This window comes from Lepisosteus oculatus, chromosome 27 (genome assembly GCF_040954835.1).
Source record: "Lepisosteus oculatus isolate fLepOcu1 chromosome 27, fLepOcu1.hap2, whole genome shotgun sequence".
Taxonomy (NCBI): Eukaryota; Metazoa; Chordata; class Actinopteri; order Semionotiformes; family Lepisosteidae; genus Lepisosteus; species Lepisosteus oculatus.
Window position 1 is genome coordinate 3025021 of NC_090722.1, and position 211838 is coordinate 3236858.

At 48.8% G+C, this 211838-nt stretch overlaps 6 protein-coding genes, 2 non-coding genes and 1 pseudogene across 10 annotated transcripts; 5 read left to right on the top strand and 4 right to left on the bottom strand.

Moving 5' to 3' along the window:
• The first annotated feature begins 1930 nt into the window (after positions 1 to 1930).
• On the top strand, positions 1931 to 10241 carry lamtor2 (late endosomal/lysosomal adaptor, MAPK and MTOR activator 2). Its single transcript, XM_006641770.3, has 4 exons — positions 1931 to 2127; positions 3854 to 4016; positions 6544 to 6633; positions 9870 to 10241. Exons 1-4 carry the CDS (start codon positions 2060 to 2062, stop codon positions 9924 to 9926), a joined length of 378 nt encoding a protein of 125 aa, XP_006641833.1. The 5' UTR covers positions 1931 to 2059; the 3' UTR covers positions 9927 to 10241.
• On the bottom strand, positions 2734 to 2874 carry LOC138225418 (U4 spliceosomal RNA). The gene has a single exon (XR_011183882.1). It is a non-coding gene; the product is annotated as a U4 spliceosomal RNA (small nuclear RNA).
• Positions 3028 to 3099, bottom strand: trnac-gca (transfer RNA cysteine (anticodon GCA)). The gene has a single exon. It is a non-coding gene; the product is annotated as a tRNA-Cys (tRNA).
• On the top strand, positions 3284 to 3366 carry LOC138225419 (U4 spliceosomal RNA; annotated as a pseudogene).
• Positions 10242 to 11294: 1053 nt separating the features above from the next.
• rab25b (RAB25, member RAS oncogene family b) lies at positions 11295 to 29070 on the top strand. Its single transcript, XM_069185442.1, has 5 exons — positions 11295 to 11745; positions 20547 to 20742; positions 23070 to 23263; positions 24713 to 24793; positions 26088 to 29070. The coding sequence occupies exons 1-5, from the start codon at positions 11709 to 11711 to the stop codon at positions 26213 to 26215; spliced, it is 636 nt and encodes a 211-aa protein (XP_069041543.1). The 5' UTR covers positions 11295 to 11708; the 3' UTR covers positions 26216 to 29070.
• A 4815-nt stretch (positions 29071 to 33885) lies between these two features.
• rab11al (RAB11a, member RAS oncogene family, like) lies at positions 33886 to 54689 on the top strand. Its single transcript, XM_006641840.3, has 5 exons — positions 33886 to 34253; positions 43415 to 43610; positions 46015 to 46208; positions 49684 to 49764; positions 51109 to 54689. The coding sequence occupies exons 1-5, from the start codon at positions 34214 to 34216 to the stop codon at positions 51243 to 51245; spliced, it is 648 nt and encodes a 215-aa protein (XP_006641903.2). The 5' UTR covers positions 33886 to 34213; the 3' UTR covers positions 51246 to 54689.
• Positions 54690 to 62994: 8305 nt separating this feature from the next.
• mex3a (mex-3 RNA binding family member A) lies at positions 62995 to 71101 on the bottom strand. Its single transcript, XM_006641769.3, has 2 exons — positions 69635 to 71101; positions 62995 to 66077 (listed from the first exon to the last, which is right to left on the bottom strand). Exons 1-2 carry the CDS (start codon positions 70065 to 70067, stop codon positions 65029 to 65031), a joined length of 1482 nt encoding a protein of 493 aa, XP_006641832.1. The 5' UTR covers positions 70068 to 71101; the 3' UTR covers positions 62995 to 65028.
• A 13312-nt stretch (positions 71102 to 84413) lies between these two features.
• Positions 84414 to 148876, top strand: lmna (lamin A). The gene is made up of 14 exons (XM_069184827.1): positions 84414 to 84550; positions 100488 to 100749; positions 101376 to 101756; positions 135926 to 136082; positions 137857 to 137982; positions 138676 to 138846; positions 139461 to 139586; positions 140402 to 140622; positions 141291 to 141570; positions 142766 to 142873; positions 143213 to 143332; positions 143899 to 143961; positions 144056 to 144289; positions 144926 to 148876. The coding sequence occupies exons 3-14, from the start codon at positions 101413 to 101415 to the stop codon at positions 144959 to 144961; spliced, it is 1986 nt and encodes a 661-aa protein (XP_069040928.1). The 5' UTR covers positions 84414 to 84550; positions 100488 to 100749; positions 101376 to 101412; the 3' UTR covers positions 144962 to 148876.
• A 92-nt stretch (positions 148877 to 148968) lies between these two features.
• Positions 148969 to 211575, bottom strand: pear1 (platelet endothelial aggregation receptor 1). 3 transcript variants are annotated; one of them, XM_069185025.1, is made up of 23 exons: positions 211078 to 211575; positions 180808 to 180921; positions 178943 to 179044; positions 178631 to 178731; positions 178069 to 178161; positions 172046 to 172292; positions 171828 to 171933; positions 171297 to 171433; positions 169723 to 169935; positions 168905 to 169079; positions 168201 to 168321; positions 164427 to 164590; positions 163084 to 163186; positions 161898 to 162044; positions 161105 to 161239; positions 160075 to 160203; positions 157582 to 157698; positions 156510 to 156722; positions 155991 to 156109; positions 153468 to 153600; positions 152465 to 152533; positions 151200 to 151397; positions 148969 to 150624 (listed from the first exon to the last, which is right to left on the bottom strand). In XM_069185025.1, exons 2-23 carry the CDS (start codon positions 180915 to 180917, stop codon positions 150482 to 150484), a joined length of 3075 nt encoding a protein of 1024 aa, XP_069041126.1. In that variant the 5' UTR covers positions 180918 to 180921; positions 211078 to 211575; the 3' UTR covers positions 148969 to 150481. The 3 variants fall into 3 exon arrangements, with proteins under 3 accessions (XP_069041126.1, XP_069041127.1, XP_069041128.1); XM_069185026.1 differs by lacking the exon at positions 211078 to 211575 and adding an exon at positions 184163 to 184239; XM_069185027.1 differs by lacking the exon at positions 160075 to 160203.
• Positions 211576 to 211838: the final 263 nt, after the last annotated feature.

Consider the following 211838-nt stretch of genomic DNA (forward strand, 5'->3'; position numbering starts at 1 on the left):
AGAGGTGAAAACCCGTCTCAAGCATTGTCATATTACCAGCAGCCATATCACTCTGCAACTCACAGCTAACAACCCCCTGAATCTCAGCAGGTGTGAGCCTGGTCAGTACCTCGATGGGAGACTCCTGGGAAAAACTAAGGTTGCTGCTGGAAGAGGTGTTAGTGGGGCCAGCAAGGGGTGCTCACCCTGCGGTCAATGTGGGTCCTAATGCCCCAGTATAGTGATGGGGACACTATACTATAAACAGGCGCCGTCCTTAGGATGAGTCGTAAAACTGAGGTCCTGACTCTCTATGGTCATTTAAAATCCTAGGCCACTTCTCGAAAAGAGTAGGGGTGTAACCCTGGTGGCCTGGCCAAATTTCCCATTGGCCCTTACCAATCATGGCCTCCTAATAATCCCCATCTATGAATTGGCTTCATTACTCTGCTCTCCTCCCCACTGATAGCTGATGTGTGGTGAGCGTTCTGGCGCACTATGGCTGCCGTCGCATCATCCAGGTGGGGCTGCACACTGGTGGTGGTGGAGGGGATCCCCATTACCTGTAAAGCGCTTTATTATTATTATTATTATTATTATTATTAAATATGCTGTAAATGCTCGATTGGGTGCAGAACTGGTGACTGAGGTGGCCATAATATATGAATAACATCAGCGTCAGGCTTATCAAGCTACTGGGTGTCCACACTTGCTCTGTCATCCTGGACAGCTCTTCTCCCAGCAGGAAAGACGTGCTTGGAGGGACGATGATCGCTCGGGACCTTGAGGCAGTGATCCGCATTGGTCTTCTAGGTTAACGAGTGTCCTCCCACAACATTAACCCCTAGAACCCGTCTCTGCCCCCTTGATTCTCTGCCCGCCTGTCGATAGGTGGGATGTGCTGAGGTTGGCAGACTTTGTTGAATAACGCAGAAATGACTCTTCGCCTGCCTTTCTTGGGGGTGTGTATGGTAACTGACCCCGATCCCCAACAGACTCTGGAGCTCGGACTGTGCTACTGTGCAGACTAGCGAAGGCCAGGGGCTTCTCCTGAGACACCTAGGCTTCAGACACAGACTGTGACTATTCTAAAAACAGGTGAAACTAATGCAGCTACTCTACACACAAATATGGAGGGAGAGGTATTAGACACATAACAGGTGAACTTTTTTCTATGTTAACGCTCGTCTGTGTATAATGATGATAATGAGAAGTACAGTATTTTAAACATTTCCGAGGCGAGGTTATCTGGAAAACTATACATCACACCGACAGTAATAACATGCCTAGACTTGTTTATCTTATCTTCGAGTACAATAACAACTTGAACAGGTTTTCGTACTACGTATTTCAAGACTTTATCGTAAAACAAAGCTAATTGTAATATCTAAATCATAAGCTTATCTACTTAAAACCTTTAACCACATTACAAGGCTTTTCCTTCTGCTTTTCGCTTCAGACTTTTGTCAATTAAATCTGCGTGTTACTGTCCGTAACGTGAGGGCATTGTAATGTATACTGCTAACCAAGTCCCAGGTGTTTAGTATGATGCAGTATTTTGTGAGTTGTATCAAGGGGAAGGTGATGGGGGTTGATTTTACAAGGGTAAACCCCACTAGAAAAGGCCGTACTCCCAGGCAGAGGAGAAACACAGATACTGTACTTAATTTCGGGTACTGTACTGAGTTAAAGGTACTACAGTTTTTTGTTTGCGCCTCAAACTAAACGGACACGACACAAAAGTAGACGGGGCCACCTGGTATTTATAAGTCCGCTGTACGTGCCTTACGCCGGATAAAATCTGTCCGCGATACAAACTGAACCGCTGTTTAATGGAACTGTTAAAGTTTTGTGAAAACTACAATCGAGACGTGTGCACAGGACGCTACCGCGTCGCAAAAGGAAACTACAATTCCCAGAACCGCAGTGGACTCGAGACGTAAACAGGAAGTGACTTCCGGAATGTTCAGTCAGCTGACGGAGTGGTGCTTTCCGCGAGGATACTGTATATTTTGGAGAGTACAAGTATTGTAGTTATTTAGATTTAATACTTGATTTCTTCGTATTCTTTTTTCCAACCATGCTGCGACCAAAGGCACTGACTCAAGTTCTGAGCCAGGCGAATACAAGCGGCGTTCAGAGTACACTGTGAGTAATGATGAAGGCTATAATAACCACGTTTCCACCTGATATTTTCACTGATGCGGACTGTTCTGCTATAAAATATATTTGACTGGGTGGGAGATAACCTACACTTAACGCAGCTGTCGAACAAAATTCGTGGGTAACCTGCGTGGGAAGCGGTAACGAGTTTCCCAATCTGAGCTGCCTTCGCCTCTCTTGCAGAAAAAGCTCGTATTTGGTCTCCAGTAACATCAGGAACAGCAGGAACTTCCCCTTAGCGGCAACGGCACGTTTACAATGCCAGCGCGACTCAATAAGGTGGCAGTTGGTATATAGGCTTTCTCGGAAGGCTGAACTGCATTGTGCGATAGTAAAAAAAACGTATGATAAAATACTCAGCGTGAGTACCCGAAGAAGAACGTGTCTCTGCAACATCCTGAAATAACCAAATGAAGATCAATAATTAATTAATTCACTTTAAATAATGTATACAGCATTTTAAAAAAATATATTTTTACGGCCACGTAGTGATTAATTTTCTATGTATTCGTACACGTTTTTACCTGAATCCCAGGTTTAACTTCTAATTTCATAACATCTAGCACATCAGTCTGTCAATGTATCTGGTATAACGCTCTTCACAGCGCTTTGCCACAGATTATTTTACAGATTTCTATGGCAGTATAACTAGTTTGGGAAAAGTATTCAACTAGCAATAATCGCGCCTCGGGCCAAACCTCATATACTGCGATACAGCCACTGTGCAAAGCTGTAACTGACCATCGGACACAGAGGAGAGGAACTCAGAAACTCAGAAACTGGCAGTGGGAAGAGATAAGCCTCCGGGGGTCCCCGGGCAGTGAGTTTGGGGTGCAGTAATGATAGATAGATAATACTTTATAAATTGATGAAAGTCACATACAGAGGGGGCACCCAGATTTGAACTGGGGACCTCTTGATCTGCAGTCAAATGCTCTACCACTGAGCTATACCCCCATAAAAAAGGAGACCCTTCCCTGACCGGGAATCGAACCCGGGCCGCAGCGGTGAGAGCGCCGAACCCTAACCACTAGACCAGCGGGGAGACGATGCTGCCTGGGGACCCCCGGAGCCTTATCTCTTCCCACTGCCAGTTTCTGAGTTTCTGAGTTCCTCTCCTCTGTGTCCGATGGTCAGTTACAGCTTTGCACAGTGGCTGTATCGCAGTATATGAGGTTTGGCCCGAGGCGTGATTATTGCTAGTTGAATACTAATGATGATGTATTGTGAGCAGTTTCCCCAAAGCCCAGGGCTGATATCCTGTTCTCTGGAACATCATGGTCGTCACGGTTATCCGAGTGAGCTAGCTGTGGTTCCCTGGGTCTGTTGTCATGGTAATCCAGGACTGCAGGGGAACCGGAGTCTATCCTGGTAATCAACGGGCGCAAAGCATCCCTGGGCGGGATGCCAGTCCATCACAGGGCAGATACACACTCGCACACAGAGCCAGTTCTTCCAATTAATCCACCAGCATGCCTTTTCACTGTGGGAGCAAACCACAGCACCTGGAGGAACATGCAAACTCCTCACAGACAGCACCCCCAGTACTATGAGGCAGGAGTGCTTACCTCCACAGCACCGTGCCTCCTACAGACTGTGCCTTCAACACTTACTTTGGAAACTCAGTGGAGCCAGCCTGGAATAAGAGGAGGGCTCCAGCAGTCCGTTAGAGACTTGATGATGGTGACTTTCCCTCTGCTCCTTTCCCCAGCCTGCTGAATAACGAAGGCTCCCTTCTGGCCTACTCCGGCTACGGGGACACAGATGCCCGCGTGACCGCCGCCATCGCCAGCAACATCTGGGCAGCGTACGACAAGAACGGGCACCAGGCCTTCAACGAGGACAAGCTGAAGTTCATCCTCATGGACTGCATGGTGAGCCGCTGCACTTCCCCGCGTCCCCACCAGGGGTCGACTGTTCCACTCCTCCAGTGCTTCGGCAGACTGCTTACTGCTGCAAGGAGTCAGAGTGGACCAACCACGAACACTGACCACAGGCAGTCTAGAGGACTATAGCATCATCACCTCTCAGTAGTTCAAGTGGGGAGCTGCGTCAGCATGCGTAGTCTGCAAAGGAACAAGTAATCGTTTATTCCAGGCTGAGAAGAAAGGAAACACAAGTTTCCCACTGTGGACCCGAAGAAGGCTCCACCGTGGAAACGTGTTTCTTTTCTTCTCTTTTCAGCATGGAATAAACCTTTACTTGTTCCTCATCACCTCTTAGCCCTCTTTTCTGAGATATCGGAAGCTGATCAAGGCCGAACCTGGACTGCACTGGCATGGGAGGACTGCAGGAATAGCAGTTTGCTAGTGTAAGCGGTGTTGGTAGTAGGTGGTGCTTTTCTCCCTGGGACAGGATTTCCAAGACAGTGTCTCAGCATAGTGACGGGGGGCGCTGTGCTGTAGGACAGGGGCTCCCAGTCCTGCTCCTGGTGGACCACATACCCGATGATTTCTGTTCCCAGCCGAGCCCTCAGTTCCACAGCTGAACTCTTAATGGATGTATTAATATCGATTCATTCATTTTTATATTTAGATTTAATTTGACTGGTTTCAGCTCTAAACATTTTGGAGGTTACGTTTTAACTACTGTACCGCATTTCGTAAGTAAAATCCCCAACTTTTGAGTAGGAAACTCAATGGCAAATAATCAGATCGCTCAGGTAAGTTGTTAGTACAGTGGAGGGTTGAGTGCAGGAGCTACGCTGGGCTGCCGTGGGTGTGTGGGTCTCCAGCAGCTGAGCTTTGAAGCCCTACTCTTCGGATGAGACTTTAAACCTCGTTCTTCACCGCTTGATCTTTCAAGTTCTCTCGCCACTGTTGGAAGAGTAGGTTAGTCTACACATTAGTCTTGGGCCTTGGGCCTGGCGCAGCCTGACCTGCATAAAGCCCCCTGGTGAAGGGTGAACTGATGAAGCTGTTTCCCACTTTCCCATCTGATCTGCTGTGCCATGGAGTTTGTGGCGCACAGTGCAAGTTGTGTCTGGCACCATAGTGGTAGATGAGGTGACGTCTGTCTTGTATATTAAGTGCTTTGGGGTGAAAAGCACTGTAAAACGCTATTAATTCATTTTTCTAGGCTTAAGGAAAGCAATTTACAATTGAGCTGGACTTCAGAATCCCAAAAGGCTTTGATAAACCTCACCTAGAGGTCTTCTCTTGAAGGAGGGGTAAAACGTTGGGGACTCAAGTAGAAGATAGGGTTAAGTGCATTTAGGACCTGTGTCTGTGTTTGTGCTTTACACTAAGAGTAAGTGGGTGAGTGGGGCAAAGTGCCTGGCCACATTCTTAAAGCTGAATTCTTGGGATCCTTCAGTCCTTGAATCCATAATCTTCTGAAAGTTCAACAAGCAGAGTGTGGCTTCATTTTATTTTTAACCTCTCTTGTATTGTTATAATCTTTTCCCAGTAATCATCTTTTTCACGCTTGTGAGCTTATACATGTGTTATAACATGAAAACTAACCAGCTGCCAGGAGAGAGATCCTGACCTTAGATTTATTGTTTGTCATTTATTTTCAGAACCAGTCAGTGCGAAGCAGTTTTTTCATGTGAGAGTTATCACCCAAGGAAACCTATTCTGAGTCACCATAGTCTCTGAAAATCTTAAGTCTTACATTTATTTGTTACTTATGTTTTATTACTTTTATGAACATACAAAGGTAATCAAAAATAAATGTAAAAAGTTGCAAAACATCAACTATTACAAACATAAATGAGTATAAAGTCTGTTATTTATCATTCTTTTCCATTTTGTCAGGGGAGATAGTGCAGGGGAAAGATGAGGGTGGAGAAAAAAGAACTTCCAGAAACAGAAAAACATTATCATTAGGTCATATAAATAATCCACCTCTCCCAGTATCTCTCCTTCTCCAGAGACCTCCTTCTGGAGTTTTAACTGGTAGGTTAATTTTTCCATTTCAGCTTAAGTGTTGAATTTAATGCAGAAATAAATAGTCAGAGCAGCTACTTCCTTGTGTGACTCATATCACCGAGGCTGATGCCTGCTGGCTAGCGAGGCTGCCGTGGAAGATGGGAAGGGCTCTTGGAGAGGGATCTGTGTTGATACTGATACTCTGGAGCTCGAGAGATCGAATCCTGGCTGGGGGGCAGACTTCACATATGACACGAGCATGTGCACATCCCCAAGGCAGCTGGTGTTTCAGTGGGGCCTTTTTACAGGAAATCACCAGGCGCTGGGATGGTGATTCCAGGGCGAACGGAAACAGAGATGATAGAGATTCAGTATTGGATCCATTTTTTTTTTCCTCTCCCAAGTTACATGACAGAATCCCCCCCCCCCAAAAAATACCGAGCTCTGGTGACGTGTTTCAGAGCCGGGGCTGGTGCGTCTGGTGCTCGGTCTGCAAGAGGCTCAGGTCTTGTTCCCTTGTGTCTTGTAGGAGGGCCGAGTGGCCATCACCCGTGTGGCCAACCTGCTGCTGTGCATGTACGCCAAGGAGACGGTGGGCTTCGGGATGCTGAAAGCCAAGGTCAGTGCTGCCACGTTCTTACGGGCATTTCGTGGGGCTCATCTGCCAAAAGGTGGTGCCTTGATTGGAGATCACGGGTTCGAATCCGGGCTGTGGCACAGGCCAACTGTTGCTGGGAGCTCCCGGAGTGAGGGGGGGGGTGCAGGCGTGGCACAGCTGGCCTGAGTTGAGTGGAGGCCTGAACAGGGGGTCGCTGACGACCCCACGTGGGTAATCCTCACTGGCGCGCACCGGCCGCCGTCAGAGGAGGGCCCCTTCGGGCTCGGGGCGCAACCTGAGACCAGCGGCTCCGAGCGAGGCGGGTCTCTCCCTCTGACGGCGAGACTGGGCTGGCGAGGTGCCTTTCAGTTGAGCAGGTAGACTCGTTTCGCCAGCCACCGGACTCCCAGGATTCTAATGAATAAATAAGGAAAAGGCACTCTTATGCGATTTCCAAATTAAGATCTAATGCAGGGGATTCACGTTTAGTCTGAAGAGAGATTCTGTATTCTCCCCCCCTCCCATAAGACTGCATGTTCAGGGTGGTTGTGCAGAAGGAGACTGTGGCTCTGGGCTCAAACCTGCGGAGCTGAGAGAACGAGACAGTGAGATGTGCGCTCACCAGACAAAGTACTACTGCTGCATGACATGCAAAAGCACAGCAGGGGCAGCATGGCTGCTGTACTAGGAGGTTCTGAAATATTTTCCCTCTCCTGCTCCTCAAGCATTCTCGTCTTCCACCTGGGGTTGCAGTCTGAGGTTTAATAAGGTGTGGGATGGAAGCCTGTTTTCAGCAGGGTAGAGATGGAGGTGTGTTTTCCAGAGACGTCGGTCTGGAGCTCCCCAAGCCAGCCGTGTGCTGACACCTGCTTGGTGTGGAGCTCGTGCAGAATGCTATGGTGCATTTAGGTTTGCAGAAGTCTTTTGATCAACTTCCTCATCAAAGATGAATTCTCAAATGGCGGACAGTAGGACCTCAGGGAAACAAAAGTGTTCAGATTGAAATTACCTCGTAAACAGAAAACAGGGTAGTAATAAGGGATGAACAAGGGTGATGTAATGTTCTTCCTCAGGAGATATACTAGGACCACTGCTCTTCTTAACCCATATCCATGAGCCAGGATCCTATATCATTAGTAAACTAATCACATTTGCACATGATACCAAATAAGGGGGATTGGCACACCCCACAGGATCAGCACCTGAAATCCAAAAAGAGATAAACAGTGTTGATAAAATTCAAAACGTGGTGATCACTTGGCTACACTAACAGGTGTCATGTGGAGAAGTGCAGGGTTTTGCATGCAGGTAGTAAAAACAAAATACAGGTATAAAATGGGAAACACTGAGCTATTAGAGGCTACAAATGGAAAAAAAAGACTCAGGTGTTTATGTTGATGCATCATTTGCCTTAGGAGAAATTAAGAAGGTAAACAAAACATTAGGATATAGTCTGGATTACAATACAGAATTTAAATGTGGGTGGGGGGTGTTAGGCTGAATAATGTATAGTCCATTAGCAAGGCCTACTTAGAATAATATGTACATTATTGGTTAACATGCTGTAGAAAAGATGTTGCTGCTCTGAAATCCATCCATAGAGAGCAACTCCAAGGTATATGGGGATGTCCTACACCTACAGGCTGAGATAACTAAACACTCTTCAGTCCTGAGCAGAGACCCCCATAACAAGCATTCAGGACCCTCAAAGTCAGCCCCGAGGCCAGAACAGGGCTGTGTCAATAGGAGCCGAGCTGTTGAGGGTGATACACTGGCTTCCTCCAAGGAATTGCCTAATGACATCCTTGGCTTAATTATCTACTGACCTCCAAAGGGGCAAGATGAGCAGAATGTTCTTCTCTTATTTGTAACCTTCTTAGAGTGCTGATGTTTTGGGGGTGTAGTTCTCCAGGTGTCCAGCAGGTGGCATGGACATTTAGTTTTTTTTCTTGTACTCACAGGCTGGTGTTAGCGCCTGAACAGCTCAGTTCTTCATTTTGAAGCAGAGCCGAGCCTGGCAGTAATGAATCAGCGTCAAGTGTCTTGCATTGACTCATGACGGTCTTGGCTTCTCAGAAACAAGATGAGGTTCCGCCAGCTCTGATCCTGGAAAGGACTGTGAGGTCACGTTAGCTTTGAGGGAAGCCCTGGTGTGTAAATCCACAGATTTCTCACAGATTTGAAGCCTTTTTTTCTTCTCCAGCAGGCCAAGCTACAAAGCATTTAAATTTGCTGCCTAGTTTTTTTTAATATGAAAGAAGGTAGACATTTAGCCAGCATCCATATCACTCTGCAACTCCCAGCTGGCAGCCCCACTGAAGCTCAGCAGGTGTGAGCCTGATCAGTACCTGGATGGAGACCTCCTGGGAAAAACTAAGTCTGCTGCTGGAAGAGGTGTTAGTGGGGCCAGTAGGGGGCGCTCACCCTGCGGTCCATGTGGGTCCTAATGCCCCAGTATAGTGACGGGGACACTATACTGTAAACAGGCGCCGTCCTTCGGATGAGACATAAAACGGAGGTCCTGACTCTCTGTGGTCATTAAAAATCCCAGGGTGTTTCTCGAAAAGAGTAGGGGTGTAACCCCGGTGTCCTGGACAAATTTCCCATTGGCCCTTACCAATCATGGCCTCCTAATAATCCCCATCTCTGAACTGGCTTCATCACTCTGCTCTCCTCCCCACTGAGAGCTGGTGTGTGGGGAGCGTTCTGGCGCGCTATGGCTGCCGTCACATCATCCAGGTGGGGCTGCACACTGGTGGTGGTGGAGGGGATCCCCATTACCTGTAAAGTGCTTTGAGTGGAGTGTCCAGAAAAGCGCTATATAAGTGTAAGCTATTATTATTATTATTATTATTATTATTATTATTATTATTATTATTATATATATCTTTTAGGATTTAACCACTATACAGATGCAGATAATGATTAAAACTGGAGATGCGGATTGCTGTTCAATGCTTAAACATTTTGCTGCTTAGTTACTGTTAAGTGCTTGCCACCATCTGTACAAAATAATCCTTGGCCATTGTGCTGGTTTTAAGAGGAGTGGGTTTCTGTGCATTTTTGAAACTTGATGGAAACTGACTGTGCTTTTCCTTCTCTTGAAAGAACATTTTTCTTATTTCATTAGTTGTTATTGTTTTTCTGCACACTTTGGTGGTCTTCTAGTTGGTTGCTTGAATGTGGAAGTAAAAACAATATATTAAGGTCAGCAAAGGTAATGCTTAAAGTAACAGTAAGCTACATTTTTTGCCTAGGCTGAAGCTCTGGTTCAGTACTTGGAGGAACCTTTAACCCAAGTGGCTGCGTCATGAACACTGGGGAAGAAAATGACTGTGACACCGATTCCTGGATTTCCTGTCTGAAGTCTCTGGAAGGAAACTGGCCAAGGAGCAACTTTCTGTTGGACTCTTTCAGGGATGGTTTCCAAAACTAAGGCTGTCTTGATCCATAAGGCAGCACTATCCTGAAGCATTTATCTGTATATAGCATTGATTTCAACTGTGCATGTGTTTAGATCCTGTTTAAAAGTCATTCTGTGCAGAACATTGTTTTAATCAAAGAATCTGTAATACCACCTCTGTGAAATCTGTAAACAACAAAATGAAAGAAGTTTCTTGCTGTCGATACACCAGATTTTTCCTTTATTGTCAAACATTGGCTCTTGCAAAGCAAATGTAATGAACAGTGTGGGTGTGCCTTGATGCCTTGGTTTTGAGCTTGCATCAGATTATTTTCAGTTTGCAGTGCACTTGGAGACAGAAATACAAATCTGCTTGTTTTCGGTGATACATGACTCCTTGGCTTCAGTCCCCTTTGCTCAGCCCTGTACCCTGGGCATGGAGATCAGAGAATGTTTCTTTGTACTGCCCAGCTGTGAACTCCATATCTGTGAAGTATTACAGTCCTGCTCCATTTACCTTACATTGGGCTGTTTGCAGTTTGCAGGAGGTTGTCCAGTGGTCCATTAGCTCAGGAAGGTGTGAATGCACAAGGCCTGGATGCAGCAGTGTGACAGAAGGAGCCAGGGACAGCAAGGCCCAGCCTGTCTAGAAACTTTATGAGTGTTTGATTTTGCTGTATTACACAATCTATGGAGAAGGACTCCTCTCCTGGTAAAAGGAGTCTTTTATTGTGTTTGGGTCTTTTTTTAAAATATACTGTCTTTTATTAGATTTATTCCCTAGTAGTTAAAGGGTGAGGTACAGAGCTGCTGGCTTCTTGACAATCACTAGGGGGGTTAGAGAAGTAGGGGTAGCAATCACAGTGCTGAAGGTATTTTGTCATCAGAATGTTTCATGTGCCTTCATGTTAGCAGGTTGGATCAAGGTGTTAAAGGTAGGAAAAACTGTACCAGCTCCCCTGAATATTCCTGGTAGACAAACAGCCCCCTGCCGTCGGCGTCCTGTGAAGCTGGTGCCCACCTGTCCGGCCGAGACTTCAGCAGGGCGTTGAGCGCGAGGGGGCGGGGCCGAGCTCACACTCCCAGCCGCCAGGATCTCCCTGGGGGGGCCGGATGGCCGGCCTTATTACCAAGCCGCAGCGGCTGATCGGGTTAATGATTACAGCCCGAGAGCGGCGAAAGGAAGGGAGGGGCTGGAGCCGAGAAAGCTGCCGCTCTCCTTCACTGATTGCAGGTTCATTTTTGGAAGGCGGAGGGGGAGTGTCTTTCGTGGTGGTCCGTTGGCTGGAGAAAGTGAGAAAGTACAAAACGAGAGGTCCTCCCAATGTCAGCCCTGTGGTGATTCAGTACCAGGGTGGGGGGTGGAGGCCAGGCTGCCTCTACCTGTTCTACCTGCTTCCCGGACACGCCCACCGTCAGCTGTGAGCGCAGCCGCCAGGTCCTTGTGCAAACACAGCACTGACTCCTGCGCCCAGGGAGAGAGAGTGGCGGCCGCGGTGATCTCGACCACCTGGACTTGCTCAGGCAGGGTACTGCATTCCGGACTCGGATCTCTCCCAGAGGGGAAAGGGAGAGCAGGAGAACGGGGGCGGGGGAGGTGCTGGAGGACGGTACCTTTTCCACCTTTTCTCCCTGACCCGTTCGGCAGGGACGCTCACGGGCCCGACGAGACGGCAGCAGGTGAGCCGCCAGCATGGGGACAGACGAAGACTATAACTTTGTGTTTAAAGGTAAGGCTCTTGCTCTTAACAAACAGCCGCCTGTGTAAGGTGTTTGGGGCTGCAGAGGGGGGGCTGGATCGCTATGGGGGCCCCACGGGCCTGGGGGGGGGGGGGCAGAAGCCAGCCCGCTTCAGGCCTGCGGTAGTTCTCTGGTGAGCCGTCGGACAAGGTAGGAAGCAATGCATGGGTATCAGGCTCGAATGCAAGCAGCAGCTCCCTGCACTTCTAGCCCATTACACATTCCTTGAGTGATCTGTCTCGGATACAGATCGTGCCTGCGCCTGCTGATTCTGCATTGATCTGGTGCTGGGGCCAGTTGTCTCTTTTTGCACGGGGGGGGCCCCGTGAGTCACTCAGCTGCACGTCATGGTGCGACAATGCACAAGGCAGATGCGCTGTCCATGTACAGAGCGTCCATAGTGGTGGAGGCTGCATGTGGGAAGGCGAACATTTTCCCAGTGTTGGTCTGGGCGGTGACTGACTGCATTTTCACTCCCTCCCCCGAAATCGACCTGCTGCCATGTCAGCCCAGCCAGGGATGTTTACAGAGCCGATGAGTCAACTTTTTGTTTTTCTGCTGTAGCAACGCACGGTCTTGCGGAAGGATTGGCGCGGGTATGTCTGGGAGCTGCAAATGGACAGAGTCACGAGCCGCAGGGACTCGGAAAGCAGGGGAAAAGCTTGAGCTCCCTTTGATCTGACACGCACACTCTCCGTTTGTTGGCCACGAAGAGCGTGTGGCCTAGATCGAGCTGCATCTTGTTCACTTGAACCAATCACATCTCGATCCAAACTACTGTTAGGGCTCCTGAGTCTTATTCAATGTGGCATGTGCCCCTGCTGTACGGTTCAGACTAGACCAAATTTCCCCCTGGCCTTTACCAGTTATACCTCCCATCTCTGAACTGGCTTCATCACTCTGCTCTCCTCCCCACTGAGTGAGCGGACTGGCGCATCATCCAGGTGGGGCTGCACACTGGTGGTGGTGGAGGGGAGTCCCCATTACCTGTACAGCGCTTTGAGTGGAGTGTCCAGAAAAGCGCTATATAAGTGTATATTATTTATAAGGAAAGATGTGGGTCAGACTCCTTGTTGGCCTTGTCATGCAAAGTCTGATCTAGGTCACCATGTGTACGAGGTTGTTAGGTCATGGCTGTAGAGGGATTGTGAGGAGAAGAAACAAGTGTGATATATTTGCTATGTGTGAGGGCTTTAAAACACAGTTGAATGTGGAGAGAGAAAGGCTGTTACTAGTGGTAACAATCAACCAGTTCATCTCACAATGAAATATGGTCACTTTGTCAACAACATACAATGATACTGTGCAGCAGTGGAGCTAAAATCCACATGGACCACGCAGGGTCCCGTAGATCAATATGTAAAGTATCTCTTTTTTTAACTGGTTTTAAAATGGATCTTTTTTTGCTGTACAGCGAAGTTCACTGCTTATGCATCCTGTGTTGTGCATCTCAGAGCATTCCAAATACCATTAGGGAAAAAAAAACAGTTTTTTTTAAATATGCCTTCATACTAGTATTTGACTGAAGAAACAGATTAGAAACTGCAGGAAAGTTTACAGCGTGAAGTCTCATGTGATATTATTGTCACCAAATCCTTGCTGTGCTGAGGGAGAGTGGAAGTCTCTGGAGCTCTCCTGTTTGTGATTCACCTAACACAGTGCATCACTCTGCCCAATGGCTGACAAATCTGAGCCCAGCCCTGCATATTAAAGTTAGTGGGCAGCATTGCTGCTGCTTCACAGCTCTGGGGCCCTGGGTTCATTTCCTGGGATGCTGTCTGCACGGAGTTTGCATGTTGTCCCCGCATTCGCATGGGATTTCTCCGGGTGCTCCCGTTTCCGGTAAGGAAATTCGTTTTTTATACCAAGAGCTGTGGTTGTCTGGATCAAGCCTCCCAGCCAGGGCCTGAAGTCCGTACTCTTGACTCCTTGAAGAAGCAGCGAAATGAAATTTTAATATTGCTTGTCTGCTAAACCTCCAGTCGAAAGACTTTTGGGGCATGGGGGACGATATTCCTCGTTCTGGAATGAGGGTGGAAGGCCGCAATTGCCCAGACAGCTCTCTGAAATGCACAGACATGGCTAAAGCTGGCCTCGTGTTTCTGTGCGTTTCATCCCTCCTCACAATGTTCTTTCCCGGCTGTCTGAGGTTTTCACTCACTTTTTCTAAAGTTTGTTTCGAACCCCACAGAGCCATCAGTGCCTGTGCGTACTTCATCGTGATCATTGCAAATACGGCGGTGAGAATGGTTATAATTGAGAGCAGGTAACTTGGTTCATTTAGCTCATTTATTTTTTCAATAGCCAATTGATCTGAGGATCCCACCCCGCCATTTCTGAAGGAAGCCAGGGTATCAGTCTCTACGAAACAACTGGGCAGTGAGTTCCACACCCCCACTGAGCTTTGTGTAGAGAAGTGCCGCCTGTTCTCAGTGATAATTGTGCTTCCACTTCATTTCCGCTGGTGCCCCTGGTTAGTGTAGATGTTCTATCAAGAGGGTAGAATAAACAAAATAAAACAGAAATACAGGAAAGGTACATAACATGACCCTAATCTCAAACAAAAGACTACATGCGATATGATTTCACGCAGTGATTTAAGGAGAATGTTTTCATGAGAATTCATACTGTTCCACCAGGTATTCAGATAGATGGGGACTGCCTCTTAGTCTGGAGCTTTTTCAATCTAAAAGTCCAAAAGTGTTTCATTCGTGAATCCATTGAGAGGCAGCTGGAAGATCCTGGTGGTTCCATTTATCCATATTTTAGTAGCGGCCATTTGTCAAACTCAGACGCTTCCATTCAGTTCCATAACGTCACCTAAAAAAGCTGATACTGGGCTCATGTTTAAGACCTTGTTCTAATACGTTGCTTAAGATATTTCTAGCTACCATTTCCTTTAATTGAAACAGGTGACGGTCACAGAGCCCTCTTTGCTGAGCTTTGATTTCCTGGAGTTTAGATTCAGTTCCTCCTGTGCGTCCAGCCCTTGTTCATGAAAGCAAGCTATTGTTCTGTAGCAGCCCTTACCCCTCAGAGCCTAGTCTACTTCTCTTCTCCTCTGTGACATCACTTCCTCTTCTGCATGCTGAGGTCATAGTCTCTACCACTGGGCTCTGTTTGACGCCTGGTTCAGGAGATGCCACACTGGGGCCTGTTTTTAATTGTTAAAGGGACAAGATCCATATCTCTTCCTCTTGTATGTGAAACAAAAATTGAGAATCTGAAAAGACCAGAGACAGCCAATTGTGAGAAACCTGAACCAAACTCAGGGATCTCTGTCAGATTCACAAAGAGAAACCTGTCACGTACCCAAGGGAATCTATCACTTCAGGTCACCTTATAAAACCGTAGCAAGCTCACAATCGCAGTCTGTGGACCATTACCTGAAGCATAACACATCCAGGCAGGTCATAAAAATTCCTTCAGCCTGTTTTTTCACTCTGGGTTAAAAATAAACCTGTCTGGGAGCTCTGGAAACTGGGAGCTTTCATTTAGGCCTAAAGCAAGCTGCAATCTGAATTCCATTGTACAATTCCTGTTAGGAGTAAGTGAGTACTGTGCTTCTCACCCCTGTGGTACAAACTGGTTGTATTCGCACCCTGTAGGCACGGTGCAAACGAACATTTGTTGTGCAGATCTGCCTCTTCATAAGTCCACCTGACTTTTAACCCTCCCCCCCATAAAGATTAAGTTAAAATAGTTAAAATAAATAAAAAAGTTAAAATAAATGAGCAGCTGAGCAGATTTCGAGAGGACCTTAACTGAACATAGTGTACCGTACTGACAAAATCAACCCAGAGCACCAATTCATCACAAACCAGCCTAGAAAAGCCATAATTAAAGGCCTCATAAGCTCCTAAGAATAATATTTCTTTCGTTTTCTTACTGATGAGAATTGAAATTGATTTGATTATTTTCCAGAAGTCTGGACTCGGGGCTACAATTTAAAATAATGTACTGTAAACGAAAACGCAAGTCTGTCAATTTGGAGGCTACTGTATATTCGCTGAATGGACTAAGTCCCATCGTAGAATGTGACTTTGTGATCTCTAGCATGGATACAGCAGATCCACTTGCGCTGCCATTTGGACAAATCTACGCTCTTGGTCATTAAAATATGTGATAGGAGCAGTCTGTACACAGGGCTCGTGCAGCAGCTCCAGATACTGGATCTTTTAACAGCCACTGTACCCAGTCCCTGGTGCTCAGGGCTTGCTCTGCTATGCAATGGGCGTCTCACAGCCACGCCTTGCAACTGTGCTGTGCTTGATCTGTCCAACAGGCACGGCCGATCAGACGTGAGACTGCTAGTGTGGGCCTGCCTGTTATTGGGAAAGGTCTGCGGATTAGAAAAAACGGATAAGCAGGGTGAGGTGTCTTTCTATTGACCGACAGCAGCCCAGCCCAAAACTGCAGGATGTCACATTACAAATAAATAATAGTCCACCGCCTGCAATGTATTATTCTACACAAAACAAGTAGCCGAGGAGCCAAACTACAAACTACTACTGTGGACGACACTGAGCTTGAAGAAGCTGCTCATGAAAGAGGTTATGTTGACACATGTTGTAAAATGACATTTTATAGGGAATGGGAGGAAGCAATAAAAAAGGAAAAAAGAGCATTAAGTTTAAAATGTAAAGAGCATTTTAAAAACGCTGTTTTAAAATTGTACAATGATGTGAGAGGCTCATACCTGAAGCCTGAAGTCCACATAGCAGGAAACAGAACATAGAGAGAGTGACTCCCCTCACCCAGGAGGGGCTGGGAAAGAGATCTCTGGCCCCCAGGAGGCATTATTCAGACTCTTTAGGGGTACTTAACAAGGGTACTCCATACAGTGCATCACACAGGGAGGTGTGCAGGTATTAAGGTCAACAAAAAGGCAAAATGCTCAAATCTGAATGGAATCACCATTCCATACTTAATTCCATTTTGTAATGGCCTGCTCGCTGGGGTGTCTAAATCCACATCAAACAAACACCAGTATGTCCAGAATTCGGCAGCCAGAATCCTGACCAGGTCGTGTTCAAGTGATCGCATTACTCCTGTCCTGGAGTCCTTGCACTGGCTTCCTGTCAGGTTTCGTGTCAACTTCAAAATTCTCACCTACAAGGCTCTGCATGGCTTGGCACCTCAGTACCTGTCTGAGTCACTATCACCCTACTCCCCACCTCACAACCTTCTCTCTTCTATCTCTGGTCTCCTATCTGTCACCCAAGCCTGCCTACACTCTGTGGGTGACAGGGCCTTCTCTTGTTCTCCTGCTCCAAAGCTCTGCAACTCTATCCCCAAGGATATCAGAGTCACCTTCCCTGAGCTCCTTCAGATCAAGACTCAAAACCTTCTTCTCCAGAAGGGCTTTTATTTAACTGGCTGTCTGCTGCCCCTTTGCTTTCCTACTGTATTCCAAATTCTCACTGTAACTGTGCAATTCTGCTTCTCCTCTCATTGTGTGCTCATTGTTTCTTACTGTAAACTGCTTGATAAAGCCATTTTAGAGGCAATGTATATAATTGTTTATTTTTAACATATTATTATGATTATTTACATGTGGTGATACTGAATGCCTGACAATTACACATGCTGCTAAACTAACACGCTACCCCCCCGACAGACAGACTCTTTATTTCTGTTCGGATACCTGCTCCCAGAACTGGCACGGAGAATGGGTACAACGTGTTTTTTCAATAGGCATCTGTGTGGAAAGATGGGTATTATTTTTCCTGAATGTAGGAGAACTGCATCCACATACCAGCTGAGTGCTCTTGCTGTTTAGATAAGATGCAATTTCAATATACTTTGCATCGCCCAGCACGCGTGCTCAAAGCTCTCTTTCCGTCCTCGGATACAGTGTTGAATTACCGGGATTTGTCCTCAGGGAAGCGTTGGTCAGGAACACTAAAATCCCATTTTTATAGGACATGGCTGTCTGTGTCCACCAGCCCCACAGTCCAAGGAAAAGTCCTGCAATTCCTGTTTCCAAACATGCCCTAAAGTTGGAAATTTGGTTGCGGTGTGGGAACGACAAGACCAGATTTTGTGTTTTGGAAGTGATCCTGTTTTGTGCTGATTTGTGTGTAGCTGCATGTAAATTATTTAAGAACATTGGGTAAAAAAAATCTCTTTATCTATTACTCATTCAGCATCTCTTTTGACTACCTGTTAATTAATTGAGATGCAGTCATCCAGCATTACCCAAGCCTGCTGGAAAGGTAAGTACTGTATTGGGGTATCCAGAAGGTTGCAAGGGAGGGGCTATTCAGCTGAAGTCATCTCGCTTTCCTGCCAGTAGGTGATTGATTCGGGAAAAATCAGCTTGAACAACATAAACTGGGCGGCTTTTTTAAGACACCCAGCACTGTTTGGATAAAGATGCACCTCCGTTTGTCACTCCAAAATGCCACCTGCTTGAGTTCAAACCAGTCTGGTAACTCCTTGGGTCCAATCTGCTCGTTGTGACTTCTGTTAAGGCAGATATTTGGGATTGTTCTTACGAAATTGACCAGGTTTCCGAAAGCAGTTGCTACAATAAGTTTCATTCTGTTCACGCCTCTGCTGATTAGCTCGCCCACAGTGGGAGTTGGAGACAGTAGGAAATTCTGTGCTGGGAGTGTCTTGGAATGTTGCAACTTTGTCAAGACTGTGTGGAGGCTCTGAGAACTGGGTGGATCTGGGGTGCAACTGAAAACAAAGCAGACACTCCTGCAGTGATAGTCTCCAGAACATTCACAGCTCAAACTATACTATTGTTCACTTCCTACCTGAAAAACCGAACAGCCAAATCTGTAACCAGGGCAGCAAAGAATGATGGGATTTGTAGTTAAAGTTCAGTCAAGAATTTAAAAGAAGTGTTGTTTGTTAAAACTGTTATACATTGAGGGGCAATGGCACAGAGGTCAGCATTGCTGCCTCACAGCACTGGGACCCTGGGTTCAATTCCAGACCTGGGTTGCTGTCTGTGTGGAGTTTGCATGTTCTCCCTGCATTCGTGTGGGTTTCCTGTGGGGGCTCCAGTTTCCTCCCACAGCCCAAAAACGTACTGGTAGGTTAATTGGTGTCTGGGAAAATTGGTCCTGGTGTGAGTGTGTGTGTGTTTGTATCTCTGTGTGTCTGGGCTGAGATAAACTAGAGTTCTGTCCAGGGTGCACCCCCACCTTGAGCCTGTTGCTTGCTGGGATAGGCACCGGCTCCCCCACGATCCTGTAAAGGGATAAAGGGGCTGGAAATTGGATTGATGGTATATGTCGATTATAATTTTGGTCATGTTAAAAAACCGTTCACGGAAATGATCTGGAAGATTGACACGGTACATTCCTGGGCTCAACAAAAGTTTCTTCCCTCCCAGATTCCAGGAATTTCATCTTCTTTGCTCTAATCTAGAGAAGACTGAGAGGAAGCCAGATTCAAGAATACTAAATCCTCAAAGGCAGTGACAAACTCAACCCTATGTTCTTCTTCATGATCGTTATTGATAAAGCTCTTGCACATATGCTGCTTTAGAGTTTCTGTTTTCAGTTTTCCTATGTGGAAGTCTGATCAATGTGATGTCCTTATCAATCTGATATTCTCCGTCATTGAGCAATCTTTTTAAGACCGGTCTCTTGTTGATTTCCGCCTGTATGTCTAGAGTGTGAAACGCAGGTGCAGAGCTGTGGGTGTGGGATTCTGTCCTATGGCCTTGTGCAGCTGTGGACAGCTGTGGCTCTGCCAGGATATGATCACTACGTCCCAGGAGCTTCCCAGCTCTGAGCTGCGTGGTCTGGGAATTTCATGAGGGTTGAGCCTCTCTGTGGGAAACTTCCACACACCGTCCCGTTTCCCTAGGGAATTATGTTAACATGGAGCAGGAGTATAGGGCCTTGTTACATAATGATTTTTAAAGAGCAGCTAATTAGGCAGCAATTAAACAATTAACTTTTATAGTTGAGTTGTTAAGTGCACTGAAAAGCACTAGGAGGGCAGTTCACAAGCCTAAGCAGAAGAGAATCTTCCAGTCTTTCTCTGGGCTGCAGGTTACTGTGCTGACTTTGTGGATTTTGGGCAGTGGATATTAAAACACCCACAGTGGCGGAGGGAGGGAACAGAATATCAGTAAGAGCCATGAGTATGGATAACAGGCTGTCCTAGCTCTGAAAATAAAACCTGCTGGTACAGAATTACTGGGCCTTCACACTATCATACTGGTGTAATTCAAATAAAAATGGTTTGGTTATTATGGTGATGACGATTCTCTGAGTATAATACAAAGTTGACAAGTGACCCCAGCACTCATATTATTATTATTATTATTATTATTATTATTATTATTATTATTATTATTATTATTATAACTACTTACAAATTATATACACACCACTTAAAGCACTTTACAGGTCATGGGGATCCCCTCCACCCCCACCAGTGTGCACCCCCACCTGGATGATGCGCCAGTCCGCTCCCCACACACCAGCTCTCAGTGGGGAGGAGAGCAGAGTGATGAAGCCAGTTCAGAGAGGGGGGTTATTAGGAGGCCATGATGGGGGAAATTTGGCCAGGACACTGGGGTTACACCCCTACTCTTTTCGAGAAACACCCTGAGATTGTTAATGACCACAGAGAGTCAGGACCTCAGAAGGACGGCGCCTACAGTACAGTGTCCCCGTCACTATAGTGGGGCATTAGGACCCACACAGACCTCGGGGTGGGGCTACCAGCTGGGAGCTGCAGGGCGATACAGCTGCTGGATGTGTGACCAATAACGACCAGTTGTGAATGTGGGCCATCTCTCTCCCTCTCCTGTGCGCAGTGGTGCTGATCGGAGAGTCGGGGGTGGGCAAGAGCAACCTGCTGTCGCGCTTCACCAAGAACGAGTTCAACCACGACAGCCGCACCACCATCGGCGTGGAGTTCAGCACCCGCACCGTGCAGATCAACAGGCTCACCATCAAGGCGCAGATCTGGGACACCGCGGGCCTGGAGAGATACCGCGCCATCACCTCCGCGTGAGTGCAGAGGGCCACCCACAAAATACACAGCGTCGGGGCTCCCCAGAACCAGGACTGGCCCCCATGCAAAGACAAAGCATTAACAAGGAGCAAAACAACAAACTGTGGCAATCAGGCTAAGACTAGACAATATAGTCTAGTCTGTTTGTTATATTGAGTTGAAACAGCAGTGGTCCTGATGTTTCTTTCAATACAGGAATTAGATCTTTCAGGCTAAAGGCGGAGCGGTGGCTCTGGGGCTCAGGATCTCCGCCTGTGGCTGGAAGGTTGCTGGTTCAAATCCTGCAGCTGGCAGAGGAATCCTACTCTGTTGGGCCCCTGAGCAAGGCCCTTCACCCCAACTGTTCCAGGGGTGCTGTACAATGGCTGACACTGTGCTCTGACCCCCAGCTTCTCTCCCTGTCTGTGTGTCTCATGGAGAGCAAGCTGGGGTATGTGAAAAGACAAATCCTAATACAAGAACTTGGTATAGGGCTAATAAAATGATGTTATGTAACTCCTTATGTTATGTATAGCCAACAAAAACCAGTATTTAGTAAATACCAGACAGCCTATGAGGCCTGAAGGACATTAAGCTTTTGATTTTCTACATTTAAAAGCTCTGCTGGGGATCTCAGATCTCTTCTTTGCCTGCTCCCCTAGGCCCTGCGGAATCAAAGGGCTGGTTTATATGACCCCTGTTGTCCCGTGCTCTAATTGTCTTCGCCTGCGGCCCGGCCAGTCGAGCCGGTTCTCTGGAATTCTGAGCGCTTGCTTGTGTGTCGAGTGAAATTCGAGCCAAGCACTACCGTGACAAAAAACGTTACTTCTAGAACAAAGGAAACAAAGAGTCTGCCATTGTGCAAGAGACAAAGATAACAAGGCAGTGGGTCTTTGAGCATGGTGCGTGGAGAAGAGGATACTTCCGAGTGCTGCGCAGCCTTTAAATGATTCCCTCCTAGTGCACTAACCCAAAACTGGCTTTTATACATGTTTTCTTAATCCTCAATGAATCCAACTTGGAAATCTCTAAGAAATAGATTGGTGAGATCCTTAGACTGCACAAGGCAGTAGGAATATCCTCTTCCTGGAAAAATGCTGGACTTTTTCATCAAAGGCCCAGACACTCTTGCCAGTGAAGTGCTGTAGCCACCTCATCTTCTGCTGGGAGACTTGTTACACCAGCAGTAGATCCTGGAACTACTGTGTATTGAAAGACGGAGATCTGGACAGTTTTGTCCAGGCCTGATCAGAACTGAGGAGTTGGAAATAAGCTTAGTAAAGAATGGAGATGACGACCTCATCCAGCAGTTGTGCAGTCTCCATCTGGATCTGCTGCTGTTTGTAGGTTTTGTAGTTTCTACACAAATTTAAAGTAGTTTCTTGAAAGACCTTGACAGATCGTAAGGAATCTGCTTCGATGACACAGTTGGGCAGCGTTTTTCAGACACCCGTCCCCCAGTGAGACTGTTCATCCCACTAATGACGACAATCACGTTGTAGTGTAAGAGGAAACACGGGGTCACTTTTCACACAAGCCTGATCGTGCAGCAGCTTAGTAAGAAACTGACCCAAGAGCCTCAGACTGTGCTGCCACACAAACAAAACAGAACCTGCCCTGCTTTCTCTCTATAAGATCAAATTCTGCCCATGAATACAGCCAAGTGTGATCTAAGGGGATCACAGTCTGCTGCCAGACTTGAGAGATATGGTTTTTAGCTGCAGTTCAGCCTGCAGTGGCAGTAGTCATCATGCCTGAATGTTGATAATTGGGAGTCATAATTCAGATGGAGTGCTCAGGGGCTCCATATTACAGTCACAGCACGAGTCACATATTTCCAATAACGCTCTGTGACAGTTCACGCCCAGACCTTATAGGACAGGGAGGGGTGGGAGCAGTCTGTATCTGTGGCCATCAGAACGGTACCATTTCTATTCTATGATAAGGCAAGATCACTTTATTGGCTATATACAATTTCTTGCATTAGGAATTTGTCTTTTTGCATACCCCAGCTTGCTCTCCATGAGACACAGACAGGGAGAGAGAAGCTGGGGGTCAGAGCGCAGGGTCAGACATTTATACGGCGCCCCTGGAGCAGTTGGGGTTCAGGGCCTTGCTCAGGGGCCCAACAGAGTAGGATTCCTCTGCCGGCCGCGGGATTCGAACCGGCAACCTTCCGGCTCCAGATCCTTAGCGCAGAGCCACCGCAAAGTTGTTTCTTGATCGTTGCCAGGGAACCTGCTTCTCCAGTGTAGCTGGGCTGCTTGATCCAGATGCCCGCTGCCCATTACCGGCAGGTTCTTCCACGAATTCATTACTCCATCTCTGTCCCCCCCCCCTGCAGGTACTACCGGGGGGCTGTGGGCGCCCTGCTGGTGTACGACATCTCCAAACACCTCACTTATGAGTCTGTGGAGCGCTGGCTGAAGGAGCTGTATGACCACGCCGACCCCCACATCGTGGTCATGCTGGTGGGCAACAAGACCGACCTGTCGTCCCTGCGGGCAGTGCCGACTGAGGAGGCCAGGGACTTTGCAGGTACCAACAGCCCAAGGACGGGAATTGTGTTTCCGACCTGTCCTGCTTGCACCCAACAGTCCATCTCACCCAGGACAAGTCTTCTGTTTTATTTGTAATTGCTGCCCAGTTTTGGGGACCAGCCGATTGTGTGATTTTCACATTGCAGCTCAGAGATACGAAGCCTGTGAGCGTACACGGGAGAGAAAGAGGAAGTGCCGACTTCTGCACCTGCCCGCCTTCGAGCTCCTCGTCTCTTAACACAGCTACCAGACTCAGAGCCCCCCTCTCTCACAGCACTGCAAGGTCTGCAGGGGCTCAGAAGGCCACAGGGCGTCGCTGTGTTTGCCCAGGGCTGAGAACCCTCTGGCTGAATAATCCCACTTTACCCTTGACAGCACTCAGCCCACTGTGCGCTGTCCAGTCGCAGTCAGCTAGTGACATGACCCAGGTTCACTCCCATGCTAGCAGATCTCAGCCTGCGCTTGAGCAGGTCACTGCCTGAGCCACTCGGGAGGCTCCACCTCTCCCAGTTCCTGACTGAGCGCTCCGATATTTACACAGCTCCAGAGAACGTGCTCAACCTGCACTCTAAAAGGACTGAGAACATGGTGAGGAATTCTGTGCGCTCACGATCACATGCTTGGCTGCATCACATCAAGAGTGCAAGGAAAATGGGAAAAGAGACCTTGGAATGACTTTGGACACTCAGTGGAATCTGACTTCCATAACTCCATGCTGTTGAATCCCAGTGTGGTGTCTTCTGTCTTCCTTTCCCATTGGTCTTAGAAACACCAGAACACTAATTAGCCATTTAGCCAAAACATAGACAAACCAGGCAGTAAATTAGGAGATCAACATATAAAGCTTTGGAGTCATTTTAATGAAGTAAGTTGGGTCGCTGTCTGTTTTGAAGGAAGAAGGAGAAGGAGATTCAGGAACTTGCTCACTGTTAGTCAGTGACAGAGCCAGGGAAGTCTGGGAAATTCCGGAGAACCTGTGGTCAATTCCGTCAAATTAAAACTGGATTTCCTCTCTGAAGTCAGGGGTGTCCAGTCCTGGTGCTGGATGGCCAGTGTGTCTGCAGATTTTCTCCGTGTCTTTACAGACCTGGGTCTGAGCGCCTGCTTTGTCTTCTAGTTTTTCAACTGGGTCTTCAGTCACCCGTGTTCACGGGTGCCCATAACTGATCTGCCTGCTGGTTCAGACCTTCAGACACCAGAACCCGATGAACTGAGAGAGTTGGTCCAGTTGAGTCAATAACTGAGCTGATGTAGGGGAGTGAAGGGTCAAGCTGGAATGAAAACCCAGAGATACACTAGAGAACTAGTTTTCAGTCTTCTTGAGTGCACAGGTCCTGCTCAGACAGGCCAGCAGCAGCATGCGTGCCAGGCGGTGTCGGGGTGCCTGGCTGGGTGTGTGTGGACGCACACGCTCATGACAACCCGGTCTCTGCCTTCCCCTCCTCAGAAAAGCGGGGACTGCTGTTCATGGAGACGTCGGCCCTGGAGTCCACCAACGTTGAGACGGCCTTCAACAACGTGCTGGCAGGTAATAATAATTAATAATAATTGTTTACACTTATATAGCACTTTTCCGGACACTCCACTCAAAGGGGATTACTAGGAGGCCATGATTGGTGAGGGCCAATGGGAAATATGGCCAGTACACCAGGGTTACACCCCTACTCTTTTCAAGAAACACCCTGGGATTTTTAATGACCACAGAGAGTCAGGACCTCGGTTTGACGTCTCATCCGAAGGACAGCGCCTGTTTTACAGTATAGTGTCCCCGTCACTATACTGGGGCATTAGGACCCACATGGACCACAGGGTGAGCGCCCCCTGCTGGCCCCACTAACACCTCTTCCAGCAGCAACCTTAGTTTTTCCCAGGAGTCTCCCCTCCAGGTACTGACCAGGCTCACACCTGCTGAGCTCCAGTGGGGCTGCCAGCTGGGAGCTGCAGGGTGAGATGGCTGCTTCAATGGTAGTCATTGATCACATGAGGGGTCACCTCTCCAAAGCCGATCCCGAGTCCTAATCAACAGACCTGACATCCCAACCACCCAGGGCTCCTCTCCGTGACTTCTGTCTTGGGCACTAGCTAAGGGAACATTAGCTAAAAATAATCTATCGATTGTGCAATGGCTTTCTATTATGGGGGACCATTTTAAATTGGAAAAACTTGTACAAAAGGAACTATGTCCTTATTATTTCATCTGGAATCCCCCTTTTCAATTATTTCAACCTTGGAGACATAGAAGCTGTGAGACAATCCATATTATGTCAGAATCTTGGATGAGTTTATATTCTTTTATTAGTTATCGATGATCATTTAACTGCCTGTGAAGAGGGACAGGGGTGGGGAGGGCAAGAAAGGTTTATCTCTGGGTTCATTTGTGGCTGATTATTATAACTACTGTTATTTAAAAAAAATAAGAAAAATGAAGAACAAAAAATCCTAACAGACTGAGGAGAGGTACAGAAGCTTTATTTCTCCTTGGCGCTAATCAGCTTCAGTACAAAACTCATGATATGAAAGTTGAACATCATTTTCTTTCTGTGGTTTTGAGTCTTGTTGAGTTCAGTCATCAACAAAGTGTGTAATTATGGTTGATAATAAAAACAACAGTTTGTGTTAATAGTTTTCCGGTATGGTTAAGAGCCCTAAAGATTCATTTGTTTTGCACATCTGAAGCTAGAAAGTGTCGCCTTAGGGCAGTTTGGCTGCAGGAATATTTTTGAGTTTGTTCTTTCCGACAGGCGCCCAGTCTCTTGTCTGTTATATCTCTGGCTCTCTGGGCCCCGGGGTTCAAAGGTCGCGCTCGTGTCTGTCTTCTCCAGAGATCCACAGGAAGGTGGCGAGCAAAGAGGTGACCCGTGGCTCCATCAGCGCCGTGTCCCTGTCCAACCCCAACGCCGTGGGCGCAGAGAGGGAAGAGGGGAGCAAGACCTGCTGCAGGAACCTGTGAGGGACGGCGCTGGGGGCGGGGGGGAGGGGTTAGCACGCGACACCCTGCCCCATCACCGCGCCGCCCTGGCCAGTCAGGGGACAGAACATCCCGACGCGGCTCCGAGATGAAACTAACGAGCGCGATGAGTCCAGGCATCTGTTTTTGACAACTGGGAAACAGCCTCTGCCCGTCCCGGTGACAGAGGAGTACTGACCTAAGGGGGTCATCAAGCTCCTTCCTGGAGCAATGTCAACAGCAGGTGATTTCAGCTGCTCTTCTGTCTTACTCTGTCGTTTCTTTCGTATTTTACTCCTACGCACGAGGCAGTCCTCTTCTAGACTCCTGTTTGTTTTGTCAAGGGAAGATTGTCTTATCAAGGTCGTACAGTATGTCAGCAGCCGGTCCTTCCCAATGAGAGCAGTCAGCTCTGGCCTTTTGAATTCCATTTCCTGGCAGGCCTTCATTCAGTCCATCCTTAATTCTCTTGGTGTTCGATTTTATGGTCAACTAAGCAATTGACTTGGGTCCAAGCCCTGCGATAGAAACTTCTACATGATCGGTCAGTCCCCTGCCTTAACACACAACTTCAGGATTGCCAAAGAAAAGCTTTCTTGTTTTATTTTGCGAAATGTTTGGCCTTCTGGGGCGGCATGGTGACACAGTGGGGAGCATTGCTGTCTTGCTGTGCTGGGGCCCTGGGTTCAACCTGGGGTGCTGTCTGTGTGGAGTTTGCATGTACTCTCCTTGTTTGGTTGGGCTTCGTCCCATAATCCAGAGACATGCTGGTGGGTTAATTGTCTTCTGGGAAAACTGGCCGTGCTGTGAGCGTGTGTGTCCGTCTGCTCTGTGATGGACTGGCGTCCCGTCCAGGGTGTACCCTGCCTTGTGCCTGTAGTTTGCTGGGATAGGCTCCAGCTCCCCCCCAACACAGAAATGGATGAAGTGGTTAGTAGATGGATGGATGTCTGGCCTTTTAATGACTATTTTTCTCATCTTTTTAGAATTAAGTTTGTAAAATTACTCTGAGAACTCCGTGGTGCAGCATTGTTTGTTTAATCAAAAGGTCATAGTCCCCCTTAGCTTTAGTGACACCGTGTCACTAGACTTGTAGTGCGTTTGCAGTGGATTTACAAAGTGCAGGAGACTCAAAAAAAAAAGAATGAATCCACAGGTAGGCAATTTTGCTTCTGTACAGCAAGTCAGTCAGTTTTATGTTTGCTTTTAAAATGACAACTCCTGAGGACGTCCGCCGACTTTCTGTTGTGCAAACACTTAGTCAGAACACATCCTGGAACCGGAACTTATCATCGCACTGAAGCAGACTGTTAATCGTGAATCCAGGATGTCTGGATAATGACGAGATCTGGAGTTGGCTTGGAACGCTGATTGGAACACACGAGGAGTAACCTGCTTAAATCTTTCCCTGCGCCGCTGGAGACTGGAGGTTCCCTCAAAGTCAAGACTGTGGAGCAATGAGAGATTGCTGAGCCCGACCTGCTGAGATGCTTTTTACCAGACATCATGAACATGATGTGTCGTGTGTGGTGCAGTGATCAGCATTGCTGCCTCGCCGCACTGGTGCCCTGGGTTCAATTCCTTGGGGTGCTGTCTGTGTGGAGTTTGCATGTTCTCCCCATGTTCACATAGGATTCCTCAGGCTGCTCAGGTTTCCTCCCACAGTTCAAAGACATGCGGGTAGGTTAATTGGCTTCTAGAGCAAATTGGCCCTAATGTGAGTTTGGGCTCGTTTGAGTGTGTTTGCCCTGCAGTGGATTGGCGTCCCATCCAGGGTGTACCCTGCCTTGCACCCGCTGCTTGCTGGGATAGGCTCTGGCTTCCCTGCGAGCCTGTTTTGGGTAAAGCGATTCGGAAATAGGTGGAAGGATGATGTCTCACCTCATTCAGACTCCACACAGACAGGTATCTGGGTCCCTGGAGCTGTGACGCAGCTGTGCTAAATGACGTGATACTGTGCTTCCCCACTCTGTTCGTGGAACTGGACTTGTTACCTCCAAGTGCCGGGCAGTCCGCCTCTTGACAGTTGATTTCTCAGGGGTAGGTAGCTCTGCTCGTGTGGACCACCGTCTGCATCACAGCTTCGACTTGCCGAGCACCAGATGCAAATTACAACCACAGCAGGCGGTAGCAGGCATTCATTCACTGGCACAGGAAGTGGTGAGTCAATTAGTGGTGCCATGTTAAAAAAACTTGCATTCCCCTCACTCTGCCCCTGACTAATTTTGCTGCTTATTCAGCTCTTAGTTTGAACAAAAACAGAGATCTTGCACAGCAGCACGGCGAAGTGAATCCTCACCATCTTTTGACTAAGAGGTTTTTTTCTTTTTTTTCAAGGTTTCAAGGTTTTTTTCAAGGGACAGGGTTTATAACGTGTAGCCAGTGGACAATCTAATATGCACCCTGCTCTAGGTCTTAGGTTCACTGTTAGTCTTGTTATGAGACATGTTGAAATATTTTGGCAATGCATAACACAAAGTATGGTATATTGCTGAGTCCACTTTACCCTGGAAATGTAACACAATGGACAAGCAGTGCACTTTTCCCACAAATCCATTAATTTTGCTGTTACCTGTTGCTTTCATTGCTGTTTTGACATTTTTCACTCACAATCTATCACAATTATTGAAAATATCCAGAATCATTTTATGTTTCCTCTTTGTCTTTCCTTATCACGGTTTAGATTTGTTGTTGTTGCTATTATAAGTCCCAGGATCCCAGGACAGTTATCAGAGGAGTGATGTGATTATTCTGGGATCTGAAACTTTGTGTCCGTCCCAGGCTCAGCTAAAGCAATGTTGCAAGCCTGTTGTAATTGTGTTCAACAATCACCTGAAATAAAAAGAAATTCGACCCTTTGCTTTCTGTCTCTTTGCTTTTTTTTTCTCAAAATCGCTGCCCCCGAGTCTGCCACTGTCGCTCTGTGGTAACCTTTGACCTTTCACTAGAACAGGGTCATCATATGACCGAACAGCAGGGTGGCGCCAGAGAGCTCTTGCAGGGGGCTCTTTCAGGGGTGTCAGGGGCAGTGGAGTGGGGGAAAAGGTTGACAGTGGTCAGATTATGTTGGAGTCCATGTTGGGGACCCAGGTGGTCAGAGCTGTGGAGTGTCAAGGCAGGGCAGAGTCAACCGTGACCGTAAGACGTAATAATCATAATAATAATCTTAATTTTATATAGCGCCTTTAAAGGTGGCTTTGGACGCAAGACTTGTCTTGAACGAATAATAATAATAATTATTATAATAATTGCTTACACTTATATAGCGCTTTTCTAGACACTCCACTCAAAACGCTTTACAGGTAATGGGGATCCCCTCCACCACCACCAGTGTGCAGCCCCACCTGGATGATGCGATGGCAGCCATAGTGCACCAGAACACTCACCACACATCAGCTATTAGTGGGGAGGAGAGCAGAGTAATGAAGCCAATTCATAGATGGATGCATGGTAGGAGCTGGGGTGATGGGCTATTTGTGGGATCGTTTTCCATTATAGTCTAGAAGACATCATTTGGGGACCTTCTGGAAATTTGAGGTGGGGTTTGGATGTAGGAAACGCCAATAAGAATGCATTTCCTGTATTGTTCTGGTGATACCACCTGAGCACTAGACTACTGCTGGTGGCTGATCATATACTGAGCGCCGACTATGGCAGGCAGATCTGGCCCAAAGCCACACTTTGCTGTGTCTGGATTAACTATGGGACCCCAACATTTCAAATGTATAAAAAATGCACGCTCGGGCTAACGGATGTGCTCATCATCTCTGCGCAGAAAGAACATCTGGGGCAGGCTGCTTCATGCATTCCAAAAGGCGTTGCAAATGACCAATCCCCCTCACTCTCCTGACAGCTGCTGTGAGCAAGGAAGGCAGCAGAAATCAGTCTCAAACTTTTTAAGCTAGCCAAGCATTGCCAGCCACAGAGTGAGTCTAAAACATATAGCAGTCTTTCCTTACCCTAGAGCACTGAGAGTAGATGGCAGTTTGAAGGGTGACCCCTGCTGGCCTGATAGGGTATAATAAGTACAATATCATCAACAGGAACTTTCATGAGAATATGTCGCGAAAACGTCCTCTTACATCTGTTACCCAAGTATAGGCCGTGCAGCATTAAGTCTTGAATGGGCACTGAATCAATTTTGCATGAAAATGTATCTTTAACACAGTGTAGTTCTTGTGACACTCTAAATGTCAATACAAACAATTGTTGAAATTATTGGAATCTTTACAGCTATGGCAAAACCTGCACACCTCTGGTATCAGTTTCACTAGGTCTCAGTAACTCCCACAGTTATTTAGTCATAAAGGGGAACTGAAATGCTTTTTTATATTTCACAGTTAGAAAGAATCAGCGCTGATAAGTGCACTGCAGACCACAATGAATGTAAAATGTGCACAGTGTACGTGTTAGACAACCAGTTTACACCACAAAACAGACTAAATTTTCCGGTGTGTGCAGCACCATGTTCTGCGATTCAGAACGAGGCAACAGAACATCCGAACATGAACATGAAGAACATGAAGCAGCCCTATGACATTGTAAACAAGCAGGCTTGTGAATACGTCTCCTTTAAGGATCCATCTCCTCCTAAAGATCTGTGCCTGTGGCTGGAAGGTTGCTGGTTCAAATCCCGTGGCCGGCAGAGGAATCCTACTCCGTTGGGCCCCTGAGCAAGGCCCTTAACCCCAGCTGCTCCAGGGGTGCTGTACAATGGCTGACCCTGAGCTCTGACCCCAAGCTTCTCTCCCTGTCTGTGTGTCTCATGGAGAACAAGCAGGGATATGTGAAAAGACAAATTCCTAATAAAAGAAATTGTATATGGCCAATAATAATCTTTAATCCAATAGAAATATTGCCCTTGGTTTGCCGACACATACTCCTTACTTGTTACCTCTGCATGCAGATCATGTTGGAACATATCTGTGGTGAAATGTCTTCTGCACAGCCTGTACTTATTTGCTTGTACATCACGTTACATTAGTCATCGCAGTGAACAGACAGCAGGAAGGACCACTTCATGTCACAATTCTCTCGCCCATTACGGACGTTTCGCAACGTTCATGACTTTGCGCTTAATCTGAAATTGGCCATTTTTTTCACTGTCAATGGATTTATTTTGCTACCGAGATTTAATAACCAGTCTGAGAAACTGGGACCACAGTTCCCCTTTAAAGGGACCCTGTGAGCACCACTCGTGGATGCCTGGGCAAACCCCAGCATGATCAACTGGCACGCTGCCCCCTGGACTACACTTCCTAAGGCAGTGCCCCAGTGTGGAGACAGCGAGCGCTGCTGCTGTCAGTGGCGGTGCTGGACCAGTAGGCAGCGCTCTTCCCTCTGGATCAGAACCTCCCAGCCGGTGACCCAGAGTTTCGACAGAGAACATGGTCCTTCGGGTGCTCACTGTCTGGTCTTTGCCGATCCCAGAGCACTGCTGAGGAGAACAGGGGTGATAACCTCACGGTGCTGTACGGGTTTATGGGTTTGCACAATCTGTCTCTCTATCGTTCCTCCTTAACATAAATTGTTAGGCAGTTTCTTCCCCTTCACCTGCAATCAGATGAGTGCCGCACCTCAGTGATGAATACACTGTATGTCTTTTATAATTATTGATAGGAATGATCTTAGAAGTATTATTATTATAAAATTATATATTATGGAAATATCATGAGCAAATTGTATTATGAGAAGATCCACTCCTACAGTATGCCTTAGACTCAGGTCCCAACCTTGAAACTGCAAGCTGAGGAGCCAGGTATTGTAATTGTCTTTGGTGTTAATTTGATTAGGAAACTTTGTGATCAGTGCACACGTATTAAAGATACCATATCCGACTATGGCACAAACAACAGCAGACATTCTGTAATACAGACACTGCTTTTATATGCTGCCTTACAGATGTTATTAAAGCATTGTCCCATCAGTGCCTTTGAAAAGCCCCTCTGAATGAATGGATCTGAATAAGATCAGTATGCAGCTGGGAGGGTCTTTGTATTGTGGACAAGTGGAGGTCAAGCAAACGTCAGACTGATGCCCTCAGCGCTGAGGACGTCACAGCGAGAGAGGAAAGGCACTCTACAGGCCCCGGGCCAGACAAGTCAGCACTTGAAGTGTCTGGCTGGAAGTAATAAATAGGACTTTAATTGTGTTTCTCATCAGTGGAAGTACCCATCAACAAAGGGCACACAGAAAATCATTCAATGATAATAAATGTCTGATATATTTCATTTGCACAAATATTCTTAACGCGCCTTTAAAAGCAAAAATCTAAAAACGTTTGTCAGTTGAGTGTTCACTGTTGTGCTCTAAACTGAAGTCAGAAACATTACGATGTGAGACCCAGCCTTCAGGACACTCACTCTTGACACAGCTCCAGCCTGACACACTCCTGTCTGCCTCAGTAACAGGGATAACAGTGGTCTGCTGCTCTGTACAGAGTCAGCCTGCATGACGTGATGTGTCCGACTAGGGGTTACTGCTTTGCTCCAGAACGAACACAGCTGTAACATCTGTCTGCCCAGGGTCCACTGGAGAGCGCCCTTTTGGATGATGGGTGGAGGTCTGGCGAGATTTAAAATGTGACAAAAGGGTGGGATTTGGGAAAACAGTTTTTTAGATTGTTTTGAACACAGTTAAGGATTCTGGGGGCTCAGAAGACGACTCAATGGTGGCACACCGAAAGTCCCAGCACCATGGCAGGTCAGACAGAGACTGCCCGAGCTGAGCCCCGTCCTCTTGCATAAGGACTTCCCGTTTCTTGATTGACATCCAGCAGAGTGGAAACGATGCGTCTAGATCAATGTTTAAACTGACACATGGCAAAATGGTGCAGCAAGTAAGGCAATTAGATAGGTGTTCCCAACAGAAACCTTGCCCAAGACAGCTGTGGGTCACCCTGTCGAAGTTACAGAACCCCCAAACTGAAATCTTCTTGTGGACTCTGCGACACCAGACGCCTGTCCATGCGCACAAGTGTCGTATGAAGAGAAATTGCTATGATGAAAGGCCAGGATACAACGCAGAGCCTTAAAAGGCAGTGTGGTTATGACAATAAAAGGAAAGACTCCTTTACATTTTAAATACCTCTTGAGATTTTTTTAAAGGAGACGTCCTTTTTAAGTTTAAAAACTGTTTCATCAAGAATTGTAACTTAAACTGTTGTGTTAATCTTAAATTTCCGAAAAACAAACTGTCAGCATCTTATTTTGAATGTAGGTAATAAAATAATTAAATTTGACTTAGTCGGTATTAAAAGGCCAGCGATAAGATCATGTGTCAAGCCTCACTTATAACCCCGTTTGGAAATAGTACATAGACAGTACAATTCGGAGAGTCGTTTTTTTTTTTTTAACAGAAGCCCCAACAGGACTCGACACGGTGCAATTATTGCAACAAAATGGAAGGGATCGTCAGACTTAAATGTTTTTAGGAAGACCACACCCTTGTCGTGTACAAGAGGTGAGGTCACGACATTGCCGAACACACCTGCACCAGACCTCGGGAGGGTGACGTCATGAGAAAAGAGAAAAAAAGAGAAAAGCATGCCCCCCCCCCCGCCGAGAAACTGCCCATCGGGGGGGGGGGGGGAGATTGACACGTACAGTAGCCAATCAAAGGGCAGGAAGAGACAGGTGCCCACAGGCCGCCGCCCAATCGGAAGCCAAGAGGAGGCGGGCCAAGTCGCGGCGGTGTGTCGCAGGGAAATGGAGAGCGGTTGAAGTCGAGCAGTCGGACGGGAAGGAGAAAAAGTTTCTTAATTTTTCCGGCAGTGGGCGGTTAGTTGATTTGTTTCTTTATTGTCGAGCACCAAAACCAGCGGACGAGGCAGGGGGGAAACCAAAAGGCACACGACTGCAAAGAACAAAACAGGAGAAAGCGAGGAAAAGTGAGAGAGACGGAACCGCACAGTTATCTCTCAAGGAAGCGAGTGCCTGGTGCCGACCGGCAGGTTCGACATCCTCACCGCCGAGGACCCGCAGCTGCCAGCCCGCTGAAGACATGGCCAACAGAGAAGACGAGTACGACTATCTCTTCAAGGGTAAGCACGTCGCCCCCGGTGGCAGGTCGGCCCCCTGCCCCGCCGTGTGGCGCCGCCGGTGGGCGGGGGGGTCTCGACCTGGGACTCCGGCCGCCCGGCTCGGCTCTCCCGGCGGGGACCCCGGGTCTGACCGCGCCGGAGCCGCTCTCCGGGGGCTGTTCCTCGTCTTCATGAGGGGCAGTGGAGTAGCTCGGCGGCCCCTCGGAGTTTTGTCGCGGGGGGGGGGGCTATCGCTGTCTAGTGAATTAATCCTCCCCCCCCCTCCAAGTTTGTGAGCTGTGAGCTGTTGCATCATAACTCCGGCAGGACCCTGACAACCTATGGCGGTGCCCGCTGCTACTTCCGCGTCCGGAAAAAGCGAGTTAGTCGCTGTCGCTTACGTTAAACACAGTGACCTGGTGTACACCTAGTGCACAGCCGGGGTTGTGCGGTGTCTGCGGAGATCCGAGCCCGGCTCTCTCGGCTCCCCTCCCGGGAAGCTGTAGGGTCGGTGCCGCCGTCGCCAGTGATGTGATGTGTCACTGACCTCCTCGGCTTTGTCTTGAAGACGGGGGGCTTTGTTTCTGCCCTGGCAGTCAGGTAAAGCCCGGGCAGAAGGTGGCGAGGGGCTGGGTGCTTGCCCGCCCTTTGGCACGCAGCTGAATTTGCCCCCTTGGAAGATATGAGAAGTGACAAATGAAGGGGGCCGTTTGCAGTAGTTCCTGGCACACAATCCCTCCCTAGACTGCGGATAGCACTGATCCCTGTCTCACACACACACACACACACCACTGCTCAGGGCTGCCTGTCTCCGTTATGGAGCAGGAAGTCTTCACTGAGCTCACTGGTAGCAATAGACTGGGGGTCATCTTGCATCGCCCCCAGACTTGGCTTTCCTGGGCAGATCTCTGAGTGTCGAAGACAGAGATCCATACAGGAGGATGTGTTCAAACCGCAAAGCTCATTTCACCTGCGGACTGAGCTAGATTCCTGTGCTCACCTATGTCATGTCGTCACTACTGAAGTGTGCCGCCATGACGCTCTAGTCGGGGTTACAGACAAGATAGGGCGGTTCGGGCCGTTAGGTAAAGTGTGAAGATAAGCTGTTGGTCTCGGGGTGAGATGTGAAGTTCCGCCCCCTGTACTGACCACAATGCCTCAGGCCGTTTTGGCCCTTGTGCAATATGGCACAAGACACATGGGGTGTTTCACCCATGTGCAAGAATTCATCTAGATTGCGTGGCTGGAGTTCAGGATACGCACAATTGTTAATATAGGGAAAATTGCCGAAAGAAAAAACCTCTTAAGATGTTCAGTGGCCAGACATCGGTGTAAGAAATACAAATATTGGAGTCTGAAAGAACGGAAAGCAGGGGTTTTACAGGCTGCTGGAAATGGGTGGAAAATATGTTGGTTGTAACTGTAAATGACTGTGGATGATCTCTTTCAAGACAAAGGAGAGTTGCGCTCAACACATAAAGCTCCACAGCGTTTCTGGGGAAGTTTTTTTTGCTGTTGAATGTGTTGACAGGAGAATGTTTCCTTGCTGTGTGTTTATAGAAATAAGAGATCAACCAGTGCAACTCGGAAAGAAAACTCTTTGTTTCCTCCTTGTCTTGTGCAGAAGGCTTACACTTCCTCTCTGGAACAAGGAATAAGCATGACTCGATAGAAATATTTTCTGATGGTATCTCTGGTCCCTTTCTTTTGATGTCGAAGCTCTGCTCGCCGTTCCAGCAGCTTCCTTGCATCACGCCCACTTAAAAGAATCCCTGCTACTAAATGATGAGTCATCTTTTAATTGTGAAGTAGCATTGCTTCACCGTGGTGTAACCAGTGAGTCAACCCTAGATTGCCACAGGAGAGGGTCAAATGTGAAATCCTAAAGGCAGCGTGTACGCCGAACCCCTAAATTGTAAATCATGGCTCATGTGTGGTGGCCAGCTGTTTGTATGCATAGAGTTCTGTATTGGGTAAACTGCCTTAAAATATCTGTGGGGACACATATGCAGTTAGCTCTTTTAATAGCTGTGCACAGGCAGAAACTAAAGTTAAGACTCAGAGGGCTGATTGCAGCCTAACTGATAAAGGCAGTGTAGTAGGAAGTGACTACATCTGTATCAACAAATGCCTCCTCCCCTTCAAAAATAGAAATCAAAATGAAGTAATCTGTAATGTAGCCAGTCTGAGTCAAGTGCCCAAGAGCAGAGAACATTTGAGAGCATTTCGTAGAGCTAGAGTGTCTGTTCGGTGACACACTTTTTGACATTGTTGTCCCATTTTAATGCTCGAAGCGCGCTCTAGTTTAACGGTTCACATCTGTCTGCGGTCGTCTTTGCTCACAGGAGATCCACAGCAATGAAACCAGTTTGAAGTTTCTCCGTTGAGTACAGCCCTGCTGTTCACATACAGCCCAGCACTGCATACAGGCACATATGTCCATCCCATGAAAATGAAAGCAAAAGTTTTTTGTTAAAAAATGCTCTATGTCTTAATTTAAGCAAAGCTAACCAAATCGCAACACACGAGCAAAACCAGATTTACATTGACAGTGCCCTTAGTTGTCATGTGATTCTCTTAAAATTTGTCCAAATTGAGGACAAGAAAAAAATGTGAGAGACAATTAAATGCGAGTGAGTATCCCCTGTCAGGAATGATTTAAAAATCTTTAAGGATATACCTGGGAGATAAAGACGTGGCTCTATAAACTGCTGCCAAAAATCAAATTGAAAATTGAACATTATTAGTAGATCTATCTGTTCTGGTTTGTGTGTATGTTCTCGTCAGAAAACTTAGATAGTTTAGGGTAATATGTATTTCCTTATTTCCTTGTGCAGTGTGCCCAAAATCACCAGGTCCAGAGAAGAAGCATTTTTCCCCCCCTTTGTCTGTCTAGAGATCAGTATCTAGAGTGGGTTTTGCACTGTATTGTTGCTCAACATAACCTCTTAGTTGTTAAGAAAAACAGGGCTCGTTTGAAAATCAGTCGCCAGACTGGAAAAACTGGAAGGCTCCGGGTGACCTGTGTGAACCTTTGACAGCCCATTCTCACTCGGTACACGCTGTGCTCGGTGCCAAACCTTGGAACAGGAGCTGCACACTCCCCATGGAATCGGAGCTCTGCTCTGGATTTCGAGTTATTGAGCCTCTGGTTTGCTCCAGATATAACGTTCATGGCGCGGGATTGCTAGAGCTTGGGTCAGGCTAGGGCACATCCTTCCAGTCAGTCAGCAGAGTTTTAGGGGATTTTCCTAATTCTTTTTCTCTTTCCTGCTTCCTTTTCTGCTGCTTAACTTACTTCCTTTCTTGACCTGGAGGGGACACGACGCATTGCACAATACATTGAACACAAGATGTGCCCATTATCTAATAAGAAGCATACCTGCATGATAAAAAAAGAAATGTATTGTGAAAGTAAAATATCCAGTCTATTGTCCAAAGGAAGCAGGTTGATAGCCTTGAGAATAAAGGATAAGTTGGTTCTATTGCTCTTGAACCTAGGCAGTCTAAATCGATACCCAGATGGAAGGAGCTCGCTGTGCAAGAGGCGGTCATGACAGTCAGCGATTATACTGGCCTTACGCACTATTTTTTTTTTCAGGTGAGGCCTAATATAGAAACGGTTTTGTTGCTTAATAACTTGCACACTCATTAGTAATACTGTATTTGTCCTTTGTCCAAGCATCACTATAATTAAACACCACACCAGGTGAAAATAGACACAACAAGTATTTCAGCCACTAGTAGATTCCGATCTAGAATTTAAGGTGCCGTTTGGTTGGTTTAAAAATGCCGGTTACATTGTATGTCACTTCTGTTTGCTGTCCGGAGTTCTGAGGAAACTCTCCTGTTTTTCCCCACATTGATAGAAGCTCATTCCCACATTTCTGTTCCCACTGTAGGGATGTGCGCATTCCCAGTGGATCTGAAGTGAGTGTGTTCTGTGGAAGGCCTTTCATGAGAGCAGATTGTGACACAAATGTATCTTTGCTGCTCTTCTCTGAGCACATGCATGGACAGGACACACAGCGTACAGGAATGCTTTAACAATCACGCAGACTGTAGTGTCCCCTTTCCAGTGGCCCTGAGATGTCACCAACTCTTTCTGCAGACATTCCACATGACCGGCATCTGTCCGCGTCTTGGTTTCCAGGAAGCCCAGAGCTCGCTCTCCGCGGGCTGAGCTCTTCTGTATGTGCGTGCACACGGGGTGGAGCAGGGCGAGTCAGATTACCGGCTGGCTGGGTGCTCCATTGTGTCGCAAGGTGCATCTGGACAAACCCTTCACTTCTCCCACTATTGTTCGTCTCATTTTCCCAGTCTCTACATGCCTCCTGTGGAGGGCCTCTCGCCACACCGAAATGAGTGCATTCCGTTTGGGATCGGAAACTCAAGACATGCTGAAGCTGTGCATGGAGACGGTTCAGTTAGCCTCCATATAGATGTGACACTGCGTTTTTCTTCTTCGAATTTGGGATCTGCATGAGGACACCTTCTTTCTTCCTCGTTTACAGCTAAAAATCTCTTTAGCCTGCATTTTTTTCTTACTGCAATTTCAAAAGCAGGATCAGGACGAGGCGCGCGATTGAATTTCCCTGAGCCTGATTTGGGCTCGCCAGTCTGATGTGGTTTCATTTAGACCGCCGTCGTACACCTGTGACCCGGTGGTGTCATGGGGACCCCCTGCACCCTGTGTGGTGTGACCTTGCCTATAAACTATGGGGAACTGTGAAACCGGGCCTGAGGCTGGGCTGACCCTGGTGTACAAATCCTTCTCACCCCGACTCGGTCTGTAGCCTGTTTCCCCCAGATTCCCCTGCTGGCCTGTCCTCACAGTGTGGTAGAGAGGCGCCGGGCTTCTCTCTCCTCTCTCCTCTCTCCTCTCTCCTCTCTCCTCTCTCCTCATGGGAAAACGAGCCCAGCTGTTCCCTCTTTAGCCTGCAGAAGAGCCAACCCCACTCTCCCTTTAATGGGAATTATCCTCCTTTTCCCTGGTCCGACCACCAGCCTGCAGCAGCCGGACATGGTGACCGGCCCACCCTGAGGGCAGCCAGAGTCGGTCTTGCTCTCTCTGCCTCCTGCCAACGCCTGCGCCTCTGCCGGTCTTCTCTCCCACGGGTCTCAAAGCCACACAGACAGCTCAGACACGGAGCCCCTTCCCCATGTTGCGCATGAGCGACACGGCCCTTTCTGTCCTGTTGCGTGTCATTCTTCTCGGGTCTATTTATGTTATATTCCGCGCCCAGTTAGGAATCGCCACTTGTTTTATGACTCTGATCTCTGAAGACGGCACCCATGGCCACTCAGCAGAGAACAGGGCGGCGTCCCAGTCCCAGTGCAGAGACTGGAGGATCAGGGCACCTCTCACCAGTGTCTCCACAAGCCCGTGGACACCCGCGAAGTCATAGGAGCTGCTGTTTTCCGGGGATCCGAGACGGACCTGGCCGGACTAATCCCAGCCCAGCTGCCAGTGGCGCTTGGCCAGCTGTGCACGGATATCAGGGGAATCCCAGCCACAGCTCACTATGGACATGATCCAGACCCAGGCCTGGGGAATCTGGATCTCAGGACTCCACCTGCGCTCCTAGAGCGTGCCTATACCAGTCAAGCCACTAGAGGGCGCCAGATAGACAGTCATCTTGTGCCTTTCCCTGGTGAGCCACTAGGGGGCACTTGTGTATCTTTTGTTATTTAGAATTGTGGCTGCTGTGTCTAGGTTTTGAAATTGTCCATGGGTTAACCAACCTCACTTCCCACTGAATAAATGCAGGCATCCCCTAAAACCACCACCTTCAGGCCAACTTCCTCTTTCTCAGACCGCAGTGCTCCAGGGCGAGCAGCGCATGACAGGCGGGTCCGATTCTCGCCGATAACCCCGCCAGCTTGCAGACGCCCCCGACCGGCAGCAGGAACCTTGGACATCCCAGAGCGAGAGTAGCTGGCTTGAGAACAAACGCATTCTGCTGCCTCTCGATTAAGTGGTTTTGTTCGCTAGATTGCCTAATTAACAGACAGTGAAGCCTTTCATGTCAGACTGTTGTGTGCATAATGTCTTGGAAAGACCTGTTAATTTCACAAAGAGGAAGAAATGTTCTCATCTGTGATTCCTGATGCACAGATCTGGCGTGTATGTGGTGTGTTAATTTGATCACGAGAGGGAGTGTCTAGTGCTGCTGGCTGTCACTATGCTGTGGGCTGGATCCTTTTTCACGACAGTTCCTCCTGCACTGTAAGCTTGTGGGGCACATGGTGAGTTTTTTTTTACCGGCAATCTAAAATAAAATGAAGTTGGCAAAGGCTTTAAAATAAATATATAAAAGACATGATATATTTGTAATTTTAGAATACCAACTGATGCCTTCAAACAGATGTTTTAGAGTTTCTCAATGCAGACGTGACAAAATGAGGAATTCCTTTATCCCATGTTCAATCACAGTGCTCAATAAATCAGAATGGGTTTACAACAAACCCATTGTTGGTAATGGGCCAGTGCAATTAGTGGTTATTAGTGGTGCAAAAATGAAATCCCAGGGCGTTTCTCGAAAAGAGTAGGGGTGTAACCCCGGCGTCCTGGCCAAATTTCCCATCGGCCCTTACCAATCATGGCCTCCTAATAATCCCCCTCTATGAATTGGCTACATTACTCTGCTCTCCTCCCCACTGAGAGCTGGTGTGTGGGGAGCGTTCTGGCGCACTATAGCTGCCGTCACATCATCCTGGTGGGGCTGCACACTGGTGGTGGTGGAGGGGATCCCCATTACCTGTAAAGCGCTTTGAGTGGAGTGTCCAGAAAAGCACTATATAAGTGTAAGGAATTATTAATTATTATAAAAATGAAGGGGTGATGTGCAGTTACAGGGGCTCAGGGTGACTTTGTGGGGAGTAATCTCAGTGGAGTTTTGTTTTTACGATACTTTTCCCCCTTAAGTTGAAGAATCTGGGATAGGGAAGGACTGTTGGTCTGTTAACCAGACTGGATCTGGGGTTTGAAGGAGGTGTGGTGCTTCTACAGAAAATAGTTTTCTTCCATTGTCTGTCTAGTGCTGTGTGGAGAGGAGTGATTGACTTGAAGTGAATGATTGAATCACTTTATTTAGCTGCTGCCTTTGTCAAGTGGCTTGCTCAGAGGGATAGGAGCCTCCTGAGTGGTTCCACCAGTGAAGTTGCTCAGCTGAACACAGGTGGCTCTTGAGGATCACGGGTTTGAGTGGGTCATGTCACAAGCTGACTGTGACTGGGATTTCCCCTAAAGAGTGGGGTCGGATTAGTCAGTCTGGGCTCTCCCGGCTGTCCGTGACACAGAGACCCCCTGTGACCTCTCGGCTATTTGTCTTGCAGTGCTGCGAGTGAGGGACACGCCTCTCCTCCAATCAGCACTGAGCCTCCAACACAGGGCGGGCTGATCAGTGACATGTTAAAAGGCGATTGGTTTGGAAGGCAGACAGGTCTCAGGAGTCTGCCTGCACTTCCTCATTCTCCCAGTGTGCTATCAGGGAGTTTGTAGCTGTGGTCTGAGATGCATAAAACATCTGGCGATTGCGAATTAAGAGGGTATAATGCAAAATATCTGGCAATTCTTAATTAAGAATAATAGAGTTGTTGTATCAACAATGTTTGTAAAATCATAGTGATGCAATAAATGAAATAGTACGAGATGAAGCAATTCTAGGGAGTAGGGAGATGTCCAAGGGCCTCCATTAGAAAGCAGGAGAGGTCTTCTGTCCTGTCTGTACAGCCAAGTGTTTTTTAAGGAGTTTCCTTCTATACTAATATATTAATTCATGACCGTTTTGTAATAATGCAGTAGAGTACATGAACAGTATTGTCTCTGTTTGCAAACCATTTGTCTACAGGTGGGATGTAAGCATCATTTTAAGGTTCTAAATGACCACAAGTCTTAAAAGAAGAGAAGAATGATCTACTTCATGCAGCATCAAAGACAGGGATGAGCAACTCCAGTCCTCAATAGGCTGGAGCCTTCCAAGTCGTACAGTTGCTTTTCTATTCACAACTGATGGACACATAACAAGCAGAAAGCAGAGAACTTTGTCTGCTTTCTTTGTCACTTAAGTTTGGAGTTGATCATCCCTGATTTAAAATATAAGCTCTGTGCACTGTGACTTTATGCTTTTTTAGCTTTCATTTTAGTTTTCCTTTACTATGTAAATCTTCAGACTTGTTGCCCTTTGTTTTCAGGTCTAACTGCAGCTAAACAATCTCATGAAATATCTGTGTGGAGAATGAGATGTCTTATTGTTCTCCTGGAAGGAAGCACAAGCTGGGGTGTATTTAGCTAGTGCAGAAGCTCACGGCATACTCAGAAGCCTGTTTAGGTTAAAAGCTTTTACTAGCCTCCTCTTCTCCTTTTCCCTCCTGCACCACTTTTCACATGTTTTTTTCTGTATTTCGGGACGTTTCTATAAAATCTGTCAAGTCTGCATTAAAGTCATAATTAAAGTCGGTTCAGGAGCACGAGACGCCCGATCATGTGAGCTTCCCCCCCCCACCGTGGTGCTGAAGCTGTGCCCTGTGCTCCTGCCCCCCCCAGCGGTGCTGAAGCTGTGCCCTGTGTTTCTGCCCCCCCCCAGCGGTGCTGAAGCTGTGCCCTGTGTTTCTGCCCCCCCCCAGCGGTGCTGAAGCTGTGCCCTGTGCTCCTGCCCCCCCCAGCGGTGCTGAAGCTGTGCCCTGTGCTCCTGCCCCCCCCAGCGGTGCTGAAGCTGTTCCCTGTGTTTCTGCCCCCCCCCAGCGGTGCTGAAGCTGTGCCCTGTGTTTCTGCCCCCCCCCAGCGGTGCTGAAGCTGTGCCCTGTGTTTCTGCCCCCCCCCAGCGGTGCTGAAGCTGTGCCCTGTGCTCCTGCCCCCCCCCCAGCGGTGCTGAAGCTGTGCCCGGTGTTTCTGCCCCCCCCCAGTGGTGCTGAAGCTGTGCCCTGTGCTCCTGCCCCCCCCAGCGGTGCTGAAGCTGTGCCCTGTGTTTCTGCCCCCCCCAGCGGTGCTGAAGCTGTGCCCTGTGCTCCTGCCCCCCCCCAGCGGTGCTGAAGCTGTGCCCTGTGCTCCTGCCCCCCCCCCCAGCGGTGCTGAAGCTGTGCCCTGTGTTTCTGCCCCCCCCAGCGGTGCTCAAGCTGTGCCCTGTGTTTCTGCCCCCCCCAGCGGTGCTGAAGCTGTGCCCTGTGTTTCTGCCCCGCAGTGGTGCTGATCGGCGACTCCGGCGTGGGCAAGAGCAACCTGCTCTCCCGCTTCACCCGCAACGAGTTCAGCCTGGAGAGCAAGAGCACCATCGGTGTGGAGTTCGCCACCCGCAGCATCCAGGTGGAGGGCAAGACGGTCAAGGCGCAGATCTGGGACACGGCCGGGCAGGAGCGCTACCGGGCCATCACCTCCGCGTGAGTGACGCAAGTGCTTATTGTCTGTCATCATCAGCCCCCTGGGTCACCCAAGGACCAGGTCAACAGTGGTGGACAGATTAAAAGAGGGTACCGTCCCCCAGGGCAGCACAAGGTCTCCTCCCCTATACTCCCGACCAGCCATGATCGCTCACCAGCTGTGATGTTCTCTATATCACGTCATGACTTCATGACCTCAGTTTTCCACAGCCTAGGAGAGATGACTGGGGGTGTGAGATGTGGGAAGTCTTTAGGACTCTTCAGAAACGTACATGGTGTAAACCTGGGTGTTGTTAACGGCCAGGTTCCGAACTGACAGGAAAACACTGTCTCTCAGAATTAAGCATGGGAGGTCTGGCGGATGAGATATAAACCGGGAAACGCAATTGGCAACAACAGCTTACCACTTGTATAGAAATTTTCTTCTCCCTAAATAATAATAATAATGTTGCTTTATTAGCCCTATATAATTTCTTACATTAGGAATTCATTTTTTCGCATACCCCAGCTTTCTCTCCGTGAGAGAGACAGACAGGGAGAGAAGCCTGGGGTCAGAGCGCAGGGTCAGCCATTGTACAGCGCCCCTGGAGCAGTTGGGGTTCAGGGCCTTGCTCAGGGGCCCAACGGAGTAGGATTCCTCTGCAACCTTCCAGAGCCACCGCTCCGCCCCGAAGCACTCTGCAGTAAATTCTGGTCCTGATGTACAGAGGCTGGAGCCAGAAATGGGATTTAACCTGTTTTGGAGGTCGCTGGAGTTTAAGGCAGACCAGATTCTGGAGAGCTAACTGTGGCCTCACGAATAACACCCTCTGCCCCTTCCAAACGGGCTCATGAGATCTGCAATGTCCACCAACTCAGTTTTCCATCTCATCTGAAAGCAGCACCTTCAGGTAGAATAGCTTCCTCTCTCTCTTCAGAATGGCCTATTGGGTTGGAAAGTCTGCTTTAGAAATTGTCGTCACCCACTGGCCGAACGGTGCTTCTTTTGGCAGAATCCATCTAGCCCTCAGGTCACACACGTTGGACACAGGGCCCGGGAGCTGGCTGTGACCTGCCCAGCCCATCTGTCCGGCTCCTGTTGCCCTGTGTAGAGCCAGGGGCCAGGATTCAATGTGCGCTTGGCTGGCAGGACCGCCGCGCACTCAGGGGTGCAGACGCCCCCCCCTCTGCTTCTCCTGTCTGTCTGGAGGTATCAGATATAGTCCGACAGGGGCGTGTCTTTGCGCGGAAATCACGAGACCTGTACACGTCTTCTAAATTTCGGAGCAAGTTCCGTGCCCGTGCCGCCCCCGACCTCATTGAAACTGTACCTCGTGATTGTTTTTAGGATTTCAAAAGGATCGAGGAAAGGGGAAGTGGAGGAATTGAAATTCATAGAAGCGACTGCAAATGCTTGATTAGTACTGAACAAGTAGCTGCTACTTGCCAAAAAGCAATAGCAATTAAGAATTTGTAGATGTGAAGTTTTTTCCATTTTTAAATCACTGTTATCTAGTAAATTGTGTTTCACTCATCCATCCATTTACTCGCCACTTCTTCCAATTCAGAGTTGTGGGGGAGCTGGAGTCTATCCCAGCAAGCAACAGGCTCAAGGCAGGGTACGCCCCGGACAGGACGCCAGTCCATCACAGGGCAGACAGACACAGACATGCTCACAAAAAGGGCTGATTTTCCCAGAAGCCGTTTAACCCACCAGCATGATCCCCACACGAACGGAGGAGAACATACAAACTCCACACAGACAGCCCCCGGGATTTGAACATAGATCCCCAGCACTGCGTGTTCTATATTTTCAATATCTGTCAGCCAGCATTCTCTTGAAAATGTATTTTTCTGGTTCTATTCCCAGCAAAAAAACACTAAAACTTGATGGGAAACGAGGTCTGAGCTGTATCTCTCTCTTCATCACAGCTGCTGTTGTCCGTTCTGAAATTAGAGAAGTTCCTAATATTCTTTTCATCAGAACTGACTTACGCAGTGTGCAGTAACCACGATTATTTTAAATAATCTTTCATTAAAGTTATTCAATTAACTAAATGTTGAAACTAATTTGTGATGTTAAAATGCGGTTAATGATGCTTAAAAGCTTCCCACAGAGCAGTGAGTGAGTTCTGCTAAATTGACTGACTGCTAATAGCATCTTAAAGGGAGATATTTAGTTGTAAAATAAACACCGAAACTGCAGAACGCTTCTGCCTGCTGTTTAGGTGTGTAAGGCCCTGCTGAAGTGCCTTCAGGTGAACTCTAGCCCTCGCAGCTGTGGCCAGCCTCAGAGCACCTTCAGGAACGACCCTCCGCCAGCTCCCTGCACTCGGGTGTGGCGTCTCCGGGGGGAGAGCGAGGGGTGTTTCCAGCGGGCCGTGCCCTGACGTCTTCCTCCCCTCCCTCCGTCTTCTGCACACAGGTACTACCGGGGGGCTGTGGGCGCCCTGCTGGTGTACGACATCGCCAAGCACCTGACCTACGAGAACGCAGAGCGCTGGCTGAAGGAGCTGCAGGACCACGCCGACAGCAACATCGTCATCATGCTGGTGGGCAACAAGAGCGACCTGCGCCACCTGAGGGCGGTGCCCACCGACGAGGCGCGGGCCTTCGCTGGTGAGTGTCGCCGCGCCCCCCCGGGGCTCCTGGGATGAGGAGGAGCCCCCCCCTCCGGATTCTCCTACTGCTTAGGCAACGTCCAGTTATTCCAAACGCTCATTCAAGGGGGGAATATTCTTATTTTAAACACAGATCTGCATTTGAGGAGGACCAGAACACTAACACATGCAGATGTCTCCTTAAAGATTTCCCTCCTTTGACTCGCAGACTCGTCTCTTTCCAGAAAGCGCAGATTAACAACATAACAACAACAACATCACTTTATTAGCCCTATACAATTTCTTGCAATAGGAATTCATCTTTTCGCATACCCCAGCTTGCTCTCCATGAGACACACAGACAGGGAGAGAGCCTGGGGTCAGAGCGCAGGGTCAGCCATTGTACAGCACCCCTGGAGCAGCTGGGGTGAAGGGCCTTGCTCAGCGGCCCAACAGAGTAGGATTCCTCTGCTGGCCGTGGGATTTGAACCGGCAACCTCCCAGCCACAGGTGCAGATCCTGAGCCCCAGAGCCTGCGCTCCGCCCCACACAGATGTCACAGATAACTGACACAGATGTCCGAGTCATTCAGCCCCCTCCTTGCGCACTGCCGTTGTATCCAAACGTTTGGGCAACCGTGGTCAACTTTTCACACAATCTCTCAGTGAAGAGAAGTTAACACTACCTCTGCAGGGTACAAACTTAAATAATAGTATTTCTGCGCATTTCAGTGCACAATTACTGTTTATTGGCTGAATTTAACAGATTGAAAAAACAATTTTGTGCAGCTCTTGCTGGGAGCCAGTTGCTTTGCAACATCGATTCCCCGCTTCCTGTCTTCTGAAGACACCCTGTCTTGTTGGTCAACTGTAGGCTCTCCGATCCATGCTGTTTCAGAACGGTAATCCAGCCACAGAGACTTTTAACTGCCCTTAATTACACCTTGTCTTGGTCAACTGTAGGCTCTCCAATCCATGCTGTTTCAGAACTGTAATCCAGCCACAGAGACTTTTAACTACCCTTAATTACCTAATTGACCCTGCCTCTGGAAATCTCTTTGCTACTTAAGCACCAGCTGGGACAAAGAGTGGAAGCTGCTGACCCCTGGTGTAGGAGCTGTTGCCGCCAGGAGATGTGATTACCGCGGTCGTGAGAAGTCTTTGCCTGCCCTCGGGGTCATGTCGCTGGCTTCCAATTCATTTCAGAGAGTTTCATGAGCTGTAAGGGGCCGTGCAGCGCTGCTTGCGATGAGTTTATCACTGTATGCTGTCTGGAGCCGCACTCGCCCAGCGCTGGGGTCTGTCGTCCAGAGCGCCGCGAGAGCTGCTGGGCGCCAGCTCTTACTCATCACGCTAATCTCCGTGTCGCTGCCGAGGCTGTGAACGTCTTCACCTCTAGTTACATGCGATTCTGAACTTAAAAAAAGCCCAAAGGGAAAATCCACTGTGAGACTGACATCAAACATTAATTTTATCAAACGCAATATAGTTCAGAGTGTATTGTGTCATTGTACAATAATCAGAAACGCAAAAACATTTTGATATTAATACACTGCCAATATCTAACCTCGATCCCTTTGCATTTAGCCTCTTTGGCCTTCATTTGCTACAGATATCTCACACAGTTCCTGGAAGGTCTAGTGTCCTCTCCTAGCTTCAAGTCCCATAGTTGGTCTAATTATTCAATTAGCTGCATAACTGCGATACGTCTGCGATTTATGGGTAACTGTCCTCAGTAATGAAGCTAATGTGTTCTGTCATCGACTGTTTAAAGGGGAAGATCTCTGCATGTGTAAATGAGAAAACGATTAGTTATGTGGATCAATTGGCTTCTCGGGTTGGAGCAAAAGCCAGAAGGCTCATAGCCCTCCAGCAGCTGAGCCGGCATGCCTGCTCTTGTGCTTCTGGGAGGAGAGGCACCGGTGCTGGCGTGTTCTGACCCCCCCATCCTCGTTTCTGCTCTGCGGGCTGCACTAAAACCCTGATGCCGGAACCGCTCGGGCTGGGAGAGAGATCCATCTTCCGCTGGGAAGATTCCGTATTTACAGAATCCACGCGAGTTCCTCCACTCTTCACCCTACAGCTTTAAGGGAGTAGGTGTGCCCGTGTGTTATAGTAAGGGAGACAGATAGCAGATGTGTTTAAAAGACAGGTGAAGTCATTTCTCTCTTCTCCTGAGCTAACGTGTAGCGATGACAGAGGTTACTCTTTCACTCTTTCAGATGCAAAGCGATAATATAAGGATTCATTAATTAGATTACTGTTAAAGGTATATAATTTAGTGTGTGCTTGGGTTGGGTACTATTAAATAATACCTGCGCCGCAAAGGAAAGCATCCATCTGAAATTGCTCAATGCAATCTGAAACAGTTTCTTAGGATGGCTCACTGCACAGCCGGTCAGGTGGACAAGCGAGAAATTACTCGATTGGTTTAAGGGCTACACAGGCCAGGCAAAATATCCCTTTCGAGCCAATTTTATCCTGTCAGGAGTTACAGACCAATTATGGATGATTAAACGCTGCAATATTCTGAGGTTTCGTTAAGCATGTGCAAGGATTACCGAATTTCATTCCGAAAATGAGATTAATTAGTTCTGATGTGCTTTCGTATTCATATTGATTTATATTAATGGGTTTAAATTAGGCATGGTACCTAAACTGCTCACTCATCTTTTGTGTGTTTGCTTCCACTAGCAAAATATGTAATGCTTAATTAATTGAAGGAACTGCATTTTAGGCCATTATGCTCTGAAATGATAAGAGAGAAACTTTTACAAAAATAACTGCTCATACTGTATAATGGCCTAATTACCTACCAATAGTTATCATTTTTATTATATTACCCTTAACTATTCCCATAGTTAAGGGTAGCTTTGTGGTATTCTGCAATCAAGGACCCAGGATTAAATTTACAAATAAGAACTTTTGCTGCCTGTTGGTATATGAGAGCACTTTTATGTCCAGCCCAAAGTGTTCATACATGCAAACATGCAATCTAATGCCCACCCTGGGCTCTCATTTGGTGTGAGGGGTCAGTACAAGTGCCTTTCCTTTCTGTGCTGCTGTACTACTGGCTCAGGAGGCTATGCTGAGAAGGACTGGCTGAGACCATGCAATGACCTAACTCATTCTGAACTGAACAGTCTTTCAGTAGAATTGCTTTACACTGAATTTTCCCTGGGACTGTGACCTGTAAAGCATGAAGTACAAATAGTATTTCATTGGATTGTGCGATTGAGTGCAGTGCATTAACATTTTACAGCACTTCATCCTGCTTATCATCAAGAGCATGTAAATGGAAATCTGAATTGTGGCCTTATGGAGTTGGGCACAGATCTTTATCTTGTACAGAAATGTGTGCAAATTAAATGTTTCATTTCTGACTATATTTCTGTTCTTTGCAATGGTTGCCACGAAAGGCGCTTAATAAACTCCTGTGTTAGACAGATGCTAGTGAAGTCTGATCTGAGCCCTGCGCCCCCTGTTGTGTTTCAGAGAAGCATGGCCTGTCTTTCCTGGAAACCTCCGCGCTGGACTCCTCCAACGTCGAGCTGGCCTTCCAGACGATCCTCACAGGTGAGTGTGCGGTTTCGCACAGGACCGCCCGGACGCGGCTGTGACGCTGTGCCCATACTGAACACACTGATTTTCGTGTCCTGGAAAGATTCGACTTCCACCCTGTGATTGTCACACACTAAAGCGAGATGTGAGGCCCCAGAGTGTCTCCGATTTGACTTTGTCCACCTGAAACCCGCAGGATTCCAGCCTAAGGGCCTGGAGCTACTTGAATATCACCGGAATTTGAATGGGAAGATTGTACTTTCCGTCAGTTGCATGAACGCATGAGCATTGTTGCGGTTTCCCAAATAATCTCTTAAACCAGTCCTTGCCTGGGGAACAATTTTAAATTGCCCAAACTTCTGCAAACGCCATTAGGTGGCGCCAAATCCCTACAAATACAATTGTGCTCAGCTCTGTTTCAGCTTCCCCTGGTTTGCCTTTTTCCAGTCAGATGTTTAGGAATATTTGTGTGAAGCACTATTTGAGGATAAGTCTGAACAAGGGGGCCACACAGGGATCATTTCTAACTGTAGCCTACGATCTATAATCATTTTCAGCAAGTTACAAATGACAGCTCTGTCTCCCGTTCCTGATAAAAACGGGATGTGGGATAGATAGATAATACTTTATTAATCCCGTAGGGAAATTGATGTGTTACAGCAGTCCAGCCCAACACAAGCAAAAACAGACATCAGAATAGTTATAAAACAAAAGACAACAAAATCTTGATCATGGGATCCTGAGATGCTACAGAAGGAGAATGCCGTCTAAAAAGTTATTCAAGAGATCAGTTTTTTTCCAGACATGTCAAGTAGCTATGAGTAAAGTGCCTTTGTCAGCATCAAAGATCTTTAAGTGCCCTTTCACAACCTAACGCCAATTAGAGAGGTTTAATACACTAATTGTGTTCAGACTTCTTCCCTTCTTATCAGGAGTCTGGCCATTTGATGAAAGATGGGTGCTTTGAAGCCCCCCCAAAAAATTAAGGCTGTTGTAATCAGATGGCAGTGTAGCTAATTAAGCAACCACAGGGCTCAGGAGTCAGCATTCAGGGTCGTTCGTATCCTTGAGATTTAGGTTCTGTCTAGAATTTTTTCTTGGCTCTTGAAAACAAAGGTGAGGCTTCAGACCAGCGTGAAGGCATAGCAGATTCACCCTCCTGCCCTAAAACAGGAGCTTCAGTGAGCACAATGTACCCTGTTAGGACCTGGCCTGCTGGTCCCTCCTCCTTCCCCAGTTTCCCCAGCATGATGTCTGCTGTTAAACTGTGGGAGCGGGTGCCTCTTACGGTGCCCTTTGTAGGAGCCGTCTGAGCGCTGTAACAAGCCAGGCTTGGCTCTCTCCCTCTCCCTCCTGCAGAGATCTACCGCATCGTGTCCCAGCGGCAGATGTCGGGGCGCAGCGACTCGGACTTCTCGCCCAGTGCCAACGTGGTGCCCATCACTGTGCAGCCCACACAGCACTCGGCCAAGCAGAGCTGCTGCCAGGGCAACTGAGTCGAACACACCCCCCCCCCTCCTTCCCCGCACCACCACCAGGCGGGGGTGGGGTGGGGGGGGTGAGATCCCGGGACGGAGAAGGGAGAGGGGGTGAAGAAGGGGACCCCGAAGCAGAGGCCCTCTCAGAAACGGGTGAAAGCGATCTCATTTAGTCCGAGCTCATATTCGTGATCTGGCTCTAGGTACGGCCCCTCTCTGTCCTGCGCTGTACCTCCTGCTGCTCTCTGTAGCTGCCTGCCTGTCTGGGATGAGGTCATTCTCGTTAGCTCGTTGGCTGGTTAGCTCTTTAGGGATGTGCACAGGCCCTAAGACTTGGGTGGGCGTCGATCAAGGAATATGAACATGTTTAAACTTGGGGGCTAGAGAGAATCAGCATGGGGCCAGGAGAGAAGATTTGTGCAATTTCTAGTGGTTGAAAATCTTCATGGACACATACAAATGAGCAGCAGGCCAATATTTATGGAGAGCTTTTTCACGTTTGTCCTCAGTTTTATTGCTTCTTTTTTTCTTTTTTGCGTGTGAACACATTTTCTCAGATTCACCCTTCTGAAGGCACTAAGCCACTTCGATCCAGGTTCTATCCCAAAGGGCAGACGCCGCTCTCAAAATGAGCGGTCACGTGCTCCTGTTAGATTTCTATTTTAAATGTTTGGTTTCTTTATTTAAGAGTTTTTAAATGAAGAAAATCCTGAAAGCGTTGTCTCCCTTGTGCGGTCTGGGGTCTGTTTACATCCCTTCTCTCAACACTAAAGGGGATAGCTACTGTACACGCAGAGCCCCACTGAGCGGTGTCCTGCAGTTGCTATAGATTTTTTTATTGTTACTTTAAGCAGAATCCTTATATAGGTCCACAGCCAGTCTCTTTCAACCCTGACGTGGACCACAAATGAATGCAAGGCGGTGTCAGGGTTGGGGGCGTAGTGCGAGCAGGGGTTTCTGAGCCTTGTCTGACGGGGCTCCTGCACTGAGCCAGTTACAGAAGAGACGTCGCCCCCCTCCGAAATCTAGACACCTGGAGTGTGAGACTCTGCTTCAGCAGAGGAGACGGAGGTGTCCGCTGTCGGGGGCAGGGCGTGCCGTCTGCCTGGAGCCACTGAACAACCGGGATCGAATCCCAGCAGGAAGAGCTGCACTCTGGGTCCTGGGGGGCCGGTGTGTCCGACTTTTTCAGGATCTAGATCGGCTAATTCCTGGCCTGATGGGACCTGTCCACCAGTCTGTCCAGGCTCCTCCAGTACTGGAGCCCTAGAGCAGTGGTTTCCTGCCCTGGTCCAGGGAGACTTCCGATTCCCGTTTGGGGAATTTTACAGTTCACATCCGGGTCTTAAAATGTTGCACGGAATTTTTAATTGGGATCAGCCCTGTACTGATTTTAGTTTTCGTTTCCGACCTGCCTTCTGTCAACATTGTGAAAAATTACGTGCAGACGTGCAAACTCGCAGAGAAGCAGAAGGAAAAGTACACTAACTGGGGGAGTAACTGGACACCTCAAGAGCCTTTTTAGTTAGAAATGAATTCTTAATCAACATGTTAGGGAGAAACTGCATAAACATTTATGCACTGAAGTTGTTGGGAAGTAATGTGCTTTAGCTAAGATATATTTCTTAGTCTGAATAAGCAAGCAGATCATGTACAGTCACCAAACCCAGCAAACACAAGGATGTCTCCGGTCCAGGAGTGAGAACCACTGCCCCAGAGACTCAGATCCTACAGGTAGACTAGGCCTCCAGGACCAGGACTGGACACCCCTGTGTCAGAACCACAGTGCTTCAGCTAACTGGTTCACTGTCTGCAGTCGCCTTGATGCTGTTCATAGGATCCAAACTGAGTGACCTACTGATTCTGTCACATTAAACCTGGTGAACAGGGCTGATTGGTGTTGGTGTGGGGCGTATTTTAAAAATTACTTCTGCTCTTTTATTTATTTTAAGGAGGGTCTCTTCACTTTTGGGTTCTGTTTTTTTATAACCTGTCATCCAGGTCTGGAATTAATGCATAAATCAATTCTAGACCTTTTTTCATTCCATAATTTGTTTTGTTTGTTTCATTTACCGTGTATTTCACAAACGTACAGGAGATGTACATGATCTTCTAAAAGCCATCATATAGTTACAGCCTTGTATTGTACAGGAACCTGCCATGATGCCACTAGAAAACATATTTTTATAGGGTAAGGACACCGGAAATGAATATGTCGCAGATATAGAAATGGTGTGAGTTGATTAAAAAATGTAAAACTCTACCTGCTACTTGTAGATGTCAAATTTGGATGTTGATTGTCCCTTTTTTTATAGAAGGCTTCTGAGTTCTTCGTTTGTTAAATAGGAAGTCCTCAACTAGTACTAGATTTGTCATGTGGGAAGTGTTGATCTAATCTCATCGGTTTCAGCAGGGGGTGCCTGTATGTGTGGAGATTGCATGTTTCTCTCGAGTTTTCTACTGACCAGCCTACTTTTAATTGGCTTATTCGTCCACTTTGGAAGATTTCATTTAATACGGAGGTGGAATTGCAAGCCAATACGGGTGATGGGAGCTGTAGAGAATCACCAGAATAACCCAGTGGGTCCAATGGCCTGCTCTCCGTTGTGACCCTTCTGACCTGGGTTCTACCACTCTGTAGACCTAATTGTAGGAATAAAATGGTTATCCTCGAGTACTGCTTGGAAAACTTGAGGAGAAAAGTTGTATGTTTTTCATTAGAGAAAGCACATCTTAGGTTTAAATAAACAACTCTTAACTGTAAAATCCTGGCTTTAAAAAGGGACTATTGTATCTACACTACTGAGTCAATCTATATCAGCTTCCGCTACATTTGTGCGACTGAGTTTTCAGATCTGCTGCCTTTTTTTTAAACACCGTGTTATTTGGCCACTTTTCTGTTTCTCACAGTTAACCGGAGGATTTGTTATGTTAGTGTCTTGTTCATGCCATTGTAATTTCACGCCTTAATTTGGAACAGAAATGTATATGGCTTTAGTGCAGTGGAAGGCCTTAAAAACTCTCACCATAGGTTGGTTCCAGTATTCCTTTGTTACCTTTTTAAATCCTCACAGTATATTATTACGGAGCAATAAACAAGGCTTAATATTTGAACCAAGCCCTTAAAAAAATTAGACTTGCTTTTATGAAGGGTGCAACATTTTTCTCCTGGTTTTTATCTGAGATGACCATACCTTCTGGAATCCCTTACGGATTGTCGTCAGGCCTCACGTCTTTTTCTTAAGTGGGGGGGTGGGACACAGAAGCAGTGTAGCCTGTAGAGAATAAGACTCTTCCAGAGTGACTTTGCCCTCAGCTACTGTGCTGTTCTTAGTCCAGGTGGACACTGGAGATCTGCCCAATATAGAATTTTTTTTCTGGTTTTATTGTGACGATTAATGTATCTGTATATTTCGTTTAAATATGTACATATTAAATAAAAAGCCTATTTGAGAGGACAAATTCTGTTTTTATTTCCAGCAAACACTTCTAAATAGCTCAAAGCAACTCTTCTATTGGTCTGTAGAATTTAAAGTGAATTTGGAGTGTGTTCTTTCTCAGGGGAGTTAACGTACTGTTTGCAGTGTTCATTTGCGTTTTTGATAGGAATTAAATCTCCTTTATTCAAGATCAGTGCAGATAGTACCCTTCCTCTGCTTAAAAAGTGGGAAAGTTATTTTAAAATCCATTGCTGCGTTCAAGAAAAGTAGTGCAGTTTGGTTTGTGCTTAATTCTCAGATTTCAAACTGGCAAGAGCTGAAAAAAAGGAATGAGCAACCTGTAAAAAAGAAAATATGCACATGTGCCGAAGATCACAGGTTGAAATTAAGACGAGGTCTGGGTACTTTCATGATTTTTTTATTAGAAACATTTACAATACATTTTAAAACCATCTTGGAAAAAAATACAAGAACCCAAACTAGTATTGTTATAATACGGTATATATAAAATAAAAAATAAAATAAAAAAACAATCACAGATTACATGTGCTAGAAAAAAAATGAGCCATGTTGCATGCTCGTGCCAACATGACATCATCGTAACATGGTTCAAAAGAAGACACACGTGTGGGGGCGTGTCCGCCAGGTCGCGCACACGCCCCGCCTCTTTCTCCTGGAAACGGATTAGTCAGAAACAAGGGCCGGCGGCTGCGGGCCCATCTAATGCACTAAAACCACTATGAGACTGGTATGCAACTTTCTACAGTGCCGGAAGATTAAAAAGCTACCAAAGACAAACTGTCAGACTGTCATGAACGTTTATGAAGAAGAAAAAAAGAACAGCAGTCGAAGCAAGGCGACATTTCACCCCTGAACACATCAGCCCCAACACGTGTAACTGATTACAGAGGGCCTGTTACCAGATTCGGGACTGTTCATTAATTTTTTTTGCATCGTGGCTGTTGAATGACGCCCCTCTTCATGGCTTACGGAAGAATTGTATGTCAGCAATTTGGGGAATGTTTTTCTTTGCCCGGTTGGGTGTTTTTGTGAAGGTGGAAGTGTGCCCAGCTTTTCAGGAAAAGTGGGCCCGAGAGAGGCGGCCACGGTTTTGTCACGTCAGTGGATGAAGACGTCCTCCCTGGGCGTCGTCGGTTTGCTCAGGACCCAAAACAAGAACGCGTCAGGGCACTCCGTGGCACAGAAAAACATTCCCGATTTTCCAATGACCGGATTTGTTCGCGCTCCCCGTGAGTTACAACGCTGAACGGCGAGGGCTATAACTTCAGCGGGCCTTCGGATGAACCGCCACCCACAGAGTTCAAGAAAAGAGCGGACAGGCGTCGCCCCAACTCCCCCGCCTCCCACCCTGAAAGGGGCCAGATGGAGCGACTCCTGCCGCAAAGGGCGCTCGCAAATGTCTCCTTGCCGACTGCTGCTGTTGCCGGTTTTCTAAAACTCTCAGCTCTCCTATTCCAGCGCCAACGGGGGCGTCCACTATGAGAATCTAAAAAAAGAAAACGCAGCCCGCCCGCCCCCAGAGAGGACCATGCGTCCACAGTCCCTCTTGGGAACAGGTCTCCATGCGGAGCTACAGGCTGCCCTCAGTTCTAGGTGAATCTACAAGAAACATGCAATCTTGTATGAATATGTAAGAATGTGGTTATGTGTTACTATCATACATCTACTACATATTGTGTCTAGGCAACTCCAAAAGCCATGGAAGGTCACTGATTCTGCGCTGCGGGACAGTCTGCTGTCCCTGAGCCAGAGTTGACAAATCTACATTAGAAACCGTTTAGGCATTATTGGAGAGGAACGTTTATTTTTATAAAGGAAGGTTTTACTTAAGGCTTTAGTTCAGTTTTTTTTGTGTGTGTGTGTATACATTGTTTTTTTTTTTTGCTTTTCTTAAAAAAAACATTTGGCATTATTTTTCGGACATTAAAGCAAAAAATAACTTCCAACACGTAGTAGATATATGTTCATACGTACGGCGTGTAGTGTTGTATGATGTTCGTAGAGACTGTGTGTGTATGGGCGGGCGTGTACATCGCTCGTACACACCTGCCCCCTTAAAATAGGCTCAGAAGCAACGGGTGCTGCATTAACTCGACAAGCAGAAAAGGAACCTGTTCAGGAAGTTAAAAACTGGGAATCGTTAGGGCGTGGGGCAACACTAATAAACGTTTTCGGAAATAACTTTTATACCTTAAAAGTTTTCTTGTTTAAAAGTTACAATAGCATCATCCTTTATTACTTTTTTTTCTTAAATAATATAGATAAATACATTACATTGGCATGCGTTTTTGTTTCCCTGAGAGTCAGCTGGTGACTTCTGCGTTGGTGAACGCAGGTGAGCGCTTGCGGCAGTTCGAGCCCACCAAGTGACGCGCATCTCAGGCGACGCGCCCTACTGAAGACGTCACTGGGGTGGTGCTGCCATAGCAATTCGGGAACCTTAGCTCGACTACTCAGCGAAACAAAAATAAAAAAGCTTTTTTTTTAATTCTTCCAATTCATTACATTTCTTTTTAAAATATTTCCATTAAAATGTACCGGACTGCCCTGTAAAACTTCATTGTTTTTTGCTGTTCAAATATAAACCATGGAGAAGACTTGTTAACACCTCCCTCCCCGTATGTTTCCTGCAAGAGTGAAATACCATAAATAAAGAGTCTTGATTTTTTCTATTTTTTTCGGTTATCTTCTCTAAGCTCATAAATAAAACTTTGTTTTTTTTTTCACTAAAAACCAGCTTCCTGTGTTAGAAATATATTAAACTTTTTGTATTTTTTTTGTAATTAAAAAACAAAACGTCTTAAGCGGTTACTCATAAATATCTTATTTTCATAAATAACTGTGTGATACCGATTCCTCTTCTTCATAGGAAATAATAACCCACGTTAGCAAAATAGAATTTAAAAAACTGTAATAAGAAAGTTTTGCTTTTAAGTTGCTTCCTATAAATGTAACATACGTTAAAACTGATAGAACCCAAACCTCGCCGTCAGTGAAACATTTGAGATCTTAAAAGCTGGTCCAGAATACGGAAAACTTCGCTTTGGGGTTAATTCACTGCTTGTTTAGACATTCCTCTCAGTGATTAACGCTGAACTGACTTTGGATAGGCAAAATGAACTGTAGATCATAATTATAACTGATAACACTGTTAAAATCAAAGAATAACCTGTATCCCTTAATAACACGTTACCAACCATCGTGGGTTTTGGCTTAGTGGGTGTCGGTAACCTACTGTCAATGAAAACAAAACAAAAAAACGACCACGAGAGAATAGGCATGACCACACTGCTGGGGTCCACAAAATTGATCTTCAAATCAGATTAACAATATCACACCGAACCATTATTATCCGGGTAATTAGTCCAGTCTGCAGCCAAAAAATATCACATGCCAATTCCCTAAAAGTCCCCTTTTGTTCCTGGCGCCTCTGATCTACAGAGTAACGCAGAACCCCTGTCCGTCCTCTTCTCTCATTCTCACGGGTGGGTTTTTAGACACAAACCTTGTACACTTATATTAATAGCAACACAATGGGGTTTCACTATACGGCGAGGCCTGGGTCACATTAAATAAACGTTAAACTTTTTTTTTCTCTATTTCATTAAAACTTTTTTAAGAATATAGGCTAGCCCTTAAGTGACGGTTCTACAAGAATTACAACACAATCGTATAAATATAGATCCCTCCCCCGCCCACAGTTTTCCTAATAATCGCTGTTCTCCGTGCAGCGTCGTACAAAGTCAACTCCACCACAAGGAATATTGACTGAGGATGCCGGGAAAATCCCGTGCTGTCAGCGTTGTGTTAATTCACATTTAATGCTGGGATGAGATACAAAGGTGCCCTTAAGAAGCCAGTTTTTGGCTAGTATATATAGAAAAAAAACGGACGCCAAAGCAATTGGCTCAGTTTGATTAAAGGTATTATTAGTCTAAGGTTTGTTTCTTTGGGAATTTGTCCTGTGGTTGAGTTTCAACAATCTCTCACATTTGCCGTTTATTCCTTAACCGGTTGACTGGCGCCCCCTGGGGGAGCCGGGAATGTGTGTTTCCGAAGTGCAGACCGCTTTCACACCCACGGCCGCGCACGGAACCGAGCCCGAGCCGAGGTGTGCTCGCCGTGACCCGCCGCAGCTGTTCACGTAACACGCCGTTCTGCCTTTATTGGTCGATAAGGGGGGTGTACGAGGTCGCCCACGCCCTCTTGTGGGGGTGCGTGTTTGCGCTTGCTGTAAACGCTGCCCCCTCCTTTTCTAACGGCGCCGCAGTGACGCGAGAGCGAACCTCGGTTTTCGGAGCGACTCGGACCAGCTCGCCACTCCTCTCCCGGAGAGCTTCCAACGAATGGCAAGTCTTTGCATCTTTCAAACTTTACTGACCACTTACCACCCCAGCAAAAGGGGTGAAGTGGGATCAGATTAGGATCTTAGCTGGACTAATGAACCCCTCTCCACCCCCGCCTTGGAGTGGACACGGGCCAGAGACTTAAGCGGTCCGTTGATTATGGTTCTCCGGTTACAAAATGCACACGACTCCGTTGTCGGATCGTTACAAGGTCGAGTCCAAGCCAGAGAGCGAATCTCTCTCTTCAAAAACACACAGCGGTCAACGGCAGGAGACGACACCGCAGGGGAATGCGCACGCAAGGCTGGCCAGTACATCGGATCTTAGACTTTTGAGAGAAAAAAAAAAGGCAGAAAAATCTCATCTCTTTGCAGTTTTTATTCTTTGGCTAACCTTTTATTATTTTGTTCACATTTCATCTTTTAGTCTCGCAACCAAGAATACGGAGAAATCTGTTTACAAAAAAAAACCCTAAAATTTAAACGTAACAATACTTAAAACACTGTTTTTAAATCAGCTACATAAAAATAAAATATAGTTAAAACACTGAAATAACTTTCATTTTAACAATAATAATCTTATGGTAATTATAACGTCTTGGATAAAACATCTCCCTAATATGAGTAAATACCGCATAATAAAAGTTTTAATAAATGCTACTTATCCAAAAGTGGTACGTTTGGCTCAATACTTTTTACAGGCGTCGATACCCACTTGTTATAAAAAGGAAAAACTGTCAGTCTTGTCTTTGTGAGTTGCAGTGGGATTAACGTCTACGGGGTGTTGATAGGCTCGGATTAAACAGTGCAAAAACGGTTGGACACGAAGGTCTCAAATCTATTATACAAATGTAAAAAAAGAAGCACTTATCGTCAAAGTTTCAGTGCTACAAATCAGAAGTAACATTCTGTAAGAGAAGCGTCCATTGAGTCTCTCAACGAATAATGATTCCCAATGTTATTGTAGTGTCATAGTGCAACTGAGCCCAGTGTGAAGCTCTAAAGTACTTCTGTAACAAAATAAAAAGGCAACAAAAAGTCCCCTTTCTGACACGTCAAAATGCCTTCCCTTCTTTTTCAATATTTATGGATGGGAGAAATGTTTGGCTGCAAATTTTGAGCAGCACGGTTAAGCGGAAGCAAAAAACTACGTTTGATCATCCTTGATCTTGACGCTATTAAATGAAGTATACTGATTGTTTCCCTAAGATGCAATTCTTCAGGTTAATATGAACTAACTGCTTTGTTCCTTTTTGTGGGGGGAAACTCCGGACATGTCTCTGAAGCTCGGTAGGGAAGGTGCACCTTGAAAATAGTTCCTCCTCCTCGCTGTTCTACAGATAACAGGGTTCCACTTAGAGTTCTGCAGCAATAAGACTACAGACATAACAAGGTCGTAGGGAATCACATAATTGCAACACCCTCTTCGATTAATCCCAGCAGTTCGAAAATGTACGTACTTAATTGGGATCAATCTGTAGAAACATACATGTTAAAAACGCAATACTTAATTACTGACATGAACTTTAAAATAATTATTTTTCGCAATATCACTCACTGGCAAAAACCAACTCCCCAATTTGCCATAATCAATATCACTACCTTCCTAGTGAAAGTAGTCTTATACGACGACAAACAACAAGTGCTTTTTAAAAAGCTCGACGTTTTCCGTTTTCCATCAACTAAGGACATCAATTTTATTTTAAAGCAGTGTGGCCTGTTTTAAAGTAAAGCGAATACAACCCCACTCGCAGTTACGACAGTGATAAGTGAATGGAGAGATGGGTTTGGTCAGAATTTACGGGGTTTTGACGTAAAGCGTATATTTGGTAAAGTTTCAATCATTTAAGTGCTTTTATAGAAAACGGAAAAAGTGTTTCAAACAACGTGTTTTCAGAAAACATTAATCAGAGCATGAATGCCACTCGCTCTAAGCCTGTATTTTGTACTTATTTAAGACGTCTGTTATACAGTTTGCAAAAATATGAGTGAATCGGTTTCGATTTTTTCCATCTATCCCTTCCAGGGACACCGTGCGTTTTTTTTTTGTGCTCGGTAAATAAAAAGCAGGTTCTGGATTGTAGTTTAAGTGCTCGCGGTCTACTGAAACTGTACATCGGATTATTTTTTTCTTACCCATTCTAATTTCAATTTATTGCTTACTTTTCAAGTCTATATATACAGAAAACCTGGTTGCATTTTTGTTTTTTGGGGGATTTGCATCTAAGTTTGCATTTTATAAAAATATTCCGTTCCTAAATTTGTATTCCTCAACGAGGACCTACTATATTCCTGAATTTCTCCAAGGAGCTTGAAAAGACGCGCTGGTCTTCAATGGCTGGGGATCCCTGGTTTGGTTTTTGGGTGTGCAAAACTAATCCCTTCTCAGCAATCTGAAATGATTCAAGAATGCAATCCCTAACACAAATCGAAAGGCAGGACTGTACCAATTCTGTAAGGCAGAGCTGCGATTTATTCGTACTCGACAGAGTTATGCCCCTTACGGTTTTTAATGAGGACTTGAACATTCTTCCATTTAACCGCACGAAACTGTCCATGGATCCATTAATGGGTTGATGGATGAATTAATTATGGACAAAAAGCAGAATCCGGAAAACTGGGGTTAAAGAGTTGAATATGGGTTTGACGGGCTGGTTTGGGATTTAACTCATCACACGGAAACTAGCAATAAAGTCCCCCAGACGACAGGACTGCTTCTCAGGCGGGAACACGCTCCTTGACCGACGAATTGACAACCTAAATCGAGAGTCGTTTTAGGCTCACCGTGAGCTTTATATCCCGACACCGGAAAAACAAACAACCCAGCAGTTGGGCTGTGAAGTGGGCGAATATTAACTGCGTCACGTCCGGGATCGAGCTGCTGCTCTGAAAACGATAAATTGAGACGGTCTGGAAAAACGATATAGCTCCTCAACTAAAGAAACCGGGCCGAGCTTTCGGTTTGCACAGATCCTGTCTTGACCCTTGTCACAGCTTTCATTAAAACAGTCCCCCCTCCCCACGTAAACTAGTCAAGTAAAGGTCGTTACAATCAGGTCGTTAAAAGCATATTGCATTGTTTTTCCGATTGACAATTATCCTTATAAGCCTCAAAACTCTGTCTCTTAAAGCCAGTAATATGGGTCTCCTTATCTGCTGTCCATCGGGGCGGAAGATCAGCACAGACTAGCAGAGCATCAGCTCGCTGGGCTCAACTGCTCGGAAGAGCATTATTCTAAATTCCTACCAAGAACCACACCTTAAACATGCAAAAATATTGGTCTGCTAACAAAAAGGGTTTCAACGGTCACCATCAGTGGTCGGTTTGGTTTCAGTCATATTTGTATAAAATAAGGTGCTTTTATTGTTTCTTTGCATTTAAACACATAACGAGCCTCAATTTTAGTCAGCTCAAACCCCTACTACACCCCCCTCACATTCTCCGGAAATCACGGCCACTACTCTCCTGCTCCTTCAAAACAAAAGGTTCAAAAGTAACGGATATCTGGGCGATTCTTGCTTTTTTACATGCCTGTGACAGACACGTAGAGGCGACACTGCAGTATACCCAAGGCATACAACCACAGCCGCTCTCCAGCACTGGCATAAAGGCGGCGATCTCACTACCATCCGTGAAGATCCCTGTCCGCCACGACGGCTCAGGAAACAACAACTCGGTTTCACCGGACAATGGGAATTAGTGAACGTTTTACACCGCGGGGGGGACTAAACTTGACCTGCCTGTGTGGGACCCTCTCGGACTGAGGAGCTCTGAGCGAGACGGGCCACACGACTGCTCCTCATTTCAAACCTCTGTACTTCCTCCTTCTTGTTACCGCCATCAATCAGGGGCAAAACAAAAAAACCCAAAACAAAAACGCAGACTTGGTTTAAACTGAGAGTTCCGTCACTGACGTGGCGTCCCTTCCGAACACAGAAACAGAAACCTCAGGTCGGTGTTTTGTTGTTTTGTGGTGTTCAGAAGCGACCCCCTCGATTTCAGAGACTGAGCCCCTCGCCCGCGTCCACACGCTCTCATCCTCGCCGATCTGCACTCTCTCTCTCACACACACACACACAGTGCCTTAAGGTGGCAGGTCACAGATGCTCTGAGGGAACAGTGCTGGCCTGAAACTTTTTTTGGAGGGTGGGGGGAGTGGTGGAGAGGGCTAGCCTTCATTTAAAGGGAGAAACTCCAGCAGCCCTCCCCCCTCCATTAGTTCCCCCTCCTGCCCGCGCCCGGTACTGGGGGGCCAGCAGACAGTGTGTAATTTGATTCAGCGGTAGACGAGGCTAAATGGACAGACTCTCCCGCTCGCTTGTCAATTAAAATCGTCCGATGCCGTCCCCAGAGCGGGGGCCGGCCCTCCCATTGGCCGCCTGTTCGGCTGAAACAGACGTCTGCTCGGGCCGAGGCGGCAGGAGGTCCTATTAGAGGAGCTGAATGGTAAATCCGATCTGGTCTGACCCCCCCGCTCGCCGCTAGCGCCCCTTGCATCAAACCCGGGCAGGAGACATCCAGCCGAAGGACGCGAACCGAGGACTGAAGCCGTTTCGGCTCTGCTTTAAAAAATAAATAAAAAACTTTTTTTCCCTCCCTCTCTCCACCCTCCCCCCCAGTGCCTTTTTTTTTTTAAATGGCATTTCCAGTCACGCCCCACGGAATGACTGTTACCGCGTTTTGACAGCCGGGAGGTCGAGGGTCTCTTGACCTCTCGGCGCGCCGTGGAGCAGGAACAGGCGCACGGAGGAAAGGCGGGGTCGCACCTGTAACCGCCACGGGCACCGAAACAAATGCCAATCACGGTGCAAAACACACGGGTCTTTTTTTATTTAAAAAAAAAAGGCTACCTTCAAAACAAAATTGAGAAGAAAAAAAAAACCCACAGGTCCCAGCACAGTTCCCTCGCAGACGGTACCCTGTATGGATCGGCGGCGGAGCTCGATCTGTCTGCGGATCTGTGATTCGGAAGGCGGCACCTACAGGACTCCTAGCGGGGGTGTGCCAGCACAGCGCACGGGACTAGAGGATTGGCTTTTCCCTTTCCCTCCTGCCCTGACTGCAGATCTGGGGGTTCACTCAGATCAGCCCCCCCTCCTCCTCCTCCTCTGACTGGGGGTCAGTGTTTGGGGTTCACAAGGGGGGTGTGTCTGAACCCCGACACCTTGCTCTTCTCCCCAAACCCCCCGAGAGGCAGGAGTGCCTTCCCACACAAAGCAAGCCCGGACCCGCGGTTCTGACCCAGCCCGGGGACTCGGCGGTCCCCCTTTTCAGCACCGGCCCTGCTTCTGCACCCCAGTGCAAAGCCCTCCTGCCTCGTGGGGGTCCCCAAAACAACTGCGACGCACCCCGCACCCCACCTTGTAGAGCACAAATCCAATTTTTAACTGTTCCCCCCCTCCCACCCCCACACACACCCCCAGAACAACGTGACGCTGTGCTAGCAGACAGACGCCTATGGCCGTTACGTTGCCACCACCAAAACCAGCAGCTCTGAAAACTGCCACACATCGTCCGACTGGGAGCAGACCCCTCAAAATCTCCCTCCTCCCTCCTCACCACGCTCCTACAGGCCACTGTTCTGCGCCAGTCCAGCCTCCTACCCCTCTGCGCATTCACCTGGAGCTCAGGGCCAGCGAGCACAACTCCTCCTCCTCCCTCAAAATCAACAACAAAACCCTAAAAACAAGGTCCAATTTTCTCACATCCCCACCTCATCTCCGCAAAAGAAAACGGGGGAAAAAAGGCTACTGTTGCTTTATAAACCAAAATTTGTATAAAATATATATAAAAAAAACCCCAAAAAAATAGTTTGTTCATTTTCGATAACCAAGCAGGGCCTTCTAAAATATCTGCTTGTTTGAGTTGAGTTTTTTTTTCCCTCTGAATAAAAAAGAAATCATAATAATATTAATAATAATAATAATAATAATCAGAATCATAGTATAAAAAACAAAGCAATGGAACAACGGTAATCGTAATGTAAAAAAAGGTTTAGGAAAATATTCGGATGGCCTGTGTGACCAGGGTGTGGCAGACCGGGCACTCGGGGTGTGCCAGCTCGCAGATCCGGATGGCGCACTCCATGCAGAAGAGGTTGTGCCCGCAGGGCACCAGGGCGGCTGTCACTTTGCTCTCGAAGCAGGTCATGCAGTCCCGGCTGGCGGGCGGCGAGTCGGGCAGGGCCAGGCGGGAGGGGAAGACGGCGCTGGCGGAGATGGGCTCGCTGTGGGCCCGCCGGGCCTGGGCGTGGGCGGGCGCGGGGGCGCCGGGCTCCTGCAGCCCCGGGGACAGTCTGGCCAGGGGCAGCGGCAGCCCCCCGAAGCTCTTGGAGCGCTGCTGGGCGTAGAAGGCGGCCGGCTTGGGGTAATCGGGGTCCCCCCAGCAGGGGGTCCCGTCCGAGCCGAAGTAGGAGGAGGGCTTGTCGCCGGGGAAGTCGGGCTTGCCGAACCCCCCGCCCCCCGGAAGGGGGTCCAGGAGGCTGCTGTTCTGCCGGTAGCTGCTGCACAGGGGCTTGCGGTGGGCCTGCAGCCCCCAGACCTCCTGCAGCCGCGTCTCCAGCGCGCCGCCCTCGCCCGCCAGGCAGTCGTTCTCGTTGTTGAGGTCGTGCAGCCCGCCCGTGCGGAAGGCGATGTGGGCCTCGATCTCCTCCCGCGCCCGCTCCGCGTTGCCCGGCGAGCCCGTGATCTCGAAGACGGGGTCCCTGTCCCGGCTGGGCGTGACGATGTAGGTGCAGGTCTGCTGCTGGATGCGCTTGATGGTGGAGCCCTTGGGCCCCACCACCAGCCCCACCACCCGGTAGGGCACCCGCACCTGGATGGTGGTCTGGCCGGGCAGGGCGGGCGGGGAGCCGCTGAAGGACACGCCCAGCTTGTTCCGGGACGCCCTCAGCATGGAGAAGTGCTCCGCCGCCGAGATGATCTCCCGCCGGGCCAGCGCCACGTCCTCCTTGCGGCCCGTGATCAGGAACACGGGCTCCTCGCCCCGCACCGGCGTCTTGATGTAGGTGTTGGTCTTGGCGCGCAGGGCTTTGATCTTGCAGCCTGAGGACGGAGGGGGAGAGAGAGAGAGAGTCAGCATCAGGCTGCGCCTCGTTCTCTCCTGCTCTGTGACGCGAGAGAAAGGTGAGCTGCTTTTACTCTGCGGCGACTACAAATAATGGGCGTGACGGTGGCACACTGTTCGGCAATGTTCTGGGGCCCTGGGTTCAATTCTGGACCTGGGGTGCTGTCTGGGTGGAGTTTGCATGTTCTCCCTGCATACATGTGGGTTTCCTGTGGGGACTCCAGTTTCCCCCCTTCCCCCCCAACAGAGACATGCTGGTGTCAACTGGTTTCAGGGAAAATGGGCCCAGGTGTGAGTGTGTGTGTGTGTGTCTCTTCCCTGCCTGGTCTTGTGCCTGTTTGCTGGTTCAGGGTCCAGCTCCCCCTGAATTGGATGAAGCTGTTCCAAAAATGAATGTATAGATAAGACTACTGCACATACAAATCCTAAATTTATTAATATTTAGTATTATTAAGACCACCAGTGTGTTTAACTCTGCAGAGTATCAGACTGCTTTCATCTCTAATGAGTAAACTTCATTTATGCCCAACACACACACACCAGTCTTATCCTGGGGGAACTGAGATCCTGAAAGGCTTTCTCACCAGCTGCCAGAGTACCTACCCCCTAATGGGAAACAACGGTAGCGATGACCAAGGGCTCTTTCCAAATGACTCATCCGAATATCCGGAGGGTTTTCCCTCGGCGGTTTATTAAAACGCACCAATCAGAAAGGGGGAACGAGACGCCAGGTCAGGCCCGTCACACGAGAAGGTGTCTTTCTTCACCCATGTGTTTTTTACATGACAAAAAGGGACAGCGCAGACAAGAAACAGACGATGTGGTGTCTACAGTCAGTGGCACTGGAGCTCCTGATGGGAGGTCTGGTGCGCATCTCAGCCCAAACCCAGCCTGCGCGGGGTCTCAAAGAAGCTCTCGCCCTCCTGCTTTCCTAACACTAAAGCCCCGGTGGGGACAAGACTGTATTTTCTAGCTCACAGCATCCATGTCAGAGACAGACACAATGGGTGCTGCAGGGGAAATCTGATTTTGGGGCACGTGTGTTCCTCTGAATTAGGGATTCGGGCTCTGGCTAAAACTGAACCACGAACCGATAGGTTTGCAGTTGAAGACCGTTGCTCTGGCTGAAACCCGAACCAGCGCAGTGTCGTTTTGCAAGGTCTTATTTAATGAATGAAGTGTGACATCACACACCCCTCGAAATCGAGGAAAGCTCTTGATACAGAACCACCTCAACGGGACAGCAGTGCAGCTACAGCTCAAAGCCATGTAAAGAATTTTGTTTCGGGGGGCCCAACACGCAGACATTAGCATCTATCTTGCGTGTTAATCCCAGCCAGGAACTTCTTATTGCAGCCTCCTCTGGCCACAGCTACACCTCTCTCAGATTCGAGAAAAGGAAGACGCCCCCAATTATGGGGCTGCTGATAAGAGATGCGCGAGCAAAGGGCGGTCTGTCTGATCGGAATATTAAACCCCACACCGCAGACTGCACAGGCGGTCTAGACCAAACCAAGTCTGCTACCCGAGACTTGGCCATCTGTCTCTGCCACAGTCTCCAGACAGAAGGCACGATTCGTCAAAACCCCAGAATTGCTCCAAAATGCATATGCCTTCCGCATGGCTAAGAGAAAGGACAGCTGTGTGTTCGCCAGCTCGATTCACAAAGCGGAGCCCGTCGTGCACCCCTGACCCAGCGCCTCACCAAAACAGCACGTCCACATGCCCCCTCCCCAGCAAGCAGAGGACACTGACAGCACACGAACCCCCCTGGGCTCTCTGGACACGCCCTGAGGGGACACAGGCTGCCTCCAGCAGGGCCGCACTGCTTTTCAGACCCAGCCAACTTCTCGAAAAGGTGCAGCTCGGCCACACGGTCAGCGGCGGCCGGCTGACATGACCACATCTGCGAGACCAGACACGCCTCGGCCCCGCTGAGCTCTCGGCCCCGCTGAGCGGTATGGACACAGGCGCTCGAGGGAGGGTCACGGGCACCGTGACATCGTTCACCTGCGAGAAGACCCCCAGGCACCAAACCGAGCAGCCACCAACACGCCCGAGTGTCCGGCCGCCGCCCAGCAGGACGAAGCCTTGACCACAAGCCCGGAGCTCCTCACGGTGAGCTGACCGCTCTCCAGGGGACCAACCTCTGCACCCCTGCCAGCATGACCGCGTTCCATAAGTAAAATAGCCTTCCCTGCCTTTTCTCACACCCCAATCTGCACCGGTGCATGCAGAAGTCAGGGGGGTGGGGCCCAGGTTGTTGTGAAGGGCAACTGGCTGGGCGTGACCCCCCCCCTCTACAGCCACGGTGTGCAGGCCCTGTCAACAAAGGCACCCCCTCCAAGCCACTGTTCCCCAAAGGGGCTTTTCCGTGCAGTCTGATCGCCGAGGTCAGACTCTTAACAAGAAGGTGATAGGTCACCCCCACCAACACGCCCCCCTCCCGCCGAACGCACGGGGGAAACTCGTCTCCTCTTCCGCCAAAGTCATGGGAGAAAACCTCGGCATGGGTCAACGCATCGGCCTCCCCCCCCATCTGCTTCACATGTGGAGGGGGCGAGAGCAGAACCTGCGCTCGGGGCTCGGTACGCGCCGCACTTCGCCAGGAAGTTTTCGTCCGACCGCCTCCCGGGGTCTGCCGTGGCTAGACGACTCCTCAAACCCCATTCCTGCTTTCGAGGAGTCGGGACACGCGTCGGGCGGCGCACCGTTCAAACGCCCGCCTGCCCCTGTTGTTGTTTTTTAAATACCGCCACGAGTGGACGCGAATCGTCATTGGTAACGCCAGACTCCCCCCCGCCCCCCCCTCGCCTTTGTCCGAAACTCGACTCCGGGAAACAATGAGCGGACTGGAACATGTGCCGGCGACGGAATCAACGCTAATGCACCAAACAAACAACAACAACAACAACAACAACATTGGCACCGGTGCCGGGGTCTGGACTTTGTGGCTGTGTGGAGGGTTGAGGAGAGCTCAGGCAGCTCGGAGTCGTGCTCTTTACGACAAAGGGCGCAAGAGTTCGCCGGACCCGGCCGTCTGTGCGTGTGCGGCGCAGCGCATCGTCAAAAGACGAGAGCGCCGTAGACCAGGCTGTTTTTGTCCCGACTTGCGCGGCAGAGACATGGTACTTTTATTCGGTGTCTTTTTTTTTAAAAGCGATCGATGCAGGAACGCGGAGAGAGAGGGAGGGGGTGGGGTGTGTGGAGCTGGGATAGAAACAGGCTGCATCACTTAAATCTCTTTGTAACGTGGAGAGCGTGGGTATGTATATCCACATCGATAACGCGCCCCAGCACGGCGACGGTGACACAGTTACGGATCCCCAGCAGCCGAAAGCAGAAGGGGGAGAGGGAAAAAAAAGACACCCCCCTTTCTTGAACAATATGAGGTAACAGTCCCCAAGTCTTCGCACGAACGCGAAACCCGACCCAACACAAAACAAGAAGAGATCGCGGCGATGGCCAGCACTTTGTTTCCCCACCTCCCATCCACACAGTTTTTTTTTATTCCGACCCTTTGTCTTCGCGTTACCTTGTCTGCCCACTATCTCGGCCACATGCTCGGAGCTGGGGACGGGCACGCACTCCGTGATGTTGCAGCCGCGTCCTTTCGCCTCGGCGCAGCTCTCGTACAGGACGCACAACTTGTTCTTGGGCTGCAGGAGACCTCCGTCCCCGCCGCCGCCGCCGCCGTTGCCCGTGTGGCTGGTGGTGCTGCTGCTGCCGCCGCTGCTGCACCGGTCCGCCGCCTGGACGCCCGCCGCGGGAGCGCCCCCGCCGTCCTCCGGCTCCCCGAGCCCCAGCAGCGACAGCTGCCCCAGGGCGACCCGCAGGGCGCGGGAGTCGTCCTCCTCCTCGTCGGGGGGCAGCAGCAGCCCCTCGGTTCCGAAGCCGGAGCCGGCTAGAGCCCCGCCGTAGCCCCCATTCTTTTCCATGATCCCTGCTAGAACCAGCAGGCTAGGCATGGCTAACAAAAGAGTATGAAACAAAGACAGGGAAAAGAGACTGGAGAACAGCGACGAGCCGCCTCCTCCTCCTCCCCCCCTCTCTCGCTTTTTTTCGGTAGTCCCTCCTCCAGCCCGGCCCCCACTCCCCGCTCCGCCGTCTGCCTCCTTTCCCTTCGCTCTCTGTCTGGAGAACTTCAGGGACTCACCGTCTTGTCTGCAACCCCAGCTCAGGCCGCCCCTCGCCCCACCCCGTCTGTCTGACACCGGCCCTCTCCCCCTCGGACGGGCCGGGCCGAGCCGGACTGAGACCTGCGGGGGTCCTCCCCTGCCGGGCTCTCTCTCCTCCCGAACCCCCGACCCCGCCGGCCCCGGTGACTGCGGAGCCCGTCAATGATATTTTCTCTTTTTTGTGTGTGTGTGTGTTGTTGTTGCCGTTCCCTCCCCCTTCCTGCTCCGCGGCTCTGGAACCGGCCTCCGCGCGCCCGCTGACGCAGCGCCCCGCACCAGCCTGTCGACAAGCGCGCCGCCGGCTGGGAGGGAAAAGCGGGATCAATCGCAGTGTGAGCGGTGGCGGAGGAGGAGGGGGGGCCGTGCCGTGGAGCCCCAGAGCCGCCGGGAGGTGCCTTGTTTTAACTGCCCGGGGGGCGCCCGCACCTCCACCCGGCCGGAGCGGGGCGACCCGGCCGCGGGCAGAAGTTGTTTTCGGCCGGCGGCGGGTTGAGGCGAAGCGACGTGGTTCCGCCTCAACAAAGAGCGGCGACTTTAGGGTTAGGACTTGATTTAGGGCCGGGGAGTGGCGCGGCGGTGCGGTGCAGCGGGGGGGGGGAGGCGCTCTCTTTGTGCGGCTCTCCGTGTGCGTGCAGAGGGGCTCCTTCGCCCTCTCCTGAATATGCATCGAGCCTGTAGCAGGTTGTACTTGAAGAGCGGCTCAGGCTCAGACGCTGTGCAGATGGGCGGGGGGGGGGGAGGGAGGAGGATGAGTCTGCAAGCCGTTCGCCAAACCAGTGCATTAGTTGCCGCCTCCCCGGGAGCCCCTCACCCCCCTCCTCCTCCTTCTCCTTCTCCTCTCTTTCTTCCCAGTCTTCGGCGTCCAGTTTCCCGGAACCAGATCTCGGGCAGCGCGAGCACCGCTCGCGAGCGCTCGAGCCAGGCTGGAACAAAGAAGTGCTCGCGCGGCGGCAGCAGCATCGCGCTCAGCTCCAGCGCGCGGCCACGCCTGGCGGCAGACTTGCACTCGCAACAATAATAATAACAACAACAACAATAATAAAATAATAATAATAATAATAATAACTTAAGTCGTACTAAGTCAGGTATTGCCCTGCCTAATGTTATCTGTGGCAGTCTGTACAGGGGTGCAGCTTGCAGTACTTTGGCGCTTTTCGAAATCAAAACCCACAGCTTGTTAGCCGAATGCCAGCGGTTCAAACACCGAGCAGGAGAGCCTGCTTTTGGAAGCGTGTCTGCGCCTTCCAGGAAAATAACCTCGTGTTGCTTTTTCTGGGTTCTTCCCGAATTCCCCGCGGGCTGGGCCGACCCCCCCCCTGTGGGAGAGCGGTCTGGTTGGAATGACATCATGGCAGGGGCGCAGGCTCCTGAAACTCGGTGCGTGAAACAATTAGCCCCCACTCCAGATTAGAACGCGTCCGCACCGTCTCCACGCGGGCTGCGCGCCAAGTGGCGTCTAGCAAGTCTCTTTCACGCCAAAGAAAAGCGGGCGCACCGCTTCCCTCTCCTTCAGAAATCTCTCTGCACGCTTTCACAGGTGACGGTCGTCGCCTTGTCCCTCCGGAAAGTGTGACACTCTCGCAGTTTACAGTTCTCACTTCACGTCACCCGAGCCCCGCAGCGCGGCTCAGACGCCCCGAGGGCTGATGTGCGGGGGGAGCCGGCCAGCTCCGACACAGCCGGGATCACGCGGGTCGTGGAGCCCGCAATGGGGCAGAGCCCCGCCCACAGCCGCCCCTGTCATTGTCGGGCTGGGTTTTAAAGACCCAGTATTTATTTACAAGGCTGGTACAAGCTGTGCGCCTGTTTTATTTGTTTTCACGGCCCAGCTCTCCTCCAGAGGAAGCCCCGACTGTGGTGTGGAGGATGGGGCGACACTGAATCGGGGTACCACCCCAGCTCCCCACCCCGTCCCCCTGTTCCGACACGAGAGAAACTCTGGGTCTCAGATTCGTGAAACTCTCTTTCTGGGTTCTGACGATTTAAGCCTTTAAAGTCTTTTTTCCTCCACCGGTTCCATTCTTAGGACCACATTCTTACTTTCTTCAGGGGGTTCCTGATCTCGGGGTGCCGATCAGGGCCGGATTCTGGGGTGCGTAGGCCCTGGGCACTTTCACTCCGAGGGGTGAAGAGGGGTGAACGCCAACTGACGTGACGCCCTGTAAACTATTCCAGTGCTAAACCCCCTGATTGAGGGAGCGAGTCGAGCCACCATCACTTCCACACTGCTAGTGTCTAGAGCAGCGTCTGATTATTGATCTGGAGCACCTCGAGCCGATCGCCAGCCTGTTGTTTCAGTCGCTAGTGTTTCCCTCCTTCACGGGCCCTAAACATTTCGGAGGCCCTAGGCGCTGTGCCTGCAGTGCCTCATGGGAAATCTGGCACTGGTGCTGATATATTTGTCTCCCCTCGTTTCCCAGTGGCAGTGCCCAGCACGCTGACCACAGATGTACCTGTCCACAACCAGCTTTCAAAATAAGATCAGATCAGATCACTTTATTAGCCCCATACAATTTCTTGCATTAGGAATTCGTCTTTTCACATACCCCAGCTTGCTCTCCATGAGACACACAGACAGGGAGAGAGGCTGGGGGTCAGAGCACAGGGTCAGACATTTATACGGCACCCCTGGAGCAGTTGGGGTTCAGGGCCTTGCTCAGGGGCCCAACGGAGTAGGATTCCTTTGTCAGCCACGGGATTTGAACCGGCAACCTTCCAGCCACAGGCACAGCCACAGAGCCACCTCAACAGCTGTTAGGGGTTTCTTCCCGGATCTCCAACATCGGCCCTCCCAGGACACTGTCCTGACGACTCGGGCAGTCAGCCCCTTGTGATGAGGTGGACTGCTTCTGGCCTCAGTGGATGCAGTGAAGAAAACATGGCTGTACTGTGACATAAAGGGCACAGGGAGGGGAAACAGCACAGAGATGGGTCTGAAGTGCAGTAAAATCCAGCGGAGCTGACAGGTGTGCTCAGAATGGCAGGGGCCTGTGTAAGTGGGTAGATTTCGGCAAATCTAAGGCTCTCTCTACAGCTCCTTAGTAGTTAATGTTTTCACTGCTCATCGAGCAGAGTCTGCAGGCCCGAGCAGCAGTCAACAGGATGCACATTTCGCCCCGACAGTGAGGGCCTTTACACAAAGGGTAGTGGGGGTGTGGAGCAAGCTGCCCAGTCGCACTATGGAAACAGGGCGCAAACAGCCTGGGAAGCTTCAGGGAAAGAGGGTTGGATGGAAACTCTGGATTCGTAAGATACCAGCGACCGAATGAGCAGAGCGACCGGAGTGACTGGACTGGAGTCACATACTCTCATCTGTGACTTCTCTTCTCTTCCACGGGTTGAACTCTGGGGGAGAACCACGTGCCACACAGATCATATAAAGAGATACACCAGCAAACTTCCTCCAGACAAGTTTCTAAAGCAGGCACGGACTTTACAAATGAGTATAAGGACAGCGAAAGGTAAACATTCAAGCAACACTGTAGGAAATCAATCCGTGATTAGAAATAGGGGGAAAAAAAGGATTTAAAACAGATCACATTAAAGGAAACGTCAATTTATATTTAAGGTGACATAAATTCAAAAATAACGTCCTCAGAGTAGGTTTAACTCATCACGACCCTTTCTGCAGGCGATTGAAGATCAGGGTCTGGAACAGCCCTTGATGTATCTTTGTATTTCTATACAGAGAGCGAGCGACGACAGTTAACCGCTAACCGCAAAACAACTTGACCAACAACAACAACAAAAATAGCAAAGAGCTCAAAAGAAAAACAAGGAGTGAAGAAGACTCCCAGAGACGATGTCGCTCTGGCTCGCGGCGCGTCTGTCGCCTCGTGCCGGCTTCACGGGTCGCGCGCCCCCCCACCCCCCCGCCTCGAGGGCGGCGGCTCTCCGGCGCGCGAGTCTCGGATCATCTGGGGCTTTGTTGCGAGGCGCTCGCGGGGCGATCCCCCGAGACGAGCGGCTGTCGCACTTCCTATCGGTGTGTGACGGCACCGCCGGGTAAAGCGCATCGCGCTGGGGGAAAGGGGAGCGAGAGCGCTGCGCCTTTCTTTTCTGCTGGTCCTCTACGGGGGGGCTTAGCGCCCCGTTTCCTGTGTGCGTCCGTCTGTGTGGAGTTCGCATGCTCTCTCTTGTGTAAAATGGGACAGGAGAGATACGAAACCAGGTGGGAAAAACGGGGGCAGCCGTATGAAGCACTGAGCACGTTTATCCCCGCAAAATTTTAACAAGCAGTGAGGAAAAATATCAAGGACCAGATGACTACAAAAAACCCCAGCAGGAGGCAGTTAAAGAAAAAGAGTAAGAGTTTATTTCCAGCACAGATAGGCAAAGATAGCAGAAAGGTCGAGGGGGGAAGTGAAAGGAATATTTCGGCGCTGGCTAAAATAGTTCAGAAAACGGTCTTTCATCACTGCAACTGCAAAAGGGTGAACCATCAAGGAGGAGCCCAGGTATCTCGTGGGCGAAAAGGAGAAACTTCCGGACAGAGAGGGGGACATGGCTGGGCCACTCGTTTCACTCAGGTGTGCACCGAGGAAGAGCAACGGGCCTCGGGCTGAGGAAGAGGAAGGTTCTGAACCAGCACAGAAGAGGATGAAGTGTTTACACACTAGAAGCCCTCAAGATCGCTAAACCCCCGGGGCCTGAGGCGAACTTACCAGCTGCGCTCAAGGACACAAGGAGCGCAGTTCAAGTTCAAGTTAAACAATTTAAACCAAAAAAATAAAACCATCTTATTTACAGAAATTCTATATACAGAAAGGTGAATTTCAATATTACTGAACTGATCAAAATACACATATTGTAAATGGTGTTGCTTCCCTGTGTTTTAGGAGAGAGGATATTCAGAGACCACTGACACGCTGTTACTCAAGACGGGGCTCGCACCTGGGGCAGGAGAACTGCTAATGTAGTGCCCAACCACGAGAAGGGTGACAAAGGTGACCCAAGTAATTCTAGACCAGAAAATCTGAAATTGGTTTCCTGGAAAGCATCTTGATGATGATGTTTAATATAAGATCAGATCACTCTATTGGCCCTATACAATTTCTTGCATTAGGAATTCGTCTTTTCACATACCCCAGCTTGCTCTCCATGAGACACACAGACAGGGAGAGAAGCTGGGGGTCAGAGCGCAGGGTCAGACATTTATACGGTGCCCCTGGAGCAGCTGGGGTGAAGGGTCTTGCTCAGGGGCCCAACAGAGTAGGATTCCTCTGCCGGTCGCGGGATTCGAACCGGCAACTTTCCAGCCCCAGGCGCAGATCCTGAGTCCCAGAGCCACTGAGTTATGAAATGCACTGGGTTTTGCACACAGGTAGTGAAAATATGAAATACAATATAATAATACAGATTTAAATGTAATATACAGAGTGTAAACGCAGTGGTTGAGATCGCCTCCGATGTCTGTCTGCTCTGTGACAGTCTCGCGTGCGCACTGCTTGCTGGGATCGACTCCAGCTCCTCCCGACCTGGAACTGGAAGAAGGGATTAGGAAATGGATGGGTGGAAAAGACAAACGATAAACCCAGCCTGAGAAACTCCGAACGGGAAGAGGCTATGAACGAAGAAGACTGAGGTCCTGTCGTCGACAGATCCTTTACGTCTTTGAGTCAAGGTGAGGAAGCAGGTACACAGGCAAACAGCTCAGATGTGTAGCTCAAAGTGTAGAATTGTGCAAGTGTATCGGTAAAGTATAAAATTGTGTAAGTGTATCGGTAAATTGTAGAATTGAACTCAAGAGATGTCACGCCAAAATTGCAGAATGCACTAGGAGGACCTCATTAAGAAAACTGCACACAACTTTGGCCACTACAGAATTGTTTTAAATAGAAATGATAGAAATAAGTGTATTTCTATGCATCAGAAAAATATCACTGCTCTGGAATCAGTCCTGACACATTCAGGGGATGAAGGGAGGGAATTTGGCTGACAGGCTGAAGGGACTGAACCCTCTCAGTCTTGAGAAAGATCTCGAAGAGTCTGGAAGAGGCACGAGGGGCCCTCAGACAGGTGTTCACAAGCCTCACCGCCAGCGACCCAGCCATTCCAGCGGGACGTCCCCAACCACAGGACACACCTGGACATTGTGCACTTGAAACTGAGAGCCGGAGACACGTCTTTACGCGAAGGGTTGTAGGAGCATGAAACAACCCAGACGTGCAGTTGGAGCAGAAGCTCTGTCTTTCTTCAGGATGGCTGGATGAGATCCCAGGACTAATTGTCAATTAGCTATTAACTACCAGCTAGATGAACCGAATGGCTGCTCTCGTTTGTAACTGTACTTAGTTCTGTTGTTTTTCGACACAGGCTAAGACAAGCAAGTTATCCTTTTATTTATTATTATTATTATTATTATTATTATTATTATTATTATTATTATTATTATTATGCTTGTGTCCTCTACAGTTTTGTCTGCGTGGGAATAAGCCGATCCGAGAGCTTCGGGACGCCCTGTGGAGGAGGGTCACGACCCGTCACGCGAGCCCACTCGGTCACCGCCTCGCGGTGTGGACAGGGGCGAGGCGGCTCGCGCGCCGGCTGGCCCGGTAGAGCCGGTATCAGAGCGGTATCCGACCTGCCCGAGCCCGCTTGCTGTTCTAACACTACCAACTCTGAAACCCGGAGCCAAACGCAGCACCCAGGGGAGTTATAGTATCGGTCTCTGAACACAGCTGCAGGAAGACACATTTTTCTTTCTGCCTCAGACATATGTCATGACGGATCTTCTGGAAACAAATCTGAACAATTTGTAATCAGAAGATTTGATGACTCGCGTGTCTGGGATTTTTCCGATACGTTTTGCCTGCGCACGACCGTAGTCCGGCGTGGGAATGACCCCAAATGTTAAACTCTCCACCTCGTTCAGCGCAAAAACCAAATCCGAAAATTCAAGACCCGGTCTGTTAGTCCTTCATTTTGTCATTCTGTACTGGGAGATGGTTCTGACTCCTTGAGATCAAAGAGCCGAATGTGGCGAAAGGCCCGTATCGTCCACGCGGGTCGCTGTGGTTCGGTGGCCGGGTCACGGCAGCGCTCTGGTGTGGCCGGGAGATACCAACTAATCCGGCCTCCGGGGGGCTGCCCGAGGAGCGGTGGGGTCTGTGTGCGGTGAAGTCATGCTGGTGGGCAGTTCAGGTGCACATAATCATTGTCTAGACAGGATCCCGGGGACTAATTAGCCGGGGGGGTCCCTAGGGTGTCGCCGCGCGCGGCTGCCGGGGGCCTGACTGGCGCTGCGCTTTCCCTGGGGCGGCAGGAGAGCCTCGCGCTGACTCACTGCGGGGAAGCTCAGCATGCTGGGAAGAGGCCGGTGGTCTCCTGAAAGGTCATCTGATGCCACACGTAGCGCATGAAGAGGGGCCATTGTCTGTCCGTCTGTGTGCAGACTGTGGGTCTGTCTGTTTGTTCTGGCTAAATTCCACCGTGCAACTTGCACCATTGGGTCTCCCTAAATTTCCCCCTGAAATCAATTAGTGAAGCAATTCCCTGATTAGTGAATCCCTTCCACACCTGCAGTGCAGTATAGCAGGGCTCGGGGAGCGCAGAGGTGCTGCGTTTGTAGACGAAGTGAAGGCAAAGCACTGTACAAACACAGGCAATTCTTATCGAACTAATCTGATTCACATTTTTATCTATCGCTGCATCTCCGAAGCAATCGTCTCCGTCCATTTAGGATTCAAATCTACCACAGCGGGGCACAGGGATTAGAATTTCTGTGCTCGGGCCCTGGGTTCCATTCCGGACTTGGGGGTGCTGTCTGTGTGGAGTTTGCATATTATCCCAGGGTCCATGTGGGTTTCTTCCAGGTGCTCCGGTTTCCTCCCACAGTCCAAAGACATGCTGGTGGGTTATTTTTATTCTGGGAAGATTCGCCCTGGTGTGGGTGCCTGTGTGTGTGCCCTGTGATGGACTGGCGTCCGGTCCAGGGTGTACCCTGCATTGCGCCCATTGCTTGCTTGGGCGGAGTGGTGGCTCTGTGGCTCAGGATCTGCGCCTGTGGCTGGAAGGTTGCCGGTTCGTATCCCACAGCCGGCAGAGGAATCCTACTCCGTTGGGCCCCTGAGCAAGGCCCCGAACCCCAGCTGCTCCAGGGGTGCTGTACAATGGCTGACCCTGCGCTCTGACCCCCAGCTTCTCTCCCTGTCTGTGTGTCTCATGGAGAGCAAGCTGGGGTCTGTGAAAAGACAAATTCCTAATGCAAGAAATTGTATAGGGTTAATGAAGTGATCTGATCTTATCTTGCTGGGATAGACTACAGTTCCCCCACAACAAGCCCCCTTTCACCATGACACACAGGATGGGGCTTCGAGTTCCTGCTGCAGACGCTGCTCTTGTACAATTTACTACTTTAACCCCTGCAGTTAGAAAGTGGATGAGCCCGGGGCTGTGAGCTCGGCGCCTGAGCTAGGTGCCTCGGACGTATCGGCTCTGCTCTGCAGCCCTCCGAGGGCTGAGCTGGCAGGAGAGACGCTTTGATGTGTGAGCAGGAACTCCAGGCCGGCTCCCCCCTCCCCCGCTGCCCCCCGAGACTCGCGATCCACCTCAAGTCTGCGCCGAGAGCTACCGACACTGCACTGCTGAGCAGCCCCCCCCGGTTCCTGGACCAGCATGGCAAGCGAGTGTCAGGGCTCAGGGTGAGTCAGCAGCTGGAGAACAACCCAGGGCTCTGTGGCCAGAGGGAACTGACTTAGGACACCAGCAGCTTAGGATAAGATTTTAATACAATTATACTATATACAATTTCTTGCATTAGGAATTTGTCTGTTTGCATACCCCAGCTTGCTCTCCATGAGACACATAGACAGGGAGAGAAGCTGGGGGTCAGAGCGCAGGGTCAGACATTTATACGGCGCCCCTGGAGTAGTTGGGGTGAAGGGCCTTGCTCAGGGGCCCAATGCAGTAGGATTCCTCTGCTGGCCACGGAATACGAACCGGTAACCTTCCAGCCACAGGCGCAGATCCTGAGCCATAGAGCCACTGCTCCGCCAGAGTAAACCAGGGTATTTTCCACAGATGTGGACACTGGGATGCTCAAACACAGGGATTCTTAAAATAAAATAGGTTGGCGTTCATGTGGAGTTAAAATAATGTAGGTAAATACAGCAAAATGTATGTAGATATAGCACCTTTCAAGACAAGCCTGCTTATGAGGGATGCACAGGAATAAGTGATGCTAACTAATCAATCAATGAATTAATGGCCAAGATCCAAGGTGGCTTACGATGGTCACAAAATGCAATGTGTCGCAGACACAATTCAAGATCACACTTGTGTAGTCAGCTTTAGAGGCAGGGAGCTTGAACAAGTGGCTACACAACGTGGGAAACAGGACAGAAATCCACAGTATCGTCAACCGGAGGAACAAGGACCAGGAAGACTGGAGACGGAGGGGCAGGCAGAGAAAATGTGAAAATACAACAGACATGCTCCACTCAGACAGCACCCCAGGCCCCAGAGCTGCAGGGTAGCCATGCTCACCACTGCGCCACCCATTGACATCAAGTCAGTCGTCACCTTCGTAAGCCAGTTAACCTAGGCCTTTGGTAAGTGGGAGGAAGGAACTCAAAACCCAGAGTAGCAAATCCTCCGGGACACAGGGAGAACATGCAAACTCCACACAGAAGGCATCCAAGTCTACAATTGAACCCGAGATCTGCAAAACGCAGGTTACCTAGCATGCCACCATGCTGTTACTAATGTCATCAAAATTTCAGTGTCTGTGGAGAACATATCAATGGCATGTTAGAGCCAGGCTACAAATCTACTCTGTCTTTTTGCAGAGACTGATCTAATGCCGTTTTTCTAAACAAAGTCAACAATATCAGACACCAGGTTCTCCAGAGTTATAGTGTGATGAACCCATGGGCTCACCAGGATTTTTGATAGGGGCTCTCAAACCACTGTGACTCACATTGTGCATCGATTCCAGTTTTTTAGCCCCTCATCTCAGGCTGTGGGCAGTTTCACAGCATTAAACCAGCCTAATCATCCTAATCAATGTGACTAATGATCTCTTCTTGGCTCTGGACTCAAGCGCATTGTCTGCCCTTGCTCTGCTGGAACTAAGTGCTGCTTTTGAGACTGTTAATCATGCTGCCCACAGGAATTACTTAGAGACCCATGCTGGCATATCTCGGCTCGCCCTTAGTTGGCTTGGCCTTGATTTCTGATCAAAAGCAGTTTGAGTCAATAGGAAGAACTCTTTTGGTGACTTCAGGTGTTCCTCACGGCTTGGGTCTGGGCCAATTTCTTTCCAGCACCTCTGTGTTACAACTGAACGTGGTGATTAATGTATCTGTCACCATGGTGTTAATTTCCATGCTGGTGACATTGAGATGGACACGTGGACTGATCTAGGTGTCGTTCTTCTTACGGGTGACTTCTCAGAGGGTAAAACCTGGATATAACAACATTTCTTGCAGCTCAATATTGACAATGGTGATGTGAATGGAACTGGACCACCACAGAGTCTGTGCAGCATCAAGGTGTTTAGTGTGGTTCTGAGCCTGATGTTGAGAAACTGGTCCACACCTTTAGGATCGCCAGATTGGACTAGCTCCTAAGCACACTATGCACAGACTACAGTCTTTACCAGATCCAAACCTCCATATGAATATCACTCCTGTTCTAGCTTCCCTGCATTGGCTACCAGTATAGGATAGGGGTTAAAATCCTTGTCCTTCCCGACAAAGGACTACACAATCAGGCTCAAAAGCTTGCCGAGGTGTTATGCTCCATTCCAACAGCTCTGCTCCTTGGCTTGCTGTGTGCCCCATGATAAAACACCATATCCTGGATGCTATGTTTTCTACAGAGATTTGGAGGGCTCTACTGAAATGATACAGGACTCCCCGTCTCTGTCGGTCCTCAAAAGCCATTTAAAAACACATTTCTTCATGCTAGGGTCTGCTAAGTTTTAATACAGAAATGCTGTTTTTTTTTGTGTTCCTTCTACTTCCATGCTGTTGATTGGTCACCTCCAGGGTAAAGCGTTTTTGACATGTCTTGACATGAAAGGCGCTACATAAAATAATTATTATGAATGCTATTATTTTAAATAATATTCTGTCTAACATGGGGCAAGTCAGATTTCAAGGTGTAGCTTCCTTCGCCTTTTAGGATCTCTTATTCAGTCACGATCACTCATACGATCAAAGGCCGTAAATGCTGTGATAATTGCTCCTAATTGCCGACGAGGAAGGGAGCTTTGTTGTTTGGGATGGTCCTGTTTTTCACGCCTGATGCGCCTCAGAAGCAGGGGGTGAGGTAAGGCAGAGGGGTCTGTGTGATTGACGGCTCAAGTCACACCCACTAGAGGAAACAGAGCTCCTCCCCTTCTCAGCCATCCTGCTCAACAGCCACACGCGCGCAGGCAACGCACACACACACACAGGCTGACACATGGGGTTCTGTAGCAAAGGGGAGTGCTGCATTCAGCCGGGAATAGGAGTCAGGTGGCTATGACTTCATCTCTTTTCTCAGCTTATGAGGTCACCCCTCTCCTCATGCTGTGTGAGCCTCTTCCCTGTAACAGAAGAGTCTGGAAGCACGCTGACACACCTTTACAGCAGCTGCTGCACCAGGCCCGCAGTGGACCTGTGTTGTCCTGTCTTTTCTTAACTCCCCCCCTCTGATGCCACTCTCAGATCGGATATAGAGGGCCCCCTTTTAAAAGAAAATAATGGCTTCGTATGACGGCGTGCTTCTGCGGTGTTCCTCCCCATTTTCTCCCTCTGTCCTTCTCTTGCTTTGGGGATGGATGGGGAGGCTCCTGTTCCAGAATTCGGTTGCAGAATCCCCGGGAGTTCTCTCCGTGGGAAGCTGGAGAGGGCCTTCGTAGCAGAGGAGGGGATTCTCAATAAATCCAACACAAAGTGAGCCAATCGAGCACATACTGGGCTACGTGCTGAGGCAGAGTGGTTACCAGTATAACTGGCAATGCTCCTCCTTCCAGTACCTGGCTTTGCTACCACGGTGGGTTTTTGGCTCTGACTGGCACACCGGATACAGGTCTGTACAGCACAAGACCTCACTTCTGAAAGCCAGATTTCCTGTGGCCTTTAAAGACGACAGGTGTTTTCTCCACAAGTATTCACTATAAAAGCACCTGCAGCCTGCCTTACGTCAGCTTCCCAGCGAATGAGCTACTTTAAGCTGCAGGCTGACAAAGTTCTGCTCTGCAAGCCCACAGACCTCTGTATTTCTAAAACTCTTGGGTGCCCCTGGTTGCACCGTCTGGGGCTGGCTCCTGTTCCATCCCTTCAGAAGAAGAGTCCGAAGGCGGAACTGCTCTCTTGAAAGCTGAACCAAACTTTTCAGGAAATACTCACCTGTGTTTTGGAATTGTCCAGTGGCAAATTCTTCTACTGTAATGGATACCGATTTAAGACTGTAAACTAGTTTGCAAATGGGAGGATGTCAGCTGGTTAACTCGCCATACAGCTCAACTGGGAAGGCAGTAAAGAAGCTGGTTTGATCTTGGTTTTACGCAGAGTGGATGGTCTCTCCCCGACACTGTCCGTCTGACTGAGCCTGTTGCACACGAATTCGAACCTTTGACCTCACTCTTTCAGTCTCAGACCAGCATGTCTGCTCCTGGTACGGTGCTGCACTCCAGTAACTGTTAGCTGGGTGTCAGACTGCTATTTTATTCTTTATTCTCCTGCTCTTTCTTTCCTCCTTTGAGAAATCAAAAAAGGACTTTCTAGTTCCCCCAAATTATCCAGAATCTCTGATTCCACACAGACCTGATCACCATGTTGCTTTAAACTGGATATCATACTCAGACATGACTGACTGACGCATGGCTCTCCCCACACAGTCATTTCAAATGACAAAACAATATTTAAAAAGTACCTTGCAATGCTGGGGCCCTCAGTTCAATTCCAGACCTCGGCACCTGTCTGTGTGGAGTTTGCATGTTCTCCCCGTGTTTATGGGGGTTTCCTCTGGGTGCTGTGGTTTCCTCTCACAGTCTGAAGACATGCTGGTGGGTTAATTGGTTTCTGGGACAATCAGCCCTGTGTGAGTCTGTGTGACCTGCGATGGACTGGTGTCCTGTTCTGTGTGTGTGTGTCCTGCGATGGACTGGTGTCCTGTTCTGTGTGTGTGTGTGTGTGTGTGTGTGTGTGTGTGTGTGTGTGTGTGTGTCCTGCGATGGACTAGTGTCCTGTTCTGGGTGTGTGTGTGTCCTGTGATGGACTGGTGTCCTGTCCAGGGTGTGTGTGTCCTGTGATGGACTGGCGTCCCTGTGCCTGCTGCTCATCTGGACAGGCTCTGGCTGCTCCCAAGACCCTCAACTGGAAGAAGTGATTCGAAAACAGCCGGATGTCATTGTAATTTTAAATTTGACTTAAGTGTGCATCAATTCAGGTTGTGGAACAATGTGTATACATGGATCAGACAATTGGATTGGTAAGAAACACACAAAAAAGGGCAGTTTGAGTTTAGCTGTGCAGAAGGGGGTCTAATTAATTTCCCCTAAAGTATTTCTTAAAATCTGAGTCTTAGGGCTTCTTATAACAAGCCGTTGGATTAACTTTGAAAATGCAAGGGAAAAAGACAGAAGTGTCTTTTTTTGCACTGATATTTTACTGAGCATATATGATATAGGTCAATTTATGTTTTATATTTTAATGTAGTAGCTTTTAGGATCTCAACCCAGCACTGACATGTGGCCCTTTTGATCATATGTGACATTAATATCTAATTAATAGACATTGAATTAATGTTTGCTGGTGCAATTCAGATACGTGACATTAATTGACAGACTTTGATTTCATATTTGTTGGTACACCACTCAATATAGAGTAAGTCCTCATTTTAAGGACTACCACATTTAATTGACTATTGAGAACGCTTTCACATACAACACAGACGGCAAGTGATCGAACATTGGTCCACAAGGGGGCAGTGTGCACAAAGCAAAATAATTTCAGAGCAGCAAAAAGCCACATCAGTTCCCTGGTTATTTGTATAACACCGACGGTAGATAGGGATCTTTATTGTCTTTCATTTACATTTCCGAGATTGATAGTAGGGACGCACACAAATGAGACGCTATCTTTGATAACGAAATCGTTTTAAAACGAGGTTAGCGGTCGCCAGTGCGCTTTGGGTAGCGTACCCGTCATCCCGCGCGAGTGGTCAGCGGCGGTTTTCTTGAAGTCTCCCCGAAGATTAATCGGGATTTAAATGAAGAAACAAACAGACAAGAAGTCACCGAGTCCAGGAAATCGGCGGATTGATGCCGGCCCGGTTCTCAGGTAAAACGTCGCCCGTATTTTCTCTGTCTGTCGCTTGTTATCGCCTGTTCGTCATGAACTTGTCTCCCTTTGCGTGCTCGACTCTCTTTGAGAGAGATTTCCCCCTCGCCCCTTTGCAATGCGGGATCTGGAAGTAGCCCTTCTGAAAAGCTTGTATTGACTGAAGCCAGATGCTCTGTGCGCTCAGAAAGCAATGGTATCAATTACCCACAATAAGGAAATTAACACCTGCGCATGACCCAAAACAAAACAGGAGGCAAATTCGACACTATTTAAATGTGCGTCGGGCTGTGTAGGAGAAATGAGAAAGAGGCAGGTGTTTCTTTGAGTAAAAGTGGCTCATGGCGTCGGCTAGCTCGTCCGTCCTGGGGGTGTTCGGACGAGGGTGGCTGCGGGTTTAAAGTTTGCCGCTATCTGCAGGAGCCCAGCTGTGCTCCGACAAATAATTCTGCCCCAGAATGAGGTGCCCAGCTTTCAGGTTACAGTAGTTGTCGTTCCTGCGGCTTGAAACGGAAAAATCGTTTGTGAAAGTTTTCTCTTTCGTTTCCGTAAGAAACTAGTAATCCACGTGTCGGGAATGAAACTTGGGCCGTGAGTGTGAGTTCTTCACACTGGCCGGTGAAGAACCGTGTGCGGAGATTGTGTTTGTGAGCACGTTAAAGGCGGGTCATCGAGGCGCCTCTTGGCTCAAATCATAACATAACTTTATTAGCCCTTTACAATTTCTTGCATTAGGAATTTGTCTTTTCACATACTCCAGCTTGCTCTCCTTGAGACACACAGACGGGGAGAGAAGCTGGGGGTCAGAGCGCAGGGTCAGCCATTTATACGGCGCCCCTGGAGCAGTTGGGGTGAAGGGCCTTGCTCAGGGGCCCAAAGGAGTAGGATTCCTCTGCTGGCTGCCGGATTTGAACCGGCAACCTTCCAGCCACAGAGCCACCTCAACAGCTGTTAGGGGTTTCTTCCCGGATCTCCAACATCGGCCCTCCCAGGACACTGTCCTGACGACTCGGGCAGTCAGCCCCTTGTGATGAGGTGGACTGCTTCTGGCCTCAGTGGATGCAGTGAAGAAAACATGGCTGTACTGTGACATAAGGGGCACAGGGAGGGGAAACAGCACAGAGATGGGTCTGAAGTGCAGTAAAAGAAGTCGTATATGTTTGAATTGCAATTACGATGCTTGAGAACCGGTGTTGGATCCTACAGCTGTACTACCCAGTAGTAACGTGTTGGCGATCACCACTAGATGGCGGTACGGAGCCGCGTCGCGCTCTGTCTGTGGCCGTGTTCCCAGGTCTATAAAAATATATTTGACACAATGAAACCCCGAGAACTGGGCTCCGCACCAAATGCAACTTGAAACTTGTACTTTTATTTTTTAAAATCTTTTTGCTCCAACTGCTCTCCCCGCCCCCCCTCCAGGCAAATCAACTGACTGCAAAAATCGGCCGTTTGAAACTGTGCTGCACTACAGAGGCAGCTTAGCGGTATTCCAACAGTATCCGAATACCGTCTCTTTTGAAATGAATTCGTGTGCATCAATGTCAGCGTGCAGAGAAACAACATTCCCAGGAGAAAGACCAACGGGAGCTGGCTACACAAACAGGGCATGCTCCTCTGCTTCAGGGCTCTGAGTGGGCAGTTTTGTGATGGAGAAGGTGGTTTTCTGATCTGCGTACAAAAGAAGGGAAGAGTCCAAATACTTCATAAATAACTTAAGAAAGGTCATTAAATAACTGAGTTTAGAGTGTCTCCTTATTGGTTCATATGACATTTTTCTTAAATTGTTACAGCTGTACCAGTTGGTGCAGCTGGATGTCTTATTGGAACAATCTGAGAGGATGTGTTCTGCTCAAGTAGGCAGGGACTTGAACCCAAGCCCTACTGCACCACACTGCTTTGTTGAAGGCTCAGACCTCATTTGAAATGGGGTCCCCACCTGCAGTCTTTGTGGGTCGTAGTCCAGGACGTTCTTGGGAACCGTTTGAACATCAAGAGCTAAAAAGGGCAATGGGGAGGATTTAAACGGTACTATTCAGCATAAAAGTACGATTAAGACATTTTTAAAGATGAACACTTTTCTTTAGCTCAGATGCCAATCCAGAGGACGACTTCGAGGCCAATAGAGAAACCAGGGTCCAAGCAGAAGCTTAGAAGACATTGTGTTGAGCTCTGGGACGGGAGGCGCTTCCTTACACCTAGAGTTGTAGGGGTGTGGAGCAAACTGCCTGGTCATGTTGTACAGCCCAGTTCAGACAGTTCCTTCAAGAAACAGGTCGAAGGAAGTCCACTGATTGTTATTGATTTATGGATCATTATCAATCAGTTTCTAGCAAACAAATGAGTAAGATGAGCCCCCTCTCTAACTCTTCTCTGGTCCTGGTGTTCTTTCTTGTGCTGTTAAGCTGTTGGTGTGAATGAAGCACGAAGCTTGCTGGGTTAAGACCCCCGGTGTCACAGGTGGGGTCCCTGCTTTGCGAGGCCGGATGTTTGTGCGTTGCTGTTATCGTGTTTCCCCCCCCTCTCTTCCCCAGAAAGAATCACTCTTCCCTCCCAGTCTGGGTAAGCAGCCGAACGCGCTGCAGGGACGTTCCGAAGGAAAAGGCAATTACACACCATGACACAGTCACACACAGTCACACACACATCCTACTCGCAGAAGTCAATCTGAAAGGCACGTTTCCGGATCTTTCTTTGTCGGTGGGTTGTGCTCTGTGCGATTCAGATCGTGGAGTGTTTGTTCCTGAGCAGCTGGGCTTTGCTGGAGGATGCGACGCCCCTCTCTCTCTCTCACACAGGCAGGGCTGTGCTTGGCTGAGTAACCCCTAGTTACCACGTTGTGTTAGTTTCCACTCACTCGGGCTGTTGTGGTTTTCCTACGTCAGGAAGTGGTGGTTTCCATGCTTTAGCCTCTCTCTTGGTTACACAGTACAGTTCCGATCGCCATGGTTACAACACAGATGCTCCAACACTGGAAGAGGATTTGGAAAACTGCCCTTGTTGGGACTGAGCTGGCACTAGTTTGTGAGGGAACGAAGCAACTTCAGTTTCAGGAGTGTACGTTTGTCCTCCTAGATCATCGTCACCTGGGTTTCAAATCAATGTGAGACAAAAAGTCCCTTTTAGGACTTTTCTAACTGGAACTGGAGAAAATTATCCTCAAAAAGCCCATGATGGTATAATCAGATGTTATTGTTTTGTATGATGGACAAGAATTAATCCATATCAGGTATCTGGAAGGCCTTCTTAAAAGTAAAGTGATGAGATATACTTTTCATCTAAAAAGAGATGATTTACACTTTTTATACTTTCGGTTAAAGTACATTTTTGAGATCTTCTTGCCTTTGACCTCCCTGGGCTCATGACAGTAAGGGCTCTGGACTTTTGAGCGAAAGGTTGAGGGTTCCAATCCCACGCAGGGACACTTCTTTATGAAGGCAGCATAGCCAGACTGCTCCAGCACAAGTGTAGGCAGCATGCCCTGCCCTGCCCAGCTCCCAGCCCTTTGGCTGGAACAGATCACCGGCAGCACTACTGCCCCCTGCTGGAGGACCAGTGCAGTGTCCACATGCCGGCAGGCAGCCCAGGGGGCAGACTTATCCCACCCACTGTGAACCGCAGCTTGGGCAATCCCAGTCGCAGTCGGTTAGTGATGCCACCCGGGCTCGAACCCGGGATCGCAGATCATTCCTGTGCTCAGGCAAGCATGTGTACCAGCTGAGCGCCTTGGAAATCCTCTGTATAGGATTTTTTCTTATCCTTTTCCTGAGGGATCTGCAAGAGGCTTGTTCTCTCTTGCTCTTTTGTATCAGTAGCAAACAGGGAGGCGCCCAGCCCGTGACAGATTCATTAGAAGTCATGATCGGTTGCCTTTGTACAACAGCTTTGATTCTGAAGGATCCCAAAGCCTTTAACATCTAGGAGTGAACTAACATCATCGTCCACTCAGTGGATGCATGGTAGTATAGTGAGAAATTCTGTTACAGGAGAAGTGTTCGGTCTATTACGTAGGCCAGAGTGTACAGCCACACTGTGGGAATTAGCCAAGGCACCCCTACTTTTTCAAAAGCTGATTGTCAAGAGCTCAGTTTAGCATGTCTTTGTATAAGACTGCCCTAGGCTAGGACTGTCAGCCCTTCATCTGCTCCTCTGTGGACAGCCTGTTGCACTCATGTACTTTTTGGACACTGCATTAATATTCTGTTTATACTGTGGTACTCTCAATCTGTATATACCTATGCACATTTTGCACATATTTTATTGTGAGCATATTTTGCACACACCTAACTCTATATATTCTATTTTGTATTGCTGTACTTATTTTATTTGAATTATTAGTCTATTTCTGATTTCTGTTTTAGCTTGTCTTGGGCTGGGCTGCTGTAACACCTCAGTTTCCCTTCGGGATCAATAAACTCCTGTCTATCTATCTCGTAAGGATGGTAGGTCCTATAACACAGTGTCTCCGACCAGGAAACAGAACGTTGCACCATTGGTTTGGACATTCTGGTCCAGGGGGAGAGTGCCACCTACTGGTCCCACCAACACAACCTGGTTTTCCTCAGATGTCTTCCATATCCAGGACTGACCAGGCTGGGGCCAGCTTCTCCCCTGAAATCGAATAAAATCTGCATCTGAGGTGGTTGTGCTGTCAGAGCCTTTAGTTTTTGGATGCAGATGTGAGCATGAGAATGGAAGATGGCCTCTCGTCTGATTCGGCTGCTCTGCTGTCACGGGCCAGATAAGAACAGGAATGATCGTTTTCAATAATGATAATGAGCCTTCTCCGATTGCTCGCTGTGAGTACAGACACCTGTGAGCTGCTGCATGAGTAACAGGTACTGCAGTAAGGAGGTGATGTCATTGTCAGTAAAAAAACTGCTGTCCTATCCATGAGTAACCAAGAAATGACAGGATACATTTCTGTTTATAGAAATATTGGCTTATGATGATGATGTATTCAAGGTTGCAGTGCTGATGTTGTGTATTACTAGATGATAACAGATGATATCATCCTGCAGCTCCCAGCTGGCAGCCCCACTGGAGCTCGGCAGGTGGGAGTCTGGCCAGTACCTGGAGGGGAGACTCCTGGGAAAGCTGAGGCTGCTGCTGGAAGAGGTGTTAGTGGGGCCAGTAGGGGGCGCTCACCCTGCGGTTTGTGTGGGTCCTAATGCCCCAGTATGGTGACGGGGACACTGTACTGTAAAAATGGCGTCTTCCTTTATATGAGATGTAACACTTATGTCCTAACTCTCTATGGTCATTAAAAATCCCAGGGTGTTTCCAAAAAGAGTAGTGGTACTCCTGGTGTCCTGGCTAAATTTCCCCCTGTCCTTTACCAGTCATGGCCTCCTAATAACCCCCCCTCTCTGAACTGGCTTCATCTCTCTGCTCTCCTCCCCACTGAGAGCTGGTGTGTGGGGAGCGGACTGGCGCATCATCCAGGAGGGGCTGCACACTGGTGGGGGTGGAGGGGATCCCCATGACCTTATATAGTCCTTTGTGTGGAGTGTCCAGAATTATTATGATGATGCTCAGGGAGAATGAGGTTAGGTAGACAGCCTCCTGCAACATGCTCCACTCCACCTTGCCTCCCACGACCGGCTTTTTATCTTTTTGTTTTCTTTTAATTTTGTAAGCTCTCTCATCAACAGTTTTCCTGATCAACAGTCCTACAGCATGTGCAACATCAGGCAATCTGCATTTCAGACCGAGAATGATGGGGAGGGGGGGAGCCGCTTCTTTACACAAAGAGCTGTGGGAGTGGGGAACAAGGCGCCCAGCCATGTGGTTGAAGCCGATGCCCTGTTTTCTTTTAGGAAATGTCTGGACGAGATCTTCGGTTCAAATAACTATGAACTGTCTAGACAGGCTGGATGTCTGAATAGAGAGTAGAGGAGGTTCTTGTGTACATGTGTACTGGAATTCTCCTTCTTGCTGGTCTCTCAGGACAACACAGTACAGCAGACAACAGCACACAGTGTAGCACACCTCCACAACATGTATTATATTATACAACATGTTTGTATTATATATTGCAGTACAATATGTAGAGTGGCCCATTTAAGTTATGGTGTTTTTATATTCTTAGCAGACATTTCCCACTGGCCAAGTGACAAGAGAGGAAAACGATAATGTGCTTTAAAAGGAGAAGTGGATTCTGAAAAGCAGAGTCGGTGCGGGAAAAGCACTCCTCGTTAGAAACTGTCCTTTGGTTTGTAGAGTGTGTAAAAACAGATCTTTGTTTAAATGGGCGGGGGGAGAGAATGGCTGGTATTGGTTCCAGCAGGCAGGGCTCAATCTGAGTCTTGTGTGAGCTGTGGAGTCGAGCTCGCTGTCGGGAAGACTTAGTCATCAAATGATCCGCCCAGCCCGGCCTCGCCTCCAGGAAAGCAGGCTGCCCGGGCGGGGCCGGGCGGGGCGGATAGGGATGGGGTTTGCCGTCCGGCCGCTAGAGGCAGAGAGACGTGCTGTCTGGGGTCGGAATGAGCGTGTTATAGCGAAATGTGTTATTATCGGGGCCGAGATGGTGTGTGTGTGTGTGTTGTGGGGGGAGAGTGGCCTTCAGCTTCTGTGGTTTGAGAATTGCCAGAGCTTCACACCCATGACGCTGATTGAGTGTTTCCTCTGCGTTCTGCGCGTTGTGTCCTGGTCAGACCCACGTCAAGCGGCCCGGACGGTTTCATTAGCTAGAGGCAGACCGGGGAGCTGGCGGGAAATGAACGAGTAGGGGTGGGATTTGACTTCTGGGGTTCACCGTGGGCAGTGAGTGAGTGTGACCCGACCCTGCCGGGCTGCAGCTCGGGTTCGGACCCGGGTTACACACCCTCGCTCCGCTCTGCGTGTGGGGGGGCTCCCTTTACGGGTCCAAACTTCACTCCGACTCAACGTGTGGCGAATACAGACGCTTGCATTTGTGAGAAAATGCGAATTATTTGTTTTATTAAAGCAGGACTGTCCCCACATTTTTTATTCGTCTGTACGTTGCTATCTTTGTGAGGAGGCTTTCTCAGCGCGGAAACACGTTCACACGTCGTTACTAATATCTGGATACTTTATATGAATAGTTCGGCGCAACCATTGGCTTTTTCTAGACAGCCAACTTTTTATGTACAGTTATGTACTCCATTGAAATAAAAACCCCACAGGGTTGAAAGAAACCCCCGTATCGTTTTCAAAGAAATCGCCGTCTGGTTTATGGGGGAAAAATGGCTTTGTCTTGCGAGGACGGCCTCATCGGTCTTTATCACTCGGGTTACTAGTGAGTTTCTGTGCCCGTGGGGACATTTTCTATGGTCCCCACAAATACAGTACACCAAAAACATGATTCTTACGCTGGAGGGCTCCGAGGTGGAATGTGCTATATAAATTCAAGGAGTCGTGATATGGTTGGTCACATGGTATGGTTGTGAGTATTGCATACCTGGAGTGCTCATGTACATATTTTATTTCTGTTGCAACGGTCGACATTTCTGTTGATCATTTTATTTCTGTTCAATTCGAGACCTGGCCTGCTGTCTGTGTGGAGTTTGGATGTTCCTCCAGGGGGCTCTAGTCTCCTCCAACAGTCCATAGAGGTGCTGGTGAGTTAGTTGTGTTCGGAGACATTGGCTCTAGTGTGTGTGTGTGTGTGTCCTGTAAACAAGTGGTTATTGAAAGTGATGTTACGATGAGATCAAAATGTTAAAGCTGTCATCATCATGCTTGCACACTGGGTCTCTGGCCCCTGCTGAACGCAGTCCAGCCGCCTGTAGTTGAAAACCCAGCTGGTTCCCAGCTTGCACTTGGGGAAGATTTCCTCCTCATCTCCTACAGCCTCGACACGGTCCTGTCTGCCAGCCCCACCCAGCCTCTGCTCAGACATGGTTAGTGCTCTGCTGCTTCTTGAAACGCAATCCCTGTGGGATTAAAAATTAATTGTCCCTCGGCAAGGCAGCCATTGGCACGCTAACAGCATGCTCTCGGTGTGCGCAGCCCCTACTAAATGAAGCTAGTAGCCCCAAAAGGCCAATCAGAATGGGCGTTTGCTACTGAAATGATCAGCTGATACCCAGCTCCAAGGTGGGCGATGACTGCAGTCCATGTAATCCACTACAGGCTTGGTTCTGATTCTTTTCTGACTTTAGCAACAAACCTCTTTGGCCTGGAAATGAAAAAGAAACTTATGGAAGAATGCATGTAGTGGACGAGTACCCTGCGGAGGAGCAGTCAGGGGCCTGGGCTTGTAACTGAAGGGCTGTGGGCTGAAATCCCAGGGGAGACACTGATTGGTACCAATACAGTATAGTACAGTAGTAAAATACCCATCTGTACAAATGGATGGGCATGTACGTCACTTGGGATAAAAGCTTCCATCAAAAAATGAATAATCCAAGTCTTTTATCCTTGAAAATGGGGAATGCTAGTGATTTCCGTGAGCCCATACGCTTGGAAAAGGCAACGATAGAAAGACAGGGTTAAATCATTTACACAAGGTGTCTTTAAGAGCTGGAAAAAAGTGAGGTCATTTGTATTACTAATTAAATAAGGACATGACAGGCCTTCGTTGTGCATGACCGTGTCTTTGAGTAAGTGAAGGTGGCTTTGAGAGTTGAATTGCTCTGTCATGCAAGACGTGGAAGGCCGCTGTAGTTACTGGTGGATGGTCAGTGCTTGTTCTCTGTAATGGCTTGACTTGGTGTGTTGTGTTTTGACATAACGTTCCCTCAGAGCAGCAGGTGAAGTTGCTGCTGCCTTAGTCACTCTGCCTGGTGCACAGTTCCCCAGGCAGATGCATTTGACCACCAGTGAATCACTCTAAATTATTTCCTCTAAAGCAATATTGGGGGGAAATAAATGAGGAAATATAGGCACGCGTACTTCTGTAAAATTGAAAGGGAAGTTAAGATTCAGCAGCGGTTTTTTTTATCGTCAAAGGGCATTTGCTACACTTCATTTTGAATGGCGCGCAAATTTTTACCACATGACAGAAAAATGCACAGTTGATGAAAACCAGAATGACTGGCCAGTTGTCCTTTAAAGGGATGTTGCACAGATTAAAGGAACTGATTACCTTTAGTCTTCATAAAAGGAGATCATGAGGGGACAATACCGGGATCCTGAAAGAATGAAGGTGGACTTAATACTAGTATTCAGAATAAATGGCTTTTTTTGTGCCAAATTCAAGCCAGAACACCCCTGCTGGAGCAACAGTGAATCCAGGATTGAGCACGTGGGGGTAGATGAGAAGGAATATTACCCATTGTGAGGGAGTGCTTGAGTCTGCCCTCGGGTTATCACTGGTTAAACAGGGAGGGGCAGCAGTGTGGTGGATTGACTGCTGGTGACTAACAACCACAGTGAGGAGTGGAGGGGAAGTCCAGTGCTGACAGTGACTTCACAGCTCCTGGGACATGATGTGTGGCTCTTCAGCTTTCTAAAGCCACAGTTCGTTACCATGCCACCAGGTTCCACTTAATCACTTTGTGTCATAATTAGGAAGAACGCTATTGCTCTGGTCACCGTGGCACAAAAAAGGAAGCTTGTCTCATTTGTCTGTCTAATTCAGTTAAGGATGCAGATCGATTGGCGGCGGAGGAGAGAGAGATTGGGGATGAGCTTCAGCACGAGTGTTTGCTTGAAGGAGTGTCTGCGCATCTGATTATTTGGGGATTTGAGGAAGGAGTGTTCTGTGTACAGTTGACTCTTCCTCTCTCCGGCCTTCCCTGCAGCCTCCTGCTAAGGTGTGTCTTTTGTCAATATTTTAAAAAGTTTACAAACAAGGAGGAGAGTCAGCCCGTCCAGCCCGTTGGGTAGTTAGAAGCTAATTGATCCCAGGATCTCATACAGACACTTCTTGAAGGAAGCCAGGTTATCGGCTTCAGCAACATGGCTGGGTAGCTTGTTCCAGACTCCCATAAACCTTAGCATGAAGAACTGTGCTCAGGTTTGGATGCATATTTTCCTCTGGATCTTGTCCCACTTGCTGAAGCTGTCCACAGCATAGTACAGTCCTTTAAGCCCAGCAGTGCATCCAGCCGCTCCTGTCCGAACTGATTTTAGAGCAACAGTATGTGAAATTTTTACACGTTATTCTAAATAAGGCCTTATGTGGGTCTTATGAATTATCCTGTGCTCCTGAAGGCTTCTGCCAAGCGTCTGCATCAGACCCTCAGTCATTGAGTAAAGCCAAACTTCCAGACACTGCAGTGTTTGTGGCGGCTCCATTTTGTGCTCAGTATTGTGCTGCGTCCTTATGAGTCCTTAATCCTCCTGTGTGGGGAAGCTGCTCACATGCTAGCTGTAGGTGATGGCTCACCCTCTAGGAAATTTGCTGACAATTTGCTCTCGTTTTGTTCTCTGGAAGTTTTCTACCCATTTTTAAATCTGGTAGTGCGTGTTCATTCTGTTTTTTTTTTAAATTATGTTGTAACAGCGCTCCCCAACCAAAATTGGTGCACACGGTCACACCGTCTATCTGGGATCGTCTTCTTTCTTTTTTTTTAAAATCGGTGTTTGTTTTTCTGGGGATGAAGCACGTTTGTACAGGCAGACAGTACGTGGCTCTTGTCGCTCATTAAGAGGGAAGGTGTTGAAATCGGATGGCGGGTTCTCTCTTCTGCGGATTACGACTGTTTGCTTCTCTGACTGGGCTGTGCCCGCTGTCTGCCTGTCCGCCCCCTCTGCGGGAGCACACTGAGATATCTTGGGCGTGGCTGCAGACATCCGCACGAGCAAGCCAGAGCGATCGGCTCTTTGAGAGAAGGGGGCATTGGATCGGGTCTTTCCCACATCACGTTCATTTCCTCTTGATCATTGTAGTATTCATGTTCTCTGTTAATAAGTATCCAGGGAAACCACAAAGGACTCTTATTGCAGAACAGTTGGTACATTTGAGTTTAAAGGAGCTGCAGTCTCCTGTGTGTTTCAGCAGCGGGTTTTTTTGATCGTCAAAGGGCATTTTCTCCAGTAGATTTACATAATCAGGCACAATTAAGTGCCTCGTTTTTTGTGCTTCGTGAAGTACGATGTTTTTGTAAGAGCTTGCAGCTCAGAACTGGATCGCACTACTTCGGAATGAGAGTGGTTGATCCGGTTTAGCTCTCCAAATCCTGAAACAATCTATTCCTGAAAGTTCCACAACCAGATAGTCCTTCAGCTTTGAATACTATTATGTTTTTAAACCACTTTCTTCACAAGGGTTCACCAGATGCCCCACTGTGAGTAAATTGAACGTTTTGAGGCGGCTTTAATTCTGAGGATTCACGTGCATGTGCACGAGTACACAAAGATGGTTTGCTCACCCACATGCACAAAATAAGCGGCACACTCGATGACAGCCCACATGACTCAACCCAACCTAGAGCTAGCCCATATTCAAATCGCCAATCGGCCCACTAGAGCCCAGTCCGGCTGGGATCCCCTGCAGCTCAAATTATTGAGCATTATGAGAATGAGGCCATTTTTGCTTTTATTTCTTTCTGTGGTGCTAAACCCTTTGTGCACAGTGTCGTGCATCAGCCCTGGCAGTGCCCAGCTCGTGCTGGGTGGTGAAGGCCTTTATGTGAGGAAGCAACTGGACAGACACAACCCATCACACATTTCTGAGCTGCTCTCCCATAACCATCGGGTAAAAATCTTGTATCGCAGGAAAACTTGTTCTTGCAAAATTCAAGACTTGATTAAGATCCTGATCATCGTGATCAAAAGTGTTGACTGCAGTTCTGTTAAAGTTCTCACTTAAATGTTCAGTTGCTGTTCTCAATAGTATTATCATGGTTCATTTTTTTAGACTTGTTTTTTTGTGAGGAATGTGCCTCAGGCATTTGTAATATAAGATTATATTATAATGCTATTATAATATTATTGTTATTACATGCATCTTCAGGATCTGTTAAGAAAGGATGGCTTTGGGACTGTGATCAGGTCAGCCTGGCTGTGGCATAAAACCATCCTTGGGAGACTCATGTCTTATAATTTTGATGTCTTTCCCATTTGCAGTGTAGATGCTTAACCCTCATTCCCACTAGATTCAATATAGTACAGTAAATGCCAGCTTAAGAAGTGTCTGATTAAGCATTGTCATGATTTATGCCATTAAAATGCACCGCAGGATAAAAGTCCCAATTGATCCTCTTACAATTTGTTCATTATTTTCAAAATTCCCCCCAAGACCAAGGAAATAAAACAGTGAATCCTTGGGGCTCTTCTTGAGGATGGAGAGTGATGCTGGAGATCTTGCTTCTAGAACAGAGCAAGTCTTTTCACCTGGTTCCGTGAGCTCAGCTAGCATGTCACTGGGCCATGGTTCTGGAAAAGAGCAGATGGAGTTGTGGTGTCTAGGACAGGTTTATCTGTCTGATCAAGATCAGATCACTTTATTGGCCATAAACAATTTCTTGCATTAGGAATCTGTCTTTTCACAGACCCCAGCTTGCTCTCCATGAGACACACAGACAGGGAGAGAGAAGCTGGGGGTCAGAGCGCAGGGTCAGCCATTTATACAGCACCCCTGGAACAGTTGGGGTGAAGGGCCTTGCTCAGGGGCCCAACGCAGTAGGATTCCTCTGCCGGCCGCAGGATTTGAACCAGCAACCTTCCAGCCACAGGCACAGATCCTTAGCCACAGAGCCTCCACTCGGTCCATCTAAATAAGCAAGGTCACTAAGTAAGTCACTTAGGTTAAAACCAAACAAATTAATAATCTGAGTCTTTTTTTCTTGAAAATGGGGAAAGCTTATGTTTTCAGTGAGCCAATGAGCTTGGAAAAGGCTCTGATAGAAAGACAGGGTTAAATCATTTACTGCCAGATAACTCCTTATCCCTGAGAAACGGTCTGGCAGACTGTACCTTCAACCTGTGCACAGCTCCTGTCCAGTTAATAAGTCACAGGATGAAACAATGGGCGGCAGAAATGGAGCAGGCGGAGGCTGACTCACAGGAAGGGGTGTGATCTCTAATGCCTGCTTTTTCTTCTTATGACAGATACACTCCTGCGATGGCGAAGCTCCTTAAAATGTCATTAATAACGCAGTGGCAAACGGAAATGAAGAATACGGTTTTAGAATTGGCTTCTCACTTTTTTTTTTAGAGCAATTACAGAGCACTTTGTTTAGCATGCTGCTTCCACCCTTATCATTCCATGGCTGTGGGTCAGAGGCTGAATTGCCAAACTCCTCCAGTTGTCCCCCTGTTTTTCCCTCAGCTCCCGATCAACTGCAGTTCATTTTCCAATCGGACATTTGACGAAAGGTTATCGTCTTTTTATCCCCTTGCCGATTAAGAATTGCCACTCGTCGATGGGGGGGAAATTTCCTGTATTTATTTTTCACTTGTTTTAACAGGTAGTCAATTGAGAGGAGATTCTCGTTTCCATCGGAGATGTGGTTTTACAGCAAGGTGATTAGTGGAGTGGTTTAAGTGGGGTACCTACCTGCTGTGTCACCCACCTGGGATTTGAACCCACAACCCCCTGCCAGGAATTCCTTCAGCCTTCCCAAACCTGGGTGGGCTTGTCCTGTTGTTCATGGGAGAGTCCTGACCAAAGTTGTGTAGTACCTCGGGCTCTGACCTCTGACCTCTAGACCAGAGAGCTGAGCCAGCTGTCTAAGGGAACAGCTCTCCTGCTTGAGATGCTACATCTGTACCTCTAATCTTTGACAAGGAACGCCAGGAAGGAATAAAAAAGGTGCACATGAAAGCACTGGTGTCCCTTTCAGAACAGATTTCTGATCTAGATTTTCCATGAGGGGCCTGGAATGCTGTTGGGATAGATAAGGAGCAAAGCAAGAGGCGAACCTGGGACATTTTTCTCCTGCCCGGGATGTTTAAGATAAGAGCCTCATTCGCGAAAGGCTTTTGAAAGCTGATGTAAAAGCAGTATTGAAGCTGTGCCTTCACTCCAGTTATATGGCCACAAAGAATCCCGCCCCTCATTAAAACAGCGCTATCAAAATCGTCAGTGTAGCAAGAAGGTCTGTGTTTCATAAGAACAGTCACAAACGAGGAGGCTGTTGAGCACACCCAGAGGCCCATCTAGTCTCTCAAACATCTTGCAGTGCGAGTGATGAGGTGAAATAGGGAAATGAAACTGTGGACAAGTTATCAGGCCCACTGATGTGAAAAGACAGAGCAGAGACTGTGGAGGTGTGGGCAAGGTGAGGTTTGGAAAAGATAATAAGATAAGATAATATCACTTTATTAGCCCTATACAATTTCTTGCATTTCATCTTTTCGCATTACCCAGCTTACTCTCCATGAGACACACAGACAGGGAGAGAAGCTGGGGGTCAGAGTGCAGGGTCAGCCATTTATACGGCGCCCCTGGAGGAGTTGGGGTGAAGGGCCTTGCTCAGGGGCCCAACGGAGTAGGATTCCTCTGCCGCCCGCGGGATTTGAACCGGCAACTTTCCAGCCACAGGCACAGATCCTTAGCCACAGTGCCACCGCTTTCCTCTCAATTGATCAGCCAGGTAAAATAAAGGAATAATAAAAAATGGGATTTTTGATAACAACTGGCCCTTGCTATAAGTATGAAAAGAAATGGCCTGCATATTTTTGAAGAATAACATGCACGTTAAATAGAAACTTTTACATGCGAAAAGGTTTTGCTGATGCTGTTTGCTAAAAATCCACAAAGTTAATGTGCTGTGAAATATTCAATATTTAAAAATATACCTTGAAGACAGGTGTCAGAGCAGTGCAGTGGTTAGCATTGCTCCCTTGCAGTGCTGGGGCCCTGGTTCAGTTCTGTACCTGAGGTGCTGTCTATGTGGGGTTTGCATGTTCTTTCCATGTCCTGGTGGGTTTCCTCCAGTGATGTGCTGGGAGGTTACTTGGCGTCTGGGAAAACTGGCCCTGCTGCGAGTTATGCGTGTGTTGCTGGGATAGGCTTCATGTGGAGGCCTTGAAGGCCATGAGCAAAACTGAGCCTCAAACATTTTTAGATGTCTTTAAAATGCTAACAGCAAGCAGAGACAAAAAATGAAGGATTTAAAAGCTAAAGAACAAAGAGCCGTGTTCGTGTTGAATCTGTTTCTGGTGAGATTTGCTCCTTCTGACAAACCTAGTAAAGTTTGTCTTAGCCTTATGATTTCTGGATATCCGTGACCTGTGGACTCTGGTCTGTCCGTTGATAAGGGTGCCTTTCTCAATTGGCAAAGGGTGTCTCCCAGATGAGATAAAACACCCCCGCTGAGGGTCAGCTGTATGAAAGATACATCTCCCGCTGTCCACCAGTGCAGTCTTCCAGTGAAGGGCACAATCTTTTTCTGCAGTTTCTGATCGCATCAGCATACGGTTAGCACATTCAAAAGACACAAATAAACCCAGTGCCTTATTTTTAAAGCATGTTAACATGTATTTCGTCCTAGAAGATACTTCTAATTGTAGTTTGTAAATCCTGCCCTTACCTTTGGCTAAAATACTTCTTATTGCACAGGATTGAGGCTCCGAATCCTGTATTGTTCTTGTGAGGAACTTTCCAACGCAGTATTTGCTACAATTCTTCCATATAAATGCACGTGACTGGCCAAATTAACCCCCCCCCCCGGCCGCAGTTTTCCTGATCTGAATTGGAAAGCAAAACCGAAAGAGAGGAGAAATCCTTCTGGAATTTTCCCTGAAAGTTGGATGCTGATCTTGCTCTTTCCTCTTGATGAGGGCTAAGCTCTCCTGGGCACTGACCAAAAGCGCACTATTAAAGGCAAGGGAGTTACAGGGGCAACTTTTTATCTTGTAGAAAATCAAGGTACTTTCCCCTCACTCGGTTCTCCTGCATTTTTTATTTCGTTTTTTCACCTCACTGGCAGCTTCTGACAGCTTTCTTACGCGCTCCACTGAGAAGCTGGCGTGCACTGAAGGGCAGGGAAAGCTGTTTCAGGCTTGCAGAGCAAACTCAGTTCTACTGGAGCTCCTCCCTCTTCCACCCCTCCTCCTCCTCACTCTTTCTGTGTTCCAGAAATACATTGGCTGGGAAAGGCTGAGCAAGAAGCAGTCTGGATCTGGAGCCAGGAGGCGAAGGACAGAGAGAGAGAGAGAGATCAGGGAGCAGCAGCCAGCAGCAGCAGACAGCAGCGAAATCATATCTTGAGAAGCCAGTTCACTAGAGATCTAGCAGCTGCGTGCTGAGTCACAGCCTTGCTTCCAAAAGTACCGCCAGCCTCCGGACCAGTTCGCTCCAAGTTGCGGGACACTTTGCCCCCAGACGACTCAACTGCAAGGTAAACGCTTTTTATAGCCGCTTGGTTTTTCACACTGCGCAACAGTTCTCAAGTTTTGCCCTGCTGCAATAGAGGTGCTTTTCTCGGACGTATGAGTCAGTGGAACAGGTCTTTGCCTCGCAGTTGTGCTCCCTGCCGCTGAACCCTCACGGTCTGTGCTAAGGCGGGACCGGTAGCCAAGTCGAGGTCATTTCAAAATTCCAAATCGCGGGCTCAAGGACTCCCCTGTCGAAGTATTTTAAAGTGCCGGCAGGCGAGGGAAGCTCATAGGTTTGATTTAGGAGATGGCAGTCCAGGTGTACAGGAGCAGGATGTGTGAGCTGGAGGTTCCCGGTTCAAATCCAGCCTCTGCCTCGGTGTGTGGGATCTGGACGTCTCCTACCTGGTGCTCCGCCCTTGATTGAAACACGGGGCACAAGTCTTCTCGGCAGTCGTGTTTTCTGTCCTCCTCTTCTCGCTCCTCCCTTTATTGGCGAGGGAGGCGGTTTCAAGATCACACCTAGCCACAGGAGCGGGAGGTCAAAGGTTACGCGAAAGGTAAGAGAGTCCACCCAGGCTGGAACAAGGGCGAAGGCAGACGCTAAAGCCCGTTTCTTCTCCGTTTCCCCCCCCCCCCCCCGGGCCAGGTGCGAGGACCCCGCCCCCCCCGTCCCAGCCGACGCCATGGAGACCCCCGGCCCGAAGCGCACCCCCCGCGGCGGCAGCACCCCGCTCTCGCCGGCCCGCATCACGCGGCTGCAGGAGAAGGAGGATCTGCAGGACCTGAACGACCGGCTGGCTGTCTACATCGACAAGGTGCGCTCGCTGGAGGCGGAGAACGCCGGGCTGCGGCTGCGCATCACCGAGTCCGAGGAGGAGATCAGCCGCGACCTGTCGGGCCTGAAGGCCGCCTACGAGACCGAGCTGGCCGACGCGCGCAAGACCCTGGACTCGGTGGCCAAGGAGCGGGCCCGCCTGCAGCTGGAGCTGGGCAAGGTCCGCGAGGAGTACAAGGAGCTGAAGGCCAGGTAGGAGGGGAGCCCCTCTCTCCCAGAATGCCCTTCTTCTCGAGCAGCCTTTTGAGCTTGCTGCTGCAGCCCCCTCGTCGTCCCCCCACCCCCCAAAAATGCAAAGGTCAGGCCGTGTTCCTTGTCGCTTTCCCATCCCGGCGGGTCTCGGAGGTTCTGGAGCTCATGTACCAGTGAGGATCCCTCCAGACCCCTGCTGGAGAACGTCCTGTGACTGGGACAATCCCACTCCCGACACGCGGTGCGCTCTGGGAGAAGTGCCACGTCCTCTCCCCGCTGCGAGACGTTATCCACGGAGCATCAGGAGGGGAGTCCCTTCCGCTGATCTCTGAAACGTCATCGAGATAGCGCCCACCTTTAAACCTCAGTGAGAGCTTTTCCGACTTGTAATTCAACCCTGCCTAGAAAATGACTCGCTTTCTCAGTCTTTTACAAAATCTGTTGGCTTCCAATGACACAAAAAGAGGACAGGGGTTGTATTGCACAGTGCACAGCAGAAACTTATACTAAAGTAAAACTTACAGATGCATTATTAATTTTCAGTGCTGTATTTCTGTAGTACTGTAGTACCTCTTCCTCCGTTCATTGATTGTTCTCCTGGGTCAAGGCTCACAGCTGTGTCGTTTGTAGACTTGCTGGCTTTGTGCCTTCGCATTCAATCCCCTAAACTTGACTGGCTTCATCATGCGTTTCATTTCTGGTTTTGTGTGTTGGTCATCCAGATCCAGCAGTTCTTGTGCTCCAACAGTAAGATAGCAGCACCAGACTTCACTGTCACTGGTTAGGTAGTGTGTTACACTGATCCTGGTCTATGTCCTTCTTAAGCTGTATGATTTCTTGACTGAGCCTTGAGGATTGTTCAACACATCTGGGCGCTCATGCATTATGTTAACTGGGACAAAGTTTTCTTCCAGAGCATTTTGAATTGTCAGCTCAGCCCTCGGGGAAATAACATGTAAGAGACAAAACCCCCTTCTGTTGAGCTCAGGAGATGAGAACAAATGTATTAGGGACACACTGTCTATTGCGTGGGCTTGTACTCTGCTTATATTCACTATTCTAGAGAAGATCAATGTTATAGTCTTAAGAATATGACTATATAAACCTCATGACACATCTTAGCTGTATTTCCTGGTGCCATCATGTTAGATTTCAAGCTGGAATCTGATATCTTGAAAGGTTATTTTCAGGAGGTCCTTTTGAAGACTAATATAGAGTTGTATATTCGAAGAAACGACTTCTCTGGGTCTCTGGTGGGGGGGAGGTGGGGGAATTCCTTTAGAGATGCATGCCCCTGATGTCTTCCCTTGCCACACAGCCTTGTGTAGCTCTATCTCGCTCGCACTTTCTGGGGAAAAGGCTTAAAAGTGTGATTAGATTGAGATCTCTAAATGTTAGCATTTCACGATTTGGGCATCTGCCTCTGCAGAGCCGAAAGGGGTGTTATGTAAGAAATAAAAGTGCTGTCCTTCATTGTTAGCCTTGATAGTATGTTTTTCTCAAAATACCAGCAACTTAATATCTCCAAGGATATAGACAATAAGGTGACTTATGTTGTATAAATGGAGCTAAAACATTTCTTGAGCAGCGAGCAAAAACATTCAACGACAGTATATGTACGTCCGTGCTGTGATGTGGGGTGTTAATTAAGGAGTGGCCTTAGCCACCACTCCCTGTTATGAAGCTGTTTTTATTTGATTTACTGGAGTTATCTCGTGTCTAGTGCCCACTGCCGGCTGGTTCTGAAAATTTCCGGTTGCGTCTCCTGTTGTAGTTTACTCCTTCTGTGTTACAGATCAGCCACTTCTGGGATTTTCTTCACAATCTCCCGTGAATCAACTTGCTGTACAAAAGCTGAAACAAAAGCCGAGGGATTTTCCCAAATCTCAGTTGCAGCTATTGGTTCGAGTCACTGGTGGGACGGTACTATTCAAACTGAGATTCTAAACCTGGAGGTCAAGTAAATCAAGTATTTTGACCAGAAACGGGATTAATGAATCTCACCCACAGTTTGAAATATAATGGAGGATAAGGGCATCAAAAATACAAAGTCACATTGTAAAGGACAAGTCCAGCCTGCACAAGCAGAAGCAAGCTCAATTATTTGTTGTTTGCAGCTAGAGAGTTCTGTGCATTTCTGTGGTCGAGAATGCTATGCAATGTATCCTGGTTCGCTTTTTGTAGATAAAAGGTGCATAACTATTAATCCTCAAGTTTGATTTAGGTCCCAGGACATAGGAGCGGTTTGCATGCAGTAGTCAGGCAGGGAAAATAAACGATCACATGCCGATAGATCACAGTCTTGGATGACTGTCGGCTCGCCGGGGCTGGGGCTGGGGCTGGGCAAACTCTTTGTCGTCTCTTTGCTCTGTCCAAACGTTCGAGTACTGGTGATCACATCTGCCCGCCTTTCAGCATGTGACAGCCTCTCCCCTCCTCTTGCTTGAGAAGGAGAGAACTGAAGGACCTGTGTGGGGGAGGCTGCATGTTCCCACAGTGTGTGGTTCTGGGTGAAGGACTGAGTCAGCCTTTAAATGCATACAGTACCATTGCAGCCGTCAGGTCTGTGTCAGACTCCAAATCGATCCTGACACGGCAAAGTTTTTCCAGTGTAACCTGCAGCTTGTCTGCGATCTCTTCTCCCCTGCCTGTGCGAAAGCTGTCTCTAGCTGCCAGTGTGAGGTTGTGAAGCTGAAGCTGTCAGAGGTGTCTGAAACTTGAAGTACTTTTGGAATTTATTGTGTAGGTTGTCGGTTCCTGATTTTTGGCATAACCTGTTTCATTCAAGTTTTTACTTTCGCAATGCTCCAGTTTTGGTTTTCTTTTTTCATGATACCAGGTAAGTCAGGTGTGTCTGCTCCTGGACATCTGTTAATACAGCAGTGGTGATTAGTAGGAACTAATCAGACAGGCTGGCTGCTGTTGTTTTTGTGTAGTCCTAATGTGATGATCATGGATAATTAATTTCTGGATGATGCCGTTTTTAATTCATGGTGGATAAATGAAAATGGAAGTGGTCCTGGGATTGGTTTGTCTTGTCTTCTAGGCTGACTCAAATCAGGATTTGGAAATGGAATGTGCTTTTTTCTTTGTGAAAACAGCCCAAAGTTTCGGGAAGATTTTTGCGGCCATTTTAAAGGAAGGAGTAAATAAACTTCACTTTCTGTTCTTCTGAACCTCGTCGGTCTTCGAGCTGCCTCAGTAGGCAGGGATGAACAGGTTGAGGGTCTGTCAACTTGTGTGGGCTCACCATATCCACTAGGGGTGTTTATGTAAAACAGATGTCTAAAAGCCTAGCTGCAGGCTGAGTAAAGCCACACATAATGTTATGTACTGTATATCGAGGTGACTAATTGATCTCTATTTAGCTTGGGCCTTGCTCATGAACCAGTGATTTCTGTACTGCATGTCACTGGCTGGATCTGACCACAGGCCAAGAGCACCGCTTCAGAATCACTCAGTTTGCCACATGACTGCCGCCTCTGTGGCTGGTCGGTGACCAGCGGGTTTGTGCAATTAGCATTGCTGTTATTAGCCTGATACCTTTTAGCAGCTGCACAGGGTAAAGGTCTTGACCCAAGCCACTGGACACTGACCCAGTCGAGTTTGGGGTCTAAAATTGTTTTGCTGCCCTTGGCTCAGGCATTTTCACAGTAGGATTCCTCTAACTAAATGGCTGTGTATTGGGATCATAATGTAGAGCTTTTTTGCTCCCATTTTGAATGGAAACAAAAGCTTGTCCCTTAGCACTACTTACACTTAGGCTAAAATATCTGCGTAGGAGATTTTAAAATCGCAGCGATGTGGTGACGGTGATGGAATCACTCGTTCTCAGTTCCCAAAACTTTCCTTCATGCATGCTACCTGCAGGCATCTGTTAATGTGCTCTTTTGGGGAAATCCTGGTTTTCTAATTCCGGGAAGCCATATCCCTCTTACAGTGAGATGAGCAGTTTGGAGTGTCGTATGATAAACAAGACAATCACATCACTCAGTTTAAACCATTCTGAACAGAATTTTTGCAAAGTATCTGCAATTCCATTGCCCTTTACTGGGGATACTTCCTTACATTGTCAGGCTGAGGAGACTGATGAGTCAGTGTCTTGATGTCTTCTCATTCATTTCCTCTTCATAGTGAAGATCCACCCTCTTCATGTCCTGCTATAGAATAACTTTCATTGTCCATGGATCTGCGCAGTACTTATTAACTTAGGGACTGTGAAACTTTTTCATGAATTAAAAATGCGCTTCAAGTTGAGTTACAGGCATTACAATATTTTTTTGTGTTCACATTTTGTGGCCCATTCTTCTGCCTGGAGCAGTCTTTCTCAAGGGCGCAGCAGTGCTCAGCTGGTGTCTCATTTGGGATTTGAACCACACTGCGAAGGAGCTGATGCAGGCTGGAAGGATCCTCTCTAATCTCTCTTCCTTTCTAATCGCCTATTCCCATGTCATCGTTCAAGTTATCTCACTGCTTCCTTTTCCTCTCCGGTAATTACAAGGCAATTTGCAGAGCTCTGAGTTCTGCAGCAAGGTGTTTCTGTTTTCTGTGTGTCATGGAATTTAAAGATCTCCTAAGATCCAAAGTAAATGCAGCAACAGAATTTCAATATCCCCCTCCCACACACACAATGTGAATTTAAACCTGTAGGTTTTATCCATTTTTTAAGGATGAGTGAGATACGGTCATAGAATAATAATCCAGCTCCCTTGAGTCAAGTTCAATGAAAAAACAAACAAACATTTTGCTCAGAAACCTCAGAAATTCACACAAAGGACAACTTTACAAGACACTTGGGTTAAAATACAGGATATTCAGGCCGTTACTGAGATTCCTAGCTGGATGTTCATTTCATCAGAAAGAGAAAATTGTGCACGCATGTCCAGAGTTTAAAATTGTTAACCCTTTCACCATCTTCATTAACAGCATCCTGCGTGGAGAGTCATGGTGAACAGGGACAGCAAGGCAAGACTGAAATCTTTACAGTTCTCAGAAAAATACATGCTCTTAAAAAAAGCACTCTTTATTAATCAGCCACAGTCCTTGACTTAAAGAGTCATCCAAGTCATTTTGAAAAAAAAAAGTTACTGAACAATGTAATCTCGTTACAGCCACTGACGACTCTCCCAACACCTCTTACGTATTAGTTACGCTGAACATTTCTATCAAAGGCACCTGGGAAACCCCATGTTGTTTGTTGAAAGCTGTGTATCCACTCTGCCTTCTACACTGACGAGCTCAAGGAGCAGACATGCCTGCGAACCACAGAGTGCACACCCACTTTACGGTGATGCGTTCCTATTGGGCGGAAGCAGGGTTTGGAGTTTGTGATTGGCTGGCAGGTTGAATGCGTTGCTCCGATCTGGGCCCTCGACCTGTTTCCACTTGAATCGGCATTAAACGTGTATTTTCTTCTTGAACTTGAACCACCCACAGTCACGTCGTTCCTGAACCACTTCGTTCCTGTTGTTTTTTTTTCCGTGAGTCTCCTGCTGCAGCAGAAGCCAGGTCCAGCTGCCGAGCCTGATGCGCTCTGATCGGTGCCACCTCTCCTGAAATAAACACAGAGAGGAAGCAGGTTGTGTGTCACAGTCTGGCATGTGTAGATTCCTTCAGATTGTGAGAGGATTGGCTTTTTTATGGTCCAGTGAAAGGCTGGCAAAGGGAGTATCGGTTTCAAACAGGCCCCACGTTGCCCTCTGGGTGAACGTTAGCGTGTGCTGTGTGTTTACTGTTTATTGGGCCAACCCTGTTGTGAAAGGCGCCATATAAAAATAAATTGAATTGAATCTCTTTATAGCTTGGGCCTTGCACATGAACCACAGAATCACTCGGTTTGCCACGTTACTGTGGCGACTTGGGCCCGTGAGGTCCTGCTGGGAGGTGTGAAGATCCTTGTGGGTGTTGCATTCAGCCCATAACGAGAGCTTCACCCCTCGAGGGGGGCCTGTGCTGTCTGTTACACACTGGCTCTGAAACGTGCCAAAAAGTTGCAAACCAGAATTTGTTTGGCTTGTACAGCTTGTCAGGAGAGTATTTGTCTAATTGTTTAAAGCCTTCCTGTGAAAATTATCTGGTGCATCGGCGCCCAGAGTACAGCTCGGTGGCTTTTCCAAAAACCCTCTATCTGTTCCTGTAAAGACGCGTCTTCTGTTTCCTCAAGGAAGGAGAACGAATATGTTTCAGCTGAGCGGTTCTGCTTAAATGTGCCTGAAATTGGGAATCACTTTTCTCGAACCCTGTGCTTATTTTCGAAACGGTTCTTCTCATACTGTGCTGCATATACAAGGTCCGTCATAAACATGCAGCATGCCTGTGCGCATTTTAATATCCACCTTCTTCAGCATTATCATTAAAAGCAGAAAAACAGCAGTTTACCCTTTTGATTTCCTGGCTAAGTTCCCTGGGGAAAATAAGGAGTGGGTGCACAGAACTGCTGGAACGGAGTGGGAGCAGAGAGCCCTTCACTGTCCCAGGATGGGTACCTTTTGGAATACTGCGGTAAACCCTACTCTTATGAGAGAGTGCACCGTCGCACGCAGATGTCATGTAAAAACGCACACCGCCCTCCCAGCCTGTCCACGTCCCGAGCGAACTGAACAGATTTGGCGTGTGTGAGCTGTCTGGAGCAGGGAATCTGCAAGCCCGTGGTTGTTTAAGAAGCCCAACCGGAGTGGTTTGTAACGGGAGAGGGGGGGCAGCTTCTCTTCCCCCCCCCACGCGCGAGAGCCTGATCGTGACTGTCCGCCCGGGGCCTGGTGTGACGCATGGGAGAGAGAGAGAGAGAGAAAGCAGGGAACAGGACCGTCCCAGCCGCCTCGGCGGGGCCTGGCTGCGGGCGCTGCTGTTTGGCGGGACTGTTTGGTTGCCGAGGCGACGCGGCGCAGCGGCCTGGCTGTGGTCAGTGACTCAGCTGTGGGGAAGGCGCACGTCTGTGGCGGCGCGGTGATGCCCACAGAGGGAAGCACTCTTCCTCAGAGTGCGGCGCCTCATTTGAGGGCTCCCTGAATTTCCTGTTGCAGTTCATGTGTTTTACAGGTTTCTCAGCAACCCCTCCCTGGCTCCTTGAAAGACCACCCCCCCCCCCCCCCGTACCCCGAATTACAACGTCTGAGTATGTGTGGGCGTTCTAGAAACACTTTCAATCAAACTGGCGCCAAAGACCTCCTGCTGCCGCAGGTCGGCCACAGGGAGTGGGTTCCCACAGCTGAGCCTGCTGTCCAGACCCCGCGCTCCTGTTCGTGTCTTGACTGAGGGCTTGGTCTGGTGCCGGATTTCCCATGAGGCACTGCAGGCACAGCGCCTAGGGCCTCCGAAGGAGGGAAACACTAGTGACTGAAACAACAGGCTGGCGATCGGCTCGAGGTGCTCCAGATTAATAATCAGACGCTGCTCTAGACACTAGCAGTATGGAAGTGATGGTGGCTCGACTCGCTCCCTCAATCAGGGGGTTTAGCACTGGAATAGTTTACAGGGCGTCATGTTCAGAGCCCAGAGCTCTGAAGGAGAGGACGCCAGTCTGCTGTTGGTGGGCAAACTGGGGCTCAGCTAGGAGTAGTTGCGACCATGGGCCTGAGGCCTGGGTGTTACTCACCCGAACCGCCATATTACTCATCGTGCTCTGGTGGATATATATCGATTTTGAAAATATAAGGCTGCCTTCGCACTGCCACAGAAAAAAAAAGCTATGAAGATATCCCAGAGACAGAGTGAACGTCCTTGGGCACCAGAGGACACCCCAACAACGAAATCTAGCCCTGCCTTTCCCCCCTGCGGTCATCTGTGGCCTTACTGATGTTATCAGGGCCGGAGTGTGGGGTTCGTAGGCCCTGGGCACTTTCACTCCGAGGGGTGAAGAGGGGTGAACGCCAACTGACGTGACGCCCTGTAAACGATTCCAGTGCTAAACCCCCTGATTGAGGGAGCGAGTCGGGCCACCATCACTTCCACACTGCTAGTGTCTAGAGCTGCGTCTGATTATTGATCCGGAGCACCTCGAGCCGATCGCCAGCGTGTTGTTTCAGTCACTAGAGTTTCCCTCCTTCGTAGGCCCTAGGCGCTGTGCCTGCAGTGCCCCATGGGAAATCTGGCACTGGATGCTGTACCTTACTCCCCCACCCTGGAGGGTGCTGTAGTGGCCACACTGCTTCCTGACGGGCAATAAAAAGTTCCAGGCACACTGGCGACAAAAGGTTTTCTGATCAGAGATGACGAGTTTCCTTTGCTGTGCAGTATGGGTCGGATGGACACGGTGATGTACGATCTAGGAGGTGTTGTCGTATTCATTTCACAGTGGGCCGTTAAGATGACTTTAAACATCAAGGGGTCTCTTTTTTTTTTTTTTACTGCCTGATGAGCAGCTCCCTGAGGGATTGTAAGGTATCGCTTTACAGGAGCTGTGTCTGTTAGCTCACTGCAGTGGCAACCCCAGGATCATTAGAGCTGGTTGTATTGGATTGACACAGGGCCCCCTGGGCCATAAACCGCCTTTCAACTCCAAGCTTAGCTTGTGCAGTTCTCTGCCCAACAGATGTGACCTTCTCATAGCTTCGCATAGTGCCTTCTCAGGTCAAGATGTTAGGAGAGGGACCTGGAGTCCATTCGCTGTACAAATACCACCGTCAAAGAGCAGCAGGTGTTGAACAAAAGGAGACTTGAATATGTTGGCCGTCATGCTTCGTTAAATGAGTAAATTGAGGTAATGAGGCTGAAGAGTTTGTGTGTGTGTGTGGTGGGGAGGTGGCTCGGAAGCATTATTCATTTGCCTGTCTTAAAAAATTTGTCTGGATCTATACCTGCTTTGTTATCCAAAAGGGTGTTATGCAAACACAGTGCGTTCCCTGTCTGGTAACCTGAAGCTAGTTGCCTTGAGTTAAAGGGATTTCTTAAGGTTCACAGTGCGGTATCTATACGTGTTATTCATTAGAATGTAAACTGGAACAATTATATATGTGTATGCCTTTCCTTTAAAAGTAAAATTCCATATTATGGTATACTATTCATGTATCGGTGAAATTAAACAGCACAAAATCCCAGTGCTGGAAAGCCCAGATGTTGATCAGCGCTGTGTCAGAACACCCTGTCTTGGAAGGGACGTGTTAAGCCAGCACCTGACAGTGTCTCTTGGGGATGGTCCCATCTGTTAATATTGGAGAAAGTCCCTCCTAATAAAGAGAGTGCTCAACTGGGGGGAAAATAAACAGGATTTCAGTACTTGGCAGCGGTCTGGGGCTCTCTGGTTAGTCAAGATGCCTACCTTGTTTGTAAATATTGTAATTTGTATGTTGTATGTTTATGTTGTGTATTGCTTACTGTCCATGTAGCATTATTAATGTTTGTTTCACAAAAAACAAAAAAGAAGTTAAATTAGACATTTAAACAGTTCTTTACTCTGTATTCCTTTCACTGCGTTGTTGTCTGGAAATAGTTTAATTGATTGATCACAGCATTGTATGGTGCAGGTTTAGGTGTGAGTTAAGGTGGAACAGAGTGTAGCTCAGGCTGCCTGCATTCCTCAGAAACGGTTTGGAGAGATCTGTGCAGTTGCCGCTGAACCGCAGGGCTGCTACAGAAATAAAAGGGCGCCTTTTTTTCGCGTTGCACAGAAGCAGAAGTATTTTCGGGATTGTTCCTTATTTTTTTCTCATTTTTATCGCCCCACCCAAAACCTTCATGGATTCGATTTGCTTCAGTGTTGTTTGCATTTCGCAAACTGCAGATCACCTGGCTGAGAATCCCGTTAGTGTCTTCCTCCTTTCCAACCTGCAGCAAAGGAAACCTCAGCGTTCCGCAAGAAGAAATTATGGCCCCAATCGAGACTTCCTTACAAGACTAAGTTTAGTATTTCAACTTAATGTTGTGCAGGCAAACTGAACAAACCTTAGTCACAAATAGATTACAGTGTGGTCTTCCTGGTTGGTTTTTGTCTCGTATAGGCTCTGGGCCATGCCTACATTCAAAGACTGAAATACAGCCCCAAAGCACTTGGAATTGGGCTGATTGAGTCCTTCAAAGGCTGTCCCAACAGGTGAATAACCCTGCCTTGCAGCTGAATGAGAAGACGGTTGTGTGCTGTGGGTCTGTGTCACTATCAGTCGGATCTGGCCCAGGGGGCAGTTGGGCAGCGGCCAGCGGCCGAGCCAGACGGCGCTCATGAATGGGGCAGTGACGGGCGCTGGCACACCTGTTTGCCCAGGGATTACCTGCTGATCCTCGGTCAGAGGCAGCGCCTGCCACACCTGTTTCAGCCCGCAGCGCGCACGAGGCGGGCAGCCGAATGCAGCTTTGTGTGCTGCCCTCCCCCCTCCTGTCTCACTCTCTCTTTCTCCCTCCCCCACGTCTCCCCACTTCAGTCACACCAGTGCGCGGTTGTCCTTGGGCTACGGCGCCGTACCCTGGGCCAGTAACGTGATCCCCGGGAGGTGCGTGTGAGCGCATCCTGGCACTAGGATGTCTGTCGTTGAGAGATTCAGTCTCCGTGGGCAAAGACTGAATTCACATTACACCCTTTCCTTCCTTTTGTTCCAAGAGAAAGGAAAAAAAAGAGTATTAAAATATGTAGAAAGACACGTCGTGAAGAAATCAACCATTCTTCTTCAAAAGAAGTCCTTTCTTTGTGTTGCGTAACTGCGTAGGCTTCACAGCAGTCATGGGAATTTAAAAGCCAAGACTTGGAAACCAGAATTCCAAAAAACAGGATATTAACCCCCCCCACAGTGTGATTCTTCATCCTTCCCCCTCTTCTTCAGTCGTGATGTATGCATCAGCCCCTACGTGATTTGTGTTTGTGCCTGCTCCTTTTTGTGCCTGGTGGTGTTGCCTTATGCACATTGCCTGAGCCCGTGCTGTTTGTTTCAGCAAAACCGGTTGCGATTGTGTGGGGTGCCACCCTGATTCTTGTAGCATTTTTTTTTGAATGGCAAAATATTTGTCGGCGCTGAATTCCCTGGAAGCATTCCTGCTTCGTTCCAAGCGAAGTACTTCCTCGTTCCTGTTTTCAATGTCTCGGGACCTGAACTCGAAACAACGGCAAACAGCTCCGCGCTGTTGGTGGACAGGGAGGAAATGGGTCCTTATCAAGTTCCCTAGGGGCCAGTCGGTGCTTATAGCTAACTGTGGCAGCAGAGCCAGCCTGTGCCTCCAGATAGCTTCACGTTCTTTATTTAAACAGAGACCATTCACAGCCTAACTCGTCAGGAGAGGCCTTTATTTCTTCCTGTTTATGTCTTTCCCTTATGTGTAGCCTTGTTTGCTCTGAAGTAAGATTGTCAAGTGCCCGAAGTGAAGTGTTTCTGCAGTCATCGCTATCCAGCATAGAGGCGCAGGGATCAGCCTGGGGCCCTGGGGTTCAATTCTAGACCCGGGGTGCTGGCTGTGTGGAGTTTGCATGTTCCCCCCTCACTTTGCGTGCGTCTCCCCCAGGTGCTCCGGTTTCCTCCCACACTCCAAAGACATACTGGTGGGTTAATTGGCTTCTGGGAAGGTTGGCCGTGATGTGCCTGTGTCTGTCTGTCCTGTGATGGACTGGCATCCCTCCAGGGTGTGCCCTGCCTGACGCCCCATTACTTGTCAGGATAGACTCTGGCTCTCCTGCAACACTGCATCGGGAGATGTAGTTTGAAAATGGGTGGACTACCCAACAGAAATCTGCACTGTTTAGAAACTGTCCTCTGTGTTGCTATGAAATCAGTATAGGGTTGAGAATTTCCAGTCTTAAAACAGTTAGGAGATGTACTGCCTTGGTACTCTTAACCTACAGAAGTGCTGAAAAGCTTGTTTGCTTGTTGTTTAATAAACTCTTTGCAAGCTGTTGAGGTATCGCAGTCTGGATTGTGATCTAACAGATTTCCACTAGTCAGATTTTCTCCTTGTCAGACTCGCAAGCGAACGTTCCCTCTTGTGCTCGTTTCTCTGTACAGCATGGCTGAGTCATAAAGTCAACAGCGAAACGCTGTCGCTGGCACTGACCTCCAAGGCCAGTTGCCACAACCGCCTCGATAAAAGAATAGCAAAAACTTTAGTGCTTAATATTGCCCGATGGATTTAAGGTGATCGTAGAGAATCTAGAATCGCAAAATTCACCTTCAGAGCTGTAGACATTTGGAGTTATGCAGTCTGTCTTTTCCATGTTTGTCCAGTAAATATTTTCAGGAGAATTTGGTTACAGATTGCTGTACAATGTCCTGCAATATGTGGCTTAGTATTTAACTTAATTCTTTTCCAGAACAGACAACACTGTTTTTGGACTGCTGTGGTTTATTCAACTGTTTCAACTACTACTCTTTTGACCTCCTGCTTTCGGAAGTGGTTCATTTTAGACTTTTTTTTCCCCTCTTCGGCCGACGGCCCACCTGAGCCAATATTTGCACTAGAGCCCATTCCTGGGAAGTTTGCGCACGGTTGGCATTGAATTTTACCCCACCCTTTGTGTCAAGTGTGAGACCCAGATAACAGGCTGTGTCCTTGTTGAGTCAGAAACGAGATTTGTCCGGCAAATATGTGGAAACGTAGTGGAAAAAAGATTTATAGGAGTTGTCTTATCCTGGTTTTGAGGTACCCCTTTGGTAAAGTGAAAATCCCAGTGTCCAGTTGTATAAAACACCTTCAATTAGAATCCCTCCCTTACTTTTTCCCCTTAAGTCTTCCTTGGGCTTCAGTTCAATTCAAGCTTTATTATTCACTGGGAGAAATGTATTTTCAGTCCAAGACAACGATATAAGAAACATTACCAACAGAAAAGACGGTACAAAAGTGTTGCAGGAGATGAGGGGTACATGAGCTTGGCTGAATGGAGTTCCAGAGATCTGCATCCTCCAATCAGCACAAACACATGTACACACACACACACGCAACCACCCACAAAATACACAAGTCACACCTCTGTGGGTTTTCTCATCTCTTTGCTGACACTAAGGACTTTTTCACTTTTTCTGTGGAGAACAGCGTGTGCAGAGAAGTCTCGTTTTGTATATTTTCAAGGTATCCCAGCGAAAGAAATAAGCAACTGCTGTATTTTTTTTAATTTGAACTTGAACTTTATTGCCATGTGTAACCGGTCCATGTACTGGTACAATGGAATTCTTACTGACGGAAAGTCTCTTGATTGTTAAAACAAGTGTAAAAACACAAAGTGCAGACAGCGCATCAAGACAACATACAAACAAACAGTAGACAATGTACAAGTAAGCAAGTAAACAATGAGTGGAGATGTGCAGTAAATAAGAAATCATAATGAGGTAGATGGTATAGGTGTGGTCCGAGGGGCATGGCTAAATGTGTTCGCATTTTGCATTTTGGGATGCAGTAACCTGAAGGGTTTTAACTCCTCTGGAAACTGTCACGGTCTTTGTAAAAAAAAAAAAACACACAGGGTTCATCTTGCAAGAATTCGCTGCCGGATTAAATGTTACTATAAACAGAACTCGCATACTTGTGCATTGATCCATTTCTAGTTTCCAAACCAGACGAACATGACCGGTCTCTTCGTTGTCTTCCCTCCTCCCTCCCTCTGCTTTTGTTTAGCTTTGAGTCAGGAGGAAAACATGCTTCCCTCCCTCGCTTCCAGGAGCTCTCTGCGGAGAAGGCTGGGCTTCTACGCACACACACACGCTGGGTTTTCGGGAGCAAAGGGCCCCGTGCTGTTCCGAAATACGGGACCTCCCAATCAAGGATTTGAACTTCCAAGACGGAGTCTGGGGCTGGATTTCTCCCATGACTTCAGCCCAAACTAGAACACCTAGTCTCGTGCCGATGCGTATCCCTACATACTGTATTTCGGATGCGGCGTTGTGGCCGAACTCCGACTGGGCAGGAGGAGCAGGGTGTGGGGGGCAGCTCCTCCATCGGCCCTCCTCTTGATGAATTAATTACCCACTGCGCACATCAGGGACTCAGTTAGCCACGTCAATGACAATGCCCTCCTGGAAGGAACAGTGATGTGCGTGTTTAATTGAAAACATGAAATATCAAAGGATCAAAGCGAAAGCAGAAAGAAGAGTGTTTTCAGTAGAAAAGAAAAGTTTTTAGTAGGGTACAGTTAGGATTTAGAGATGACAAATTGTCTTATTTTTTAGAAATTCTTCAAATGCAAAATATAGGCTGAAAACTCCATTTTAAGTTGTAATTGATAATCATGGTAATTATTGTGCTTTTTAATTCTATTTTATAAATATAGCAATTTGAATTATAATAGAATTATAATTACTCAAGGAAACTCTGGAAAAAGTTTGATTTTTATAGATAGGTGTCTTTAAATGTAGACAGTTTATTACTGGATGTGTGATGCATAGCCTTCTGGATAATGTTTCTGAGCTTGAATAATATATCATTATACAGACAGGCGTTAACATGCAGATGCACATAACACATAACACGCTTATTTGCTTGTGTGACTGTTGCAAAACTTTCACGCCTTGTTGGGAACAGTCACAGCCACCGTGTCTGATGTCTTGATGTCGCAGTGGGGGGGGGAGGGGGACTCCCTCGGTGGGGGGCGGGGTGTGTACCCCACTTCGCCAGTCCTTAGGGAGCCCCGCTCTAGTTTCTCATGGGTTGGTTCGTTCAGCCTACCTGCCCGGCCTTCCCAAGCGGGGAGAGAAACTCGGCCTTCCTGAGAGCACAGGGCAAATGGAGAAAACTCTTCCAGCAAAAGAGTTGGAAGAGAACTAGTCCGATGCGCTTGCTTCTGCGCTGGAGTTCTGAGCTCAGAGACCTTGGAGATGACTTAAAATAACTTGTTTGTTTCTGCTCCGATGTGGTTAATAGTCATCGTTTACAGTCCCACCAGTTATTTTCATCCATCTAAATGCTTTGTTTGTTACTCTATCTATCTCCCAAACAATGGAATCGTGCAGCTTTTTTCCCGCCCCCCCCTCAGCGGAGACGCTGTAAATACCAGCCCTTCTGCGTGAGCGGCTGCGTCCCGTGTTTGTGCCTGCTCTGCTCCGTGCTTCGCGTTGTGCCGCGCGCCGGTTCTCTCTGCGGGAAAAAGTGCAAGAGAGTAACGTCGGTGGGGGGCTCCGTGTTATTTGATTATTCCTGAGCTTGGAGACCAGGGGAAGAAAAGGAAGCAAAAAGCCTTTGAAATGGGGGCCTGCCGAACAGAAGCCCCTTTGTTCCAGCCCTGCGGATCGGTCGTCCCTCTGATCCGGAGGCAGGCCGGGCCGCGGCATGTGAGCCGTGTGGCCAAGGCGGAGGGCGCGCGATCACAGTTTCCACTGCGGCTGAGCTGCCTGCAGGGAAAGCAGTATGACTCACCGCAGCCCAATTGGTTTAAGATGCCAGAGCTGAACTGCTGAGCGGCTCGGTTCCAGATTGGCCCGAGGGGGGGAATTCAAGGGCTGGGAACGGCTTCAGTCGTTTTCATCTAAATGGAGATTTTTTTTTTTGGTGCCTTTCTGGGAATTGGAGCCTATTAGCTGTGTACGAGCTCCGTCTGCATCTGATATTTGGGATCAGGCTTTCTCAGTGTCAGGCTTCTTTGTCATGAGGGGGCCGTCACAGTTACATTTATGTGCATGCGTTTAGGCTGAAGAGAGAAACGCAGAGCCTTCAGGCGTTTCAGGCCAGGACGACGCCAGGGAGATTGTCGAAAGAGTCCGGTTGCAGGGCAGTTTGATCCACTTCAGGTTTTAGGATCCGAGAGTGCGGGGTCCTGTTCCTGTGTGAATTGCACTAAAATGCAAAGGGGTTCCTGTAGCTCCAGGTCAGACTGGAGTGGACTGAAGCGCTCAGCGCCCTGTGTTAGTTCTCATGAGACCCTTGCAGCTGGTAAAACCTGAAATGGATCGCAGTGCTTTGCAGTGGGAGTCTGTAGCGGATGCGTCTGGTTCCATTAAATTGCTTCCATTTTAGTTGGACTCGTATAGTATTGTGCGTTTTCCAAATCATTCGGCTTACTTATTTAATGGGACACGGAGTCATTAGTGAAATGAGAGTTTCCCTTATGCATCCCGGAGGTTTCAGTTGATCTGTAACTGCAGATTTGTCTGTATCGAAGTTTACCCTGGTAGATTCATCATAGAGCTGGCCCTTTTACTTTACCGTGGTCTGACGTGCCTTGGCGGTGCTTTACCGCGCAGAACTGCAGGAGACCGAGCTGTACTGTACTGTGGGCAAGCCTGGGTCACATGTACCGTGAGTGGGACTCCCCATGCTTCGGGGCAGACTTGGCAGAACACGGGCGGGGCAGCCTGCGGGCTGGCCGCGACGCCAGTGGGGGGCGCTGTGGAGCTCTGCAGGGGTGGGCGTGTCTGAGGAGCATGTCTACAGCTCCTCCCCCTCCCTGCCGCCGCCGCCTGAGCTCATACAATCGCACAGAGCGATCTTAGAAGACATGCCCCTGACAGATCATTACGGTTCAACAAATGGTGCTCATCCAATAAACAAGCTCATACCCTAGTATCAGTAATGAGGTGCCAGTCCCTTTGGCGGGTGCAGTTCTTTGCTGCGTTAAAGCCCATGTGCCCCCCTGCTGGCACCACGGCCCAGCGTAGCGTGCGGGGGGGGGGCTCTGTGGGTTTGAAGGGGCCCCCGGGTCCCAACCACAGTGCTTGGTGAGGCTCCAGAGCAGAAATGCAAACCTCGTTTTCCCGAAGCCCAGCTTTAATCGCAAGCAGATGGGAGAGACCAAAGGACGGACAAAAACGTTAATCAGTCTAACGAGACAGCATCTGCATTTGATTGGCGCTGCATTTTCTTTCATTTGCTGTGTTTGGAGTCTGCAGTTTGTTCTTCTCCCCCATCCTGAAGTGTTTAAGAAATGTACACCATGCAATCCAGAGAAGAGTCTCTGGGTTCGTTTTGGCAGTTCTTGGTCAGCCCCACTGTAGTTTCTCGCAGTCTCCTTCTAAATCTCTCGTTCACGTTGGGAGGAGCGTTCTTTTACGTGCAACTTTGCAGTTCAGTTTCCCTGAGTGAGCTTGTGCGCTCGTATGATTTACTGGCACTTTCCAGCCCATGTTTCCAACTGGCCTCAGCTGTTCCAGTTGTCTCAGCCTCGCTGGAACTGGTTCTCCGGTAAGGCAGGGATCGGTGAAGAAAAAGTTACTGGCATCAATACAAACGACCCGCTGCCTCACTGCCAAGAGCAGGCCGCTTGGAAAGTGAAGGACCGAAGGCGCTGTTGTTGTATGGGAACGCAGAGGAAAGTGTAGCTGACAGAGTAGGGCTTTTACACATCGGATTGCTTCATTTCAGAGCACGGAAAAGGCTCCTGATCTCTCTGTCCTTTCTAAGCTTTGGAAGATGCAAGGCTGTAGGATTTCCCTTCCCTCCTGTTCGTCGTTCATACCGAATCTTATTAACCTACACCGTTACACAACCTACACAAGCACTCGCTGCATTGGCGTTTTTAAAACCGTTTCAGCTCTTCAGTTGGTTAGCAGGGTACCTGTGCCAGATGCTGGGTTTCAGATCTGCTCCTCTTCGAACCAGCCTCTTGTTTCAGCGACTTGCTTAAGGGGTGAGCTGGTATGGCACTGTGAATGCCCATTACAGCAGCGTTGGACATCGCGTCTGCAGAGGCTTCATTGAGAAGCAACTACAAGCTGTTTAGAGTGCAACAACGTCAGACCAAGGTGCAGCTGTTTTGTTGGCGGATGTCTTGGGGTTAATCCCCACAGGAGTGATGAAGTCTTAATTCCGTTTCAATTCCATTTGTATGAAAGTCTCAGTTGATGAAGTGTTTAAGCCTCTGTTTGTAGAGAACAATTAAAAACTAATCAACTGGTCCCAACAAAGAATTAATTGATTCAAATCAACCAATCAAGAGGTCAATAAATGTAATTAAGACTGGAGCTACAATGAAAACCAAAGTATCTGGGGATATTCCAGGGCCAGGATTGGGAAAACAATGATAAGGATACCCAAAGGCAGGTATCTCCTTTTTAATTTGTGTAGTCAAATTGTGAGGTGGGTAACATTCGTATTATTTCCGAGTCATTTTCCACAAACGCCTCTTCCCGAGACGGAACGCCGTCACCTTCACTGGCCCGGTGCCCGGCCTCCATCCTGACAGTACTGGCCAATCCCGGATTTCAGTCCAGGATCCCTGTTAGCCTTCCTCAGGGTGTTAACTGCTGGCGACCCACAGTGCACCCAGAGATGTGCAGCTGGGGCTGGGCTGCCTTCAAGCAGTACCGGCCTCGTGCTGCGGCCAGGCTGTTCCTGCTGATGCTTGTGGACAGTGAATGAGTGAGTTGGGATTCCTAATGCAATGTGAGCGTGAGCGTGAGCGTGAGCGTGAGCGTGAGCGTGAGTGCATTTGTACACCCTCAGCCGACAGCGAGTGATGTAGCTATTTGATATAAATAGCATCAAGCTATGCTGTTTATAGATACTCCCACAAAATGTTTTTGAGAGCTTTTTCCATATTTAAACAAACATCCTTCAAGTAGTGGAATTGTCCATGTGCTCAAAGACCCCTTTCCAGCCCCAGATATAAACACCAGGTGTCTTCATGACTGTCTTCATTAGGCTCTGCAAGTCCAAGTAGATGATAATGATAATGTTATGCCAATTGCTGCTTAAATTACCACCCTTGGGTCTGAATACAGTAGTCTGAATTGCATTGATAATGATTTCCTTAGTGGCCTCTCTGTTTTGTGTTTTGCATTCTGTCACTGTTCTCGTAATCAGAATCAGAATCTACTTTATTGTCCGGTGTACATCAGTGTACATCTAGTGCATAAGATTCATGCAGGCTTGCATTTATATGCTGTCAAGGCAGTGCTCTGGAGGGGCACATTCATCAGGGTTTAAAAGAGTAACAGCACCCAGAATGAATGGTTTCTTAATTTTTCTTTGTAGCCTTTAGCACTCTGAAAAGTCATCCGGAATGTGATTTTTCAGACTGGGAGCATAGTGGATGCAGCGTAACATTCGCTGTTAACACGGCCCTCCTGTAAACACTTCTGGTGTTGATGTGGGTCCGCTGGGTCTCTTTCTGACCAGTAGTTTTGCTGCCCGTGTTTATAATCCTCGAGAGGTTGACTCTACCCCTGAAGCTGGGATTCCCATCTCGCCAAACGGAGTCGTTAAAGAGAGCCCACTCTCTGCCAGACCTGTGTAGACCAACCCATTGAATGCGTTCTTGTTCACATCAAAAGCTCCTTTGCCTTCTCGAGAGAAATAATCTCTGCCTGATGCACACTCTGTTCTGTCTGAGAAGTTGAGTGGATCAGTGCACGTACCCAGGTAGTGAAGCCAAGGAGCACTGTCTTCATGAACTGACCAGTTGTATTTATAGGCTGATTTGTGGCTGTCCAAGTGTAGCACAAATTCTTTTCTTTTGTCTCCACATGCAGTGTTGAGGAAAATGCTTTTTTTTTTAAAGTAGGTGCTTGTGTAAGGGATTCCATTTTTTAAATAAGGCACTGGGGGGCACAGAGGTGATGACTTTTTCAGTTTGACTTGCTCAATTTCAGAAGTCATCAGCAGTTTATAACGGTTCTGGGTTCTTTTTCCAAAAAGGAATTCTGTCCGTTGATCTTTTCTCTTCCTGGGGTTAATTTGTAACCACCAGGTTTCTATACCCCGAGAATCCGCGAATGCATGTACAGTACACATCACACAGGAGAAGCTGGAGTAGGGAGCTGCGTTCGCATGCGTAGGCTGTAGAGGACCAGGGAAAGGGAAAGGAACACAACGTTTCAGCTGTGGAGCCTCCTTCTGGTTTGAGGGAGAGAGGGAATCCAGCAGATACTGTAGATAGAGCACAGGAGAACAAAAGACAAGGGCAGGGAGCATTTGAGAAGGAGTATCGACACTCTAGTTCAAGTTTGTCAGTCCAGCCATATACAAGTCTACAGAGGAGCGAGATATCGTTCTCCAGGTCTACGGTGTGAATACAGACAAGACACTCGCAAGACAATGCTATAGACACAGACATTTCTGACAGGGTACAGGGTACATAAAGTGCAATGTGCAGAGTGCAATTTACTTTACAGCATTGTGTAAAGAATCCAGTCAATCCTGAGAGAACTGGAAGAGAAAACCTACAGTGAATGATCCCTGTATTCATTGTAGTCGCAGTTGCTGGCTTTTGTATGTTTTTGCTCAGTTCGTGACATTATGAATCTCTAGATATTGGCAGAACGTGGAGCAACCAGAGGGTGGCCACGGACTAAACACTCCGCAGCAGATGTGGTAGAGGCCACATGATTTCCTCGTTATCATCACGATCCAATTAACGCTCCAACCTCATGTTCCCGAAAGCCAAGTCATTAATCAGCAACGCTTAATCTTATCAGATCTGGCGACGATGCAGGATTATTGCAGCGCTTCAGTAAAAACAAAGAGCAGTCTTTTTCTAACGATGAGTCAGTGCCGGAAACGTGCTGCCAGGCCCAACCCAGTCCCTCGGAAGGCCCAGAGCTTTATCGCTGGCGAAACGTGATCCGAAACCGCCGCCCGCCGCCGGGGAGCCGCCCTGCTCGTCCCGCGCGGGCAGGGCGTGCCTCTCCGTGCTGCTCGCTGGCTGCCGATCACAGCCTGCGTTCCCTGGAGGCCTGGTTTTGGCAAGGCATCATGGGAAGAAGCTGCTGGCGCGGGAGGGAAAAGCAGGAAGCCGGAAAACACCTCTGGGGGGCCTGTGAAGACCTCTCTTCCACGCAGTCCCCTTTCTGCCCTGTCCTCCTTCACGTTCTCTTCCTCGAGCCTCTCGGCCCTCCCTCTCTCCCCCCTCCATCTCCAGTCCAGTGGAGCTGGGAGTCTTGCAGCAGGCGGACTGTCTTAATGCCGACCAGCCCTGCTCCTGCAGTCCTGTTGTTTTCCGTAAGCCAGTTGTGTAATTGTTTCTGGGCAGAACAGCCTGTGTTTTAGCGTGTAGCGCGCTATAAATGCGTACCAAAAACCACAATCTAGAACTGGAAGTTTGAATAGCTTTTTGGAGATGCCGTCCCCTGCAGGAATTGCAGAGCAATAATGGTAATGGAACAGTTCAAAGATGGCGGCTAGATTGTTGGAATAATCCCTCTATTCATTGCTGTTTTTGGCTTTTTGCTCAGTTTGTAACATATCAGGAACCACACCTTTTGTCAATCTGCAAGACGTTTTGACCCCAGAAAACAGTTTAGTGATGGTTTTGAATGTGTCTCTCCGGTTAAAGGCGTTGTCAAAATAATACAAATAAGTAAAAATTTACCTCGCCTTTAGCCATCTTTTTAAATCCCTGTAATTACATTCTACAGACAGATTTGTATGATTTGACAGTATAGATTAGGTCCTGCAGGCAGGCATTAAAACTCATCCAGCAATCTTAATTGATGGGCTCAGAGCTGCAGAGCTGCAATTAAGGTTGTGCCAAAACCCTTTACTTATGGAGGACAATTAGGCATTTTGGCAGATCATCTCCCCTCTGCCTGTAAATTAGAAAGCGAAGTAGATGGAATGATAGCTTCTCCCAGTGCGTCAGGCCTGCCTTCATTCCAAAGCCATCATCTGGCCCTACAGTATGCCTGTTGTAGAGCCATCTTAGTCCAGAGTGTCATCTTCATGTAGGATATGTGTTTTTAAAACGCATTTTAGCCCCAGATGAATTTGTCTCACACAAAAGCCTTTGCTATAGTTATCTGTGTTTGCACCAGGTTATCCAATTAAGCTCAATGAAAGCTCTGACACCTTTGCTAATAGATTGAATCTGGAATGGAACATGATCTCAAGGTCATAGAAGCTTTTTCCTTTTCCAATCATTGCAGCCCGTGCTAAAAGCCTGCACTGCATCGAATCCCAGAACCCCCATGGCTATGTTTTGTGATTTGTAGACTTGTACCATAAAAACAAAAAATGTGGAGTGTCACTTCAGGACAGAGCTGCAATTGCAGAGCTTATTATCTTCCAGGAAAGAAATCCTGCCGGTGAATTCCTCCACTGGTCATTTCACCTATGTCAAAGTGCGAGAGGTAAGATTTAGTTCAAGTTGGGGGCTGCATCAGCACGCGTAGGCTGCAAAGGAACAAGTAAAGGTTTATTCACTGCTGGAAAGAGAAGAAAGGAAACAACGTCTCAGCCGTGGAGTCTAACAGGAGGCACATGAAGAAGGCTCCACAGCCGAAACGTTGTTTATTTTCTCTTTTGCATTTTAAAAAACATGAATAAGACATGTAGTAGGAGTTAGCTTTGCTGTCAATTCTATTGACACACTGTTGTCACTTTCAAATAATATCCTCATTGTCAGAGTCACTACTAACCGGTACTGGAGCTCCAATTCAATTCACAGTCGCATAGTCCAGGAATCTCCAACCCTAGTCTTTGGAGACACAACGTAGAGCAGAGTTTAGATGTAACGAGTAACTAATTGTTTGCTCAAAACTCAGGTGATTTGTTAAATTTAGTCATTTAGAGATTCGGCACCAGAAATGTAAGATTCCTTCATCTCTCAAGTACAAGCATTATCTTATCAATTTAGCAAATGACTCGGTTAATCAGTAACTTTTAAGAATTCCTGATCTTTACAATCTAGTGATTTAGGGGAGACCTATAATATAAGATTGTGGCTTCTCAGGATGGGGTTTGGAGACACTGCTCTGTCCATGTGATTCTTTGACACACATGGCTGTGAAGCTTAAGCAAGAAACTAGTAAACAATTTTGTCCCCCAATTTTGGTGGGACCTGGCCTTCATCCAGCTCTGAATCAATAAAGCCTGGAGCTGACAAAGTACCCTATATGCGTGCTCAATGTGTACGCTCACTTTAAAAGTCTTTTACAACATGACTTTCCAATAAAGAGGCTTTTGTCTTCAGGGAAGGCATCTGGCTTGTACTCCTGGAAAAATTAACAGACTAGCTGCCATTAACTAGAATTTTCCTTTCTAGCTTAAAACCCAGTCAGTCATTTTTTTTCCCTTGAATTTCCGCAGTAAAGCAGTTTTTTAAAGGCTTGCAGGAGTGTCTTGGGGAAACCTCTCAGGTCCTGCCTGTCTGGATAAAAATAGCGACTCATTTCAATCGAGGATAACAAAGTTTAAAAGGTAGCTGTCCGTTACAATAAGTTCCACAATTGTTATAAGCGTGCTGTGCGTTTTCACAGTGATTGGCTGCTGGAACTCAGCCATTTGTCTTGATGTGAGCAGGCACTCTGGAGATCGGAATAAGTGTGCAACTGATCAGGTCTTGTCAGACAGAATAAATCAACACGGCCAGCCCCTGAGCGGGAACAGAGAGAGGGTGCTTGTCTTCTGCCGTTTCCTTTATGAAGTCTGTGGTGTTTTTGAATAGGCAGTAGAGGAAAGCAATAAAAGAAAAGCTCAGAAAATGCTTGGATATATTCACCCCCTGGCCAAAATATTAAGAGAGCTGCCTTCGCTTAAATGTGTTGGGGCTCCAGTGAGCACCAAGAGCCGCCTGAACAGGATGTAGTCAAGTGACCCACAAGGTTTGAAAGTACCTGCAGCCCAGTTCCCCTTCCTATTCTACTGGGATCGCCTTAAGTTCAAGTGAGGAACTCAAGTGGGACTGAGTTGCATTCCAGTGGTTCCACCAGTATTTCTGTAAAACTGAGAAATGGCCATCGATTTACCCTTAAATCGTAATGAAAGTCAGTCTCTTGCTCCTCAAGCCCACCCGTGTGTTGACTGCCACAGAGAATGTCTTCATTTGACCTGAGGTCCTAATATTTTTGGCCAGGAAGAGGAAATACGCAAGCATACTCTTACAGATAGGAACGGTATAATTGACTCTGATCCATTTTTCTGTGCAAAGTAGCATCAGTATCAAATCAACACAGCAGTGCAGTCCTCCAGGGTTAGAGAAAGCCCCAGTGTGTAACACTGTGAGCCATTTCAGGTTTGTAAGCTGCAGCGCCCTGTATGCTACCACTAGGCCTTCGATATCTTAATCTTGAGATGCCCATATAGGGCTTAATCTAAATCGAACGTTTGTCTTTGTTTTAATTCTGTAACGTATGATGGCCCGCAACTTCTAAGACGTGAAATGGCTCACACTGCTAGGCCGCTGGGTTTCTTTTTCTCTGTACCGGCAGGATTTGCGTTGTCAGATTCTTTTTAAGACACCTCTGCAGGTGCACCAGTTAAAGCAGGTGGTGGTTTTGCAGGTTCTGCACGTTTAAGTTGAACACTGACGGTGTGCCCCTCGCTGCGAGGCTGCTGTAAATGCCAGTGGACAGGAAGGACCTGATTGTGACTCATTAAAGGCCCAGTGAACACATCTGTGTTCAATCCGTGGTAGAAGGCGGCCTCTGGGAGGTGGAGGGACATGTGGAAGAGACCGGAGAGCTGGCTGGATCTCCTTGCAGCGCATGTGCAGGGGAGATGAGAGATGACTGTTGGGCTCTCCGTGAAACAGAAAAATGCTGTAGCCGCAGGTGGCGCGATTTTTTTCCAACTCGTGACGCGCTGTGGGTTGTTGCCGTTGCCTGGTGACGGCAAAACATCATTCACTACGTTTTCCATTTCTGAGGTCGGGCCCGAATTCCTGTCGCATTCTTGTTTCTGCTCGTCCCTGTCCCTCTTCCCCAAGTTTCGTTTTTTTTTTCTCCTCCCGACGTGGCAAAGAAAGCAAAGGTCCCGGATAGTTTTTAAAAAATCGAGTTGCTGCTTACGAAGGCAAATCCAGACCACTGCAGTTTCCCTTTTTATGAGGCATCGTTTACCTGCCAGCTAATCTGTAGTTTTATAGAGCAAGTGATTGCATTGTGTGGCTTGACTGAGATCCAGCGAGCATGAGACGAGACGAGTCCTCTCGTTTTCCCTCAGCACTTTCGTGCCGGTCTGTGCCTGTCAGGCCGCTACCGCTGGGTTTGTCTCCTCCAGTTTGTGCTGGGTGTTGTGCTGCATTTGTGATGTCTGCGTGACAAGACTCCCCTGTTTAGAAAGGCTGCGGCTCTCTGCAGTAATTGTTATATTGCTGTTTTATTCCCTGTTGCACTGCGTAGGAAAACATATGGAAACTGTTAATCAGACATTGTCAACTTTTAGTGGAGAAGCAGTCCGTTGTGCAGCGTTTCTTATAAGGGCTTTAAATGGTGCCCTAAGGAATCTTACTGGTAAGTTGAATATAAGCATGGAAGATAATTAGAACTAGAAGGGGGAAACTATTTACTCAGTTCTCCTAACTCTGCATTAAAGTCAAAAGTTTGCTTTTATCGGGTAGACTGGTCTTCACGTCTTTAAAAGTCTCACTGAGCATGAAGTTTATTGTTGTTGGCCTGGAGACGGTGCTTTTTTTCAATAATGGCAGCAGTGTTTTTCAGCTCCCTCTGTGTGGGCCCACAGTGGCACACAAATCCTTCACTGCATATTTTTATAATTAGTCATTCTGAAGCCTAACATTTAATCAAAGTTCTGTAAACCTAAAAAAAGACGGTGACTGCTTTTTTTCCCCTCTCTCATTTACACAGATCTGTTTATATTTAGAATATGTAGCTCTGAGGAGAATTCCATTCTTTTTTCCCCTTTTTTTAACGTAAAAAGGAACAGAGGGGAAATGCCTTTTCTGTGTGTGAGAGTGGCTGGGCTGTGGGCCTACAGAGCAGGCCTCGTTGCCATGGCAGCAGCAGGGGCATAACAACAGCATAACAACTCCCTCCTCTGCGGCTTCCATATTTGTCACACAGACGCAAGAGGAGAGCTGTGACTCACTGAATTTGGAGACACTACTGAGACATTCCCCTTTTTTTTCCCCTTTTAAATTTGAAAAGAATTTCCACCGGGCTCCACTCCCTTCCTCACACCTCAACACTTAAAAAAAAAAAATCTGTTTTCATATGTGGCATCTATTTGTACAAACACGTTGTACAGCAGTTGCTGGGTTATCTGGAAGAACGTTTTTGCTCCAGTAAACAATGGGAAAACTTCCTGAGTTTGGTGGCATTGTCACTAAGTGTTAAATACCCAAGGCGTGGTGAATCGTCAGTTTGAAGAAACCTGCATTGACAACTTTTTGGTCACGTTGTTCTAAGTCTTAGTTAATTTCCTTTTTAAAAGTTGATTTATCAGGTGTCTTGAGTAGAGAGCAGCTTGCTGCTTTGTTTGATTGAAATTGTTTTAAAACTATGATTAGTATGCCATTTTGTTTTAAATCGCAGATTCTGTTTGCCTTAACAAAAGCTTTGCGCATTTAAAATGCTAAGTATTGACAATTAGTGAGACTTTTTTTAATTAACAAATGTATTTTGTGCGTCCCCCTTCATTTAAGGAACAAATACTGCAACTAACAGGTTAAAAACCTAAATCACAGTAGCAACTGGGCAGATTGTTCCATACTCCCACAATTCTTTGTGTCAGTTTCTGAGCTGACCTTTAGTCATACCATAAAGGAAATATGCATTGAGCTTGCAAACAAGATCTTAACAAAATCTTTCATAGAAAGAAACAGATGCAAGGCTAAGATGATGGTGTGCATTTCACTATTGTGCAGCCAAAAACCTTGCTATCTGTGTGATTTTATTAAATTGTCAGAATCTTGCAGCTCACCAGGAGTAGACAAATTAAAAGGCAGCTGGGAATATCATGGTGTTGAGCTTTCTCAACAGCCCTCGTGAATTGAGTCACTTTCTTGCACGTCGGAGGCTCTGAACTTCACAGATTATCACCTCGTGCCCGGGAGCTGCAGGACTTGTGTCTGCAGCCTCGTGGTTAACGCACTGCCAGTCACTCTGCCAGCTCACTCCTCAGCCCCTCCCTCCTTCCAGACGGCTCACAGATGGGGCGGGCCTGTGACACTGGCACCTCTTTGGAAGCAGTCCGTGAAAACAGGCGACCCGTTTCGGTAAAAAAAAACGCCTGCGGCCTGTTTTCCAAAAGCCCTCCGCGACGGATGGCTTTAGCATTCAAATTAAGATTGCAGCTGTGACTGGGGGGGAAAAAAAGAACTGCCTTTTCAGCTTGTTCGTCTCGCCCTCCAGTTGGGTGTGATTGTTTACTGCCAGTTTAACTATCAGCTGTCCTTAACGAACACAGTTTTAACACGTCAGCTGCCATGAGTTTACACACACTGCCCAAGCAGATTTGCACAGCTGTGTCCAGCATTAGTGCTTTTAATGTAAACGTCTTCATGCACACAAGCTTTTACCTCTCCATTGCACACACACTGTACACAAATATTTATACTGTCTTACTGCCATACTCATGCTGTTTCAGTTTGGCTCCGTTGTTTGTTAGATCTTGTACAAGGCCACTGGGAGCATACCTGTACAAGAGTTAACTTATCCGTCACCTGAACGATTCAGTCGTTTAGGTGCCTCTGGGGATCTTTTCCCAAGTCTAATATGGTGGGTTGGATATGGACACACGTCCTCGTTGACCCACAGTGCTCATAATATTTAGACATCGCAGCTTGAAATATATAAATATTATGTGTTTATGTATGGATCCATCTCAAGAGTATATTCATTGAAGTGTCTCCCTTTCCATAAATGGCTAGAAAGCTGCTTTAAGAGTGTACGTCTCCAGGCTTGAATATCCACATCTTGGCAGCTCTTAACTCAAATGTCATTTTTCGTCATTGATGAGCAGTGCAGTCCTGCTGTCATCCTCAAGGGAGGGAACAGTTTTTCTTGACGGTAAAATCAGAAAACGGAAACTGCATTTGGCCATTTTGCAAAGCCGTTTCAGAGTGAACAATCTTTCGTTGGCTGCTGTCTAATTGTTTTGTCTGGTATAGTTCAAGATAGAATTAAATTACCCTTTAAGCCAAGTATCCACGGTGCAGATATCCACTGACTTTGGAATATAATATTTTTTTCTTTTACCACCACCCCTGAGCTGTGGGAAGCACAGTTTTTGGTTCTTCCATAGTTCAAGTAGCTTTTACGGCTTTTTTAGGTCATGCATCGATTCAGTAAATTCAGCAAATGAAATAAACCCCTTGATGAATTTTTAGCTTGTGTCCCTTTTAAAACAGAGTTACACAGTCTTGACCTGCTAAAGGTAATAGGACCCCTGTCATTTTTCAGAAGGAAGACAAACTTTGAAGCTAGTCAATAAATCATGCCAGGTTTTAGGAAGTGAGCACTGCTAATTCACTGACTGCAAGGTATATACGGTAGTCTGTGTATCAGGTAAAGACCCCGGGCTGTTCCACTCAAAAGGAAGTGCAAGTGAACATCCGATTGATTAAAATGTTGAAATCACAATGGGATGGGAATGCCTGTGGCCGATGGTTCCCAGTGCGGTTCAGTCTGCTCCCCTTGTAAAAGAGAGGATTTCAAAACATCCCATCCTGGGGAGCAGAGCTCTGAAATTAACACACGCATTGCTTTAAATGAAGGGGCTCTGCCAAAGTTTTTCCATCCTGTGTTTACTGGAAGCGCTCCATCCAGCCCATTAACCGTAGCAGATGTCTGAATGGTCCAGTATTGTGTTCCTGGCTGAGGGGATTGTCCTGCGCAGTGGCGCTCAGTGAAGACTTGTGGGAGACGTCACAGTTCTGTGTCTTTAAGCTCTTTTGATGATCTCAGATTCACCCATCCTCGTATGGGCGATTCTAAAGCCTTAACTCACAGTGAATCATAATGACTGCCCTTTGTCTCCGTAATTGTTTGCTAAACAGTAAGTACAGGTGGAGAAGCCTGTTACGTCTACAGAAGCGCACGCTGGCTAAAATCTGATGTGTTCAGCTCACTGAGAGCACATGACCTCCCGTCCCCCCTCCTCAGATGGGACACTGGTCCATCACAGTGTTCCCCTTCAAGTGCTGGTACCTCTATACCATCTACAGCTGAGTGGAGGAATTAGGACAGATGTAGTATTTTGTTAAAGGACATGACAGCATTTTCCTCAACCCACAGCCCTCCAATTAGTAGTCAAGAACTGCACTGCCCCCTATAGGTGTCCACCTTTCAAGACACTGCAGCTGATTAGCAGATCTCCAGTAAAGAATTAATAACTGAATAATAATAACGATTGAAAGATAACAAAAAATGGATGGAAAGATGGTCCAAAAAATGTCCTCCGGCTGTTTCCTGAAGAAATCCAGGGTACTGGCTTGTTTCATACTCCCGCAACCCTTTGTGTAAATGAGTGGCTCCAGTTCTCGGCTTTAATTGCACTTCCACGCTGTTTCCACTCCTACCTTGTAGTTTGTGTTTTTTGTTCACTCTGTGTAGTCCAAGACCCCTGGGCTTGTCAATCCTGAAATGGCTGCTCTGCAATGGGAATCTGGACTGATTCCCTGCTGGAATTAAGGCTTCCAACTCCACAAGCCCAGAACAGGCTTGTGGATGAAGCCTGATTGAGGAATAGCTGTTCATTGAGCTAACCAGTTGAACACAGAGAACTGTGGGTCTGACACACCTATGGTACAAATAAGCCTTTTCTCTGGAGAAGAACAATTCGTACCTTGCAGCTGTGTGTACGGATTCTTATTGATTGTTAAAACTTGTATGTGCAGTGCTTCAATAACACCATACTTGTCCCTTCTATCAGTTAGTATTTAGGGCGGTGTGGTGGCTCTGCTGCTAAGGATCTGTGCCTGTGGCTGGAAGGTTGCTAGTTCAAATCCCGCAGCTGGCAGAGGAATCCTACTCTGTTGGGCCCCTGAGCAAGGCCCTTCACCCCAACTGCTCCAGGGGCGCTGTACAATGGCTGACCCTGTGCTCTGACCCCAGGCTCTCTCCCTGTCTGTGTGTCTCATGGAGAGCAAGCTGGGGTATGCGAAAAGATAATTCCTAATGCAAGAAATTGTATAGGGTTAATGAAGTGATGTTATTGTTATTTACACAGAGGTGACTTTAAATACTTTCAATTTCTTTCATGTGCTTTCTCCTGGATTCTTGGCTCAAACCGTAAAAACCCATCAACACAAATTTTTACTTGTTTGAAACAAAATTGAAACGGGCATACCTGTATCAGTAAGGTAGAGTGTTGATGTTCTTGCAAAACTGCAGCATTCACACGATGAAACAGAGAAGTTTAATGTGTATCAGCTGCTAAAAGCCCTGCAGGTCTTTGCTCCTAATGTGAAGTTGCATTTTTTTCCGCACAAGCCAGTGAATTTCTGGAATTCAAGAAGTGGCGAATTGCCAGGCTGCCTTTCGACGACGCAGTTCATTCGCTGTGTTTCACAGCCCTTGCTGTCCTCCTGCAGCTTCTACTTGATCTTTCTCCCAGGAAGGAGTGAGGGCTGGGGGGGGGGCAGGTCTGATCTGGAGGGGACCGGCACTGTGGTCCTTGAATCGCCTTTTTGAGTTTTTAATGAGCAGAGTTTTCTAATGTGTGACAGAAGGGAAGCCTCAATTAGGATTCTAAACACAATCAATCTAGATCTTGGATACACCATCCATCCATTTCCTAACTGCTTTATCCAATTGCGGGTCACAGGGGAGCCAGGGTCTGTCCGGATAAGTACTTGGTATAACGGCAGGGTATACTCTGGGCGGGACGCCAGTCCATCACAGACGCACACACTCACATCAGGGCCAGTTTTCCCAGAAGTCAGTTAACCCACCAGCTAGTCTTTGGACTGCGGGAGGAAACCAGAGCACCTGGAGTAAACCCACATCACATGGGGAGAACATGCAAACTCCACACAGACAGCACCCCAGGTCCAGGACTGAGCCATCTGTGCTGTATGTTAGAAGAGATGGATGTCAGACTAGCACCAGTCTAAATTTCCTCACAGATACGTCATTGTATTTAACCTAGTTGGGATCCATGTTGACATCTGTAGGTCTTCCTGTGATGCACTGCATTGTCAGTGTGTTTCAGATTCTTCACAAAATTAGGGGTGTGTTGAGAGCTACGTGTTTCTCATGGTTTCGAGATGCAACAGAGAGCCCTGCTGGTTTTTAAAATGAGTGTCCTTCACATTTTCTTGTGTACCACCTTGCTAGACACACCTCAGCACACATTCTGCGGGACCTGCCTCTGCCAAGTCAGAATGATCAAGATCAAGCTTACCCTGCTGTTGGCTGGTGTTTCTGCCTGCTCACTTTTGTGCATTGTGTCTGCACACATAGCATCTAGTGTGTTGAAATTCCCCTTAACTGGGTGTGTCATGGAGGCTCAGTTCTAATCTATATAACCCATAACCTTCACAAACCAAAGAGCATCTGTTTAGTTTTGTTTTTATCCAAAGAAGGTGAATAAAGTAATATTCTGATATGACTTCCCCCAAAATATACATACAGATTATGCAAGAATAGGTACCTGTTCTTCAGTTCTGCACCCAGTAGGAAACAGGAATGACATCCTACACTGGAACTAATCCCTTCAAGCACACAGCAGGTCAGGAGACAGGGTAGTGTTTGATCCTGGATCCTGGGTAAATGTCTGCAGGGGCATCAGGGCTGCATTCACTGTTGGGGATCTTCCAAGCGTCTGTTGCTCATTTGCTTACGTTGGAGTTTGGTTGTTGTGCTCCTCACAACAATGCAAATCGGAAGGTGTCCCTAGGTGGGGGTGTGTAAGCTGCTATCCCACGTTTCCTGATGGCTCCCTGGAGCCCTCCTCCTCCTGGTCCAGCAGGGGCGCTGTGTCTACAGGGTCTCCAGGTCTCTTTAAAGCAGCAGCACCTGAAGAGCTGGGAGCAGCTGTTAAACTGCATAACAGGACCATAAGAGTCCATCTGGAGTCCCGCACCAGGGCTGGAGAACCTCCCGCCTGATCTCCTGCTAAAAAGACCCTTCGAACCTGAGCCAAGCCAACATGTCCCCCATCGGCTTCGATCTCCGAGTCAGAGAATTTGAGCAAGTAGGGTTGCAAATGAAGGAGGCCCTTCAAAGCTCAAAGGCAGTACAGTCGTGGGTGAACAAGGATGCAAAAGAATCTAAAAAAAAAAAATAGAAAACAGCTCAGAAGTATTATATAGAACAATAGAGTCTCAACTTTTTTGCAGTTCTGTCTGGCCCATGGGGGTTTGGATGGCAGAAGAACAGACTGGGACAAAACCAAGCTGGAGGTTTTGAAGCGCAACTTGCGGATCAGACTAATAATAATAATAATGTTTCTTTATTAGCCCTACACAATTTCTTGCATTAGGAATGCGTCTTTTCGCATACCCCAGCTTTTCTCTAGGGAGACACAGACACAGAGACAGGGAGAGAAGCTGGGGGTCAGAGCGCAGCCCCTGGAGCAGTTGGGGTTAAGGGCCTTGCTCAGGGGCCCAACGGAGTAGGATTCCTCTGCCGGCCGCGGGATTTGAACCGGCAACCTTCCGGTCACAGGCGCAGATCCTTAGCCACAGAGCCACCGCTCCGGATTGTGAGACGAACTAGCCAGTGAGGGAGACGCCCCCTGCCCAAGTACCCACCACCCAGCGTGGCCCTGGTGTCTGCACTGTGCCGAACGCTCCAGGTTCTGTGTCAGCAGTGTGGGGAATGACAGGCTGGAGATGACTTTACAGGCCCTCTGACAGTTTTATTGCCCCTTTTATTACAGTGCAGCATGATGATCGTTGTAGCAGAGAGAGAAAGTGCAGGCTGGAGACAGAGGAGGGATTTGTGTTTTTTTTATTTTAACTGATTACTATAAGTTAGTGATAAGTGTTGTTTTTTTAATCAGTATTATTTAAATTGACTTGAAGCCAATGCATAAGGGAGGTTTACTTATGTCTGTAACCATGCTGTAGTACATTATGCGGTGGTATAGGAGTGGGCTTGATTATATGTGATTTTGGCAGTTTACAGCGGTTCTCTGCACCAAACCTTCAAGAATGTCGAGCCCCAGCTGTACTGTAATGTTAGCTGCTCGCTTGTGTTCGGTCTTGCACTAGTTGTGTTTCTCACTCATCTTAATGCTCTACAAGCACAACGCAAAGCATCAAGAGAAGAGTGGAGACGCTCAGCACGGTCTGTCCTTAGCCGCTACGGGAAAGCCTTCAACAACGGGCCGAGCTCTGCGCCTCTCGGCTACTCTGGCAGCACGCCGGCGAGAGGGGTGTCTGGTTTTCTGGTCCCACCTGCGCCATGTTCACACGGCCGTTCTGCCAGCCAGACGGCGCCCCCTCCGACTCGGAGAAGGGCAGAGATCCCCTGGTCTTGCAGTCTGTGTCTCGTGGGAGAGATGGGAGGGGGTCCCCCCCACAGTGCCCACCAGTGGCTGGTGCCCAGGCCCAGGCCAGTGCCAAGCAGGGCTGTGTCTGCCACGCAGATGAGCTTGAATCTGCCGCAGAATGGTAGTGCCAGGCTGGAGCCTGTCGGAGTGGAGCTGAGAGGGACCTGGAAACCATCAGCCAGCCAGATGGACCTCATTAGTGTCCAAGCAAGTTGTGCTCCAGGCAGAGAAGAAAACCAAGGATGTGATTCTGTCGTGTTTTTTATTTTCCAGCTCAAACAGGCTACCCCCCTCACCCACACACACACCCTCCACTTTTTCCTTTTGTCTATTTTAGTTTTCGTTTGATTGCGGGATTGCATGGCATTAATTAAGCAGGAGCCACATCCCAAAAGAGCAGTTTGAACTTTCTTCTTGCTCTTCGCCTGACGGCTGACACGTCACCCTCCCCGTACCCCCCATACCCCCCCCCACACACACACACTCGTTATGGGCACCAGAAAGGGCTCGTGCCCATCAGAGATGCTGTTGGGTGACAAGTGGGTGAACAAAGAGGAAACCGTTGTGTTTTTAATGTAAAATCTAGGAATCTGTGCAGGAGCTCCACAGACCCCACGGTCTGTCACAGGCGGTCTGGCTCTGATCTGCTGGGCTGCCAGGCCCCTCGCACCCACGCCCCACCGAGGTGGAATGAGCCAGAGAGCTGCTGCTGGGGTGGGAAGAGGTGCATGCTGGGAAAGGAACACTCGCGCCCTGAATCTGGCCTGTTTGCCTCTCCCCCCCCAATTTTGTGAACTCAGTCGTGGACCCAGTCTGAAACTAAACAAAAAGATCCATTTTCAAAGTGCCTTTTCCAAAATGAAGAACCACACAAATAGCCAAATTGAGAAAGGGTTTTCAAAATAAAAAAAAACTAAAATCAGAGGTGAGGGTTTGCTCCATGAGCCTGTTGTTTACTTGTAGCTGACAGATCCGGGGATCTGATGGCTGGGTGGCCTGGTGCAGACTTCTGCCACCCTTAGCGTAAAGACGTGCCTCCTGTTATCAGACCTGATGGGCATCCAAGCTGCAGCTGTTTATCTTGCACCTTGATGCACTAGAAGGGCCTTCTTTACCTGAGCTGCTGCCGTGACTCAAATTCCCGGCTCTGTCAGGTTAGCGTTGGTGATGTCAGATCTGTGGCACTGACCCATCGTCTCTCCGTGCGTCTGTCTGTCCAGGAACTCCAAGAAGGAGGCGGACCTGGCTGCGGCTCAGGCCCGGCTCAAGGACCTGGAGGCCCTGCTCAACTCCAAGGACGCCTCTCTGAGCACTGCGCTGGGGGAAAAGCGCACCCTGGAGGCGGAGCTCAGGGACCTGAAGGCACAGCTGGGCAAGGTAAGGCAGGGCAGTGTCGTCTCGGCAGCATCCACTGCTGTCCCAGCCCTTGTACAAAATCCAGCTGGGCTTTAAGTCTTAAGAGCTGGAGGAACGCTTGAATCGGCCCAGTTCAAGTTAACTGGGTTCAGCAATCTATCCCCTTATCCATAGGTTTGAAGCCAGGAGTCTGCAGGCCTGGTGTATTAAGGAAGTCTTAATACAGCAGGTTTATGTAAGAACATGAGAAAAGTCACAAATATTCAGCCCATTTAACATGTTTGGTAGTTAGTAGTTAATTGATCCAGGGATGAATCAGAAGTCTATTTTCAAAGTAAACATCAGTGGTTACCAACCCACATTCAGAAAGAATCATCAGTGATCGCTTGAGCCACTGAATGGTTAAGTCGTTCGGAGGTCACAACGGTGAGAACCCTTCAGTGCCCACACTGAGCTACTGCAGGCAGGCCTGAGGACATTTGGAAAATGTGCTCTTCTCATTTACCACCTGCTGATTGGACGGGAGGAGGTCATTCCTGCAAATCATTCTTAATTGATTGCTTGCAAGATGGCAAATTACGTGAATTGACTGAATAAATACTGCTTGCAATGAAGCTCTGCAATGAAAAACAAAATCAGATCATTTTATTTTATTTTCCTATTTCATGTACAGTCGTGCATGGGTTTGGGCTGATCGTATGCATATTTGAGGTTATGGATGGATTGTCAGAATTCTTCTCCGTACCTTGTGAAGTGAATGGAGTCAGGTTATCGTACAGAGTGCAGTAGCTCATGCAGGAAAATGTTCTCAATGCCTATAGCTCCACCCCGAGGTCGATTTAGGAAGTACAACATTTTGCTCAATGTACAAAAAGGACAGCTGTCCAATCTTGCAATTTAGAAGGCTAATAATTTTCCCATCCAGCACCACCAGTGTGCAGCCCCACCTGGATGATGCTCCAGTCCGCTCCCCACACACCAGCTCTCAGTGGGGAGGAGAGCAGAGTGATGAAGCCAGTTCAGAGATGGGGGTTATTAGGAGGCCATGATTAATAAGTGCCAGGGGGAAATTTAGCCAGGACACCAGGAGCACCACTACTCTTTTTGGAAACACCCTGGGATTTTTAATGACCGCAGAGAGTCAGGATGTCGGTTTTAACATCTCATCCAAAGAGTGGTGCCTTTTTTTACAGTATAGTGTCCCCGTCACTATACTGGGACATTAGAACCCACACGGACTGCAGGGTGAGCACCTCCTACTGGTCCCACTAACACCTCTTCCAGCAGCAGCCTTAGCTTTCCCAGGACTCTCCCATCCAGGTACTGGCCAGGCTCACACCTGCTGAGCTCCAGTGGGGCTGCCAGCTGGGAGTTGCAGGGTGCCATTAGAGAGCAAGGAAATGTGACATTTCCCATCTTGTGGTCAGTGCAGCGTAATCTGCATTCTGGTGCTGAGAAGACATGCCTTTCTCTTCATAATGATGTGCCATTGCAGGAGATTCAGATCAAAACAATGTGAAGCAGTAGTGAATACCGCTGTTTCTCCCTGGATAGTTCCTCCCCACAGACAAACATTTCCACACTCAGCAGTGTTTGTGAGTCCAGAAGCTGATCTGAGCTGGGTTATTCCAGAAGAGTCCTCGTCACGTTTGACCCAAAGCAGAAGTCAGTCTGACATGCATTCAGCCAGTGTGTCTTCAGATCTCACAGCTGAGGACGCACAAGAGTGTCTGGTCCATTCTCAGCCTTTCTGAAACCCCTCCATTGACCTCTACTGTCGGTTTGTGACTGACAGCTGGAGGGCGGCCTGGTCGATGCCAAGAAGCAGCTGCAGGACGAGATGCTGAGGAGAGTGGATGCTGAGAACCGTATCCAGACGCTGAAAGAGGAGCTGGAGTTCCAGAAGAACATCTACAATGAGGTCAGTGCCTGTCGGACACAGCCAGGAGCCAGAAACCTTAATCTCTCAGGGTTTAAGCAACTGTGATCTTTTCTCTCTCTACCTGTTGTGCCTATTATCTGATTCAGTGCAGACGTGCACAGAGGCACTTGTGAAGTTAGACCATTATGGTAAGGTGGGAGAGAAAGCTGGTCTCTGATTGGTCAGTCTGGGGCTTGACCTGTGATGTCATTCAGGCACATCGTCACAGGGCAGTTCTGATGCGTCTGAAGTACCTGCTTGTTTATGCGCCTGGACAGGACTGATTTTATGTGGAAAATTGAGATTTTCCAGATCTATTTCAATAATTATCATTGCACAAAATGCAGAGCCCCTACAGTTTGTAAAAAAACAAACAAACAAAAAACCTTATTGCATTCGTAGTGTGCTAGAAAAAAGTTAGGCTCACCTGATGCAGGATGCAGATCTTTCTGTCACTTGCAAGTTTCAGATCATCCCATAAGGCCCTACACACAGCAGCTTCCCTGTTCCTCCATGTCCGTCAGGCGTCAGTTTCTCGAGACGTATTAAAGGTGACTGGGTTCTGGTAATCCCAGACCCTGCCTATCTGCTCATACACACAGCTGTGCTCCACACTGCCCCCTGTCAGCCAGCGGGGGGAAGTGCAGGTGCCAGTCCAGGCCGCGGCTGACCTGCTCTGTCCCTCCCTGCCAGGAGCTGCGCGAGTCCAAGCGGCGCCTGGAGACGCGCATGGTGGAGATGGACACGGGCCGGCAGCAGGAGTTCGAGAGCAAGCTGAGCGAGGCCCTGATGGAGCTGCGGAGCCAGCACGAGGACCAGGTCAAGATGTACAAGGAAGAGCTGGAGAAGACCTACAACGCCAAGGTCTGCCCCTCCTGCGCTTTGCCTTGCCTGCGTTCTTAAACGAGGTCCTGCCACAGCTGATCTTACCTTACTTTACTGAAGCGGCTCTGGGGCTGGGAGGTTGCCGGTTCGAATCCCGCAGCCGGCAGAGGAATCCTACTCCGTTGGGCCCCTGAGCAAGGCCCTTCACCCCAACTGCTCCAGGGGCGCCGTATAAATGGCTGACCCTGCGCTCTGACCCCCAGCTTCTCTCCCCGTCTGTGTGTCTCATGGAGAGCAAGCTGGGATATGCAAAAAGAAATTCCTAATACAATAAATTGTATATGGCCAATAAAGTGATCTGATCTTATCTTAGTGAGTCATGAAATGGTACTGGTTCAGTGTCGCAGTCTGTCATTAATGAAGATAGCTGCGTTCGGCCATGAAGCGGTGCGTCATCAGTCTAACTGGCATGTGGAGGTTTCAAGCTGACCGCTACCTTACTCAAGTTGATTGCTTAGCCAGATGTCAGAGGAAGACGGGTACCGGTCAGATGCTGGCCGGCCTGCCTGTTGCCGGTCTGGCCTGTTCCCGGTCACGGTGGCCAGCTCCGCTGTCCGCTGAGGCCCCTGTCCTGTGTGCTTGTGCCCGTGCAGCTGGAGAACGCCCGGCTGTCGGCCGACAGGAACAGCAGCCTGGTGGGGGCGGCCCACGAGGAGATCCAGCAGACCCGCATGCGCCTGGAGTCCATGTCCGCCCAGCTCAGCCAGCTGCAGAAGCAGGTCAGTGCTCCTCTGGTCTGTCCATGCTTGTGCTCCTCCAGCACGGCCTCATCCTGTACAGTACGGCGTCGCGGGGCAGCCCGAGTCTATCCCAGCAAGCAATGGGTGCAAGGCAGGGTACACACTGGACAGGACGCCTGTCCATTGCAGGACACACACACCAGGACCAATTTTCCAAGAAATTGGAAAATGTCTTGATTTTCCAAGAAATCAATTAACTTCTTGCGAGGGAGGAAACCCCCACAAACACGGAGAGAACATCCACCTTCACACAGACAGTGCCCCAGGTCCAGAGTTGAACCCGGGGCTCTAGTGTTGCGAGGCAGCAATGCAGATCACTGTGCCACTGTCTCGCCCTCAGCTCATACTCCCATTAGAGTTTATTTCCCTCCAGTCCTCCTGCTTCTCTGCCTTGCAGGATTAAGACTAAGCGTTTCCTAATAATTACAGGGAAGGGAATATTACTTAGCTCTGACCATTGCATGACTCGAGAAGGCAGAAGCATCTACACAGACTTCCAATTCCAGTGTCTTAGAAAGAGCAGTCTTACCGTTCAGGCGATGCTCAGACGGGTCCCCTCTCCAGAGCTGATCCGTATTCACCCACCCATGACCCGTACTGTGTCGGCCTGTCTGTGGGCGTGGCCCGTGCCCGGTGCCGAGAGCAGGCGGAGAGGCGTGAGACTGGACTCCTGACAGGACTGTCTCTTCACGGGGAGACCTGAGACGAGCCAGTCGGGACCGGGGAAGAGCATGCAAACTCCCCGCAAGAGGACACAGCCCTAACCCCCTCCTCCTCCTCCTCCTCCTCCCCAGCTGTCCGCCCGCGAGGCGAAGATCCGCGACCTGGAGGAGGCGCTGTCCCGGGAGCGCGACACCACGCGCCGCCTGCTGGGCGAGAAGGAGCGGGAGATGGCGGAGATGAGGCAGCGCATGCAGCAGCAGCTGGACGAGTACCAGGAGCTGCTGGACGTCAAGCTGGCGCTGGACATGGAGATCAGCGCCTACCGCAAGCTGCTGGAGGGCGAGGAGGAGAGGCGAGCCAGTTTCATCCACTTTCTCCACAGCAGTGTGCGGCTGTAATAATCGCTCCTCACACTTACAGTATAGAGCTCCACTCCACTCAGAGCTCTGTACAGGTCATGGGGATCCCCTCCACCCCCACCAGTGTGCAGCCCCCACCTGGATGATGCTCCAGTCTGCTCCCCACACACCAGCTCTCAGTGGGGAGGAGAGCAGAGTGATGAAGCCAGTTCAGAGAGGGGGGTTATTAGGAGGCCATGATTGGTAAAGGCCAGGGAGAAATTTAGCCAGGACACCAGGAACACCCCTACTCTTTTTGAGAAACACCCTGGGATTTTAAATGACCACAGAGAGTCAGGACCTCAGTTTTCCATCTCATCTGAAGGACGGCGCCTTTTTACAGTTTAGTGTCCCCGTCACTATACTGGGGCATTAGGACCCACATGGACCGCAGGGTGAGCGCCCCCTGCTGGCCCCACTAACACCTCTTCCAGCAGCAGCCTCAGCTTTCCCAGGAGCCAGGTACTGGCCAGGCTCACACCTGCTGAGCTCCAGTGTGGCTGCCTGCTGGTAGTGTCAGGGCGCGATGAGGGATAGAAATGTGGATTGAACGACAGCTGTGTTGTTTTAACGTGGCCTGAGACACTTTCCTTACCTGATGCCCTTTATCCCCCCCCCCCAGGCTGCGTCTGTCTCCCAGCCCGCCCCCCCGCGTGACCGTGACCCGCACCTCGGCCTCGGGTTCGGCCTCGGCCTCGCGCACCGTGCACTCCAGCGCCCAGAGCTCCTCCGCCACCAAGAAGAGGCGGCTGAACGACACGGACAGCGAGGCCTCCAGCACAGCGGGGGGCGCCGTGGCCAGGACGCGCATCACCCAGCAGGCCACCGCCAGCGGCCGCGTGACCGTGGACGAGGTGGATCTGGACGGCAAGTACGTCCGGCTCAGCAACAAGGCGGATGAGGTGAGAGTCCCAGATTCGGGCAGGCTGGTCGTCAGCTCTGTGCCAGAGCGTCTCCCTTTCCCACCTCGTGCAGGAAAGCCTCAGTAATAAAGCCCTGGTTAGCGGGTAGCTTGTGTGCTCTCTGTAAGATAGATCGATCAGACTTTATTGATCCCGAAGGGAAATGGAGGTGTTGCAGCAGCCCAGCCCAAGACAAGCAAAAACAGACATCAGAATAGATGAAAAGTTATACAAAATAAATATAAAATAAATAAATACATAGGTGTGTGCAAAATATGATGATCATAGTCACTGTAAAAACAATAAAATATGTGCAAAATGTGCATAGCTTTATACAGACTGATTGTCCAAAAAGTCCAATGGAGCAACATGCTGTCCATAGACGAGCAGATGAAGGGCTAACAGTCCTAGCCTAGGGCAGGGTTATACACCCTGACAGCCGCTGGGAGGAAAGACCTGCGGAAACGTTCCCTTGAACACTGTAGCTGGAGCAGTCTGTTGCTAAAAGTGCTCCGCTGCCCATTAACAGTCCCAGGAATCCCATGTTGTGTGACCTGTTTAGAGTGGTGTCATTTGGGTTAGAGTGCCCCCTGCTGGCGTGCTGCATTTCATGATTTCAGGATCGGGGAGCCCAGTTATCTTGCCTCACGGTTACTGGAAAGCTGCTGCTGGCTGGATAATTCCCAGTGTCTACACTCCTTGCGTTCAGAGTGACCTCCGCGCAGGTCCCAGTGGCTGGCAGCGCGAGTGGCTGGGGGAGAGTCTAGAGCACAGCGCCGCCACCCCAGTGTGGCACGGCGTAGCGCCCCGTTGTGCTCAACGAAAAAAACCTGAAGGCCCCTGAGCACCCCCCCGGAGAGAGGTGCTCTGCAGCCCCCTGACGTCACGGGCGGAACTGAGCACCGGGCAGCTGAGGCCTGTCTCCTCCAGCGAGGCAGCTCCGGGTTCGAATCGGGGTGGCGTTAGCGGTGGGTTTGCCCAGGAGGGACTGGCGCCAGCAGCAACGGGTGGGCTTAAGCTGGGCAGCGGCACCACTCCAGCCCCTGCGGTCGGTGCTCGCTCGCCCTTGTCGCCAGAGCTTGTTCCCGGTCAGAGCCCTGCTGCAGGGGCTCATGGGAGGTGGGAGAGGCGGTCTGCCGCACGGGTAATTGGCACTTATCTATAAATCCCCCCTCTGGTGGTGTCTCTCTCACAGGACCAGCCCCTGGGACACTGGCAGGTGAAGAGGCAGGTGGGGAATCGCACCCCCATCGTCTACAAGTTCCCCCCGAAGTTCATCCTGAAGGCTGGGCAGACTGTCACGGTAAGGTCACCCCAAATCTCCAGCTCTTCTTTTTTCAGGGTGAGACCACCGCCACGGCATCTTCATGGTTAATAGTACGATGTCAGAACATGAGCGAACGGTGTGTCTCAAGTGTGTACGGGATTCTTTCCCATAATTCTTTAGCTGTAAAGTAGTAGCAGACCAGGCCTTTTCCTTAGTGGACTGAAAAAAGTTTTTTTCGTCTCTGGGTGAGTGAGTTCTGGTTTCTGATACTGTACTAGGGTCTCCCTATGATCACAGGGAGTGGTAATTGTTCATACTTCTCAAACAGCCTTCAGTCTCTCTAACCCTTTGTTTTCCGCCACACGATGTGTCCAGATCTGGGCCTCTGCCGCCGGCGCCACCCACAACCCCCCCTCGGACATGGTGTGGAAAACCCAGAGCTCCTGGGGCTCCGGGGACAACTTCCAGACCACCCTGATCAGCGCCAACGGAGAGGTAAGAGCCTCTTGTGTGTGGGAGTGGGCCCAGCAGTGTCAGTGCCTCCTGCGGGCCCGGCGCTGTTGGGCTCGACTGCCAGGACAGCTCTGTGCACGCTGAGCCGGACCGTTGAGCTCAGAGCTGGTGTCCCCCCTGAGTGAGCGTGGGAGCAGTCCTCGAGCCCCTGCAGTCTGCAGCCCAGAGCCCGGCTGGCCCTGCAGACCTTCACTTCAGGCTGGTAGCCCACACCGCTGCTGCCCTCTGCCTGAGCTTCCTCCCAGCTGCAGCTGCACCCAGACCTCAGCGGGCCGCTGCATCAGACCACTTGGTCTGATGATATTCTGTTATTTTCTCCTTTTCCGGAGTGGGATTATTTGGGGAGCTGGATTTCCCGTTACATTTTGCGAACGGAGATAGTCCAGCCCTGCCAGGCCCTGTGCCCATCAGCAAATAAAAGACTCTCCTGCCTAGTGAGAGAGAAGAATCACCCCCGTAAACCCCAGAAGGAAAGTGCAGATCTCTTGATCTCTCGAGAAGCAGCGAGGCCTGTTCCTAACCCCCGCTCTGCCCTCCTCTTCCTCCAGGAGATGGCCATGAGGAAGGTGGTGCGTGTGCTCTTCCAGGACATGGACGAAGATGATGAGATGGTAAGTGGGGTCACGGCTCTCGATTCTCCCCCCCCCCCCCCGGAGGAGGCCCCATCCCGCTGATCTCTCCCCGTCTCTCTGTCTCCCCCTGCAGGCGGCCCACAGCACCTGCGTGGACGGCGAGTACAACCTGCGCAGCCGCACGGTGGTCTGCGGGTCGTGCGGCCAGCCCTCGGACAAGTCGGGCGGCAGCGGTGGCTCGGCGGTGGCCAGCTCCGGCAGCTCCGGCGTCTCCGTGTCCCGCAGCTTCCGCTCCAGCGCCGGCGGCGGCCTGCCCGAGGGGCTGGTGTCGCACTCCTACGTGGTGGGGGGCGACTCGCGCCGGCAGGTCAGTGCCCGCCAGTGCCCGCCGCCGAGGGGCTGGGACTCCATAACGCGGCTTCCTTCAAGAAACAGTCAGGACAGGAGGCGGCTCTTTACACAAAGGGGGGTGGGAGTGGGGAACAAGCTGAATAGAAACCCTGAAAATGACAAATATGCGCTGCAGTTCCCCTTTATGAAACACCTGGATGAGAGCCTCCGTTCAATTATCTCCCTAACGAGCTAGATGATTTTATACATTCTCTGCAGACAATGCTGTTATATAATGTATTGGAAAATAATGTCAGCCACATTCACTCTTCACAACCCTGCTTAAGTAAAAAAAACAATGTTAATTCAAACCTGTTGAGTTGTGAAAGCTGTGAAAAGCTGAGGCAGAAAGCAAGACCTGTGCTTCTGCAGAACAAGGAGAGAGGATCTGTGCTGGACGTCCTTGTTAGTTTGTAACACAAGTCTTGCAGTAGCGTTGTGTGTAATGTAGTAAACCTCTGAAATCTGTTTTATTTATTGGGTCACCTGGGGCTTGAAAGCCCAGGGAATGCATGGCCCTTTCCTGGCTGTCCTTTCTGGACTGCAGCAGGCACGTCATCAGGAGCATATCGAGCCATGTCATCAACGATCCTCGATCTTGTTCTCTCTGTAGGCTGGACCCAGGATGGAGAGCTGTTCCGTCATGTAATGTGCAAACCTGCCGAAGCAGGACCAAGGGAGGACACTGCCCAGGTCCACTGGGATCCAACACAGAACCAGAAGAAACTTTTGTATACCAAGTAGATTTTTTTTTCTTTCCTTTTTTATATATAGAAATGAAACCAGTCTTATTTTGTACACAGTACTCTACAGTAATTCTTTTTTAATATGTAGGATTAGTGTGCTAACCTGTTTGTTCTGAAGGCAGGTGTGTGGGCCCTGTACTGTAGATGGAGCTGACTCTTGGGCATGGAGGGGCTTGTGAAAAGAGGGAGAGAGAGGCGTTTATATCAGCTGGGTCGGTACTCGGGAAGCTCAAGGAGCTGGAAGCCGGCAGGAAGGTTCAATATCACATCTTCCTGTCTTGGGGAAGACGTTGTGATCATGTAATCATGCTTCAAACTAGCTGCTTCTCAGGATCTGAGCCGGGGCCTGATTTGAACGATTTTCTGAAAAGGCTGACTAAGACAGAGGGGGCTGGGCCACAGTAGGTGCTGTAGGATTGTAGTGGAATCAGATGGCCGAGACAAAGACAGAGCCACTGCACAACCTAAAGATTTGCCTTAGACTGTACTGTAACTAATTGGTCCTATATGGAACTATTTGGTCATTTTACTGTTTTCACAGGCACTGACAGTGTTAAATGAGCAGTTCCATCTCCTTACATCTGCAGGTGGTTGATAAGGTTAGAGAAAGTAAGTTTTTTTCTTCAAAATCCGCAGAAGTCACTTAATTTGTCATATAAAACCTGACGGTGTGAGCAAAGTTTTTAAAAATCAAAACCACAGACAGGCAGCTAGAATTTCCTGAAGAATCGACAGTTTCTCCAAGCCTCTGTACCCACCTGAGTTTTTTCTGTAAAGGTTTTGTGGTTTAAACCAGCTGCAGTGATGGTATATTGTTTAATAACGCACATATATGAATGGAACATGCATGAAGGTTGAATATGCAAATATAAGTCTCATTGGTGCACTGTGTGTAAATCTCCTTTTCCCTCTTTAACAAGTAACTCAGCCCTGACAGAGCACAGTTCTCGAGCAGGGGACTGGCAGTGTTTAGCTGCTTAATAGTGTTGAGCTGCACTGATGAGACATCACTCCACCACAGGACAGAGGTGCTGTTAGCATCCCCAAAATGGGGCCATTCTAGAGACGAAGGGTGCTCATTTGAACCCTCTGGTTTTGACATTTCACTCCTGACACTTAGCACAGGCACTGAGCTAAACGGGTTTTAAAAGCTAATCACACACATGCTGTAGCTCAAGAAGTGGTGGAAAAGCAGATTCTTCTGCCTGCCTGTGAGAGATGAGATCCCTCTGCTGAGCTACTGCTGCAAGGCTGCTCCACATGTCCTGTCTGCTCCACTGCTCAGCCTGGACCCCATTGCATGTAGCACCTCATCTTACTGCCAGAGCGTGTTCTATAGGCTTGGGCGCCTCTTCACACAGGATCGACTCATGCTGTCTCCTGTGATCGATGAGGCTTCGCTCTGTTCCATTGAGCCTGACTGTGAGGTGATTTCAGACCTTGCTGGTCTAGTGGACTCCTAGATCCTTATAATATGGCTCCAGATTATATATAATATATAAATATAACGTATAAAGGGTTGAGTGATGAATGCCTTTTCCCCAAGACGAGACACAGAGGCGTCTAAAGGAGGGGTTCGTGTTTCTGGAATCGTCCCATCGATCCTGTCGGTCATCAGTGATAGTCCAGTAGCTGAAGCTACCAGAAGTGGCCAGACCGAGCTGCAGGAGCTCTGGATTCTGGGGGTTTGAGTTTCACTTGCACTGAACCTGAACCACTGGTTAATTGCATGGATTTTAATGGTCATCGTCCCGTGTGTAAGTGCTTTATCAATGGACGCCTCACTGTTCCAGTGTCACACATTGATAAAGGTCTCAGCTGCAGCCAGTCTATACTATAGTGTCACCCAGCTGTCAGCAGATATTTATTCTGACTGAAACAATTATTTACACCTTTTAGGATACTTAGATGCAAGTCTCGGTGTTTTCAAGATACTGTTAGGGTCTAGAACTCATTCTGTCTGGCAAATTTTGAGGAGCTGAGAATATTTTTTTAAAACGAATGCAGTTCGCTGACCTAACGACCAGCTCAAATAAGCAATGGATCTGTTGGTGCCATAGACTCTTGTCTCCTGAGCAGCACTTGTTAGAATTCTGCACTCAATGCGGTGGATCTGTTTCCTCTAAAGCACTTACAGTTGCTTCAGTACTAAAGTGATGCTCTAACAAGTATTAATATTTCAGCAGGATGATTACATTGCTGAAGCGACTTAGAGCTCGACACTCAGGTTACCAAGAGGCACTGGAGACTCTTCCTCTGTGTCTCACTGTAAATCAGGGGTCCCCAGTCTTGGCCCTGGAGAGCTGCTGTAGGTCTGCAGGGCTTCCAGGCCACTAAACAAGCAGCAGCTCCTGCAGACCTGGGAGGAACTTGTGAGTGCCTCTTTACACAAAACCCCAAAACACCCAGTAGAGAGACTGTACCTCCAGGACTAGGACTGGGGATCCCTGTCTTAAATCAATAGCAGCAAAATAAGACTTCAGCAGGGGGTTAAAGAGCCCTCCTGCGTGGTTGCAGAACCTGCTAGACAGCTGTTCTTGAGTGGGCCCAGGGGGGGGTCACCTAAATCAGGGGTGTCTCTCTCTGGTCCTGTAGGACTGCCGTGTCTGCAGGTGGAACGGCTCACTGGCCTAAGTGGACCGACAGTAGAACCAGCCTTTCCCAGTCTTGTGGTTTTTAACAGACCAGTACAACCTGCCAGATTGCAGCCGCCCGCACTCATGAGTCCAGTTAGCCTTAATGAGAACAGTCTCTCCCAACAGTGGGCCTGCTGACGATTAGAACTTCTTCAGGAAACCTGCAGCGCTTTGTCACTGAGAGTAAAGAAAGCTGAATTAGACAGGCTAGTGTCTCTTGAATACCCTTATACGCCATGTAACCAATGCAGAATATTCTCTTTCCTTTGCTACCCCTATGGAGCGCCCCACTTCCTGTGGCGGCCAGCGTGTCGAGAGGATAGGTACCCCCTGTGCCGTAGGGTAGGCAGCTGATGGAATTATACGCTTTGCTTTAACGTACTGGGGGGGAGAAGGGGGCTTGTGCAGTATTGGTAACACTTGCAGTTCTGTTCATGAATATAGATTTGTGTTCTAAAGTGCTCACTACAGTAAGGTAACAATCACGAATAGGGAGTTTTCTTTGTTACTTAGGTTTCTATGAGAGTTTTTGAGATACAGCTTCACCAAAGCCATATTTATTGTGATTGCATTTTGCAGAATTGTTTTTTTAGAATTCAAGGCAGCTGTACCATTTTGTTTGCTGTAAAACAAAAAGTGGTATTTAAGCACTAGGAGGCATTCTGGAGATGTCTGATCAGCAACGAGGTGATGTGACACTCTTCTCTCTACACACTGCTCAATGATGTATTTTATGTGAGTCTCCTTTTTCAGCCTTCGCTTTGAATCTGGAACTATTCCTCTTTAAACCAAAGAGTAACCTTTAGCTGATCTAGTAATGGCACTACAACAGTGAGACCAAAGGTTTGACTAGAACTGCACTCAGGAATGTAGGGGGATTTTTTTTTTTAAATAAAGAATTTGGTTAAAATAGATGGAAATCCACATTGGCTGAATTATTGTAGATTTTGGTATTTGATTATATATTAAAGAGAAAATTCCGTATTCTCAATTGTAAATGCTTTGTATTTTCTGAAGCGTGTCTTTAGCAGACCCACAAAATAATAAGAAAAGGAGATTTATTTTTTTATCAGTGGGTTGTTTGTTTCACAGCCAGTGATAGAACTTAAGTGTTACCAATATTATTTTCATACTAAAAAAATGTTAAAGCCTTTTAAATAAAGCCTTTTCTTTTTCACAGTACTTGTTTTGTGTGTTTTGATTTAGTACAATTTATGCACAAACGCACAAACTGCAGCTCTCCGACGGCTTCAAAAACCACTCAGGAAACCTGGTTGCTGTTGCAAGAATAGATGTTTTCTTTTCTGCATTCACTTAATATAAAAAGTAATTTGAAAACAAAATCCAGGTTACAGAAATGGTTTTTACACACTATACACAACAAAACCTTTTCAAACCCCAATACCAGTAAAAAACTCCCTGGTATCCAACAATGACCAACAGCTGTTTCTTAGAAGAATGAAGTTATTTGTGTTCAGCGATCCTGAAATTTGAAAATAACTTTCAACAAATTTCTGTAACATTAGACCTAGCCACAGAGAGAGAGAGAGAACTATATGAAGTGTTTTTTTTTAACATTTGGTTGGATCAGCCAGACTATAACATTCACTATGTTGCAGTGTTGACTTACAAACTAAATGACTAAACTAAGCTGGTCAACTTCTGCGCTTGTAGAACAGAATCCAGAAGGTTTTTTTGTGGCTTAAGGCCTCTGAAAACTGTTAAAGTGTAACAGTTAAGATCATCATCCCAATTAGCTCATGAAGAGCAGGAGTGGAATTAAAGCACATAGACATTATTGCAGCGCAGGACAGGAGCAGCGTACCAGTGGTCTGACAGTGTTCAAAGGAGGCGCTATTGAACAGTCTTGCATACAGTACTTGGGCTCCTGTGGAACACTGTCCAGTCAGTAGAGCTCAGCCGCCGTCTCGGCTGGTTTCTGTGCCACCTGGGCTCTTGACCTCCAGTGCTGACCGCTGCCACTCATTCAGCTGCCTGCTGGTTGACACCTGCATACACACAACTGGCTGTTTCCACTGGTGTGGGCGGAACAAAAATCATGAGCTGTTTATATTTAAGCACCACAAAACTGCTCTCGAATCCATGGGCTGAACTGTTACGTGATCAGAACACAGCTGACGCATGACGACACCCTTGGCTCGTACCCTGAACCTATTTTAGTCCCATTTTATTACCCAGTTTCCCTGCTGCTCTATTTAGGGCTTCAGCTGTGTTCTGTTGCAACACATGTTGAACAAAAATCGGATGATAAATCATCCACAAAACAGTCAAAAAATCACATCATGCGTCACTTGAAACTGAGTTACAGTAAGTATTTAAAATTCATGAATACCTTTCTCAATTCAGTTTAAAACACCTTTCTAATTGGCTAAAGAAGACTTGTAACATGATATAAACACAGGAATCTGGACGCTCGGTTTCCTTTTCCGTGCTGGAGGACGTGTGTACTCGGCGGTCCGCCCTGCGGCCTGCTCCTCGTGAGCTCGGCAAGGCCAGGCTGGGGTTTGGACAGGCTGGAGCAGAGGAGTGTGCTGCACTGCCTGCAGTGGCAATGGTGGACCAGTACACCAGACATTCCAAACCAAGGCCCCTGCGTGGGGGGCGGTACCCTGTGATCTACACCATGTCTACAGCGGTCGAAAGGAAGGCCAGCTGTTTCTCCAGCATCTGTCACGTTGGGCCAGGGGCGTGTAGCAATGTCCTCCAGCCCCACGCGCCCACGTCACCCTGCCAGCCAGCTCTACAGCGCCAGCGCCAAAGAGCCCCTCACCGGTCCAGCGCCTTGCTGGGGGGCGAGGGGGGGCGGTGCCGCGGCGGCAGGTCGTAGTGGCCGGGGATGTGGCTGTTCACGGGGAGGTCATAGTGTCCCTGGGGCTCCTGCTCGGGCACGTCCACCAACAGGCACCTCTCTAGCAGACAGACAGCGACAGAAAAAGGAAAAATCATCAGTTAGTCCATCCTCCCCCCCACCGCTCTCTCTGTTAGGCACCCTGTCCACCCCTCTCTGTTAGACCCTGTGCCCTCTCTTCTCTCTCTGTTAGACCCTGTGCCCTCTCTTCTCTCTCTGTTAGACCCTGTGCCCTCTCTTCTCTCTCTGTTAGACCCTGTGCCCTCTTCTCTCTCTGTTAGACCCTGTGCCCTCTCTTCTCTCTGTTAGACCCTGTGCCCTCTGCTCTCTCTGTTAGACCCAGTGCTCTCTGCTCTCTCTCTGTTAGGCTCTTTACTCTCTGCTCTCTCTGTTAGATCCTGTGCCCTCTCATCTCTCTGTTAGACTCTCTGCTCTCTCTGTTAGAGCCTGTGCTCTTTAATCTCTCTGTTAGACCCTGTGCTCTCTCTGTTAGAGCCTGTGCTCTTTAATCTCTCTGTTAGACCCTGTGCTCTCTGCTAGACCCTGTGCTCTTTGCTCTCACTATGCTAGACACTGTGCTCTCTGCTGGACCCTGTGCTCTTTGCTCCCTCTCTCTGCTGGACCCTGTGCTCACACCTTGTGCTGTGCTGCTGGAGGGAGTCAGCAGGCCACTCCCGGTGCACGATCGCTCTCTCAGCGCTGGAGACTTCATTTCCATGTAGCTGCTCTCGGAGGGCCTGCCCACCAGTACAGGCAGGTCTTTGATGGTGGCGTAGGGATTCTCGCTGTTCAGAGAGCTGCTGCTCAGATTCAGAGGACACTCCTTGGACAAACCTGATGTGGGAGGAACCAATTAATTAAAGCACGGCAATAATAATAAACAACTTTATATAGCGCCTTTAAAGCTGGCTTCTCAAAGAGCTTTACAGAATGAAAACAACAATAAAAAAAACACACATGATATGCAGGATGACAATACACAGTTAGAGGAGTCTTCTTGCGAATGTTAGAGCAATGGCTCATACATTTCCAATAAGACACCCCACAGCTCTGTGCTGCCGCTATCCCATCAGATCCAGGAAGCTAAGCCAGGCTGGGCCTGCTCTGTGCCGGGATGGGAGACTCCGAAGGACAATCTGATTGTGCCCGTAGTGGTGGCATTGGCCAGCTGGCCACTCTGTAATATCCAACCACCCCTGGTTACACTCACGGCAACTTGGAGTCTATCCAGGAGGCACAGGGTGCGAGATGGGACTGCTGTACACTCTGTGGGGAATGGCTGCCCATCACAGGGGCGGGCACACTCAAATAACGTACAGTAGAGACACCAGTCAACCTGGCCAGCATTCTTTCCCTCTAAAACAGATTATAAAATGTATTCCCCAGTTTGGGAACCTGTCACATAAGACATGTTTCTTTAAAGAAGTCCAGGTATTGGCCTCATCAGCATTGCTGGGGAGCTGTCTGAAAGAGCAGGGGTGTCTTGGCCAGCTCCAAAAACAAAAGGCTTCAAACCCCAGCCTGCATTCACTGTTCACTCATTCGTCTTTGGAGTGCCCTTGAAACACAGCTTTCTTCTCTGGCTAACTGGCTCGTTAAATAAAAGTCAAGTATTTTACTCTGACTTTATTTTACAAAGGTTTTTTTTAGGGGTGCAGGAAAGGACAATATGATCTGCGAGCTGTGTTAATGGTTTTCACAAAAAGTTCTGACAGACAGCTCTGTGACAGCAAAGCGTCTCTGTTCCTGTGAGGTTGGTCAGTATACTGTACCAGGGGGAGATGCATTAATGACTTCAAGTTGTATCGGATCAGTATTATGGCAGCATCGCTCCTCTTTTATAAAATAACATTGGTAATAAAACAGTAAAACAAGCCTGTGCTCCCGAACAGATACTGTACCTGTGTTATAGCGTTTGCTCAGGCTGTTGCTGTTGCTGTAGCTGTAGCACCTGTCGAGCCTGAAGGCACCTGTCAAAACATTGATTGAAAGCTACTCATCCCTACGCTCTGGATGGGACAGCAGTTCAGCACAAGGCAAACGCACAGGGAAAACACACCACGCAAACTCCGTACACAAGGTGCCCCACGTCAGCAGCAAACCCCTGGCCCAAGAGTTAGGAGCTTTGACTGCTGTGTCACCCTGATGCACTCTGTATCGTCCCATATTTGCGTGCTTCTTTACAAATGCACAAATCCATCCAGGGAAATCATTTATTTTCATCAAATTATTTAAAGAAAAAAATATTGCCCCTCAGGACATTTCACATGCTCAAATTCTCGAGGCCTGGCTAAGTCCCTAATTCAATTTTCAAGTCCATGTTTTCTACCGGTAAGGTTCCTTTGGAGCCTTCCTCTAACAAACCCCAGACAGAAGGGCGAGCAGACAAACGCGTCCGATGCGAGATGTCTGACCTGACGCGTCCTGTTCAGGCCCATCTGCAGCAAGGCTGGACTGTACAGTGAACTAAGGGATGGTTCACTCACTCAGTTCACAATCACAGACCTCTGTATAAACTGATAATGATTTCTTGTGGACTAGGCGCACCTACAGACAACGACCCCCTGTGTGCTGCTGTGCATTATTAGCTGGTGAGTGATGTACTGTAACGCTCCTGAGTGAAAGCCACTAGTGTCACTGCTCACTCACTGTTAAACGTGACGCACAAACGTGACGCTCCTGGTGCAGGAGTGGACCGCCAGACTGCTTATTTTCAAGCGGCATCCCTTCCTTACCAATGAGCTGCATTACAGCATCAGCTCCGACAGGCATACAGTGTGTACCATGTATCACCATGTGGCGGAGGGCTTTGCTTTGTGGTGCACTGATCTGTGGGGGCAGTGCTGGACTCACTGTGGCTTGCCTGTAGTTCACAGTCCACTACAAGAGAGGGCTTGTCTGTACCGGTATCTTTGCAGGCTGCAGGATCCTGGTGCTTCCAGTCTGCTGGCAGAGTGGCATTGCTCTCGGCTCCAAACAGCCCCAACCTCTCCCTCTCCAAGTTCTTCATGTCGGAGAAAAGCTGATTATTGGTGTTCTGTGGAGGAGGCGGGGGGAGAGGGACAAAATCACACAGCATCAGCTTAACCGAACTGCAGTCCTGCACAGAGCCTGCCAGCCACACACACACACACAATACACACGCACAGCCCCACACAATGCCAGACCACATCCCACCCTCCTCTCCTCCACAGGGAACAAAGCTGGTTCCCACCGGCAGCCTCCTCCCCGGGCTCTTTAACGATTCCAGACATGCCCACGGCAATCGGGAACAGAGCACAGCAGGAAAAGCAGAGCGAATGCCCAAACAACCACACAGCCAGTTTCTTACTCCTTCACGCACGGCAGGGCAGCCAGTTAAACTCTGGTTCATCACACACAATGCTTTTCTTGCTAAACAATGTCCGTGATGAGAGGAACAGACACTGGTGATGAAAGTCTACCAGCAGGTCTTTTGTGTTTTGAGCGAGGCGTCAGGATACAGCCTGTCTCTCCTGGTGCACGGCTGGACCGCCAGACTGCTTATTTTTCAAGCAGCATCCCTCCTCACCAAGGAGCTGCATTACAGCATCAGCTCTGACAGGCGTAATTACCATGTATTACCATCTTGCGGAGGGCTTTGCTTTAAAAGACTGAAACGTTGTGCTTTCAAAAGAACCCAGAGAAACAATGAAATGAGGAAGCAGAGGTGGTTCCTGTGTTTCTGCATATGATATGACAAGCTATTATTTTTCCTTCCTTTTGACAACTTTTTTGTGCTACAGATAGATGCTACAGTGTACCCCCGGATCTCTTGTGTTTTTCACAATTAGTGCATATTTAGTGTACTGGCAGGCAGCATGGTGGTGCATTCCTGTCTGCCAGGGCTGGGGCCGTGGGGTGCTGTCTGCGTGGAGTCTGCATGTTGTCCCTGGGTTTATATGGCTCTCCTCCCATGGTAGGTGGGAGGTTAGCTGCAGGTAGGTTAATTGGCTTCTGGGTAAATTGACCCTGGTGCGAGTGTGTGCCCTGTGATGGACTGGCATCCCGCCCAGGGTGTACCCCACCTTGCTCCCGCTGCTTGCTGGGATAGACTCCAGCTCCCCTGTGACCCTGAACTGGAAGAAGCAGCTAGAAAATGCAAGGATGGATAGAATACCGAGTCTTCTGCTTGCTATAGCCTCTGGGGTAATTACTCTCAGTTACTGGTTTGGAGCTATATTCATGAGTCAAAGCCCTGGTTGTGTATGTTTTGTTAAATATTCAGTTCCAAAGGAAAGATTTGATCCCCATGGAACTCACTGCTGATGTCTGCTTCCCTGGTGAATCCATTGCAGGAATTTTAAACAAGCGAGATTTCACAGCAATCAATACCCAAAGCTTAGGTGAGGATTTCTCTCCCAGGCTTTGAAGAACTGTGCTCTATAAAGGAAAAATCTCCTCTGATTTCCTTCCTCTTTTAAATTCAGTCCCACACGCTTGTGCAAATACGAGAACAGAAGGCATCAGCACTACTAATGCAGACAGAGGCAAATACAGGCTCTGCGTGTGGAAAGACTTTTCATCTCCAGCAAGTCAAGCCCAGGTCTGCAAAAACTGCTGAAGGGCAAAGAACTGTGGCAGAGCTGCTAGAGCTTTTGCAGCTCTGGGGCAGAAAGTAAGCTTCAAAGCCATCGTGGTTAGAGCTACACAGCACATTACAGGAGAAAGCAATTATGCCAGTCGCCACAAACCTCTCAGACTAGAAAAGGTAGCTATCACAACTGCTCTGGCCCAGCAGCTGGTGCTGTGCACCAGAAGCAGAAGGCACAGAGAAATGAAGGGGTGCCAGAAGACAGGCATTATACAATCCAGACAGCGTGAGAGAGGACAGTTTTTCAAAGAAAAACTGTCACATGTAAGCTGAGCAGTTCATCGCCTACCTGCCGAGATCCGCTTTACAGCACAACATTATTCTAGTTAATAAAATGCATGCAAATCCGAATTTTCAAACTATTTTGGATTCTTTGTTTTTGAGCAACTACTCATGTTTCAATACCAGATTTGCTCATGAACATTCTTGATCAGAAGAGAGACTCCCTGACCCAGTGAGAAATGGCATCTGCCATCTGCTCAGCCTCTCCAGGCTTGTGTCTGAATAGCTGGGTATTCAATGGCCTGGCAGCGGAGTGGCTGGTTTTCCAAACACGATTCCTAAGTGCAGCAGAATCGCGACGCCAGCAGGCAATGGTAGACGGTTCCACAGTACCAACTTGGCGAGGTTTCAGTGCCGACCTTACAGACCCATTTCCTTCAGTTAAAGCGCCTGACCTGAAACACTAGGCAAGTCAAGGCAATAATGAGCTAATCTAGGTCTTCAGGTGAACATCCTGTCTCCCAGTGCCCTGGATTGACTGGCACAGCTTGTACCCGTATCAGCTGGCATGGCCTGGCCAGGGCTGTACCCACCTTGATGGAGCTGCCCGTCCTGTCCTGGTTGTTGGGGGGGTGGGGCGGGGGCGGTCGGCTCTGGGACAGGGTGTGGTAGCTGGGGTTGGAGTAGTAATGGTAGTAGCTGTGAGGGACATCTGAGGAGAGAAAGAAGTCGTGGTCCAGCAGTTAGGGGCACAGACCTAGCTACCAAGGGGTTCCTGGTTCAAGAGCCCATCACACACGTGCACAGTGTTACATCAAAAGCCACTCTGGATGAATGTGTCTTTTAGAAACAAGGCAATTCAGAAAAAAAAAACAGAATATCTAAGAATGATGATGACAAAGTGAGGTTTCATGAACCAGCGATCAAAAAAGTAACCCAGGGCAAAGTGCAAATAAAAGGATGTATATGTAGGGGGTGAAAATATGAAATGCTTTACACAAAGGGTGGCAGGTGTCTGGAGCACATTACTCTGCCTTGCTGTTGAAGTGGATTCTGTACAAGACCCGGACGGGCCAGTGGGCCTGCCGTTCCCGGAGACGTTGGCGGCGCACCTGGCACGGCGTACTCGGAGTTGACCACGCGGGTGGTGGAGTAGGAGACGACGGGCGCGCGGCTCTGCTTGTCCCTGCGCCGGCAGCGGCACAGCAGCAGCAGCGCCAGCAGCAGGACCACCAGGGCCACCAGGACGACGATGCCCACGATGGCGCCCCACGAGTCCCTCTCCATCGGGGACACGGGCACCATGGAGCTGCTGCCCCCCTTCCCTGGGGCAGGAGAGGAGACACCAACAACGGAGATGTCAAAACAACCTAGCCTACTCACACCTTACATCACAGCCTGCTGCAACCATGGCTGCTGGTGCTGCTGTCCCGGCCATTGTGTGTCTCTGTGTTGGCCCACCAGGTAGATACATCTGTTCTGACCAGACTATCCTATTCTCCTCCCCACATGTCCGGATGGCGCCCTGGCTGGGGACCATCTGAGTTGGATGCTGCATCACTGCCATGGATCCAAGAGGGACATGGTGGATTTAGCTATCGTTTAGGAGGATTCTGCTGATCTACAGCGATCTGCATGGATGGATTAATACCCTCATTCATTTATTGAATTGTATAATATTAGCATGCCCAAAGGGGTTGGACAGCCAGTTGACCTTGGACCCCTAGAGGTTTTTTTTCTCCTTACTAAGGAGTTTTTGGTTCCTGTCCCCTGTTGTCTTCTGGTCTTTTCTGTTCTGTATTCACAACATGTAGGGTTACTTGCATTGTTAAGCGCCTTGGGGCAACCTTGTTGTGAAAGACACTATATAAAAATAAATTGAATTGAATTGAAAACGGGGCGTCCAGTCCCACCAGCGTCCGAGCCAGGAGAGGGTGAAACTGTGGACAGGTCAAGGTTAAGGCAGTAATGAGCTAATCTAGGTTCACACGGTGGTGGTGCTGTTGTCCACCAGGGGGCGCACACCGATTTCCCAGGGAGGATCTAAACTCTGGGGCTTGATCAGGCCAGGTAACTCAAACACCTTGGAAGAATATGTGTCCCCACCCTTACTCAAGAGGGAAAAGACCTGGACAGGCGATGCAATCCAGGAAAACCGTTTGGATCCGATTTTTTTACTCTCACCTGAACCGCAGTCTCCTTGCTCGCACGGGCAGTCTCCGCTCAGGGGGTTGCAGGTGGCGTTGAGGGGACAGGCGCAGGTCTGGGCGCAGTGCAGGCCGAAGGTCCCGGGACGACACTCTGTCACGGGGAGGGAGACACACACGCACGCTGGCGTCAGGCGCTCTGCCGAGATGGACTGGGCGTTCGCACGTGTGCCAGCCAGACTGCCCAGGCTAGTGGCTGATGCCATTGATCTTTTAAGCTTTATATTCTTTGTATTAGATGGGCTGAGTGCGTGCTCCCTGCCAGTGCATACACATGCATCCATAAACGTTCTGCACTATTTCATGAAGGAGGATGGGCAACTCCAGTCACTGAAAATTAGCACTGAGAACTACAGTAATTGATTCCAATATATCATTTTAATATCAGAAACCGAGTCATCCTCGGCAGATCCAAGGACCATCTCCTGTCTCGAATACATGTGATATACTGTATGGTGGCCCACAAGGCCTCCCTCTGAGATATGGGATAAACAGTGTACACATCTATATAATGTGAGCAGTGGCTCAGTATCTTCTTATAGCCTGAGGTGTGTTTCTTGTAGGTATTGACTGGGAACTCTAGAGGCTGTACGAATTGCCATATTAACCAGGTCTGCTGTAGCCTTCTGCAATGTGCCAGACACACAATGCACCAGCAACCTTGCCTTTCAATCACCTGTACCACAGCAGAACAGATTGAGGAAAAGGCCTGGTCTGCTACTACTTTACAGTCCCCGGGAGTCAAGGGACATACCGTCTGCTGCACAATTCCCAGTACTTTGGAAAAGAATGGATTACCATGACTGCGGATACAATTTCTTTGGGGTAGAGAAACATATTTCACAACATACTACTTGTACAATAAGACCCAAAAGTACAGAATGGCAGGAGCCAGAGGGCAATGTATTTCATTCTCGTCTGCTATAGCCACTGGGTTTAAGTCCCTGAGGCCACACCAGTCTCTGCTAACACACTGTACAGACTGATGAAGTTTTCTAACTGTGATGGCAACACATCAGCAACTCAGTAATACAAACAAAAGGAAATATGTCTCAAGTTGACATATTCCAGAGGGTGGCCCAGCTGCAAGGCCCACTGCCTATACAATCAGCAACAGCTACAATAATACTGTTTCCACTTTCATGTGCTGATAACGCAAAAGGCACCTACAAGACATCAAGAGTGATTTCTGAGAACCCATTAGCCAGCCAGCAGCTCACTGACAGTGGCTCCCCCCAGTTCAGCTGATGACTGAAAGGCTGGAGGTTAGGAGTTTTTGTTTCCGATGATAATTATAACTAATTTGCATTCACATTTATGTGAAATGATCCACAGCATGAAAATGATGTGATTTTTAACATATAAATAAACAAAAATGTAATATACATTCATGATACTTTATCACTAAAATAAACCATGAGAATATGCTACTATTCCAAAAATAAAATAAAGATCAACAAAAAATACTTGTTATTTTACAAGGACCATGCAAAGGCACGTTTGCTGGAGAACACTGTCAGGCGACTGCGGAGGCGAGTTGTGTGATATCCCCTCAGATGTGGAGCACACACCAGACGCAGATTCGCACATGCAGGAGGATGCCACGAGCGTTCATTAAAGTAGGCTTGAGCAAAAGCAGAAGTGATCCTTCTTCAAGAATCATATTGTATCACAAACCTGTGAACAGGAGAGAGTGGTGGATCTGGAGCGAGCGTGGATGGGTCTGATAAATGCAGTCCACTACCTTGCCTGCTTATCTTCAGTGCACATCACACCCATTCCTGGGTATTGTGACACCTCACTCCTACACCTGGCCTAGGTAAGTCACTATCAGAGAGCCCTAGTAATAATAATAATAATTGCTTACACTTATATAGCGCTTTTCTGGACACTCCACTCAAAGCGCTTTACAGGTAATGGGGACTCCCCTCCACCACCACCAGTGTGCAGCCCCACCTGGATGATGTGACGGCAGCCTTAGTGCGCCAGAACGCTCCCCACACACCAGCTCTCAGTGGGGAGGAGAGCAGAGTAATGAAGCCAATTCAGAAATGGGGATTATTAGGAGGCCATGATTGGTAAGGGCCAATAGGAAATTTGGCCAGGACACTGGGGTTACACCCCTACTCTTTTCGAGAAACACCCTGGGATTTTTAATGACCACAGAGAGTCAGGACCTCGGTTTGACGTCTCATCCGAAGGACGGCGCCTGTTTACAGTATAGTGTCCCCGTCACTATACTGGGGCATTAGGACCCACATGGACCGCAGGGTGAGCGCCCCCTGCTGGCCCCACTAACACCTCTTCCAGCAGCAACCTTAGTTTTTCCCTGGAGGTCTCCCATCCAGGTACTGACCAGGCTCACACCTGCTGAGCTTCAGTGGGTTGCCAGTTGTGAGCTGCAGGGTGACATGGCTGCTGGCATATCACCCTGCAACTAGTGACCTCGGGCGGCCCTGGTGTCTCTTACTTGACTCGCAGTGCTGCCCGGTGTGCCCCGCGGGGCACGTGCAGGCTCCCGTCACGCCATCACAGGCCGCCCCATCCTGGCACGGGCAGCGCTGGTGGCAGTCCGGCCCGTAGGTCCCTGGGGCGCAGCCTGGGAGACAAGGGCGAGGGGTTTGAAGGCTCTGCTGCCATTTTCGTTCGGCTCCGCACCGGCCTCGCTTTGCGGCTCCGGCGGTTTGGGAAGTCTTGCCCTCTCAGCGGGCGGAGCAGTGGCTCTGTGGCTCAGGATCTGTGCCTGTGGCTGGGAGGTTGCCGGTTCAAATCCCGCAGCCAGCAGAGGAATCCTACTCTGTTGGGCCCCTGAGCCAGGCCCTGAACCCCAGCTGCTCCAGGGGTGCTGTATAAATGGCTGACCCTGCGCTCTGACCCCCAGCTTCTCTCCCTGTCTGTGTGTCTCATGGAGAGCAAGCTGGGGTGTGCGAAAAGACAAATTCCTAATGCAAGAAATTGTACAGGGTTAATAAAGTGATCTTAAAGTCTGGCTTTCCTGTCCCAGCGCTTCATCAGATCAGCAGCTCAGGACAGCTGTGATCCGTAAATCACCAGCATGCTCTAGTAACACTGTCCATGGCCAGACTGTACAGATTTAGCCAGGACAGTGTAGATAATACCACTTCTCTTCCCAACAGTGCCCTAGGATCTTTAATGGCCAAAGAGTTAAGACCTTCATTTCAAATCTCATCTGAAGGACGACATCTCTCACACAGCAGAGCCCCCTTTTACTATAATGCTGCAGAGATCTGGAAATTCTGGTTTCCAATGGCCTCTGAAGGCATCGTATCACAGCCCAAAGCCTCTTACTGACCAGCCCTGGTCATCGCTCTGCTATCTTTCATTCTCTACTCTGTAACTACACTCTTCTATGGACAGATGGCGGGTAAGTTAAGTGTCTGCGTGGTTGTGCTTTTATAATTCACTCCTAGAGGTCTTTCGTGAATCTGCTGGAATCACCCAGGTCATGTGGAAGTGGCCTGTCACACAGGAAGACTGACCCTGGTCGCACAGCTGTCCGGTGAAGCCCGGGCTGCAGGTGCACTCTCCGGTGATGTGGTGGCAGGGGCCGGCGCTGTGCACGCAGCGGGGACACGGCCAGCTGCACTGGGGGCCGTACAGACCGGGAGGGCAGGCTGGGAGAGGGACAGGACAGAGACTCACTCTCTTTCCGGCTCAAACGGGGAGATTTGTTTTGCAAACAGATCAAAAGCCGTACACAATACGTAGTACAAATAAAAAACATATATGCATGCAATTGAAAAAAAAACAAGTAGACAATTCTCATGATTATTTTGAATGAGAAGGAGTGAGGAGAGGGTGTCGCAGGGGTATCTGTGGGATACAGTCAGTGAGGTCTCTGGGGGATACAGTCAGCGAGGTCTCTGGGGGATACAGTCAGCGAGGTCTCTGGGGGATACAGTCAGCGGGGTCTCTGGGGGATACAGTCAGTGAGGTCTCTGGGGGATACAGTCAGTGAGGTCTCTGGGGGATACAGTCAGCGGGGTCTCTGGGGGATACAGTCAGCGGGGTCTCTGGGGGATACAGTCAGTGAGGTCTGGGGGATACAGTCAGCGGGGTCTCTGGGGAATACAGTCAGTGAGGTCTGGGGGATACAGTCAGCGGGGTCTCTGGGGGATACAGTCAGCGGGGTCTCTGGGGGATACAGTCAGCGGGGTCTCTGGGGGATACAGTCAGCGGGGTCTCTGTGGAATACAGTCGGTGAGGTCTGGGGGATACAGTCAGCGGGGTCTCTGGGGGATACAGTCAGCGGGGTCTCTGGGGGATACGCACTGTTCTGGCAGCGGGTTCCCTGGTACCCAGGGCTGCAGATGCAGGTTCCGTTCTCAGGCAGACAGGTGGCGCTGTTCTGACAGGTGCAGGTGCCGGTGCAGTCTGGCCCCCAGCGGCCCTCCTCACAGGGCTTCTCGCAGCGGGCTCCTGCGGAGGGGAGAGGGGAGTCCCGGTCACCCTCACCAGCACGACTGCTCGCCGCGCACTTCAAAACCTTTCCTCGTGTCCTCCTTTACTGTGCAAGATAGGCCAGTTCATTTGCTTCTCATGAAAGACAGTTTTCTTGTTGTTTTATTACGCTTTTACCACAGTGAAAGTGGTCCCTTTGAGACAGTCTTAGGCTAAGCAACTCCAGGGATCTGTCACATGAAACTCACAATGACAGCACTTCAGAGTGCAGGACTCTTGAGGAGCTTTCCTTCACTACATCTAATACTAATCCTTGCTCTTATATACTGTAACACTTTTCTGGACAAAACACAGTGTTCCCCTCCACCACCACCAGTGTGTATCCCCACCTGGATGATGTACCAGTCCGGCCCCACACAGCAGCTCTCAGTGGGGAGGAGAGCAGAGTGATGAAGCCAGTTCAGAGATGGGGATTATTAGGAGGCCATGATTGGTAAAGGCCAGGTTTCGAGAAACACTCTTGGACCTAAGTTTTACATCTAATCCAAAAAATGGTACCTTTTTTACACCCCCATCACTATACTGGGGCTTTACGACCCACACAGACCACAGGGTGTGCGCCCAATACTGGCCCCACTAACACCTCTTCCAGCAACAGCCTCAGCTGTGGCCAGGCTCACAGCTGCAAAACTCCAGTGGCCTGCCAGCTGTCATTTGCAGGGTGATAGAGCTTCTACACTCTTCCCTGACTATTTCTTTATCCCACTTGCCACTAACACCAACACTGTGCCTGCCCTTTAACACTCCAACACACCATCAATTACCGTCAGGAGTGAACCTGAACTCAGTTACCCAACACTCAATATACAAGAGACAGAGGCTTTTGGCGACATCTAGTGGCAGGTCAGCTGTTATTACAGCCAGTGTTACAAACACAGGCCTTGAGATTCCAGGAGTCCCATCAGTCCCCTGTGCCAGACTGCAGCTTCCGCGGCGAGAGGGCTTAGCTGCACGAAAGCCCAGCGAGCGGATCCCTGCGCGAGGCGGGCGCACTCACCCGTCCACGCGGGGCGGCAGCGGCAGCGCCCGTCCCGGGGGTCACAGGTCTCGGCGCGCAGGCAGTCGCAGCGCAGTCCGCAGCCCGGCCCGTAGGAGGACTCCTGCAGGACAGCACAGCCTCACACTCCAGCCACACTGCGCCCTCTCCGGGGGCCCCTACCAGGGCCAGCGGGGCGGCTGCCTGGGGCCCCCGGAGAGGTGCTGCACAGCCCATCTTTAGCCGGCACGTTCCACTGTGAGCCAAAAACTGCCCCCGGTGGCACTTTCTGTTGCAAGGCAGCTTAAATTTGTTAGTTATGAATACTATTGATTATGATTCTGATTAGAATCACTCGTGCAGTTGTATTTCATTCGACTCTGGGCTCGAGCGGTCAGATCCATGTAACTAGCAAACGTTAGGCAAGCCACATCTTCAAGCTAAGCCACAGAGACCACCAGAGGAGTTTTACTAGAAGTTGGTTAAGCAAAGAGGGTTAATGGACGTTTTCTGGTATATGTAATTCATTAACTTCTAAATAGTGCTCTAAATAGTCAAATACGTTTTGGGTGGGGGCTGATGATAATAGTTCACGCAAGATCTTTCCTAGGGCCTCCAAAAGCTCGATTCCTACTACTGTAAATACAAGCCGCTGTAACAAACACCTTCAAAAGTTTAAACCTTTAATCTGGGCAGTTGCTGCAGCAGACGTGTCAGGGATTTCTCTGTTAAAAGCATTTATACCTTTACCTGCTGTAGCGGTTTAGGCTGGATGTGATGTCATTTCTAAACGTACGTGCTTTTAATTTGTGCGGAACACACCACAGGAACATATGCCACTAGCCCGACACTTTCTGGTGTTGCTTTGGCAACGTCCCATCAAGAGGATCCTTGGCACGTTGGCACATCCTCAGATTCGGAAGCCTTAATCCCTCACAGCAGCGCAGGACTCTTTTAACAGGTGGGAAACATATTGATGATGAGGGCAACAGTAAGCTACTTCCACTGGGGGGTGAGAATCTGATCCCGTAGAAGCTGGATCCATTCCAGGTGTTCCCTGGGGCAGGCTCTTCTCTGTGCAGTACCACGGATACAGATAATCCCAAACACAGTACATTCATGCTAACTTACGCATGTCTTCCTTTCGTAAAGAAAATACGATCAGCACCAAATCTCCAGCTGTGTGGATTTCAAGACTCGAACCTGCAGCTCTGGAAAACCCCAGGGAAACTGCGATCCCAGGGGAGGATCTGTATTTTGTACTCTTCTAAGAAATGGTGTTTTATTCCATCGCCCTGCCTTGCCTCTGAGCCTGGCGCTATGGTTTCTACCGAGCCTCACTCGGGCTGTGCAGGGGCTCTCACCGGACAGGGCTGGTCGCAGAGCGCCCCCTGCCAGCCCGCGGTGCAGGTGCAGGAGCCGTCCAGGTGACTGCAGGCCGCCCCGTTGGCGCAAAGGCAGGTACCGTTGCAGGCGGGGCCCCAGGTGCCCCTGGAGCAGGGGATGGAGCAGTCGAAACCCAGCCAGCCTGCAAACACAAATCCCAGGTCACATTCCTAAACCCGTCCCTGCTGGGGAGGAATAAAGTAGTTTGAATTGAATTGCATTGGGACTTCCTTCACCCCCCCACAGATACCGCCCCCCAATGGGAAGAACCTCTCTACAACATCAGCGCCCCCTAGAACATTTTGGGGCGTCAGACAGGACACCACACTGCTCGGTCTCCACTCTGTCCCTGCCAGCGTCACTGATCTCTCACTGGGCCCGCTGGTCACACAGTGGACTGGATAAGTGATTTACAGTCAGTGGAAAACAAGTGCAATACTAATTCAAAGTTTTTAAAGACGAAGATGAGTTGGCAGTTAATCCATCGAGGGGCGCGAGGGTGGTCTGGCGCAGGCAGCCGTCTCACAGTCAAAAGAAGGAAGGGCATCATTTCATTTCTCATCGGCTTGGATTCACTTAAATCTAAACAAACCTTCATTTATGGATAGATATCCTTTTCTGACCACACTGTTATTTCCAACCGCATTCTGAAGAATACCTATTCTCAAGTTCAAGTTCAAGTTAATTGTCATCATATACAGGTATATGGTATAACAAAATGCTATTTAGCTACCTCTCGGACGATACGTAGTACAAAAAAAAACAATACAACTGTATAATGAAAGAAACAGACAATGTGCAAAAACAACATCAGATGTGCAAAAACATGCTTTAACAGAATGAAATAAAGGATAGAAATTATGGGGAGTGAGCTTTTGACCTGTGAGGTAGAGGTAGATTTCAGTGTGTGTTTGAGTCTTTGGTAAGAAAGAAGGCACTGTGAGGTTCAGATCATAGGTGAGAGGTGAGAGAGGCTGGGAGTTTAACAGTTTGATAGTGCGGGGGTCAAAACTGTCTCTGAGTCTGGAAGTCCGGGCCCGAATGCTCCGGTACTTTTTTCCAGATGGTAGCAATGTTTTTTTTTAACAAGAAATATGGGATTTGAACCCAGAACCCTCAGGTCAAGAGTCCAGAGCTCCAGCCGCTGTGCCACACTGCTGCCTCTTGGGCTGTTTTGGACCTCAGACCAGGGGTGACAACTGCTGGCCCTAGAACCAGTGTGTCTGCAAGTGTTCATTCCACTTGAGCTCCTAACATCCCAAATCAGGCCATTGACAGCTTGACTGGACCAGTGCGCTATCGTCACCCGACACTTCAAGTGCTGCTGCTTTAAGGAGACCCAGGAAACCTGCAGACACACTGGATCAGTAGGAGCAGGACTGGACACCCATGTCTGTCTTATCAGCGTTCCTTACAGCTGCGATCCAATTATCTCAGCAAACAGCTTGCAAATGAAAAATGGATGAATTTTTAGAGAAAGAGAAACATTTTCATGGCTTTTCAGGGAGCAATCAAGTCTACTTTCCTGCTTCCTTCTTCCCCCCCACCCCCACTATAGAAGCATCTGCTCCTGAGCGCTTAAAATGGGGGCGTGGCAGGACTGTCCCGAACAGTTCTTTCCGGGCCCTATGCAGACGACACGATCCGGAATTGTTCGGAAACACTGGGGAAAAAGCCATGCAGGAGACGGGTATGGAGACAGGGGGCGTGTCCAAGGGGCGCAGGTGTCCAGGGGTGGTGATTCCGGGGCGAACAATCCATGAAGAAGTCCAAACGGGTAATCCAGGACAGAAGCGAGAGTCCATAGCCAGGCGATCCATCCGGGGGTTAAAACACACCACCGGGTCGGAACCGGCTGGGGTGATTAGGAACAGAAGGTTAAAATCATAATGGAGCCAGACGCAACAGGACCGGGGCTCTCACGAAACGGGATTCGAATGACGTCTGCGTCTGGCTTTTAAGGGGGAACTGAAGAGGGGCCGGAATAAGGAACAGGTGCGGGGAATGGGGCAGAACAAGGAAGGGCTGGAGAGCCCTTAAGAGGAGGAGTAACGATCGTGACAAGGACTGCCAACTTTGTGACACACATACACACGTCTGCACCTCTGCCGACCTGAAGAAAGCAGCTGCTGCAGCCAAACGCATCAGGTGGATTCGGTTCCACATTTGCTAGACCATCACGGAGCTCCTGAGAGGCCACCTGTTCGAGAAGTTTATTAACTCGCTTTTTTTTCTTGGTGTCAACAGAAAATATGCGAGAGATGGAACTACAACATCGGTATTAGCAGACATCTGCACCCGTTTAGCGCTGTGCTCTCCAAAGAACTTTTTTTTCCGGGGGCGATCTCGGAACAAATACGCTCCTGGCTTTTCCTTCAGGGAGGCTCCTTCAAGAGCGTGTTTATGACATGGTTTCAAAATCAAGGCTGCTGACTTATTAGGAGGGGAAGGCACCCCAGAAGCCTGCAGAATTGTTCTTCAGCTGCTCCAGTTTCGCTAACTGGCACTGTAGCTTCTCCTGCTCTGGCATGTCTCAGCTCATTATCAGTTTGCTGAGTCCACAATTCAAGTGAAAGGAAGCTCAGAATTATTGTTTCCAGCAGATGCCTTTATCCAAGATGTCTTACAGCATGTAAAAGTGCTCAGTGTGCTGTAACAACAGTTCACGGTAAAACAGTTTCCTAGTTACAGTTAAGAAGATGATTGGTTGTTCTTTCGACAGTCCCTTTGAAAAGAAGGTATATGACACATGATCAACAACAATAACAATGGATGGAAAGCGAGGTAAAAGCGCAAAATGGAAAAGCAGGAGGCAAAATCATGGCTTAAGGATTCAGTGTAACAGCATGACTATGCTTTTGCAGGAGGAACCAGGCCTGACAGGGCACCAGGTGTTAGGCAACCCTAATGAGGAGATATGGATCCTGTGCAGACGCAGGGGTAGGCAGAAGACACGGCTGGCGTACAATCCAATGCGCGAGATGAGGTCGTGGTCCGAAGGAAAAGGTGGTTCAGTATCCAGGAAGTCCGACAGAAGCAAACAATCCGAAGCAAGAGGCGAGGTCGTGGCCGAAGGGAGTAAGGGTAGGTCGAAATCCGGGTAGTACTCTGGTGGCAAACCATCCGAGACGAGAGGCGAGGTCTGAAGTCAAAGGGCAAAAGGGAAGTCCAGAATCCAAGGTCATACGAGGAACAGTAACCGCCAGGTCGAGCTCTCGGGGAGTAGATTCAATACCGAGCAGCGTGAAGCTTAAATACTGCAGCCGGCCGCACGGTAGGGCGTCTGGTGCTGAGTTAACACGTGCAGTGGCGTTTGTAAGTATCGCCCCGCTGCTGGCACTGGTTAGCTCTCTTGGGGGCTGGTCTGGGCAGGCTGGTGGTCGTGACACCAGGGTTGGCAGGACACCAGAGCCCACAGTCCGCTGTCATGGCTGCAGCGAGAGAAGATGGGCACTGGAGAGGAGAAGAGGAGCAGAGAGGCAGTGGGTCCTGATGTCTGCAGCTGGCTGTGTGGATGAGGAGCAGGATCAGACAGAGAGGCACGAGCCAGGGGGAACCAGCACCCAGCAGCAGGTGGGAGCGGACGAGAAGCAGAGTCAGGACAGACGAGGGACTGTAAGAAGGAAGAGGACAGAGCCGATAGAGGTGGAAAGAGCAGGGGGAAGGAAGAAGAGTCTCAAACTGGATTGAGCAGCAGACTGGACTCCCAGCACAGAGGAGCTGTGTGAAGGATGATGGGCCTGGTTTCTCACCCTCCTTGCAGAAGCAGGTGCCATCGATGGGGGAGCAGGCCACTGCGTTCACGCAGGTGCAGCGAGAGGAGCAGTTCTTCCCAAAGGATCCTGGGAGGCAGTGGCTGGAGCAGTGGTCTCCCTGTGGCCAGCAGGGGGAGGCAAAGATACACACAGGACATCCAATTACAGCCAGCGCGCTAGACATGACGAGCTGTTATACTATGAGACAATGTTATCTAGTTCATGTTTCCTGACATCCCCAAAAACACACACAAGCATGCAAGTGTGCTGTTTAAAGAAATGCAATTTATCTTGGCTGCAGTAGAAGAGTCAGCAATAATAAAGTCATAATCTCCAAGCAGCAGTAAAGTGTCACTTCCATGACCCAGTTCCTAGTTGGCTGTTTCTTATATTAGCTTCAGGGATGATTCTGAGGCTAGGTGGTCCAGCAGTTAAATTAAATTAAGTGTTGGTCACTAGGTCCAAAGCTACAGTACAAGCGCTGGACCTGACATTCTGAGAGACTTAATGACCGTTTGGGTCCCATTCCTGGGGTCAGTGAGTCCTACATTCTGTTGCCACAGCTCACTTCCTTATCTCTCTGCAGCCTGCCATGGATACACATATCAGCTGTGCGCCAGAAGTTAAAGGAATTTGTGAAACAGAAGACGCTCACAGGCTACGCTGCCTGGATCCCCTCCCCCACGCCCCCAGGGACTCACCCTGTACCCGGGGGCGCAGTGGCACTGCCCATTCTCGCTGCTGCAGGTGCCCCCGTTCAGGCATAAGCAGGTCTCCTGGCAACCGCTGCCGTAGTAACCCTGCGGACAGGTCTCGTTACAGAACAGCCCCGCCCAGCCCGGCTGGCACGTGCACTCGCCCTTCATGGGGTGGCAGCTGGGTACACACAAACACAGAGAGGTCTCCGTCATACGGGCCGCTGTGATCCCCTCTTCCCCCAGCTCTCCCCCGTACCCCAGCCCTCCTCCCTGACCCCGGCCCTCCACTCTGCCCTCTCCCCTCTGCGCCCTGCCCCCGCCCTCCACTCTTTCCCCCGGCCCTGCCCCCTGACCCACCCCTCCTCCCTGACCCCGGTCCTCCCCTCTCCCCTCTGCCCCCGGCCCTCTCCCCTCTCCCCTCTGCCCCCAGCCCTCTCCCCTCTCCCCTCTCCCCTCTCCCCTCTCCCCTCTCCCCTATCCCCTCTCCCCTCTGCCCCCGGCCCTATCCCCTCTCCCCTATCCCCTATCCCCTATCCCCTCTGCCCCCGCCCTCTCCCCTCTTCCCTCCGCCCCCGCCCTCTCCCCTCTCCCCTCGCCCCTCTGCCCCCGGCCCTCATTATTGTGTAAAGAACTTGCAAAAATGGAGCTCGAATTTGTGTTGTTCTGTTTTTTTTCGGATCACACCAGGGTAGATAAGCGTCACTCCAGCACTGCCTGTGCTCTTGCAGATGTGACAGATCCTGGATTCAGTATTTCCTGAGCTACAGGACACGAGCGGTCAAGCTCCTCTCGAGACCGGCAGGGAGACGCGCGCTGCTGACCTGAGAGTGTGCTGCTCGTCACAGATGCAGGGGTGCTGGCAGTGCACCCCGTATTTTTCGGGCGGGCACATCCTGTCCTTGCAGAGCGGCCCGCTGAACCCCGGCTCACACAGGCAGGCCCCGTTGATGTGGAAACAGCTCGCCCCGTTGGCACAGTCGCAGCGCCCGCTGCAGTCCTGGCCGTAGCGGCCCACCGGGCACTCCTCACGGCACCTGGGGGCGGAGGGAGGCACAGACGGCTCTTCTGAACATCTCCGATCGGTCAGCTTTACAGGCGGGACTATTGCACGTTGCAAGAGAGTCATTGGTCAACAATTAGAGAAGAACTAGCCAGCCTGGTCCAGTCCCGTACCTTCAATTTTAATTACAATCAAGCAGTCCTGCAGCTCCTAAGGAATCGAATTGGAAAAACCAGATTTACCAGATAAAGTTGTTTAAAGTTTGGTTTTAGCAGCTCTTAAACATAAACAGGACCTGATCTGAGGTGTATCTGCAGCTGAACAGTAGGTTCTACCAGGGCTGTACCTGGGTAAAAATCTCGCTTCATCTCACATCACAGCACTACGCACACTGATGTAAATATGTCAGGGCAGGGACAGGGCTCACTGCGTACTGTACTGCTACACTCGTGCTAGAGCAATCCATCATCCACCAGGCCTTTACACACAGTTTTCCAGCAAACGGTGACTCCTGCGATTGTCAGGCCCCTGCAGGTTTGCGATGCCTCTGAGAGATGCGATGCTCCAGCAATCAGTGTTAGCTCTCCAGTGGGGCGTTGTGGAGCCCACAGAGAGCTGCAAGGTGAATGGGCTGTACAGGTGGGCCTGTCAGAAGAGTTTGAGGACTGTGTGGGATCAGTCGATACAGAGCTGAGTCTTAATTAACTGCATTTATATTAGTGCATCCCAAAGCACTTTAAATACAGGAGGGGCCCCCTTCATACCCCACTGAAGTACAGCTCCACATGGGTGACACTGCATGACAGATCAGATGGAGGAGTGAGAGGCTTTCACTGACTGAATTAAGGAGGATTTTCCTGGGAGGCCAGATTGTGCAAAACTGGAATCTAGCCAGGACTCTGGGGTTAAAATGGGATCCATAATGAGCAAGCACACAGGAACTCATCCATAGGACGGCACCTCCTACACCACAGTGCCTCCTACTAACTTACAAACATCACTTACAGCAAAACAGTTAGCCTTTCCAGTTTGGACGGGTTCATGAAATGCAGTTTCGGGTTTTTTTGTGCCATTACTTTGTCAGTTCAGCTGAGTGGCCAATTTAGATATGCTAAACTGAGCAAGCCTGAGCTGGACTTTAGCGAGGCCACCAGGTGGGACACAAGCTTGTGTTCTCTGGATCGGATGGAAGATCGCCACCTACACTTCCAACATCACACACTGCAGCACCCTGATTTTAAGGGTTCTCCCTTGCCTGCACCTATGAGAACCCCCGAACCTTTCCTAACAGGGCTCCAAGGTGAGGGCACAGGCTGATGGGATCAAATGGAACAATGGGATGGCTCCTTCCATGAAGAAGCCATTCCATGTGGGGGGCTGGCCGAGCTTGCTGACCTGTCCCCAGTGAAGCCTTCGAGGCACTGGCACTCTCCAGTCTCAGGGTCACAGCCCCTGCTGTTGTGGCACAGGCAGTCCTGGGAGCAGTTCAGGCCAAACTTCCCCTCCGGACAGCGCTCAGTGCACACCGCTCCCTGGACAGAGAGAGAGGAGGACAAGGACAGAGAGGAGGGAGAGGAGGGAGAGAGTAGAGAGGCAGGAGAGGAGAGAAGAACGAGAGAGAGGAGGGAGAGACAGGAGAGGAGAAAGTGGAGAGGCAGAAAAGGAGGGAGAGGAGAGAGAGGAGAGAGAGGAGAAAAAGAAGGGAGAGGAGAAAGAGAAGGTAGTGGAGAGAGAGGAGAGAGGAGAGAGGAGTAATTGGGAGGAGAGAAGTAACAATGAAGAGGAGGGAGAAGAGAAAAGGGAGGGAGAATGAAAGGCAGGTGAGGAAGGGGCTGTTGCAGGCCAAACTTAAAAGACACGCTTGCATTTCACTAATCACACTGGTGAAGGAAACACACGGCCTCACTCTCTCCACGGGGAACCTACCATCCAGCCAGGCGGACAGGCGCAGTTGCCCACGCCCTGGCAGTGCCCTCCGTTCTGGCAGGGGCATCGTCTGGGGCATCTGTACGGCAGGCACAGGGTCTCGCAGCTGTGGGCGGGGCAGAGACAGCGCGTGAGCTCCTGGCGGTCTGCCTGCGCAGTGCCGTCGATGACCTGATCAAAGGCACTCGTGAAAGAGTGCTCGTCGAGACCTCACTCACAGTGTCCCGGTGAATCCATCTTTGCACAGGCACTCCCCCGTCACTGGGTCGCAGGTGCCCCCCGTTCCGCACCGGCAGCGCCCCTGGCACCCCTGGCCGTAGGTCCCCAGAACGCAGGTGTTCTGGCAGAGGGGGCCATGGTATCCGGGGGGACAGCGGCAGGCGCCAGTCAGAGCATCACACTGACCCCCGTTCTTGCACTCACAGTCCAGGCGGCAGGCTGGACCCCAGTGGTGGACATCACAGGCTGCAACACACCAATACTGTCACTGACACAGAGCCCTGGTGTACCTACAGAGAGTCTCAACACCAATACTGTCACTGACACAGAGCCCTGCTGTGCCTACAGAGTCTCAACACCAATACTGTCACTGACACAGAGCCCTGGTGTTGCTACAGAGAGTCTCAACACCAATACTGTCACTGACACAGAGCCCTACTGACACAGGTGTGCCTACAGAGTCTCAACACCAATACTGTCACTGACACAGAGCCCTGGTGTGCCTACAGAGTCTCAACACCAATACTGTCACTGACACAGAGCCCTGCTGTGCCTACAGAGTCTCAACACCAATACTGTCACTGACACAGAGCCCTGGTGTGCCTACAGAGTCTCAACACCAATACTGTCACTGACACAGAGCCCTGGTGTACCTACAGAGTCTCAACACCAATACTGTCACTGACACAGAGCCCTGCTGTGCCTACAGAGTCTCAACACCAATACTGTCACTGACACAGAGCCCTGGTGTTGCTACAGAGAGTCTCAACACCAATACTGTCACTGACACAGAGCCCTGCTGTGCCTACAGTCTCAACACCAATACTGTCACTGACACAGAGCCCTGCTGTGCCTACAGAGTCTCAACACCAATACTGTCACTGACACAGAGCCCTGGTGTGCCTACAGAGTCTCAACACCAATACTGTCACTGACACAGAGCCCTGGTGTTGCTACAGAGAGTCTCAACACCAATACTGTCACTGACACAGAGCCCTGCTGTGCCTACAGAGTCTCAACACCAATACTGTCACTGACACAGAGCCCTGCTGTGCCTACAGAGTCTCAACACCAATACTGTCACTGACACAGAGCCCTGCTGTGCCTACAGAGTCTCAACACCAATACTGTCACTGACACAGAGCCCTGGTGTGCCTACAGAGTCTCAACACCAATACTGTCACTGACACAGAGCCCTGGTGTTGCTACAGAGAGTCTCAACACCAATACTGTCACTGACACAGAGCCCTGCTGTGCCTACAGAGTCTCAACACCAATACTGTCACTGACACAGAGCCCTGCTGTGCCTACAGAGTCTCAACACCAATACTGTCACTGACACAGAGCCCTGGTGTGCCTACAGAGTCTCAACACCAATACTGTCACTGACACAGAGCCCTGGTGTTGCTACAGAGAGTCTCAACACCAATACTGTCACTGACACAGAGCCCTGCTGTGCCTACAGAGTCTCAACACCAATACTGTCACTGACACAGAGCCCTGGTGTGCCTACAGAGTCTCAACACCAATACTGTCACTGGCACAGAGCCCTGGTGTGCCTACAGAGTCTCAACACCAATACTGTCACTGACACAGAGCCCTGCTGTACCTACAGAGTCTCAACACCAATACTGTCACTGACACAGAGCCCTGGTGTGCCTACAGAGTCTCAACACCAATACTGTCACTGACACAGAGCCCTGCTGTGCCTACAGAGTCTCAACACCAATACTGTCACTGACACAGAGCCCTGGTGTGCCTACAGAGTCTCAACACCAATACTGTCACTGACACAGAGCCCTGGTGTTGCTACAGAGAGTCTCAACACCAATACTGTCACTGACACAGAGCCCTGGTGTTGCTACAGAGAGTCTCAACACCAATACTGTCACTGACACAGAGCCCTGGTGTGCCTACAGAGTCTCAACACCAATACTGTCACTGACACAGAGCCCTGGTGTTGCTACAGAGAGTCTCAACACCAATACTGTCACTGACACAGAGCCCTGCTGTGCCTACAGAGTCTCAACACCAATACTGTCACTGACACAGAGCCCTGGTGTGCCTACAGAGTCTCAACACCAATACTGTCACTGGCACAGAGCCCTTGTGTGCCTACAGAGTCTCAACACCAATACTGTCACTGACACAGAGCCCTGCTGTACCTACAGAGTCTCAACACCAATACTGTCACTGACACAGAGCCCTGCTGTACCTACAGAGTCTCACCACCAATACTGTCACTGACACAGAGCCCTGGTGTTGCTACAGAGAGTCTCAACACCAATACTGTCACTGACACAGAGCCCTGGTGTGCCTACAGAGTCTCAACACCAATACTGTCACTGACACAGAGCCCTGCTGTGCCTACAGAGTCTCAACACCAATACTGTCACTGACACAGAGCCCTGGTGTGCCTACAGAGTCTCAACACCAATACTGTCACTGACACAGAGCCCTGGTGTGCCTACAGAGTCTCAACACCAATACTGTCACTGACACAGAGCCCTGCTGTGCCTACAGAGTCTCAACACCAATACTGTCACTGACACAGAGCCCTGGTGTGCCTACAGAGTCTCAACACCAATACTGTCACTGACACAGAGCCCTGGTGTTGCTACAGAGAGTCTCAACACCAATACTGTCACTGACACAGAGCCCTGGTGTTGCTACAGAGAGTCTCAACACCAATACTGTCACTGACACAGAGCCCTGGTGTGCCTACAGAGTCTCAACACCAATACTGTCACTGACACAGAGCCCTGGTGTTGCTACAGAGAGTCTCAACACCAATACTGTCACTGACACAGAGCCCTGGTGTGCCTACAGAGTCTCAACACCAATACTGTCACTGACACAGAGCCCTGGTGTTGCTACAGAGAGTCTCAACACCAATACTGTCACTGACACAGAGCCCTGGTGTGCCTACAGAGTCTCAACACCAATACTGTCACTGACACAGAGCCCTGGTGTGCCTACAGAGTCTCAACACCAATACTGTCACTGACACAGAGCCCTGCTGTGCCTACAGAGTCTCAACACCAATACTGTCACTGACACAGAGCCCTGCTGTGTCCCGTCTTCCACGGGATCAGGCACATCCCACTGGGAAGACAGCCTGGAGCAGACCCAGGACACCCTGGAGGGATTCTCTCTCTCGGCTGGCCTGGGAGCACCTGGCAGTCGCCCGGGAGGAACTGGAGACTCTCCGGTCTGATCGGATCAGCCCGTCACCACCCCGACCCTCACCGGGAGCTGGTTGGAAAATGGCTGTGTGGATAGAATATTGTGGGCCCCCACACCCCCAAGTTTCATCTACGAGTGAGGGCGTTCACCTTACTTTCCTTCCGAACCTCTCAGAAGAGGGAAGGGAAGTGCAGTTTGCAGGAAACCTCATGCAATAAGCAACACGACTGTCCGATTTCTGAGAGCACCGTGTAGGCCCAGAGACATTGTTAAGGGTGCAAGACGAAATTACGGTAGAGCCGTAGCACTGGGAAGGAAGGAGTGTGGTTCACTCTGCAGAGCCATGTGTTATATTCTCTATTTGGGTTCTTACTGGCGGTCATTAACCACACAGGTTTGTAGTGATGAACGTGCACTTTATGAACACAGTGCTCTATAACTCTTACAACACTAACTCAGTAACTGCCTAACCAACTGCCCCTCAATCTACTACTCTCTCTATATAGACTATTTACATATTCATGTACTGCATCATCTGTGCAGTACGGCAACCCATTAGGATCATGCTCTGCCAATATCCTTACACCATGCAAGCTGACTTGCTCTGAACTAACTCCACCAAGCAGGCCCTCAGAGCGGCTCTTGTTTAGCTCTGCAGTCCAGTAGTCTTTAACCCCTAATTGAAGGCAGATTTTCAGGCTGGTTCAGGTCAGCAGGGCCCCCCAGTCTAACTCTCTAACGGTCAATCCCGGGAGAAATGTGGCTGTTTTTGTATCCCGTCGGAACAGACAGGGATGTGGGAAAATTCCGGAGTGGCGCTCACTCCCATCCCCACAGTTAGCTCAACACACAGGCATCCAGGAAGCGTCAGGAATAATCCCCCCTCCGCAAAATTCATGAGGAACCTTATAAGGCCTGGTGCTGTCCCAGTACCGTACAGCTACTGTGCCCTTCAGGCCTAACTAGCAGGGCCCTCGAACACAAGTGGAATAATTTTCTATTTATAGAAGCTCTTTTTGGATTAGACAACACACAGCTTTCATCCTCTCTAAAGCATCTCATTTTTACTGTAAGGAACCTCTTTTCCAGGAGAGAACCACTGCCAAGCATTTGGCAACAGGAAAGAGGACCACAGGTTCTAGAGACAAACAGGAAGTCAAAGACTTAAAGGACTAAATGTTCCTGGGTGTCCTCGGGCTTTTCCTAAAACACCATCTGCAAGGAGGCTGTACAACCCAATGCTTAAGGTAAAAGTCTTACTGTCAAGTAGGTTCCCAGTTCAAAGCCAGGCTGTGCCACTATGTCACCCTCAGTGAGGTTCTGACTCTCCTTCTGATGGGATATGAAACTGAGGCTCTATTTGATCACTAGGCTCTGTACAATTAGCTAATCAGTACTATTAAATCCTCATAAGAACTGACAAAGTCATGTGGAGAATCAAGAGTGAAACACAAACCAGAGGTCAGACGTGGAAACCTTTTTTTACACAAAGGGAACTGGGAGCATAGAACAAGCTACCAAGCCATGCAGTTGAAATAGATTCCCTGGCTTCTGGCAAAAAACAGCTGGATCCTGTCTTTTGTAACATTTGTTATGTTCTACTTAAACATACTCACATATTTTTCAGTCTCCTCTAGAATTATTTTCTACCCCACTGTAGAATCTTTGTAAAGGGGCAATTTAAAATACTCTGAGGTATAACTTGCAAGCCTCAGAGCACATTTGATTTAATTCAAGTTGTTTTATTTGAAACTGGGTTCCTTGCTAATACCTATTGTCCTGCCGGAAGCTGACTGTTCTCCACTAGAGGGCGCTGTAGGAAACTGTAGGTGCTGTAGAGTCTCAGGTAAGAAATATCTCATGATTTTGAGTGGAGAGTGTAATACTAGATTTAGATCACGTGGGAATTCATTCCTTCTCAGAAAAAATGCTAATATATTTGTATGATACTTGTTAGCTTAATTTCTGAAGATAAAACATTGTAAAAAAATGATTGATTCCTCAATTTTAATATTTCATTACAATCTTAGATGTACCAGTGTGGGAAAAGATTATTTGTTTTTTTTAACACTAATAAGATAATGAAGATAGGCCACCATGAGGTTTTGGAAATCAAACCACATGCACCTAGAGAAACCTAAGTAAGACAGATATGAAAAAGACTAGATTCTGGTATTTTATATATTAAGGTATAAGATGTTCTTGATTCCACCAAGAGTTGAGGCAATATGGAAGAAACTACCCAGCCATGCTGTCTAAGTTCTTTCCTTGACCACAAATTATTAGTGCGTAGCTGATAAATGGGCTTGGTGAGCAGATTGGCCTCCACTAATTTGTAACCACACACCTGTTCTTACTGAACAGCTGGAATACAGTACATGCAGTACCACCTGTTTTCATCGCTGCTTTGTTTCCAAGTGAACTTGTACATTGCTTCAGTTGTATTTCATGTGGCTTCGTGCTGTAATTACACTGCGTTTTCAGCTGGTTCTGGCCTTTTTGCCACTAAGTATGAGGATATAAGAACGATTAGAAACAAGGGGCCGTTCGGCTCATCGGGCCAGTTTAGTTCGCCGTGAGGTGATCCAGCTGTGTCTTGAGAGAAGCCAGGGTATTGGCTTCAACAACATGGCCGAGCAGCTTGTTCCACACCCCCACAACTTTTAGCATAAAGAAGTGTGCCACACTCCCACAATCTTGTATTTATTTGCTCTTGCTGTACCTGTAGTGACACCCGATGACGTTTAGGATATATTGTCAATAACCATAGAAAAGAGTCTCTGTTCAGCAATTAAAGCTCCTACTGATAACAGAGGGCAGTTAGGAGTCGCCTCACCACTGGAGCAGTTCTCGCCCCTCCAGCCGGGCTCGCACTGGCATCGATCTGGGGCCTGGCACCGCCCGTGGACACACTCCTGGGTACAGAGGGCTGGAGAGGGCACAGACATTACAACATGGGCAAAGACACACAAACACAGAGAAGAGCACAGGCGTGGAAACTGTTAAAGACAAGGAAACTGCAGTGAGCCACCGTGAGCTCTTTCATGCATCTTCGTCAAAAACAACATGTCATATCAACAGGACTTTAGTAGCGGTACGAACTTATTCTGTCTCTGGGATCTCATACATATCTGGCTGCTAACAGGTTTTTAAAGTTAAAATAAATAAAAAGATTTGAAGACTTTTAGAGTAAGGAGGCCAAACCAGAGCAGAAATGAAGAGAGCAATAGTAACATTTATGAGGATTACACTGATATAACACAAACCCCCCCAGTCTCCAGCAGTGAGATTAAAACTGGAGTTACTGGGAACTAGGCGTCTGATCCCAGGATACTATCACCAGCCTGGTGCGACTCACCTCTTGCCCTCCACCCCCCCCAGCCATGCCTGTCACTTACGGACACAGGTGCCTCTGCTCTCGTAGTAGCCCTGACAGCACTGGTATCTCCTGCGGTAGTCCATCTTCACGCCCTGCCGGTAGGCGGTCTTGTACGTGACCCTGCGCACACACAGCACAGGGAGAGTCGAGTCAGAAGGGCCGGAGGGGTCCGGCACAGGCCGCCCGAGCACGTGGGGAAAGGTGATGAAGTTCGCTGAGTCAACAGGACGTAGAGGAGGAGACAGGCTGAGGCTCAAGCCTCCTACCGTCTGGCGGAATGACCTTCAAGGGGAACGCCTTGAAAGGGTGTCCCCGAAAGGGGCGCACTCACCGGTGGCGCGTGCACCTGAGGGAGATCCGGGCGTCGGCGCAGGGCTCCTCGTACACCTGGTCGAAGGGGTGAGCGTACGACTCCTTCACCGTGGTGGTGAAGCTGCGAAGGACAAAATACACAGGAAGGGTCACAGACGAGGCCCATCGAGAAGAGACGTGATGAGGCAGTGAAGAGCTAGTCGACCCCAGGACTCTCGCCATTCAACGGGAGGGTGTTACCCTCACAACTCCGCTACACCCAAGCGCCCCATCGTTTCCACTTGAGTCCTCTGGCTCATGTCTCACGTTTTAATCTGGAGACATTCACTGGGTTGACTGTCAGGGCCTTTGAGGTTTCTGAACACCTGGATCAGATCCCCTCGCTGTCCAAGACTAAAGAGGCTCAGTTCCTGCAGCCTGTCAGAGCAGGACATTCCTCTGAGCCCAGGAATGTACTTGGGCTGCTCTTCTCCGGACTGACCAGAGCAGCAATATCTTCCATCAGTCCATTTCATCCACTTCTGTGCCGCGGGGGAGCCAGAGCCTATCCCAGCAACCAACGAGAGTAAGGCTGGTCACAGAATGAGATGCCAGTAGGGCATCACAGCCAGTAGATCGCAGAGTAGATGGACAAAGACTAGTTGTTGTTGGACAAGTTAAAGGATGTGTTCTAAAAAGATGGTCTTATTCAGGGGCTGCAGTGTTGAGCACTTCACAGCGTCTTGGGTTCAGTTCCTGGGGTGCTGTCTGTGTGGAGTTTGCATGTTCTCCCCGGGTTTGCGTGGGTTTCTTCCAGGTGCTCCAGTTTCCTCTCATGGTCCAAAGACATGCTGGTGGGTTATTCGGCCCTGGCGCGAGTGTGAGTGTGGGTCTGATGTGTGTCTGTCGGCCCTGTGATGGACTGGGCATACCCTGCCTGGTGCCTATTGGGATAGACTCCGGCTCTCCCACGAGCCCGGATAGAACAGTTTGGAAACAGAATGGTGGACGATCCTACTTCCACAAAGATGATCGCCAGGTTTAGTTTTCTTTCTTTTACTTAGCCTTACATGTCATAGACATACGACTTAATCAATAATCACTTGTTTCCGTTTTGTGAAAGGCTACATTAGCAATTTTCATCAGTGAGTTTTACCCTGTAATGAACAACCGTTCGAAGAGTTTTATTAACTGATCACGAAGGACTCCTCATTTACACGCCATGGGTAGAATTCTACCATATTATCCTGGGGAACTGTTTTCTCTTTGAATGCTCCTAGTATGTATAGAACTTCTGACTCTTCAAAGCTGTTGCCATTTCATACGGAACTCTGTCCTCCCTCAATCTGGGGCGAGCTGACCAAGACGCACAGGTATGCACTGCACTGCCCCTTCTCTCAGGCTTGTTGCCTACAAAATGTTACCGCCAGCACTGCACTCCTGGACGCCACTGTCTCCTGATTTTAAAGAAGATCAGATGACAGGGAGGCTTTTGTTCAGCTTTGTTTCTTCCTGCTGTCAGGTTTCAAGACTGCAGGCGGCCCTCTTTCATCCTTTTTCCTGTGCAAGCTTTTTGCGGTATAAATACGCACATTATTTCCTGTGGTCTCCTAGCTTGTAACTTTCCTTCCACATCTGGCACACTGCTATGCTACTACTGAGGGATACAGCACAGACTATGCAGGCTTTGACTGATGAATTATGTTCATCAGTTCAGTGTTCCAGTATTGTTGTACAGGGTGCAATGATACAGTATGTACCGGTTCTAAGCTGTTTCAGATAAGGAAGTCAGTCTAGGCTCAGTAGCAATAACACTGCCCAGGTCAGGTCCGGCTCTGTTGAAGCCCATCGGGAAGATCTCAGGGGGTGAGCAGACAGAAGGGGCCAAGAGGCGGCGCCTCTCACCTCTCCCATGTGCTGCACACGTTGGGGTCCCCGGGGGTCAAAGGGCACACCAGGTCAAGCAGAGGGACCAGCAGCAGGGCGGCGGCAGCCCCTCTCTTCGTGACGGCCATGGTCCTGGAACACACAGCAGACGGCGATGTCCCACTCTGCCCGGAGAGCGTCGGCGCTCAGCGAGGGAAGAGGGACTAATCCATTCTCCCCGATTTCTCTTACAGCTGCTGTCGTTTCTGACGTATAATCACACGCCTACCGCTAAGAGACGTGAGCTGTAGGGCTGTGAAAAAACACACTGCGCTCCCCCTCTTTCATAATGACTGCTAGAATAAATACATTTGAGCGTGCTGCCAACTTACCTTGGCAGAGTATTTTACAATAAATAGCACCTTCCATTAGGAGCCAGAAACACTGGTACCACAGCTTCATAAATTATGAAACTGCACAATTCTATCGACACATTTCCAAAGCACTCACCCCAACTTTTTTTTATTTGAACCAAGGCTAATTCTTCATTTACTGGGTTAATGAAATGCATATTTAATTATGCTCGTCAGTGATATCCCTTTCAGTATAATGTGGAAGAATTTTAGCATAAGATAGTGACTAGTTGGCTTTGAAAAATGTCTTTTACCCAGCAACAGTATGAAAGAACAATTGCAAACATATTATTTGACTTTTTGATATTAATGCTACAATAGCAGAATGTGTAGCTCATTTCACACCTTTTATTTATATACTTCCTTTTGTATGTATACAAGGTAAAACTGCTTCTTAAGAAGAACGTGGTCAATTACAAAGAAATGTTTGTAGAGAGAAAACCAACTCCTCATGTGGAAACTTAGAATGCGCTTTCCTGTGTGAATCTGCTGGATAAAACTCATTGCATTTACCATCTCGTGGAGAGGTTACTCACAGATCTGTATGAGAGGCTGCTCTCAGATCTGCATGGTTATATCCTCCCCATGCACATGAATAAAGGACTCTGCTTGACCACACCTAACCTGAGTGAAGACTTTTCTTCAACAATTTCAAAACTTTTCCTCGACAATAACAAATACTCATTCAATCAGTTTAATTCAATATTACTTTCAATCCTTTATAAGTGAGGCTTTAAGTACAAAAAAAACTAACGGTGTCTTAGTGCTCTCCGCCCCAACCACAGGACACAGTGCCAACTTTGCATGTTTGTTTTTCTGGAAGGAAAGCTACGGGCCTCATGAACATAAGGTATGAATCTACATCCATTCCATTTGTTGTCGTTGCTGTAGCCTGACTTTTTTTCCACTCTTTCACAGAGTGTGTACTGAGCTCATGTCTTTTTCCGGTGTCTCACTGAGACATGGCAGCCTGCGAGTTAATCTGATCTGATACTGTGTCTATTTCCTGCAAGGTTATGTAAGCTGTCTGCCCACGGGACAGAGGTGAAATATTTGGCTGGAGGAAGGGAGGAATGTGATTTGATCCCCTGTTCTTTTCAGCCACGTGCCTCGTGTCTGTGCAGCACCGCCAGAGAGGGGACATCTGGAGCCGAGCTGCGAAGAGGCCCGAGGACTGTCCTGAAATCTGCACAGGAGCGCGAGACGGTCTGCAGTCCTCAGTGTGAGCAGGGCTGGGCTGGAGCTCAAACCCTCCTCCTGCTCACTCGCACTGAGCACAGCGGTGTGACACACAGTGTGGCTGCAGACGGAGATGGTAGCAGGGATCCCACGCAAAATGCCTGCCTGCTTCCTGCCATCGCCAGTGGTTTTGTCTGACTATACCCACAGTGTTTTCTTAGTTTACATGTTAACAACTGTGACACTGGGCTACTGAACACGCTGCACTCCAGCACTCTCACACTGAACTGCTGAACACACTGAACTACTGAACACACTGCACTCCAGCACTCTCACACTGAACTGCTGAACACACTGCACTCCAGCATTCTCACACTGAACTACTGAACACACTGCACTCCAGTACTCTCACACTGAACTACTGAACACACTGCACTCCAGTACTCTCACACCGAACTACTGAACACACTGCACTCCAGCACTCTCACACTGAACTACTGAACACACTGAGCTGCTGAACACACTGCAGCCCAGCACTCTTACACTGAGCTACTGAACACACTGCAATCCAGCACTAACACTGATCTTCTGAACACAGTGCACTCCGGCACTGAGCTATTGAACCAACCACCTCCTAAACTAACCCACAGTCCCAATACTGGGGACACACAGCAGTTTCTAATTTCACTATGTTCAAAACAGAAATGACTATACAGTATGTCCCTATTATGTTTAAACTCAGAGCTATGTTTGTGTCACATATTCATGCAAAGCACCATAAAAACTGACAACAGAAAATTAAGACACAAAAAAAATTAATGCATTTGAGACAGTGGCCAAACATGCCCGGATGTTATCCCAGCCGCAAAGAGGAAAAAAAAACATTCTGTGGGAAAGTTCTAGAGACGCCTGATTGACGTTCGGGGGGCTGATGACGTCAAGCGATTAGCACGGGCCGCGCGGACCCTCCTGTCCCCCCTAACCGATCCGCGAGCCCGAGGTGTTTCAGAGCGCGGCGGCTCCACCGAATCCCTTAACAGTCACATAAATCGCTCTGCACGAAAATTCCCCCTGTGTTTTTTTTTTCTTGCAAGGAACGAATTTAAAACCTGGCTCCCAGTAAGGTACTGGGGGGAAAGAATGAGAAAAAACTAAGCACGCAGGAAAAAAAAACAGGGTTTATAGGAGCACGCGAATGGCTTTCATTAACTGAGGGCAATTCAGTTTTACCAGGGCCCGGTTTTTTTTTTAAGGGTAAACAGTTTTTAATCACTCATTTATTTTCTAAAGTCTGCTTTCTTTAATAAACTGTGGTAACCGCAACAGGGTCCCAGACGGCAATGAGAAACACACGCCGGCGCGGCCGCCGTGTGACGGACAGGCGGCGGACCGGTGCGGTGCGGTGCCGTGTCGAGGGGCAGGTCTCTCCTCGGGGTCGTGTACCTGGAGCTGTGCGACACGGCTACACCGCGCCCTCAGCTGTTTGCTGTGCTTCTTCCCAGCTCTTCACAAATGCATTGTGTGTTGCACACAGAGCTTTCCCGCCTTCACCACGCCTTTGCTGTGCGCTGTTTCTAATAATGCGGCGCGTTACCACAGTAAACGCTTATTTTAAACCATGGCAGGAATTCCTGCCAAGTTGGATGAAGGCCCGGAGTAACACTGCAGCCTTTATTCTAACTTTGGGATGGTTCTATTCCCACCACCCACCCCTGTCAAGAGGTACCGATTCTGAAGTCACTAAAACCCTGTTACAGAACCTCTCTGTTGCTTCATTAAGACAGCGGCAGCCAAATCCAGACCTGCAGGTCCCATCGGCTCCCGTGTTGCGACAGACTTGGAAGCCATTGCTGCCAGTCCATCAGTGGAGTCAGCGCTGGAGTCCAGAGCAGGCATGAGGTGAGGTCAGGCACCCTCCAAGGGGGTCTGAAGAACCAGCCAACCAGAAGTCTCCTACCTCCCTCGCGGCCAATCAGGAGGCTCTCCCAGGTCCACCACAGCCAATCAGGAGGCTCTCCCAGGTCCAGCACAGCCAATCAGGAGGCTCTCCCAGGTCCAGCACAGCCAATCAGGAGGCTCTCCCACTGTCAAGGCAGTGATGGCCAAACTCCAGACCTCAAGTTCTATTTGTTCAGCCAGTTTTTTAACCCTGGTATTTTTCTGTCATACATGGTGAAAGTGCTGCATTGGTGATGAGAAACAAGGGATCTTTCTCTTGTTGAGAGCCAACATGTACAAGCTGTTAGCCATACCTGTAAGTGCAACTCTCCTTTTTTAGGCTCTTGATCATGAAACACACAGGGGCACCCGCTGGCCAGGGCATTAGCAATGCTGCCACCAGAGACCCCACTCAGACTCTCTCAATCTCAACCTCTCAGGCACTGTGTGGCTGGGCTTAAGGAAGAGACAGGGACAGACTTCCATTACCCCCCATGGCCCAGGACAATCACAACTCTACTGAGAGCTTAGGGGAACCTGTGCAATTCAATCCCTGCTCTCCGTTACCCTCAACACAGAGACCGAACAAGGCCGATCCACTAAAAAAAATGGCCTGGGATCATGCTCCAAACACTTCAGGACCTGCTGGATGAAATGCCACATGGTGTTTAAGCTGTTCTTGCTGCTGACAGACGTGATTCTGTGGAGGACTGGCCAGTGTCACCCCCAAACGGGGGGTGATACCTGAGGGGTTCAGCTGATGACGGGGCTCACTGGGAGTGCCGATCGAGCCCCGTGACCTGGACAACAACACAATCTCACCCTAACAAGCACTTCCCCTGAGCTAACTGGCCAGAGTCTCTGTGACTGGGCCCATCAGCACCTTGTTGCTGGCACCAGGCTCTTACAATCTGTTTCTCTTCACTGCAGTAGCGAATTCAAGGCGTCCAGCTACTTTTTGTAAGACCCTTCGTGCTCAATCGCTCAGGGCAAAAAGTGACTTCAGTTCCTGTAAGCAGCTGATCAGAGACAATACAGTAGTGTCTGTTGGTTTACATCCTGTCTGTGCTCATGATAGTGTAGCCAAATCATCAATAATAATAATCATAAACTTTATTTTATATAGCGCCTTTAAAGGTGGCTTCTCAAAGCACTTTACAGGATGACAACAACAATAAATAAGAAGACAACAACAATAAATAAGAAGACTACACAAGATAAGACACAATTACAATATACAGAGGAGACCGTGGATGGTGGTACTAAGAAAAGCAGAGGGGTGAAGAGTGGAACCAGTTCAGTAAAGGCTTTCCTGAAGAAGAGGGTTTTGAGTCTGGATTTGAAGGAGTTTAGAGAAGGTGACTCTCTGATATCCTTGGGCAAAGAATTCCAGAGCTTGGGGGCATAACAGGAGAAGGCCCTGTCACCCATACAATATAGACGGGCTTGGGGGACAGTAAGGAGGGCAGAATTAGAAAAGCGAAGGTTGCGAGCCTTATAGGTGAGCATGAGGATTTTAAAGTCTACACGGAATTTGACCGAAAGCCAGTGCAAGGACTCCAGGATAGGAGTAATGTGAACACTTGCACTAGACCTGGGCCCACTTTACTGACTTGGCTGTTGGCTTTAATATTTCCTGATGCTTTTTGCCTCTCCCGAGCCCAAGGCAGAGTCAAGGGAGAACCTATGAAGAAACTCACAGAGTGTAACTGGCCTCTGTCCAGTGCCTCATGGATACCGCTCTCAATTACCAAAGTGAAGCAATCAGTTATTAATCGATACCTTAACTGCGGGGTTTTGGCTCATTTTCAGCAAAGAAACAGGTTTCAAGTGACATGAAAACCTTACAGGCATTTCAAAATCCAATAAAATTAAGCCACTAAAGAAATCTAATTAAGCCACTATTATTCTGTGAGCTCAATCAAGTAACCAAGAGCTCGGCTACAATTAAAAGCAGATGAGGCTGGGGTCGCAGAGAGCAGCTTGGGGATCCCTGCTGCACTGGTTCTGTGTGTATAGAAGCAGGGAGTAAGGCTGTGGAGTGTTTTTTTCTCTGCCTCTCGGTTATGTAATAGGAGCCACCCGCACATGGGAGTGATCAGAGCGAGCGCCGAGCCCCTGCATTTGCGGGCTGAGCTGTTAATCGAGGTAGAAAATATTAGTCACTGTTTTGGAACTGGGCGCAGGATGGGGAAGAGAGGAAAAACATGACTGAGGCCGGCTACGGATTACGGACGGGGAGACAGGCGGCCGAGCGCAGCCTGAGCTGCACAGGAAGAGGAGTGGAGGAGGCGGAGGAGGGGACAGAACTCGCCAAAGGCCCAGAACACCGAGAACTGCAGCAAACTGCAGCTATAAATCGCGACAGATCACAAGACTATGAGTCACGCAGCACTGGATGCACAAATCCCAGCATTCCCATTTGGTCACAGTGAGGGAGCCACCTGTATGATCAGTCTGCCATAGATGATCAACTTCAACATCCACTTTTCTTTGGATGTAGAGCAGCTAAATCCGAGGCAAATATGGCCAAAACTGCAGAACTGCAAAACCGCTGTAGGTTTCAAACGAGCAAAAGGACAAAACTCAACGAGTTCCCAAGAGTTGCTTTGTGTAGCCAGTTCCCAGGGACCCTCCTGGGATCCTTCAATAAATGACTTGCAGAGCTCCTCAGAGCAACCAGCTGCTCTCAACTGTAACCTCCTTTCACTCTTGAGCACTTTCATTCTTCACGCTAACAGTGCGATGGCTTTGCTCGGCTGGACATCTCACTGGAATTCACTAGTGAAGACTAAGCAGCACAGGGCCTGGTCAGTACTGGGAAGGGAGACCTCAGAGGAAAACCATGTTGCTGCTATAAATGGTGATGGTGGACCAGTAGGTGGCGCTTTTTCCCAGCACTCCTACCTCACAGTAGGGCCCTGCATTCAGTTCTGGACCCGGGTGGAGCTGTCTGTGTGGAGTTTGCACGTTCTCCTCATGTTTGCGTGCATTTCCTCCAGATGCTCGGGTTTCCTCCCCCAGTCCATGCTGGTGGGTGAAGGGGCTTTTGGGAATGTTGGCCCTGGCATGAGTGTGTGCGCCTCTGTGGTTTGTCCGCATGTCTGCCCTGCGATGGACTGGCGTCCCGTCTGGCCTTCCTAACGTTCCCCCTTGATTTAAGGTGAAGCACCCTGTTAGGTCTCTACCTCACCTGCTGCAGGTGCAGTTGGCAGCTGTGGGTCACCCAGGTGGGGGCTGCAATACAGTGGAGGGTGAAGTGGGTCCCCTGTATGTAAGTCACTTTGGGAAAAGTGCTACACAACTGCAAGGAATTCTTCTTATTTTTAATAAAATAGGAGACGCCACGCATATACTGCACTCTCACATAACCCAGCCCTGGTCCCCAGAAGCCGGAGGGTGAAAAAAATAGATCCAACAGGGATTTTTACTGGGAGTCGGTAAGTAAGCCTTTTTCCAGTAATTGTGCATTTCTAGGGCACTTAACAAGAGCACTTAATACGTGTTTATTGGATTTATCTCTGCTTGGCAAGGGTTTGTTTTTTACACAGAATGAAAAACATCGGTTTCTACTTTGTTGAGATTTTGATTACATCCAAAAACCACTGAAACACTTTATTTTTTACACTCCAGAAATTGTGTTGCCGGAATTAGACAAAGGCTTTTCTTTACGCTCATGAAGGGCTCTGGTGTTGACACAGCTGATCGCTCGTAGTGGATTTCTCTGGATCTACCGGCGCCGGTACTGTCAAACGTGAGGAAGCAGAGACCGACGGTGCCCGGCGCCCAGTTCCGAGTCCGCAAGCCAATGGGAGTTCTTCCACCTTGGCGTTTCTCAAAGACAGGAGCAGCAGCAGGAGCTCCCAGGAAAACAGTTCACATCCGTAGGAGACACGGCATGCTCCCAGTAGGCCGGTCTCGGATTACCCTTCATCTAAAACAAGTCAGCTCGAACGCCGAGCGCGTCTTACACAATTTGCGTTGGTTCACTCTGAGCCAACAAGCGCTTCCAACGTTAAGACGTGTAAAAGTAACTGATCTGTGTGACTGATTTCTGGGAAAAGGTTTGTGAAACGAGGCAGGCGTATTCATTTACAGAAGGCGACGGCAAATTCATAACATGCATAAAGCATATTCCGCATGGATAATAATACTTGTTTTACTGGAGTGGCATTGTGGTGCAGTGGGGAGCATTGCTGCCTTGCAGCGCTGGGGTCCTGTGTTCAATTCCTGGGGTGCTGTCTGTGTGGAGTTTGCATGTTCTCCCTGTGTTTGTGTGGGTTTCCTCCAAGTGCTCCGGTCTCCCCCGACAGTCCAAACACAAGCTGGCAATCAATAACAGCAATTAATGATTAAAAGAAAGCTCTAAGGAAATGCAATCGAGTCGATTGGAAAGATCATATCTTGTACTGTACATACAGTAGCTGGTGACGGTGCAAGTCATTAGTGCAAGACTAGCAGGGCAAGATCAATGCATGTCAAGAGCCACTCACCCACTACAGAACACCAGTGCTTTGAAATGGCTCTCAGACAGCAGGGTGCCTCCATTACAAGGCTTTCCCAGCACCGACACAATCCTCCGGTCACAGAGCTATTCAGAACTCCAGAACAGGCAACAGGTGTGAACAGAAAGTGGGGTCTGTGTTTTCACACTGCTGGCAGCGCACAGGCGGTGAGAGCTGCCTTCTGAGCCCCCTGTGCTGAGAAAGACCGCCTGACGGGCTGCTGGTGGGGTCGTGGTTTGTGGTGTGTCATGGAAGCAGGGTCTTCACAGCCTGTATTTCCCCGTCAGAAAAGGCGCAGTCGGCCGTTTTTCACATGAGCCTGTGGCCCAAGTGCTGCTGTCTCATGTCAGGACGAGCAAGTAGGACATCTACTTCTACTACTACTACTACTACTAATAATAATAATAATAATAATAATAATAATAATAATAATTTCTCACACTTCTATAGTGCTTTTCTGGACACTCCACTCAAAGCTTTTCACAGGTAATGGGGATCCCCTCCAGCACCACCAGTGTGTATCCCCCACCTGGATGACGCACCAGTCCGCTCCCAGTGGGGAGAGCAGAGTGATAAAGCCAGTTCAGAGATGGGGATTATTAGGAGGCCATGATGGGTAAAAGCCAGGGGGAAATTTGAACAGGACACAGGGGTAACACCCCTACTCTTATATAGAAATGCCCTGGAATTTTTAATGACCACATAGAGTCAGGGCCTCAGTTTTAATGAAGCACGGTGCCTTTTTACAGTATGATGTCCCTTTAACTATACTGGGGCATTAGGACCCACACAGACCACAGGGTGAGCGCGCCCTGCTGGCCTCACCAACACCTTTCCCAGGAGTCTCCCCTCCAGGTACTGGCCAGGCTCACACCTGCTGAGCTCCAGTGGGGCTGCCAGCTGGGAGCTGCAGGGTGCTATGGCTGCTGGCCAAGCTAACAGAGCAGCAGGGAATTCAAGCTGCACCGCGCTCACTGACTGGCCCGCTTGATCCCGGAATGAAGCATCTCTGCAGCAGCTCACTGAGACTTCAGCGCAGATCCGGGCCAGAGGAAAGCAATAACAGGATACTCCCACAGTGTTCACACACTGCCCGCGCGGGGGACCTGCCGTCTGACTTCCCTCGCTCCCCAGCCTACAGCCCTTTCAATCCCTCACTGCACCACTGCAGTGCAAAGGCAGCCAGGTCCTTATACCAACCCTGCTGATCAGCAGTTCAAGAACAGAGGAGCTGGCTGTGCCTCCTTTCAGGAAGGGAGAAGACTGGAGAGACTGCAAGCCGAATGGTCTGCTACCATCGATATTACATCCTCCTCAGCCTCCGAGACACGGAACTCGATTAACCTGTCGATGGGCAAACGTAGATCAGGCACTGAAATCGACATATTTGTCGCTATATAAGTATTGGTCATTCTCATAGCCATGCGCTCAGGCCGGTGATGTGTCTGTGTACGGGGTGGATGGGAGGGGAGGCAGGGTGTCGGTAATGTTCAGATTTATTCGAGTCTGCCATGGCATGAAAAAGGCTGAGAAACGCTGCTGTGCAGCACATACTAAGCTGCAGGAGCGTATACGTGTTTCTGGTGCTCGGGTGTCCATGAGCTCGCACTCTTTACACGCATCAAACAAACTACAGCATAGCAAACTGAACAACATTCGGCCAACATTCAGTATTAGGGACAGTAGCTGTGCACTTCCTAACGACGCCACACTGGCAATCTTCTAGACGTGCCAGGACGTTCAGTGACAAAAGCCATGTGCAGCATCCGTGGACACACTTGAACATAGATAGATAAGGCTTTATTGATCCCGAAGGGAAATTGATTAAGGAAATTGAACATCTGGGTCCTGAGGCAATGCCCAACACTGACAGGCAGAAGGAACTGAACCTCCTTAGTCATGAACAGAAAAGCCTATGGGGGAACTGATGCAGGTATTCAAAATCCTCACAGGCACCGATGAAGTCAAGGCAGCAGAAGTCTTCAGGATAAGCAGAACCAGACAACACCAGTGGAACCTATGTGGAAGTGCATTTAAAAACAGGAGCAGAAGACATTTCTTTACCCCAAGAGTGGTGAGAGAGTGGAACAAGCTACGCAGCTCTATTATCGGACCCATGCATTAGCCGGAGGAAATCATTGGATCAATAAGCTACTAACTACCCAACAGGCTAGGTGACCTGAATGGCCTCCTATTCGTCTGCTCTTATGCTGGAGAGGAAACATCAGTTTTGGGGTGTGAAAAACACAGGGCCAAAGACACCTCACAAATCATTAGGAGTCATCATTGTGCACTCATAAATTTAATGTCATCATAGCCCGTTCAATACTCTACAGCTAGAAAGTATTTACTCAGCTCCTCCAGTATTGACAGCTTAAGCCATTTTCCAGAACTCAGGACTGAAGTAATGGTGAACCCCTGCTTCCCTCTCTAACCACCCCTTTCAGGGAACGCCTGGATTGTTGGGATTTTTCCAGTGGGTTTAATAGGTATAGTTGAGGATCACTGGCCGGGAGATCTGCGGACTGCATGAACAGTCAAGCCTATTGAATGTTAAACTGTCAAATTTGTTAATCAGAAACAGTTACGGTTTTGATTTAGATCCACACGGTGAAACACAAAAACATGTGACATTCCTGTTTTCTGTCCTTTGAGTCCAAGAGAGGATAAATAATTGCTGAGTCTTGCACTTCTTCAGTCCGGAGTGTCTGTCAGCGCCTGTCTAAACCCCACCTATAACAACAACACCCAGAGAATGGAATATTTCTTCTGTGAATCTCTGCAGTCAGACACAGCTGACTATGGTCTCTTTTGCTTGTCTTTTTTATTCCAAGAGCAATGGAAGGGGATTAACCCTGGTCCCTGAACACGCATGATTCACAACTGAAGTGCAGTCTCACTTTTGTTCCCCCAGTTAAAGAAACGCAGTCGCACACAGAGCCAGCAGCTGAAGGGCTGCCAAGTTTCTATTGGAATACCCTCTGTTCAAACCATCCCATGTGCGCCAATCACAACGATATGTCTGTAACACAGAACAGCAGCTCCCTGTTCACTGTCACACTGCCACACTGACCAGGTGAAGCAAGAGATCTGAGGCAGAAGGAGGAATCCAGCTGTGTGTTCTGCAGCTGAGCAGACTGGTGCAGGCGAGCGAAGGTGAGTCTGAAGTCCACAGCACAAACCGGAGTTATCATCGAACGGGCAAGGATCAAAGGCAAAGACGTCCAAGATAAAGCATGAAGGGCAAACAGGGCTGATGCATGGAGAAGACGACATGGGGTAATCAAAGTCGAGAGAGATACTTTTATTAAGAAGCATTAAGCAAGGGAACACCAAGACGAGCAGTGCGGACTATCATCACTGATCTTAAATATCCACTGGGAAAACGAGGAAAGTGGAGGTTACTTGCATGCAGTTGAGACAGACCTACACCCTGATCTAAGCTGTTATGGTAGTTGCTGAGTGAACAGCCTGACTGGAGGCTTCTCTGGTTGCAGTGATGTTTCAGGTGTGTAGACCAGTGTGGCTGTAAGACACGTACAACATACTGAGCTTACAAATCAACAACTAGTCATCAATCTCACACCCGTAGAACATTCCACAGCCGAAACAGTGCGTTTCTTTCCTTCTCTTTTCAGCAGGGAATAAACCTTCATCAACAACTAGAGTCAACGCCCCAAATGACAACAAGGATGCGTTATTTTCTTATTCTATACCCTCCCAGTCTGGAATCTCCAACCGTTTTGTGACTCAGCTGCCTGGCCTTGACTTCAGTACCCACATGGGAGAGAGTGAGACGTGGACAAGTACAGGTCCCCCATCATAACCACCTGCAGGGCCCTTTGCCCTTAGACACACTGCAACATCTCCAGTGCCTGACAGGAGGGCCTGCGGCTCTCACTTTGAGCCCCTGGCCCTGCTGGCACCCAGCAAGCCACAGGAGCCGCAGTTTGCCAGGAAGACAAGGGAGCTCTGCCATACCAGGAACCCCACTCTCAGTCGGAGAGTGACAAGACCCAGGCTCAAACTAACAGTGTCTGGATCGCAAACCTGAAGACTCGAGGTGGAAGACGCCTGACTGTGAACCGCTTCAACTTGACTAGGGACAGGCAAGTCTGACCACAGCTTTGCAGGCTTTACAGCTACGTTTTACTGATCAGTTTAGACTGACCTAAAACCTAAGAGGCCTGAGGAAGAGGAATGAGAAAATTAGACTTCTTAATCCAAAGAAGAGAATCGATCAGATCTTCTGGACCACTAGGACCAGAGCTGCCCATTCCTGGTCTCAACTATGAAATCAGTTGGCTACAGCTGTAGTTCCTAGCTCTGAAACCCTTGAAACACTGAATACAACTTGTCATTTCCATCAGGCTATATCAGCTAATGAGTCCAGAATGGCTCCCCTTCAGATGTGTTGTCTGAAATGCTACCCACAGCATCTGTCCTCCGCTGAAGGTCACTCGGGGTGAGTGTATCTAATACAGAGCTATTCCCTATACATACTGATGACTCCAGATGGTTCTCTCTAGACCATGACTGCAAACCCCTGGCCTTCAAATTCAAATATTTTTGCCTCCCGTTTTCTGCCCTAGCTGCACGCAGGAGAGTGACTGTGTAACACTGTGTGTGTTTGAGCGTTTCTGGCTACTGTATCGGCTGTCAAGGTCTCTTTTCATGTTCCAAGCGAAAACCAAGGAGGGATCGACCTGCCAGGGCTCGAACAGCACAGGGACCACCCAGGCCTACAAACCATGGTGTCCTTACTGCACTGCAGACAGAACGTTTTCATATGCACTTGTATTTATCTGCCAGGTCAAACTGGATCCTGGCACAACCCACGCCTGAAGGTGGCCAAAGACCTCACAGACCAAACCAGCTTTGACCAGAAGAAACAGGGTGGCGTGGCGCGGGCGGTCTTCACTGACGAGAACGACCCCCCCTCTCGGATCAGAACCTTTCTGATGTCTTGAAAGATCATCCTCTCCTTCGATCAGCGGTCTGGGGACGCCTCCCCCCGGCCAGGTTGATGAGGGGGAGGCCGGCGGGGGCCAGATGTTTGTCAGTACAGAGCGGCAGTGGGCGTTGCAGAGATGAGCGGTCACTCTTGCTGGCCTTAATAATAATAACTTACACTTATACAGCGCATTTCTGGACACTCCACTCAAAGTGCTTTACAGGTAATGGGGATCCCCTCCACCACCAGCAGTGTGCAGCCCCACCTGGATGATGTGACAGCAGCCATAGTGCGCCAGAACACTCACCACACATCAGCTCTCAGTGGGGAGGAGAGCAGAGTAATGAAGCCAATTCATAGATGGGGATTATTAGGAGGCCATGATTGGTAAAGGCCAGGGGGAAATTTGACCAGGACGCCGGGGTTACACCCCTACTCTTTTAGAGAAATGCCCTGGGATTTTTAATGACCACAGAGAGTCAGGACCTCAGTTTTATGTCTTACCCGAAGGGCGGTGCCTTTTTACAGTATAATGTCTCTGCCACTATACTGGGGCATTAGGACCCACACAGACTGCAGGGTGATCGCCCCCCGCTGGTCCCACTGACACCAGTTCCAGCAGAAGCCTTAGCTTTCCCAGGTGTCTCCCATCCAGGTACTGACCAGGCTCACACCTGCTGAGCTCCAGTGGGGCTGCCAGCTGGGAGCTGCAGAGTGATATGCCTGCTGGCCTTGGCCGGTCACCTCTATGGTCTCTCTTCACTTCCGCCAAGTCCGATCACAGACCCTGGGTTGCTGTGCCAACACTGCCCATCTGTCCTTTCTCCTTCTCTTTGACTTTAGAGGGAAAACGGCCAAACAATTTGCGGCTCTGCATGCGTGCTGTGATCTGGCTGTGCTACCACTCCCATTCGGATCAACCGCCAATCACACAGGCAGCTCGTCACTGCAGGACTCGCCTGCATCGGACGGCTGAGAGGTAACACTGTGATACAGAAGCATTACAGCAGCGTGGCTGTGGGCAGCTGCTTCCACTGCACACAGGAATACACACGCGTGGATCAAGAGGTCTGACATCCTAAGAGGCAGCAAAGCCTAGGCATCGCTAGCGCAATCTTGAAACAAATACCACTTGGTACGCCAGTAAATATATCTGCGATGTAACAACGATACACAAAACAGATGTTTTCCGTTGTTTGAGAAAGTAAAAAAAAAAGAGAAAATGAAGCGTAGCCCCAAATCAGCAGAAAATTCTGAAACGGGGCCAGAGAGAGAAAAGCAGATCAGCTTGTTCGAGTGCGACAAACTCTATCGCGATGAGTGCCACACCAACGAAGGGCTGTCTCTTTCCCAAGCGCACGATAGTGAGAGATCCTTCAATTCTCATTCATGGCACACGCCGAGTCGAGTTATCTCACAATAAGGGAGGATTACTGAACAAATTATTCAGATAAGAAATCACATCGTTTGGGGATTTTCATCATTGCTAACTGGAAAGTACCCTGTAAAAAAAAAACCCTTCCTACCATTTCCTATAAAAACAATAAAAGTAACATTATAGGGATGAACATCAGGTGAATCATTAACTCAAACTGTTTTATTGCTTCCACCTAAAATATCAGGCTCCTGCAGGCTTCATTGTTGTTATCCACTCTTGCAAGAAAGAAGCTTTAAATCAGCACTGTTTCAGCACCTGAACACAATGTCAAATGGCTACTTAAGCAAGTAATCACTTAAATTAGGAGCTTAATTAAGTGACAGAGAGCTGGGCTCAATAAAAACAGACACATTGACCAGAATTTGGAAGTCCCGTCTTCAAGTGTCACTTCAGTGTTAAAGCTAAAGTCTGGAGCAACTCTAGATTTTGAAAATGATTACAGTTACCCTAATTTGTTTACAACTCATTTTCAATCCAAATGGTGAATCAGGAAGATCACTGCCCTGTTTACTGTTCTTAGGCTCTTCACACGAAATTCAAGCCATGAATCTCTCTGCTGACAGGATGTGAGGTCAGTAAGGGGCGGAGTGGTGGCTCTGAGCCTCAGGATCTGTGCCTGTGGCTGGAAGGTTGCCAGTTTATATCCCACAGCCGGCAGAGGAATCCTACTCCATTGGGCCCCTGAGCAAGGCCCTGAACCCCAACTGCTCCAGGGGCGCCGTATAAATGGCTGACCCTGCGCTCTGACCCCCAGCTTCTCTCCCCGTCTGTGTGTCTCATGGAGAGCAAGTTGGGGTATGCGAAAAAGACTAATTCCTAATGCAAGAAATTGTATATGATCAATAAAGTGATCTGATCTGATCTCTTAGGAGACTGTGGCTCACTTGTTCACAGTCACACCTGGGCGGGGGGGGATTAGTATGAGATTACGATACCCCTCTCTCCTCTCGGAGACCTGCGCCCCCTGCCCAAACCAGCTCCTGCATTCGGGAGCTAGTGGAGAACGGAGGCGAATGATATTGCTGTTGGAGAAACGGAGCCAGCTGATAACTTTAACCACCACCTCCAACCTTGTTTAAGCAGTGAACCGGGCTGTGCTCGTCAGCTTGATTGGGCAGTGAAAACTAGAGCTGGGCTGATAAGCAGCAGAAGAGAGGAAACCGGAGGCCGGAGCTGCCTGGAGCCATCGCTCGACAGCTCGGAACGAGCTTACAGCCGACCAAGGAGAGATTTCCGGCGCTGGTTATCCTCCCCCCCCTCGTCTGCCCTGTTTGCCGGCTCATTCAAACGGTTTTGCGTTCGATCGGGATGAACCGAGAGCAAGAAGAGGACACAGGTCCATTCTGCATGTCAAGACTGCGAAGGAGAGGGCGGTATCAGTGTCTCTTTAAATCATCAACAGCGTAAAACCTGAGAATAGTTCATCTTCAGCACACGAGGTGATCTGCTCCAGTTTCACTGGTCTTCTAAGGTCTTGAACATTGCTGATTAACATTAAAAGGCCAAGAAGACTTACTGCATGCTGGCCCTCTGCAGCACTTTCAGAACCACTGTCGAAGGGCTCTTTCTCACGGGCCTCAGCGCCCTTTTTTAAGGACCCACTCAGAGCCGCCGATGTCAGGTTCCTGGAAATACTTCGAGCAGGAAGACGCGATCGGTCCAGGAGGGCATCCCAGCAAACAAACGCACACGCAAACAGCACTTCCTGTGCAAACAGGACGAGGGGCAGCTGGAGCTGGGATGGCTCGTGGACAGCTGTCCCATCTGGAAATCGCTCCTCTCCGACAAAGAAAAGGAAAAGCTAGGCCAAAATTGGGAGGGGGGCTTTGAGGGAAGGAGGGGCAAACAAACAAGTCAGCAAAAAAAAAAGCACTTCCCTTTCCCAGACTGGAAAGGACCACATATCAGTTGTCCCCTGAGAGGACACACATTGTCACAAGTGTGACTCAAAACTAGTCAATAAAACAAAACAAAAACAAGCTGCTGGTACTGATAGACTGTTTTAATGAACTGATAAAGGTCTGCTAGTAACTCTCAAGCCCATGTGCTGAATTCCATTATATCTCATTTAATCTCCTGCATTGCATCACCTTCCCCTAATATTTGTATTCTCAGAGTATGTTTTTTTCAACAATCTTTATTTTCCAAAATACAGCAACAGATACAAAATAAGATCACGTGCACAGAGCAGAAAGGCATGTACAACAGATTTTTAAGAGCAGCGGGGGCCTCCGATTTCAGCACTAATAAATCTGAACCCAGCTGCACCTCTTTCCAAGAGAGCCACTTTTGTGAATTGACACAGCCGAGTGCAGCCCGTGTGTGTAACACAGATGTTCTGGCTGCAGGCTGACAGTACTGGGGTGATGGTCCTGACTGATATACAGACCCCAGAATGTGTCTTCAGAACTATACAGCACTGTTAAATCAGTCACCAGAGACACCGGGATACTGTATATAGGCAGGGATTTCAGTTCACCAGCTGCTGAAGGATCCAGCTTTCCGCTAACGATCCTCATTCCAGTTAAAAACGCAGTCTCCAGAGTTCGAGCACCTTCGTTGGTAGTGTGGACACGAGGGGACCTGTCTTTCATGTGACACAAGCGTGTCTTTGGTAGTGTGGACACGAGGGGACTTGTCTTTCATGTGACACAAGCGTGTCTTTGGTAGTGTGGACACGGGGGACCTGTCTTTTGCGTGACACAAGCGTGTCTTTAATAGTGTGGACACGAGGGGACCTGCCTTTGGCGGGACACAAGCGTGAATATAGGATGACAGGACGTGTAAAGCCAAGCTCAGGCTCCGCTCCTGAGAGAAAAACCTTCCTCACTGTTTCATACAAGTGTTGACGCAACGTTCCGGTACAGAGTGTCCCGGAATCCTAGCAGAACGATCCCTGGACTCGGGGATTAGCACACCCACTGTTTACCTGCTCGGTATTCTCCAAAACAATTCCCTGCGGTGATTCGGAACCGATTCGGGTTTGGAAGTGGGCTGAAATGGAGCCGAGCTGATTTTGTTTTTCCATGCCCAGTCCAACCAGCCAGCAAACCCCCCGTCCTGCTCTCTTGCCATCCAGCTGTCTGCTAGTCCTCCGGGCGATCAAGCGCAGGGGAGCCCCATCAGACAAACAAGAGGAAACGGATAGGAAACATCTTGATGGTAAACTCACGGCATCGCTCAAACATCCTTTTCCTCCACATGGTGGTGAACACAGCGCTGGCAAAACAGGGGGTGGGTGGGGAGGGGGGACAGCTGACAGGGGAGGGTGAATCCTCTCACCCGTGCCCAGTTTGGCACTCCCAGCACCACTGTGGAACGCCAGCCAGCTTTCTTACAAAACCTCCCTTTCATAAGGCAAACAGCACTGGAAAAAAAAAATCAATCTACTCCCCCACCCCCCCTCAAATTACACAAGACATGGAGTCGGTGTTGTAATCCTTGTGGCTTTGCTGTTGGAAAGGCAGCCGTCGAGGACAGAAAAACATTCCGCAGAGCGGAGCTCTGACAGCAGGCTCCGCGGGCTCCCCGTCTCGCGCCGAGGGGGCCGAATCAACTCCACCGGCGGGGAGGAGGATGGGGCTGATGACCCGACAGGGTGTCTGAGGGGCTGGTGACTGCGGTCAGCTGTAGCGCTCCAGAGTTTCATTGCGCAACCGAGCTCTTGAGGACAAGGGCAAAGGTCAATTTGCGTGGCGGGGGTCTCCCAGGTAGCTCGACCAGAACTGCGTCTTGCTCTGTGAGAAAATGGGACCCTGGGAAGCGCAAGTTCTCTTCAGGACAAGCTCACAGACCTTGCCAGCAAGACAGAGGTAAGCGACGAGTTGCACAAAACACCCTTGAAATAAATTTCCCTTTAGAAGTAGAGTTACAAACAGGAGGAGGCCATCTACTCACTGACTGAAAGAAGCCAGGGTATCAGCTTCAAACATGTGGCTATGTAGCTTGTTCCACACTTCCACAGCCCTTTGCTTCCTGTTGTCCTTTTTAAATGCACTTACATGTAGTTTCCACTTGTACAGCCTCTGCTGTGCAGCTAATTCTGAAGTTCACTGGATTGGCCTTTGAGGATTTTGAATATTGTACTATCAAGTCCCCTTGGAATCTTCTCAAAAATGGAAAAGAAAAGGAAAAGGATCCGTTCCTCCAGCCTGTCAGTGTGGGACACTCCCTTCAGACTAAAGAGACTCAGTTCCTCCAGCCTGCCAGTGTGGGACACTCCCTTCAGACTAAAGAGACAGTTCCTCCAGCCTGTCAGTGTGGGACACTCCCTTCAGACTAAAGAGACTCAGCCCCTTCAACCCCAGAATGTGCCTGGCTGCTCCTCTCTGGACTGATGCCAGAGCAGCAGTAAGATTTTTATGATGAGGTGGCCAAAATTGTGCACAATATTCTAAATGAGGTCTTACTAAGCTGTTATTCAATTGTAACATAACATCCATCAATCCATTTTCTCACTGATTTTTTCCAATTTAGGGTTGCAGGGGAGCCAGAGTCTATCCTGGCAAGCAACAGGAGCAAGGCAGGGTACACCCTGGACAGGACGCCAGTCAATCACAGGGCACACACACACACTCACACCAGGACCAGTTTTCTCAGAGCCAATTAACCAATTACTATGTCTTCGGACTAAGGGAGGAAACCAGAGCACCCAGAGGAAACCCACACAAACACAGGGAGAACATGCAAACTCCACACAGACAGCACCCCAGGAACTGATCCAAGGATCCCACCGCTACAAGGCAGCAATGCTGACCACTGCGCCAGCAGTCCACCCTTTAACACAAGGTCCCTTGATTCAAATTCTACGCTTTTAACTATATAACCTAGCACTTTTTGACTTGTTATTGCTTCCCCACATTGCCTAGAAGATGTTAATGATGAGCCAACACAAACAGTTCATTCTTTCCTCTGTTTTTTTTTGCCATGGAAAGATCTTTTACTTTAAGGGTGTCGTGGAAAGCAGCACATACTGCGGTCAATACCCTGTTGCAGAAAAAAGTCTCTAGATTATATACTTCGGGTGTCTGACACTTAAGGGGCTAACAGCTGGCCACAGGGGTCCAGTTCCAGAGCCATGCACAGGCCTGGACATGTAAGAGCTGATCCCTGGACACAGGCTGAGGGTGTGTGGAGCTTAAGAATGTACCTGCTGGGTACCTGAGCACTCAGCTAAACAACTGAACCTTGAATAGATCTAATAATGGGTTTTAATGGCACTTTTAATCATTTTCAGTTCTTACACGTGCTGGAGATCTACCTCCAACCTTTCAATTACCCTTGAGCAAACAAAGAAAGGTGCAATGGTCCCAGACGAGCAACTTGTGGATCCCCGTTCAGGACTGAATGAAGTAAAGAGCTCAGCAGGTGTGTGGGTCCCCAGGAGCAGAGCTGGAGACTTCTGCTCCAGCTCAGCACTGTGATCCCAGAGGAGTCACTCCAGCCCGGCTAGCAGGTACAGGTGCCGAGAGACACAGCATCAGTGGGTGTGCAGTCCCGTGCAAGATGGAAGAGGTGGAGGGGTCACTCTGGAAATCAGGAGCCTAATGCAGATCAATGCAGGACCTCAGAATTGGTGAGGGTCAGACTATTACTGGCATGAAGACTAGAACAGAGTCTCACACCTCTGGTTCAAGCACCGTGGGACCAGGGGACTCCTTATAAAAGCTGCCTTATCCTCTCTTTGCCACACAAGAGAGGTCTGGGGTGTCTTGGGTTTCCATCACTGCTCATCGCCACTTCCAGCTCCAGGTGGAATGGTGGCACTGTGGCTCAGGATCTGTGCCTGTGGCTGGAAGGTTGCTGGTTCAAATCCCGTGGCCGGCAGAGAAATCCTACTCCGTTGGGCCCCTGAGTAAGGCCCTTAACCCCAGCTGCTCCAGGGGCGCCATATAAATGTCTGACCCTGCACTCTGACCCCCAGCTTCTCTCCCTGTCTGTGTGTCTCATGGAGAGCAAGCTGGGGTATGCGAAAAGACAAATTCCTCATGCAAGAAATTGTATAGGGCCAATAAAGTGATCTGATCTTATCATATGACATCCACATCGCTCCTCCAGAAATCAGGTTTGGCCCGACAGATACCCTGTGTTATAAACCCCGTTTCCCCAAGAAACAGGCTCTGCCTCAAAAAGAAAGTCAGCAAAACGCTGCCTGAAAAAATTAATTTAAGTAAAAAAAACTCCCGCTGGCCCTTGATTTGTCTTCCCAACATGTTTTTTTCAAATTAAAACAGATTTTGGCAGGTGACGCTTTGCTGAGCGCGCGAGCAGTCAGAAGAGGGGAAACAGTGATGTACCCGTGCCCTGCCAGAGCCTGGACCGCTTCTTCTGAGATGTTTTCACTGCAGGCTGTTTTATACCCACTGGATTCAGAGCTGCCACCTGGTTACCGGCTCGGAGTTACGGATATAGGAACAAGGAAAGGTAAAGGAAGAGAAAAGAAACACAACGTTTCGGCTGTGGAGCCTTCTTTGGGCGTGATGGATATAGTCCCTGTACAGCCCAGGACGAATGAGGACCTTGGCTGGTTCTTAGATCAACGTGATGGCTAATACCCCTGTACGCAGCAGGATGAAGGAGATGAGATGCAGCTCCCCCAGGCAGGATGTAATGAAATTAACAACTGCAAACGACCCTTTTTTTCATCACGGGAAAGACGAAAACAAATCACTCTGCTATGCAGAACAAGGTACCAGAAACAACTGCACAGTAAAAGCCATGATATCCGAGCTGGTGACAGGGTATTTTGCACTCCTGTTTTCTAGCTGTAAAAAAGATTTGATTTCAGACCATCGTGTTTTTTGCAAATTGCGATTTATGTCTCATTAATCTTTAGCAGACACCACACAGAAATCGAGGCTCCAGGATAGAATTCCAGCCATTTATCTCTGTCTTTTAAAACCACAGGCTCGTACTGACAGAAGAGCCTTCAGATTGCTCTCTACCGCAGAAGAGGACAATGTGGTTATTTTCACCCTCAATAACGCTTGTTTTAACATACTTTCTCGCTGCAGAAGCCTGTCTCCTTGTGTTTGACTACAGCAACGGAAGAACACGCTTCTTCCAAAACCGCTGGTGAAGCCCAGTGCCTCTGGGCTCTCCATCTACACTGTTCTGGGCAGTTTTAAGCTGCTTGTGTGGTGTTTTTCACAACTGCATAAACTTTTTGTTGATGTCTGACAAATTGCAGAAAACCAAAGATGAGCTTTATGGGGAACAAGGTGTACTAATAAAATCTTTCTCCATCTGGTGCATGGCTTCATTCTTGTACAAGGTGATGGACAAACACCACTCTGGATACAAGTGCCATTTCATTAGGCGCTGCGCAAGCCCAGCAGAGGCAACCACACCCACTGACTCTTTCAGCTGATTGGTTCTTCCAGACACCAAGCCCTCTCTCTCCACCAATCACCTGCAGGAATCAGAGGTGAACCACAACCTGGCTCACTCTGCAAGCCACTGTCTTATTTAAGAGCCACTCAAAACCCTGCAGCCGAAAAATGGAAAATGACATACAGTATAAGGACACAGCATCTAAATTCTCCAGGGGTAGATTAGCAATGGTATTCAATTCTTAAAATGTATCTATGAAGATGTTCAATTTTGCATGCCAGGACCACACGGAAACTGAGGATAAGATCAGATCACTTTATTGGCCATATACAATTTCTTGTATTAGGAATTCATCTTTTCACATACCCCAGCTTGCTCTCCATGAGACACACAGACAGGGAGAGAAGCTTGGGGTCAGAGCGCAGGGTCAGACATTTATACAGCACCCCTGGAGCTTTTGGGGTTAAGGGCCTTGCTCAGGAGCCCAACGGAGTAGGATTCCTCTGCCGGAAACAGGATTTGAACCAGCAACCTTCCAGCCACAGGTGCAGATCCTGAGCCCCAGAGCAACCGCAGCTCCCCAGGGGGCACAAAAAAGGATGGACAGGTGAGTCACCCTGAAAGCACGGCATTAGTTCCTAGAAGCCGAATGCCTTTTCCCTTCTCCATACCATCTCTGTGAGTCACGGGGCCTGGCGTGCCAGGAGCCCCTCCTGGAAAGCCCCCTGAAACGAAATCAAAGCGAAAAGGAGCCCCTGACGCCCGCCCGTGCTCCTGGCGTGTCACGGCGGGCGCTTGTGCCGAGTAGCCAGGCCGGCTCGGGCGCGACACGCCGCGCGGACAAAGAGCGGCCCCTCTTTCAAACAGGAAACAACAACTCGCCCACTCCCTCCGGGCTTCCTGTCCCTGCTCCGTCGGGGGGGGCAGCTGAGCGGAGCAATCTTCACATCCCCCAAAGACAAGAGCCCAAGCGCGGAGAAAACGGCTGAGGGCCAGACCAGGCCCCCCGGCCCGTCGGGGCTCGGCGGTTTTTCCCGAATGCCGAAACATTCCGGCAGAACGTTCCACTGCTGGGGTTTGTTTCAGCACAAGGACTCCTTCTCCGTGTTTTCCCGCTCTATGTTTGACTTTGAAAACTCCACGAGGAAGCCTTGCACTGGCGAGTGCAGAACGGCTGGGGAAAGTCACTCCGTCTCGCGATTCCATTATATCGTCAAGCTCAACTCTAGCCAGTGAGGCTGGCTGATTCATTCCATGTGTTCCCAGCTCCCCGTGTGCAGAAGTGTTTTCTAGTGTTCGTGTAGATTCAGTTTCAACAAATTCCATTTCTCTTCATGTTCTGGTAGGAAAACTGATTTGGAAATAACCTTAATTCCCTTTACTGTTCTCAAACCTGTAATCCAGCCCTGTCATACAGTAGCAATCCTTTCCTTAAACAGGGAAAACTGCGCCCCTGACCTCACCAAGGCCTGAATCTTTTTTGAAAGGCCAACACCAGTAGGGTACGGAACTGTCTCTGCTCCTTTATGGCTTTATTCCTTCTTTTCGAAGATCGAAGGTCTTATTTTGATTAGGGAAGTGTTTTTGTAATTAGCGAGGGACGCCTGTTTGTCTTTATTGATTTGAAAAAGCTGTGGTCTAGCAGACATTTTTGGTGTGTCGCTGAAAGATATCTGTGTGGCACCAAAATTAATAAAAAACAAAGACTGGTGGGATTAATCAGCTCTCAGAAACAGGCTGAAATCCATGTCTATTGCATAACGAGCCCTAGCCATAGAATGTCAGACAGGGTGATTGTCCTAATGTTGCCAGCTGGACATCCTCTTGATAAGCCTATGATTAAGGGGAATCAAGCTGGAAAAACGCTTGAAGCTCTGTCAGTAAAGGATGCAGGTTTTCTCTTAAACTGGGGATGTTAAATTACAAGTCTAGGCACTGAAATATATTTCAGTTAAAAGCAGAAATCTGTTACATGTCCTTCATCCTTTTAATGACCTCTCCATCTGATCAGGTCACTTGATGAAAGAGGTTATTGGGGACAATCATTCTTTTACGGGAGAGGTAGTGTTACAGCTATAGGTGATTACAGACAGAAGTGTCTCTAAGAATCTCGATACAATGCGTAACACCTGGCTATTGGCAGCATTTCCAGCTTCAAAGCAAGCTTCAGTGATCAAAGCCATCAAAGTTTACCTTGGTTTATCTTAGTTAATTAAGTTCTGTGTCAATGATTAAGTGTCAATCTACAGTCCAGACAGTATATAACTATCAGGCAGGTACAAGAGGAAAAACAAGGGACATGAGTAAGGATGCTATCGAAATGGAGAGCACTTTGTTCCAGATCACCCATTAAAACCAGATTGGGGGACTCTGATTTCCTGTGCCAAGAATCTCTCAGTTAAAAACAGCCTTTCCTGGTTAGTTGAGTGCATTTTGAGACTATGGCGATAGGTTCCTATGAGAACATCTGAGAATATAGTTCTGGAGGGCTGGGATCATCCTTCCCAGTTAAAGGCTCAAACGCAAAGTCCTAATTAGTTCTTTCAACAATTAAGATTAGACAGAGGTTATTGGAAAAGCTGATATTCAAATAAACAGAACAGTTAGGCCGAGCAGAGACAGTTGCCGGCAGAAAAGCAATTCAGAGGGTGTTTCTTCCAGGAATTTCTCAAACCTATAAACAGAAGGAGATGGTACACAGTCTTAGGACAGGAGTTCATAATCCAGATTCCCAAGAAGGAGGCCCACCATCGTGCTTTCCCAGGGAATTAACTGTGCTCCCCGAAACGGATGTTTCACCAAAGCTTGTGCCTGTTGTTTACTCCTCCGTCACACAGCTTGTAAACTTTCAGTGACGTTCCTCATTTGCCTTGACGCAGTTCATTTGTGAATCCCGCACTGCAGCCGGGATGAATGGATTCTGAAACAAGCCTCTAGCCAACCGCTTCTAAACATTAAGAATACACAACAATTTGGGAGAGTGGCCGACTCGGAAATCGTAGACCACAGATCCACCCGAACACCCCTCAGGCAGGCAGACTTTGAGAAACAACTGCGCATCCTAACTGTTTCAACGCACAACATTAGAACCTACAGCACATCACACAGTTATTTCTGATTATATTCTAGACCACGATATGAGTGGAGATTATTCAAGGCGAAAGGGAAATTGGGAAAATCATCCACAGCAAACCTCTTTTGCAATTTTAAGTAATTCCTTGCATTTATACTGTGTTTTACAGTTGGCCGGGGACCCACTTCATCCAACCCGCCAGCAGCCTCCCTACACAGCAGACTGGGGGGTGAGAAATGTCTTCACTGGCTGGATTAAGGGGGAACTCTAGGGAGGCCATATTGCACCACCCTGGCCTAGACATTAGCTAGGACACCTGGGGCAATACCCCTGCTCAAGAACCAGGCCATGGGATTTTTAAAAACCAAACAGTTATGACGCTTTTATGTCGCATTTATTGATTATAAAAGTCATTATAAATGAAAAGCCAGCACCTCCTACAGGACAGCTCCCTTTCTGTACACAGTGGCCCTGGTTTGAAACTTCAAGGCCGAAGGGAAGAGAAGAGCGCCCCCTACTGGTCCACCAACTGCAGTTACAGCAGTAGCCTGGATTTTCCAGCAGCCTGGGTGGGGGTCTAATCCTGGTCTGGGATGAGCAGTGTGCCCTCCCGGATTTTCATTCCAGATCAGCTCCTAAAATAAAGCAGCTGGTCACCTGAGCTCTTCAGGTGCTGCTGCTTTCAAGAGAGCTGGAGACCCTGCAGACACACTGACCAGCCCCGAGGGACCAGGGTCGGACTCCTGCCTGCCTCAGACGGTCTAATCCCTGCACCACCCAGGCTCAGTCTGACCTGGCTTCCAAGATCTGAAGACTGGCAAGGCTGCATCTACTTTCTAAGCAGCGTTATGCTCGTAAGTTAACAGTATATAGAATGAAGCACAATGATTTGTCCATCAGCGACGATCGCAGGGGGCTGTTATTGAGAACACAATGGAATCTAAAGCAGTGTCACCTGGTCAGAGCAAATCAGCCACAACGTAAAGACAGCCAGCCGAGGCGAGACTGGGTAAAGTTCTGTGTGCTGAAGTTGTCGAGAAGAGTTCCCTTAAAGCTGAGTAGTTTCGACACTCTGAACTGACCAAAGGAACAAGCCAGATTAAAAAGGATCTACTTGGTTGTTGAGATAAAGCTATCACTGGACCTCAGCAAAGATGAAGACACAGCAGGCATATTGTCACCCCAGGGGCAGGGCCCTATCCTATTTTTATACACAATAATCATGATCTACTGTATGTGGTGTGAATTAATGAAAAATGAAGGACTATGGGATCCAGACAGACAGCGGCACAATCAGCACTCCTGGGTATGAGCACATGGCTCAGGCCTCATCTCCTTACCCCTCTCAGGAAATACAGCTTTATCACAAACTCAGGTGAACAAGACATATTCTGTCTTTAAGCTGCTGTGAAGCTGTATTCTGGAGTGAAAGCCAGTTCAGATATCTCCACAACAGCTGCACTAATAAAACTGAGGGTTGTCCATACTCCTGTCTCCTGAGAGTCGTCTGCTCCTCTACACTGTTTTTTTGCTAATTCTGCATATTAATTTGCCAGCATGAATAATTGAAAGGAACACAAACCTCCCCCCCCCCCCCCCCAGAACTTGAAAAGCTGGCTTTCTTCTGTAATGCACTTATGATTAAGCAATGATATCACTTGCGTTTTTATTACGATCCATTTGTTCCTGATTTAGCAGTGAGTGAAAGAATGGGGTCCTACCCATCCTGGAGCCAGTCTGGAACCTACTGGCAGTAAATCGCAGTTTTTCTGTTCCAGTCCCAGAGCCAGGCTTTGTTCCATCTAGTGCTCAGCTGGTCTCCAGGGCGAACTAGACCAATGCATGTCCCATTTGGATCAGCGTCCTGTACTGACCCAGACTGGAAGGGGCACGGTTACCCTAAAATCACAGGCAAAGATCTGGGAAAGGAATCCGTGACACAGCACGGACACAAGTCAGCAAACCTGGATACCTTCTGCCTGGAACAGCACTACTGCTCCAATTAATCATTAAGGTCATTAAGGAGCTGACTGTAGCTAATTTTCTGGAAGAGAGTTTATTAGAAAAGCTCAAATACTCCTGCTGTAGGCCAACAGTACAGCCACTGAAATCATTGATCCTGTTTGGCTTCTTTCAAGAAATGGCTGGGTGATATTCCCTAATCAATTAACCAATAATGACGGGCCACACAGGTTAGATGGGCCAATGGCCTCATCTTATCCGTTATCTTTCTTATGCTCTTACCCATCAAGTTCCCCAAAGCCAGGATACGTTAATGGAGCCCATGATAACACCGCATGATCAAACATTTTCATACATTTATATAGCAAATAATTCTGGATCGTGTGGTCTGGAGCAGTTCATATCCTAAAGTGGCCAGTCTAGTTCTTTCAAACGAGTCTCAAACTCATTTTCTTAATCCGCAACACTGACCGTCCCGTCACGCGGGACCAGAGAAAGCTGATCAGCATCGAGACTTTACTGCTCACCGCCCAGGACCGGTGCGAGGCTTAATCTAGGTGCTCGTTTCGCTCAGCTCCTGGCACAACTTCAAAATCACATATGAGCAGTTGTAAGTGAAAGGAGACCACTCAGCTCTTCTGCTCCACTTGGTATTTAGTAGCTCATGGATCCTGGAGTCTCATGCAGTCGTCTCCTGAAGGAAGCCAGGTGTCTCGTCCTGTTGCAGCGTGTGCTAGTGACAGGGTGCATGTGGCCAGACTACCCATGCTGCTCTACCGATTTTCTGTTCCTCTGTATCTGAGCCTGTGGGCGATCAGGCCAGAACAGAGGCCTCTACCCCCCTGTCCTGCAGATCTTCAACTCCTAAAGGCCTGGGAACAATTCCCCTACAACATGTTCAGTGGAACCGAACCATTCATTCAATTAAATCATTTGGTGGTCATTGAAATAAAGATCAGAATATCCTTCAGCCCTCCAGCACCTTGACTGAAAGTTTTTAAAAAGATTAGGAATAGCTGTTCATAAAGATTAAAAGCGGTTTGGGCTGAGCTGAAGGATAACTGGACTGAGGCTTGGGAATCCCTGGAGAAGAGTTTATCCCAGGTGCTGTACTGTTTGCCTATGGCAGGAGTGTTGTAGCTCTCCTGCACTACGAACAGGGAGGAGAGTCAAGATACTCCAGTGTCCACTAGCCAGTCCCCACTTCATCTGTGAAACAGGAGTAAAGAACACAGAGGAGTCTTGCACCCACACCCTTCCAGTAAGGGGTACACGTCCTCTGGCGCGACCCTGTGCTGCCCCTGGCCCGGCTCTAGAGACACTATCTTTTCATTCGCAGTCTGCACGCGTGGGTGCAGGAGTGCTGCAGGGAGGTCTGACGTTCGTTCAAACCCACACCATCACCAGGCCCCGCCAGTGAAGGAGCCCCTGCACCACCGCTGGGAGAGGACTACTGGTCTGGGTGCTATGAGCTACAAGAAGGAGAGGCTGCTAGAACAGGGGTTCACAATCCTGGTTCTGGAGCGATCCAGGGTCTGCTGGGTTTGGTTCCAACTGGGCCCTTGATCCACAGTGCCAAATGGTGACTGTAAGAAATCTGATTGCTGTGTTTTCTGCACTCAGGCGACCTTCCATTATTACCAACAGCTGCTGCACACAGCTTCATACAGTTCTCCCCTCAAATTGTTTCTCACAGATTTGCACTCTTCTATTGGACTAAACAGCTGTCAACAGGTCACCAGTTGGTGATGAACAGACATAGATGGGAATGACACTGAATCAGACCTGCCAGCAGTGAGACAGTGTGCTTCCTTCTGCTTCAGTCTGATTGCTCATATTTCATCTCACAGCCCTGAGTGGGGGGCAGTCCTGAAACTCACTAATCAGCAAAGGATTCATATCAGTTACAAATCTCAATTGGTTTGTGTGGTTTTTTTTTAAGAGCTGAAAGCAAATGTACCAAAGGGCTGAAGTACAAGACTGAAACATCTTTATTTGTGATTAGGAACAAAACCTACAAGCCTGAGGTTTCACCAAGGACTGAGAACCAATGTACTTATTTGGGAAACCAGGAGATGCTAGGGTGCAGAAAATAAACTTAACCAGCAAGCAGATGAGCTACTGGCAGCAGTCAGCACTGGAGATTAAGAGCCCAGATGGAACAGAAACCAGCAGAGACAGAGGTCTTCTAGAATGATTACTGAGAACCACTGTTCAAGAAGACAGAGAACACACTTTTCAACCCTTCATTTGCTCAATCATTCGTACTCATAAAGACCCAACACGCTCTTCAGCACAGGTTTTTACTAATCTGGGCAGCTCGTACAGCAAGACCTGCAGGATCGGAGCAGTGGTACCAGGGTGGAGACTTCAGGCCCTCAGGGAACAAATACATCTCAGTGTCTGGGAAAAGGGTTACAGGTCTGAAAACCATCTGTCACACCAGACACAGGCACTTCTCCAGCCTCATATTTACACCCGGACACTGATTGGGCTTTAGAGGATTACTAGGTGTGATGGCTATACTGTACATCTGAACTGACAACATGTTATGACTGTTTTTTAAAAAGCTGGTTATTGCAGGAACTTACACCCCAATGAAATTAGTTCAGCTACAGTATACACCCTTGCAAAATCTCAGAATTCAAATCACTCACCACACTAAAAAAATAAAAAAGTGGGGGAAAAAACAGTAAAGATTGTATATACTGTATGGAACAAGGTGTGCAATCGATGCCAGTCTCTGCAGCTCAAAGTATTTGATCACATACATACAAATATCGAGGCTCAAATAAGAAATACAGCCGAATCAAATTCAATCCAAAAGTAGATTCAAACACAGCGAAAGCTTAAACGATCTCCGCATACACTAATTAAATACAGACAATTAAAGTACTGAAATTCCGACACACCCCAAAATACAATACATAGAGCAGATTTTCAGACAGTCCAATATTGACTTTATACTTTCCGCCGTTCGACTTGATCCAGAGCGCACGGATTTCGTCTAATGTTGCTGTACAAAACGCAAAAGATACACTAAATAAAAAAGACACTGAACCGTCAAATCACTTCAGTTTCCGATATGCGTTTCGCAAGACAGCTAAAGATAAAGCAGTTATCTTAACAATAACACCAAGTTTAACAGCCTTAACGACTGAATGAGACACCGACAGTCGTTCCGAAAACCTAAGAGAATTTTGTCCTTACGAGAAAAAAAAAGTAATTAGTAAAACCGTCCTAGTTGAGCTACAACAAGCAAGTTACTCTCAGATTTTAAAAGAAAGTGTTAATGTGTGTGAATTAATTAAGCAACACCGCCTGGGTAATACTGTTAGTTAATACCGTATGAGCTTCGTCGAAAAACAGTTTCAATAACCTGTATCGAGTCTGCTGCGGTTTTCAGTAGTTTTCCATCAGATTTATTAAGTATTTACTTATTCAACCATACGCGTATTAAAAAAATATTCGGTTCAACAAAGTCGAAATGTTAATGTTAACGGGGCCGCTCTTACCTCAGACCTGAGCATCCGCGCGCGGCTGGATCGGGGACACTCCTGGGAAACTGGCTCCTCCCGCGGTGTGTCCCAGAAAATAACGCGAATTTCACTTTGCAGTTTGACTTAAGAGCGTAAACGAACCCTTTTACCGTCCCATATCTCTGGCAACTGCTCGTGGAAAAAGTCTGTGAAACCGGCTCGGTGGCGTCAATTCAGCGGTCGTCGGTATTCGCAGCACCGGTATGGGTGAAATTTGCCCCCGTGAAGGAACAGACGACAAAATCGGGATTTGGAAGATGAAGCCCCCCCTCCCCCGAGACGCCCTTTTGTTATTTTGAAGATAATTCGCTGGTCTCTCTCAGGTGCGCTCTCCGCTGCTGCTCGGTGGCGCAGCCGGGGAGCCGGTGACGCTGAAAGTCAAGGAATGAGGGAGAAAACTGTGAACAGAGCGCTCCCAGACTCAGGAAGTGTTGGAAACTCCGCCGAGGGTTGAAAATGAACCCATTCCTTTCGGGCGGGGAAGATATTAGGCGAGGGAGGGTTTGAATTAATTCTGTATCATGTGGGAGTGCAATCTTAATTGTAGACACAACGGGCTGTTTTTTTTTTATCGTTGTTAACGGTCAAAACCCGTCCAGGACAAGCCAACGTACATAACAGCCTGCCTCTTTCCCTTCGGGTTAAACGGCATTTTCTTTCAAGAAACGTTCAATCCCTTTGCAATACTGTGCTTACGACGTTAGCTGCGAAGGCAGAAGAAAAAAAAATTACAACAT

What these genes read in the sequence shown, in the direction of transcription:
- rab25b (XM_069185442.1), top strand. Translation starts at nt 11,709, where the DNA reads ATGGGGACAGACGAAGACTATAACTTTGTGTTTAAAG. An exon ending in CTATAACTTTGTGTTTAAAG is followed by an intron (nt 11,746 to 20,546) that starts GTAAGGCTCTTG and finishes TCCTGTGCGCAG; the next exon opens with TGGTGCTGATCGGAGAGTCG. An exon ending in CTTCAACAACGTGCTGGCAG is followed by an intron (nt 24,794 to 26,087) that starts GTAATAATAATT and finishes TGTCTTCTCCAG; the next exon opens with AGATCCACAGGAAGGTGGCG.
- rab11al (XM_006641840.3), top strand. Translation starts at nt 34,214, where the DNA reads ATGGCCAACAGAGAAGACGAGTACGACTATCTCTTCAAGG. An exon ending in TACCGGGCCATCACCTCCGC is followed by an intron (nt 43,611 to 46,014) that starts GTGAGTGACGCA and finishes TTCTGCACACAG; the next exon opens with GTACTACCGGGGGGCTGTGG. An exon ending in CTTCCAGACGATCCTCACAG is followed by an intron (nt 49,765 to 51,108) that starts GTGAGTGTGCGG and finishes TCCCTCCTGCAG; the next exon opens with AGATCTACCGCATCGTGTCC.
- mex3a (XM_006641769.3), bottom strand. Translation starts at nt 70,067, where the DNA reads ATGCCTAGCCTGCTGGTTCTAGCAGGGATCATGGAAAAGAATGGGGGC. An exon ending in CGAGATAGTGGGCAGACAAG is followed by an intron (nt 66,078 to 69,634) that starts GTAACGCGAAGA and finishes CTCCGTCCTCAG; the next exon opens with GCTGCAAGATCAAAGCCCTG.
- lmna (XM_069184827.1), top strand. Translation starts at nt 101,413, where the DNA reads ATGGAGACCCCCGGCCCGAAGCGCACCCCCCGCGGCGGCAGCACCCCG. An exon ending in TACAAGGAGCTGAAGGCCAG is followed by an intron (nt 101,757 to 135,925) that starts GTAGGAGGGGAG and finishes CTGTCTGTCCAG; the next exon opens with GAACTCCAAGAAGGAGGCGG. An exon ending in AGAAGAACATCTACAATGAG is followed by an intron (nt 137,983 to 138,675) that starts GTCAGTGCCTGT and finishes CCTCCCTGCCAG; the next exon opens with GAGCTGCGCGAGTCCAAGCG.
- pear1 (XM_069185025.1), bottom strand. Translation starts at nt 180,917, where the DNA reads ATGGCCGTCACGAAGAGAGGGGCTGCCGCCGCCCTGCTGCTGGTCCCT. An exon ending in GAAGGCTTCACTGGGGACAG is followed by an intron (nt 169,936 to 171,296) that starts GTCAGCAAGCTC and finishes CTCCGCCCCCAG; the next exon opens with GTGCCGTGAGGAGTGCCCGG. An exon ending in CACCTGCTTCTGCAAGGAGG is followed by an intron (nt 164,591 to 168,200) that starts GTGAGAAACCAG and finishes TTGTGTTTGCAG; the next exon opens with GCTGGCTGGGTTTCGACTGC.
- lamtor2 (XM_006641770.3), top strand. Translation starts at nt 2,060, where the DNA reads ATGCTGCGACCAAAGGCACTGACTCAAGTTCTGAGCCAGGCGAATACA. An exon ending in AGCGGCGTTCAGAGTACACT is followed by an intron (nt 2,128 to 3,853) that starts GTGAGTAATGAT and finishes TCCTTTCCCCAG; the next exon opens with CCTGCTGAATAACGAAGGCT. An exon ending in TCGGGATGCTGAAAGCCAAG is followed by an intron (nt 6,634 to 9,869) that starts GTCAGTGCTGCC and finishes TTTTTTGCCTAG; the next exon opens with GCTGAAGCTCTGGTTCAGTA.